Source organism: Podarcis gaigeae, assembly GCF_964106915.1.
Source record: "Podarcis gaigeae genome assembly, chromosome: 8".
Taxonomy (NCBI): Eukaryota; Metazoa; Chordata; class Lepidosauria; order Squamata; family Lacertidae; genus Podarcis; species Podarcis gaigeae.
In genome coordinates this window covers 57,213,116-57,466,567 of record NC_139684.1, presented here as the reverse complement: position 1 = coordinate 57,466,567, position 253,452 = coordinate 57,213,116, and the positions used below count along the sequence as shown (strand labels likewise).

Here is a 253,452-nt window from a genome sequence, read left to right as displayed (position 1 = left end):
GGACTTGAAGCAAGGACTTCCTAGTCAGGGCCAAACTAATATGCAGATTTTTTAAAAAGGAAATTGCATCACCTGGATGGGGGTGATGTTATTCATTACTGGAATTGCAGCTGGCAGAAGCAGGACATTTGACTCCTTCCTTCCCCTGCTGTGATCATGAGAAAAATATCTCCCCTGAAGTTGGTATTTGTATTTGGGATGCGGGGCAGAAATAAAATGTCTCAGGCCAGGCTTGAGCTCAAGCAGCAAGGGCAGAGTAAATCCCCATGTGAATATCAGGGACCCAGGATGCAACAGGCTCCAGAGCAGAGAACCACCTTGCTTCTGTCAAGCATCTAAGGCAACCAGACCATGATCAAGGACTGTTGTGTTTTGAAACCCTGGCTTCTATTTAAATTCCTAGCTTGTGAACACAAGAGGTTCAGAAAGGTTTGATGACATCAACCTGCTTAATCAACCTAAATTGCTCTCATCAATAGGTGTCACCTGCTTCGGGAATTAACCCACGATAATGCATAGATACACAATTGCTTCCAAGAGATGGGGTGTCTTGTTCATCCTAGTCTGTGCCCTAATAAACTGCTGCTGGTCCTGCTGGTGGATACTATTTTCTAACCACAGTGGTTGTCTTTTCCAACAGGCCTGACCAACCAGCAGATCCTCGGTGCAACCTCTGATCCACTGCATTAAGGACTTGCAAATACAAATAGACACAATGGTGACAAATAGGGAAAAAACCACACACAAAATAATGTGCATTCTAAGAAGGACACATTTTTTTTTGCAAAAAGGTTCAAAACAGTTCTATTAAGGGACTGTTAGGGACAGAAAAAAGATTAACATTATCTTCATGGTGAATCAACTGAACATGGAGCAACATTTATGATATTGAAGGTGCCTTATTGTTTTGATAGACTGCTTCTATGCAGATCAAAGACAAAGATTCCCTGGTTTGTGGGGATCTGCGTGGCTCCCCTACTTCCCAAGCAGGTGATCACCCTCCCCCCTGATAATCATCTTCATAGCTATTTTAATCCTCTGCTGCATGAGTGACAGCAAAATGATTGACGCAGAGCGATTTGAAAGCATCCCATTTCCGATTCGAAAAACCGTTCCCTAAAACCATGCTAATCCCTTGGGTTGGCATGGATTTCAGGAGGGAGATGGGGCCTGCTGCCAGCAGTTTAGAAAACAGGGCACATGGTGCAGACCACATAGCCCTGGAGAAGAAGAGAAAGGCATCACACTTCATTATCCCTGGAAAGCAATTACGTGAACCCATTTGGTTTTGGAAGGCAATCTAGGCACTAAAACCCATGGAGACAGAACCTTGTCCAAGGAGGGCAATATAGCAGAAAAGGAGAAGGTGTGGCCAGATCCTCTGTGTGCTTAATCAGAAACAAATCCCATAGACTTCAATTGCACAGTGATAAGAAACCTGTGGCACTTCAGGTGTGCACTATAGCTCCCATCAGCCATAGCCAGCATGGTCAGTAGCCAGCAATGATGGGAGCTAGTCTCAGAATGTTGTGGTGGGGAGGACAAGTTCACCATACCTGCCCTAGTAAGTGTGCCCAGGATTGCAGCCTTAGAGAAGGTACCAAAATACCTTCAAGATGTTGAATGGAAGGCCATCAGCTTCAGTGGAGGCTTGCCCATTAGGGTGAATGTACCAAGCATGGGTTGCCCTTCGCCAGTCTCTCCCCCCCCCCGCCACCTTGTTACTTACAACCAGTCCATGGGGTGGAAGCAAATACCTCCTTCTTCCTTTGTCCCAGGGCTGCTCCTTGCAGAACTCAGCAGGGAGGAGGATGGGGACCAAGCCAAAATGAGTTGGCTCTGCCTTTCATTGGGTCTGGCGCCACCTACTGTTGGGATCCCTGCCTCCCACCCTTCCAGTCCCAATGGGCACCAGCCATCAGCTTCTTGCTTTGCTCATGAGCAACTGTCTGTCGTAAGTAGAAGGCTTGGGCAAGCTGGACTGGATGTTAATCTTGTCTAACAAACATTGTTAGATTAATGATCCAGAAACCAAATTTGTAGCATCTTCCTTATGATGAAAAACCTTTTCATTTAGGAAAAGGATGGTGAATGTGGATGGGTGCACCATAGTGGCCAATTACATTCCTGAAGGCAGTGGATTTTAGGAGCAGACTAAGATGAGATGCTGGAGACAGTGAATACAGATCGGTGATCAGAATTTTGATGTCTAGTCTATTTTAGTCATTCAAACAAAAGCAGAAATGCACGCTTTCATTCTCTCTCAGCTCCAGAACTCATTCAGACATCTGGGTGGCCAGCAAGTTTAGGATGCTCAAAAGGAAGGGCCTCTTCAGGCAGCACACCAATTAATATATAAGACTCCTTGTTACAGGATGTTGCAATGACCACTAACCTGTCATTTTTAAAAAGCGGTTAGTTTAATTAAAAGAGGTCAGAAATACATTCATTTTTCTCAATCCTGCCCAATTAGCTGCAGCGGACAAAAACTCCTCTTCCATACAGTGATAAAAAGCACAGGAGCACCTACTCCTTGCAACTGGAAGGAACACAGGAACACGGGAAGTTGCCTTGGATTTGTTGCATGGCACCCCAATCTCCAAGTGGTATGAGATTCCAGGTGTTCCAAACACTTTGTGGTTCCTTTTGGAAATGAGGCACAGCAGAGACTCTGGTGTCTTTATGATATATGATTTGTTTTTACACACACATATAGCCTGAGCCTACGATGGAGGAGCTCACAGCATTAACAGCAAAGACAAGTCTTGTTTTTCCCATAAGCACAGCCTTTGATTCAAACAGAAATCAACCATTGCCTTGTTTCTATTGCTTCCCTGCTTGCTGCTTTGATTCTGGCCCACCTGACTGCAAATCAGCTCTAAACTCTGGCTTTGTCCTTCTAACTAAATGGAAGCTCCCACCCATCTGCCATCTCACACAGAGCCCCTTTCCTTTGTTTCCCTGAATGACCCATCACCCAGGTGATCGCCTCAACACAGGAAGCTAGCCTGCCTTATATTTTAGCACTTGATGGATCCAGGGGTTAGAAGGATCTCACATACAGCCTACTTCCCCCTCCCCAAACTCATAACATATGGAGTCAGATCATTAGTCCATCTAGATCAGCATTGCCAGTGCTGACTGGCAGGGGACTCCAGGGATTCAGGTCAAAGTCCCTCGCAACCCTACATGGAGATGCTGGGGACCATACCAGGAACCTTCTGCTTGCAAGGCAGATGCCCTCACACAGATGCCCCTTCCCCTCCCAGCTCCCCACACTAAGCCACAGTCTCAGTGGCAGAGCATCTCCTTTCCACACAACAGAAAATCCCATGTCCAATCCCTGACTGCATCTCCAAGTGGAGCTGGGCAAGACCCCAGCCTGAAACCCTGGAGACCCCCTGCCACTCATTGCAGTCAATACTGAACTAGATGGACCAATGGCCTGACTCGGTATGGTTGCCAACTTATTAATGGGCCTTTCTAGCTGTGCTTTGATCTGAGGGGTTCGTGGGTCCTTTTTTGTGCTCACCAGTTTGCAACCCTAGATCTGTCTTTTGATTTTGTTTTCTCAGTTGAGGCTTCCATTATTCAGAATGGAATAAGTGTGTCGCCTCATCTGTCCTCCCTCTGAGTTGACCAAGACCTATTCCCAAACGCCACAAAGCCACCAGCCCCCAACAGACTCCCCACCCTCCCCAGTCCCCATTTGTCCTTCTGTGCAGTTGCTGCCAGAATTCTGCCTGCTCTGCAGTTTTCTTCCTGTCTGCCTCTCAAGGGAACAAGAGTCTCCTCCTGGTTTCTTGTGCTCAAAGATTCCCAGGGGCAGACAAGAACCCTCCCAGGACCCTGCTGGCAGATGCTGCGGCAGCCTTTCCCCTCCCTCTCCCCCTTTCTGGAGGGAAATCTGCAGGTATTCCCTCAAGTTGCCATGGCAGCTGGAGAAGAATTTCTTCGACTCAAGAGTGCCGACCTTGCCACAGATTTTGCACGCGAGTCACAGATTTTGCACAGCAAGGAGAATTTCCAAGAGTGCCAACCTTGAGCAGTATTTGCTGCTGGAAAACCCCTTCCTAGACAGAAGAGCCTAGCAAGTTCTCCATTTGCCTTATTTTTTGGAAGAAAGAGCACAGGGCAATTGGGAAACATTTGCTTTAGCAGAAATAAATACAGGAAGAACCTGAGTGAAAGTAAGCAGCTTTTGTAGCCCCAGCAAGCTGGAGAACTGCTATTCCTAGACAGCCTGGCATCAGTAACCCAAACTCTAATGACCCTTCTCCAATCTGGACTGCTGCAATGCACTGGGTATGGGGCTGCCTGAAGGCTGTAGCAGGATGTTGCCTGGGCAGGGAAGAGAGATCAGATTGCAAAGATCTTGAGAACACTGCGCTGGCTGCTAGTTAACCAATGGGCCCAATCCAAGGCATTAATTTCCTGCACAACTGAGAATGCAAGAAGTGCCTCCCTTGCAATGATGATGGGGGTCTGGGGAAAAGGTTGAAGGAGGTGATAAAAGTGACATTTAACAGGTTGTATGGAAGCCACCTTCAGATATCTTGAAGGGTAGATGGTGGAGCAAATGCTCCATCTGTATTGCTCTAGAGCAGCCTCCACCACCCTGGTGCCCTCTGGATGTTGTTGGACTACAACTCCCATCAGCCATTGCTCCAGAGGGTAGGACCTGGACAAGAAAACACATTTAGATTAAACATTAGGAAGAATGTCCCAACAGTACATGCTGTTTGACCTAGGAACAGATTTGCATGAGAAGGCAGTAGTTGTTAAATGATTTTAAGCAAAGACTAGGATGTAACAATGAGCCCCCTGCCCTAAGCCATGGGTTGGAATAGATGAACTTTGGGGTCCCTTTCAGCTCTACAGTTCATAGTGATTTAATGGGTATTGACCAGCAATCACTGTTAAGTGAAGAAGCACACACAGCCCTCAATACACACTGTTATTTCAAAGGATTGCTCGTATTGTGCACACCCACAATGATTGCTCGGGTGAAATTAGCTGCCACCCCCTCCCCATAGCAGCAGGTCACCTCCAGTGGTGCGGGCAAAGCACAGAGGGATAAGTATAGAGAGAAAGGGTGAAACAACCCTAACAGTGTCTGAAGCCAACTGCAATTTTGCTTGTAGCTTCCAGAGGAAGAGCAATGATTGATTAGCACTAGCAGCAGTCCATCTGGAAGCAGCCTTAATTGATTAATCAGTGCAGCCAATTTTAATTGGTGGCATGGAGAATTCAGGGACCATGGCGGCTTATTCAGAGGCTATTTTGGTGACTGAGTGTTCATACGGCAATGCCCTAACTGTCACGGCCGTTTATGAAATTGTTATCTCACGCTTGCTTCCATATTTTGACATTTATTTATTTCATTCTTACCCTGCCTTTTCTCCAAGGAGTTCCAGGCTGTGTACACAGCTCTCCCCGTCATTTTATCTTCACAACAACCCTGCAAGGGTTAGGTGGGGGAGAATAACTAGTCTATTCACTGTACCGGCTCAACCGAGATTTTGCCAGTGTGCAGATGTATTCAGATCTGATAAATGATTACAAAAGTAGCACAGAACTGGCAAGCTTGCAGCATAATGACCTGGCAGAGGGGAAGTTTGCAGCCTACAAAGGCTATCCAAGCGGGTGAGGCACACAAAGTACCACTGAGATCTCAAGAGACAAATCTGGATCAATGCACCCTCCAAAAGAGAGCGAACTTGTTCTTTCAAAGTTGTGCAATCTCTCCAGAAAAGATGGTGACCCTGGATGGAAGCATGACCAACAGTACCTTAGTTTTGTCAGGAATGAGATTCCGTTGAGTGGCCCACATGCAGGCCATTACTGGTCCCAAGTGCCAGTTCAGCACATCTGCTGGCTCACCTGAATGAGATGCAAAGGAGAAGAAACAGAGCTTAGTCCTGTGATGATACCCAGTTCCCAGACCATGGCTGACCTCACTCTGGTTTCAGGTAAAGGTAAAGGGACCCCTGACCATTAGGTCCAGTCGTGGCCAACTCTGGGGTTGCGGTGCTCATCTCGCATTATTGGCTGAGGGAGCCAGTGTACAGCTTCTGGGTCATGTGGCCAGCATGACTAAGCCACTTTTGGCGAACCAGAGCAGCGCACGGAAATGCCGTTTACCTTCCCGCCGGAGCGGTACCTATTTATCTACTTGCACTTTGATGTGCTTTCAAACTGCTAGGTTGGCAGGAGCAGGGACCGAGTAATGGGAGCTTACCCCGTCGCGGGGATTTGAACCGCCAACCTTCTGATTGGCAAGTCCTAGACTCTGTGGTTTAACCCGCAGCGCCACCTGTGTCCCTCTGGTTTCATGTAGATGTTACTAAATATGGTGAGTAAGGATGGCTTCCAGGTGACCAGGTGTGGGCTTTTAGTAATCTGGAAGAGTTGGATTGCCTTTTCCCCCTTTGCAGTGAGAACAGGATAGTCTGTTCCCCTCGTCCCCTAGGCTAGATCTGTATCAGGAAGCAGGCTAGTGACTTGGATGGACTTATTTCCAAGCCTTGCTGTCCTCTAGCAATCACCTTAGTGGGACTCTCTCCAAAAGGAAGGGGAAAAAACCCTTCAGCGTCACAAAAACAGGGAGTGCAAAGCATATCCCATTTTTCTGCCAGGGGAAAATTTATGCCAAATATCCTGAGGGACTGTCTGGCTGGGCTGCTGGCTTTATCCCCAGGGCCTGCTTGTAATCGTCTCCAATATTTCCCTATCACCCACAACATACATCTCTAACTCCTGTCCTGGTGCTGCACACAACCCTACAAAATCAAAAGGGACAGTCAAGGTAAATCGGGCTGTGGAGCCAGGAATCCGGAGCATTTGTGGGGGAGGAGGGGGGAGGGGAGAGAGAGAGAGAGAGAGAGAGAGAGAGAGAGAGAGAGAGAGAGAGAGAGAGATGGGAAAGCAGGGGATTAATTGCAAATGCCCAGATAATGAGGATCTCTGCTCAAAAGCCCATTCGTATAATTTAAACCTCTAACGAGGTTTCCTGGAATACAAAGCCTTTTGTGATGTCTCTGCTCTCGTCTGAAATGGAAGCTGTACTCTGGCTAAATCTAGACTTAAGGCGGTTTCGGTTGTGGGAGGCGGGGGATTCATTTAATAATGGACAATGCACACACACACACAAACACACACACGAGCATGCACCCCTCTCTACTTCTGTGGGCATGTTATCTGTGCTCCAAGCTCAGCAATGGTCAAGGTCAGAACGGGCTCAGAGATGGGAGAGGGGGGAGAGGACAGGGCAATGTCAAAGCAGGGCAGCTGCTGAAGAAAAAGGGACCCTCCTCTTTTGTATGCGCACTGGAGAAGAAGGATGGTAACAAAGGCATTTACTGTGTGCCAGAAAGATGGTTTTAAGGTTTTTCTCTCAGGGGACCCAGAGCAACCTCCATCAAATAACATGGCTAAACTATAGGCAAGTAAGAACCACAACACAGTTTTTTCTCCACTCCTGAAGACTGTCTTCCCCAAGTGCTGGGAGTTGTAGTCCAAAACCTCTGGAGACGCCCTTACCTGGGGAAGACCACTGCAGAAAGATCATGCCTCTTCAGGCTTGCAAGCCTTGGAACTGGTCCATAAGCCTTGTGCCAATGCTGTTCTTCAGGTCCCTGGAGGGCACCAGTTTTCCTTCCTTCTCTCTCACGATCTTCCCTGCTTTGCTCTCCAGGACCTAGATAATACACCCACCCACCCAAGCCTGAGCATTTCATCTCTACATAGCAAGGGGGCATCTCTGAAGAGTGGGGAAAGTTTATAGTTCTGGGAAGGATTTCTTTCTTTTTTATGATCTCCCCTAACCCATATCTCCACGTACAAGCCAGTCTCCTCCCCACCCATCTCAGCACCGGCCTGCTCAGAGGCAGGACACCTGTTTTATATGCAAACGGTCTCAGGTTCAATCTTCAGCATCACCTAAAACCTCAGAGGGTTCCTGCTAGCCATCATCAACAATACTGAGATAGATGGGCCCTCCTAAGGCAGCTAATAATACTGTCTGCCTTGCAGGGATGTTGCAAGGATGACTAAGATATGTGCCTGGTTGGCATGTCATGCTAAGCCAGACCATGGCTCTCCTAGACAAACCATGAGCAGCAAACGAAGAACAAGCCATGGCTACATAGCTCTGTATGGTGCAGTCGCATAACAACCAGGGAGGAGCAACAAGGCCAGAATCTTTTCCCTGGGAGCCTGCAGGCTTACACATTTGCACTAAGCAGCTATGGTTTGGCTTAGCATCACTCGAACCAGGTCAGCATATGCAAAATACTGAGGAGAAATCAATACAAGACATGCCTTTCAGAAGAAAAGTTATATTTCTTTAAGCGAGAGCTGATGGAAGCCGGGTTCAAAACTTGAGGTGGGAAGCTAGGTGGAAATCCAAGTCTTCATGATATGAAGACTCTAAAACCCACTTTGTGGCCTTGAACATCCAGAAATCCTCTCGTGCCGTGCAAATCCAGGTCACAGAATCGCAATATCAAGAGTTCCTTATGGAGAAGGCATTACCGTTAAACCCGTTTAATTCTATAAGTGTAGGTAGTCTTCATTTTCACTAGCACCGATGCCTTCAGTGCGTTGCTATGAACATTTCTGATGCATTCTGGCACCCCACCCTAAATATGCATTTGCGAGGCCAGCCGGCTGAAGCAGCAGGCGTGACTTTGCACATGAGCTCTCTGAATGGGAAGGAAATGTGAATCTGAACATTGCATTTGAGGAATCTGTTCCACTGTTTTCTTCTGAACAGCACATTCCTTCTACGCTACCCCAGAGAACAGGCGTCAGCTGGGGGGGGAGGGAGGGAGGGAGCCCAGTCTAACTGAAACCAGAGAGAAAAACGACAAGAGAAAATTAATTCTCGGAGGAGATGACAGGAACCCTCCAACCATTCCAGCACCTTGTCCTCTGAGAGCGGATTCAGACAATCATGTTTTATTCATTCTCACTGGCAACGGAGGAGGTGTGTGGAGCTGCTACTCTGGTATCAGGCTTCAGGACAGGCTGTCCTCAGGATTTCCACCAGGAGGTGGTGGGGGGATGAATAAACATTTGAGTCCCAATGAAAAATGGAGCGCTGACAATGAATGCAGCACCCGTGGGTTACACCAAGCAGAAGGCAGGCGTGGGAGGTGAGCTTGGAGGCATCTGGCTGCTTACTGGTCTCTGTTCTGGAGAGGCAGGAGAGCTTTTGGTTATATGGAGCAGATCCTCAAGACTTCTTTTAGATGCAGAGAATGAGGAGATCTGCCCCCTTCCCAATTTCTAAGCCACTGATCTGCCCTGGATTGTATCTTAATTGCGTCTCAAGCTGCTGTCAAAGGCATAGGAACAGAGGCTTGCTGAAAAGTTGGCAACCCTCTCTGCCCTTTAGTTCCCTGTGTGGTGTTATTCACATATTAAAATGGTGATTGCAGTTTCCAGTTCAATTCCTGCGAGGCCACAATAGCTGTCTTCATGGTTTAAGAAGAAGTCCTCAAAGATAAATGAAAGTTCTGCCCTTTAGCGATGTAAATGCACGTCCAATTATTTGCGACTTTAAGCAAAAAGGATTAGCTATGTATTGCAGAGGAGAGGTCAGCTAGTGGCTATCAACTAAGTGGAGCATCCATGTTTCAAGCCAGTCTACCTGTGACCACCAGATGCTGAGAAATCAAGGGATGGCTATCACCAACTTGCCTTGTCCCAGACCCTGAAGCTGTATGACCGCCCCCTGCAAAATCTGTTTGACCAGGAAGAACAATAATTAGCAAATAAGCAGGCGTACTGTGAGCCGTGATGGCACAGCTGTGCTGCCTTCAAGCCTGTGAAAGGGGCTGTTTGTGCACATCCACAGCCTCCTACTCTTCCATGTCATGCCTCAACTTGGAAGCTCTCAGGAAGGAAGATGACATATAAGCACAGCCACTGAATCCTAACTTCTCTGACACTGAGCAAGAAACTTTCCTCCTCCTCTCCTGTCTTCTAGGCAAACCATGATGGAGTCCTTTGGGGCTCCCTGCTTTTGTTCTCCTTCTGCAAGTCCTGCCCCCCCACCCCACTGTCAAAACTGGGTTGATTAAAGTAGATGATTTACATTCATAAGTAAGTCTGATAGCTCTACAGTTTACCCTGAAACCCAGAGGGGGCTTTTCTGTGTAAAGGAAGAACCAATACCAATCTCTCACAAATGGATATTTATTTACCCTCTACCTTTCTTATATTCTACCTACCAAACATGCATTTAAAGCTCCTCTAATATACTCAGTATGAATCAGACTCTTATTCCCGGTCATAACGTTTTTCTTTTTTTAAGGGAAATTCCCTTATTCCAAATAGGATTCCTTGCAAGAAAAGGGAAAAGTTGACAGCTATCTTGGGCTGTTTCATTTCTGTTTCCTACTTTGGTTTTCAGAGAAAAGCAGAGTGAAGCAAGCAGGAGTGCTGGGGGAACACCTGTCAATTTTGGTTCCTTTCACTTTCTCTGTATTTCAACACCAGCTTGTGATTTATTTTTTTTTAAAGTTCTCATGAAAATTCATGAACATTTTAATGTGGGCTTCTCCCAATGTACACATTCTTACAAAGCCATTTCCCCTAACAAGATATTTGCTTGCTTGTTTTTATTTACCACATTTATATAGCACCACCCAAGGATCTCAAGGTGGTTATCCTCCAACCCACTTCATCCTCACAACAACCCTGTGAGGTAGGTTAGGCTAAGAGATGGTGACTGGCCCCAGATCACCCAGTGAACTTCATGGCAGATTGGGGATTCAAACTCTGGTCTCCCAGGTCCCAGTCCAACACAAACCATCACGCCACACCTTGAAGATACACTTTTGTATGTTATCTTCACTATTATAGGAATTTTTCTTTGCACCTCACTCCAGTAGATGCATTTCTGTACAGATGACTTGGCTGGAGAAGTGCATGGCAAAACAAGGGTCACAAAGTGTGAATTATATAGGTGCGGCTTTAAATGTGAACTGAAATGAATTCCATCACCATCTCTAGGCAGCAGTAACACTGGGAAGGAGAAAGAGGAATATGTCCAGTGAGCAGGTTCCTATATTCAACACATGCAGACTGCCATTCTATAGCCACTCACTTCAGAGGAAGCCCCATTCAACTCAATGGACCACATTCTGAGTAGACATACAGAGGACTCTGTTGCTAACCTGACAAATGGCCCTGGGTGCAGCTCCACTATAACAAAACCAATAAGAAAGACCCTGTATGGAAATGACTTAAAGACTTTTGTTCTGTGGGGTGGGATGGGGTGTGTGTGTGAGAAAACACACTAGGCCTTTAAAGAACGTTCAAAACCAACTCTTTCCCTCAAAGAACTCTGGGTAGTGTAGTTCACCTCCCACAGAATTACATAGCACAGCAACCCTTAGCAAACTACAGTGCCCAGGAATCTCTGAGGGAAGAAATGTGCTTTGAATGTGCTTTATGGGTTTACAAGCACATTTGGCTCCCTTTCTTGGCCTCACCTTATCTGATTTGCTCACACCAGTCCCCTTCAACTGGAGATTTCAGAGGATGTCAAGCTCCGTATATTATCTCCCCCTCCCCCACCACCCCCGGGGGAACCACAGCCTGCTGTTCTGTGTAAGATGCAAAAACTCGAAGGGGTTTCCTGGGTTTGCAAGATGAACAGGAAGAAGGTATCCATGGCAACAGGATCCACTTTGGAAGGATGAGCTTTCTTTTATACAGAGCTCTTTCAGATGGCCAATCTTGCAGGAAGACCACCGATTTCTACTGACCCTGTACCTGGGCACACAGAAATCAAATCGGTGAAGCTCCCCACTGCACGCACGCCCCTCTACCACCACGCCAGAGAATAACTTCACCTCCTAAATTTCTGCACTCAGACAGCTCCTAAAGGCACAATCCCTTAAAGCAGGGATATCTCTGGATCTCCCCGGCCGACGAGCATCTTTTGAAAGGTTGGAAGGCTGCCACGCCCTTCTTTGCTGTGATCATGGAGCTCCCCCTTCTGGCTGCCTAGGCAATAGCCCGGGAGTTTGCGTTGCCTGGCTTATCAGTTTCAGAGCGGTGGGAATGCGGGAACCGTCTCCGGATAAATTAATGAGAGAGAGAGAGAGAGAGAGAGAGAGAGAGAGAGAGAGAGAGAGAGAGAGAGAGAGAGAGAAGAAGAAGAAGAAGAAGAAGAAGAAGAAGAAGAAGAAGAAGAAGAAGAAGAAGAAGACATGTGATTTGCTTTCAAATTATGCAAGATCTTCCCTCTTCCTCTCTGTGGAGAGAGCAGAGATACAACTCCTAACCTAAACTGGTGGGGGTTTTTTTATGCACAGTAAAAAGTAAAGGGGCCCCTGACCATTAAGGCCAGTCATGGCTGACTCTGGGGTTGTGGCGCTCATCTCGCTTTACTGGCTGAGGGAGCCGGAGTACAGCTTCTGGGTCATGTGGCCAGCATGACAAAGCCGCTTCTGGCGAACCAGAGCAGCGCACGGAAACACCATTTACCTTCCTGCTGGAGCGGTACCTATTTATCTACTTGCACTTTTGACGTGCTTTTGAACTGCTAGGTTGGCAGGAGCAGGGACTGAGCAATGGGAGCTCACCCCGTCACGGGATTTTGAACCGCTGACCTTCTGATCGGCAAGTCCTAGGCTCTGTGGCTTAACCCACAGCACCACCCGTGTCCCTTATGCACAGTACTAGGGTTACTAATAACCTGCTCACCTGGGGCATCCATCAAAAGGTTTTTAAGCATTGCCTCTCAACCCTTGGTATCATCTCATACCTTGAAGAGAGCCATGTTGCTCCAGTGCCAGCTTCAAGGGAGGGCGTCTCAACATGGTTGTTTCTAATGAGCCCAATATCTGCCCCCAAAAAACTTTTTAAGAAGTATTTTTTATTGAACTTGATTCTTGCATCCCAAATAACAAAATGGAATTTCATGAACCAAACTCATAAAACACTGGACCGATAACTGTGCAGTATTTTTTCTGCTGCTGTTCCCACTGGGGCAGCAATGCCACCCAGCTCTCTCTTCCCTGCAGACCTCACCCCCACCCCCCGCGGCATGACATTTCAGCAGAGGGCAATGTCTAAATGGGAAGGAAGCTTGGCTGGTCCTGCCTGCATCTGTGGGGGCTACTGCCCCCCTCTTGATTGATCGAAAATGCCAGGCTCCAGCTGCAGCTCTGTGAGACCTATAGATCTAATCTATATATTCCATAGATCCATTGGCTTTATTTCATAGAGTGGCTGGAGCAACCCAGCCAGATGGGTGGAGTAGAAATAATTTTTAAAATAACACGTATTATAATAATTATCTATAGGCTAGGGCACTGCGTTTTAAGTCAATTAAGATGGTGGGCAGCCATTGTGGGCAGGAGCCAAGCTTTGCCCATTCAAAAGTGGCTCTGCCACTGTCTGGCAATAGCTGGAACAGCCATCTAGGGGCCTGGCAGGCAGGGCTGGGAGGATGAGGCAACCAGATGAAGTCAGTGAAGGGCTCTTCTGACCCTGTGGGGCCCTTTGCTATTGCCAGACCTAATGAGTGCTGCTGCCAGGCCCCTGTGAAATAAAAAAGGACACCGAATTGTTTGTTCCAGGGAAGATCTTAGGTGGGCTGTTGAGTAAACTGTACAGAAGCATTCTGGACTGAACTAGGAAAAATCCAGCACTTAACAGGAAAAAGAGTGAGAAAGAGCTGAAACTTGAGCCCGGCTTTGACAAAACTGTACTTAAGGTCAAGTTTTGTAACGAATGTTTTTACAAGGCCTTGTTTAGATGGCACCTCACTCCATTTAGGCTGGATAGTTATTAATTTATAGTATTTATGGCCTGCCTTCCCAGCTCACAATAAGATGCTCAAAGCAGTGAGGCACAATGTAATTGAAGAGCAATCATGTAATGAGGTAAAAACCACACACCAAACCAAGCCAAACCACACAGTGGATAACCATCAGCACATTGTTCAGCAGTGAGCCAAATCCTAAGCCTCCTGGAACATAAACCTGCCATGGCCTGATGCCTTGCAGATGTTTTGGACTAACTCCCACCAGCCCCAATCAACATGGTTATCTGGAGGACACCAGATGTGGGGTGGGGAAGGCTGGTCTGGCATCCAAAATCCATGAAGGATGGGGAATGGTCCTTCAAGTACCCTGGTCTCTTACCCTAATGGCAATAAGCTCTAATGGCAATGATCAGTGCTTTTAATTGGACTTGGAAGAAGCAGGAGGCCAGTGGTGGAGGAGGAGGCGGAACAATTGTAGTTGTAGCAGCTTCCGCACAGCGCCTGGCGCTTGGAATTGGATGCTGCATTTTGGGCTAGCTGAAGATTCTGAACTCAGCAGCTGATCTGAAAGAAATGAGGAAGAGATAAGGCCATTGACTCAAGAGAAAAACAGTGCCAGTATGGTAGTAGATATGAGAAAGCTGCAAATGCCAACATCCATATCAGGGAAAAAGCTTTCTTAGGCCAAACAAAATGTCAGAAAATAGGGTGCAAACTTTTGAGATTCTCCAGAACTCTTCATCAAGCTTGATGGCAAATAAAGCAAGGGGTGAGGGGATAGTTGGCTGCCAAAAAAGCCAGTGAGATAAAGAAGTAGTATTATACCATTCAGGTGGCACAAATGAAAAGATCAGCAATATGGCAGGAAGGAAGGAAGAGGAAGAGGGAGAGGGAGAGGGAGAGGGAGAGGGAGAGGAAGAGGAAGAGGAAGAGGGAGAGGAAGAGGAAGAGGAAGAGGAAGAAGAGTTTGGACTTGATATCCCCCCTTTCACTCCCCTTAAGGAGTCTCAAAGTGGCTAACAATCTCCTTTCTCTTCCTCCCCCACAACAAACACTCTGTGAGGTGAGTGAGGCTGAGAGACTTCAGAGAAGTGTGACTGGCCCAAGGTCACCCAGCAGCTGCATGTGGAGGAGCAGAGACACGAACCCGGATCCCCAGATTACGAGTCCACCACTCTTAACCACTACACCATGCTGGCAGGAAGGAAGGAAGGAAGGGTTCTAGTGGCACCATGACTTCATTCTTTTGTTTATTGATACTGAATTAATCCGTGGTGACCAGGTTGTCATTATTTTTGGATGAGATTCCATCACCTGCCACTTGCAAATTCAGGCTGCACAATTATTGCTGATCAGGAGGTCCTGGACAACAAACCTGCTTTCCTGAAAGACCAGACTTTTTGTAATAAGGAAAGTAATGGAGGAGTGAACTGGAAAGTGTGGAATAGCCCTTGCTTTGATCCCACATCATCTAATCTATCTGCAAACAATGAGGATAGAGTAATCAGGCTGTCTGGGAGTGCCCCAAGTTACCTTGCCCCCGAGGGTGCAGTCTCATGAGGCAGCAGCAGGTGGCAGCAAATCCCCATGGTTCATGCCTTCCTTGCATAATGGTTGCAGGGGCTGGACTTTCCTCACTCACCTTCCGGCCAGGTAAACCAGCTGGCAGAGGGCTGCCACTACCTGGTTATTACTATTCAACCTGGTTGCTGCTATCCACACCCGCACATACAGTCTGATCCCCAAATTAAATTCTGTTGCAATACAGAAAGTGCGTTGCTGGGGGGAGGGGGGGAAACCACACTCCAGGGAGAAATAAGAAAATATGAAAATGGCAAACACACGTGAAACGTGGGTGAGAGAGCAGGAATTCCTGCAGCCTTCATGAGAGTGTTTGGGTGTAGAAGAGGCAGTTGAAGAGGGGGGGTTTTGGGTTTTTTTGGAGAGACAATGAAGGGGTTTGGAGTGTTGGAAGTTGTGGTTGGCTGAGCTTCAGACTGGAGAATGGCCCCAAAACGCAAGGCATCCTCACCAGCTGCTGCTGAGCAACTAAAGAGGGTGCTTGCCATGCTGGAAGAAAAATGGCTGTGCTGGACTGCTTGAGGGATGCATGTCTGTATGTGCTATGGCATGCAGATATGGCAGGAATGTGCCCAGGATCCATGCTATCAAGGTGCATGAGAAGGAGATGCATTGGGGTGTGGCAGCACGTATACCATTGACTGCAAAGGTGGCCAGCCAAGTGCAGGACAAGGCTTTGGTGAAGGCAGTGACTGGAAGACATGAGCCAGTGGATGGCAGCATCTTGTGCCAAAAGGCTCTGAGCTTCTATGACCACTTCACATATTTTGCCACCGATGGTGACCAGCCTGCCAAGGAATTCAAAGCCAGCCCCAGTTGGCTTAATGGCTTTAAGATCTGTTTCAAACTTAAGAATGTCCAAATGACTGGGGAAGTTACGTCTGCAAACAAGAGGCTACAAAAACATACCCTGCACAACTAAAGCAGCTGCTGGATGTCAAGGCATATTGTCCAGAGCACGTCTTCAATGCAGACAGGGCTGCATTCTGGATTCAATTCAGGGCTCTTCTGGATGAAAATGCCTGAGCAAACTTACCTTGCCAAAGCTGAAAAGCAAGCTCCTGGCTTCTAAACTGCAGTGACTCAGTGACTATGCCATGGGTATAGCCAGGATTTTTGTTGGGGCGGGCAGGCCTTTTGTTAGGGCGGCAGAACCTCACTTAGCTATGTATTTTTATGTACCGGTATTTTTATTTATTTAGGGGGCAGCTGCCCAACCTCTTGGCTATGCCCATGGACTGTGCTGCTCTATGGCACTGCAGCTGGGCACTTAATAAAGCCAGGCTTGTTCAAAACTGCTGCATCCTAAAAGGCAAGAACAAGAATCTCCTTCCTGTTTTGGCAATCTAACGAAAAGACCTGGGTGACTGCATCATCATTTCTGGACCGGTTCCACAAATACTTCATTCCAGAGATGAAGTGTTAATTCAAGGAGAAACACCTGGAGTTTAAAGTCTTGCTGCTTGTGGACGATGCTCCTGGGCACCACAAGACACTCCACTTTGCACACAGTGAGGCTGAGGTTGTCTTTCCCACCCACCTCCCCTCATCCAACCTCTGGGTCAAAGTGTGATTTGTTGCTTCAGGGCTGCTTACACGAAGCTCGCCTTCTTCTGGATGATTGATGTGATGGATCGGGACCTCACTGCATGCTAAAAGTTCTTCAACATTGCCTGTTGCATCACTTACATCAATGGATGCAATCATGCCTGAAACAATAAATGCATGTGGAAGGAATGTGTGTGCCATTTCAAGGGTATTCCAAGCATTTACAGTGAGGAGGAGGACACTGTGCAGGTGGTCAGGGAAGTGGGTGGTGAAGGCTTTGTTGACCTCATCCAGGAAGAAGTGAAAGAACTACTGTAATTGAGACCCAACAGGTGTTGAATGTGGAAGAGCTGGAGGAACAGGTCAGATTGATTTCGGAATGCGAGGATGAGCTTCGAGATCAGGAGCCAGCAAACTGGACCCTGCAGAAAGTTTCTCAACTCTTCCAAGTCATAAAGCATGTAAATGATCTGTTTGCAGAGTTTGACCCCCCCCCCCATGAAATGCAGCCTCAAGATCATCCATGGATTACAGACCCTCTGAGACCCTACAAGGAAATGTTGGACAAGCTCAAGAGACAGCAGCAGCTCTGTCTCTCTCCTCTCTGTCTTTGTCTCTCCTTAAGTCTTTCTTTTTCTTTTCTCCTTTCCACCCTTGTTCTATTTTATATTAAGTAGCTGTTTTATTTCAGTATATTATAAAAAAGATACTCGTAATGGGTATGCATTTCTGTATACCATTGAATAGGTAAAGGTAAAGGGACCCCTGACCATTAGGTCCAGTCGTGGCCGACTCTGAGGTTGCGGCGCTCATCTCACTTTATAGGCCCAGGGAGCCAGCGTCCAGCTTCCGGGTCATGTGGTCAGCATGACTAAGCCGCTTCTGGCGAACCAGAGCAGCGCACGGAAATGCCGTTTACTTTCCCGCCAGAGCTGTACCTATTTATCTACTTGCACTTTGACGTGCTTTCAAACTGCTAGATTGGCAGGAGCTGGGACCAAAGAACGGGAGCTAACCCAGTCGTGGGGATTCGAACCGCCAACCTTCTGATTGGCAAGCCCTAGGCTCTGTGGTTTAACCTACAGCGCCATCTGCGTCCCCTATAAGTATCAATAAATAACTATATTTTACGCCGAGAGGGAGAGAACAGCATCAGCTGCCAATCACCATGTTCCTCACAAAGAAACCACCACCATCACCAGATGTGGCCAAACAACTCATCTTTGGATCTGAACCACAGCCAAGCACTTCTTCTGACTGCTGGTCAACCCCCCACCCCAGTCCCGGTCCTCATATCATCTGAAGCATCATCCAGCAAGGGGGAGGAGGAAGACTAAGAGCAATGTTTGTCCCTCACCAGCACGTGCAGTGATTTTTAAAAAATAGTTTTTCAGTGTCTTTCTAGGGGTTGTTCTGGCTTTATGTAATTTTGCTTATATACGTGATGGCCAGGAACATAAGATGCAAGTAACCTGTATTTTCTTGTATATTATTGTAGCAAATTCAAGGGGGAAAGATGCATAAAATATAATCAGTTCTAGAAATGCAAGTAGCCTTTTCAGCAATTAAGAAATCAAATAGTACATCTTGGCTTTTAAAAATAAGATGCCTTGTGATACATTACCAGTTTTGGACTCATTGGAAACTTTTCAATTATTTTTGGGATCCCACAGTGCTAAAAGTACCATAGGAAAGTGAGTGACATTGCTATTTAGATGGTCCCAGGATTCAAGTATCTGAGGGTTCCATCTGAAATGGCTAGACCTCTATTCATCCCGATGGAGACACATCTAGCCAGCGCAGGAGGAAGAGCAGGACAACTGCAGTGCAAGAACAGTGGGCACACTTTGAATGTACTTTTACCAGTACAGTTCAGGCTGCCTCACCTCAAAAAGGATATTGAAGAGCTGGAAAAGATTTGGTTTGTCTGCTACTTTCTTCTCCCACTTGCAGTTATCCTTTAAACTGCAAACCGTGCAGGAACTCTACATTTATTTTAGTTATACCCACAAAAGCCCTCGTTGCGGCAGTTGTCAGTGGTGAGGCTCCGGGAGGTGTTTGGCAGATGCAGGAGGGAGGCAGAGGAGGAGGAGACCTGCTTGGCCTGCATCCAGGGAGCCTTTGTTTTTGGAGGTTGCCCAAGAGTGAGTTTGACATGAATTCTCATCAATGTTCTCAGTGCATCAGACGTGGAGCAAGGAAGATGCACCTCCCCTCTCTCTGCCTGGTACAAATCCCAAAATGATAGTCTGTTTATGCAACGGGCTGTAGAGTCCATTTAAAAAGCCAAGCCATTTCTTTTGATTTCCAGCCTCTGCATTTTCTCATTCTCCACTTCAGGAATACCAAATCAAAGTTAGGTCATGCCAGTGTGATACATGGTCAGGAATTGCTACATGTTGGGAGCCCATAGCCCAAACACTCTCTGTCTGGTCCAGGCACCAGCAAAAGGTTATGACAGCTGGTTTTCAAATAGCCAAGCATCTGTGGATCTCCAGTCTTTACAGCATTCAGTTCCAAAATTCAGAAGGGTAAAAGGTAGACAGGGCATGTCCACTCTCAAAAAGAAATGGCTCCATGTCAGGATCTGGAAAAATACACCTGTTTGGTATCCTAGATGTTCCCTTCCCTCTACCTGCAGGACTTCTGTCTTGTGAATTGTGCATACTTTGGTAAAAAAAAATGTGGCCCGGTTCTGATATTTGGCGTTTCTTGATTCCCTTTATTCAGACCCCGCCTGTGTAGACATAACTACAACAACAGTGGTTTATTGTTTATTAACCTGCCCCTCATGTGCCCCCGCACATGGATTTCTTTTCTGTGGATTCCACGTCAATGTTTGATGCGGCCCTAATTCTCTTCTGCTCCAGCCCAGCCCTGTTGCCTTAGTGGATTCACTTAACCATTTCCCTCCACTTTCCTTTGTGTATGCCCCCTGGCTCACTTGCTTGAGTAACCTGCCAGCTATTTGTGGCACAAGCCCATTATGCATGTGGTACATTGTTAATTCCTGTTGAGTTTCTGCCCTCTTTCTTTTCTTTTCTTTCTTTTTTTACATCTGCTTCCTTTGTTCATTGTTAGCAGAACACAAAAGTTCTAAAAATTCCACCCCGCACACAAAAGCCCTGACTGACAATCACTGAAACTCCAGTGACACATCTCACAATTAATATCGGATTTATAATTCATCAGGAAATAAAGCAGTGGGCAGGCCATGGGGAACATCCCCGTCAGAGGTATTGGAAATGTGTTTCATTCAGCAACGTAAATTGGCTTTGAAGCTTAATTGTCGGTTCTGCTTGGGGTGGGTGGGGGGTGACTTTGGTCTTTGCTCTTTCTGCTTGTATCCTGACCAGGATGTTGTTTGCTGCTGCAGGGACTTGAGATTAGCTACCCCTTAAAGAGGGGCTTTTCCCACCCTTCATTAGAGCCACAAGCTTTAATCAGTTTAATCAGCAGATGAACCAACTACAGTTTAGCTGATTAATCACGAGAGACCAATTTTAATTAGGGAGCGCCAATTTTAATCACCAGGGCTGCAAGTTTAAGTGCCTCCTTGATTATTTTTGGGGGGGTTCTATTTCAGTTCTCGTGTGTTTACTCTGCAGGGAAAAGGAAAAGGAAGTGCTAGTGTTGCCCTTTCCTGCTAACTAGAAGGAGTCACTTTTGTTTCTCAAGCTGTAAATCAGTCACAGGTGAGGCCAGAGGCAAAAGTAGGCAGATCAACAAATGTGATTCTGACCTTTGTACGGTAGGCTGGTTTCTATACACACTTAGCTTGCTCTGTCCTCCTTCCAGACAAGCAAATATGATTCAAATTCAAGACCACATTCCAGCCAGGCAAAAACACCGAAGAAGGGTGCAGAGCAGGGGCAGTGGTAGGCGTGGCTTGTGGAAAGGGGTGTGGCTTGGGAGAGGAGTTCCAAGGACCTGAAGGACTGCATTTGGCTCCAGGCCAAAGGTGTCTCATCCCTGATCTTGGGTATGTTCCAGCAGAAATGAATGTCATAAATGCCATCTCCAACTCCTCAAAAGATTCCATCAACGGTGTCTCCGAAAATTTTTACACATCACTTGGGAAGATAGGTGAACTAATACCAGTGTACTAGCAGAAGCAAAGATCACCAGTGTTGAAGCAATGATTCTTCCACATCAACTTCGTTGCTCATGTTGTGCGGATGCCTGATGATCGTCTTCCAAAGCAACTACTCTATTCTGAACTTAAAAATGGAAAGCTTAATGCTGGTGGTCAGCAAAAGAGGTTTAAAGACTGTCTAAAAAAATGTAGTGTAAACACTGACAACTGGGAAACACTGGCCTGCGAGTGCTCCAGTTGGAGAACAGCCTTTACCAAAGGTGTCATGGGCTTTGAAGACACTCGAACTCAGGATGCAAGGGAGAAATGTGCTAAGAAGAAGGCACGCTTGGCAAATCTACACCGTGATCAACTCCCACCCGGAAACCAATCTCCCCACTGTGGAAGGACGTGTGGATCCAGAATTGGCCTCCACAGTCACTTATGGACTCATTGTTAAAACTGTGTTTATGGAAAACAATCTTACTCGGCTACGAGTGATCGCCAAAGAAGAAGTAGATGTTCCAGCAGAAATAAATGTCCCCTTGCAAAAAGGCATGAAGCAGTCCAACTGAGGGATAGCAATATCCTTAGCTGTGCCAATGAAGCACCTCACTGATGTGCAGGGGTGTGCAGTGGCTGTGGCAGTCCAGGTCTCACATGGCTTGGTATCCTAACACAGATTGATCCCAGCCTGATCCTGCTGAGGCTGCTTTCAGTGACCCCAAGGCAAGTTGCTGCAGTGTTTCCAGTTTATTGGTTTTGTTACTTCTAAATCTTCTGCCTTGGCTCCAAGGAGCTTGAGGTGGAATACATTATCCCTACAATTTATCCTCACAACAGCCCTGTGAAGTAGATTAGGTTGAGAAGCTATGGCTGCCCCAAGGCCACCTGGTCAGCTTCATGGCTGAGTAGGAATTTGAACTTGGGCCTTCCCAGTTCCAGTCCAACATTCTGACCGCTATGCAATGCTGCCTTTGCTCCAGCCTTGCCTGAGCTCCCCCCCTCAAGTGTTGCTCCAAACACCCCTGTTGGCTCTCTTCTTCCTACTAGCCTCCACTCATGCCTGCAAGTGGTTCTGTCTCCTGATGGACTCTCCTGTGGGTTTTACCTTTCTGGCCTAATCCTGCCTGGCCTTGCACTTCAGCTTGATTGCTCAGCAGCTCGCAGCCGATCTCTGACACCTGGAGAGCCTTTGAAACAGGCTGCTGCGCTTGTGACAGGCACAAACCTCTTTTAATCTCTGACTCACGTGTGGGATTAACAGAGTCAAAGGCTTTGCTTTTATTTCTCCCCAAGCCTTCCACAGAACCTCCTATCAGTGCCAAGAACTGGCCTTTCCCACCCAGTGACATATTGCTTGACAGCTCATGTATGAGAGTGGAAAATTGCTTCTGTTCCCATCAACTAGTTACCATAAATCAGGCCACTGCCAGTTTAATTAACCTAAATGCACATTAATTTCCATGCCCCATCTAATATGCACATAGCTCTGCATTTAGAATGCAGCCTTCTTGCACAAGGCGCATTAATCCTTTCTGATAAAGCATTGGTGTGCCTCAGGAGACTTGTGGTCAGTTAATGCAACCTCCATACACTTTCACAGCAGGTTGGAAATCAGAAGATCTCATGTGGGGCAGGGAGTTTTGTTCCAAATCAGTCTTCTAGACTTGAGTCAAAGTCCTCCTTCTGTCTTCACCTAAAGCTTACCCCAGTTGAAAAACACTTATATCCTACCTGTTTAATCAGATTGAGTTATGAAGTGACTGCCTAGCTACAATTGTATTGAACACAACTTAATCGTAAGAACAAGCAAATATTCATGTATCTCATGTGTGCATTAGTTTTTAGCCATGCATTATACATTGCCCTTGAACCTTTTGATGAAGGACAGTTAACCAATATTTTAAATAAAGATACAAACAATGATGGCCGAGGCAGGGGTGACAGAAGCATATGTTCTCATCCAAAAAAATGGGAAGAGCAGCGATGTGTTCAGCCTCATAAACGTGACCAGGGTTGGAGCCAGGGAGAAAGCATTCCCGTGACGAGGCACCACCGTTGAGAAGGCTCTGCTCTTTGTTGCTTCAGAAACTGAGGGACTTCAGACTTCCAAGTCTGAAATGAGAAACTAGAGCCCTTCCTCAAAGAGTCTCAAAAGGTCTCCACTCCCATCGTTCAGCCCGGACACTGAGGTCCAGCGCCGAGGGCCTTCTGGCAGTTCCCTCACTGCGAGAAGTGATGCTACAAGGAACCAGGCATAGGGCCTTCTCAGTAGTGGCACCCGCCCTGTGGAACACCCTCCCATCAGATGTCAAGGAAATAAACAACTATCTGACTTTTAGAAGACATCTGAAGTTTTTAATGTTTGATGTTTTATCGTGTTTTTAATATTTGGTTGGGAGCCACCCAGAGTGGCTGGGGAAACCAAATTATCATCATCATTATTATTATGGATGCTGGGAAAGTGAACATGGTAAACAACATTGACACAATTTTTAAAATGATAAGTGCTGACTGGAAGTGTAAACTTGTAAAAGAATGTCCCTTTAAAACACATTGCAGAAGCAAAATTCCAGGTGAGGTTCACAAAAGAGTTAGAGATGAGAAGATGAGAACACAAGAACACAAGAAAATAAGAAAAGCCTGATGGATCAGGCCAATGACTCATCTTCCCACAAGCAGAACTCAAGCACAAGAGCAACTGGTATTCAGAAGCATTGCTGCCTCCAAGAGTTGAGGCAGAGCTGAGCCATTGTGGCTAGTAGCTGTTGATAGTCCTCTCCTCCCTGAATTTGTCTAATCCTCTTTTAAAACCATCCAATATGGTGGCCATCACTGCCTCTTATAGGAGTGAGTTCCAGGGTTTAACCATTAAGTCCTTTCTTTTATCAATCCTGATTCTTCCAACATTCAGCTTCATTGAATGTGCACATATTCTAGTGTTGTGAGAGAAGGAGGGAAACTTTCTCTTCTTGTTGTTTAGTCGTTTAGTCGTGTCCGACTCTTCGTGACCCCATGGACCAGAGCACGCCAGACACTCCTGTCTTCCACTGCCTCCCGCAGTTTGGTCAGACTCATGTTTGTAGCTTCGAGAACACTGTCCAACCATCTCATCCTCTGTCGTCCCCTTCTCCTTGTGCCCTCAATCTTTCCCAGCGTCAGGGTCTTTTCCAGGGAGTCTTCTCTTCTCATGAGGTGGCCAAAATATTGGAGCCTCAGCTTCAGGATCTGTCCTTCCAGTGAGCACTCAGGGATGATTTCCTTCAGAATAATTTTATAAAGTCTATCATATTGCCTCTTACTCACATTTTCTCTAAACTATAAGGGCGCAAAAGCTGCAACATTTTTTCATGTGTTGTTTTTTTATGATCATTTTGGCACCTCCTTTGTTGTGCCCTGCAATTGGGGAGAGGGTTTTGTCTGCTTTCATTGTGGGCTCACACACCCGCCACCTCCTCCCCCTGCCAAGAGGGGGGGCGGACTGCCTTTCACCAATACAGTGGTACCTCGGGTTACAGACACCTTGGGTTACAGACACTTCAGGTTACAGACTCCGCTAACCCGGAAGTAGTAACTTGGCTTGAGAACTTTATCTCAGGATGAGAATGGAAATCGTGCTCTGGCGGTGCAGCGGCAGGCCCCACTAGCTAAAGTGGTACCTCAGGTTAAGAACCACTGAATAAGGATCTCATGGTCTCCACATCATATGTTGAGCCCCCCCCCCCCGTTGGCCCCAGCAGATTTGACCATGGGGTCCTGACCCAGAGGCAACTTGCTTTCTCCTCCACTTGGGCATCACCGCTGGAGCTGACCACTTTACTAATTCAGCAGCTGTCAGGTGACTTCAAGGGCCAATAGAATTTCATCTAACTGTATAGGCAAAAGATGTGACTCTGGCTTAATTCTTCAGTCAGAGCAATTTGTCCCTATAGTGGAAGTGATCAGCCAGCTTCTACCCATTCCTTCTGCCTGCCTTAGGAACATAATAAGAGCCTGGCTGCTGGGTCCGATCAAAGGCCCATGCAGATGGTATATGAGAATAGCATCCTGTTCTCATCTACCATCTTTGAACTGGAGGCAGAACATGGCCATCATTGCCTTATGCTCCATGAATTTGTCTAATACTTTTAAAAAGCCATCCAAGTTGGTGTCTATCACTACCACTTGTGGGATAATCAGTTGATAGAACAAGTTAAAGTCTTTAAATACCTTGGCCTTGTTTTCCAGTCATCAGGGTTATGGGGAGCACACCAGAAATATGCAAAGCAAAAAGCGTCCCAAAGTGCCAAAATTCTGACACGCTTTTCCCCTACAAAAGGTGGCAATCACATACCGTCAGCACTTGAAGTGTTTAAAGCTAAACCCCTAGCAAAGTTATTTTATGGGGCTCAGATTTGGACAGGCCCTCACCTTGAAGCTACAGAAGCTGTTCAATCTAAGTTCCTAAGGCAATTTTTTCCTGTTCCATCCTGTGTTCCAAATGCTTAATTGCACTTAGAGGCTAACCTCCCTTCTGTTGAATTACAGATTTGGCGTAGGACATTTAATTATTGGCTCTGCCTAAATTTAAACCCCACTGGTCTACTACCACTAGTATCATAAGATTGTCATGAGAGTGCTTGGACTAAAATTGTCAACCAAAAGCTTTACTTTTCTGGTTTATCAACAGTTATTAACACTGGGCTTCAGTAAAGCAGTAAAGCAAATAGTTTAATTAGACAGCGCCTATATGATATCAAGGGACGCAGGTGGCGCTGTGGGTAAAAGCCTCAGCGCCTAGGGCTTGCCGATCGAAAGGTCGGTGGTTCGAATCCCTGCGGCGGGGTGCGCTCCCGTTGTTCGGTCCCAGCGCCTGCCAACCTAGCAGTTCGAAAGCACCTCCGGGTGCAAGTAGATAAATAGGGACCGCTTACCAGCAGGAAGGTAAACGGCGTTTCCGTGTGCGGCTCTGGCTCGCCAGAGCAGCGATGTCACGCTGGCCACGTGACCCGGAAGTGTCTCCGGACAGCGCTGGCCCCCGGCCTCTTGAGTGAGATGGGCGCACCAACCCCAGAGTCTGGCAAGACTGGCCCGTACGGGCAGGGGTACCTTTACCTTTACCTTTATATGATATCAAGTGACAGAATAATCTGGCCACAAGAAGCAAATTTTGTCCATGGTATGATTATTTTTCACCTAGTCATTTTGACACTTTGGCACCCTACCTCGGGTTAAGTACTTAATTCGTTCCGGAGGTCCGTACTTAACCTGAAACTGTTCTTAACCTGAAGCACCACTTTAACCAATGGGGCCTCCTGCTGCCGCCGTGCCACCAGAGCATGATTTCTGTTCTCATCCTGAAGCAAAGTTCTTAACCCAAGGTACTATTTCTGGGTTAGCGGAGTCTGTAACCTGAAGCGTATGTAACCCAAGGTACCACTGTATTTGCAAAATTTAACAATTCCAAAACAAAGACATGCTTTTACAAGATTGAATATACTGCCTTCAGCTGTACTTGAGGGTCAATTTCAAAAAAATTCACTGGAAACACGGTTATGTCCCTGTGGAGATCGCAGAATCGAGTCAGTGGCTCATGTGCTTCTGGCTTGCACTCTTTATAAAGATTTGAGGAGTGAGGTTATCATCCCTCTATTATTGTCCATGCCGGGTCGCTCAACCATTGCTACTATGTCCTTTCTTCTAGCAGATCAAGATGATCAGATGACAGCAAAAACTGCAAGGTTTTTAGTGGGGGCAATGAGAATAAGATCTATTATTTTATTATTAACGTAAACCCCCAAAATGTATTTTCTATAGTTAAGCTTTTACCTCTATCTTCAGTATATTTTGTTTTATTGCTATGGCTAGTGGCTGATGCAAATAAAGATTCTTCTGATTCTGCACTGTAAGAAGGAGTCCTTTCCTTTGCCTGCCTAGAATCTTGGGGCATTCAGCTTCATTGAATGGCCCTGAAAACTACTCTTATGGTGCAGGGGACTTCTCCCTATCTAACTTCTCCACACTATGCCTTCCATCACCTCAGCCAGCCTTGGACACAGCTCTGTCTCCAGGCCAGTAGCCCTGCCAGGCTGGGGAAGGAATATCCCCAGACCAGATTATGATGTGACCAAAGAGTGTGCTTTTGCCTGTTGGGTATTGCTCAGCTCACTGTCTAGTCACCTGAAGCTATTGCTTGACATGAAGACCAGATAAAATGGACACAGTAAGGGAGAAATGTCCCTGCTACCCTGAGCTCTTGGAGAAAAGGTGGGATATAAATTTAAAAGTGGTTGACTGACTGAATAAAGGACCTGTGGGATAATTAACATATAAGAGCATAAGGCAAGCCCTGCTGGATCAATCCAGAGGAGACTCACCCTGTCCAGCACCCTGTTCCAGCAGTGGCCAGCTAGGTGCTTCTGAAAGCCTGCAAACAGGATCTGAGTGCAATAGCAGCCCTCTCAACAGGTAGAGGTTGCGCATGGCTGTCAGGACTAGTAGCCATTGAGAGCCTCATCCTTCCTGGATTGATCTCATTGCTTTTATCTTGCAGCCATCCCCCCCCCCCCAGCCATTCTTTTCACAGTGACACAGCCTCCCCTCTACCTACTGTCGTGTGAACTATCCTTTGCAGTTTTGGAAGCAAAAGCATTTTTGTGTTCCAGGGTGTCTGTACCATCCTCTACACTGAACTCACATTATGCTGGGGAATTTGACTGGCAGGACTGTAAGACTCTCCAGGTCTGGGTCTCTTTTCAGAAGTCTCCTGCCAATGCGATGGCCTTGAATGGCCCCAATTAACCTGTGCTATTAGACCATTTAAGCCTTGGCCATGGGTGTCTCCCTTAGGGAGCTTTTCATGCCTTCTCCCTCCACAAACCCCATCATGTCTTCCTGTTGGGTGCTTCCCTCTCATCCTCCTTTCTTCCTAATAAGCTTCAAGTTTGGAGAAGCCTCAAGGAAAAGGGGACCCCCACCAAGCCACCCCAGTCTGTGGCCCACTTTCTGCTGTTCTGTTGTTATATAATACACTCCCCTGATGTTTTATGGATTCTGGCTAGGATGCCCCACATTCGCCCCCAACCCCTTTGCAGGTCCAGTTCTTCCCCAAGGGTGCTAGAGAACATCCTTCCAACTGGGAAAGGGAATTGGGAGTTGACACTTTCCCCCCAGCCATCAATCTCCTTCCTTCCTTCCTTCCTTCCTTCCTTCCTTCCTTCCTTCCTTCCTTCCTTCCTCACCTCCCTGCCTCTGACTCCCTCCAGTCAAGCGAGACACACGCAGCGGAACCTCTTCCAGCGGGGAAGGTTTAAATAAATGATCTTTCTCTCCCTCCCTCTTTTTAAAAAATTGGTGTGTGTAGACGTGGTGACCTGCGAGATCCGTTTCCCCTTCAAACAGTGTCGCTCTCCCATTAAGGTTAATGAGGGAGGGGAGAAGGAGGAGGAGGAAGAGGAGGAGGAGGAGGAGGAGGGACTGAAGACCCCCCCGCTTCCCGCCTGGTAGGATCTCGGAGCACAAATCGCCCAGCCCGGGGAGGGCGGCGTGCTTTGGGCCGGGGACGCTGGCAGGCGAGTCCGGATTCGCCCGTGCCTGTCGTTAGGGCAGGGGGAGCGTCGGGGGCGCCTCCATCCTTTCTCTCGCTGCCTCCCCTGGATGGAGCTGCCTGGCTGATGGTGGAGGAGGCGGCCCACTGGCGGCACGTTTGCACTTTGCAGGGACCCAGCGGCTCCTCCAGCCACCGCCGCCACCAGCAGCACCATCAGGAGCGGGAACAGGAGCTGCTCGGCCGCGTCTCTCTGGCTTCTCGTCCGCGGAGCCGAGCTGCCTCACGCCGCCTCCCAGAAACTTTCTCCGGGCCCAGGAAGAGAGACCAGCCCGGCCTCGGGAGCCCCAAGTCGGTGCTGCCCTTCTGCTGCCGCCGGGAGAAGCCAGCCATGGACCGGGAAGCGGCGGCGGCGGCGGCGGCGGCGCGGAGCTGTCCGTGGTGCTGAAATGTCCGCGCCGGGTCCGGGAGCCTGGCGGGGCTCCTCGGCGTCCCTCTGATCAGAGGCGGCCGCCAAGGGGAGCCGAAGGGGCACCCTCTTTCTCTCTCTCTCGCTCTCTGCCTGCCTCCCTCCCTCCCCATGTTGGATCGGGACCTCTGGGGCTGAAACAGCCATTCCCATGTGGATGCAGGATGGACCCGCTCTGGAGGATGGATCAACTGCTTCTCTACATCAATGCAGCCCTCCTGGTTTATTTCAGCTGTGCCGGCTTCTGTCTGGCGGATGCAGGTAAGCGGGGAAGCAGTTCCTTGGTGGGGTATTAAGAATGGGTACTGGTAGTAGGCACTCTTCCCTCCACACACCCCTCCGCCGTTCTCTGGGTTTGTGTGCTCCATTCCTTAAGGTTGTCATTCGCTTCTTGGAAAAGAAATTCTCCTCAACTTCCCAAACCTGTTGTATTCTCATGCAACGTTTGAACATCCCTTCATAAATGGCTTCACCATCCAATGACAGAAGAGTTGAGGAGGATCAACAAAGGAAAGGGGGGATGTGTGCTTAACATGTGGAACTCATTGTTACATGATTAAGGAAAGGTGAAGAAAGCACCTCTGAGAGTTCTGTTAAGATATTTGCTTTAAAAAGAGGGATCAGTGCAGGGCAGTGTAGTTTTTACTGGCTGTTAGTCATGCTCAGAGTCTCAAGGAGCCCCTACTTGTTGCAGTAAGATGGAATCATAGACTTGACCTCCAGCCTCCTATTCCTTTTGTCCAACTGTGCTTGAGAAAAAGGAGCCAGTTGGTAGCCGAAGTGACTTCCCTTTCTTATAATTCAAATGATTTGTGATGATCATATGGAACCAGCTCATGCGGCACCAGGCATGCGGCTTGTTACTCTTAGAATTTGATTCCTGAACTACATGGGCCTTGTTCTGTCCCATGTTTGGTTCTTCAGAGCCTTAGTTTGTGAGTCTTCTTATTTGTGGGGGCAGGGGGAGAGACCTATGCAGGACTAGGGAGGGTCCTGAAATGTGTGGAGAGACAAGATGGATAATTCCACATAATAGCTGCTTCTATTCAAAATTGCCCTCCTGTAAAGCATCCTTGATAGGTTAATGTCCAGATACCATAGTAGACAAGGTAATATGGGGATCAGCCAAATCTGGCCACCAAAAACCACCAGCTGGATCCTCAACCCACAGATAGAAGAGCTATGCATATGGAATATTGGCTGTGAAGATTGAACTTGTGAGAGAACCGATCTCAGAGTTGCTCTTCCCTAAGGCTAAGTTACTTTCTAGGAGAGAGGAGCAGACCATTAAACAAGCACAGTTTAATAGGTCTTGTGAAAAGAACAGGTATTGACTTGTAATTTCATAGCTTGCCTCTGGCTTTAAGAAATTCTCCAATGGGAGAACATCAGGGCCTCGGAAGGATGCTCAGCAGCAGCCTCACTAACAGATACATAGACTGAGAAATGTTGTTGGAAAGACCTGAGCTGTCCTGTGGATGCTGATAGCTCATGTGATGATGCGTTGTAGACCACAAGGTCAAGTTTTCTGCTAACTCCATTATTTCTGGAGGACTACAAATTGTGACATCTCAGAAAAGGGAGCTTGTCAAATAACAGACCAAGAAAATTTCCAGCTTTGAAAATTTGGGGCTCTTGTTACTTTGTTTAGTGGATGTGTTTCTGTTACTCTTCTCCAGGTAAAAAACCTCTCCGTGGCTAACATTTTTGAAAAATGAAACAAAAACACAGTACTGTAACAACAATACTTAGTAGCAGCAACTAGGAACCAGATTAAAACGGTTTAAAGTGCTATATTTTTTAAATGGTCTTTCTCCAAATGCCATCCAGTTCAGTGCTTGGCGAGTCCTCCTGGAGAGAGTACATCCCAGAGCCAGGGACCCAAAGGTGACAAGAAGGCCCTCTCAGGCTGACCATGTACCTTGCCCTTGTAGGTGCAGAAACCTGAAGGAGATCCTTGAAGAAGATCTCAGTGCAAGTTTGTAAGGGATAGGGTGGCCTTTGAGGTAACCTGACCCCAAGTTCCATAGGACCATATGGGTTAAAATCAGCACCTTGTACTGAGCCTAGAAATGGCTTGCCTTATTATAGGCAGTTTTGTGTGTGCAGGCACACACACACTGACATTTGTATCCCACCTTTCTTCCATAATGAATCCAAGGAAGAGACGTTTCCCAGGCAGTCGTGCATTCGAGCGCTGACCAGTCCTAGGCTTGCTTAGCTTCAGCAAGGTGGGAGCCTCCTGTGCCTTTATATGTGACCCCGGGACCAGAGGAATGGTCAGGTAGTGTGAAGGTTTGAGAAGACACTGTAGAGCAGGGATGGTCACTTGGTAGCCCACAATACAGATCTGGTCCCTGAGCCACAGTGGCCCTACTAAATTTTTGCCAAGGTTTGCTCCCAGCTTTGTTGATAAGGAAAATGAAACCTTGGAAAAGTTGTAAACAACAGTGATATTCCACAAGTTAATGCTCCATCTCTCATTTTGGCTGTGTACGTTCTGCTAAGGCAGGTGCTGTATTACTGCAGAGCCTCTCCTGCTCTCTGCTGCCAGAGTTGTTATGGAATCTGACCTCAATGAATGGATCTGTTTGTGGGGTAAAACACCATCCCAATCTCTGGTGTCAGAGCCCAGCAAGGCAAGCAGCTTGCATTGTCCATGGCAGGCAGAGGTCAAGTCCAAAAGTGGCACCTGAGACTCTGAAGAACCAGGGGCAGGTGAGCAAAGCTGATGGTTGACTTCCAGAGCAGCTGTGGCACTTGAAAAAGAATTCAGGGGGTGGCAGTATGGAAGGGGGAAAGTATATTTCTAGGTGGGTGAGATATCATATGTTAATGACAGGATTTCAGAAATGCAGTATAAGCTCCTTATTGGGGGAGTGCCTGCCCCCCGTCGCCACCCCCATATTGCCTAAGCTCCAGAGTAGGCAGACCAATCTCAGAGGCATAGAGGCAGATGATGCAGCTCCAGACAGGCACATAGCCTTTGGTTTCTGCAATGCCCCAGAGCCTTTGTGGCTTCTTTAGTTACCAGGCCTGTCAGAGCCTACTGGAGCTACTGACAGTCACTGACATCACTTTCTCATTTTTCCTCCTTTTTCTATGTATTGGGCACACAGAAGCAAAGTAAAGCCCTGGCTGAGGCTTCAGACACCCACCAGCTGCATTTCTCCAGGATGCCATCTGGGCCATTCTGTCTCAGGGCCCAGATGCATTCTGGGGGAAAGAAGACGGTGAGTGGCTGCCGCCTTGGCCAGCAGTGAGCCTTCTGCAATCAAAGAAACATAGAGGGCCCACTGCTTCATTTACTTTACCTGGCAGCAGCCCCTGCCTATGAATGTTCTTGCAACAGAGCCCCTGTTGGTGTCTTGGGCCACCTGATTGCTTGGGGCTGATCAGCTGCAGTCTTCCTTCCTGCCACTATACAGGTAGTGCTCAGCCATTCCCTCTCCTTGCAAGCTGTCCTGGTGGTGCAGATAAGAGAGATCTGCTGTCAGAGTCCCTTGCACTGGGACGTTAAAACTGAACTGCTGTCAGGATACAGAAGTTCCCTGTCTTGGCATAGAGTACATCAATGTCTCTGCCCAGGAGCACCCTTGTTACCTGGTACTTTAGGCAGGGCTGCAAGCTGGCCCATGGTGTGTGCTCTTCCTTTTATCCTGCAATGACCCTAAAGCTTGGAAGGTATTGTCATGGCTGGGTGATCTTTGGTGGATGAAAGCATCTAACTCAGGGGATCATAGATATCTGGATCAATTGGATTCTGTGAACCGATACAGCAATGAACAGGCACAGGAATAATAGAATCATAGAACTGTAAAGTTGGAAGGGGCTGTGAGGGTCATCTAGTTCCCTGCAATGCAAGAATCTTTTTGCCCAAGGTGGGGCCTGAACCTGCAGATTAAGAGTCTCATGCTCTACATAGAAAGCTGCCTGCCCTACTGAGCTAAACTCATTGGTCCATCTAGCTCAGTGTAGTCTACACTGACTGGCAGTGTCTCTCCAGAGTTTCTGGCAGGGGACATTCTTAGACCTACCTGAAGATGCCAGGGATTAAACCTTGGACCTTCAACACACAACGGAGGTGCTCTGCCAGTGAGCTGTGGACCTCTCCCCCACCTGCCAGCATGCCCACACAGCAAACGAGAGCAGTGTGACTAGGGGCTCCCAAGCATTACAACACAGTATTTCCATAAGGATCACTGGCAAAGAGTTCTTAGCACCCTCCTGATTTGGAAGATGGGGATGGGGAAGGAATTCATGACATTCAAGTCAGTTTCAGAACTGCTGAAATTGGAAGTGCATTAAATAAGGTGCAGGTCTGTTTGCATCCCATGCCCATCACACCACAATGGAATCCAAAATTTTAACAGAAGAGCTTTGGGTCCTGGAATCTAAACAAATCACGTTCTCTAGCAAGTTTCTAGTCATCATAGAGTCACTGAAAATAACTGGGATATATTTTGCAATCAGAATAGTGAAGTTGTGTCATATAATTTTGCATAATATAGTATGCAAATGAACCATACTTCTATAGCCACAAGTTAGAATTAGGGGGTGTTGGCACAAATTGGGATGGTTGGATGTCTCTGCTAACTGATTTTATGTCTGTGAGGATGTAACACATGGAGAGCTTCATGCAACTAGAACTTGCTTGAAGAAGTTGCCTCAGATATAGTCTCCATTCTGCATGTGACTGTTTCCGTTCCACAGTGAGGCCTATGAATGCAATTCCCCAAATATTCTGACTCAAGTTTAGTTCCTAAACAGACAGGTCACATGATCATTACACATTTTTTCCTGTGCTACCCTTCTCCCCAATTCTAGACAGGTGGCATCTGGTTCTTTAATCAGTATTATGAAAAACACTCTGCACATGCTTCCTCTTCTCTTATGTTGCTTCACACATTCCAGGTTCCAAAGTTAAACAGGGTCTCAAGCAGAATAAGTCCGGTTCTGATAAATGCTGCCCAGTGACAAGCAATTTCCTACCCAAAAGTCCAACCCAAAGGACTTTTCCTGTTCATGCAAAAATGCATTTTGCTCATGTTCTAACTGCAAAGAAATGGCAACCTCAAAGCAATGCAGATGGCAAGCATGTCTCATGCTGCTGGATGCCGCCCCTAGTTTAATGGGGTGACATGCTCTCCCCAGGCAGAGCACATCCCCCCCCACCTCCGGCAATGCCCATCTGCTTTGCTTCTTGCTGCCCATGCTGAAGTAGATGTAACAGACACACGGTTGTCCTTGACTGCTTCTGTTGTGAAGGAGCAAGGGACTCCGGAAGTCACTTTGTCTGGGAGGCACTGCTGGAGATTTATGAAGGTGTCCTTAAAATGGTGACTGTGGGTAAGATGTGGCACACACACCCTCTCCCAAAAGTCCTTTGTAATTCTAATAGCCACCCATTTCTCCTTTTTCATACCAAGGCCATGGCCTCCTCCTCCTCTCCTCCTCTCACCTTATCCTTAGTTCACCTCAGATTCCAGCAGCTGAGATTGAATAAAGGAATGGGATGAAATAAAGGACTCGGTTTTTAGCTGATTTCCTCTTCTCCTCTGTGCCCTCCTGGACACACATACAAACCCTCCACAAACATTTTACTGTGTACATTATGAACTCATCCAAATGGCATTCTCTCCCCCGCCTGCCCCCTGCTTCCCAATTAACATGTAGCACAAGCCAGCAGGAACTTATCCCACATCAGCACCATTCATAGTGTGCAAAATCCATCCCTTCAGGATGGCTGCTCTCCTTCTGCCTAACCATAGGGCCACCTCCATGTGCCATTCAAAAATCCTCCTACCTAAGAGGGATAGGAATGTGGCTCTGTGCAGGCAGACTTCTTCCAGCATGTCACCCTCATTCACCATTTTTTGATAAAGCAGATAGGAACAAATCTTTCATAATGAAAGTTACCTCTGCCCATGTACCTCTCCCTCAGCACTGGGCAGCTACAGGGTAACCCTGCTCTCTTAGAATTCAGGAGCAAGATTTCAGCCCAAAGCACGTGCCAAGGACTGAACCCCAGAACCTTTCTGTTTCTCGAAATTAAGCACTGCCCCCAACCTCCGATAACACTTGCACCCCACTGTGCTGAGGGCAACCCGTTAGCCATCTGTTGCAGCCTGCCAGCCAGCCAGGTGCTTGACAATCCCCTTCTTTCTGCAGTTCCAGGACAGACAGCAAAACAGGAAGCTTATGGAGCTCCCAGTGGGCATTTAGCTGGGTGGGTGACACTGTGCAGCTCTACGATGGCATGCAAAGCCCAACGGCAGGACTGAGAGTGTGTTCTATGAGTCTGTGGGGAGAGGAAAAGAACAAGGTGCAAAATTTGATATTGTGTTCAGAAACCAGCAAGCAGGTTCTTAGTCCTTACTGTTGTGAAGATGAGCCAGAAGTGACACGGGCAAAATCTTTTTAAATCCCAAGAGTTGGAAGAAGCTGAGTTCAATGGTCAGGGGTATGTCTTTGGTGCTGTATGTGTAGATCCATGTCCCTTTCTTTCATTTCCATAATTTATACAGAACCCAGCTTTACTTTACAAATATGTGTTAGCTTGGGACAGAAATCCCAATGTTTTGAGGATGCCCATGTTTCCTCCTTCACAGAGGGCAGTCCTCTAATTTGAAAGTGCCCTTTGCATTTTGGGTGTGGGTGTGGGTGTGCAGTTTGGTCCAAGTCCATTTTATATATAATGAAGCATAAGGGCAGGGGCCTTGAAGGAGAGAGAGCAGGAGAGGCCGTGAAGCTGTCTGCCAACAGTACTGACAGCAAACTGGACACAGACTTTCCCACTTGCATTTCTATCTAAATTGCAGATTATTATTCTCTTAATGTGCATATATTAACATATGCCCATTTTATGCAAATCTGTGTCCTTCTTCTGACAATTTATCTCCACTTCCTTGGTGATGTGTAAGTGGCCACCTTAAAGTGTTTTATTTCAAATCTTCCTTCCCAGCAGTTAATCAAGCCCAGGGATCATTGCCCAGATTTCAGACATTGGTTGCTGACTGCAACAGTTACAGCCAACGCAGTGCAAACCTGTTGTTGGCTTGAGTGATTTGTGCAAACACGGAAGGATGCAAATGGTCTTCATACAGATGGTCTACGATTTAGTTTCCCTGTGGTGACTTTAGCAATCTGGGTGCACAACGTGATCGCCTTCTTCCTCACTCCCCGAGGTGTTCATAAGCCATCTTTTGGCAAATGGCACACGGCTAATTTGCACCACTTTATTGGCCCTATCTATAAGCTAAGATCAAAGAACAGAAGAGCAGGATCCATTTAACAAGGGGTGTGCAGATGCCAGAAGGAAATGAAAAAGTTAATTTGGCAGCTGGCTCCGTAGGGAAAAGACTCGTGCTGCCAGAGAACTTGCAGGTTTTGACTGGAGCAGAAGCCTCATTGGAAAAGTCCTTCTCCCCAGCTCCCCTAATTTCTATTGTCTGCTCAAGGCAATGGCCAAGATAATATTTAAGTCATTTTTACAGCTTGGAAATGTGATTTAGCTCTGTAATAACACCAGGCCTGAGGCCTCTGTGGTGAGCCCTGGCTTGGTCCCTTAAGCCGCTGTGGAAGTGCTGCCCATTACTCAGATGCTGATGAAAGAGGGAACTGAACTGTGCACAATCTTTAAAGGCTCTAGAGTGGTGGTATAGCAAATGGGCCCTAGGGCAGGTAAAGTGAAATGGACTTATCCTTACAGCACAAAACATGTGCTTCCACCAGAGGTGATCAGCAGCAAGGCTTTCAGGCCGTTATATTTTCACATGTGCCCACATCAGAGGCATTTTTGCTTGCGGTGCTATCCACAATTGTTATGGTCACAGAGATGTCACATTTGAAGGGCAGTCAAGGGGAGGGGTGTCCTGCATTTGGGCTGTGAGTCTTTATTAAAGCTGAGTTTTAATGGAAATGTTTGGTCCCATTTTTCTAAATCTCCAGATCTATTTGACTGTCATAGCTGAGGTTTGAAGACTTGCCCAAAGAAAGTTCAGCTGGCTAGAGACACTGAGATGGGGAGCCATGGAGGGGCTGAATTTGCGGGAGGTAGTTGGTACTCAGTTCAGATCTTACCTCAGCCATGGACTCACTAGGTAGCCACTCTCAGTTAGCTTCCTTCCCCCAATTTGTTGTTGTTTAGTCGTTTAGTTGTGTCCAACTCTTTGTGATCCCATGGACCAGAGCATGCCAGGCACTCCTGTCTTCCATTGCCTCCTGCAGCTTGGTCAAACTCATGCTGGTAGCTTCGAGAACACTATCCAACCATCTCGTCCTCTGTCGTCCCCTCCTCCTTGTGCCCTCCATCTTTCCCAACATCAGGGTCTTTTCCAGGGAGTCTTCTCTTCTCATGAGGTAGCCAAAGTATTGGAGCCTCAGCTTCACGATCTGTCCTTCCAGTGAGCACTCAGGGATGATTTCCTTCAGAATGGATAGGTTTGATTTTCTTGCAGTCCACGGGACTCTCAAGAGTCTCCTCCAGCACTATAATTCAAAAGCACCAATTCTTCAGCGATCAGCCTTCTTTATGGTCCAGCTCTCACTTCCATACATCACTTCTGGGAAAACCATGGCTTTAACTATATGGACCTTTGTTGGCAAGGTGATGTCTCTGCTTTTAAGGATGCTGTCTAGGTTTGTCATTGCTTTTCTCCCAAGAAGCAGGCATCTTTTAATTTCCCCAATACCTTCTCCCAATACCTCATCACAGATTATAAGAGTTGGGACTAAGGCCATTCCCTCCCTCCAGTGTCCCAGAGGTGAAGACAGGGACATTGTTTTTGAGGGCTTGTAACATCCTCACACCCGTTATCGCTTCCTGCCCCTTCATTTCACATTCCTGACAAGATGGGCCCTGGATCTTTTTCTAAGCGCCCCAAATGTTTCTGGTGGACTATTGATTGGGGAGGGGAATTAAACTGAGGAAACATTTGGGTTACCCAGTCAGATTGAATTTGGGGAAATAAATGAATTTTAGATGTTTTAATCTAGAGATGATTTGAAGGGTAACGGATATGGAAAATTGAAGGGGAATTGAATTGATTTGAAATGGGATCTGTTGGGACTTTAACTGGGATAAATGAAGAAGAGCTGGTTTTTAGTGATTTGGGGCAAATTAACTGAGGGATTTATCTGGGAAGTTAGTTGCCTTATCTCAGTATCATTCCAGGGTAACTACACTTATGTACACGTCCTTTGCAGTAAGTCCCTCTGAACTGAGCAGGCTTGCTCCACCTTCAAAGGCAAAATAAAGACAATTGAATGAGGACATTAGTGTGGGAATGTTCAGGGTGGCAGGAGAGGATATATTGCTTATTAATATCCTTCCTAACTTGAGCTAGCAAGTTCCTTTACTTAGCGGAATGCATTCCCCTTTACACAGCAGAAAACTAGTTGCAAACTCATGTGAGTTTCTTAAGACAATACACAATTCAATCTGGCCTTTAGCCATGGCCCCTTGGATGTTGCAAGACTATAGCTCCCAACAGTGCCAGCCAGCATGGCCAATGGCCAGGGATAATGGGAGTTATAGTCTGAAAACATCTGGAGGGTGGTTTTGCTTGTGGAGACAGAAGAAAAAGAAAGAAGGCAATTTCTGCCTTTCCCAACCTGGTGCCCTCCAGATGTTTTGGACTACAACTCCCATCAGCTCCAGTCAGCTCTGGTAGCTGAGGCTGATGGAGGTCGGGGGTCTAAAACATCTGGAGGACACCACATTGCCCCAAACTGTTATATTCAGTTATTCAGAGAGCCAGTGTGGTGTAGTGGTTAAGAGCGGTAGACTCGTAATCTGGTGAACTGGGTTCGCTTTCCCGCTCCTCCACATGCAGCTGCTGGGTGACCTTGGGCTAGTCATACTTCTCTGAAGTCTCTCAGCCCCACTCACCTCACAGAGTGTTTGTTGTGGGGGAGGAAGGGAAAGGAGAATGTTAGCCGCTTTGAGACTCCTTAAAGGGAGTGAAAGGCGGGATATCAAATCCAAACTACTACTACTACTACTACTACTCCTCTTCTTCTTCTTCTTCTTCTTCTTCTTCTTCTTCTTCTTCTTCTTCTTCTTCTTCTTCTTCTTCTTCTTCTTCCTCACTCTGAGATGAACCTGCTTAAGACTAGAGCAAATAGAAACAGGACAAGATTCATTAGCAGTGATTTCTCTTGTTCAGGAACAGGGATGATTGATTTTTAGTTCCTGGGCCAGAAAGTAGACATTCTAGTAAGAGAATCTATTTTATAAGTGCCATTTCAGACAAATTAGCAATTTTTTGCCAAATACTTTGTTAGAAGCTACTCCCCTGAGGGTGATGGACTGATTCCTTTAATTAGAGCCGAACATGCAAGCTGATGCAAAGCTTGTTAATGTGGGTGGAAAGGGGGCCTCTGAGCCAGCAGGCAACAGCCTCCCAACCAAAACAGAAGGACGTCAACAGTGAGTGGTAGGTGCAGAGTCCAAGAGTGGCACCCTGCTGGAAAAATGGCCCTTTGCAAAGCGACATGGGTAAACTGACAGATTGCTGCCCCGAGGACCTTGCAATCTGGAAATGTGACAGTGGAGGAGGCAATGAAGGAAGGCAAGCAAAGTCTGGGGGAAGCAGCAGCAACAGGGAGCTAGCGGAGTTACATGCAGAGGAAGGAGCTTTGTGCATACTGGGGAGGAGAGTTTAAAAGGAGGCATTTAAACGGGCGTCTGTTCTGGGAAGAGCAGGCAGGATCACCAAAGGGAGCAGGGCATGGCTGGGTGGCTTAGAGGGGGAGAGGGGGAAGGCGGCAACACTGTGCCACAAATTGCTCTAAGCCAGGCAGTGGGGAAGGCAGACACTCTCATCAGGGTGCCTACCTATTTCTTCCTGCTCAGTGTGTGTGTGTGTAAACTGATATAGCATAAGGTGCTATCAGTCTCCAGCATGCACACTCGCTCTCCCCCTCTCTCAGAAATAGGGATGCATGAAAGCTGGTTTCTCTCGGGTTCTCATTTTTCTACCCTTTCACTTCAACTCTCCGCATTTCCATATCAGTTTGCATTTTTTTAAAAAATAAAATAAATAACCCTCATGAAAATCAACCAGCATTTTTTAGTGCCCATTTCCTCTGATATACACATTTTCTTATGCAATTTTGCATAATATACACAATTTTGCAAAGTGATTTCCTCTGAGAGAATCCATTTTTGAATCTTATTTTCTCTTACATTTTGAATGCACACTCTGTGCTGCTATATGCATTTTTGTCCACTTTGCTCAGCTGGAGAACGGCACCACAACATTTGGAGAAGTGCAAATTTCGAAGGGTGGCTGCATTTTGGTTTGCATATTGTTTGGGAAAGTGTGGATTAGGGTAGATTCGCCTTTAAATGTGAACTGCATCAAATTCCTCCACCAAACCTAGGGCTCAGAAGTAAAAGACAAGGCTGCTTCTACAATGCCCTACTCCCCCTCCCCCCCACGAACTGTGGAGCATTTAAAATCTCTGTGCTTGGTGCTTTCCTCTTTTAGAAATCAACTTCTTGGGAAAGGGGTGGAGTGCGTTCTAAACCCCCCACCACCTTGGCTGCTGGCTCCAGCTACACCCACCCATAGCTTGCTGGAGGCCTAAGATTATGGTGCCTCTGGCCCCATTTGCTGCTCAGTGGTTTTCAGAGCAGTTTCCTCTGTCCTTTCGAGAACAAAAGGCCAGGCTGCCAGGGGGGCTTTGTCCTCTCAAAGTGGCAGGGGGACAAGGTGGTTCAGCATCCATCTCCATCCATCATTCCTTCCCACGGCCTCTGTGTGACTCCAGGTCCAAATAAATGGCAGAGGTGGGCCCAGGATTTTTGTGTGTACCTTTGTCACTAAGGCACTCTGGAGAGTGCTTTCAGTCCTTGCTAAAAAACCCATAAAGTTGGCACGCTATTATTCTCCATGTGGGAGCCCCACAGAGAGGAGTGCAAAAAAGAATTCTCTGAATAGCAAAGTGCACGAGGAAGGCGGGAAACCCTTTTATATCCACACCTCCACTTCCAAGAAGGAAACAAGGACCCCCACAGCCCCGAGAGGAGGAAAGAGAATGAGAGCGAGAGAGGGGTGGTCAGGTTCCAGCTCTTGAGCGAGCGAGTGAGTGAATAGAGATCAGAAAACTTAGCAACAGGACTGCAGGTCATGTTCTTACGCCTCTCATTTCTGCAAAAAAGGTCACGGCACAGGGAACAGAAAGCTGCCACGATGGCATCTTGACATTTAGAGCTTCCTGGCAGGTTCCACTAAGCAATGCCTGGAAGTAGACAAAGGCAGCCCAGCCCAGCCCACTTAGCTATAGCTTCAAATGGCTGGAGGGACATCCAGGCAAGGGGCCCAGCCTAGAGGTGGTGGCACTCTGGCACAGGAACTTGGTCTTTGCAGCCAAACTGGTGAAGAATCATCCCCACCTCGGCGTGGAATTGCCACCTGTTTCTTTGATAGCTCCAGAATTGGGCATCTCGCCATGTCTATGGAACATCTGTAAGCAGGTTCGTCGTTCAGATTGGGAAGTGGTAACAAGCAGGGCAGCAGGGCGCCTCTGATTTGAGGTTCCTTTGGCTAATCTGCATTAAGCCATTGAAAAGTCCTCCCTGAATTTCCCCAGTTGGTAAGCGTGTGAGCTGATGCAGGATCCCTGGGTTCAAATCTCATCTTAAACTTTGGTGCCCTTATCTAAGTCCCTGTTTCCCCAAGTTCCCCCAGATCTGGACACTCTTCACCCTCACAGGTCTCTTGCAAGGATGACTACATATGGGAAGCACTTTGAACCCACAGCAAATGGTGTGTGTGTGTGTGTGTGTGTGTGTGTGCAAAATAAAAGTAAGCTTTTAGGGTGCTTCCTATGGCTGCCTAGAACCATGAATGAATGCATAGTATGCCTGTTCATTTGCAGAAAAAAATGGAAAACAAAAGGCAGGAATCTGAAGACTGCAGGCTTTGAAACCTCCAAATCTCTTGGGAGGGCTTTTGACTTCTCTCTTGGACTGCGTGGGTGCTAGTGTGTGTTCGCATGAGTGTTGTGTGTCTGTATGAATAGAGTGTGTGGGAAGGTGAAGTGCAAATGGGCACAACGCAAGTTCCACAATGAGTGCACCACCATCCGTGGCTCTCGCTTGCTGCTAAAAAGCTTTCGGCATCCCTTGACCCTTCTGGAAAGGCTCTGCAGTCTTTAAGCTTTTTACAATGTCGGGGGTGCACCCTGCAGAACGGGAACAAAGTGACCTACAAACTCCTCACTGCCTGGCCTTGAGACAAATTCCGCTGTGCTCCCTTGCTGCTTTTACCGTAAGTGCAGCTTAGGAAGCCCCAGAGCTCAGAGGCTCTCAACTGCAGCCAGGAAGGTTGCTGCTTTTTGGCCCTTCAGAGCGGCCAGCAGGGATGGGAGCTGAGCTACAGTGCTGGTTGCCCTTGGGAGAGCTCAGCTGCAACAGCAGGATGCAGCCGCAGTCATGCTGAGACTGCAAGACTGTGCCCGCTTGACCTGGGAAGAGTAAGCCCCGCTGAACTCATTGGGACTTACTCAGAGTAGGCATGTGCAGGATTGTGCTGTGAATCCCTTTTGTCTGCTTTTTGCATGCCAAAGGAGCAGCTGCTAAATTGGCACCCATCCATCTAGTTGGCTGTTCAGAGAAGACTTAAGTTCTAATCCACGATTATTTATTTTTAAAAGTAATGCTTTAAAAGTAAAGCTTAAGGCAGTGATGAGACAGCTGTAGCAGAAATGGACATGCGTATCCTATAACTAGATATGTGCTTTCTTTTTCCTTTTTCTAAGAACCTTGTATTCCTCCTGGATCCCAAAGAGTAGGTATGATCAAAAACAGTGACAGGCTCTAGGTAAGCGAATGGGCCACTGGCTAGTTTCTTGCTGGCCTCCTCACACCTGCTGGGAATCTTGCAGACCCTGTTAAGTAACAGGCTCCAAATTTACTGGCTTGCTTTTCACTTGGCTTTCCAATGGCAACTAAATATCTTGCTCCAGTATAATTTTGGAATTAGAGCAATGCAGTTAGTGAGAGAGAGGGGAAGAAGATACCTTCTTACTTGCTTCCTTTTGCCCACCCCCTCATGTGAGATTTCTCAAGTGAGTTTTCCTGTTCTCCGGGTGAATTCACTTGTCTCTCTACATCTCAGGACCCACCCATATCTCATCCTTATGCATATTGTGAATCCCTTGTCCCTCCTTGCCCGTGTGACATTCTTATCCAGCTACTGCTGTCCCACACTTTCTCTTCTCTAAATCCAGAGGTCCCCTTTGCTTTGAAAATTCATATAGGAGAGCTGCATCAATTGCATATAGGGAATCTCTGGATATATGGAGGGGAAAGTTTGGGACAGTAACAGTTAGAGGGGAGCACCACATAGACGAAATCCACAGTAAGATGAGATATGGAAAGCCCATAGTCTTATCTATTTCTTAGGACCATTGTGAGGCTAAATGTACACAAAACAGCCTTTGCCTGCATTCCCTCCTTTCCCTAGGGCATATCCTAATGTGTAAACTAGTGTGTTTTTCCTAGCGCCTATCCGGTTAGGGGCTTATCTGTGCTGCATATGTAGATCCATGCACACACACACACACACACACACACACACACACACACACACACACGGCAGAGTCTTCATTACCATTATTCCTGCATAATCCTTCTTCTTCATTCAAAGCATGCTGCCTCCATTCTCCCAATCTTTTAAGGTGTTGTTGTAAGACTCGGAGGGGTCTGTGCAGGAGAAGGCTAATGGATCCAGAGGTCTTGCTGGAGTGTCTCTTAACAGTCCTGGGCAAAGTTGCCAGATGCATCATTTATTAGGGAGACTACAGGTGATGTGTTTCCATGGGAGTTAATTGTTCAGTGATTGCTTCTTGATACAGATCCACTGCTACTGGCCAGAAGCATTGCAATGCATGGCCTCTGAATACTAAGGTTCCATTTAGCTGTAAGGGCTACTAGCTATCCAGACATGTTGCCTCCACAAATTTCTCCAAACCACCCCAGTATGAGCAACCATCAGCTCTTCTTCAGGTGGGAGTGAGTGCCTAATAATAATACTGCCCTTCAGCAAAGGAACACAGGGTGGTTTATAACATAAAAACACAAAAATGCTCAACATAGTAACAAATAAAAGCAATAAACCTCCTGCAGTTTAAAAAGCCATAGATTGCTGTTATTATTTATTATGTTTTTTCTGTCAGTCAATTCCATTAGCTAATCATGTGTGGTGTGAATAAGTCCTTCCAGCTTCCTTCTCTCCTGCTAAGCATCTTCTCCATTCATCTGATGTGAATCTCCCTCTCCTTGCAGACAGCCCCTCCGCTCCAGTCAATGTCACAGTCAAGCTCCTGAAAGCCAACTCAGCTGTTGTGACCTGGGACGTCCTGGAAGAAGAGGTGGTCATAGGATTTGCCATCTCCCAGCAGGTAGGTGGCAAAATCCCTTCCCTTAAAACTGGACTTTTTGCAAGATCAGAATGGAGGTTCAATAAACAGCCAATTTTGTCTAACCTATCAGCAGCTTTGTGCAGTTGAATCAGTAAAGAGGTTGTCTAGAAGCAACCTCAGATTCAGAATTGTTTCTTTGCATCTAGTCATCGGATCTTAAAATAAGAATTTAACAATGGGATCTACATATCCTTATGAAAGTAGCACTAGTTGACAAAAAATAAATAAATAATATTCTGACTATCCCTAGCAAATCACAGCATTTCCTTTCAGTTCCTATTTTTAACAGATGTAAAAATAAAAGATATACACAAACCTGAATAAATTTATATGAAACCTGAACAAACTGTTACAGTAATTAAGAGGCTGATGCAACTCACTGCCTAAAGAATTTCCTTGTCAATCAAATTTCAGAAAGATGCAATGACTCTCTCTTCCCTCCTTCCATTCAGACATTCCCCTGTCATCAGAATTTAAAGTTCTTCTGACACCTTATCCTGTGAGCAAAAACAAGTTATTTCAAAGCAGCAAGCAAATGATTGGGACCAGTGGCATAGGAAGGGGTGTGTGGTGGGGCGGTTCGCTCTCGGTGCCACAAATGAGGGGGCTGACAAAGTGGAGAAAAGAAGTATTTTTAAAATAAACTTATTGTAGCACCTCTCCGAGAGGTTGGCAGGGCTCCCCGGGTCCCAGATGCCACCCTCCTTGCCTTGGGACCTTTGTCCAGCCCACAAACCAGCCGGCCAATTGGCTGTGGCTGGGGGCAGGGTGAAGGCAAGGAAAGGGCTGGTGTTGCCAAGGCCGACTTGCATAGCCTCCTGCCAGCAGCAGTTGGGTTTTTTGGGCCACTGCAGCGGCCTCCGCAGGCTGCTGGTTCCTGTTTCAACCACCCTGATAAGAGGAGAGGAGAGTGGTCAAAAGCAGTCACTAAACTGTGTCTCAATGAGCTCTTGTAAAAACATAGGAACCAAAAGCAGCTGGGAGGCAGGTCCCTGAACTGGTGGCCTTAGAAGTATTTTTAAAATAAACTTATTGTAGCACCTCTCCGAGAGGTTGGCAGGGCTCCCTGGGTCCCAGATGCCACCCTCCTTGCCTTGGGACCTTTGTCCAGCCCACAAACCAGCCGGCCAATTGGCTGTGGCTGGGGGCAGGGTGAAGGCAAGGAAAGGGCTGGTGTTGCCAAGGCCGACTTGCATAGCCTCCTGCCAGCAGCAGTTGGGTTTTTTGGGCCACTGCAGCGGCCTCCGCAGGCTGCTGGTTCCTGTTTCAACCACCCTGATAAGAGGAGAGGAGAGTGGTCAAAAGCAGTCACTAAACTGTGTCTCAATGAGCTCTTGTAAAAACATAGGAACCAAAAGCAGCTGGGAGGCAGGTCCCTGAACCGGTGGCCTTAGCACCTGCCAACAGCGGTTGGGCTCTGGGGTGCGTGGGCACTGCGGACGACCTCCTGGGCCGCTAAGCCAAAGCTGTTTATGCTCACAATGTTTAGTAAATGAACCAGAAAATAACACTTGCGACTCTAAGTATCTTAATTTTCTTTCTTTTAATAATTTGAATGTGTGGGGGGGGGGGGGGTTGATAAGGAATTTTCCGCACTGGGTACCACCTGACCTTGCTACACCTCTGATTGGGACAGGCTCTGGTTTAAACCATGGGACCTGCTGCTGCCATTTCTCATTTGGCCCTTTGGAATATGTGAGTGTTTTGCTTTCTCCCCCTGCAGAAGAAGGATGTCAGGATGCTGCGCTTCATCCAGGAGGTGAACACCACCACCCGCTCGTGCTCCCTCTGGGACCTAGAGGAGGACACCGAGTACATTGTGCACGTCCAGTCCATCAGCATCCAAGGCCAGAGTCCAGCCAGCGAACCAGTCCACTTCAAGACCCCCCGGGAAGCGGAGAAACTGGCTTCCAAAAACAAAGGCAAGTCAGGAGGAGGCTGTGGGCCCCGGGAGGTGGGAGACAAGGGACACTGTTTGCAGGAGGGCAGCGAAGTGGAGCTGCAAGAAGTGGCAAAGGGACCCCACTGAGCCACTGCTGTCAGCTGGGATGGAGTACCAGAAGAAGGTGAGAGCCAGCAGGAGATAATTCTCATTTTGCGCACCCTGCCTCTTCCAGGGGGAGGGTGTCCACTGCTGTGGCCCCTTCCTCCAGGGCCCTCTAGCTGGTCAGATGAACATCCTTCTTTCAGCACAGCTGGGAAGTGGAAGCAAGCAGCTGGAAGGCCTAAACTGGGGCTGTGCAACATTTGCTGCTGCTGCCAACACCTCTGCCCAAGAGGGAATGCATCAGCCCTGCCTTGCGACCTGCCAGGTGCACGATACAGCCCTTGGGTTACTGGGCCTTTTCAAGCACCTGCCCAGCTGGAACAAAAGGCGAAGCTGCTGCGTGTGTATTGGGGGGTGGGTTCTGCATTGTGTGGATTTGTGCAAAAGGGCTAGGGTGGTATACACCCAAATCAGGCACCACAGCAGCCTTTCCAGGTTTGCAAAAATCAGTTTGGTGGCTGGGAATACAGCAAGGAGGAACAGAATAGTGCGTGGGGGCAGGGGGGGTGGGATAACAATGAGTGACCTAGCACCCAGCAAGGCAGAAGGGGATAGAAGTTGCTCATCACTCAAGTGTGAGAAAACCTTGAACATTCTGAAATCCTCTGGGTTGTACCAAAATAAGGTTTACTCAGTGCAGTAAAATGAAAGGATATGACTGACGTAGGGCCAGTAAGGGGTCTACTCTGGGTTAGGACAAGATGACCACTTACACCTCACTAAAAAAGAGGACACAGATCTGCTTTTGTTTGTTTATACACATGTAGAAATAATAACTATGAATTAAATAGAAGCACAGCATATCTTCTCATAGCTGGGGAGACCTTGACCAGGTTCCTTGTGAGGGAGGGGCTGAGGGTGCCACGGTTTGTTTCTCCAAGATGAGAGGTGTCTATCTAAAAAGCCTCTGCAATGCCACAGGATGCTGCCGCCGGGGCTGATGGAAGGTGTGGTCCAAAATGCCTGGACACCACCAGGTTGGCAAAGGCTGCTATCAGAGGCTCAGAGGTACATTGGGGGAAGCCACATGGTCCTCACACCTAGGGACACCTTGCGTACTTGAAAGCCGTGCTTCACAAGTCAACTCTTTGCCCAATTCTTTGTTTAGGGTAACAAAAATCTGTGAGGGTAGGTTTGGAATGGAGCTAAGGTCCGCCTGCCATCTCTCTCTCTCTCTCTCTCTCTCTCTCTCTCTCTCTCTCTCTCTCTCTTTCCCCCCATCCTGTGCAGATGAGGTAACGATGAAGGAGATGGGAGAGAAAAACCAGCAGCTGCGAGCCGGGGAGATCCTCATCATTGTCGTGGTCTTGTTCATGTGGGCAGGTCAGTAGAAGTCCCCAAAATGCATGCAAAATAAATGCATGTATTGGGGGTTTTTTGACAGAGAATTTTGTGCACACAAAAAGACCCTGAAGATGTGTGCACAGGTGGACATAACTAGGCAACCATTTTCACAATATGTCCCCGCCTGTGTGCATTGGATGCTTTAAAAAGTACAAGAGGAGAGGCTGCTGCCCCAATTATGTTTCCAGTCTAAAACTGAACACAGATCAGACTGTAGTGGAAAGAGGGCAGAGGGAGGGATGAATGAGGAAGAATAAGCAGTTATTTGGGTTACATGTGCTTGGGTTCGACTATAATCAAGTATAGAGATTATTAGAATTTTACCAGCTTGCACACAGGTATGGTTGTTATCTTTCTAGATTTTGTTGTGTTTCCAATGTGCTCTTACCCAGCTTGTTTCCTGGGGTGGATCTAAACACAGGGGAGGGGGAGGAATGCTATTTAAAAAAGTCAGAAGTTAGATTATAAAAACAAAAGAAAAAAAACTCTATGGAAAATCGCGTTTTAAATTTTCCTGCTCTCTATCGCCATCTGGTGCACATTCAAACAGCTATTTCTTTAGCTGAGAAACAGCTGGGTCCCTGGGGTTGGGACTTGTTAGGAACTGAAATAACTTCACAATAGCCACTCACCTCCCTGGATAGTCCCCAGTGCCACAAGACTCTTTTGCCTTTATTTGTCCCATCAGAGTCTTGTACAGTGGTACCTCAGGTTACATACGCTTCAGGTTACAAGCGCTTCAGGTTACAGACTCCGCTAACCCAGAAATAATACCTCGGGTTAAGAACTTTGCTTCAGGATGAGAACAGAAATCGTGCTCCGGCGGCGCAGCAGCAGCAGGAGGCCCCATTAGCTACAGTGGTGCTTCAGGTTAAGAACAGTTTCAGGTTAAGAATGGACCTCCGGAACGAATTAAGTACTTAACCCGAGGTACCACTGTAAATTGCCAGCCAGTCAAGATTTCTCACTATATGCCTTCTCTGAAATTCTGAAGAAGTCTAAACAGACAAATCAAGTGTAAATTGTCACCCTATGCCTGCCTTGCAATCCGCTCCTGTTTCTCTGTGTTATTAGTATTTTTTACTAGAGTGCCTATTTAACTACCCCCTGTTAAAATGACAGAATTGTTAAAACAATAAATGGCCTGAAGCATTATTAGAGCATAAACCAGCAGAATGGCAGTAAGCCCCAATCCTCTTAAAATCTACTACCAGGAATTGAGGGGGAGGGCAGGCGTGGAGAGACAAAAAGAAAACTTTCCTGTAAGCAAAACTGCTCCCTCTGTGACAGAAGCATAGAACTGTAGGTGTTGATGTATGACCAGTTTATGAGGACATTCAAAGCACATCCAACACACATGTAAAACACAGAACATCCCACAAAGATCCCTGGGAATTTGATAAGGGTACTGGGAATTGCAGGTCTGCAAGGGGGAACCATGCTTCCTTGGTTTGGGGAAAGCAACGTGCTTTAAATGTGTGTTGAATGTACGGTAATTTGTGTTGAATCTAAGGTCTGCTTTTGGAATTAAGGTTAACCTGCAATACTGGGCTTTTCTTTTTAGACTTCTTAAGAGATGTCATAAGGAAAAACTCCATATGGAAAAGTTAGAGGGGCAACTCCCCACCATCCCATAATGGTTCCTGCTCTATCAAAATAAATAAAAGTGTGCTAGTTTATAGTCTCCATAAATATTCAAGCCCCTTCTGCTATAATTCTGCAAGTTTGCCAGCAGGTTGTTGCCAGTGTGAGTCATTTGTAAAAACAGAAGGCTTGGACGTGCCTTGAACTCATATCCTCACATTTTTACCCCCTATAAACCCAGATGTGTGGTGTAGGTGAGGAAGCCTGTACTTCCTGCACATGCCCAGAGACTCCTGTTCTTTATTGTCTCTCTTCTTCCATCTATATTGACTGCTCTGTATATTTACCGGTAGGTGTATCTGCACATATTGACATATAATTCCCCGAGCCAATGCAGAGTAGTGTCTAAGGCTGTTTCCCATACAGTCACTGTTTATTGGTGGGATTCAGTCACATCAGGCTGCACAATTAAAACTGATCTGGAGCTCTTGCGAAACAAAACCTCCCCTCCACCTGGAAAGATTGGATGGGATAAGGAACATGATAGGGAAAGGCACTGGAATGAGGAGGATAACAAGGTGGATTATCATTCAATAGCTGCTGCCGCCTAATCTCTCTGCACACAAGCCAGGCTGAATGCTCATTAAGCAGGCTGCATGGAACTGACTTAAGGGGGTGAGCGATAAACCCCCAGTTTAAATACTACCTTGGCCATGAACAAATTCGGTAGCCTCAGGCATCTCTCTCTCTCAACATCAGCCCACCTTCCATCTGCAGAATGGGCATAAATATAAGCAGTGCTTTTCTCCAGGGGATACTCAAAGGTGCGCGGTACCGGCACTTTTCCCCATTGTTGTTAAAAAGTGTGACGCTTACTGTAACAACTTCATGGTGAGTACCAACACCTATTTTTCTAGGGAAAAAGCACTGAATATCAGGCTGTTTTACCTCCTCAAAAATAAATAAATGTTCCCTGAGCAAAACAGCTTACAAAGATCAATCATAAAAAGTCCTATTATTATTATTATTATTATTATTATTATTATTATTATTATTATTATTATTTTATTATTATTATTTTTTAATTATTATTATTATTATTATTATTATTATTTACATTTCTATCCCACCTTTCCTTCCAAGGAGCTCAAGGTGGTGGTGTCCATGGTTCTCCCCCTCCTCATTTAATTCCCACAACAAATTTGTGAGGTAGGTTAGGCCAAGAAGCAGTGACCAGCCCAAGGTCCCTAGTGAGCTTCATGGCCGAGTGGGGATTTGAACCCTGGCCAATCTCCAAGCGGCAAGAGACTCCAGGGGGGCCTGCACTTACCCAGGGTGCAATGAGGGTCATTGGAGACTGCAGTGTCTTTAGGATATATGACTTTATTTACATATATATACAACCTGAGTATAGGATGGAGGGGCCCAAAGAACTGTATTTTAATATTTTGTTGGAAGCCATCCAGAGTGTCTGGGGAAGCCCAGCCAGATGGGTGGGGTATAAATTATTAATTAATTAATTAATTAACACTTCCATAGATCTTGCCTCTCCTTTAGGTCTCCAGGGAAGCCCCAAGCCACAGATTTGGGTTCAGCACAGAGCAAGACAAGCCTCTCTGTCCGGCTTCCAGCCCAGCCAAACTCACCCCCCCCCAGCCCCGCTTGGCCTATTGTTCTCCATTCTAGGATGACCCTGGCATCCAGCCAGGAGAGGTGGGGAAAGGCCCACCCATTTGTTTCTATGACAAGGGAACTTGCTCTTTTCAGCTGCAAATGCAGGATACTTAGCTGAGCAGCTAAGGCCATTACATTGACAAAGGGACTGGTCTGACCAGTTCAGGAAGCTTCCTCCTATAGCTTCCATCCCACCCCCCAAATAAAAGGACTTTTGCAGTAAGGAAAGTGATGAGAAAATGTGCTGGAAAGTGTGGAATAACAATTGCTTGTTGTGCTCTTGTATACCCCTCCCACAAATGGCTCACTTAAGAATGGATATTGCAAAACCTACTTGCCTACATGTCAGGAGGCTAAATAATGTTGAAGGTTTCAGGAAGGAGTCAGTCTGAGTTGTAGACATACAGTAGGTCCCTTCAGATCTGTGATCTTGTGTATGAGAAGCTAAAATCTAGAAGAGGAAACGTGTCAGACCAGTTTGTTTGTCAAGATGATGGCCTGGGCTGCTCAGCCAAGTGCCCATCATCTGTATCTCAACAATGAGCTCTGTTGCCATGGAGACAAGTGGGGGGCTTTCCCCTCCCTCACTGGGCTGGATGTCACATCACCCTAGGATGAGAGGGGTAGGGTTGCATGTAACAATAAATTGGTCAGCTCGGTAAGATAGTCCAATGTGATTATTTTCATCCTCTCCCCAGTATTGCAGAGCTTGAGGCCAAGAGAGAGGAAGAGGTGTTTGGACCCACAATGCTCTCACTCCCAGTTGTAGTACAGCAACCCAGCACCCTGCTAGCTTCACCTGTCCCTGGCATTTTGAAAGCAAGCTCTGAAGTGGCTCCTCTTCATGCCGCTTCTGCATTGCCTTCTCCTGCCAGCTGGGACTTGCCAAGCACGAGCTAATGCAAAAGGCAGCTCAGGCTTGTTTGCTTTCTGTGCTCAGCCCCCTAGCTCCATCGACAGCTGCTTTTGCCCCTTCTGCAGTATGAAACATTTATGAAAAGCAGAAACACTCTGCCAGGGAGGTTTGCAATTGCTTTCGCTGGAAGCACGGGGGAAGGAGGGCCGTTTCAGGTGAAGCAAGCAGGCCAGCAAATCAATGAGACAGCAAACGGGATAATTTACGTCCTTCTCTGGGGACGAATTTTGCCTCTCCCTTCCTACTCTCCAGCTTCCTGGCCAAAGGACTTTCTGGTTTCTTTTAGACAAGATATGCACAGAGGGGTACAAAACAAAGCTGTTGAACAGCCAGCCCTACAGAAGTAGCCTTGCAAGCTAACATATTCTGCAATAACTTATTAATTGCTTTGTGTTGAGAGCTTAGGCAGAAGGAACAAATCTAAGGCTCCCCCTTCCATTCCTATCAGCCTTCCATTTATTTGGTATTATAGGGGTTTCCAAATGAGATGGTCTGGCTTCCAGGCCGGCTCGCCATCACTTCAATCCAGAGCTGATAGGCGTCTGCATAAATTTCATGGGAGGGAACATGCTTATTGGAGTGGAATACTTCCTTGGATAGCTCAGCTGGTAGAACACGAGACTCTTAATCTCAGGGTTGTGGGTTTGAGCCCCATGTTGGGCAAAAAGACTCCTCCAGGTTGGACCAGATGACCCTCATGGTTCCTTCCAACGTTAGGATTCTCTGATTCTCTGAACACAATACTCCACTTTTGCAGGGATGTTTTGAGCTGATCCTACGCAATCTTGGTGCAACCTGGTCTTGGACTACAGCTCCTATCAGTCCTAGCATCATGTGACGCCTGTTGGGTCTGATGGGAATTGTAGGCCAAAACCTCTGACCTGATGCAGCAGGGTGAGGAAGGCTGCTCTAGCCCCTGAACTGAGTTGCAGGGCTGATGATTTGGCCATGTTAATCTCTCCAAAAAAGCCTTCCTCAAAGAGGAGAACCAACACCAAGGCCTCGGTTACAAGCACAAGCCAGCATTTCCTCTTGAATCCAGTCTTTACCAAGAGCGTAGAAATGTGTCCTCTGTTCGGAGCGTGTTACGGGGGCAGAGATGGGTCATTTGCACTGCTGCCCTTTCCTGCTACAGCCGTCACATCGTGTTTGCAACGCGCAAGCAGAAAGTCTGCCAATTCAAGCACACTAAAGCACAGAGGCTGTTGTGGGAAATGCTGCCATCCTCTCCATTTGTCACCGGTGCCCAGCCTGGATTCTGAGACAAAGGAATTTTCCACTGTCCTCACCACCCTTGCGTGTGTGCCCTGCCAAACAGACACTTGCTTTTTGCTTGCTAGCAGACAGGGCTGCCTTCCAGCCCCTTCGCACAAGTGACGCTCCAAAACTACTTTGCTTAAAACAGCATTGTGTAACCTTTGAGGTCAGCCAGCCCACCCTTTGACTTGCCACCTGAAATTATTCCTCCAGAGCATATACGTATAACAGGTAGGCAGTGGACTACAACTCCCATCATCCCCAGACAGCATGGCCTATAATCAGGGGTGGCTGGGAGGGCAACCATATTGGCTACTGCTAGTCTATCCCAATGGGTAACTCACTGGTGCAAGCTGAGCAACTATAGATATTAGCTATCTGGAGAGCCTTTGCTGTATGTATTATCCCTTGTGGCCATGAAGCCTCTGGTGCTACTGTTTGAGCTGCTGTGACGCCATGGAATGTTCATATTTGCTGTGTTTTTTTTTTTTTTTAAATATTTATTAAAGATTTTCTTAATACAATAGAAAAAACAAACAAAATAACATATAATTTTACAATAACCATATTTTCTTCATTTCTTTGGACTTCCTCGCATCTCTCGTTCCTGCGTTCCAAGTTTTTTGAGCTTTACCCAGCAATTTATCACCTTGTTTCAATTCTTATATTATAATTTTCCAATATTGTGTCTCTAGTTTTAGATAATTTTACCCAAACCTTAAAAGTTTAATTTTAGCATAATATTTATCCAAAATTTATCTTTTCTTATATTTTCATTTATCTTCATATTCCTTTTAACTAGCTTAATGGTGCCATATTGTTAATAATCTTACATCTTTCTTAACACTCATACAATTTACAATATTTTTGTAAATAGTCCTTAAATTTCTTCCAGTCCTCCTCCACAGCCTCTTCTCCCAGGTCTCGGATTCTGCCAGTCATTTCTGCTAGCTCCATATAGTCTATCAGTTGCATCTGCCATTCTTCCAGTGTGGGCAAATCTTGGGTTTTCCAGTGCTTGGCGACAAGTATCCTTGCTGCTGTTGTTGCATACATAAAAAATGTTCAGTCCTTCTTTAACACCCTTTGGCCGACGATGCCCAAAAGAAAGGCCTCTGGTTTCTTAGGGAAGGTATACTTAAATACCTTTTTCAACTCGTTATATATCATTTCCCAGAAAGCCTTAACTCTAGGGCAGGTCCACCAGAGGTGAAAGAACGTCCCTTCAGTTTCTTTACATTTCCAACATTTATTATCAGACAAATGGTATAGTTTTGCAAGCTTGACTGGAGTCATGTACCACCTATATATCATTTTCATAATATTTTCTTTCAAGGCATTACATGCCGTGAATTTCAAACCGGTGGTCCATAACCTTTCCCAGTCAGCAAACATAATATTGTACCCAATGTCCTGTGCCCATTTTATCATAGCCGATTTGACCGTTTCATCTTGTGTATTCCATTTTAGCAGCAAATTATACATTCTTGAAAGTACCTTAGTCTTAGGTTCTAACAATTCCGTTTCTAACTTTGATTTTTCCACCTGGAATCCTATCTTTTTATCCAACTTGAAAACTTCTTTGATCTGAGCATAATGTAACCAATCTCGCACTTTATCTTTTAATTTCTCCAAACTCTGCAACCTCCAATTATCTCCATCTTTTTCTATTATTTCCCAATATTTCGGCCATTTGGCCTCCATATTGAGTCTTTTCTGGGCCTTAGCTTCCATTGGTGATAGCCACCTTGGGGTCTTATTTTCCAATAAGTCTTTATATTTTATCCAGACATTGAACACTGCTTTCCTGACAATATGGTTCTTGAAAGCCTTATGACTTTTGACCTTGTCATACCACAAATAAGCATGCCATCCATAAGCATTGTTAAAACCTTCCAGATCCAAAACCTCAGTGTTTTCAAGAAGCAGCCAGTCTTTCAACCAGCAGAAAGCTGCTGATTCATAGTACAACTTTAAGTCTGGCAGGGCAAAGCCCCCTCTTTCTTTAGCATCAGTTAGTATCTTAAACTTAATTCAGGGCTTTTTGCCCTGCCAGACAAATTTGGAAATATCTCTTTGCCGCCTCCCAAAACACTCCATTTTATCCACAATCTGTAAAGTCTGGAACAAAAACAGCATTTTTGGCAATACATTCATCTTTATAGCAACAATTCGTCCTGACAAGGAAAGTTTCAATCTTGACCAAACTTCTAAATCCCTTTTAATTTCGGACCAACACTTTTCATAGTTATCCTTAAATAGACTCATATTCTTCGCTGTTATGTTTACCCCTAGGTATCTTACTTTTTTAACCATGTTTAACTCTGTCTCTTTCTGAAACCTTCCTGATTCTGAAGGTGTCAAATTTTTTTCCAATACCTTGGTTTTCTGCTTGTTGAGTTTAAATCCCACCACCCGACCAAACTCCTGAATCAATTGTAATACCCTTTTCGTACTAGATTCTGGCTCCTGTAGGGTCAAAACTAGGTCATCTGCAAATGCTTTAAGTTTATACTGTTTCGCTCCGACCTGAATTCCTTCCACCAACCGGTCTCCTCTAATCATATTCAAGAGCACCTCCAGGACTGAAATAAATAACAAAGGAGAGATAGGACAACCTTGTCCTGTTCCTTTTTCAATTTTAAACTCTTCCGTCACCACATTGTTCACTATCAATTTAGCCTTTTGTTCTGAATAAATTGCATCTATCCCATTCTCAAATCCCCGTCCCACTCCCATCCCTTCCAAATTTTTCTTCATAAACTTCCATGAAATGTTATCAAAGGCCTTCTCCGCATCTATAAATATTAACACTGCTTTTGTATTGATATTTGTTTGCAAAAGTTCCAAAATGTCAATAATGTTCCTTGTGTTAGCAAACAAATGTGTACCTGGGAGAAAGCCTGCCTGGTCCTTGTGAATTACTTCATTTAAAACTTTTTTAAATCTGCTTGCTAAAATGTCTGCAAATATTTTGTAATCCACATTTAGGAGGGAGATGGGACGGTAGTTCTTAAGTTGTGTCTTTTCAGTTTCTAGTTTGGGTATCAATGTGATGAAAGCTTCTTTCCACGACTCCGGTGCCTTCTTCCCCTCCATAATTTCATTGCAAACCTCCATTAATGGATGTATCAGATAGTCTTTCAATGTCTTATAATATTTGGAGGTAAGCCCATCTGGCCCTGGAGATTTGCCCAATTGCATATTCTGAATGGCTTCTTCAATCTCTTGTTGTGTTATTTTATGGTTCAGGATTGTTCTATTTTCTTGTGACAGCTTTGGTAGACCATTCCTTGTCAAAAATTGTTCTATCTCAACCTCATTTTGCGGCCCTTGAGTGTAAAGTTGTTTGAAATATCTCTGGAAACACTTTCTGATCTCCATTGGATTCTGAATATTTCTTCCTTCGATCTCTAGATTTGTGACCGTATTCAATTTTTGTCTCTTTTTCAACTGCCATGCTAACAGTTTTCCACATTTATTTGCCGATTCAAATGATCTTTGTTTCATTAGCTTAACTTTCCACTCCACTTCCTGATTTATCAATTTAGAATATTGTGCTTGATAAAGTTTAATTTCTCTCAAAATCTCCTTTGACTTCGGTCTCGATCTTAACTTCTTCTCACATTCTTTAATTTTCTCCAAGATCTTGTCCTTTTTCTCATTCAGTGTTCTCTTCTTTATAGTGTTCTGTTGTATCAGGAACCCCCTCATGACCGCTTTACTTGCGTCCCAGATTATTCTTTTTTCCACCATAGTGTTCAAATTTATCTCAAAGTAGTCCTTCAAAGCTTTTTGGGCCTTTTTAGTAATCTCCTGATCTCTAAACAAATTGTCATTCATCTTCCATCTGAAGGAGCCGGTTGGAGTTAGTCTCATATCCATCTTTACGGCGTTATGGTCGGAGCAGGTCTTTGGGCAGATTTCCACTTTTCTAGTCTTAGGTGCCAGACCTCTAGTTATCCATATTTGGTCGATTCTTGTCCATGTCAGTTGGGCTTCAGAAAAGAATGTTCCTTCTCTTCCCAGGGGGTTCTTTGTTCTCCAAATGTCAATCAAGTCCATATTGTCAGTCAGTTCAAAAAATGTTTTAGGTAGTCTGCCATCTTTTGACACATTTTGGCTATGTGACTTATCCATGTTGGTTGATGCCACCCCATTCATGTCTCCCATCATGATGATGTTGTCATAGTTCAGATAGTCCAGCATTATCTCATGCAGCTTCTTATAAAATTCCGATTTCCCCTCATTTGGTGCATAAATTCCTAATATCAAAAACTTTTCTCCTTGGTTTTGTATCTCAATTGCCAAAATTCTTCCTTGCTCATCTTTAAATAAAAACTTTGGTGACAGGCTCTCCTTTGCATATATCACCACTCCTCTTTTCTTGACTCGGTCCGAAGAGATAAATTCTTGGCCTAATCTTTTGTTTATTAACACTTTTCTGTGGAGCCTGGTCACGTGTGTTTCTTGCAAGCAAATAATGTCCAATTGTTCTTTTTTCAATATGTGAAATATTCTTCTCCTTTTTTCCGGGGAGTTGGCGCCATTGATGTTCCAACTCAGAAGTTGCAGAGACATCCTGGACAAATCTGTTATTCCTCTAGTGGTGGTATCTTTTTCTCCTGATCTTCAGACCCCAAAGGTGTAGGTGTAGGTGCAGGCGATGGTCCAGACCCTGAAGGTCTTTCGATCCCTTTCTGAAGGTCCTCTCCGTAGGTACTCAAAAAATTTTCTTTATCCTCGGCTGTTTTGATTTTCACTTTCTTCCCTCTGAATGTAAAAGATAATCCTTGGGGAAATTCCCACCTAAAAACGATTGAATTGCTCCTCAGCAATCTTGCTAACTCAGTGTAGGTGGATCTAAGGTCCAGAAGTTGTTTTGGGATATCTTTGTAGATCTCTGCTCTTCTATCCAAAATTTCAAGTGACTTTTCGTAATGTAGGCCTAGTATTTTATCCCTTTCCTCCTTAGATCTCAAAGTAATCAAGCAGTCTCTGGGCCTGTCTTTCCTTGTTAATTTTCCAAGTCTAAAAGCAGTCACAATTTTAAAGTCCTTTTCTTCCTCCAAAGACCAAAACTTGGAAAATTCTTTTGTCAGGAACTCAATTAAATTCCCTTGTTCAAGTTCTAATATTGACCTCAATCTCAGATTATTTTCCCGAGCCCGTAGTTCTATCATAGACAGATAGGCCTGCTGTTCTCCAATCTGCTTATGCAATTGTTTTACCTCCTGCTTTAATTCTTCAGCTTTTTGGTTGGCTTCCTCTGCCAATTTTCGATTTTCTGCGGTGGCTTCAAATAATTTGCCAATTGATTGTGCATTCAAAGTAACTTGTTCAGTTAATTTATTAACACTGGCTGTATTTTGGTCAATCTTAGCCGTTTGCTCATCCGCTTTTTTGTCCAAAGCTTCCAATTTTTCAAATATTTTATCTAGTACTGAGGTGGATCCTCCTGCTGCCATATCTTCCAGCAAAGGTTGCTCAATTCCTTCTTCCACTTCCAAAACAGCAGGAACAGATGATCTACGCGGCTGTGAAGTTAAAGTAAAAGTTGTTTGTTTAGCTTTCGCTTTAGCCGCTCTTGTTTTCCCAGTGCCACTCATTCCAATTCTGTCTACTAGTCAAGGTCAAACTGAGTGTGTTCCCATAGGAATCCAACAGCCCAGAGGGTAAACAACCAGATAGGAGGAAAGGAAAGAGAAAGCAGAGTCACATACAGTTGTAAGTCCAAAATCCCATATTTGCTGTGTTTTGGTTGCTTTTAATCTGCCAATAATTAACTTTATCAGAAATGTTGACAGAACCCTAAAGACTCCACAAAACAGCCTGAGATAGAGGGAGTGAATAATTCCCCTCATATTCACTCCCTCTAATGCGGTTGATATTTTATAACACTTCCGTCACCATCATGCCTGTCCCAGTTATTTTGTTTTCAGTTGACGTGGAGGAATAATGTTTGTTTCTTCAGTTGTGATATAAAAATATGTACAAATGCCAATAATAGACCTTGACAGAATAACACCAAAGAGACAGCCTGAGAAGGTCTGAAGCAGCCTTCGCCAACCTTGTGCCCTCCCAATGTTTTGGACTACAGTCCCCTTCAGCCCCAGCATCATATGGCTGTGCTGCTGTGGCTGTTGGGAGTGGTAGTTCAAAACATCTGGTGGGCACCAGGTGGGGGGAGATAGGTCTACATTTTTAATGAGGAGACAACTAAGGAATGACATGGAACATTCTGCACAAATACAGTTCCATGTAGTTAAACTTCATGTCAGATTGGGGTGAGATGGGAGCTGCCAGGCGCTACCTTTTATTTCCAGCTGCGCTACTTCCTTGCAGACCTTGGCCTGGTTAAGGGAGCTGAGTCAGCCACAGCTCCTTGGGCAGGGCCCCAGGCGGTTCACGGTTTGCCGCAGGAACAAATGGTGTTCAGGCGATACTCCTGGTTGCCCTTCTGGAAGGCAGAGGGACCTATGATGCTTTTTCTCCCCCTCAGGGGTGATCGCCCTGTTCTGCAGGCAGTACGACATCATCAAAGACAACGAACCAAATAACAACAAGGAGAAAACCAAGAGCACCTCAGAAAACAGCACCCCCGAACACCAGAGCGGGGGCCTCCTGCGTAGCAAGGTGAGAAGGGCCAGGAATTGGGGAGGGAGAGGCAAGGCAACCAACGTCTCTAAAAAGTAGCCTTTGCTTTGACTGGAGCTGAAAGTCCATGTTCTGCCTCTGAACACAAAGCCAGCCCAGTGATGGTCACGGGCACCATGGCAGCCTCAAAAAATACCCTGGTGGCTGCCAAGGTGCCATGCCCCTCCTGGTTTTTTTTATTTTAAAATGAGTTTAAAGTTTTACTTTTAAATTGAGATGTATGCACCTTGGGTGTGTGTGTGTGTCTGCTTCCTGCTTTTTTTGTCTCTGTTTAATTTGCTTGGGGCGATAGTGGCACCATGTGAGATCTCAATATCTTGCGAGATTTCAGTGAGATCTCTCAAGATCTTTCTGGAAATCGACACCAATGTTGGCAGAGGTGGTGGAGCGAGCAGTGTGCCCACAGGGGAGCTGCTTCAGGGGTTTCTGCCACCCGAGGTGGCTCCTTCACCCTGCCTCATGGGTGAGCTGGACCTAAGTCACAGCAAAACGTTACCAGGGAGTGATCCACCCATAACAACCAGGTGATAATCAACAGCCCCCCCCCAAAAAAAACTCCGTTGGATCCTTCTCCATCTCGCTAAAGTAAAAACCAGATTTAGAGTATGACTTGCAATATGTCAAGTGCATGAGGTGTTGAGACAGCCCCCTGGTTGTCACAGCAGCCATCAAGTCCTGAGCTAGCCCAGACAAGGCAGTATTGACATGGATATTGAAGACCCCCAAAGCTAGTGTCCTGGGAATAGTGTCCTGAGCTTGGAATATCCACCAGGTAGGGTGGGGGGGATGCTGTCAAAGGCCAATGCCAACTAAGGGTTAGGGTTTGCCTCTAATGGACCAAACTTCATAAAATCTTCTTCACCTCTACTAATTGTGATGATGCTTCCAGCTTCCCTGTGCCGTAGCCATTTGCCCTTGCCAGCCATGACCCTGCATCAACTTTTGACAAACCTCCTTCATGTTCTGCTAACTCTGCTGTTGAAGGAATTATTCATGCCACAGCGACAGTCTCTTCAGTAGCAGAAAAAGTCATTTAAGGACACATAAGGGCCCCCCACCATGTCGGAAAACCTCAGTGTGTTAATCAGAGGGACAATGACAATTGCACAACTCCAGGTGTTTCCAAAGGAAGTCAGGAAGGGAGATACTTTCTCACGGCAGCTCCAAGGGGGTCACATGAATGCCCCATTGACACAACTGGTGAGCTTCACCCAGTCTTTCTGGTCTGGTGCTAAAATGCTGAATCAAGAGTTTTTTATTGATGGCATTTTGCTTTGGCTTGACTGTATGTTGTAAAGCTGCCCTGGGAAAGAAAAATCTTTAGAACAGAAGGGTATAAATCTATTAACAAATAACACTTATAAGTCTTTGGAAGAGTCTCTCTCTCTCTCTCTCTCGCCCCCCCCCCCAAGAGAGAAATAGGGGAAATGCTCCTTCAAAGATGGTACCTGCTGAGGTGCATGCAACATCCCAAAACAAAAGAAACACATTTTCTTCAGAATTAGAGTTATTAACTATAGTGGCATTCTCCAGTTAATTTTGGACCACAACTTCCATCAGAATTGCTGGAGGGCACCAGGTTGGCAAACACTGATTTATACACATTTAGTGTGAAAGGTGGATTGATTGCTTATTCCTTGTATTTCAGATGAAAGTGAAATACACACCATCTGTTTAATCCTAGCTTCACCTCCAGCCCTCAGACTACAGATTCTCCATTTTCCCCAGGGTGTATTGACTTCACATTCCTGGGTACCTTATAATTCTCTCTTTTTCTCTCTTTCTCTCTCCTCTAGTTTCCAAAAAACAAGCCCTCAGTGAATATCATTGAAGCATGACAGCCTGATGGATGGACTCCGTTTCTCCTCTGTCTCTTTCCCTCCCTCCCTCCAAGATTTGGCAACTGGGGAAGTGAAAGGTTTTCAGAGCTGTTTGGAAAGAGTTCTGTTCAGCTGCTGCAGACTGTAGCACAAGCCTTTCCTTCCATACCCTGGAGGAAAAAACCCAACAAGCCCATCTCCATGTGGGATAGAAAAGAAACTTGGTAATGTACTGAGCTACAGCATACTTTGAACTAGGCTGTGTCCCACACACCAACAAATGGGCATTTGCTGGTGGGGCTAGGAGGAGCGTCATCTTTCACCTTGACCGTCTGTCTCTGTCTTGTCCTGAAACATTCGTCTCTTGGGAAATGCTTCAGCTCATTCCTGGTTTGCTTTCTTCTTACCACAGCTCAGTTTTTCAGTAGGAAATGCTATCCTGGATTCCAGACACGACTGCCTCCATCTCTTCGTGACAACGCTGGAGAACGCTCTGTCCCCTCTGACCACAGACCAAACCAATGACTTTGGCTAGAAATCCCACGCAGACGTCTTGCCATTTGTGCTTTAAGTAGAAACAACTGTTTGCAGGCATTCAATTTTGTGTCTTTAATACAGTCTCCGGCAATCTGGTGCCTACCAGCTATTTTGGACTACAAGTCCCATCAGTCCCAGCTAGCCAACAAAGTGAGCTGTCGTCCCAAACAGCTGGTGGGCATTAGGTTAGCGAAGGCTGCTTTAAACAAAGAGACAAAGAAACCAGAAGCACACATTTTTCCACCTGGACTCTCAGGACTCCGCTAGCTGCTTATTATAAGTTACTTTGAGCAGTTGTGAGTTTCTTATTTCCCCCCAAGTTTTGGTGTATATTTAATGTTGTTTCTCCAACTGGATAACCAACAGAGAATGCAAAAAAAAACAACAACAAAAAAAAACCACACACAGACACACAAAACCCCTAACCCCAAATCTTCCAGTTCTGTAGAACAGCAAAGAAATCTGACGACGACTATAGACAAGAATGGAGGAAACAGCTGGTGTTTTTCTCCCAGGGTGAGCCCCATCTAGGCTGCAAACTTGTTTTGGTTTTAGTTACAGATAGGTAGCCGTGTTGGTCTGCCATAGTCAAAACAAAAAAAAATCCTTCCAGTAGCACCTTAAAGACCAACTAAGTTAGTTCTTGGTATGAGCTTTCGTGTGCATGCACACTTCTTCAGATACACACAGATCTGTGTATCTGAAGAAGTGTGCATGCACACGAAAGCTCATACCAAGAACTAACTTAGTTGGTCTTTAAGGTGCTACTGGAAGGAATTTTGTTTTGCTTTGTTTTGGTTTTATTCCACTTTATTGTCATGGCTTTTCCAAAGAATCCTGGGAATACTAGTTTGGTGAGGAGCTGGAGATTATACAAATTCAGAAGAACCTTGCTGAGCCAGGCCTGAGATGTGGTCTTGGGAGTGGCCCTCTAGATGCTACTGACTACAACTCCCACCATCCCTGACGGATGGCCAGGCTGGCTGCAGGGGCTGACGGGATCTGCCATCAGCCAACAGGTCCCAAGTCGCTGGGCTACCTAGTTGGGAATTCACTTTCCAGTTGTGGGCAGCCCGGAGCCGATTAAGAAGCCCACAAGTAGGGCACAACTGTGGTGGTGGCCCTCCTCTCTTGCTGGCCCCTTGTAGCTAGTCCTGCCTGTGGACATGGGGGGTTGATTTTATGCCTGTAAAGCTAATCACCAGTGACAGCTTGGCCCCTCCATGGATTCCCCCAGTCCTTAACTAAGGGGATGAAAGCTGGTGACCACCATTAGCAGATGCCTGGAGGGAATTATCCTCTGTGTGAAGAAGCCCTGCTTTCTTTCCCCTCTGCTAAAATCAGTGTCACTTTTATTGGATGACCCTCTAGTTTTAGTGCAGGGAATTATCTGTTGCCGATGCCAAGGCCCATCATCACCAAAATTGATAGATGCCAACTACGATTCCCAGGGGTTCCCTGGAAAGCAGGAAATGGCTGTGAAACCTGTTGTAATCTGCTCTTCGGATCTGTGCTTATCAAACCATTTCTTCTTAGCCGGGTCTGATGTAATCCGCCCACAGTGTGCCAAAGCAGCTACACTTCGATCCTTGAAAACAAACAAACACACCAATTTAATTCGCATTGTGCCAAGACTGCTTGATGCAAAGTCAAGCACCTTTGTATAGGGGAGCCTCGCACCAACATGGGATGGCTGCTCTGCAAGTCATCCCAGCAACTTTGTCAGTGCAGGGGTGGATTTGGGGCTCTCAAATTTCAGTGGCACCCTGTGCAATGCTAAAATTTGGCACCCCCCACCTCTTGCACTCATTTCTATGGTACTGCTGTGGCATCCCTTGAAGTGCAGTGTCCAGGGCGACTGCACTGCTTTTCAGTGCATGAGAGGCCACAGAGGCCAAAGCCTCTCAGACAGGAGCTGAAATTGGTTGGAGAGGGGAAAACTCCATGTAGAAACTCACTCCAACTGGCCAGCAAAAGCTCAAGGTGGTTCATCCTCCTTTATGGATGCTATTGGATTTAGGGGGTGGGCTGTGGTTGTTTTTAAGGGGGCTGTAAATTATGAATTTTGTCATTACTTAGCATCACTGCCTTATTGTGTCTTATCAACGAGACTTACTTTTTTTAATCCCTTAAAAATGTCTTCTACAAAATCAAAATGTGAGAATCATCAATTTGGTTCAGTTACTTGAACCTGACCTTTCCTTTCTCAGAGCAGTATTTTGGCCTCACAACAACCCTGTGAGGTAGGTTAAGCTGTGACACACCCAAGGCCTCCAAGTATCCTTCATTGCTGAGCAAGGATTTGAATGTGATATGCACCAGGAATATGTGCATGATCAATGCATGTAGCAGGGGGAGCTAGACTAAAAAAACCAGGCACAGTTCTTGTGTGTAGGAAGCCATACGTGTTCACCAACTGGAATTTCAAAAAACTTGCCTCATTCTGAGTTGGAGTTCTGACCCCAAACCCATCTGGTGTGCTGTAGGGTAGTCATCTCACCCACAGTATAATAAGGGCAAGGCATATCCTAAATTCTCTTTTCCATTATTTCTTTCTGGCCCCTAGGGTTAATCAAATTGCCAGATTCCTGCCTTGGTCTTTCTGGACAGAAAGGTGGGAGAAGTGGTGGACAATTTTCGGCAATTAATAAGTTTTTCATGGCTGAAAGTGGACAGATCTGTGCATGTGGCAATGCCAAGCAACTTAATGTTGGTCAACTACCAGCAAACCATGGGGGTTGGCTTACAAGCCTTGAATAGTTTTAACCATGGCTTTGGTGTTATGTGCATACTCAGGACCCGTCCTTAATCATGGTTTGCTTTGCCCCATCACTCAGACATGTGGCAAGTTACAAAGCTGTGAGGCAAGAGCGGGTGGAAAACATACTAAACTTTGAAGAAACAAATCCTGGTTTGAAGGATCATCTGTGGGTTAACTCCCAGTTAACTGTTTCTTAAACAAACGATGGATTAGTGTTTTATGTGCAAACTAGCCGGGAGGGAGGGAGAAGGGCTTGTATGCATAGTGATTACCAGACAGAGCTGTGACCACAGGTTGGGATGCCACTGTCTTCCCTGGCCCTGCTCCTGTGCATGTAACAATAACCCTGCCCACACTCCGCATTCCCAAATTAATAAGGGATGTATTATTTCTTGGCACATTGATAAAGCCATGGAATCCGTTCCACTTGCTAAATGTCTGCATGTCAGGCTCAAGGCACAGGAGACAAGGAAGAAGAAAGGAAGAAAAAGGAGTCAGTCAGACTCAGATCTCTGCTTCAGATTTTTCTTCAGTCACAAACTCTGTGTCTGGCTTGAACAAGACACTAACAGCTAGCTCACTACCCTTCCCCTCAACCTCTAATTGGTTGCATAGGGATAATACAGTACTGGCCTTTTAGTGGAGGATAAATCGGGAATCCCCATGTTGAGACTGTGTGCATCACTTAATGCCCGTTTGTCAGGGGAAAGAGAGAGGGGCTGTTCTGCTCATACCCTGCTTTGGGGCTTCTTAGGGGCTTTTTGCTGGCTCACAGTGAGAGATAGGCTGCTGGCCTGGATGGACACACCCTGAAACCATCCAGCAACGCTCTTCAAACCCACCTTGCAGGGTTGCTGTAAGGACTGTGGAGATAACAAGTCTGACAAAGTGCTTTGGTCTCTCTAAAGCATGGTGTCAATGCTAGGTAGTATTCCTAGAGATGATGTATCCATGATGACATCATGACCGCCTCCTTTTTTGCATTGCTGTGTTTTTCCTGCTTCCAGGCCCTCCTCAGTCCCCCTCATCTCTGCCTTCACTGAGCTCAGGAAGGGCCTGCTCATCTGCAGGTGGAGAAGTCTAGTTGCTTCAGTTTCTGTCATGGTGTTAATGTGCCTCTTCAAAATTGTGTCTCTTCTCATTGGTGACTAAGTCAGCGCCTGCTCTAAAGCTTCCAACATCCACGCAAAGCCACTTTCAACCAGCCCCTCCCATTGACTTCCACACAAGGTGCCGGCAGATGGCATCCCGTACCACCCTGGTGCTTTCCAGAGGTTTTGGACTACAATTTCCATCATGCTGGCTGTAGAGTGCTGAGGATGCTGGGGACGCAGCTGGGCTGACAGGGGCTAATGGGAGTTGTTGTCCAGAACCACCTAATTAACAGCTACTCACAATGTGTTGCAAAACAGAGAAAAGGCCTCACTCCCCTCAGTTCTTGCCAAAATGATGGCCGAGAGCAGATTGTCTGCCTTGTTAGACACAGAAAGGTTGTTACCTGTGATAACAGTTTTGAGCAATAAACCATGTTTTTAAATGTACAGTGACAGGAACATCTCCTTTGAGTGTAAAGAGATCGACATTTCGAAAGGTCGCCAATCCTCAGTCTGGCCTTGTGAAAAACATGATATATTGGAGTTTGGGGTTTTTTGCATGGGGAGATGGGAGCTTCCTTAGCCAGATTTCGAAGGGTTCATTTTCTGAAATGGCAGATTTGTGGGATGAGACTTTCCCAAAATAAGCACACAGTAACACCTTGTACAGGAGTTCTTCGGATCGTACAGTTTGAGTTAGCAAGTAGCAAGGGAGGCTTCCTGCACTAAAACAAAAACAACTCCCTGCACATAGAAATGTAGCTTTTCAGGGGTAGCCTAGAACTTCGCTCTCTGATATGTTCACTTCCCACAGAGGCACAATTTTTGAGATGGGGAAGCATTTCAAACATACCCATAATCTGAACTCCATCCCGAGTGAGTTATCTCCCCATGTAAGACATTCCCCACAGGTTTGATATTGCTCTAGTTATTAGGATACTACAGTTTGCTCCCATGATACTCAGCTGCTTCTCAGGCCCCACCCGCAGAGGGAGTGAAAGTAGTTTGGGACTGTGGTTTGATTTAGCACTCCATATTTGGCTGCCAAAGGAGAGCCTCCTTCCAGCTGGACATTCAACCAAATTTGGCTACTTCTCTGTGCTCTATTTGTGGTACCGAGTTTCCACCGGTGTGTGTGCCCCTTGTGTTCCAAGGGCTGCACAGCGACTTCCCCGCTCACATCCTTTCATGGCCAGTGCCAGGTGTTGGTTGGGTCAGGCAGAGGCCAGTGGAGGGCCCGCCAACAGCCATCTTAATTTCCTGCTTGTCTGCCAAAAAGGCTGCGAGCAGGGCTACAAAGCAAGAGCTCACCTCTCACTTCCTCTACACCCCAAAGGGGAGCTGGAGAAAGGGGCACGGGCTTGTGACTTCACTCAGAGGTGCCAGAAGCTAGGAGCAGCACAAAAGAGACAAGACGCTGTCTCTGATCTTCCCAGAACCATGGCTTCCCCCCACCTCTTTTAGGACATACTGCGGAAGGGGGAGGGCAGGATCTCCCATGGCTCATTGGGAACAGGTGAAGGCAGGAGGGGGAGAAAATAAAGAGCGGCAAGGGGGATGCTGAGGCAAACCTGTGGTCCCCCAGGTGTCATTGGGCTACATCACCCATCAACCCCAGACAGCATGGCCAATGGTTAAGAACGATGGCATCTGGTCCTGCAACATCTGGTGGTCAAAGGTTAGCCACAGCAGCTAGGGCAGTGATGGTCAAACTTGGCCCTCCAGCTGTTTTGGGACTACAACTCCCAACATCCCTAGCTAACACTGGTCAGGGATGATGGGAATTGTTGTCCCAAAACAGCTCAAAGGCCAAGTTTGGCCATCACTGAGCTAGGGGGTCCACTGATGGTTCTTACTTCCAGACCTCCTAGAGTATGCCCTCCATATTACAGTATTTCCATCCCCCTGGACAGCATAGTATGACTTGGGAAGTCCCAATCTGGCACATCACCCACCACATGCCTTTTGGACTTCTTGTCAGGACTTCTGCACAGGTCTGACACACCTTAAAGCAGTACAGCTTCCCCTCCCACAACTAGAACCTAAAGTGGGGAAATGGATGTCGAGACTCACCTACCCTTTACACGTTCAGCATCCAAATTGGCATCCTGCGAGTGGTAAAGTGTTGGGGTGTGCATATGAGTATGTGCGTGATATCATTATCCCCTGTAATTGCAGCCTTTTAAAATGTGCGGCAATAAATGCCATTAGCGAGAGAAGAAACAAACACAGGCTGAAAGCAATTCCACGCTTCAGAGAGATGACTGTCAAGCAATCAAAAAGCACCCTCAGACTCTCTGCAGAGAGATCTTTAAAGCAGAGACGCAATCAGAACATGCTGTAGGATACAACAGAGCTGGCTGTATGTGGGGAGATTTCAGGAGGACGGAGATAATATGCATTAAAATGAGATCCAAGGTGGTACTGCATTATTTGAGAAGAGTATGGACTGAACCACAGGAATGGTTTGTAAGGGATCATGGTGGAGGATGTGCACCATACGTGGAATGTCCCAGGTTCAGTCTCCAAGTAGAGTCTAAAGACCCCTGCCTGAAACCCTTGGGATCCGCTGTCGATTGTTGTTCGAATAAGGGTCTATGTACCAGATTGACTACAACATAACACTCTATGGAAAATGGTAATCTCTCTCCCCTGCCCCGCATTTGTTTCCAACAATTGCCAAGCTCCAGTTCAGAATGGACATCCAATTAAATGTCTTGGCAGGTGGGAAATCCAGATTTCAGCTGTGAGTGATTTTCTGTCCCAGTTCCAGCTGTAGTGCAAATTACATCATTAGAATTCGCCGCCTACTTCCAGCTTTAGGAGCGCATGTGAATGCAATGAAGGAGTGAACTCGCACAATACGGGGACTTCATTTGCAAGCTGGTGCCTCATTTACTGCTTTTAACCATCGGTTTGCAATAACTCAAAGATATAAAGCTCAATTTCCTGCCTAGAGAGCTGTGCTGACATGAAAGATAGAAACCCCTTGTCAACCTGTGTGGGGCCCAGTGGTGGCCAAAATGCACTTAGGATGTACACAGGGGCATTCAGTATTGCAGGTGTTCTGTGGTTCTACTCTGGCGCTCATCTGTGGGGACCCAAATGCTTCATTATTGTTATTATTTTATTATTTATATGACGCCCATTTGACTAGGTTGCCCCAACCACTCTGGGCAACTCCCAACAAAATATACTTAAGAGTACCCACACACCAAGACCGGGCCCTGATGCACTCTCCATTGATTCAGGCTTTATGCAATTGATTCCAAAAGGACTCAAGAAGATGCTTTGCCATACAGCACAGTAATAGCTTCACAGACTGTTTGCAGGGAGCGAGGGGGCAGGGGGGGGGGGAGAGACCAATTTCTAGCAAACAATTAGACTGTGACAGTTGCCCTAGAAATATTCCAAGATGTTTGAAAACACACACAGTCCTCCTTAGAAGCTTTTTGTCAGAGGATGACTGAAGTTCAGCACCTCTGCCTTTGTTCCTTAAAAGGTCAATTGACTTCCAGGTCTCCTCCTGCACAGGGCACTACTTGCAAAACTGTCACAGCAGTGGCAGTTCTGGGCAGAGAAACAAACTACTTCCTCATTGCAATTATTTTTTCCTGCTCCTTCACCCTGTACTTTAAAAATTCACATTACCTTTTGATACTGGAGGTAGAAAAGTCAAAACACCTTCTCTGTCTCCCCCCTTCCTCATTATGAAGGGGCATTCCTTGCAAAGCTATGGTGGCTGTTAGCTACCAACAGACCAACCCTTTTCTTTGGGTTTGTCCAACACTTTTTAAAAACAAGCTTCAGAGTTGTTCAATGATACCAAAGGCCAGCACACTGCACACACCTACAAAGTGTCCCATGAGTTGAACCTGAAACAAAATCTTGCAGGAGGTGCTTGTCTTCAGCGTTCAAGCCAGTCTGGAACAGCGATCTCGTTCAGGCCGAAGGTGCGTGGGAGGGCATGAGTCTTGGGGATTGACAACTTTAGAAGCAGGGAAGGCAAAAGGGACATTTTTTTTTCTTATACCTCCCATTCCCTGGTGAAGATTTACCCTTCACTCGAAACCTGTACTTGCTGGAGAGAGGCGAGTCTCATCCAAAGCTCCCTGAAGCTCTGAAATGGACGAAAACATGCATTTCTCCTACTCCAAAGCTTCCTGTATGACAGAAAAGATCCCATCTCTTCCTCTTGCTCCTTAGCAAGCAGAGAGGGGTAGAGGGAGAGGTGGGATCTTGCCTCGAAGACCCGAGTAGCAGGAACACATGCGGTTTCTTTTTTTAGCTAAAATTATTTCACAAGTGAGAGTCTGCCTGAGAGTGTGGTAGCATTCTCTTACTGGGGGCAGCGGGCAGTCACACTGGTGTGGTAGTGAGCAGATAACTGATGCTTGCCTCCAAATGTACAGAAATCACTACCTTATTTTTGGGAGGCTCTGTTTTGCTTCCAAATTGATATGTGATAAACCACACAAGTTCCCTCTTTAAGGGAATGATGCAGCACTGAAGGACGTTGATTTGTTCTGAGCCCATCTGTAAGACCCATTTCACAGATAGGAAGAATAATACCTCTCATTCACCCCTAAAGGTCCTCTCCATCTCTCACTACTTGAGGTCTTGGCAACTGAATGTGTAAGCTGCCACGATTACAAAACTCTTGTGTGTAATGTGAAATGAATGCTTTGCCTGTAACCCTTCGTGTCTTAATTCACCTCCAGACTTCTAAAAACGGTACAAAAACATATAACTGAGCTGCACATGCAAACCAGTCAATCACCCACTGGGAGGCAGGGAGGAAGAAAGAGAACACACTGCAAGATATTTCAAAGGCACAAGCATTTATAAAAATTGCCACAGCATACAGTATCAAACTGCTTGGTGAAACATCAAAATGCCAAAAATATATAAAACATTTGGCAGAGGACAAGTTCAAGATGAACAAAAAATTCTAACAAAAACAAATTATAAACTGGCCTTAACTTAAAAACTGAAATTAATAATAATAATAATAATAATGAAGCTGACAATCAACTTTGAAGCGCAGATAAAAGACAACTTAATTTCAATGGTGAGACACTTCTAGCTTGGGATAGGGCTGCGCCTGAAGCGATCAGGGACACTCTCAAAACGACGGAGGTTGCGATTGTTCCTATCGACCCACTGGTCAAGGGAACATCTGTGGGCTGTACTCTTAGCTCGCTGTGCATAGTTCCTGCAGGTTAGGGGTAGAACAACAGTAAGTATAAATCAATGTAAAGCAAGTGCAAATGCAAAGGAGGCACCCCATCCCAGCCACCCTGAATCCCATCTGTCCTTTGGAAGATTTTCTTCTACTACACCTTGCTGAATCAGTCAGTATGTAGACCAGCACGGTTTCCGACAGAGGTAAGCCAGGGGCATCTGGGAAGCCCCCAACCAGGACACAAAAGCAATAGTCCTCCCCTGTTTCATACACCAACTACTGTGGTTGCAAATTACCATTCTGCATTTCTCTCCTATTTCAATGCTGCTTGACCCCAATGTTTGCTATTCCCACCCCCCAAACAGGTAACTGTGACTTAATGCATCTGAAGAGGACTCTAGTGCACAAAAGCTTCTAACAATTGCATCAGTCTTTAAAGTGCCACAAGACTCTTCATTCAGCAGCTTTTTTACCTTATTGAAAACAGTTTTAAGCAAGTTATTCTGTTACTTAAGGAGGTAAACCTGCCTCTGGGGTTCTGCTGCCCTTGCCTTCATGAAGAGTGACACAGTACCTTACAGTCAGGTCTGTTGGGTGCGCAAATCCGGGTTCCCCGTAGTGGTTTTCAGCAGTCACGGTCCACATCAGCTGCTGCAACTCATTGACTTCATCTGAAATTTGGCAGAGCAAGGCAATGCAAGCCAGTGTGTTTGCATCAGGTACCACAGGGGTAGGTAATGCAATGCCCTCTAGATGTTGTTGGAATTCCGTTCCTATTAGCTCCAGCCACTATGGCCAACGGCTAGGGATGATAGAAGCTGCTGTAGAGGGTACCACATAGGCCACCCCTGAGGTTCAATAAAGTTAAAAGATGCATCTTTGGCACTAGCCACATTCTAGGTCAGCTTTCCCCAACTGGGTGACCTCTGGCTCTCAACTCCAGACAGCTGAACCATGTATGGCTGAGGCTACTGGGTGCTGGTAGTCCAAAACACCTGGAGGACACCAGACTGGGGAACGCTATGCTAGGCAGTATTACACAGAGGAAATCAAATATGTAAAGATCCGATGATGATGGTCTAAGAAGAAGAGGAGTTTGGATTTGATACCCCGCCTTTCACTCCCTTTAAGGAGTCTCAAAGCGGCTAACATTCTCCTTTCCCTTCCTCCCCCACAACAAACACTCTGTGAGGTGAGTGGGGCTGAGAGACTTCAAAGAAGTGTGACTAGCCTAAGGTCACCCAGCAGCTGCATGTGGAGGAGCAGAGACGCGAACCCGGTTCCCCAGGATTACGAGACTACCGCTCTTAACCACTACACCACACTGGCTCTCATGCATGCATGGTCTAAACATGCATGTTGAGTTTTGGGGAAGAAATGGCTACTGTGGAAGCACAAATTAAGTTTCCTATGAAATACTGAAACAAACTGTTATTTAGAATGGATCTTCCAAATAAGGATGAGTCATGCCAACTCAGGATAAGGGAGGCCTCAGAAGTGTTCTGGACAGCAGGTTGTAGATACACTCTTTGAAATGCCCCATTATGCTGCTAATGACCTGTAAAAGCTAATTTCCTGAGCAGAGAATTTCAGTCAGGGAAAGGGAGGAAGTAAGAAATATTTCCACAAACCTATACCCTGCTCTTCCCTGGCTCACTGGAGCAAACAATATCTTCAACACCAGTGATGATTTAGTTGCCTGAAGGCTGTGCAGAAGCGGAGGGTGTCTAGTGTTACTTGCAAAGAGTTGCTAGCAACGGGAGTTTGCCTCCCCATCACAAGCTGGGATATTGAAATAGCTTCCAATGTTTACATTCACCAGCATTTAAAAAGCCCCATAACCAATTCAATGCACCCATGCATGAAGTAAGCCCTAACCTTTAATGTACCCATGTTTTAAAAACCAAGTCAAGGCTCAACTGGAAGACTGGTGAGGTCACTGCCACCCCCTACTGTCCCCAGGAGCCAGTCAAAGCTGCATGCCCAGGGTAACAACAACAGGTTAACAGGCCCAGTCAGGCACAGTCAAGTCTGACTGCATTCCGGCTGTGCTCTACTTCCTCCACTGTGTTCTGGCACCACCTGCTGGCAAAAAGCAGGAATGACTTTGGCCTTGCATTGTGTTCTCACATACTGTATGTGGATACAGATAGGTAGCCATGTTGGTCTGCCATAGTCAAAACAAAAAAATTCCTTCCAGTAGCAGTTACTGCTACTGGAAGGAATTTTTTTTGTTTTGACTGTATGTGGACACATACCACGGGAGAAGTGCAACATCTATGGTCATAACCCAACCCGCACATACCAGAGGCAATCCTTTGTCCTTGCTTATTTTCCCAGGCTCTCTGCCAGGAGAGCCACACAGCAGCCTAAGTTCTGACTTGTAAGAGGGGCCTCTTTTAGGAGTTAAACCCATCACTCAGCTGTTTTCTGCCTGTCCTTACCAGGCAGTAGCACAAGAAAGGGCCCCCCCTCCTAGTTCCCTCTCCCATTTAGCATTTACTGGTGTACTGTGCCACAGGGAAACTGCTCTCAAGCCATCTCCAGGCTCAAGTGCTTGGAGTGCCCCTGGACCTCCATGACAGATGCAGCCAGAAGATGGTAAGGGTGCCTCAGGTGTTTATTCTGCAGAGTGATCAAGGCAAAAATCACACACCAACATAAAGCCTACAGGAAAAATCAGAAGAATGTGGGACTGTTATAGCAAAACTCAGAGCTACTTAAAGAGTCCCCTTTTTGAGCAGCAGCCAAGAGCCTTGATTCCTGCTCTGGCCTAGGATTGCCTCTCCTTCCCATGCCAGACCACCAATTCTATGCCTAAAGCTACCCAAGATAATACATGTTTGTGCTAATAAACAAACAGCTTGTGCACATTACACGAAGCATTCATGAGCAATTTTGGTGTGACATGCCAGAACTCTGAATGTACACGTTGCATATTAATTTGAAAGGCACAGTGAAAAAAGAAAAATAGGATCCTAATTAGAGTTTTCCTTCTCCCACGTGATTTGTCCTCAATCCATACACTGGAAGCAGCCCAGCACCTTGTTAGTATTGCATGTGCAGAGAGACAGAAGACAGACAGACAGACAGACTGAATGAGTTTGGGCAAGAAGCAGCATAACTGGTCTTCTTGAAAAGGTCTCTTCATTTGCCCCCAAAGAAACCAATAAATAAACCACCATTGGAAGATAGGAGGCAGAGGCGGCTGCCTTTCTCTTTACAACTCCAGGGAGAGTGTCTCGAAGAATCTAAAGGCCATCTAGAACAACCTGTGTCCTTCCCTTGACCTCCATCCTGCCCACCACTAATTTACAATGCAGTGCACACTGTGGCAGAAAGAACTGGCATCCAGTATCACAAAAGTGCTGCTGAGCAAAATGGCCATATGATATTTTGGCAAGAAAGGCAAGTTGCTTGCCCCAGGAGAGTCAGGACACTGTAGCTAGAATTGGGGGGGGGGGACTTGTGGGATGTGGGTTCAAACCCTTGATCAGCCACAAAGACTTCTCAGACTTTCAGCTTGTTCTTAAGTAAAACTACCTCACAGAGGTTTTTTGCAGTAATAAGATGAGTTAATCCCCTGAAAGCCAGGATAAGGGAAGGACAGATATAAATGCAATAAATAAATATGAGGGAAGGTCAGGTGAAAAACTCCTGTCTCATCCCAATTAGATTGAGAGGCAGGTACAAAAGCAAAAATTACTGTATTTTTCGCCCTATAGGACACACTTTTCCCCCTCCAAAAAGGAAGGGGAAATGTGTGTGCGTCCTATGGGGCGAATGCAGGCTTTCACTGGAACCTGGAGAGCGAGAGGGGTCAGTGCACACCGACCCCTCTCACTCTCCAGGCTTCAGGAAGCTATCGGCAAGCCTGCGGAGCCCGGCAGGAACTCCCGCCAGGCGCTGCAGACTTGCGGAGACCTGTCCTAAGCCCGGGGTGTGCAGGGGGCTACAGCGCCGCGCTCCCCGGGCTTCGGATAGCAGCAAGCTCCGGGAGCGATGGCGAGGTTGAGCGCAACCTCGCCATCGCTCCCGGACCCCCAGCTAAAAACGAAGCCAAGACAGCGAGCGGGATCCATCCTGCTCGCTGTCATGGCTTCTTTGCTCTTTGGGGCTCAGGGGGGGAAATAATTTTTTTTCTTTATTTCTCCCCAAAAAAATAAGTGCACCCAATAGGGCAAAAAATACGGTAATTGCACAAAATTCCATGCCACCAGGTCTTCAGCTCCAGCAGAGAGAGAAGGGGGGAAACACTTTCTGAATCAACCCTTACCCAATGGCAACATTTTACACCAGCAGAAAAAAGGAACCCCAGAAAAATTTTGATTCCACCTCCAGCTTACCTATGAGTTCAGCATTTTGAGCATGGGCAAGGACAGCATTGATGTATTTTTTCTTGCTGGACTCAAGTTTTGCCTCTTCAATGTATATCCGACATCGGGGCCTTACAGGACTGGAGGATGGGGGAGAAAATGACAAAACTGCTAAGAATTGCAAAGCCATCTGCTAGACAAATATGATGTGTTACTGAGAGAATTTAAGCACACTAACACTAGAGGGCATGATTTTAGAAGTTGTTCCTTACACCTTGCAATAACTGAAGGGTACTTTCAATCCATAATTTAGCATAAATATACTTTTAGCTATTGATTTTATTCATCTGGCTTTTCATAAACTTGTTTTTAACATTAAATTTTATTTACTATTTTAATGCATATCTTTTTGAGTCCATTTACAGTTCAGCAGCACATACTTTTTAAATTGAACAAATGAAAAATTGTTCCAAGCTTGGGAGGGTATACTTTTTGAAAAATTAAATCTCCCACAATGGTTTTCACAAAAATTAAAACATCCCATGTAAAGTTTGGTGAAAATCTGTTAAACAACAAAATTATGTGGGGAAGAAGAGGCAATGCTTAGCTCATCTTCAAGAATAAAAAAATTGTATCATAAATAAACTATTAAATAAGGCAGGATCAGTTTATACACAAGGCAGCATTACATGGATGCCATAATCTAAATAAGACACATTTCCACAACTCTCTCCATTTGCAAGATGTAAGGCATCATAAGACTGTAGGAATCATGTACCACCACCACATATATGCAAGATCTCTTGAGAATATTAAATTCCTGGTTTTGCTGAAAGGTTTATAGCCCTCATTAGTGTCAAAGATCTCAGCAAGTGGGCAACACCTTCCACGGCTGAGAATTCCATGTTTTGGCAGGAAAACTGGAAACAGAGCATTGCAGCAGAAGGAAGGAAGGGAGAAGGATGGAAATAGAAGAATATAAACAGAGCAATTTATGTGGTGAACAAGAAAGAAGTTTGTCAAGCGGTTTCAGACCCACACTGGTTCTCCTGAAAACTTGGGACATATAAACAACACAAGAACCCCTTTCAGCAGTTAATTGTGTGCTTGCTACTATCTAATGCAGGCATCCCCAAACTCGGCCCTCCAGATGTTTTGGGACTACAACTCCCATCATCCCTAGCTAACAGGACCAGTGGTCAGGGATGATGGGAACTGTAGTCCCATCATATCTGGAGGGCCGAGTTTGGGAGTGCCTGATCTAGTGCAAGGCAAAGGGATACATTACTACTACTTCTTCTTCTTCTTCTTCTTCTTATTATTATTATATGATACATGAAAAGCCCTCTCAGGTTTTAGTATTCTTGTGCACATACAAACATCAAATACAACCCCCTCCCACCTAGGGTGCAGAGCTGCACAAAAGATGCAGAGGAGAAAGCAGAGTATAGCACACCAAGACTCAAGAAAGCAAGCCTAGCTATAGGCACCAGGAAAAGCGGTGCTGACCAATTTGGCTCTTTGATGCTGGGACCTTCCATATACCCCTTTCTTTGATCACCGATGGATGTGGAACAGGATGGTGCAGCTTCTTCATGCAAGCCAGCAGAATCCAAATCTCCTTCAGCCTCTTGAGGTGGGCTGTTTGCACTCTCTTCTCCTAGGTCATTTTGATTTAGGGAAGCCTGTTCGTTGCAGGGCCCTTCAGCTCTCTCAGGTTTTGCCATGAGCTGTCTCACTCTTTCCAAGTTATCGTCTACCACTGCCTGAGCAGCTTCTTTATCCAATACCCCAGACACACTGTCATCTTTTTGCAGACTCAAGGCAGCTGTTGCAACTGGCACAGCTTCTGGAAGAGCAGAACTGTTTGAATCCAAACCAAATCCAGCTTGGTTTTGAGACCCTGTGCTCAAGTCACTTCCACTTTCTGGACTTTCAAAGTCATTTCTGCAAGAACTTGAACAGACTAAAGGGTCAGCTGGAGACAGTGGCTCTGTTTTTCTAGACTCTAGATCTAGAGTACCAGAAGGCTTAGAAGATCCTAATGAACAAAAAGTTCTAACATGTTCTGCATCTGGTTCAAATGCTATGGAATTCGAGGTCTCCGAGCAGCGTGGTTGACTATCTGACAAAAGTTCATCTTCAGCTTCAGAAGTGAGTCCAGTGGAAAAGTCTGAGAGCTCCCCATCTGAAGGATCCAGTAAGCTGTCATCTAGTATGTCATCTGTGTTGCTATTATCAGGCTGTCCATTGGTGGTCAGAGAACACACTGCAGAAACTGCTATTCCATTGCTTGATGAGGAAGGATCTGCAAGTGCACCAAAAGGCAAGCAGGAGAGTTTGTGTCTCTTTGTGTCTGGTTGCTCCTCCTCTTGAAAATCTTCGAAGGACCGCTTGCTCCTGGAAACTAAATCATTTAAGAAAGTGACTTTTAGATTTAAACGGGAGCGGAAAGTGCTACTTGCCATGATGCTGCTTGCACTGATTCTTTCTTTCTTTCCTTTTTAAAAGTAACCCTTTGCTACCATGTTCACTCCAGACTAGAAGAAGCCAAGCAAGGGAAATCTATACTCAGGCTTCCCTTCAGCCAAAGTGGTTCTCAGTTGCCTGCAAGAAAGAAAAGGACAAAATAGAAGCTTGTTGAAGAAATCTCATGCTCTCCTTCCCCTGCAACTGCATCTGTGCTAGAAGAAATCTACTCCACTGCAATTGCTCTTCTCCTCTGAAGACTACACTACCTAACAAATGTCTCACTCAGATTCATTACAGCTGTTCTAATAAAACATTATTTAACTCACATACAAATCAGAAAAGCTGACTAAAAAATGAAACAAAGAATTTTTCATAGAGATAGTTAAATGGTATGTTTTTTTCTTACACATACTCCAAAGTTTACATTTTATAAATGTAAATTTAAGAGCCAACATGGGCCAGTGCTAAAGAGTTGGAGATGCTAGATCAGAGATGAGTTCAAAAAGAACTCTATTTTACAATCACCTGTAAATAGGAATACTAGTTATCTACCTTTACATGGTTCTTTGAACCCTTTGCAAAATTTCAGCTTTAAGTTTCAGCTTTAAGTACATTTATTTGAAAGCAAGTGTTACTGCTCTCTATGAGGATTGCTTCCAAGTGAGGCAAAAAAACATTGTAAGCAACTGATCCGTCACCTTGCTCTTCCCCACTCCTGCATTATTGAGATCTAAGATACAGCTCACATCCAAACACGATTATATCGGAATTCTGGCTTGTGATTTGTTTGGAACTACTAAACCAATGTTCAGACACAACCCTAGTAGCTCCCAGTAGCACTGCAGGTGCAAGGAGGAGCAATGTTGCCTCATTTGTCTCCCTGTGCCCTTGCAGACTGCATATTCACTTTTGTTTTTATACCTGATGTTAGCAGCCCTGAGCCCAGTCTTGGCCGGGGAGAGTGGAGTATAAATAAAATTTTTTATTATTATTAATTTATTATTATTAAAGTGCAAACAAGGCCACTGTCCAATAACAATCAAGTATTTTTAAAACATTAAATTGGAACAAGAAGAAAATTCAGTCACTTTCAGATTTGATACTTTTACAGTTTACAAACACATCAGGATACTGTATTTTTTGCTCTATAAGACTCACTTTTTCCCTCCTAAAAAGTAAGGGGAAATGTGTGTGTGTGTCTTATGGAGCGAATGCTGGCTGCGCAGCTATCCCAGAAGCCAGAACAGCAAGAGGGATTGCTGCTTTCACTGCGCAGCGATCCCTCTTGCTGTTCTGGCTTCTGAGATTCAGAATATATTTTTTCTTGTTTTCCTTCTCCAAAAACTAGGTGCGTCTTATGGTCTGGTGCATCTTATTGAGTGACAAATACGGTAACTTTTAACTGTGTTACAAAGGAACAGAGGAACCTGCCTTAAATGACCAATTCAGCCAGTTTGTCCCTCAAGCTCAGTATTGTTTACTCTGGCTGGCAGAGACTCTCTAGGGAAGTCTACTTTGAGATTTAAAGTTTCCACAGCATGTACCAGGAAATCTGCACCTCACCAGCTTATGAACAAACGAGCTACTGTTACACTAATCTTTCATGTTACTTTGTATCTGTGGGCAAAACAAGATAACAACTCTACACTAAAATGAAGATGTGCTTTAGAATTCATTAAAGCCTGTTGGGGCAACACAACTCTGCTGAATTCTGCTATTTAAGTGATGGGAAATGACCATAATTCAGTGATAGAGCACCACCCCTTTTCTCAGCCTGGCACAGGGACCCCTTAAGGGGAGATGGAGCAAGCTTGTCTTCTGCTGCTCCAGAGGGCAGGACCCGAACCAACTGATTCTAATTGCAAGAAAGGAGATTATGACTAAACGCTAAGAACTCGCGGATGGTAACAGCTGCTTGACATTGGAATGGACTGCCTGGGAAGCTGGTGAGTTTTCCTTCAATGGAGGTTTTTAAGCAGAGGTTGGGTGGCCATCCTTGCTGAGGGTTGGACTAGATGACCCGTGGGACTGTTGGGATACTTCCAGGGAGATATGGCCCATCATGGCCCCCACATCGCCTCCGGACGATCCATCGATCTCCCGTAGATACAGTATCAGCAATTAGCGACACGAGCTCCAGAAAATAGCTTGTGACATACCAGAGCTGATGCACACTCTATCAGCAGAATTCGCACAGCGAACGTTGCACACAGGAGAGTATTATTTAAAAGTTTATTCAGCGTTGGTCAGAACAAAGAAAAAACATGACTGCCTGCTTCGGTCTGCTCAGGCACAGAGAGAGAGAAACGAAAGCATAGACACAACAGAAACATCCTGTGAATAGGAAATACGCAGACTCTGTGACTCACAAAGCCTGCTCCCTTTTAAGGTGCAACGGAAATATCCTAACAGGGACCCCTGCCAACTCTACAGATCTATGGCCCTTTGTGGAGAGGGGGCAGCACCTGGAAAGACGGGCTAGGGGATAATTGGGGGGGCCGCGAAGCACCTCCTGGGCTACAAAAACATTAAGAAAGACGGGCTAGGGGATAATTGGGGCGGCCGCGAAGCACGTCCTGGGCTACAAAAACAAACCCAACTCCTGCCTCGTTTTTTGCAGTTTCTGGAAAGCGAGGGCGTCTCCTCGCCTCCCTTCCTCGTGCCTCCCCGCCCCTGCTCCCCACTACGGGTCTCCCCTGCACCTGGCCAGGCCGCCTCGAACCTCCTTCCTTTCCCAGAGCAGTGGCTCAGAGCGCCTCCTTGCACCGCAAGTACACTCCGTGCAGCGGGGAGGGAGCGGAAGCCCAGCCCAGCCCCCTCCCCACTTAGTCCACCACCTCAAACCTTCCCAAAAGAAGAGGTCTGCATTCTACAACGTCACCCCCCAGCGGGGCCCCCTTTATTCCCGGCGAGAGGGGGGCGGCGGCGGAGGGAAAGAGCTGCTTCCCACACTCACCCGCCGCCATCTTGACTTCCCGCAATGAGCCGGATGCGGCGCCTAAGCTCCCTGCCGTCGCTTCTCCTCCTCCTCTACTTTCCACAAGGCTTCAGGGTGGCCGGCCGATTCATCCATCGGCCGCTCTTTCAAGCCCACTCGGAGGAGGAAAATTTGTGGAGTGAGCCAGAGGCGCAGCCGCAGTGGAAGCCCCGCCCCCTCCCTTCCAGTCTCGGGGCGGGGAAGAGGCCACCAGGCTGGCAAGCAGAGCGCCGAGAGCGAGGAAGCTGATGCAACGCGGAGGCAGACCCCGGCTGGCGTGTGTCAGAGAGAGATAGAGGAAAGGTGAGGGAGCGGAGAGAGGGGGGCATTGGGAGCCCCCCGGCGCCCAAGGAGGGGGAGGTGGGGGGAGGGGAGATAACGAGGGATGGCGTGGAAGGCCCCGATTTAGTATATGGGACTCGCTGCCACCATATGGGCTGATGACTTTGAAGGGGATTTGAAGCGGGGTGGGGTGGGGGGACCCAGGGCCTGATTTTGCGGCTTCTTTTTCCATCTCCCTTCTCAGTTCTTTTTCCTTTCTTGCCGTTTCTTTCAGATTGCAACCCAGAGGTTAGGGCCTGCTAGCTGCCCTGAGAGACTTTTTTTTTCTTTAGAGGAGAGCGGGATAAAAGCACTGCTTTACATAATAGAGGTGATACTAATAAATCAGACAAATTCATGGATGAGGGTGGCAAGTGATCGTGGCATTTTCAGTTGCTTTAATCGTAAATCACCTTGAGACTGATCGGGATCTATCTATAGGCTTAATTGACGCTTTCAAAGAACTCTTAATAGATTCCCGAAATAGACTTACCCTTGCAGTAGCCATTCTGGTTTTGCTGGGTAATTTTATATTCAACAATGCTTTCCACCAGTGAGCCCAGAACGGAAATTTAACTAACTGGCCTGTCATTTCCAGGATCCCCCGCCTTGTTTGTTTTGGTTGTTGTTTTTTAAGCGTACTTGATTCAAGTGGGGATCAGCAGCCTCTGCTTTACACAGGCAATATGTATGAATTCCTAGGGATTCTCTTTTACCAAGACCACCCCATTAAATAGGGGGGGGGGAACCATGCACAAAGAGGCTTCTGGTTCAGCTGTTATGTGGTGCTTTCTGATTCCCTTTTCTTGCCTTGTGGGGACATGAAATTGTATCAGACTCTGCTGGCTTGTTCTCCTCCCCATACCTTCTGCCATTGGGAGAGGAGAAATTTGGCTTGTGTTGGGAATGCCTGGCGAGGAAGCAGGAGACCTCCTTGATGCTTACTCCTGTTTTTCTTTGATTGCCTAACATGCATTTCTTTTTCCAATTTCAGCTCATAAGGGTGGGTGAGCAACTGCTGGCACAATGGGGCATGAACTGACAGCACAGGAGAAGTATCACTTGATCACCCGAAATTTGCAGGTACTTCTGTAGGAATGGTTGAAAATGAGGCTTTTAAAAAAATATTCCACATATGGGTGCAAAAGTAGTTTGAATAAGCATCAAAGGTTTGCCCCACTCTGTTCTCCAAAATAAGTTTTTTATTACACCCCCCCCCCCAATTATTTTCTTTTGTTATAAATAAACTTAAGGATTGGGAACATTTCCTTCCTGAAATAAGCCTTCTTCCACCCCAAATTATTCACACTGGGAGCCTCTCCCGTATGAAATGCCCTAGCCTCGTATCTGGATGGAATTTCTCTGGAGAGAGAATTAGAAATTTCAAAACTTGAGTGCAGTTTGTGTGAAAACAAAGCTTTGGGCTGGGCACAACACTAAGATTTCTAGGGGACAGTCTTCCTGTGCTTGTTGCCTCCACATTGGCACACTAGGCGTATACAAATACAAAGCTACATCTGAGTTACTACAAATTAGGAATTCTGACAGCTGTGTGGGCTGGAGGACTTTTTGCTGTTGATAAAGGGGTCTGAATCCCATAGCATATCATCCAGCCATCTGTGAGTAGATCTTGATCTGCCACAGTACCTTATTCCTAATCCGGATATTTTACATTGTACCTTGTTGACTCAGATGTCTGGTAACTAAGGCTGAGCAATATCTGGTTTTCAACATCATGATGTATCACTAGCTAAACATCGCAATATACTGATATATCACGATTTCTGAAATAAGGATGGAGCTATTTAGAGGCATTGGTTGGCTTCATGGCTTCTCCCACATTGTGATTTTTTGCATACCACACATGTCATGATTCATGATATATTGTCAGATCAAAAATTATGAAACCGATACCACGATATGGACTTCAAACCAGTTTTGGACAATATATTGATATATCACCCAGCCCTACTGGTAACCTGAAAATTCTAGATGATTCCTAGGTCCCATGTACAAATAAGGTTTTCCAGCATATCACAGAAGTGCTTTTCTGTGCTAGAAGAACTGGGTTATTAATATCTTACTCCAGTCTTTGGAACATGTATGGTAATGAGGATTAGAAACCAGGTGTCTTAACTGTTTCCTGTGGTTGTGGAGCTGGGTTGCTGTTTGACCTTGGTTTATTGCTTTTTCACTTGGGTTTGCCACTTGTGATGGTATCTCATGAGGTTGTAATGTGTTAGCAAAAGGGCTTTCCCTAAAATTTGCACTGCTACGTGTCTGCTCAATTTGAGCATTACAAGAAAGAGAGGAATGCAGAACAGGTAATGGGAAAAGCCTGTCATTTTGTTAGGATCATCTGTAGAAGCAAGCTGTTGAGTCACACAAGACTCACTTTGTGACTACTAATTGAAAGGACAAACATTACCCAACCATACCTGCAAACTTTCCTCTACTATAATGGATGACTCCCATATTTAAATCACTCATTGCCCAGAGCAATGCACCTGCCTCTCCTGAGAGCAAGTGATTGAATGACTGTGATACACCCAATGTAGTGTTGGGGGCAGGATTATCTGTCCCCAGTAGAGGCTTATTGGAAAAGGCAATGTCAGAGAATAAGCCATGCCTACTCTATTAGTGGATCTTTTGGGCTCTCAAGAGGCTTTAATTATTTATGTTTCATGCTCTGCACTTTGAGAATTGCTGATCTAGTGCTTTACCTGCCCCCTATTGTTCAATGTGATTTTATATTTTTCTACTGTGGGTGTTACAGTGGTACCTCTGGTTACATATGCTTCAGGTTACAGACTCCGCTAACCCAGAAATAATACCTCGGTTAAGAACTTTGCTTCAGGGTGAGAACAGAAATCGGGCGGCGGCAGCACAGCAGCAGTGGGAGGCCCCATTAGCTAAAGTGGTGCTTCAGGTTAAGAACAGTTTCAGGTTAAGAGCAGACCTCCAGAACGAATTAAGTACGTAACCAGAGGTACCACTGTATATTGATGTTTTGAGTTATTCTTGTTTTAATATATATCATTTATTATATTTTGTAAACCACCCTACAATCTGATAATAAAAGGTGGAATATAAATGTTTTAAATAAAAATATATCCCCTTGCATCGCAGGGTTTTGGCTTCCCTAGCTCTCCCTTCTCGCTTGCTTCTTGCTTTTCCAGCTGAGATGCTGAACACATCTCTCTTTCGCTTGCAGGAAGTTCTCGGAGAGGATAAGCTGAAGGCCATCTTGAAAGAACGGGAGGTGAAGATATACTGGGGGACAGCAACGACGGGCAAGCCTCATATAGCCTATTTTGTACCCATGACCAAAATAGCGGACTTCCTCAAGGCTGGATGTGAGGTGAGACTGTGCTCTGCTTTAGATTTGGTCTGTTGGCTGCTTTCAAGTAGTAATGAGGCAGTCATCCTAGTGGGGAGGATCTGCTGCCTTTCAAAGACTGGAAGGCAATTTCCCCCTGAACGCCATTCATGCCTTCTCCAACCTGGCACCCAGCCAGCATGGCTGAATTATGTTGGGGTTGATGGGAGTTGTAGTCCAAGGTATCTGGACAGCTCGGGATTGGGGATGGTTGATCTAGGTGTGCAGGCATTGGGTCTGAGCTCCTGTTTGTTCTCAAAGTGCATATAGAGGAAGGGTTAGGGTTAAGGCCAAGGTACTCCTGCTTGATATGCCCCTTCTCTCTCAGGTAACAATTCTGTTTGCTGACCTCCATGGATACCTTGACAATATGAAGGCACCATGGGAGCTTCTGGAACTGCGCACCCAATATTATGAGAACGTGATCAAGGCAATGCTGGAGAGCATAGGTGTGCCTCTGGAAAAGCTCAAGTTCATCCGGGGGACTGACTATCAGCTCAGCAAGTAAGTTTGTCTTGAGGCAGTGTGGAGCTGCAGAACAACAAATGGGAACTTCCTTGGTCAGAGGGATTAGCATCCGTAAGAACTCCGCAGGTGGTTTGAAAGTTTTCACTTAGAAAAGTTCCTAAACCTGCTAAGGTTTAATTGGATGCCAATTGGATGATTTGGAAGGGGAGATTTGCCAGAGTCCCATAGGTGGCATAGGAGAAACTGAGGGTGCCGCACATTCTCTTTTAAAATGCCACACATCTGCCGATTCTCTGAACTCATCAAGAGAGGCCCCGCTGCATATCCCACCACTATGTGGGGCTTATTTGGTGCCTTCTCTGTTGTGCTGTCTAGGATTAGGAATGCCTTCCCCAAGAAATACTCCATCTTGATATTTAGCTCTAGACTGAATATTTTATTTGTCTGGCAGTCCTTTGGCCAATTTAATGTTGGGATTTGGATGTAAAGCTAAGTTTAGTATTACGTTCATCAGCATTGGGCTTGTGTGGTCCCCACTCCTCTGGCACAGCCGCAAGGTGAAGATGGAGAGCTTTTGCTTCAGTTTTCAACTAACTGCCATAGTTAAGGCTAACCACAGTCTGACTGGGTTCAGGCATAAACTGTTCAGGTTAGTTAAAACAAAATGAGATTGTGGAAGCTCCCAAAGGGCCTCTGCATACTGAGTGAATGGGCAGCAGAACGTCCAATGCAAACTGGAGTAAAGTGATACACACTGGGGCAAAGAAATATTTATTTCATGTATGACTCATGATGCCAGCCCAGCTGTGAAAAAGCTGTGAAATTCCATGCTAGGGATCATTATGAAGGGAACTGAAAACAAAACTGCCAATAGCATAATGCAATTATACAGATCTACGGTGTGGCCGCATTTGGAATAATGTGTACCGTTCTCATTGTCTCACCTCATAAAGGATATTGTAGGGTTAGAAAACTTTCAGAAAATAATCAGGGTGACTCCCCTGTGAAGAAAAGTTGTGCCAGTAAAAGGAGACGGCATAGAGACATATAAAATTATGCATAAACAAGAGAGATGCATAGAGATTCCCCCCCCCCCATCTCCATTGTAGCCTCATCTGCACAGGGTGGGTAGAGGAGAGACAGAGACCAGATTCTCTCCCACAAGAGGCAGTCAGAGCTACCAACTTGATTAGTTTTAGGAAAGGACTGGACACATTCATGGAGGAGAAGACTGTCAGTGACTACTAACCCTGATGGCTGTGTTCTGCCCCCACTGTCGGAGGCAGCATGCCCCCTGAATGCCAGTTGCTGGGAAACATACACAGTGTTGCTGTGCTAGGTCCCTCTTCTGGGCTCCCCACTGGGGCCTCCGTCTGGCCACTGTGAGAACAGCAAGCTGGACTAGATGGGCCCTCTTCGTCCTGATCCAACAGCCAACCTCATATTATGTCCTTAACATTACATCTGATCCACCTGCAAGTGGTAAGGCTCCTAAGCTGCTTGTAGTTCTGCAAAGGGAAGGACATTCCACCACACTATCTCCCTGCCTTTTCTATTTAGAGAATACACACTGGATGTTTACCGCCTGTCCTCTGTCGTCACCCAACATGATGCCAAGAAAGCCGGGGCAGAAGTAGTCAAGCAGGTGGAGCATCCGTTGCTCAGTGGCCTCCTCTATCCAGGACTGCAGGTACCTGTTTAACGTCATCATAGAGGAGGCGGGGGGAAGAGATGTGGGCTTCTTTTGCTCTTGGCTACCATAGCTCAAGGGACATGGGTGGCGCTGTGGGTTAAACCACAGAGCCTAGGGCTTGCCAATCAGAAGGTCAGCAGTTTGAATCCCTGTGATGGGGTGAGCTCCCGTTGCTCAGTCCCTGCTCCTGCAAACCTATGAGTTTGAAAGCACGTCGAAGTGCAAGTAGATAAATAGGTACCGCTACGGCGGGAAGGTAAATGGCATTTCTGTGTGCTGCTTAGTCATGCTGGCCTCATGACCCGGAAGCTGTACGCCGGCTCCCTCGGTCAATAAAGTGAGATGAGCGCCACAACCCCAGAGTCGTCCTGAAGCACGAGAAATATAGTGGTACCCACTTAGGGTGAAACAAGGATCAGACAGACACAGCAATTTGGAGAAAAAGAAGGTGAGGTTTTATTGCTGAGCAATAATGGACCCAGTTGGAATCCTTTCCAAAAGACTGGGACCCGAAGCATACAAGTCCTGAGGTTATATACTTGAGCAAATCACAGATCATGAGATAGTCATGAACGCCAGCAAAAAATAACCAATAGCGTGCATCTGCCATGCTCCTGGCCCTATGCAGAGTTCACTCCCCAACTTCTGCTTTCCATTGTCTTGTACAATGATTTACAGTCTGACCTTTTCCCTAGTTCTGACAGAACAGGAAAATGAGACTCAGGGAGGGAATCTCCTGGCGCTACCTCCCCCTATGCATTCTGCTTCATGTAGGGAGTTTTTGTGGTTTGGCCCTTCCTGTTTCATGGACCATTTTAGCCTGGATTTGAGGGGGAGATTTGTACCAGCGCCTTCTGATTCATGGCTTCCCCTTTCCTCTAGGGCGCAAGGATGTTACTAGGTAAAAGGTCGGTTCTGGACTTGCGGTTCCAAGCAGTTTGCAGTTAGCTTAAGCAAAAGCTTTTCTTGATTCAAATGGATTTATAAAATTACTGTAAGCCCTGTTATGTGTGAGCATATGTGAATATATTGATTACTGATAACTGATTATATGAATAGCATAAGGGTAGCCCCCCTTTTCTTGCTTTAGTCCACGACTGGACCTAAGGGGTCCCTTTACCTACCATAGCTCAGAATGAATATCCTCACATGCCCAAGGCCATACAGTGGTACCTTGGTTTACGAACTTAATCCATTCCAGAAGTCTGTTCTTAAACCAAGGCGTGCTTTCCTGTAGCAGTGCGGGACTCAATTTACAAATGGAACACACTCAACAGGAAGCGAAACATGTTCTGCTTCCATGGTAAAGTTCACAAACCAAAACACCTACTTCCGGGTTTGCAGCATTCATAATCCAAGTTGTTCATAAACTAAGCTGTTCTTAAACCAAGATACCACTGTATGTGTGTTTCCATAAGTTGTACTATTCTTCCACTTATGAAAAGGGGTGGGGAGGAAGAAAGTAAAAGATCCAGTAAGTATGGATGGTTCTATTTGTGGAGACGCCATTCCTCGTGAGGGTTGGGGTGCACCTGTTTGGTGGCAGGTATTTTTATGAACATAGTTCTGAAGTCTCTTGCTATGTGAAGTATCAATTTGCCAAGATCAATATGCTTCAGGAACAGACTAGTAGAGGACCTAAGAGGATGCCTGGTGCTTGCTTCACTCACCCTGAAGCCTGTGGAATAAAATCCTAATCTGGGAAGTGAGTTGTGCTTGGGCCAGAGGTGGAATTCTTGTTTTCTTCACAGTTTGTCTCTGGCTCCCGCAGCCACAAGAGATGCTAGTGCCCAGGGGTATCCCTGGGGCAGGAAAGAAGCAACCAGTCTGCCCAAACCAGAGGGGTCTGCAGGGAGTTATCTATGCTTGTGTGTCCCCGCAGGCACTGGATGAAGAATACCTCAAAGTCGATGCACAGTTTGGAGGAGTGGATCAGAGGAAAATCTTCACTTTTGCAGAGAAGGTGAGAAGAATGAGACACTTGCCTGGCTGCCTCTTTGGAGCACTGTGCAAGTGGTGCTGAAGGCCCCTGGATGGTTCAGCTAGCTAAACCTGTGTTCCCTTTGGTCACATGCTCCGCCCCCAGGGTAAGCTAGGTGTGGATATTTTAGGTCTTGAGGTGGAAAATGCAAAAGGACCTCCTTTCTCTCCCTGTTTCCCCCTGGCTGGTTAACATGGGGGCAGAACTTACTAGGATATGGAAAATGTGCTGTGTAAGAACACAGTGTAAACTGCAGTCCACAGAGAAGGTATTGGGTTTCAGGGAGGCAGATGATACACTTGAACATCCCACTTTCCCTCCATCTTCAGCCTTTGTTTTAAATCCCTGAATGTTTGTTTCTCTCTAGTACCTCCCCTCCTTGGGCTATGCCAAGCGCATCCACCTGATGAACCCCATGGTGCCAGGACTGACAGGCAGCAAGATGAGTTCTTCAGAAGAGGTGGGTTCTTCAGCTTGACTCTTGCCCCTGGCAGCCAAATCCTGCAAGGAGGAGTTCTTAAAATGTGCAGGGATGCCTTGCCGACAGTCCTTGTTGGCAGGGTTCTTTTTTCTAGTCTTTGAAATACTTCAGTATTACGGAAAGGAAATAGGAAATCGGATAAAACATCCAAAAGCAATATTCTGCCTTTGGTAGTAAAAGATTCAATTTGAAAATTAAGTAACTGGTGACCAATTCGTCATAAAGAGATCCTAAAGCACCACCTAAGTTATTTCCTACTTGGCAGTTTTGAGCATCACACACTGGTTGGGAGTTCAGGGGTTAAGAGGGGTGGGGAGAGAGCAGCCGGCATCTGTGTTGAGGATGCCCTGCTTGAGAAAAAAACTAGGAACAGGGTGGTGATACAATGACTGCTGCAATCCATGCAAGATAATATCACCAAGGCAGCTATCTGTAAACAAGCAATGAATGGTCCATTAAAATGACAAAAGTAGTTTCTTATCTTAAACAATAGCAGACACAGTAAATAAAGCGTTCACTTGTAATATATCAGTGGTTCAGTGCTCATTTCCTCTCTTTCCAAAATAGTTTTTATCATGAACAATTACAAAAGCAGTAATAAAGAGTCCACTTGTGATATACAGTGGTTCAGTGCTCAGACGTCGTTCCTGTAATCCAACGTTTTGTCGCTAAAGAGCGTAGTCATCGAGCTGTCAAAATCAATTGTTACAGAATTGCACTGAATTATCCAGTGTCAATTGAGAAAAAACTAGAACACAATAGTCCAAGGTGACGTTCGCGCTTCATGGTTTTCGCAAATCCGTCTTTGCCAAGTTTGGTGTCTTCTGCTCTTAGATGCTTGGGACTACAATTTCCATCAGCCCCAGCCAGCACATAGATGAGAGTTATTGTCTGAAGCATCTGGAGGACACCAGATTGGTGAAGTCTGTTGCGTTCATGTAAAAATGGAAAATCTGCTGTTCAGTTAATCCAGTTAAATCCTTTAACTCAGAAGGATTTGCTCTAGCAGATAGGTGGGCTAAAACTTGTAGCTGTGGTCCCAGGCTCTTTCCATCTCAGGATTATTCCTCCATCTGTGAAAAACTGACTAGTCCCAGTACACTTCTGTGGCCTGCTGTGCCTGGGAGCTAATTCATGGAGCACCCCCACTTCCCTCATCCAGGAGTCCAAGATTGATCTCTTGGATCGAAAGGAGGATGTGAAGAAGAAGCTCAAGAAGGCATTTTGCGAGCCAGGGAATGTGGAGAACAATGGGGTCTTGTCCTTCATCAAGCATGTGCTCTTCCCACTCAGATCAGGTAAGTGTCTCCAAGCAGCAAGAAAGGGGAGGAGCTAGAGGATTTTATTATGGGGAGTAGCAGGCAACCTGATTGGCTGAAAGGTCAATCTAGAGGTGAAGGGCTGGGTCACATCCCTTCATCTTCCACCTGTGTCTCCTCCCTGCTTACCTGAAGCCCCAAGTATGTAGCAGAGCCTGAATATTAGAGCGTTATTTTAGGGGATGAAACTTAATTCTTTTTCAAATTTCTTCAATGAGGGATTTTAAAACACTGTTCTTGGTATGAGGAATTCAAATCTATTCTTTTTAGCTTGGTAAGTACGTTTGACAAAGAAGCACATAAACTGTTTTTGGAAAACCAAAGAATTTTAATTTTACCTCCTGAAAACGTCAGGTAATGCTTAATAATAATAACAGCGAGTAGATTGGCCATCATTTTTAATGATTTCTATGCAATTTTACATACATTTTATGTACCAAGCAAAACTAAATTCTATTCATTTAACCAAAATATCTTTTGAATTCCCAAGTCGTGTTACAATATTTTAGCACGCTTCCTTTTAGCAAATTCCTTTTTGGAATTTGAAAGTTGAAAAATTCAGCATGCCCTGCTGTTTATGTCTGGCAGTTTCCCTTCTCTCCTGGCTGGGATGGAAAGGCTCCCTTTTAATCACTAAAAGGGCATTTTAGTGGCACCACAGAGGGTCTGTGTGGTGCTTGCATGCAGGCCAGTTCCTTTTCTGTGAAGGGAAGCCGTAGCATCACAGAGCTGGAGGGGACCGTGGATGCTAGCTAGTCCACTCCCTGCTCCATACCAGAATGTCCAAGCTAGACAGATGGCTGGCCGACCTCTGCCTGAAGACCTCTTGGCCAGGGAAATCCCACCCATCCCTCTCACTCATTGGCTCCATTGTCAAAATGCTCTTTATCCTAGCATGTTACCCAAACCCTCTCCTTCTGCAACATGAGCTCTGGCTTCTGGGCAGCAGCAAAGAACAGGCCTTTGCCTCTGCTCTGTATGTGTGAGAGAAATACACCGTAGGTGTTTGAAAGGGCTGTCACATCCCCACTCAGTCTCCTCCAGGCTAAACATACCCAGGGTTTCTTTGGCCTTTCCTTGTAGGGCTTGTCTTCCCTGCCCATGACCATCTTCCCTACCCTCCTAAGAGCCCATACCAGTTTCTTCTCCTGAACATGAATCATCCAGAACTGGAACGTACATGAGGGTAACCAGTCCAGCCTGACGCTTGGGGCCTCAAACCCTTTCTAGACCCGCTTATACTTGGGAGTAAGTCAGCCAGACAGAGGATCCATTAACTTCACCATCAGCTCCTTTGAAATACTTTTGTGGGCATGTGCCCAGGGAAGAACAGGGATTTGCCTTGCTGCTGCTACAGGGGAGGGCAGGGAAGGGAACATGACGCCCTTGGTCTTGGTCCTCCTTCGCCATCATCAGTGTATCCCCTGCAACCTGAAGGGCTTTAAAGCTTTTTTTAAAAACTGACATTTTGAGGACCTTGGATACGAACCCCCCACACCTGCAGTGTTCTTGTGACTCCTCAAATGCACACCACTCTGTTAATGCGGATCTTCAAATCTTTCTTTTCCCCCACCGCAGAGTTTGTGATTCTTCGAGATGAGAAGTGGGGAGGGAATAAAACGTACACCCACTACGGAGACCTCGAGAAAGACTTTGCTGACCAGGTGACACACTGGGGTAGGGAGGTGGCCAGCTGCCAGGGGTGGGGTGGGGGGCTCCTGGGGTCCTTGTTGTTGCTTTGTATGTGGGAAGAACCTCCTCGTGGAACGGCTCTGCTGTACTTGCATGAAGGGCTTGGGCTATCCTGCCAGACAGACTCTGAGACCTGGCAGCAGTTGTGTGTTGGTGGTGGGAGACCCTGACCTTTTGCTCTGCATGCCCACCTGGGGGGGGGGGTTGCATCAGAGGCCCGCAAGGGGAAACTGAGTCACAGGGAGGGGCTCTAGACTGACAAAGAATTGTGTTGCACATCCCCTAAACCAACAACTCTGCAGTCGTAATGAATGCAAACCAGACATTCTCACAGAATTTGCATAGGTCAGATGTACAGAAACACTGCTGTTCTGCATAAATCAGACTCTCTGCCCCTTTTAATTTCTGTCTTACCAGCAGAGCAATATGTGGAATGTTTTTCCCGGGAAGCCCCATTGGCTTTCATTTTATACCACTCATCCATTCCACTGCCTCCTGCCCACCAGATTGTGCTTTGTGATTTGAGCCCACTGTTAGGAACGGCGCTGGGGACTGATGGGAACCCTCTAGGGAGAGCAGGACTAACTGGGTCTCCATCTTCTTCCATGGTTGCAGGTTGTCCACCCTGGGGACTTGAAGAACTCTGTGGAGGTGGCCTTGAACAAGCTCCTTGAGCCCATCAGAGAGAAGTTCAACAGCTCACAAATGAAGAAACTGGCCAGCTCTGCATATCCTGATCCTTCCAAAGCAAGTAAGGGCTGAAAGGCATCTGCTGTTGGTCCATCTAGTTCAGTACTGTTGACCCTGGCTAGCAGAGGCTCTCCAGGGGGAGAGCAGCCCTTCCTGGAGGAGATGCTGCTTGGGATTGAACCTGGGACTTCTCCATGCAAAGCAGAGGCTCCACCCCGAGGCTCCAGAGCTTCCCACAGATGCTCCTGCACTCTCTGAGACCAAGAGCCCTGCAAGTTCTTTCTGGCAGGCTGATGCAGATGCCGGTCTGCCCCCACAAGGCCCTGCCCGGGTCTGGAAGATCTGACTTGCCTCCTTCACTGTCTGCAAAGCAATTGGGCCTGCTAAGCGCCTCCCCTGTGGCGTGGCTCCTTCCTGGGTTCACTTTGATTGGCCAGACCCCCTTGTCTGTCTTGGTCCTTTTTGGCATACGCAAACACTGGGCATGAGTCTGGGTTGTTCTCTCTGAAATAGACTCCTGCTCAGTTACTTGGGTTGTTTGCACCACTCGGTTTCCCATGCCTTCCCGTTGCTTTAATTCTCCTCTCCACCCCACCCTCATCTCCTCTTGCTTATGCAAAAGAATACCAGCATCTTTTTAAAAAAATCAATTTTTATTGCAAGTTTCCCACATAAAATACAATAAAAGCCAAGCTAATCTAAAGAGAAAAGATTTTTAAAAAAACAAGACTAAGGAAGAAAATAAAGAGGAAAAAGTAAATAAAAAAGCCCTGTCACAACTGGATCCTACCCCATATTCTACCCACAAAAGAGTGAACCCTCCTAGGTCTGACCTGGGAGCTTCCCCTCTTCTCCCAGCCTCACACACCAGGAGATCCTCTCTACCCTGCTTCTGTCACAGGGCCCTTCATTTCCCATCTATCAGTCTCCTGTCCAGCACGGTTTTTGAGGCCTAGTCTCTCCAGGCTGCTGCCAGTCTTTGCAACTGCAGCTCTCCTAAAAACCTCCCTTCCCTTCCCTGTCTGCAGAGCCTTCAGCGAAAGGCCCCACGAAGAACTCTGACCCGGAGGAAGTAGTGCCATCTCGGGTGGATCTTCGTGTTGGCAGAGTGCTCAGCGTGGAGAAGGTAAGCCTGCCAGGGGGCTTCCTAGAGGCAATTGGTTGACAGAAGGGTGCTGGCATCAGGACTCTTGAGAGCGCGTGCAGAGGTCTCCATCACACTCCCTGGGCCTCTGTACTGTGCTTGGGGTGCGTGGGAGATTGCGGGGTGCCTGCAACCCTGGAGGGGGCCATTCAACTTTTCACAACCGGGCTGTGACGCCGCCCTTCTCCCTTCGCAGCATCCTGATGCCAACACGCTGTACGTGGAGAAGATTGATGTGGGGGAGCCTGAGCCACGGACGGTGGTCAGTGGCCTGGTGGAGCACGTGCCCAAAGAGGAGCTGCAGGACAGGCTGGTGGTCTTGGTGTGCAACCTGAAGCCTCAGAAGATGCGGGGACTGGAGTCCCAGGCCATGCTGCTCTGCGCTTGCAGGTGTGTGCAGTGGAAGGTGGGGCAGGCAGACTTTGGCTCATGCAGAGGGGCTGCAAATGGATCCACTTATTGGGGGCATAAGCAGGCATTTGTTAGGTGAAGCGAGAGGCCGACTGAAGCCTGCTTGCTGCTAACATGATTATCCTCTTCTTCCAGTCCTGGGGAGCCCTGCCAAATAGAGCCCCTAGACCCCCCGGCCGGCTCCTGCCCCGGTGAGCGGGTGTTTGTGGAGGGCTACGAAGAAGGCCAGCCTGATGAGGAGCTGAAACCCAAGAAGAAGGTCTTTGAGAAGCTGCAGGTGAGCGGGGAAGAGGCTCCTCCAAGTGGCAGGTGGCTCCATATTGGGCAGCTGAGCAACCATGTGCCCTCCAGGTGTTTTGCGGACTACTCCTCCTGTTGGCCCCAACCAGCATGAGGCACACTGGCTTAAAGCAAAGCCAGACATTCCTTAGTCCAGGAATTGCTCTGCAATCCTAAGTGACTGCCCTTGCAGGAGGGCAGTGTTTCTGCCGCAGGGCAGGTAGAAAGGGCTTCGGAGCTGTGTGCCGCGCCTGCGGAGGGTCGTCTTGTACTAGTAGGGAGCAGCACAGAGTCTGCAAAAAGGGCAAGTCGACCCTGATATTCTTAAATATGCAGAACTGATCCTCCCCACTGGTCCAAAATTTGGGGGCTCTGAATAAACCTGTTCCTGCAACTTATTTTCGGAAAACAAAATGCTGGTGCCCCATTATGCATTTTTTAACTGGAGAGAGAATCTAATACATTTTTTTAAATTTAAGAATAAAAGCAGTCCCAAGCAGTTAATGAGGGAGTGGGCGGTGTGTTGGTTAGCTTGATAATGTATGGTAGTAGTATGTGAATATTTTAGAATAAAAATAACATTTGCTCAAAAGGATCAAGGGGGTTGTCACCTCCTCCTCCTCTAGGCTAGTAAGGTCTGGCTTCCCTTGTCCACCATGTTTAACTAAGGTAGACAAGCCAGTGCGGACTTGGTGCCCTCCAGTTGTTTTAAACTACAACTTCTCTCAGTTGCCTGGAACTCTTGTAGTCTGGAACATCTGAAGAGCACCAGGCCAGCCAAAGCTGATGTCAACATAGGAGGCTGTTCCTGCTGCTGCTCCTATTGTATCAAACATTCGGTCCATCCTACTCAGTATTGCCTATACTGGCTGACAGCATTTCTGTGGGATTTCTGATTAGAAGTTTTTTTTGGACCTGCCAGGGATTGAACCTGGGACCTTTTGCACTGTCAAGTATTCTGCCACAGAGCTGTGGCCTCTCAGCATGACAGGACTGGAGAAATCACCCTGCCTGTTCTTTCTCTTCTCAGGCGGACTTCCAAATTTCTGAGGCTTCTGTGGCCCAGTGGAAGGGGAAGAACTTAATGACCAAACTGGGGAACCTCACCTGCAAAACTCTGAAAAGCGGCAGCATCCGCTAGCTGCCTCTGCCTCGCACTTTCAGCTTATGCGTGCCAGTTATTGCCCGACAAACATCCTCCATACTTACATTGCACTCCCAGGCATGAGATTCCAACCCAGCTGGACCTGACCCATGAAAAAATCGACATGGCTTCCATCTTTTGACATGGACAGAATGGGGAAGGGCACCTAGAAGCAGGAGGCCAGTGCAATGAGGCCCTCTCTCCAGGCACGTCTTATTTATAATGAGGAGAAAAGAGCCAATGGCCTCGTCCTTCTGACTTCTGACGGTGATGGAAACCTCTCCAGATGTTGTAGGAGAAAAAGGAAATGCTGCTGGCACAGATCTGCCCTCTTATGATGGGTTGGTCCACATGCCTTCCAGGATGTTTGTCATACTCTGCTTAAAACAGAAGGTCTATGATGTTGAGCTCGGACTCAGGCAGGCAAAATTTGGAGAGGATCTGTTACCAGATTGGCAACGGTTAGGTCCATCAGGCATAAACACTGAATTCCAAATCATCTGTCATTTCCCCAAATAAAATGGTCACACCATCTGGTTCCTGGTGCTTTTCTGTGGTAGCTGCATTCAGCCCAAGATGACTGCTTTCTAACATGCTTGGTAACAGATCAAATAGTTCTTTCTTTTTCACAGGGAAATGGCACAACGTAGTAAAAACCCCATGTAGTTCCAGTTACTGGTTATTTAACTAGCAGAGGAATGTGCATGTTTTCTGGCTAAGAGTCTTGTAGTACTTTAAATCGGACTCCCCCATCCTGGTGCCTCTAGATGTTTTAGACAATTTTGATTGGGCTGATGGGTGTTGTAGGTTAGAATATCTGCAGGTTACCAGGTTGACGAAGGCTGATAGCGTGTGTGAGTGAAGGACGTGAGGAGCTGGAGGAGCTGCCATAAAAAGCAAACCAGGAACACTTTTTTCCTGGTAGAAGTGTCCAAACTCAAGACCATCTGTCTCTACCTTTTACCATTAATCTATGCACAAGGGGAACATTTTGTGCATGTAGGTTATAGAAGCTTATTCCATAAGAAATATTTACTGTGGTAGCACTCGGAGACTTTGCTTTTATTGTGAGTGAGCCTGTACATGCTTAATGAGAGGGATTTGAGCAAACCTCCGTTTGCTGTAACTGGCACACTTGCATTTTTTATACTTACGGAGGTTTGTTCTGGACTACAACCACCATTAGCTCCAGCCGGCATGATCTGCACTCAGCTGCAAAGCCGCCTTCCCATCCCCACCAGATGGAAGACAGAGAAACTTCTGCTTGATCAGGCAGGATGGCCGGCAAGTGGGTTGATAACTTGCAGATGGTTGCACACACTTACTGCATCCCCTCTGCCTCAGGCCTCTGGAGGGTGTGATGGTTAGACTAAAGTTACCAGGCATTCCCCTTTCCTGGGGACAGTCCCTGGATTTACACATCAGTCCCCTGACAAAATCCATCTATTTAGTAGGAAGTTGAAAAGTGTCCCTGTATTCATGGGGGGGCGGGAATCTGGTAACCTTAGGTTAGACCTCACTTGCCCTGGCTGCTCTTGGCATTCCTCCATTGCACCCCAGCACCTTCCGCACCCACACACTCCAGACTCTTCCCTTTTTCTTGTTGGTAATAAAATCTCATATCTCATCCTCCCACAGCAAATATATTCACACCACAGCGAAAAGGTAAGAGAGACAGCAAGCAAGCAAGCTTTAATTTATCTTTACAAAGACAGTCTTTAAAAATGTATTTCACCATCTTTTCCCCCCTCTCATCCCTTTCTCAAAGGTAGCTCCCTCCCCCACTCCTGTTTTACAATCATGAGGGAAAAAATCAAAAGCAAATGACCCAAGATTTTCTTCTTCTTCAAAAGTCTATATAAATCAGTTGTCTAATGTTCCTAAAGAATAGAAAACAAAGGCATTGAGGGTGGGGGACAAATTCAGGTGCTTGGTGTCATTTCTAAATGCTGTGCCCAGTCCCACTGGGGCACCCCACCCCCACCAAACTCCTCTTCTGATTTGTCTGTTCTCCTGCCTTCAAAGTGCTGTGTTGGCTCTTGGCAGAACAATCTGGGAGGAGACTGCAGCCTTGGGGTAAGAGTAACTTGAGGTTCAGAGGGAAATTACGATATTCCCACCCCCACATCCCTCTTGAGGGGTGAGAAGGAAAGCCTCTTAGCGAGGCATGAGCTCCTGACAGCTGATGTATGTAGCCTGGAGAAGGTGTTCAGGGGAGGGGGGGTCTCCAGCAGAGGAAAAGAGTGCCTCCTGGGAGAGGCTCACTGCTGGGGTTTATAACATCAGGCACACACGGTCGTAAGTACAGCACCAGGAAAAGGAGGCAGGTTGGTAAGGGCAGGAGCAGGGGGGTGGGTTTCAGTATGGTGGCAACACACAGCTGAGTCTCCCAGTCAGGGTGCCACCTTGCCACCTAATAATGGCCCTAGGCTGGGGGGGGGGGGCAAAATGAATGAACAGCCACAAGTTTGGGGTGCCTAAAAACCATCACCTGCCATTACATTTCAGAGCAGGGCTTTTCAAACACAGGCAACTACTTCAGACCATGTTGCCTGGCCAGCTCAGTGCTCTATTCCAGCCCTTTCCTAACTCACATTCTGGGTGTTTTGGATCACAATTCCCAGCAGCAGAAGCTGCTGCTGTGGCAGGGGCTGGTGGGAGTTGCCATTCCTGAACATCTGGAAGGCAGCAACTTGGCAAAGATGGCTCGGTCTACCCTGGCCGGCAGCAACCATCCAATGCCCTTTTGTCATCCAAGATTATGTGCACACAGAGCGCTTAGTCACCCTACAAACCCTTTGATTGAATTCTTGTGTTCCTCAGAGGTTTAGTAGTGATCCTGGGATGCCCAGCCCTTCTTGGTAGTTTCATGTAGCAACTGGGAGGGGTAGAGGGGTTCTGCCCTGCCCCTTGCACCGCTTGCAGAGTTTGCACCTTTCAGTGGCCAACATCAGGGCAACACGCCACCGACGACGAGAGGGGGGCAACCATATCCACTTCAACACACTATTTGCCTGCAGCAGGAGGTGCGCCCTGGGTGAAGCTGGACTCTGCAAGCCAGTGGGCTTCTAGCAAGGGATGCACACACACCCCTGACCCAGGCTGGCTCTCAAAGTTGCCTTAATACTTACCTGATGACCTCCTGCCATCCTTTCCCCTCCAGGAAGTTTCAAATTCACCAAAGAAAATGATACTGCCAAAGCCAGAATCACACCACATCCACCATGCTGAATGGGAAGGAGGAGTAGAGCTTTGCTTGCAGAATGAAAGAGCTTTTGCCCACCCTACCCCACCCCGAATCACCCATTCAATCCCCTTGCTCCAAGGTAGGATGCTCTAGGCCTGGAATGTTTTGCTGCAAAATGCCCCGGACCTTTAGCGTTTTGGCAGTGAAGAGTTAAGCTCCAAGGGGCTCTGGCTGCCCCTCCTGCCAAGTCTCTCTCTCTCTCCCCCCCCAAAGCTGTTTGCTAAAGGCACCAACCAGCTAGCCCAGCACACACCTCTTGCACATGCCCTGCTAGGCAGTTCAGGTCTTGTGAGCCTCTCAAAAGGTTTCTCGTACCTGGACCCTCAAGGAGACGACCCACCCTTGGGGGACAGTTCTAGGCACAAAGAAGGTAACAAGTGGCATCTGAAAAAGGAGAAAGAGTAGAACAATTATGTGGCCCTATTTGTGCTATGGTGGAATTATACTAGGTCCCCTCCTAGTTGTCTCCCATGGGAATGGTGAAGCTCACCCTCCAGCCAGAATCAGCTGTTGCCCGATAGGGACCAGTTTGCACCAAGGAACCCTACCTGGGCTAGCCAGGTACATCACCACATGGCCCGCCACTAGAACAGCAAGGCTAACTTGCAGGGTCCCTTCAGTGCAATCTCTTCGCAGGAGCACACAGGAGAGAAGCAGAAAGGATCTGGGGCCCAGCAGCATTTGGGAAGCCTACGCAGCTCTCCATAAGCAGCCGTCCTTGCAGTCTCCAGCCTCGATTTGAGAAAGTGCTTGTTTTGTACAATCCAGGGGTGCAAAAGCAGGCGATGCTCCCAACAAAGAGAAAAGAAGGGAGGGGGCTCTTCTGGGACGGGGACGGGGAGACACACACACACACAGCCCAGGTTGGTTTGACTCTGCCAGCTTCTCCTTGGGATGGGGCAGGGGGAGCAGGAAGGGCAAACCGTCCTCATTGTCCATTGTTCTTAAAAGCCATTTTTCCTTATGCACCAAAACAACCACCCCACAATGGGAAAAGTAAAACCCCAGCTGAGAAAAGCTGCCCCATTGAGGGAGGAGGCGGCAGCAAGGAAGGGTGTTGTGCTACTTTTGTCTCTGTATGTAAAATAAAGCCGTATTACTGAAGAAAAAGTGAAACCAACACAATTTTTGCATAAATATCAAGGCCATCAGAGGCTAAGGCTGATTTGTCTTCCTTTTTGTCGCATCCAGGACCTCCTCTGGCCTGCTCAGGTCCCTGAGATTTTTTTCTTTCTTTCTGTGTATGTTAATTATTTTCAATTCCTGTATTTCAGGGGCAACCACGCTGCAGGGTCTCCCTTCACGCCATCTCCTCCTGTAAATCTGCAAGGAGAAAAGCAGAGGCAATGGGTTTCAGAGCTGGAATCCAGCGCCTTGCGATGGGACTGCCCACCTCCCAAAAGCCTACAACCCTCCCTCAACCCTCAGTTCCTCAGCTGTGGAGAAAGGAAGCAAGAGAGCTATGTAGAATCCACCCCAGAGACAAAAACTTAAAAGCTCTCAGCCTTGTTTGGGGATGGGGTAAATGCTACCAGGTGTGTCGTTTTACGTATATGCACCACCCTCAGAACATAACCCCTGTGCAAGATGAAATTGTACTATCTTTTAAGAAGGATAACACTGTAACAAACAGCAGTAATGCTGCACTTACATCACTGGGCAACTGTAAAACAAAATACATAATTAGATTTTTAATAAATTCTCTAGCATAGCATTCCCTTTCCTACTAGGAGCCCCCAAGCAGGACATGATGGCAACCCACCCCCTCCTGTTCTTGCCCAGGAAGAAGCTGGAGACATAGTCAACATGACTGGCAGAAAAAGGGCAAGAAATCAGGGCCTGCATTGCTCAAATGGTGTGAGTGTAAAGCCCCATGGTCAGTCAATAACGGTTGCCCAACAGCCCCCAGGACAGACCTTCCAATATCAAGTGTGTTGCCACAGCTGAATCGGGACCACTCAATCCCCACCCTGTTCAGCCCCTTACCTTGTGCTGGGGGGCTCTGCAGTGGTGTCGCAGGCCCTGCCGGGGGGCTGTCACTGCTATCCCCAAGGAGAGCGGCCTGGTGACCAGACCCCTCACTCTTAGTCCTGTCCCCAGCCACTGGCAGGGTGGAGCTCAACTCCTCAGCTCCTGCTGGCTTGGGGCTCCGGGGAGATGGCAGCTGGCCTGGCCCTAGCGAGGGCTTCCTGGCTATCGGCGGAGGGATCTTCCGGGCCTGGGGCTTTCCTGAGCCCTGCTGGGGGAGCCCCAGGGCTGCCGTGGACCGCTGACCAGAGACGTTCATCAGTTCCGCAACCAGGTTCTTCTTCAGGTTGGCCTGGGCCTCTGGGGAGGCCGAGGTGTCGATGACCAGCTTCTTGGGGCTCTTGGCGAAGATGAAGCTGGCCGTCGAAGCCGGGGACTTGTGGTGGGGGGACACTTGGTCCTCTTTCACCTCGCCGGTGGGGGCAGCAGCTGCGGTGGGGAAAGCCGGCAGTGTCAGCCGGTGGCCAGCCTTCCTCTCAGCCCCTCTGAGGCCTGGCGCGTCTCTGGAAGACAGTGTGGAGGCCTTCAGGCGCACGGCATCGTGCAGGGGGTTTGAAGATGGACTGCTGTCCTTCGGGGCCCTCAAGGAGAGCGACTTGCGGACAGGCTTCTGTGGGGCAGGCTGCCCCAGCTTCCCGCTAACCCCAGTGCTCGGCCCGTTCTGCTCCGCCACGGGGTTGGCTGCCGCTGGGCTCGCAGCAGGGGCGTGGGTGTCCATGTGGACCGAGCGCAGGCGGACCATCTGCAGCAGGGAAGGGGTCACAATGGGGAGGCTGGCGTCCTCCTTTGGCGTGGAGTTGCTCTTGCTGCGAGACGCCGGCTCTTTCTTGAGGTCGGGGTGGGCGCTGGCAGCAGGCTTCTTAAGGCTGGGCTGGGCTTGGAGGCTGGAGGTTGTTGCCGCCGGGCCAGTGGGCTTCCAGTGGAGGGAAGTTTCTCCTGCCACAGGGAACTTGGGAGGTGGTGGTGGCTCTGCTTGAGGAGCTGGCAGTGGTGCGGCGTCCGGCGCCCCCTGCTGCTGGATCTTGGAGGACACTCTTGTGGAGAAGGAGGGCGAAGAGGCAGACGCTTGGCCCTCCTCTGCAAGGGCTGCTCTTTGGTTGGCCGGCTGCTCTTTCTCCGCAGGAGCTGCCACAGTGACTTGAAGGGAGGGTGTCCCCACAGCCTGCAGCTGGGGCTCTGGCAGGGGCGGCACAAAGTAGGCCTCGTCCGGGGGAGGAAAGTCGGCCATGGAGAGGTCATGAGCATCAGGCACGGGTGGGGGCGGAGGGGGCCACAGAGGATCCGCAGGAGCGTCCGGCACGGTCTCAGAAGGTGTAGGGGCAGCTGGGGCCTCCGGAATGGCACTGGCCTTCTTCGCTGGGGGTGGTGGCGGGTGGTAGGCTGGAGGGGGAGACGGAGGAGGCGACCCACGACTAGCTTTCATAAGGACAGCGGGCTGTTGGTGAGGTTGGCCCGCGGGGGCCAGGGCACTGGCAGGTTTGGGTTCCGCCAGTTGGCCCTGGGTCGGTGGAGGGGAGAAAGGAGCTGGCACCTTGGGGTGAGGAGGGATAAGGAACCTGTCCATTTTATTCAGAGCGGGGGCAGCATTGGCAGAGGGTCCTGCTGAAGGCGGGGCCGTCCCCTCCACAGCGGCTGGATCCGAGGCAGAGGAGGACAAGGATGTCAGGGAGGAGGAGACGGAGGGCCCCGGGGATTGCAGGGAGCAGACCCGCTCCGGCTTCTTTGGTTGGGGCCTCTTCTTCCCGGAGGGCGAGGCGTGGGCCACGAGGCCCTTGGTGTGGAGGGTGGGCGTGCCGCTCTGACTTGAGTACCCGCTGGAGGGCGACATTGTGCGGCCAAAGTGGTCGGGGGAGCTGTGCTTTGAGGGGACTTCCGACGTCTCATCCACTTGCCCCTCCTCTCGGATAGTCGGGCTCCGGTGAGAGATGTTGGGAGAGCAGGCCAGGCTGTCAGAACGGAGGCTGCTGGTCTCGCTCTGCGAGGAGGGGGAGAACACTTCGTCGTCCCCGGTTAGGCTGGGGCTCCCTAGTCGCCCCGCAGCCCACGCCTCGCTGCCTTCCCGTGGGGGCCTGCGCTCTGGCATGGGGGGCAGGCCCATCGCTCTAGGTGCCCCCTCGGCCTCCAGCTGCTGAGCCTTTTTGTGCAGGGAGTACGTCCTGCGCGGGGGTGCGGGGGCTCTCTTCATCTTCCTGAGGGACACGCTGCGGGTGGAGGAACGGTCGCTCCGCACACTCATGCTGTCTGAGCCCTCCGCTGCACTGCCGGTGCTGTAGGCGGGGGAGGCCCGCCCGCTGCTTCCAGGGGGCCGCACCCCAAGGAGGTGGGGGGAGGCAGGGGCGGCCTTGCCGCCGTGGCAGTTTGAGCTGGTGCCGCTCATGGAGCTGAAGGTACTGAGCTGGTCCAAGTCAGGCCTAGCCGCCACCCGGACCTGTCCGTCGGGCCTGGCCTCGCCTTTCCTGCTATCAGTGCCCCCGTGTGAGGAGATTGTGGAGGTGTTCGAAACGATGGTTTCCGTGGACTGGGAATGGCTCCAGTTGTCACTGGAGGAGGAGTGCTCGCGGCTGCGGGGGCCAGAAGGGAAACGCCCCACCGAGCGCACAGAAGCTGGGCTGGCAGTCGAGAGGCTGCAGCGGCTCAGCGTGCGCACCTTGTTACGCGAGAGGGCGATGACGTCCACCATGGGAGGCATGACGGCGTTGGGGATGATCTTCGACAGGTAGGTGCCCTGTGGAGAGATGGACATGACGGGGCCCAGCAGCTCGGGGGAGCCTGGCTGGGTGGTCATCCAGGGCACAGCCAGAGACTTGGGCCTGGCCAAGGGGGACAGCTTCGCCGCCGTCTTGCGCCCCAGGAGTGAGTCGTCGTAGTAGACGCAGTTGATGTGGCGCTGGAGGGAGGTGTCGGCCTCCAGGGCCTCCAGGGCCTGCAGGGAGATGCGGGCACCGCCCTTGGGGATGGCGGTGGGCCGTAGTTTCCCATCAACGGTGGGGATGTGGATGGCATTGCCGTGGACCTCGCCACCATTCGAGAGGGCCGGAGGGGTCGCATCAGGTCGGACAGCAATGCTGCCCGGGCGTTTCTTCGCCTCATATCCGTTGCTCAGGCCTGAAGCAGATAACACAAAGGAGATAAGGAATGAGGGGCCAGTGGGGAAAGCTATATAGCGCAAGCAGAAGAAATGAACTTCAGTGCTCTCAAGTCCCATAAATGCTTCTCAGTCCCCTTATTGGGTAACTGATAAGATGGAGAAGGAAGTCCCAGCGGTTGGACACCAAAACTGCATGCTGAAGCTCCTGGGTCCCACCAGCCAGGAGAAGAGAAGAGTCTGTCCTGGTGCTGGAAGGGTCCCAGCACCAAGTGAGCCATCAGCTCAGTGGATGACCAGGAACATGACAACTCCCTCTCAACTTCCAGTCTCCACCTTCCAAAATATAGCATGGTGGCATCTTATGCGCAGTTAACGTGTGTCATTTAAAACTTGCACAGTTGAAGGCAGGCCGGCTCTATTGTGCCTCATTTTCACAGCGCAGGAAGGGCTTTTAAGCTCTCAGCCTTGCTTGGAAGTCAAGGGCTGCTCAGCGCAGAGGCTATGGAAGGGATGCTGACACAGGAGCAGTTCCAAGTGTTTTGAGCATACACATTTTCAGAACCCTTGGAAGCAAACCCCCGCAGTTACTAACTCACATAGTTTTGTTGCTGAGGTTTAATATTTTAACTCATTTTGCATGTTCAGAGTACAAAGCATATGCTTTGCATATATTTAACCAGACATCTGTGTTTCTCGTTAGACTTCTGCCCCCAAACAGCATCCAGCTTCCTGAGTCTCTCCCTGCTCCCACATCTCATCCCACCTCAAGTGTGCACAAATCACTTTTCCACACCCAGCCAAGCCTAACAATCCACAAGTTTGGCCAAAGCAGTTTCCCAGCTTACACCGCCAGACTCAAGTGTGCACTTAAGTCCATGCATACTTATCCAGTTTCCATCAGTCACCCTGATTGCAGTTTTTCCACTTTTCAAATTCAGATTTTGCAGAGCAAAGGCAGATTCCCGCCCCCCCCCCCCTCGCCATTGCAGCCAAACTGTTTTTACATTTTAAGTTGCCAAGCTGACTGGGCTTACCCAGCTCTTTCTGCACATGTTGAGGGAGACCCAGAACAGTAGTCCTCCGCTCTTTCTTCCTCTTCTCGCCCTTTGCTGAGGATTTGGGGAACGAATCATGTGGCCGAAAGGTGGAGCCTAAAATGGAGGGGGAGAATGAATTAAAGGAAACCAAAGAGACCTTATATCCAACCCTGCATGCTCTGTCAAATGGCTCACGTCTGCCAATGTGGAGGGCCTTAATGTGCAAAGTTTCTCATCTCTGCTTGTTCCCATCACAGGCATATTTCACAGCTCAACTTTGCATTTGAACCTTCCTTCAAGCAGACCCTCTGAAATTTTGCAGGGGTAGTGGTGGTCTCTGGAAAAAACAGCTGCAGTTTCCCTCCCTGCACCAAGCCCAGCTCCTGAACCCTCTGAGTTGGCAAGCGGCCCCCCTGCCTCCAGCCCCAAGTCTTCTGGTGGTAGTACCTTTCCTCTGGATCATCTCTGAGCGGACCGAGAGGGCATCCTCGGAGGTGCTTTCCGTGGCACATGATGGGGTCTGACTCCGGATCGAGAGGTCGTCACCCTCTGTGGATGAGCGGGAAGACTGCATGCCAAGAGGGGAGGAAATGAAGGCAAGAGGGTGAATTTCCCACCAAGTCCTATTCACCCATAGAAGGTCTCCCCCCCCCCCCTTGGAGCCCAGAGATGGGTCTCACAGGCATGGACATCCAACCTACCCAGGAACCTTCCAAGGGCAAGGAGGCGGCAGCTCCCAAGCATCTGCCTGCTGTGCCCCACTCTTGCCTCCATAAAAAAACAGAAGCATTAATTGCTCAGTCAGTAAAGCATGAGACTCTTATAATCTCAGTGCTGTGGGTTCAAGCCCCACATTGGGCAAAAGATTCCTGCATTGGAGGGAGTTGGACCAGATGACCCTTGATGGTCTCTTACAACTCTACAGTTCTCTGATTCTATGAAATGAGCAAGGGAGTAAGTTGCAGACAGGACCATCCTTCCTGTCCACCAGGTGGCGCTGCTTGACAGAAGCCAAGCCATTGGGCCCGCCTTGTCATTGCTTTCAAGGGCACAAACTCCTTTCTGATTAAAGGACCATGAAATCAGTGTAAAAGGGCACATCAGAAGTTGCCTTGGTTTTGCACATTTGTAAAAACAGTCGGTGAAGCTCCAACCGCAGGCATGCTCTCTGACAATGACAAGGCCTGGGTGCTTGTTTCCCACTTAGCCAGTATTCCTCAGCTATATGATCAGGACATTGTAAGCCCTGCCATTCCATGTAAACAAATGATGTGGCACGGGGCGCAGCATGAAACTAAGAGTCTCAAGTGCCCTTTTTAAAGTTTCTAGGCCTTGTGGCTGTGTGGAAATGCTTGACAGTGCTCTGGAAAGCCTGCTGAAATCTCAAAAGCCAGAGGAATGGGGGCTGAGCACAATGGGGGACTTCGGAGCCCTGCAGAACCCAAGAGGAGGAGATGTAATCGGATGCACATTTGCTTCCCTTACATACTTCATGCAGATTGCAGAATTTGGTTTGTTTGTTTGTTTGTTTGTTTGTTTGTTTGTTTGTTTGTTTGTTTGTTTTACTGTCAGGTTACAGAATTTCAATTTAGCACCAGCTGTTCGCTTGAACACTGAAGTGGCCAGAACATGCAGGAGATTGTTTGCTGCTTCAAATTCCTTTGCACAACCAAATATATTTTTGAGAAGAAAAAGGGATATTCCAATATGGTTTGCCAATCAGCCAGAACACTGTTTCTTTTTAAAGAAAAAGAAAGAAAAAGATTTAAAGCTTTTGCTGATTAATAATCACAGATTTGGTACTGCTGTGTGCAACTCAGAGAGAGGTGTTTCTCACCCATTCTGCATAACCTTAAACATGAGGAACAAAGAGGTCAGAAGAGTCTTCTCTGCTGAAGTCTGGATTCCTCTTTCTGGCCTGTCTGGTTTTATTCCCTGAACTCCAAAAAGGCTACATGAGCAAGAAGCAAACACTCCTTCAGGAAGGGTCATCTGCGAGGAAAGGAGAGCTGAAGTGGCTGCAGGGCGAAGGCAGGATTTGTGGGAATCAGCAGCCAGGAAGAGGAAAGTGCAGCTGCAGGGAAGTGCAGTGCAAAGTCCACTAGGTTGCAGCCAAGATAAACAGAAGACAAGAGGCCAGCTTTCACCCCACCCGAGTTCAGTGCTGGTGGAGGCTCCGCATTTGCTGGCTCCTTCCACAAGAAGACCTTCCTGAGCCCTCCCAGGTCCTACTCCAGGGTCCATCAGCTGCCAGACTCCCTCATCCACCTCTGGGCAATTTCAAGAAGGCACAAGATCAGCTCTTCATCTCATATTGTGCAAAATCGGGATCATTTTATAAAGAGGAAACAGCGGCTGGAGGGACACAGCACAAATGCTTTTCTGTTTGCAGCGGAGGGGAGAGGGGTATGGGAAAACAACCCCAAGGCTTCCCAGGTATCTTATCCTCAGGGCGGCAGGTGTGGTGGTGAAGACGCTGCAAGTTAGCACAACACAAGCCAATGGAAAATACACAACGGCACTGCAAGGGTGTGACATGCATGTGGGGATTGTGGAGGAAAGGGGGCAACGCAAACTGCTGCCTGACATGCAACCGGCTTACCTGGATGCTGCTGGTGTCACTGTGGTCCCAGACCCTCTTGCTCTGCTTGTGTTTCTCTGAAAGGCAACAGCAGAAAAAACATCGTCTGCCAGCCCGAGGAGGGCTGGAGGCCACTAAGCGCTGATCCAGAGTGCCGGGAGCGGAGAGCAGAGAAGAGAACACAGGAAGGAATAGTCTCCCACCTGCTTGCCTCTCCTGCTGCCCTGGGAGGGAAGGGGCTTCTCAAGCTCCCTCCTGGAGATCCTGCTTCATGACCCAGCCCAGCCTCAGAGGAAGAGAGCAGGCAGCCGCTCTCCCTGGCAGGCAGGCCACTGGCCTCACAGGCACTGGACTCTGCTCCGCAACGGCAACCTGCCCATCCGGCACTGCGCAGCTGCAACCGCCTTTCCATGCTTGGCAGGTGCTGTTTGATCTCCGGCGTGGGCAGAACCACAATCAGGGGCAGAGGGAGGAACCCCACCCAGTAGTATAAGGAGGCAGATGGGACTCCTCACAGCCACAGTTCTAAACATGATGTACCATGCCTGGAGCAGAGGCACCTCTTCCCATTGACTCAGGTGTGCTCATGGAGGGTGCAGTTCTTCAGCAATTATGGAAATGTACTTTGCATGTACACAGAGGTAGTTGCTTTCTATAAATGAGCTCAGGGCACAAAGCTGGATTCAGATTCAGCTGGGACAGGATGATGATCCATTTTGAGAAGCCCACACACAAAGATATTCTGCACCACTCAAACTTTCAAGTTACACATTAGGCCAAATGGTTGCTAGTCTGTATTTAATTTAAGAAGGGGGAGGTATCTGTGTTAAAGAGATTTCTTATCTTTTCCCCTTGTATTCCACCCAACACACACACACACACACACACACACACACAGCGCCTGTGGTAGAGTTCTGTGCATGGTCAATATTGAGGGATGATGGGATTTGTAGTCTAGCAACACCTGGCGGCCACTACATTGGTGACCCTGCTCTACAGTTTGCATGCTGCATTTTGAGCCAGGCACAATTTTAACTGTCTCTGCAGTTTTTTCTCCTATCAGGCCAACACAGCTACTTGTTTCTGACCAAACTAAGCTGTGGTTCCGCAACAGCCCAGTCCCAGGCTGTTCTGAACATGAGCACCATTTAACGTGAGGGAGGGCTACAGTTTAGCATCCCAAGTGACAATAGTTTAGCATCCCAAGTGACAACAGAGAGCAAAGAAGCAACTGCTCCTCACCCAGAGGACCCTGGGCCAGGGAGGTTTTGTGCCAAGAGTATTATGAAAGGAAAACAGAGCAAATGGTTCAATCAGTAGAGCATGAGACTCTTAATCTCATGGGTCCGAGCCTCACGTTGGACCAATGATTTCTGCACTGGAAGAGGTTGAATGAGACAACCGTTGTGGTCCCTTCCAACTCTATGATTCTATGAGAGCTCAGAGACAAAATGGCCTAAGTGTCCATCCTAACACATCCGTCCCCATTCACTCCCTCCTGCCAACCCCGCAACCCAGTACCTTGGTTCTGCAACGACTTGAGCCCAGCCTGGGCCTGGATATGTAGCTCCTCAAGGTGTGGAGGTCGGTTGCTGGGGAAGAAAACATTGTCAGGCCGCTCGTCCCTTGCCTTGTACTGGACACTCAGACGCTTCTCGTTTTCAGCCTTGGCAGCCCCTGGAAAGAGAAAGGGGAGAATCCTGGAATCCCTGATGTAACAAGAACAATGGGTGGATTTCTGTTCCACCAAGATCTGCCACCACAACACAATTCAAAAAGGAGGTGTATCAAGCTGGGCTACTTGCTCACGTAGTCCTGCATGGCTCGTTCTAAGTAGCAATGGTTCTCCATGGCACACACCCCATGCACTTCATCACTGCTGGTGTAGCACTCTGTCCATAAGGCAGGGGCAAGTCTTAGACTCAGTTGCCCCGCAGTAAAATGTGGATAGCCATGATCCCACAAAGGCAAGGAATGGTGCCGCTAACCCAGAGACATGGGAATGTGGACATCTAATCTTTTTATCAATACATAATCATTGTCACAATGATTACACTGTCACAACGCCACAGTTATGTCATAACACCAAAGTTATAAACAGCTAATTACTATCAGCTGTCACAGCTTCTACAATTATGGTTGAGACCACTGTCATCACTACCATGACAGTATTAGCCACTGTTCATCTAACTCTTTTGTATTTTAATGCCTGAGCTATGCATAGTTAGTGACATGTATTTTAACCAAGCACATACAAGCCGGGGGCTGGGGAGTTTTGCAAAAACATCACGAGTGGTACCTGTGATGAGTGTGTCCCCCCCCCCCGTCCCAGCCATTGCATGGAACTCTTGCAAGGGTCAAGGGTTCAAGAACAGCCAGTGACCAGTCAAGCAAACACCAGCTTTGCAGAGCTTTGCTGTGCATTACTCAGAAGCAAGTCCAACAGAGTTCAGAGAGACTTACTCCCAAGTAAATGTGCACCCAGGATTGCAGCCATTGGCCTCTTGCTCTTGTCCTGCATGATTTCACTGATCTATTGTGGATGTTTACGTTCCAATGATGAGCCACTTTGCCTAGTGGAGAAACAGGATAAACTGGAGGGATATTTTAAGCAATACAGTCATACCTCGGGTTGAGGTTGCTTCAGGTTGAGCACTTTCAGGTTGCGCTCCGCGGCGACCCGGAAGTAACGGAACATGTTACTTCTGGGTTTCGCCACTCGCGCATGTGCAGGCGCTCAAAATGACGACATGCGCATGTGCAGAAGCGGCGAGTCGCAACCCGCGCAGACGTGGGTTGTGTTCGCTTCAGGATGTGAACGGGGCTCCAGAATGGATCCCGTTCGCATCCAGAGGTACCACTGTACCTCAATACTTTGCTGGGAGGAATCACTAGTGACTCCTGCATCTCTGCTGCAGAAGAGCCACCCCCTGCCCAGTGTAACCATGACAGCCCCTGGGATCGCTTTACAACCCTTCTCCACTGACAGAGGTGATCTGACACCAGCATTCACTGCCCTTGCTCTCAGCAGTGGGAGGCTGCAGGCTCCGCATGTCCAAAGCCTGAGCCTTTAAAGCCAGTGCTCTGAATAAGCGAAAGCACCCCAGGGCAGGATCACATGACTGATACCAGAAATATCTGTGCACCTTGCACACACACACACAGCACCAGCGAGGCAGTCCAGCTTAAAGGGGCAGTGCTCAGCACATTTTGCCACACACCAAAACAACAGCAGCTACCTTCCAGAAGAAGGGAGGGGGGTGAGTTCAGAGGGACGGGAGGACAGAGAACCAGATATCGGGTGTATTCCCGAACAAGCCTATTGAAAGAGGAACAGTTTGCTCCTGTGTGCCAGTCGCCATAGGAACACAGGATGCTGCCTTATTTGGAGTCAGCCCATTGGTCCATCAAACACAGGACCATCTACACTGATTCGCAGCAGCTCTTGGGAATTTCAGGGAGGGGCCCTTGCCCAGCCCTACCTGAAGATGCCAGGGATTGAAGCTGGGACCTGCATGGAAAATGTTTCCCTGGGGTTTGAGTAGGGGATTAAGCTGCTGCTGGTTCTCTCTGTTTTTTATTTCCTGGCCTGCCTCCTGAGAAAGGAACTGCACGCAAGCATAAAAACAGCCCCCTGCCCTTTCTGCCAAGGCAAAAGTTACTCTTCCAAACCACCCAGATTGTTTCTTTAGTCCAATCAAGGCAAAAATCACGACTTTTAAGTCTGGACTACCACTGACTAGTCAGAACCCCACAACCTGGGATTCTTTTAGAAATAAAGCAACTATACAGTGGTACCTTGGGTTACATACGCTTCAGGTTACAGACTCCGCTAACCCAGAAATAATACCTCGGGTTAAGAACTTTGCTTCAGGATGAGAACAGAAATCGTGCTCCGCCGTCACGGCGGCAGCAGGAGGCCCCATTAGCTAAAGTGGTGCTTCAGGTTAAGAACAGTTTCAGGTTAAGAACGGACCTCCAGAACGAATTAAGTACTTAACCTGAGGTACCACTGTATTATTATTGGCCAGCTAGAAAGCAGGATGCCACAAAGGGAACAACTTTGTCTTTTTAGACTACAGTATGATGCCAAGAATATCAGCTGCTGATCTTTTACAAAAATAAAAGCAAGTATCTAGTTTTGATGGATGATTATTCCCACGACTCTTTTATTGAACACACAACTCTGTTCCTGTACAAAGCACTTATTTACAGCCTAGGACACACTGGCCAAAAGTTGTGTGTGGAAGAGCCAAAAGCAGGCGATGGAATAGCTCGTTAAAAAGGCATATTTAGGAAGAGGTATGGTAGGGAGAACTGACAGCAGGCACCATCATTTAGACAGGAGAGGCCGACTGGAAAGGAAGCTCTTTCCTTCCACAGGATGGTTGGTGAGAACAACACACTCCTTACTGGCAGTTTTGGGATTAAATGGAATATCCTACAGCAGGACAGAATGAAGCCATGCAAAAAGTCCTGCCTTTCCATTTACTATTGAAAAGACACAGTATGTTCCACTCTAGTCAGTGGCGTAGCGTGGGTTGTCAGCACCCGGGGCAAGGCAAGTAATTTGCGCCCCCTAACCCGTGGATTTCCGCCCCCTAACCCTAACTCCCAGATGTTGCGGCCGGTGCGGCCGGCCCCCCCTGCACCCCCACGCTACGCCACTGACTCTAGTCTTAACCTTTTGTATGAAAATGGTTTGAAAGACAGAAACACCATTACCCTGCCTGAGTCTTCAGCATGGGGGGGGGGGGAATCTAGCTGCCAAGGGAAACTGTGCCAAGAGGAAAGCCCTCATGCAAAACTCTTCACTGTCTCCAAACAATTATAGGAGGCTTTTGCATGCCTCTACCCTGGCAAGTCAAAACACACCCCGGGAACTCCCCAGGCATTTCTGCCCACCCACTCAGCTCTTAAGAGGTATTTAGATAGTTATATATAACCCAACTTGCTGGCTGATACTCTGGGAACGCCTAACTAGAGCCCAGCCATCACCTGGCTGATAGGAACTGTCATCCGATTATCTGGTGGGCCCCAGAATGGCAACGGCCACACAGCTTGCATAGGGGAGGTGTTGCAAAACATGGAGATATATGGAAAAGTGTGCAGCACCTCCAACAACATCCCCCAACCCACTCTAGTCTCTGTGCATCTAGGCCCATCACAAAGGGTAGGGGGTTTTAAACCAACACAATTTCCCTCTCTGGTTAATAGCAACTCCAACGGAGGAAGATTTAGACTGGGGGCCTCTGATTGGACCCCTCCTCCACAGCCCTGATTCAAATCAGGGCCCCTCACAACTGCTTGTACAAAAATATTAATCATTTTCAGTGTGCCAAACATGGAACTCCAACACAGCATTCAGCTTGGCATTTAAACAGAGGGCAACCAGGTAAGGGGCTTGTCCCAAGTGGAGATGAACCATATTATGAGGTTGCCCTTTGGTGGAAGCGACTATTCCTCTCTTCCAACACTCGTTGTACACTTGCTACACCTTTTTTCCACACTTAGGGCTGCCTGAAAAGGGTGCAATTGGGACTGTCCTAGAGGAGCTATGTGTGGTATTAGAGCACCTTGAAACCACCTTACAAATTGGACCACTTGTCTAAATAACCCAGTCCTGTTTATTCCTGCCCAAGGTAGCAGGTAGAGAGAAGCAGCATTGCTATGTACTTAAAGAGAGTGGAGGCACTTGCATAGGACATGCATGTGCTCATTGATACATATAGATTTCCATTTGTTGTAGAATGAAAACCGTAGAATTTCCTATACAAATCACCCCAAATAAATTCATTTGCACCTCATCCCAAGCCATCCAAATCAAATCCAATTCAATTAACTTACCCAGTTAATTTCCCCACCAGATCTTGCTACAAATCTACTCAACGGTCCCTATCTATCGCTCCCTAGATAAATTTATCTGACTTTTTGAGGAACAAATATCCCACCGAGTAACCCAGATCATGCATACGCATTCAATTTCTCCAAGTTCATTACCCACAAGAACCACTTGGGGCATTCAGAAAAAGATTTGTGGCCCATCTCCCCATCCCTGCCGTAGCCCACACCCGGCAATATCCCCGAAGGGAAGTCCTTCCCAGCTCACACCCCCAATATCCTTTCATCTTTGGGATGCTGAAGACTGAACCTCTAAACATGGCAGCAATTATGTGCCTCTCAATCAGAAACAAACACAAAGCTAGCAATTAGGCTACTTAACATTCCTCTGCGTCTTGATGATGAGAGGTTCAACCTTAACGCAGAAAGTTCATTCCAAGCCCACAGGAAAGAGACTGCTTCATTGCTGGAGAGCCTGAAGATATCAGGAGAGACAACAACCAGAAAAGTGCCTGCCGGATATGAGCTACCAGGATCTGCCCCTTGGCTAAGGACTCAGTGGACTGGGCTATGGAATGGGAGCAGGGAACTCCACACACCAACCCCTAAAAGACTACCAACATCACAAGATTTCAACAGGAGCTAAGAAAAGCTTTGAGCACCTGTGGCCCTTTGGGAGTTGCTCCCACCATCCCTGCCCACTGGTCATGTCAGAAGATGGAGTCCAACCACAGCTTCGCCATCCCCGACACACAGAAAACCCAGACAAAATAAAGAATGGGAGAATCTCCCTGCCTGCACAAGGCCCCCAGCCCCATGCCGAGATGAAAGTGAACCGTTTTTCTTCAAGGTCACCTCGATCCCTGCAGGTCTGGAGATGCTGACTCTGCACTGGATTTGGTTCTGCCACTCCCCCCCCCCCCAAGCTCCATCTTTGTTCTCTGTGTTAAGAGCAAGATCAATACTGATGGAGCCTCTTTGCTAAAGTATTGCTCATACATCCATTCTCTTCCCTGGGCAAATGCAAAGCAAAGCAAATAAAGCAGGCTCTCCGCACCAACCTCTCTCTGGAAAGCAAAAGGAACCTGTCTAGGGTGCCTGACCCATGGAGAACCACACAGCTGGGGAACAGAATGGGGAGGGGCTCTGAGGTCAAAAGGATACCAGAGACAGGATGCCAAACAGCAACCAGGAACTGCACAGGACTTGATCTCATCATCTAAATTGGGACTTAGCAGCACTGTAGTGTTCTATGAGAGCAGATATGGGCTGCAGGTGAATCAGGATCTGCCCATCAAAGCACATAAAAACATGCAAAGGTCTAATATGTGCCTAAACCTCCTTATTCAGGGAAGCCCGTAGAAGCTGGGGTTGTTCCAAGGCTGTTCAGATTGCTGTGGGATGCTTCACCAAAAATGGTTTCAGTTTCAAGAGAGGCATAGGCGTAGCAGGGGGGGGGGCAGCTGCCCCCCCCAAATCAATAAGAATACAGTGGAGGTTCTGCCCCCCCCCCACAAACAAAAGGCCTGTCCCCCCAACAAAAATCCTGGCTATGCCCATGAAGGGAGGTACTCCTCACTTCTAAGTAATGCTCTTAGTTCGCAAAAGTCCCTCCAATCTTTTGTTAAATGTTGCCTCGCCTTACAATGAGAAGAACCTCTGAACCCAGGTCAACTGGATTCCTGCAACTTTCTCCCACAAGTAGAATACTTGGTGCTTTAAAACGTTTGATCTTCTCCAACCTGGTGCCCCTCCAGCTGTTTTGAACTATAACTCATGCTGGCTGGGGCTAATGGGAGTTGTAGTCTCAAAAACCTGCGAAACAGTAGATTGGGGTGGGGAAGATGAACATAAATTATCTCTGTGTCTCTTCAGACAGCCACATATTTAATGTACAGCCAGCATTGTGATAAAGAAAAGCCATGTGGAACTGGGAGACCACACTAGGTTACACCTGCACTAAACACTGAGCTAGGCTGCTTCTCAAAGTGCACCTTGAGATGCTTCAGGAACGCTACGTTGACCTTGCAATTTCTACCCCTCGGCCAGCGAGAGGGAAAAATGAGCAAAGGGAGGGGAGCTCCCGCCGCCGCCGCCACACGCGCAACTGTTCAGTTCCTGCCGAATCAGATTTAACTCATCCTCCTCTCTTGCTTCCAGCATCCAAAGAGGAGAAAAACAAAATCTGAGCGGAGAAAGTGGGGGGAGAGGCAGGAGGCTGCAGAATCGCTGCAGAGATGGGCAAACAAGCCCTGCTTCCTAAAAGCTTGGATGCTGCTGGCTTCAACAAGGCAGCTGAGAACAACCCGGGGGGGGGGGGGAACCTCCACCCTGTTGGAAAAGAACACAGGAGAGACACGCTGGGTGGGGTGGGGGATGCTGTTTCCAGTCATCCCCCTCTTCCTCCATCACCACGCAGATTCCCCACCGCTGGCTGGGGCAGACGCGGGCAGCGGATCCCAAGGACGCCCTGCAAAGGGGCCTCGGGTAGCACATGCCTCCCCCCGGCCCCCTTCCCAAAGTCCCCTTTGCAAAGCCAACCCCGGGCCGAACATCCCGACGGTGACAAAGGGCAAGCTCCGCCGCCCAGAGTTTCCGGTCTTTCAGCTGCACCCCCAAATCAGCAGCCTTCCCGAGTTTACCCCCACCCCAAAGTCCCGATTCCAAAGAAGCGCGTGGGGCTTACTCCCGAGTAGACCCGTAAAGGATTGCACTGCAGGGCTGCGATCCTAACCGCGCGCGCGCAGCGTGTGTTGGTGAGACTTACTCTCGAGTAAATCTACACACCGTTGCGCGGGGGTGGGGGCCGGAGGCTTAATGGGAAATCCCCGGGCAAGCCCGATCCTGCGCTCGGCGGCAGCCCCCGAAGAAGTTCACAAAGATTCAGGAGGGTGGAGGTCTCGGGCTCGCTCGCCTCCCTCCCCGGTGCCCAGCCCCCCGGCGGGACGCCTCCCTGCCCCGGCCGCGCCCGGCTCACCCTTCTTCTTGAAGAGCTTCAGCAGCGACGGGAGGTTCCTCCCGAGGAAGACCACCATCCCGACCCCCGGCCCGGTCCGCTCCGGGCGGCTGCTGCAGCTGCTCCGGCGGCGTCCTCTTCCTCTTCAGCCAACCCTCGACGGTGAGGCGAGGCGCCTCTTCGTCCCTTTCTCCTTCAGCATCCCTAGTCGGCCGCCTCCCTCGCCTGGGCGGGACCAGCGCAGCCGCTGCCGCCGCTTCGCCCCGGGAGGGTTTGGGCGCCGAAGGAGAGAGAGCGCCGCTCCTGCTGCTGCTGCCGCCGCCGCCAGCGCCGTCGGGGTCCTCAGAAGGCGGCACGGGCAACAATGGAGGGGGCGGGCGGGGGGGGACTTCTCCGCTTCCTAGCCCCTCCCCCCCGCAATATCTGGGCGGGAGGAAGGGATGCGGTCCCTCCAGGCCCACGGCCGGGACTTGCAGGCCCACTTCCCTCCTCCCAGGGTACCCCATTCAAAACCGCTTTTGCTTGAGTCTGCGCAAGCACTCGGGAAACCGCTCACCTGTAAAGGCTTGCCTTTTGGAGCATAATAACAAAAAGGCTTTAAGAGTAGATTTGGAAATGAAAAACAGTAACAACTAGTGAGTAGCGAACACGTGAACTGTACCCAACTTGGGCAGCTTTGCAGGAGCACCCATTCCTCACCTGTTGACTGGAGGTGGGGGGCAAAAGGACCACAGTAAGAGGGGGCATTGTCTCAGGCAGCCCCCTCACAGTGTCCTTACTCCAGGCTCAGCAGCAGCAGCCAGAAAGTGAGGAAGCAGCTGCAAATGTGCACACATGAATCCCATCTGCGAGCCTTAGGAAGACCGGCTTAGAAAGTTAGGCTTTCTTCTTTGCATCCAGAAGGTCCCAGAGTCAATCACTGGTATCTCTGGGTACAGATGCCTGCTGGAAACCCTGGAGAGATGCTTGCTGCCAGTCAGTGCAGACCACTGGCCTTCAACAGATGGGTGGGACAGGGCCTGATTCAAGGTGGGTTGCAACAGGAGCACTATGCAAACATATGGTAAAAGATTTTTAAAAATGGGTTCCCAAATGCACATTTGGGTTAATACCAGGTCTGAAAAGGTTGGAGTCCCCTGACGTACACAACACAGAGTAAGATGGACCAGTGAGTCCAAATCAGTACAACGCAGCTTCCTATGTTCCTCTTGCTACAAGTTGGAACTGCTGCGACTCTCTCCCCCCTCCCGTTCCTCTTTGCCATGTGTGAACATTGCATTGTGCCTGGACTCCATTGCACTAACACTCGTCCCCCACACCCATAGCAAGGAGCAGATTCCCCACACAGGAGAGGCCCTCATCCCCATGTGCAGCTGAGGGCGTGCAGAGTAAATTCCCCCCACAGACAGATTTCAGGCACCAGGACTGAAGAGCCAGAAGTTCCAAATGCAGAAATGTGTGCCATCAATGCAAGCTGCTTTCTCTGCAGCAGTTTTCTCCAGCTGGGGATGCCTGCCTCTCCCAGACTCTATTTCTTAAACTCCGCTCAGCCTCAGCTCTTCCTCTTACTTTCTTTTCAGAGCAAATTAAGTCCTTTCATTGCCAGCTGTCAGGGTCCTCTTTTCACCCTTCCGGAGAACCTCACCCCCCCCACACACAGCTGAATATTCATCAGGCCACTTAGAAAGAGAGGAGACCCCGGCAGGTCAGACCCACGCCATCTGGCAGGCGGCAAGGCACTCAGGCAAGGGGCGCTCCAAACATGCAGGACCAGGAGAGAGAAGAGGTGCTGCCGGCTCATTCTCCAGCAGCAACAGCCATTGTCATCTGGCACTTGGGTGACCAAATGGGGAGCTAAGACAGGGATGGGGGGAAAGGATGGAGAGGGACCCTACTCAAGCCAACAAAGTGATCCATTAGAAATGTCTGCCCCGGTGCCATGCTTTGGACTACATCTCCCATCAGCCCCTGCTGAGGCTGATGGGAGTTATAGTCCAAAACATATGGAGAGTATTGAGTTGGGGGTGGGAGGCAGGGGCAGTAAGGTGTATGACCTGGGGAGAGTTCCTGGGGGCGAGGACTTATCAGTGCTCACCCCCAACTGAACCCAACCCTGAGGAGCCATCTAGGTGGAATTACAGACATTCCTCTCCTCAGCCTTGCCTTCTCTCTGTCTACTTGCGACTGTAATTTCCTTCAGGCAGGAGCTTTTTACTTAGGTTTGTATTGCTCCAGAAAAATGTAACTTGATGGCATCACAAAACAACCACCTCAGACACCAGCCAAGCTAATCATCTATTTAAGGTGGCTGCGTCCAGCCCAGGGCTTCTGAGGCAGATACAGAGACTCCTGCATTCTTTCTGGGCCTTCCCCTTCTCCCTCATTATTACCCATGAATCTCTGGGTCTCCATCCTGAGATTGCTCCTTACTGTGTAGCTCAAGGAAATGCAGCCAGGACCGGGACTCTGCTAGGCAAATGCCACCTTCCACTTCAAGGGTGGGGAACCTCAGGCTTGTGAGTGGTGAATGATTTGGCCCTCTGGGCCTCTTTGTCCAGCTGTTGGGACTCCCCTCAAGGCTGCACCCTTCCCCAGTCCTGCTCCGTGCCCTCAAATATTTTTGCCTAGTCAGGATGTGTCCTTGCCTTTTCTTTGCAGCAGTGGGCAGAGCCACTCAATGCACATGGCTCCCCTCCCCCCCCAACTTTAGCTTCCCCACTCACAGAGTGGCAATTCCCAGCACCCCAAACAAACTACAGTTCCCAGAATTCTTCTGGGGAAAGTCATGCACTTTAAATGTGTGTTGGACATGCTGTAAATGTATGGTGTGGCTCTGTAATGCAGCCTTACTGTACAAAGTTAATAGCCACATCCATTGCAACCCAGTCAAATGGGTGGGGTATAAATGTTGTTGTTGTTGTTGTTGTTGCTGTTATCACCTGCCCCTAGACTGCTCCTGGAAGGTTCCCCATGAGAGAAGGCAGCCTGTGGGCTGAAAGAGATCCCCTACCCCTGCTCTACAGTACTTCTTTATCAGCCTGTGTGAAATTATTAAAGGGCAAAAAATAAAATAAAATAAAAACCCTATAGCAACCCAGGTCCAGGCAGTCTCTGTTTACCTGCTGAGCAGGGCTGGGTCTCTGAGCCCAAGTCCAGGGCTCTTTAGCCCAGCCCCCACTGCCTCAAAATGACCACCCAGAGAAGGTGGCATGACCATAGCAGAACTGGCACTGGTTGCTATCGCAGAACGTTCATGGTCTTTTTGTTCTTTTCCATATATATATATTCCTTTTCTGCATCAGAACAGTGCTCATTCACAAGTAAATGTGTTTAGCCTCAAGGCAGAGAATCAAACTCCATTTCATTGCTGTAGTCACTGGGCCTCACTTGGTTCTGCCTCAATCAAGCGCATATGCCACATACAAATTCCCTTAATATACCTAAGTATAAAAAAGCAATTTCATTCACTCATTTTATTGTTTCATCCTCCGAAATCTTAGATTTTGCCAGAGTTCCCTTCAAGGGCAGATGCCGTCTTTGTAACTGTTTGGAGATTCAAACAGTCTCTCATCCACTGTAGATTTTTATCAAGAGGTTAGAGAACTCATAACTTATCCTCTTACCAGGCGGCAGCTCCCTTTGTTACAGACCCTACTGAGCATCTTCCTTAAGGGGACTTAATAAATCTATCCCAGAACAGTGAGCAATAAGTCAGAATGCTGTCCTACCTCTCACACTTGCTAGCTTGCCAGTGTTAATAATTAGTAATGGGCTCCATGGAGGCTGTGATTTTGAAGTTGCACTTTGTTTATGGGTCAACAGAGCATAACAAAAACACTCTGTTTTGACTGACAGATTGATTGATTGATTGATTGATTGATTACTCCTGTTGTGCTATGCTTCAAAAGTGTAACTGCACATGCTCAAAGCATTTCTTTTTTGAAAAACCAGGCTTGGTAAGTTGCTTTTTTGTTTGTTTGTTGCTCTAACATGTCAGGAACGTAGAAGCAGTTGCAAAGCAGGGAATGGCAGTGGGGAGGATCTGAAATGTGGTGCTTCACAATGGAAGTAATGCACATGGCTACCTAAAGTCCAGGGCATAAGATGACCAAGCCACACCACCATCGAGGCAGAAAAAAACATATGCCATTAGCAAAAGGGAAGGGGAAGGGGAAGGGAAGGGAAGTTGTTCCTGGTGCTCTGGACAATGCTGCTCTTAAGCTGACTCTGAAGAAGTAGGGCAGCTTTTGCCAACTTGGTGCTTGCCCTCCAGATGTTTTGGACAATTTCCAGCCAGAATGCCTGGGGTGATGGTCTGTTTCAGTACAAAACACCTGTAGGGCAAAGGATGCAGAAAACCATAATAGTCTTTAACGTGCCACGTGCCCCTTTGACTCTTAGCCTTGTGTAATTAGGAGCTTCTTGGCTTCTGAACCATTATCACCCGCCCCGCCCTGCACCAAATTGCAGTTCCCAAGATTCTTTGGGGGAAGCGGTTGAACTGAATCAAAACAGAAACATCTGAAGTGCAGGTAACTGTTGCACACCTGCCTTGCTCTTCTCCCAAGGAGCAAAATGGTTTCACTGCGACCCGCTCCCCTCACTCACCCCAAACTCCTTGTCTCTTGTGATTCTCTCCCAGACTGATTGGGCACTAGAATATCAAAAGAAAGAGGCTAAACAGGGAGAGAAGCCCTCCCAGGCTTTCCAGAAATAGCTGCTGATTTCCTGCTGAATTTGACTTTCATTTGCAGCCTCTTGTTCTGCCAGCAACATGCCCAGACAGAGCCAGTGGCTCATCTCAAATCAGACTTGCTCATCGGTCCTGAACCTCTGGCATAAATGAGGCACCTTTAGATTGTGGTACTGTGTGATGCTGGGGCAGCACGGAAAAGACTGTGAACCAGGATGTCCCTGGTTCAAATTATGACTCATTGAACTCCTCAAGGGTGTCTACACAGGCCTTCTGGTCTAAAACTGAACTACGGCAGCTTCCCCCTCTGTTCTCCAGTGTAAGGTATACAGGGCAGCCTTTGCTAGCCTGGTGCCCTCCAGAGGTTTGGGGCTACAATTCCCATCAGCCCCAGCTGCAGCACTTGGTTGACAAAGGCTGATTTAACCGTTTCACAACAAAGATGCCAAGGAGGACAATCCACAGCCCATGGCCTAAATTCAGAAGGCCTCTGCAAACTCAGTCTTTCCCCCTGCAGTCCTCTGGATGTGGAGGAGAGAAAAGAGGGTGGCCTCCCCATCAGCATACAGCCTCCCCCTTGGCAGATTATCCCCTTGAGAAAGTAGCTCTTGAGAGACAAAGGGTTGCCCAACCCAGCCTACAGTGACACCGCTTTGCATCCACAGGCAATCATAATCAACAGGGCCTTTCAGACCACACCACTGAAGTTATGGCCCCAGCAGTACTAGACACCCTTGCAAGGCTCTTACTGAGAGAATGGATGTGGAGCACTTTGTGCCCTGTGTTCTGGGGGAGAAGGAGCAATATAGAAAAGCAAGTGCATTTTGGACTATTGATGATATGACACAGCCACACTAGGGGTTGCACTATAAAACATCCCCACTGCGAACTTTCAGGCATCTCTTGGGAGGCCTTTTTATGCTAACAGGCCTATTTAATCGTTTACATTTTTAAAAGATGAGCCAGTCATTTCTGGATACCCATGAGTTCTACTGTTATTAGACAGGGAGGAAAACTTTCCTCTGCTCACTTTCTCCGTGTCACCTCTTACTCACCTTTTCTCTAAAGAGAAACTAAACTAAACTAAACTAAATCCCAAACATGCAATGTTGTGGTTGTCATGTAACAAGACATGCAAGTGTGATCCAGCCAGCTGTTTGATGTTGCCAATTGGTGTCCCAAAGTCAACATTGTCCTACAGAACAAGCTCACACACATGCAACCACCATTCCAGTGGAAAATCCCACTGCATTCAGTAAAATTCACTGTCAGGGTAGGGACATGTGTGACCCACCCCTATAATTCAGAGTTCCAAATCACTTTCTTTCTTGCACCAATAATATATTTCTTGTCGGCCCTCCCACCTCATTTTCTCTGCTTTTACTTCAGTTATAGTTTATTATTTCCTGTCCATTCTGTACCCTGCATGGTGGACAACACTTTTGAAACCCTTGTCCAGAGGGTTTTGCACAGGCCATGAAGTGGCAAGATCATCCCTAATATACATGCTGCTCCTCTGCAAATGAAAGCAGACCCCTTGATTGTTCAAGGGAAGGTCTTTAGTTCCAATAAGCACTGGCATAAAGAAATTTTTTGCACATGCTTCTTTCTTACATTCCCATTTGCTCAAGCGTGTGTCACCAAAATGAAGAATAACGTGCATGTTGCCGCCTGAACTCTGTAACCCCAGCTCCGTCACTCTCCCCAAACACATTCCAATTTTCATACATCACAAAACTCAGGCCCGGCTTGGAGCAGCAGCAGGAGATTCCCAGGGCCAAATTCGTCATGTGCAAGGAAAGCAGCAAGCATGAGGAGGAAACAGCCAGCAGGAGACAACTGAGCATAGATGAGATCATAGCTATGGACTTCCGTGCATGCCAAAAAGTGCTCTAGAAAATGATTTATGAATAATGGCATCAAGAGGTCCAGGGTTGGTTTTGAGGCATGGATGTACCTGCATTGCAAAGAGAGAGGAATGGTTCTCTGAGGTTCCCACATGACACCCAAAATGCTACAATTGCCACAAACATCCTGAAGATGCAAAGTTCAGATGACCTCTGTAGATGGCTTCAGCACCCACGGAAGCCAAGCAGGTTGCACCATGGAATATAATAATTATATCCACTTTGATCTCAGTTTCTCCTCCTGCTTTGTGCCCAGCCTCTTTTCTTATACCACAACAGTAATTTTCCCTGCCTTTCTTTCTCCCACAAGTACAGTGGTACCTCAGGTTACATACGCTTCAGGTTACAGACTCCACTAACCCAGAAATAGTGCATCAGGTTAAGAACTTTGCTTCAGGATGAGAACAGAAATCGTGCAGCGGCGGCGCAACGGCAGCAGGAGGCCCCATTAGCTAAAGTGGTGCTTCAGGTTAAGAACAGTTTCAGGTTAAGTACGGACCTCCAGAACGAATTAAGTACTTAACCTGAGGTACCACTGTAATCCAATGATCTGTCCATCCAGGTACCTGCACAGCCTTCATATCTGTTGGCATTCACTTTGCATACTTATTTTAATCACTTTCTGTTTCATAATATATACAAACCTCCGGTTTGTACTACAAACCCCCCTGTTGACTACAATGAATAGCTTCTTTCAAGCCTAATTTCAGCCAGAGAGGGGGAGGCTGTGGGCACCACCAGAGAACACACTCATGGGCACTGCACTGGCACTTCGCAACTGCAAAGAGACCCAGAGAAAGGGGTGGTTTTCTTGTTGTGTCACAATGCACAACAAGGGCAGCACACCCCCCACGCCCTGGAGAGTTCAGGCAGAATGTGCTTTTGGGCCTTGGCTAAAGGAGAGCTGGGTGCTATAGCATTAGCACCTGCATGGCAGCCTGCCACATCATCACCCCCTTCTCCTCCCTGGGTCAGCCCGTCGGCCTCCCTGCCTTCCCCTCCATTCTTAGAAAAGCTACCAAACAGGTTTATGTCTAAACGCAGACTTCCCAGGTTGAACAGGAAGAGCCGGAGAGACAGCAAAAGGCAGGAGGTTGCGGAGGTTGCCTGCCTGCCTGCCTGCCTGCCTGCCTGCCTGCCTGCCTGCCTTTGTGCTGCGATGCCACTTGAGAAGGCAGGCTAGGCCACAGAAGGGCGGCATCCAAGGAGAAGGAACCCCAGGAGCAACACAGCATGTGGAACTCTTCCTGCTGCAGGAACTGAGCCTGTTCATGCAGCAGCCCAGGGCCAGATGATATTTCCTGGGCAGATGGGAAGCAGAGGTCACCATCTGAGAGGGAAAGGATGTCCCAGTCCCTTCTCGGTCTTCCCATGCCACACAAGCTCAATTTCAGGCAGGACAAGTGATCTCCTTTCCCTACCAGGGAGTCACAGAATCATAGAAATTAAATAAACAATAATACTGGCGGGGGGTATGGTTTTGGTCTATTACTATGGTATGCATTTTTGTGTTTCTCTATTGTAAACCGCCCTGTAATCCTCAGATGAAGGGCGGTATAGAAATTTAATAATGGAACTGTTGAGTTGGAAGAGACCCAAAGGGTTATCGAGTGCAATCCACTCCAGTGTAGGAATCACAGCTAAATCACACTCTGCTGTGGGATTTCCATGGGCAGTGTATTGTGTTCACAGCAAAACTCAAAGAAATGCTCTTGTGCAGCCTTCTTCAACCGGAGGCTTTCCGGGTGTTTTGGACTACAATTCCCATCAGTCCCTGCATGATACTGCTGGACTGATGGGAACTGGAGGTCACCAGCTTGGTTGCTCTTGGATATATTCAGGATTAAACTGCAACAAAATATATATATATTGAATATATAATGAATATATTCATTTATTTATATATATATATATATATATATATATGTTTTTGGTGTCCTCGGGTGTCTTCCCGTGTAAAAGTTGGGGTGTCTAGGCGACGTTTCGACGAGGTCTCACTCGTCATCTTCAGGCTGGTGCTTTCGGCTTCTTGTTACTAACAAGAAGCCGAAAGCACCAGCCTGAAGATGACGAGTGAGACCTCGTCGAAACGTCGCCTAGACACCCCAACTTTTACACGGGAAGACACCCGAGGACACCAAAACCTGCATTCCTGTACCCGTGAAAATCTACGAAAGCAAATATATATATATATATATATATATATATATATATATATATATGATGGCAAATTCCAGATAGATAGATAGATAGATAGATAGATAGATAGATAGATAGATAGATAGGCAGGCAGGCAGGCAGGCAGGCAGGCAGGCAGGCAGGCAGGCAGGCAGGCAGGCAGACTGACTGACTGACTGACAGATATCACATTCAGACCACACATCACTTAGGGAGCTATGGGAAGGGGCTGCATCACAACTGCCTCTCCTAAACTAGAGTCCCAAGGAACAAAAAGCCTAGAACACAACTGATGCTTTGGTAATACAGTGGTACCTCAGGTTACATACGCTTCAGGTTACAGACTCCACTAACCCAGAAATATTGCCTCGGGTTAAGAACTTTGCTTCAGGATGAGAACAGAAATCGTGCAGCGACGGCGCAGCGGCAACAGGAGGCCCCATTAGCTAAAGTGGTGCTTCAGGTTAAGAACAGTTATAGGTTAAGAACAGAGCTCCAGAATGAATTAAGTTCTTAACCCGAGGTATCACTGTAGCTCTGTTTGAGTGTTATTGGAGCGGAGCAGAATCTAAAAGGTACAGGCGCTCTAGGGTCCCTTACAACGTCACAAGTAGGGCAATGGGGTGCAATTCTGCCACATGGAGGTACCCTGTGTCGAGTCAGCCCACTGCGGCATTTAGCTCACTAGTCAGCCTTTGCCAACCTGGTGCCCCTGGCAACTGGCATGCACAATTTATGCCTTGGATGACACAGCTGTGCTGGCTGGTGCTGATGGGAGTTGTAGTCCAAAATATATGGAGGGCACTGTGTTGGAGAAGGGCTGGCTCTACCTCAGCTATCAGCCCCTTAATGGAACCCTCCTCCTCCCCACAGAGGTAGGTGCAGGCGGCAGCTTTCGGGGAATGCCGAAGACGCACTGTTTCCACCCTGTCCTTTGACACGTGAGATGTATGTTTTCAAGGCCCACCCTATTCCAGTGGCTGCAATTTGTTTTAATTGTTTTTAATTCGGACTTTTAAATGGCTATGAGCTGCCCTAGGACCTGTTGGTGAAGGGCAAGTAAAAAAATTAACAACAACAGCAACAAACAATAACAGGAACTGCCTTTCCCAGCCTTGCTACCCTTTTGACCGGAGATGCCACTGGCTTGACCTTGGGACATTTTACCTGCCAAGCAGGTGCTGTTCTGCTGCCCATCAGCTGGGGCTCTTCCTCTCAAACTGCACACCTCTCTTCTCATTCTGGAAACTGGCTTAGATGGAAAAAAGAAGTTCCTTCTGCACACACACACCCTTCTAAATCAAAGAGGATTAACAGCTGAGGAGACAGAGAGGGGATATGATAGCCTCCTTCAAATATCTGAAGGGCTGTCACATGGAAGACTGAGCAAGCTTGCTTTCTGCTGCTCCAGAAGGAATGATCCAAATCAATGGATTCAAATGACAAGAATGGAGATTCCAACTAAATCCTAGGAATAACTTTCTGGTGGTAAGAGTGGAATGGACTCCCTAGGAAGGTGGTGGACGCGTTCCTTCAGTGGAGGTTTTTAAGCAGAGTTTGGATGGCCATCTGTCAGGGATTCTTTGGCAGCGATTCCTGCAGTGCAGGGAGCTGGACTAGACACTTCTACAGTCCTGTGAATTTGCCTGGGTAGGACTACACATGTTTGAATGGCACAATAGTGATGGCTCTCCCACAAAAATCCCCAGTGGGGCATCTCTGTGCCTGCGAAGGGGCATGGTGGAAGTCACCTTCAAAGGTCCTGGAGGAAGCAGTCCAAAGGGGCTGGTGGCTTTCAGGTGGGGTCAGTCAATCTACTCCCCAGCCCTACACTAGCCCCTCGAAGCACTTCCAGACAGGGACTTCCAGACAGGGAACCCCCCCCCCCTTTGTGCTTAAAGTCTCATAAGCATACAGGATGCTGCCTTGCCACAAGTAAGACCCAGTGGTCCACAGGATCCATACCGACTGGCAGAAGGTCTCTAGGTCTCTAGCCCTACTTGGAGATGCCATCAGATCAGGGATTGAACCTGGCACCTGAGCAGCAGCCCTTCCTGTGAACCAGGTGTTCCTCCCCACACACATACACACCTTATTCCCAATGGGTGGCATCTGGCCACAGGCTGCATTCGACCAGGATGACTCAGTGGCATGCCTGGTGTGCCCATCCCCCACAAGGGCGTGATCCTGCTCTCCTATCTCCATAGCCTCCAAGGCCTTCCTAGCAGGGGTTCCAGCTAATGTGGTAGCAGAAGTCAAAAGGGGCAGGAGGGAGCTACATCCCAGCTCAGCATGGGCAACAGAAGTTCCTAAAGGCAACCAGGCAGTTTCCAAGGCAATGCACTGCAGTGCAATATTTGGGGCACAAAACCAGGGTGGTACTGAAAGAAGAACTGAGCATTCAAGGGCTAAGACTTCAGCCCACCTGAGATCTCATTTTAGTTACCTGAAAATACACACATGCACCCCCTGATTAACTCTCCAAATTAATTCTGGGCTTAACTTGTGCCAGGGCTCAGTCTATGAATAAATTTTTTTAAGGGTGCCCCAAGGCCTGTGCAGAGTGCCTTTCCAGCATTACTAAATAACTGAACCAGGTCCCTCAGTCTTAGGGATTAGGAGTCCAAGCGATGCCTAGTCATGGCAGAACCAAAATATTCATTGCGTGTTTGCTTGAATACCACCCCCACCCCTCAGTTCAGAGTTTGCTTCTGCCCCCTTCTGGCCACCTAGAGGAGATGCAGCAGCCAAAGGCACAGCAGAAGACATCTTGGAGCATCGCTCAGATCAAAGGCTGCTTAATGCATCCAAGCACTTAATTGCTAAGGTCCTGGTATGAGGAAGAAGAAACATTGCAAGCTTCCTGGAGCAAAGGAAAAACCAGCTGGCCAAATGAACAACCCTACAGTCTGCAGTCAGTGCCAGGGCTCAGCCAACAAAACAAAGAAGGGAACACCGCTAAACATGTGCAGAGTGCACCAGCCTGTCCAGTGACATTTCCTGGTGAAATCTATTGTTTTGAACATGACACAATTTCACATATGTACTTCTGTAAACATAGTTGATCGGGGGCGAGGGAATCAAATCTAACTTATTTAATGAATTTTTATGTAATATTTCCTCCAAAATGGCTCTAACCCTTCCCCTTGCCACATTTTTTATTCCCATAATAGTCCTACTATTATATTTTATTTATTATATTTATTATATTTATTCCCATAATAGTCCTACTATTATATTTTATTCCCATAATAGTCCTACTATGAGGGACGCAGGTGGCGCTGTGGGTAAAAGCCTCAGCGCCTAGGGCTTGCCGATCGAAAGGTCGGCGGTTCGAATCCCTGCGGCGGGGTGCGCTCCCGTCGTTCGGTCCCAGCGCCTGCCAACCTAGCAGTTCGAAAGCACCTCCGGGTGCAAGTAGATAAATAGGGACCGCTTACTAGCGGGAAGGTAAACGGCGTTTCCGTGTGCGGCTCTGGCTCTGGCTCTGGCCAGAGCAGCGATGTCATGCTGGCCACGTGACCCGGAAGTGTCTCCGGACAGCGCTGGCCCCTGGCCTCTTGAGTGAGATGGGCGCACAACCCTAGAGTCTGGCAAGACTGGCCCGTACGGGCAGGGGTACCTTTACCTTTATTAATAGTCCTACACATATAAGCCCTACACACGAGGAACCAAGGCACAGTCATGGGTATTGAGCGCATGCACACACACACACCTCTACTTGCTCTCCCTCATTTCAAGGATGCCCTGGTGGATTGTGTCCCACAATGACAACACCTTCCCCAATTAATTCACTGTTTGGAGGCAACTACTTCTCCTGCCCACTTTTCAGCCAAGACCCTCCCATTTCTCAGAGACTGGAAGTACAGGGAGCCAACCGCACCACTGCCCTCCTTTTTTTGCTACACATGGAGAATTGGGGGGCCCCCAGGCAGCCTTAGACTGTCCTGCAGGGGCAGACACCCCCCGGCCCCCACCAATCGATCCCAGCTGAGCGCCTGAAAAACCGCTGAAGCAACACAATGCACATTCTTTTGCTCTGTGGCCTCCGATGATTGGTTGCTATGGCGCTAGGACTGAGAACAGACCAAAACGCGCTCCACGTTTTCCAGACAAATGCCTGCCCCACCGCCACCACTCCCGCTATCGCCCTCTCTCTGTTCACACATGTGGCCGACTCTTCTGCCACAATATGCCTTATCAGCAGAGGCCCCGTCTCCTCCTTTGTCAGAGGATGAATGTGGCATTCAAAGGAAGGGCCTCCGTCTGGCCTTGCCCACATCTCGCTGGATTGCTATGGGGACTGACAACACACAGGCCTACCTGAGATAAAAGACTGCTCTCTTCTGAGGCACTGGCAATATTTAAACTTCTCTTTCTTACCCTAACCCCAGGAAAGGTTTAAGTATAGTGCTGTGGCCCTGTGCCCTCATGTTCTATCTTGACAGCAAACCCCTGCTGTAAGCAAATGGCAGCCTTGAACTTATTCAGCTGTGAGGAGATTTGCTTCGGTTTGGGTTTTTTTTAAGGGGGGTGCTGTTTGCCACCCTGGGCTCCTTTAGGGAAACAGAAACAATAACAACAACAACAACAATTATTATCATCATCATTATCATTACTGTCTGGGATCATGCCACTCATCCCTTTCTATACAGGATGTGAAATGCTTTAGTACAGCCTTGTTGGCTGGCTGGGGCTGATGGGAGTTGTTGTCCAACAACATCTGGATGGTACCAGGTTGACAAAGTCTGCTTTAGGAACACAGGAAGCTGTTGCCTTATGACCATTGGTCCACTTAGCTCAGAATTGTCTATGCCAGATGTTCTTGAACTCAAATTCCCATCAGACTCAACCAGCATGCTCAATAGGCAAGGATGATGGGAGCTGGAGTCCAGCAGCATCTCATGAACAACAAGTTCAACATGAAAAGTGATGGCCACACCAACTTGGATGGGTTTAAAAGAGGATTGGGCCGATTAATGGACGGCAAGGCTATCAACAGCTAATGCTCTGCTTTCACAGCTGGGGGCCATAATGCTTATGAATCCCAGTCTCTGGAAGCCACAACACAATAAGCAGGAAAGTCTTCCAATTGCTGCATTTGTTTGCAGAATTCCTGCTTGTTGCTGTGCTGCTTAATGCACAGGCTAACCCCAGATGAAGTCCCTCTCTTTTAAAAAATGACATTTTAAAATTATTTCCCTTCTCTTTCTTCTGCCCAGCATCTGCATGCACAAGCTTCCTAGGTCACCTCTAAACTGTGTGGATTCCCTGTATGTTCTGGAGAGTGTTCTGAACCAGGGCCCAATGTGTATACCTTGTATGCCACTTTAGCAACCAACCTCAGCTTCGGCCATGCACTACAAGACATGTACAGTCAACCCTGAGAAATCAGAAGGAAGGCGCTGGGACAAGCAACAAGCTGAGCCCAATGCAAACCTCAAACCATCTGCTGCAGAGCAGTCTCGCCCACTTCACAGAGTATCGCGAAGGTCAAGGTCAAAGGACTCCACATACTAGACATGACACCATTCATGAAATTAGCAATTTGTGGGTGGTGTTGGCTTGTCTGTACTAAACTGCAGATTAGGATGTTGCTGGAAGCAAGGGAAGGGGGCCTTTAACACTTTGCCAGATCCACCCTCCTGCATTCCCAATCCCAATGCCGTATCTGCTATTCATTTTTTAAAATATAAAAAAGCACTTGCACAATTGCTCATTGCTCAAATGGTGTCATGTCTAGTTTGGCCCTCAGCCTGCACCTTTATGTAATCGTAGTTCCAAAACGGGGAAATTTCGCAGACTGCACATGTGGCATGGGAAGGGCAGGCGGTTTAACAGGAGCACAGAATAGGGATTTCTGCAGGCACCTGTTTGTCTCAAGTCCCTGCAAGACAGAAAGGCCACATCTGCCCAGATTCCTTTTTCAATGGAAAGTACAAAAGTTCAGCTCTCCTCCTTGGCATCAGATCACCCAAAGAGCAGTGTCAAGGGTACTCCTGCAATGCCAACTTTGCGGGATGACTCAGCCGCCACTCCATCCATCCATGCCCAGGGCTTATTCCCTCCCTTCAGCAAGACCTGGTACAGTGCCAAGAGCCAAAACGTTGGCATTGCAATAGGTGTTCTTCCACCACTATTACGGCTACACGTGTCACACAGTGTTTTTCCAACGACATCTTGCAAAATACCTTGCCTGGAAAGTCTGACGCATCAGCAGGCAAATAAGCAGGGCTGTCTTGGCCAAGGTCACGTCACAGAAGGGTTTCAGAAATCAGCCCAGGAAGCCTGCAAAATCCATGTCTGACTCTCAGCAACCTTTCTTCTGCCAAGACATCGGGCCAAGTCAGGTGCCATCTCATATCCCAAATCAAACTCATAAAGGTGCTTCTCATACTTGGCTACAAGTGGCCGCCAACTATTTTTATTGGTCCTGCTCCCCCTGGGCCTTTCACTGGAGCCTCACATGCAGAAATCAATCAAACAAGTTGCGGAGGAAGTTTCACTTGCTTGGTTTTTGCATGTCAGGTGGCTTTTAGAGGCACATGACCAGGTGACCACACGGCTTTGAATACAGCCAGGAAAGCAGGACTTAATCTGAGTCAATCATGCTCAAGCCAATCCTGGGCTGTGCTATTGGTGCCAAGGCTCAGCATGGGAAGCGGAAGATTTTATTATTTTAAAAACCCAGTGCTTCTGCCTTTCCATCACCAACAAGCAACTCACAAACTTAAGAGTCTCACATTTTAGAGATGAATTACGATTTATTCATACTAAAAGGGTGGGTGAAGAACGAGGCAAGCTCCTTTTCCTAGCACAGATTTAATGAACATTAAAAAGTTTCATTTCTCAGTTCTTCAGTACAGTTTATCTTAGCAGGCAGATTGATCAGGAACCCAAGGGCGCCTGGAGGGGGAAAAACATCATCCCTGTACAATAACATCATCAGGGAAGATCCTCTAACATTTGCCTGTTTTGTTTATGGGGAAATGCATTTGCAACAACCTGTCCTCTAAAAAAACAGTACGCTTTGTTGTTAAACAAAGAAGGGGAGAGGGGGCTTTAGTGCAGGGGAATAAACCAACAGCACCGTACGGTAAAAAATTAAGGAACTGAACTTTCCTGTTTACAGGAATTATCACCCCATTTGTGTCAAGGTTTTCATTTGGGGGAAAAAAAAAACATCAGCTAAACAGAAATTCCTGTTTTGTGGGGGTGGAGGTGAGAGGCCTTGGCTTCCCTGAATCAGCAGCAACACCAAAAACAAAAACTCAGGAGTCCTGACCTCCCCATCACATGCTATAACCACAAGCGCATCAACAGACTGAAAAATAAAGTGAACTTTTGAGTCCCTAATCCAGCAGCTGTTAATTAGGCAAACAACATTTATACTACCAGCCTGCTAAGGGGGGGAAAGTACAAAGTGTATTCACAGCCACAGACTCTCCTTATGCTCCAAAAGACCAGCGCTCAGCACACTCAAGGACACCTGAGCACCAATTAGCTGCTTCTTAATATCCTTGAAACAAGCAGGGGAATTTTTATCCCGTCTTTCTACACACAGGAGTACCCAAGGCGGCATTAAAAAAAAAAGTATCAAGATATTAACATAAAATTACTATTATTGTAATCCATCAATGTATCTGACACTTTGCAAGGTGGCATAAGCAAATAAGAGGGGTGTCAGCTGCTCTGCATGTTTAATCTATACTTTGACAATGGGGAGGGAGACTAAGAGGTGGGGCAAGGAGAACAAGCAACAAATACAGCAGCCGTCCTCAACCTGGGGACCCTCTAGTTGTTTTGGACCACAACTCCCATCAGCCCCAGCCAGGAGGGCATTCAGTTTGGGGGAGGCTGAAACACAGAGAAACAGCTGGATGAAAATATAAATGTCTGCTGGCAGAGGCGGTTTTAGGGTTCGGCCACATGGGGTGCCACACTGCCAGGGGCGCCACATCAATGCTGTAAAATGGAGCATGAGAGTGGGGGGCGGGGTGCCAAATTTTTGCGTCACACAGGGCACTGAAATTTGAGAGTCCAGTGTCCACCACTGCTGCTGGATCAGGCCAATACTCATCTAGCCCAGTGGCCAACCAGCTACCCATGGGAAGAACGCAAGCAGGACCTGAGCACAGCAGCACTGTCCCCTCCTGCAGTTGCCAGCAACTGGTACTCAGAAATTTACTCCCTCTGACAGCAGTGGCAGAGCACAGCTATCATGGTGAGGAGCCATGGATAGTTTTCTCCTCCATGAATCTGTCCATTCTGCTTTTAAAGCCATCCAACTCAGTGGCTGTCACTGCCTCCTGCAGGGGGGAGCTCCACAGTTAACTATGTGCTACATGAAGAAATACTTTCTTAATATCTGTCCCAAATCTTCACATTTGGTTTCATTGAATGTCCACAAGTTCTAGTGTTATGAGAGGGGGAGGGAAACTTTCCTCTCTCCACTTTCTCCTTGCCATTTTATGAACTTATATCATGTCACCTCTTATTTGCCCTTTCCTCTGGATTAAAAAAATCCCAAATGTTGCAACCTTTCCTCATGGAGGAGTTGCTCCATTCCCTTGAATGTTTTGGTTGCCCTTTTCTGAATCGACTCTACAATGTCCTTTTGGAGGTGAGGTGACCAGAACTGAAACAGTACTCCAAGTGCAGTCAAACCTGGATTTGGGATACTGGCTGGTAATATTGGATGTGAATGAGAAGGTGGATATTGGGGTTACAAGCTGACCTGGGTGGGGTGGGGGAGCCCTGCTCCTTTGCCTTTAATATCAGAAACCTATAGACTGAGCTCTTCACAACATGGAGATAAGCTTTCTATTCTGCTAATACCTGTAAGGCTTCTTTTAGAGGTGCAGGCACAGAAGCTGGAAAAACAGTTGGCAACCTTCGTTTTGAGGATGGCATTCACACACCAAGTAGTAAACGGGTGGAAGGCTCTAAAAGATTTTAAGCAAGAGGAAGAGCTTGCGTTTCCCTGGCCTTCTGATTTTTTCCTAATGGATGGAGAGGATATTCTAATCCAGGCCAGTGACTCTACAGAAGAACAGTCCTTTCATATTAGTTAGGCTGATTCCAGGGGAATGATCTTCTCTGTGGGGTGATTATATTAGCAAAGCACCAGCCCTAGAAACCCACAAAGCAGCCTCAGGGCTGGTTGCAACACCAGAGATGGCCCAAGGACAGGCCCCAGGTTTCTCAGAACATGGCAGGGAAGCAGCTCTTTTGAAACAGCAAAGGAGCTCCAACAACAAGAAGAAACCACAGCTACAGCCCAAAGTTTGCCACTCAATGCACAATCAAACCAAAAGCCGCAGCCCAACCTGGCTCTCTGTTCAGTGTTCCTATATGACACGTGTGTTTGCAAATGCATGCTTGTTACAATCATCATTTTTTAAAATTATTATTGGGTCTTTTCTGGTGCTTTCGTAGCTGCCTTACAAATCTGCCAACGGACAAGTGTTATGCAGATCTTGTGATAAATTAAAAAAAGACAGGAATGCCTCTGAGCACATGCCAGGTTAGGTTCCCCTCATACCTGAGAAAAGCCAGAGTCCGCCCCCACCGTATCTTCTGCCACTTTGAGAAGAGATGAACCTGGAAGTTAAGGGCCCACGGAGGAGTTTTGTAGCCTGGAGATTTGGGCAGGGGCGAGGGCAAGTCATGAGGATATTTGCCCCTTTCGGTCCCTTCCCCAAAGTGGCTGCCTCACAGCAGCTCCCCAGCCACACCCTCCCTGCCAGGCCTCCCGCAGGCTCCCCACCTGACAAGCCCGTACCTGTCTTCAGCCCTGCGGAGCGGCCAAAGTTCCAGAGAGACCAGCCCTTGGCGTTTGGGGGGCTCCACTTGTGGTACGAGTTGCCCATGGTGCCCGTAGGTGCAACAGGCACCTTTCCCCGTCTCTTCCTCCTCACCCTGCCCCACCCACCCCCTTGTTACTGGGAGGAGGAGGAGGAGGAGGAGGAACAGGGTGCTTACATGACTGAGCCAGGCAAGCCTTCTTTCTCCTTGGCTGGGTTTCCGTGGCGCAGAGAGAGAGAGAAAGAGGGAGAGGCGCACAGGGCTCAGCTCTGCCTTCCCATCCCTGTGTCTCTGGGCCGCTGCCTGCTTTCAGCACCCACTCGCTCCCTCCCTTGCTTGGTCACGGAGCCAATCGCAGCAGGCAAAGGGGAGGGGCATGTGGGTGGGGTTGGCCTCTTGTCTTCTTCCTGCCCTGACAGCTTCGCTGCCTCCTAGCTCCATCTCTCGATCTCACTCCTCCACTGTTACCAGAAGGGTTTTGTTTCCAAAAAGTGAGGGGTGACCCAGCTAAAAGTTTGCCTGAATATTGCACCCCTCTGACTTGGGGGTGCTCACTGGAGCAGGAAAGAGATATTGCACATGCTCCAAAGCCCTGTTCCTGATTTACATGTTCTGGGGCCATGCCCAGCCACAGGTGGACGCCTTGGCTGACAGAGTCCACAAGGCGGCAGCATTTTAGGGGGAGGACAAAAAAGTGACTCAGAATCTAGCTATCCTTCACCATACCTGTGGAAGTCCTTTACAGTCAAAAGCATTATAATGTTACTTGTCTGAAGCTTATCTATGTATCTCTATCTAACTATCCATCCATCCATCCATCCATCCATCCATCCATCCATCCATCCATCTCAATTCCCTCCTTCAGCCATGCACGTTCATTTGTTCTCTTTCCCATTTTCCCATTCTGTCCCACTTTAATTTTCTGTCACCTTTTGATTTCCTTGGCGATTTCCCCACGCAACTGCCAAACTGCTAAGGCACAAAGCAAGAGCAGCTGGGAAACAAAACAGACTTTGGAGAAACAAGCTATGGTTTGGTTGATTGTCGCTGGGACAACTCATGGTTTCTTCAACCACAGTTAAATGTAATGTACAAACCAGGCCATTATTTATCACCTATGACAAACAGTTCTGTGAAGCTTACAAGTTTGCACATTCTGGCCCATGCAAGTGCCAGTGCCATGCATAAGAGGGCCTCGTGGGGTGGGGGTTGGCCTCTTGTCTTCTTCCTGCCCTGACAGCTTTGCTGCCTCCTAGCTCCATCTCTCGATCTCACTCCTCCACTGTTACCAGAAGGGTTTTGTTACCAGAGGGCCTTAGGTAGGCTGTCCTCTGCCGCTACCTTCCCCTCAAAATGAAAATGGTGGCAGCTGCTTCATTCAGACCATCTCTGGTGGGCACCAGGTTAAATATCCCCCCGTTTGCAGCCGCCTTCACTTAAGTTTACCAGTGAAGGTGTAGCAACATCCACCAGAGAACCCCTGAGCATAGAGTGGAACTGGCACAGTTGCAGGTGCCTCATAATCCTCATTCTGCAGTTGTAATATATCGGTCTTTCAGTGTGGCAGCACCTACACTTTGGAACTCCCTGCCTATTGATATGAGGCAGGCAAGCACCTTCACTTCTTTTCACTGCCTACTAAAAACATTTCTTTTCAGGCAAGCTTGCCCAGATATGTAGAATGCTGACTTGTGTTTTAATCAGTTCTTTGCTTATTGCTTAATTATCTTTTGAACGTTTTAAACAGCTGCTTTAACCGTTTTTATTGACAATGTTATTGTTTTATTCTTTTGTGAACTGCTCTGAGGTTTTTTCCTCACAATCTAGCAGTACATACATTTTATGGCATGGCCTAACATTTGCTCGCAGTTTGGAGCAAGGCTGAAGATCCTGGTATGATTAGGGGTTCCCAAATATATCCCATGGTCTTCTGTGGCTCTAGGGTAGGCCGGGGGTTTCCAGATGTTGATGGACTCAAACTCCCGTCAGCACTGACCATTGACCATACTGCCTGCCAGAGGCATACCTAGGGGTTGGTGAAACCAAACTCTGCTGGGACACAGGCCTGGGATGAGTTTGGGTGCAAAAAAATCACCTATCAGACTATGGAGTGCATGGTGTAAATGTGTGTGCTGACATGATGCCCCTGTCGCAGCAAGTTGAAGTGTGGAAGAAACCTCCCATTCTTCTCACAGCACAAAGACATGCACTTTATTTATTTATTTTTGCCCTTCACCCTTGCACTCACTCTGGATGCTTTGAGTATTTGGGTCAAGTAAAATGTGGCTATTGCGGTAAAGTGTTTTTTTGGGGGGGTTGGCTGGGGGGGGTGCCAATACAGCTCCTTGCCAAAGGCACAAGAGATCCCAATCTGCCGACTACAGCCGATTGCTGAACATCTGGAGGGCACCACCATGTCTATCCCTGATTGAGACAGATTGGCAGGTGGAAAATACTCAAATTACATATCACATCACAAGTGCTTTTAAAGAAATGTCAGAATCCAGGAAGGGCCTTCGGCAAGTCTTTCAGTGAATACAGGAAACTGCCTTGTACTACTGAGCCAGGCCAGCAATGGGACTGTAAGGTCTCAGAAAAATGGGGGGCGCGCAGTATTTCTTTCCTAGCAGCCCTATTCAAAAAATTATTTTAAAATGCCATAGATTCTAATCTTTGGGCTTTCAGCATGCCAAAAAGGGGTGCAATCTTCTGACTATCTCAAGAGATTCCCCAACCCAAACCCCAACTTGCTCCTTAATCTTGACTAGGCCCCCTGTTCTGCTACAAATACAAGGAAATATCACAAATTATATTATTATGCATACAATACTATACACAAGTTATAAAGCAGAAAGTAACCAGGACATATACAGATGCATACAACAATGCATATTACTTTATAAAGCTCATATGTATTAATATACTGGTAACATTCTTCTGCACAAAATATTGTACAGCATAGGGCTTGACTGTTTTATATACGTTTATATGTATAATCTATGTTTTAAAAAATGAGTCGTTTTCTATGTAATTAGTCAGGCTTACAAAAAAAAAAAAAGAAAGGACACCAGACATTGCACAGGCAGATGGCATATAAGCAGGTCCTGAATACGAGAGGCAAGCGAAGCCCAATTGGATCGGACCCAGCAAAATCCATGTGTAAATCTATTTCAAATGGATTTCTCCTTCACCCAAATGCAAATTCTGCTCTACCATCACTGACCTACGGCCCCACCCAATGGTCACAGGACATCCCTGCAGCTGTTATTCTTTGCCCCATGGCCCACCCTGTCCTTTAAGATGCCATGAAAGGGAGTGGGTGGCGCTGTGGTCTAAACCAATGAGCCTCTTGGGCTTGCCGATCAGAAGGTTGGTGGTTCGAATCCGTGTGATGGGGTGAGCTCTCTTTGCTCTGTCCCAGCAGTTCAAAAGCATACCAATACAAGTAGATAAATAGGTACCACTGCAGTGGGAAGGTGCCGGCAAATGGCGTTTCCGTGCGCTGCTCTGGCACTCGTCACTGTGTTCAGTTGTACCAGAAGCATGCTGGCCACATGACCCAGAAAGCTGTCTGTGGACAAACGCTGGCTCCCTCAGCCTGAAGCGAGATGAGCGCCACACCCCATAGTCAAAGTCGACTGGACTTAACCGTCCAGGGGTCCTTTACCTTTACCTTTGCCTAAGATGCCATGGCAGCATCTGTCCTGCCCCTTGCCAATAATTCAAAATTCAAAGAAAACAGAATGTATGAAAAGCAGATGTATGCAAACTGGCAGCCTTGCACTGCCCTAAAAATGGGCACCAAATCTGGAATTTATTTCAGCAGGACACCCCCTCCCTGCCAAGGGCTGGAATCTGTAAAAGGGAATGGAAGGAAAGCTTAATGAGTAAAGCTGATTAAATGAAACTGCTGAGTATGTTATGGGTCATTGGGGGTTAGCGGGTGAAACCAAGTTTTGGGAGAGTCTAAGCAGTTTACAGAAAGGGACTTGAGTTTCTGGGTCCCTCAGGAAGGAAACCAAAACCCTTCTGGGTGAAAACAAAAGCCTAACACCAAAAAGCCTAAGTTAAGATCTGAAATCATTAACAGAAATAAGCTAAACGTTGGCCAGCTATTTCCTGCTGAGACCTGATTTCGGTCCCTGCGGCTTGTGCCTTCCTCCTGCTGAAACCAAGATCCAAATCGATGGAAAGAAATGTTTCCCATTTCACCTGCTCCTGTGCAGTCAGCTCACTGGGTTCCATGGGACTTGTACCCAGGTAAGGGTGCCTAAGATGGCAGCCCTCACTTAATTGCCCCTGACTTCCTCACCTGAAGCTGGAGAAATACAGAAACTCAAAGGCACCTACACCGGTTTGACAAGTCAAATCCGTTCCAATTCATATTTGTTCAGCTCTTCACCTTCATTTCTCACCCTCTCCTGTGCCAGAGACCATGTCAATGATCATATTGTCTTAAGAAAGAGCACGCTCCTCATACACAGAAATCTGACTCCAAAACAATTTGGTGAGTTTTAAAAATCAGATCTCAGATTATGCTGTTTGCAAAAGCATTTCTTGCACTTCCCCCTCCCCTCCAGGTGGAAGAGGCACACCTCTCTTTGTTCAGTCTGAGAAGCTCACCCTGGTTTCCAGCTCAAACCAGACACTGGATTCCTGTTGCCCACATTTTCAGAAATGTCACTCTTGGCCTTCTGCGCCCTGCAGATTAACAAAATTATTTCACAAACACTTGGAAACTATTTAAGCAATTAAGGTTGAGGCCAGCAACAGTGTGATTAGTAACAGCTGAAGGAACCAGGAAGCCTTTCTAACACAGCGTGCAACTGAACCCTACAAAATAAATGGCATTTTGTCACACATCACCTTGTCACCAACATCTCACATCTCTGCATTCTTCCTATGCGTCCTGGTTGCTTAATAGACTGATGCAGCTAGAGACAGTGCCAGGTAGGAGTGGAGTCTCCATTACAGGCCCATCTCAGCCTCATTGGGTGGTTTCATTTGGGAAAGCCACTGCTATCTTAGGAATTTAGCATGCTGTCATATGCCTAGCCAAGCCAATGGTCCCTCTGAACCCAGAATTGTTCTCTACCTCTGAGCCAGGATCCCTTTAGCACTGTTACCTGATGACCAAATTAGATGTGACTTAATTGGGCAATTAATGACTTAATAGTGCAATTAACATGCACTACAGTGGTACTTTGGGTTACATATGCTTCAGGTTACATACGCTTCAGGTTACAGACTCTGCTAAGCCAGAAATACTACCTCGGGTTAAGAACTTTGCTTCAGGATGAGAACAGAATTCATGCTCTGGCAGCGCGGCAGCAGCAGGAGGCCCCATTAGCTAAAGTGGTGCTTCAGGTTAAGAACAGTTTCAGGTTAAGAACAGACCTCCGGAACAAATTAAGTACTTAACCCGAGGTACCACTGTATTGAGGGTTTTTTTACAGAAAAGTAAACAGCAGCCAAGCAATGGAGGGTGGGAGAAGAAATTGCAGCATCCGACCCTTGCAAATTAGGGAGAGTTAAACCCTTTCTCCTTGAAACAGTCTCAGTGAAAATGCTCCCTCTCCACATTTTCCGACTTAATGCTAAAAGATACAACTCTTCCCCCCAGCCTTTGACAGCTAAAACAGTCAGTTTTGTGGGACTCACCTATTTCTGCTGAATGTATACTCTTCTGTTCATCTGGAATGGTTTTTCTTCTTTTTTATCATTGTAATGGTTTTATAGTAACTATTTTTTGAACTGCAAGTTATATTGTTGTGACCAACCCTGCAGCTTCATGGCAAGTAAGAAATCTGATTGATGATAGATAGATAGATGATAGATAGATAGATGATAGATAGATAGATGCTGACTTATTATATCCTGCTCTCACTGCTGTTTCATGTTCACTTGAAACCACAGCTGGCCCAAGACATTTTGCCGCACTTTGCCTAACGACCAGGCCGGCTCTGCTTCAGGCTGCCTTGGAATGAAGTGGAGCACTGATCCATCTGGCGATCCCTGCTCCGCTTAGCGTAGACTCTCTAGGCTCCCTAGCAGGACTCTTCCCCCTTCCCAGGGGACTCTGCCACTGAGCTGTGCCCTCTACCACTTTGTGCCCAGCTCTGATGGATTTTCCCCAGCCCTGCTGCTAGGCATCATTTGGTCTAGGAATGGCCTGGAAACCAGGCCAAGTGTGCTGTGCTGCTCCCCGACCCCACTGATATTACACAGTAAAGACAAGGGGTCCACAACTGATGCAGGCGGTGCCACTGTGCCAGGCAGATCAAGCAGCAGGAGCCTACCTAGAAGAACTGAAAAAGAGCCCTAGTAGATTAAGGGGGCGGGTATCTAGTTCAGCATCCTGCTCTTTCAGTGGTCAACCAGATTACTAAAGGGAAGCCAAAAAGCAGGACTTGAGAGCAAGGGTACTCTCCCAACTTGTGCATCACAGCAACTGGTGTTCAGAAGCATGCTGCCTCCAACAGAACTATCATCAGCACTCGAAATTCGCCAGGCACCTGGTGCATTTTGCACCTGGCTATTGGCCACTTGCGACCAAGTGAAGATGTTCGGTTGCCAGGATGGTGCCTGACGTCTCCACCATCTGGAGGTTCATGCCTGGGGATCCTTGGATCTTGACTGTTTTCAGATACTGACAACACATCCTGTAGAATTCTATTTGTTATATTTGATCAGAAAGAATTTCAGGAGCCAAAACGTCATATTGAAAAATACGACTTTCGAGATGTCTGGCCCAAAAATGACAACTAGGCATTCCGTTTTGGCGACTGCAACCCTGGTTTAATGAGCCATTTGGCGTCTAGCTGATATATCTGAGTTTCTAACACTGGGTAGCTTGGCCAGTGTTCCTCAGAAGAGGAACTGTATGGAAGCAGAATGGCCCTTTTCTCTACAGCACTAAACTGGACTCGCTTGCTTGAGTCATCTGGATCTAGTTGCTTTGCAGATGCTTTGGTATGCCATTTGTGGCCTGGATTATGGGAGTCAAATCTCGGGGCGGAGGGGGTGGCGTTGATGCCCATAGGCATCCTGCCTTTGGACCAAGCTTACAGGTCTCTTTCATCCCTTGTGATTCAACGAAGTAACCTCAAACTCTCTTTAAATTTCACACCCACTCAAATTCCCAGGCATTCCTAGTACAGGAAAAGAGACATGAGCTTCAAACTAGCACTGCTCTGTGATGAAAATGAAGTGCACACAAGACCATGTATTTCAACGCTTGCAGGTTTTGCAGCAATGCAATGTCAGATCCTGTGTGTGTAAATGCACAGCTGGGGTCGGAGGAGAAGAAGAAGAATCCCATTTGTTGGGAAAGTAATTTTTCAAAGTTGGCTGAATTTTCACTTCCGGGTTGTGTAACCCGTCATTCATGAAAGGGTTAAGCAGACTGTACCCTCCTTTTTGAGGAGCCAAGAGATGGCAAGGATACTATTTATTAACAGAAGAGAGGAACTCAGCCAGGTAGCTGTAGGGGAAAATGCAGTTTAAAAGCAGCAGTTGGGATGGATGTTTGTATAAACAGGGAGGGTCCCCGACTGTTTCAGACTTTTAAAAATAAAAGTTACCAGGAGCCTGCCTAAAGGAGGGAAGGAAAGATACTTCAACAGCACAATGTTATGCATTCTCTCATCTTGTGCACACCATATGAGACACACACTTAAACCACAGGGATCCCACAAAAGAACCCCGGGAAATAAAGTTTGCAAAGTGTGTTGGGAATTGTAACTCTGAGCAGAAACTACAGTTCTCTGAATTCTGTTATGGAAGCTTTCTGCTTACTTGATTCCAGGTAAGGATGCCCAGGCCAAGGAAGGAATGGGGGGAAAAGCAGGGAGCAGCTTTTCTTCCCACCAACTGACTTGTGGAACTCCTTGCCACAAAATAACAGCCAAGCCAAGAGAACCCGAACACAGATATAAGCACCAACAGCCTCAGTCTGGGCTCCCTATTATAACCCAGGGTTGAGCTGTGGAAGGAAGAGGCATCTGTGCGCACACATGTTTTCTGTTTATTAAAACAGACCAACTCTTCCTTGCAATTGCAGCCCGCGAGGACAAATAAATATGCAGTTGAAAGCTGCTAAAACAACAAAAACCACAGTGAAGACTTTGGGAAATATTAACAATGGCTCTTCTCTTTGGTCACAGAAGCCCAATTCTAACTGACAGGCACAAAGAGGAACTCCTTCTTCATGGACAAGTTTGTTTCATTATGACAACTCTGCACTGCACAAATGCAGACTGCTTTTTCTTTTCTGACAGCTGGCACCTGTGTGAATTCCCTAGCTGGTCTCCAGAGCATAGAGAAATCAGATATAGTTTGAGGCAGTCACGCAGAAATCTTTTTTTTTTTAATTGCCCCTCTCCTTGGCAACCCAGCACCCTCCAAATGTTGTTGGACTACAACTCTCATCAGCCCCAGGTCAGCACACCAGCTTGCAGTCCAACAACACCTGGAGGGTGCCAGGTTGGCAGAGGCTGCTTTCACACTCTGTGCAACATGACGGCGAGGAATTTTTTAAAGGAGTTTTCCAGCTCTGGCCTTCCCCCAATCTCAGCTCGCAGCAGGTAGAGAGGTCAAGAAAAGATTCTGTAATCAACATGGCCTTTAATCAATGGCATCTATATAAATATACAAATTACAAAATTACAGCGAAGGTGCCTTTTAAACCATCCGTTGACAAATTGCACCAATTAATTTGTTAAAGCTTGCAGGCACAGTCAGAGTGGATGGATGTGTGGATAACACAGGATGCTGGAGCAATCATTAAGGAGGAGGGGGCAATTCAAGAGCCCTCGTATGGTGGTAGGGAGAAGACTTAATGCAGCCTTTCAGATGCTTTTGGACTACAACTCCCATTAGTCCCAGCCAGCCATTAGGAAAGACTGTTTTAACATACGAAGCAAGGGAGATGTCTGTGTGAGGCTCTGGGGGTCCTACTGCAGTATATAAAGGTAAAGGGACCCCTGACCATTAGGTCCAGTCGTGACCGACTCTGGGGTTGCGCCGCTCATCTTGCTTTATTGGACGAGTGAGCCGGCGTACAGCTTCCGGGTCATGTGGCCAGCATGACTAAGCCACTAAGTGCTTTCGAACTGCTAGGTTGGCAGGAGCAGGGACCGAACAACGGGAGCTCACCCCGTCACGGGGATTCGAACTGCCGACCTTCTGATTAGCAAGTCCTAGGCTCTGTGATTTAACCCACAGCGCCACCCGCATCCCTACTGCAGTAGATAGGTGGGAACAAACTGGTCCCAGGAAATTACCTGGCCCAGCACTTGAGAGTTTTCTTCTTAAGAAAAAAGAAAGAACACAAACACCAGACAAAATTTCACCAAGCACTTCATGCGTGAACACGCCCTGCGAGTCTTCAGAATGGGCAGCTTAGCCAAGAAATCCTGTTTCATGCCTGGCTTGGGGGCAGACGGCCTTGCTGGGATATTTTTGTGGCTCTGCGTCACATACCTGCACTTACCCCCCTGCCTGCTGTATTCATTAGTCCAGAATAGGAGGCATTGCACAGCCAAGGATAGTGGGCTGCCCTTCAACTGGACTCCAAGCCCCACCAAGCCAGGAAACTCACTGGGTGACTTCAGCGCCCCTCTCCCCCTGCCTAAGCCTACTCCATGGAGTAGATGTGAGGAGGATACAATAAGGTAAGCCCAAGTATGTTGGAAAGCGAGAGGGGATTCTTTCACCAGCTTCGGCTAGTATCCCAACTATTTCCATTCCTTGACCACATGCACTGCTAATATCAAAGCTGGATTACTGCAAGGCACTCTATGTGGGGCTGCCCTTAAGGTGGGTCCAGAGGCTGCAGCAGCTGCAGATTGCTTAACGCAGCACCCTAAGCCCCAACATGTAATGCCTTTGCTAAACAAATTGCACTGGCTCCCAGTATGCCACTGGACCGAGTTTAATTATTTGCTTTTGGTATACAAAACCTCTATTGCCACAGTACATATTTTAAGCCCTTGGAAAACGCCTTAACTGCCCTGAATCTCAGCCAGGGAACTATAGTTATAGGCCAGCCTTCCCCAACCTGGTGCTCTCCAGATGGACTGGACTACAACTCCCATCAGCCTCGGCCAAGGCTGGGGGAGGCTGTTCAGTGCAGAGGGTCCTGTCCTGGTGGCCTGAGTGGGGGATTGAGCCTGTGCAGCAGCAGTACAGCTCCAGGCAGTGCCCTCCCCTTCCTGCACAAAGCTGAGCATAACACCAGTACATGTGGTGGAGGGAGGGAGGTGTGACATCTAAATCGCTTTCAAACTGGTTTGAATTTCAGCATAGAGGCCCTTTACATATTTGTGGAGCCAAGGCCCTTTGCAATGATCCCTCTTGGGTGCCTAGAGCAACAGGTGTCTGGTCTTGGCTGACCCACAGTGGTAGGGTCTAGTTCACAAAGGGAAACAAACAAACAAAAATGGCCCTTGAGAGTTGAGGGTAGATTTTTCAACACCTGGAAGGCCCAGCTCCATCAGGTAAAATCCACACCCCAGCCTGTAAAAAGGGAGCAAGAGGGCCATGCCTTGTAGAGTATCCTGCAAACTAGATGCAATATACAGAAAGGAGGAACAGAAGCAATTAAAAGGGGCAAAGCAGCTGCCCTTTCCTTAGCAGTGCTGGTGACAAGCTGAATTGTGTGCAAGGATCTGAGTTCAGTTCAAGGTTGAGCAGCAAACCAAGGTTGTCAGCAAGCTCAGCCACACCGTCACTCTGCAAACAGGCAAAGTTGTTGCCTGGGGAAGCAGCACATGGCAACATCAGTGGCATTGGGTTTCTGCAGATTGTTGTTGTTGTGAGCTTAAGGGTGGGCTTTCCTTGGGAAAGGAGCAGAGCAAGGGGAACACCACTCAGACCCATGCTTTCTAGGCATAGAACAAGAGGAAGTGTTGATAACACGCTCTCTTTAAATGTATATCCTGGGAAGGGATGCTACTTTTGCATGAAGTCAGTCCTAGGTCCATTCCATCCATAGGCTTTTTGGGGATTGAAAACATTTACACATACTTCTTCCCCTAAAATATGTATTTTGTACTATTTTCCCCCACCCACCCATATGAAATAGGCATTTTTGTGCACTTTTGAACCGGAACTACAAAATTCAGAGAAGGGTGTAATCCAATGGACAGCTGTGTTCAAGACTAGCATATTAGGTTGGTTTGCTTCAAAATGTGGGCCAAATTGATTTCTCTTCCATTTCCTACATTTCAGATGCATCTCTTAGTGTGGATACATACCTAGTGCCTGTCTTGCCAGACAGAAGACTGAGAACAGAAGAGATATCAAATCAAGGAGCGGGAACATAAATGTACGCACCAGCATCATTTCAAGAGCAGAAAAGTCAGCATGGAGCCGAAATTCTCTCTCTGCCAACCTTTCCCAACCTGGTTCCCTCCAGACATTTCGGACTCCCATCAGCCTCACCCAACACAGTCATAAGATGGTAGGGGCTGGTGGGAGTTGTAGTCTGAAAGATCTGGAGGGCACCAGGTTGGGGAAGGCTGGTCTACACCCTCAGCTGGAAACCTAATGGTCCTCTTGCCATCTGGGCCATCAGCCGCCTCCTGCTGTAGCTGCTGGCAGTGGCCAGCCTGACCGCCATCCACATGCGGCAGATCCAGTCCCCACCTGATCATAGGAGGCTTCAGCCACGCTGCCCAATAGTGGAATGCGCGGCAGCACCCCAAATTACATGAAAGAAACTAGTAAAAACCTAATAATAACCATCTCAATTTTTATAGGTCTTTCACTCTACTGTCAGAAGGCGCTATAAACCAGTCCCCAAGTTCCTGCCCAGCTGGAAATGCACCGGAAGGCCTTGCCACCCACCATAACACAGAACGTGACCAACCCAAGGCCACGTGGCCGGCAGTCGCCATCGCCCTGGGAAGCTCATCTCCTAACTAGGCCATGGCAGCTTCTGAGCCCTGCCTGGTAGGAGGTGAGCGGCTTCAGCAGCCGGAGCTGAAAGGGTTGAACAGGGTGTGGCTCTTCCGCGTTATGCTTCTTGAAACCAGAGAGTATGTTGTGATGACAGACTTTGGTGATTTCATCCAGCAGCAGCAGCTCATGGGAATCGTAACAAGCCATCTTGCGTGGCTGAAAGAGGGCAAGGAAAGAACCCCGATGGCTGTTTCCCTCTCGCCTACGTAATCCTGAATATTTCCACCGGCAGATCCTTCTGCCCACATGTTTCAAGCGCTTTTGGTTGTTCAGGAGGCACCCAATTTGTTTTCAAGCAGTTGTCCCTCTTTATTTTTCATCTAACAGATTTGTAGACCACTTTTCAGGAATCCACCCCTACCCCCCCCCACACACAAAATGGCTTGTGAAGAAATATAAGCCTAAATAAAATCAAAAATACAATACTAAAATCAACTAAAACCAACATTTGTTTCAGGGCACTACTAAAAAATACGGTAATTTTGGCTTCTTCTTTTTTTGGGGCATTTCCTTGCCAAGAGGTCCAACAGTTCTAGAGACCATTTGTGATCATATTGACCTTAAAAACCCCTCTAAGCCTGGGGTCTGTAGGATCCCCTCCTTTCACATGTGCCACTGAGCCGGTAAATAACAGCTTCAAGATCCCAGCCTTGAGTTCCATCACTTCAGGAGGCCAGGTCAGTCTCAGGAAGCCCTTCTTCCAGTGGTCTCAGGCCTTTGGAATGGTCTCCCAGAGGCAGGATGTATAGAAACGTACATATTTTGAGAAACTAGTGTGGTTATTTACACCCACCTAGAACAGCCATGATTCTGAATTTGCGGCCTGTGCAACACACAGCCCTGCTCCCCATTGCAAAGCTATGCTTCAGTCACTCACTCTATCCAAACCAACAGTCTGACCACTGCAGCAGCATCCCTCTGTCCCACCAAAAAGGTGTGCTTACATCTTCAAAGATGCAAGAAGAGCCTGGATGAGCCTGTAGCCCTGGCATAGGCAAACCCGGCCCTCCAGATGTTGTGGGACTACAACTCCCATCATCCCTAGCTAACAGGTCAGGGATGATGAGAGTTGTAGTCTCAAAACATCTGGAGGGCTGGGTTTGCCTATGCCTGCCATAGCCCTATCCAGCCCAGCATCCTTTTTCCACAGTGGCCAACCAGATGCTTCTGCTTTTATGGAGAAACTGAGCAATAAATAATCCCTGAATCTGCAGGATGTTCTGGCTTCACTTCTAAGCATTAGGCAGGTGCTCCAACAAGTGACTGCCTGCTACAGATACCCATGTGAAGCAGAGTGCACATCAAATTATAAATTGCAATATAAGGGTTACAGTAAGCCTAGTCCTTACACTGCAGGGGGGAGGCAGGCAGGGGGCTGGATGCCTTAAGTCATAGAATCATAGCTGGAAGGAAGGGTTCTATGAACCCTGAAGGCCATAGAATCATAGACTAATAGAATTGCAGAATCGGAAGGGATCCTGAGGATCTAGTCCAACCCCTTGCAATGCAGGAATCCTGCCCACAGCTACCCCTGGGTGGACTTGAACCACCAACCTCTGGCCCACGAGCAGAGACATAAGCTGTTTTCCCTAGTATTAGACCAATCTGATCCCCTCCTGTTGTTTTGGATTACAGCTCACATAGGCTGTGGCTGATAAAAATGAAACACCTGGAGGGCACCAGGTTGGGGAAGGCTGGATTAGACTCAGGATCAGAGTGAAATGGGTCCCTCTTAAGGGTAGGACTGGGGGGGCAATGATTTCTGCATTGACTGGACAGTGAGCCCCTTCAGCATGCTTCCCTGTAACTCTAAGCCCTCCAGTGCCCATGTACAAATATTGAAGAGGGCACCAGCAGTAAAGAAATGAGAGGTTTGTACATCTGCATTTGCCATCATGCAATAGCACTGAATCTTAAGGGCTGTGACTTCTCTGGCCTTTTCCTGGAGAAAACTCTAGCAAAAGTGCTGAGATTCGATATTTGGAAATTGTGCCTGTAAGAGGGTAGAGAAGCAGAACTCAGAAGAAGAGGCAGAGGCAGGAATTGTGCGGATGGGTGGTGAACTCCCATAGGAAGCGAAACTGCAGCCCACTCACTTTGAGGTTTCTAAGCTGATCCAGAGAAAAGTACGCCTGTCCTGAGAAGGTCAAACGCACATCAGGGCAAGTCTGCACATCATGGTAAGCCCTGGTGTATGGCTTATTGGGATCAAGCAGGCGGATGGTGTCCACTGCCCAATCCCTCCTTCCAATCACAAGCAAGAGTAACAGTCAGGAAGTCTTGGTGTGGTGTTACTTCCCAACAGAATGAGACTGTGGTTTGCATCTCCCTAAAGCAGCTTTCTTGGGACCCCAGATGTTGCTGGACTTGAACTCCCATAAAATTATCTTATCTATTTTTTATTTAACAAAATTTATATACTGACTGATCATAATAAAACCTCTGAGGGGTCCTAGTCTGACACTCTAACCACTACACTACCACGCAGCTCAATCCCAAAACACCAAAAGCCAAGGTACGTTCTTAAGGCAGCAGCACCTTGCTGACGTTTGTCAGGTCTAGGACTGGTCAGTGCCTGGATGGGAGACTGCCTGGGAACCTCATGTACATATCAAGATAAGCTCTGCGGTGGGAGAAAGGCAGGATATGCATTTTAAGAAAAATAAATACTTGCAGTATTGCTATATTCAAATGAGGCCATTCATTCCCACCATGCTCACTGCCCACGAGAAGGTCTGGCTTTCAAGAGGGTCTGTCAGAATGGCCTCCTCAAGAGAGCTCTTGGAGCTGATGGAGACCTGTCAGAGGAAGCTGCTGCTCACCTGTGTTACTGTCCTAGAGGTTTTTACTCTTTGATTTACAAGGATCTGATGTGTGCTGTTTTTATATATTGTAGTGAGTCGCCTCAAGCACAAGAGAGACAGGAGCCATAAAAAAGATAAATTTAAGGCACTTAAAGTGACTATCTGCCTTTTCTAGGGGATGTTCACAAAAGTATCTCACTTCAGACTTTTCCTCAGTAAAGCCTCACGGATCCCACACACAAATGTCAGATTCCCAACTTCTTGCAAATACAATCCCAGCCCCGCGTACAGATCCACAACCAGAAGACAAGGGAATAAACTGAACCTGGTCCTCTCAAGGTAACCCATTGTGTATTTTGAAAACAGGCTCCTCTCAAGAGACTTCTATTCTTCAAACTGAAGCAGCAACTCGGGTCCTAGGTGCTGAGCCAAAACAGCAAAGGGTGCCCATCACTTGTAAGCTTCCTGGGGCAGGGAGGAAGGGGGCATCTGGCTGCCCACTGTTGGGAACATAAAGCTGCACTAGCTGGACTTTTGGCCTGACCTGGCAAGCCATCGCTTCTGCACTGCAGCCTTTCCCCATATTCTCCAGACCTCTGGTCATGGTAGATGTTCTTCTTTGGATTCTTTCCAGCTTCTCTCATGCCATTCTTGAGAGTTCAACAACCAGTATTCAGCTCAGTTCTGCATTCAGAGTTGAACATGGTACCCTGGTGCCAAGTGGAGGGGGACCAGGAGAGGACTTCCATGTCTCACTCATGTTCCACACCAAGATGGTGCCTGTTTGCTTTGGAAAGCTGCTACAGTGCTGGTTCACGGTCACCTTGTCCCTTGGGCTTTTTGTCTGCCCTGCCAGGGTTGAAAAGCACAAGCGCACCTGGACAAGGGGACAAAGGAGCAAGCAGCTCAAGGGCCAAGGCAGGTTGGACTCCTGCATTTTAGGGGGTTGGACTAGATGCCCCTTGGGGGACTCTTCCAAGTTCCAACTCTACAATTCTATGATTCTGTGAAAAGACTGGCATCTGGAGCAGCTCTCCAGGGGCTGGAAGCCAACAGACACATGGCAGGGGATGGGCAGCGCTGGACGGGAATGGGCAGATAATAGTGCAAGTTCACACTGAGAGCACATCGTAGGCCTCTTAACATGAGCAGGCTGCCACTACAAGAAAAGCAGTGTGTTTGGGGCTGAGTAAAGCCAAAGACCACCCAGACAAGGCCAGAGTTCCTCTGAACCAAGCCGGTACCAAGAGAAGCTTCTGGGTTGATGGGTCTGAAAAGTAGCTGCCCATCTCTCTTTGGCTAAGAGGCTTCCTGAGCTCTTTAGAATGCCAAATGCCACATCTGCCAGAGTGCCAGGACAAAAACAACGTCCAGCTGCTTATGATGTCATGGACACAGGGCTATCAGCCTGCAGAGTTTGGCAATGTCACAGTTAAGCATGCCTCCCTGGGTCAGCACCACAGGTACACACCCATTTCCCAAAAGGGTTTCTTCTGATTCTAAAGGGTGGTGATGGCAGCAGCCCAGAGGACACCCTTCCCCCCTCAGAACAGTGGTTTAACCTGGCCAGAGTAGGACGAGTCTCCTTTCACTTGCTTAAATGCTCCATTGGGACATTGCTCTAGGTTTATCAGTGTAGTTATTATTACTGTTTATGCCACTTGTGGCATCTGTGACACAGATTGGCTACCTGGGAGTCTGGTTCACTCCAACTCAGCACAGGCATGTTCACAAAGACCAACCATGCCAACACATTGTGTGGAGTTTTTCTGCACCTCTTCACTCCACATCAAAGTAAATTGGGGAGGAGGCGCTTCCAACAACAGTACAGCAGCCTCCTTCCTTTGTTTCCCACCAACCTGGGTGTACATCACAGTGTGCACAGGGGAGAAACCGTTTGGATGTATGGAGAGAGCAAAGAGCTTCACCGATAGTGGAAACCTTAGAAAACATCAACAACATGCACAGGGGAGAAACTATGTTGAGATTCCTGCATTGCAGGGAGTTGGACTAGATGACCCTTCCAACTCTGCAATTCTATTATTCTAAAAAAAACCATAGTGGAGACAGGCTCAGGGTGGGGCCAGAGCCGCAGTTCAGCTTGTGCAAAACAGCAGTGCGGACTGGGGAAGCATCTGGAGCTGCTCCAGATTTCTCTCAGGATCTCTGACCTCATGAGTCAGAGGGAGAAGGAACATGCCCACTGAACCAGCAACAGCCTTGGGTAGAAATGGAATTTGCAATGGGGGGGGGTAGGTGGGGGCGGGTAGGAAGGAGAGGCCCACACCTCATGCTGCTAGAAAGACCGAGCTGGCTGCAATTGCCCAGCCCCCAGAAGAACCAAATGAAGTTCTCTCCCTGCAAATACACAGACGGGTTACCCAAAACTAGGACCTGCTGCACTCCATACTGACAGAAAGACACTTTTGCTGCTGAAGAGGAAAGTCTGCTGAAGAGGAAAGTCAAAATGATGACCCACAGCTCCAAACAGGCACTCTTTAAAATAAAAAGATGGAGATGGGGACAGGAAAATCCCCCTGGGAGGTAGCACAGGGGGCCACGTCTCAGATTGTTTTGTGCCATGCTGCAGATTCCATGCCCCTTTCCTCCTCCTTCTGAACTTAAAAACACACACATTTTCTCTCAGTCGTGGTGGTGAGTGCCATGCAGGTGACAGCCCAGCCACTGGCCATCTTAACTTGCCCAGGGGCACTCTGCACATTTATGCAACTTTGTGCCCTGAGCCTGTGCCCAAGTCCTCGAAGCGCCACCCACACCTGTTTCAAGCAAGACAAGGAGGGAGTGGGTTAAGTTGGCACGAGGAAGTAAGTCAAAGAATGGCGGAAGGCTGGTCGGAATGGCATTATAAAGGCTTGCCTGGGGATTTGTTGGCAGCCCACTCAACCATGGGCTATAACTGGGGCCTGGTTTCAGTAAGGTGGGGCAGAGTCATGGATCATGTGAAGGACTGATAAAGCAGGACAAACGTCTCAGGAAGGGAAAGCAACTTTAGGCAACTTGGGCTTCACCTTGGAATCGATTTTCAGTTACATGGAGCGGACTAGGAATGGGCGACATATTTACTGTAACACTGTTCACGTGCAGAGCTAAAGCAGTTGAACCCAGCTCTATTCTCTAAGTACAACCTTTGGCAAAAATTCAGAGCTTCGTCTAGGCCAGGAAATCACAGGGGCCGAGTCCAAGTTAGCACGCGATTTCCGTCCCACGGCGTATCCCTTGAGCATGCGGAAATATTCATAAAACAGAGTCTAGCTAACCATGTGCAGAGCGCCTTCCCGCCGCCACCGTGGAAGCACGACCAGCCCCAGGTCAGGGCTTGCTCGGGCTGGCACTCGCCCCAGCTCCACCCTGGCAAGTGTGAAGCAAGACCACGGGAAGACCCGTTAAGCATGTGCAGAGCGCTCTTCAGACTCCTCCCGCCCCGCAGCTGGGATCCGGCTAGCGACCCGCGCTGCCGCCGCGCCTTACCTTTGCCCTTGTGTCGCTCGTCGTGCTTCTTGCCCTCCGCAGGGGGCGCGCCAGGAGGGCCCTTCGGCTTCTTCTTCCGCCTGCCCCGCAGCCAGCTGAAGGCCCTGCGCAGGCTAGACGAGCCGGACTTGGGCTTCTTCTTCTTGGGGGGTGAGGCGGCGGGGGAACCGCCTCCCTTCTCCGCGGGGATCCAGGTGTCCTCGGCGAGCGCCGCCGCAGGTGCGCTCTTCCCGGACATCTCCCTGGCGGGCGGCCAAACGTGGAGAGCAGGCGGGGGGCGCAAGACGGCGCCGCCGCCGCTTGCTTTCCGGGGGTCACTGGCGGCGGGGAGCCGGTGCCGCCGCCGGGCTGGCCATGGGAGGCCCCCGCTTCGCTACACAGGACGCCCTGCCTCTTTCTCGCCTCCGGAGGGGGGCCCAGCGGCTGCGCCCCGCGCTCCCGCCCCAAAGTTTCCCCGACGCGCCGCTTCTCCCGCTCTCGGGCCCCGGGGAGCCTCTCCCGGCTCCGCCGCGCCCCGATGCCCGCCCCTCGTGCGCGCGTCCCCCGCTCGGCAAGGCGCAAAGGCAGCCGCCGCCGGGGAAAGTTTCTCCCGGACGGGAGGGCGTGTGGGGTGGCCGGGCGGGGCCTGCCGAGCGCGCCGGGGTGTGGAGAGGCTCCCCTCCTCCTCCGACACTCCGCCTCCGCGCCGCGCTCGTTGCAGCTCGCCGCCGCCGCTCCCGTTTCCAGCTCGGGGACACACGCGCCTTGGCGAGGATGGGGGCCCTCCCTTGTCTAGGTGAGTAAGCGAGGGAGACCCGAGAGGTTTGGACCTGGCAAAGGGCGTGGGGTATGCGGTGGGGCTGGCCGGGCTTCTGCCTGAAAGGAGATCCCACGCTTCCATTCAGTCCCGGGACCTATTTTCCATACCAGAGCCTTAGCCTCTGCCTATGAGGAGTTTCCACGCCATTCAGCCCCGGAGTCTATTTTCCATACCAGAGTCCGGCTCTTAGATTCTGTAGGAATCAAGACGAAAGTGCAGTTGAGCATGTGCAGAGGAAAGCCTTGAGTTTTCACCGCAGTTCTAAAATGTGCCTAAAGATTTCTGTCGTGTTAGACTAAAAGTTCTACTTTTTTGGCCTGTACTGTAATTAGCATACTGGGCACCCTCCATGGAAACACTCTCTAATCCTGCAGGCACACACCTCTGATGCAGCCAATTTGCGGCAAATTCCATGCTAGATGTCTGTAGCACCATCACAAAATAAAGGGGGGATTTCACAAAGTAATATTTCTGGTGGTCACCAATGACCCTGGGACCCTCAAGGCACCCCAAGAGGAAATGATCCAAACTCTGCCTGCTCTGTTGCTGTGCCATTTGACTCCCATGTGTTCTAATTCCTCCATCAAAATGGTTGGATCCTGAAACATCTTATCTAGGGACACATAATGGGCCCACCTTGTGCTAGTGGAAACCACTTGTCCTCCTCATGATTCCAACTACCATGCCAATTCTTTCTGGGTATGAAAGGAAAGCTCAGATAGCCAGTGACTAGCAGAAGACTGCAGCTACTAGAGCCAATGTCTGTTCACCAGAAGAGAATAATGTGTGCCTGCCAGGGCCAGGCGTGCAGAAATGGCATCCTAGCCCATGAGGGGTCAACCTGTGGCACAGAGAGTGTGAAGGGGCACCAGCCTGGCTGGGACATAGTCTTTCCAGTCCTGAACTGCTGGTGCCTGTTTCTCATCTGGTCAAGATGCAGGGGATGCCTGTGTGCTGTGGGGAGCACTCTGTCTCCATCCTATGGGCAAGACTGGTAGAAAGACTGGCCACTGTGGAGCAGAGCTGGCCGTCTTAATCACAGGCAGCTGCACATACCTTCAGTTGCAAAAGCTAAAGGGGCCATGAGTTACACTGTTATGGCTCCAGCCAAGGTGTCCTTAGGCTCGTGATCCTGACTCAAGCAGGGAGGTGGGCTAGATGGTCTACCATACCCAAAAAAAACCTTGATGATTCTGTTATCTTTAACAAAGAATTCCTACCACCCTCAGCAAGCAACAACTCTCTAGGTTCTTTGAAGAAAACCATGGACTTTGGACCACTCCTTTAGTTGTCTACAGTCGACATGCCCTCCGTTTCCCACTCCTGTTCTTTGTCTAATCATTCAGGATAAAAAAATAAAATGGAACAGCTTCATTAAGCCAACTGGGTTCTCTGTCTTTTTCGTGAACCCATCTACGGGGCTCACCACTCCTATCCTATCCTAAATCCACATTTCCAGGTTGGACTTGCAGCTGCTCTTATCATGCTAACTACACTGTGTGTTACACTTGCCTGATTCCAAGCCAGGCCATTGGTCTGCCTAGGTCAGTATTGTCATTTTATTGACACTGGCTGGCAGTGGCTTTCGTTCCGGAGTCTCAGGCATGGCTCCTTCCCACCCTATTTGGAGATACAAGGGAATGAATCTGAAAGCTTCTACATGCACAGCTTGTGCTCTGCGACTGAGCAATGGCTGTTCCTGAAGGCAGGGCCAGCCCAAGGCATTTTGGTACCTGAGGCAAACCACAAAAAAGCACCTCCCTCCCAGCCAAGGAAGAAGGGATGAGCAAAGCTCTGCATCAGGAACACGGGGGTGGGGGGGAGGGGGAGAATAAACAACTGCATTGGGGTCTGCTGCCCCCATGTACCCTGCCACCTGAGGCTGTGGCCTCACCTTGCCTCTTGGGTGAGCCCTGCCTGAAGGAAAAAAACAAGGACAGAGTAACGAGCATAATTGTGTAGAGTCAAAATATTGCAGAGTTGTGCAGAATACAATGAAAAACAACATACAAAAGTGATCTTGTTTTGTTTATTTATAAATAACTTTTATGCCATTTTCGTTGCTCTAGGGGTTCATGTGCTTTTGTCGGCTGCTTTTTCATATCTTTGGGGACCTTCTCCTTTGTTTCAGAATGCAACAATGAAGACCTGGTTCAGTAGGCCAGGCTATGGTATAGTGAGAACAGCCAGACTCCCTGAAAGGAACTTGCAGTCACTTTGCTCATCCCCAGCCTTTTTTTCTGCTGCTGTGCCAAGGTGTGGCTTAGCATATTGTTCAAACCAGGACTTGTGGGTTAAGCTCTCTCCTCGCTAACCATGAGCTGTAGCCAAGTACAAACCTTAACTACCAGTCCCAGTTCAGATGACTCACAGACTAAGCAGCAAAAAGTAGCAGGGAGGACTCTGGGCACCTGCATGTTTGGGCAATCTCGCCAAGTCATAGTTTGGCTTAACATGTTGCATGAGCCAGCTTGGTCCTTCTATAGGGGGGAAAGTCTGCCCTCTGGTTTTGGTGTCTTAACGCAACCTATAGAAGCAGGAACCTCTTCCAGTGCAAGCAAATCTAACCATGTGGACTGTGGCATAAATTGGAATTTCTGCAAGACAGATTCATAGTTTCTCAAGTGTATCAACACATTTGCTAACAAACAGGCAAATTGCAAGCTGGCTGGGGAAGGCTGCCAAGAAGGGCTAGGAATGAGAGCTGTGTGTATATGACTCAGCTTCTCTGAGCATGTGGTTTGCTTCTTTGATGCATCCTAAAGATGCTGTGATGCATCCTATTATTACTGTTTTAAACTGTTTTTAATGTTGTGTTTTATATTGCTGCAACCTGTCCTGGGACCTTTTGGTGAAGGGTGAGTAGCAATAATAATTACTAACAATAATAACTGGTGCGCAGCAGTTCTTTTGTTTTTTCACCCTACATTATTTTTCTGTTTCTGGAACTATTGCAATAAATCTCTGGAGCAGGAAGTGGAGAAGAAAACTAAGGCTACTGCTTACATATGCACACACCACCAGACAACAAATGAGGTTCCCCAGTAATGCTCCATGTTAAAAGAGTGCACCATGTATGTATGTATGTTTGGATGCGTGCACAACATTCCCCTCACTTTTGAACTCCCAAGACATGTGTATAGGAAACACCCCTGCAATGAACACATGTACAGTACTTACCATATAAGCACTATGTGAGGCACAGTCTAGATCTCTTTTTAAGCAAAAGCCTTTTATAGAGAAATCGCTGTTTCTGTACATGCATAAAGCTCCTTTGTCCATTCCTTAATTGAGCAGGATGTTTGGGCTCCTCTTGAAAACAAAGCCATGTTTCTGAGGACTGAAACAGCAGCCTGCCTAAATTACTGCAAGCCCTTTGGTAAGTTCAAGGAATGGCCATAAAGTATTGTGTTTGAAAGGAGGCGCTTTGGAAGAGGGACTTCAAGCATCGTCCCATGTCCTTCTGCAGAGAGATGCTATTTGCAGCAACTGTCCTTCCTCCAACCTCACCTGTACAGAGTGTTGTGATAACAAACCGAACAGAGCATGCAAACCTTTTAAGCCTGTTTCACAGACTTCTGGAAAGGCACACTTCTGCCATTTGTCTCCAGTGCTCTATGTGGGGCACTGTTGGGCATAACTGAGACAGGCTTAAATTTCCCACTTAATTGTTTACCTCCCACTTTGGGCACCATCGGCCTTGGCTTCCCTGGCCCAAATCTCACCCATCACCAACCACCTGTTCACTACAGTCACATATGAACATTTGAAGCTGCCTTATACCACCATTGGTCCTAGCCAGCATTGCCTTCTCTGGCTAGCAGTGATTCTCCAGGTCTTTCCCAAGACCTAAGTGCATAAGGTCCAGGGCCCAGCTTTGGGCCAAAACAGCTCCACATCAGCATAGTACACCAGGGCTGAAAGGTCTGCACTGAGCGTGCAGCCACACTTAACCTTTGTTCCATACTTTCTAGATACAGGCCTGTGCTTTAAAGTTCCATGTCTCTCTCTTATGCACTTTCACTCTTTAGCCATGGTGCTTTCCCCATGAAAACCCGCTCTTTACTGCTGAATCAGAACAAACAACAATTCGGGTTTTTCACAGGTGGCCATTTGCTCCAATTCAGCCTTGAAAAGCGGGTTTTCATGGGGAAGGCTCTGGAAGAAACAAACTAAAAGAGTGCTTGGACACGGAGCTTTAAAGTGTGGACCTGTGTTTAAAAATCCAGCAGAAAAGGAAGTCTGGATGAGACCAGGTTGTCAGTACATTACCAAACTTGTTATGGCTGTGGGGGTTGTCTTAAGGAGCACCTGCACTTCAGAACTGACCACAACACCTTCCCAGAAGTACACATACAGAACCATAATTAGGTACCAATAAGAAAAATAAGCTGTACTTTGAGCTCACATCTTTGGGGTGGGGGAGCAGGGTGGGAGGGTCTCAACACTCCCACAAATACAATGAGTGTCCTTTGGTGAGGAGCGGGCACACAGCTCACCTAGTTGCCTCCCTGTCCTTGGGAGTCTCTCCTTCCCTGGAATTTTATCTTCTTCTCTTCCTCCCACCAACCTATGGAATGCTTGTTTTATAGATCAAGGACCCTATTCAAAATACCTAAACTGAAGTATGATTCTCTCTCTCATTTTTTGAGGCTTCTGCCAAAGTGATCAATGGCCTCTTGTAGGCCCTTCCAAAACACTGGGGAGAATTTTCCTGGGTGATAAGATTTGGATGTCCAGCATGCAGGCAGCTTTGTATGCAGAATGGCAATGCTCACAAACTTTCCCCCACCCCATCATGGAAAGTGAGAACAGAGTGGAAAGAGGCTCCGTGTCACTTTCCAGTGCCCAAAGTTATAGTCTTTTTTCCCTCCTTCTCTCCAACCCCCAACCCCCACCCCTTGCGAGTCACCAATCCAGCCACTCCAAAGATCAAAACTGGGAAAGGCTATTATTCAATGACTCTCAATTTCCACATGAGGATGAGGAGGACAGAGCCAAGTTTCATTTCACATTTGCACTTTGAGCCAGTTTTAGTCCATTTTTAAGCCTCAGGCTCCAAGGCTTTTTGCTCTTAAGATGGCACAGCAGGAACAGGACAGGGAACTAGTTTTCTTCAGGAGCTCAGAAGGTGCTGTTCAGCTCATTTTCAGCTTCTCTGATAAACACTTTGCCAATGCTGTTTTTCTCAGGTAGAAACTCACACTGGAATTTGGGTGGGAGGGAAGTGCTGGTGAGGATCTCAGTGTTCACTTCCATGAGAAAATTGTGTCACTCCTCTCGATCATTTTTGCTTGCACTCTTCGCGTACAGATGCCTCTCTTGGTCCCCTCACAAAATACCTCTGTGAGGTAGACCACTGTTTTGACATGTTACAGATGAAGCAGAGAGAGACTGAGACTTGCTCACAGTCCAGGCAGTTAATAAGCTATGGCAGCCTTCACCAACCAGCTCTTTTGGACTACAACTCCCATCAGCCTCAGCCAACACAGCCTGGGACCTCCTATAGCTTCCTATATAGTACTGTCTGGCCGTTTGCTGCTTCAGATAGGTCTGCTTTGTGATTCTGGAACTTTCCAGAGAGGCGAAACACACAGAGCTTATCCTCATTACTCATTAACACTCACTTTGTGCTTTAGCTTGAGGGCAAGGCCTTTGCTGGAATTTTCTCTAGCCTGGACAGTCACACCTCTGCTAACCTGCACTTGACATCACTGCTTTCCTTCTCTCTGGTCACAGCAAACAACACCTTTCAGCTGTAATTTATGAGCTCCTGTTAGAGGGAGAGCCTTGAGGAGCTGGAAAAAAACCCTCCCCAAGGTTTCTGTTAATTTTTACCTCAAGGGTGAGTGTGTCAAAGGCACTGCTCAATTTGTCTCTTGCCTGGGCACGTCCTGGCTCCCTCCCGGCTGGAGCAACTGCCTCAACATGGCAGCGGAATTGGTGGTGGTGCTTCTGTGCTTTTGTGAGCCACGCTGTGACTTACGGCCACTAATAAATAATAGCATTTGATATTGTGTGAAGCACCTTGTTTGCTCCAAGTTCAGTGGGCACAAAGCAAAATGGCAACCCTGAGCATGGTGACTAGCAGTAAATCTCAGGACTAGCTGGACTTATTTCTTCACCAATAGCTGCACCGATCCCAAGCCTCTATAATCATGAGGAAACTCCATTTGACTCTACTGGAATTGCTTCTGACCATCAGCGAATCAGCTCTGGTTCCATTGCTTCTGCACCAAAATAACAATGAACAGTTTCCACAAGGAGTCCTGAGCATTGCAGTTCTGTGTTGGGACAGAGTTAAGAGAATCCTAAAAGTGTTTCACATCATATCAGCTCTTGCAGGCGTGATTTTTGCAGCAGGTTTTGTGGTGTGTGCATATGTTCTAATGTACAAATTGCCATTTTTTAATTGAGGTATGACAGATTAGTTTGCCCACAGCATCACTCATAATAAGTAGGAAATGGATTTTAAGGTTGTAAGAAACAGAAGGAAGCACTTCAGTGTCATCCCATCTCTTTGGGGAGTTGTGTATATGTAACAGCACTTATTTCCGTGTAATGCTGTTCTTGAGCTCTTGCATTCTCGTTGTTATGAAGTCTTTGCTGCTTAGTAATGCTCATCAGGAAGAATGCTCATTTCTCAAGCTAAGGGGTTTACAGCCTCCCTGCCCCCCAGTTGCTGCCTGAAGAATAGGGTGGCCCCTGAGAACACCAAAGGAAGCTGTTTCCATGTGAATGCACCAGTACCAACCACTATCCTTCAAGGTCAACTTTTTGGCATCTGTCTGTCTCTGTAGACAACGGAGGAGTGTTCCTTCGGTTTGAGGTCAAACCATTGGAGAGTTACAGCACCTGCTGTGGCTGTAGAGACCAATACGGGACAGACATGTCTTGTCGCCGCTGTTGCAGATAAAGGTGTCCGGTTGTGTTGCTACAGGTGCACCATGGTGTTTCTTCTCTCTGTGCTCCTCCCAGTGGTCATTCCTCCTCTGGTCTTTTCTCATTTCAATATTCCATTTCTTTTCTGACACCAACACTGTAGCCAATGCAACCCTTACATTATCTATCGGGGATGCGGGTGGCACTGTGGGCTTCCCGATTGGAAGGTTGGCAATTTGAATCCGCTCAATGGTAGTGAGCTCCCATTGTTCTGTCCTTGCTTCTGCCAGTCTAGCAGTTTGAAAGCACACCAGTTCAAGTAGATAAATAGGTACTGTTATGGTGGGAAGGTAAAGAGCATTTCTGTGTGCTCTGGTTTCCATCACGGTGTTCCGTTGCGTCAGAAGCGGTTTAGTCATGCTGACCGCATGACCCGGAAGGCTGTCTGTGGACAAACACCAGCTTCCTCGGCCTGAAGCAAGATGAGTGCCGCACTCCCATAGTTGCCTTTGACTGGACTTCACCATCCAGGGGTTGTTTACTTTTTATCTTTTTACCTTACATTATCTATCAATTAAACACAGCGCATATGTTCAGTTGTACTTGCAATGTCTAAAATCTGCATTCCCTATTTTGAGAGTTGATGAACTGCAAAGGCCTTTTGCTCAGCACATTAGTCTAATGTCTAAACTCGAAATGGTTGAAATGGGTTTACGTGCTCTTGCACAGCTCTGTGTAACTTCAATGAGGCTTACAGAGAACTTGCTGCTGGGTTATATTGCCCATAAGAATTTGTCCCCCTCATGCCTTTGTCAAAGGAGAACTGAGCTCTTTGCTTTATTGACTCATGTGACTAAGAAACCCCATATCAGTGTTACAAATCCTATTACTTCCTCTCCCTACTTCCAGCAATTACTCTGGGATGAGAATGTGTCTATGGACAGCCTCCCCCCCCAGTCAGCCTGCTCCATTCATCGAGGAGCGATACACAAATCCAGGCCTGCTAGTGTCCCAGTTTATCACTGTGTAAGTGATTTTGTATTATCCTAGCTACTGAATACCCCAACCGGCAGTCTGAATCACCAGCTCAGACAGATTTGAAAGGAGGTGACTTGCATCTTTGTGCTTCAAAAAGGCATCACAAGAAATTTGCCTCCCTCCCTGCCCCCCCCCAAAAAGGTGACTGCCGCTCCTGCTGAGGTGATGCTGAGCAACTCCAGCATCCACCAAACTCACAGAAATAAATCAGTCTGCCTTTTTCCCCTTAGAGATCTTTAAGGCAGATCCCTCTCAACAAGAGATTTTGAAATACAGTAGATGAATTGCTGTAGATTCCACAGTATAAATCAGCCTTGCCATAACTGCTGCCCTCCAGATGTTTTAGGCTATGGCTGCCATCAACCTCAGCCAGCACAGCTGTGCCGGCAAGAGTTGCATTCCGAAACATCTTGAGGGCACCAGGTTGGGGGAGGCTGCCTTAAACTGAGTATAACATGTGGTGTATGCTCATTCAAGGATACACCTGTAGGTTCTGTACCAGAACAAATAATTGTTCCACAAGCTTCAAGCCACACACTTCTGTTTGTCTTGTGATTTCTAGGCATGGATCTGAGAGGTTTTTCCTTCGTCCTGCCACTTTCCCCAGAAAATCCCACTGTTTACTACTGAATGGGGGGGGGGGGTTGTTACTGTATTGATGCTTCTTTTTTGAGTATTAATTTGTGCTTTTATTTTGTTAACCACCTTGAGATCTTTTGATGAACGGTGGTATATAAAATCTTAACAACAAGAGTTGCAATTTCTCTGGATTGTCATTGGTTCTTATTCAGTGGTAAGCAGTGGGTTTTCCCATGGAAGGCAACGAGACGAGACGAAAGCCTCTCAAACTCATTCCCAGAAATCAAAGAACAAAGGGAAGTAAACATGGGGCAAACAGATGTGAGGATGAGCCTTAAGGCAGCAAACCTGTGCACACTTTCCTGGGAGTAAGCACCACTGAACCCAGTTGGATTGATTCCTAAGAAAGCGACAGCATCATTAGGCTGCATTTTAATGCACACTTCCTTCATTGAACTCAGTGGCCCTTAATCTCTCATAAGCAAGTGTGTGTGTGTGTGTGTGTGTGTGTGTGTGTGTGTGTGTAGCAAAAGCACCTGGCTTGAGAGCAGTACATGTGAAAAGCACCTGGCTTGAGAGCAGTACATGTGAAAAGGATCTAGGAGTCTTGGTTGACCACAAACTTGACATGAGCCAACAGTGTGACGCGACAGCTAAAAAAGCCAATGCAATTCTGGGCTACATCAATAGGAGTATAGCATCTAGATCAAGGGAAGTAATAGTGCCACTGTATTCTGCTCTGGTCAGACCTCACCTGGAGTACTGTGTCCAGTTCTGGGCACCACAGTTCAAGAAGGACACTGACAAACTGGAACGTGTCCAGAGGAGGGCAACCAAAATGGTCAAAGGCCTGGAAACGATGCCTTATGAGGAACGGATAAGGGAGTTGGGCATGTTTAGCCTGGAGAAGAGGAGGTTAAGGGGTGATATGATAGCCATGTTCAAATATATAAAAGGATGTCACATAGAGGAGGGAGAAAGGTTGTTTTCTGCTGCTCCAGAGAAGCAGACACGGAGCAATGGATCCAAACTACTGTACAAGAAAGAAGATTCCACCTAAACATTAGGAAGAACTTCCTGACAGTAAGAGCTGTTCGACAGTGGAATTTGCTGCCAAGGAGTGTGGTGGAGTCTCCTTCTTCGGAGGTCTTTAAGCAGAGGCTTGACAACCATATGTCAGGAGTGCTCTGATGGTGTTTCCTGCTTGGCAGGGGGTTGGACTTGATGGCCCTTGTGGTCTCTTCCAACTCTACGATTCTATGATTTTAAAGCGAGAGCTAAGCTTTTATCATGCTTCTTGCTCCCCTCCCCCTGCATAATACCAATGTTCAAATGAATAAATGAAAATAAAATATATGTACAGTGCTGGTGTTACTTTTTTTTATTGTCTGTAAATAACTCACTTTTGCAAATGGGAGGTTTCCCAGGCATTCCCCCATCCCGGCATGCAAAGCACAGTGATATCTCACTGGTCGCCCTGGAATTCAAAGGGCCAGGAATTGATAAGGGCGGCTGCTCTGTTTGCATGTGAAACAGCACTGAACTTTCTTAAGAGTTTATAGCTATCTTGAAACTGGGTGGAGATGCAGATTGCAGGGAAAAGTAGTGGATTGCATTGCCCAGCTCAATCTCTAAATTGACCTTCAATGTGCTAAAAGGCTTAGGTGCCCTTAGGGTTTTTACTGCTCCTGCTGCCTGGCAGGTAGAAAGGTAGGGGGTGGATCTTTTCCCGGAATGGAGATCAAGGTGACAGCCTGGAAAATCTTCATTGCTTAATTTCGGCATATCAGACTCCTATTAATGGCTCAAGAGAATGGCCAGTAGAAAAGCGGGGGAGTGCCAGCCCTACTTCCAGGAAACATTTCACTTTTGTATCTCATTCTCCATTTTACTGTGACCATCAAAACATTTATGCACGTGCAAAATAGGAAAAGTGAAAGCCTGAAATGGGGCGATCTTGGATATGAATTTATGTGACATGAGTTCATTGGGAAGCCCACAAGATATACCATGACACACTCAACACTGGGATTCAAACAAACCAAGACCCCTCAATGAAGAAATATGCAGGAAAATACTGGAAATGCGAGAAAAAGATTGAAGCAGACCTGATTCTAGACACTTGAGTTCTAAGAAAATGAACCAGACACTCTGCAGGTCAAGGGCCTTGGGGAGCAGGCAGGGTCTCCTGCAATCAGTGCTGAAGATCCCGTGGAATTGTTGTTGGAGAAGGAGGTGGAGCCACCACTCAATCCTCAAGAACAGTGTCACCTTAAGGCCCAGGCCAAAGAAAAACAGCATAGCATGCATCAACGGACCAGAGTCATTGCTCGGCTCATGATTATGCAATCCCTGAAATGCCTTTACTACCAGCAGTAGTAGTATACTCTGGTCTAGGAAACCAGAATGTATAAGGTCTCCTCCTTGACCCTTCGAATTTCTGGAAACAATGTAGGTCTGGCTGCTGTCACTCCTGAGTCTCATACACTTCTGTGTTGTATCTTATGTGAACTCCTCTGCTATTGACCTTGTACCACTGCCTGACTTTGTCTCTGGATGATGCTTTGAACCTGGACTGATTCTCTGTGCTTGACCTCGCTTTGCATGGTCTGGGCTGCACCTTATCCCAATGCTCTCCTTCGTGAGCATTTACTGCTAAGAGGCTTATACCTCCTGGGAGCAAGACCCTGGCTGCTGAGGGGATGCCTTGGAGCATGTTACTTTTTATATATATCTCACTTTATGGAAATGATGAAGAGAGGGTACGGAGTCCCTAAACGGAGTCCCAAACCCATTTACAAGACAATAGCATAAAAGTACAGTAGATTCTATTATATATTGTGGGGGTTTTTTTGTATTTTACAGTCTAGTAAAGCACTTTGTACAGAAGGTTCATTAAAATAATGCAGGAGCTGATATACTGAAAGTGTTAATCCAAAATAATTACCTAATACCCTAAAATAGCCACCAACATCCAACGCAAGAACCAACACCAGACTAGCCAACAAAAGTCAGTCCATTCATGCTGCCCCAATGCCTGCAGGAATAATAAGGTCTTCACTGGGTGGGGAATAGATAGCCACTTTGGCCCCAGACAATCTTCCCTGGGGAGGGCATTCCATAAGGGGGTGGGGTGGGGCTACCACGGGAGAGACCTCCCATTGTTGCCCTCCAAGCATCTCTCAGATGGGACACAGAGCAGGACCCTATATCTTGATCTTGGGGTCCAGGAGGAAGCCAAGAACACTCTAGGCCGCTAGGCCAACACCTGGCTTTGACACCTGGGTGCCCCGGTGTTACAAGCAGCATTTTATTATGTCTCTCTCACTGGCAGCAGAGAAACATGAAAAAATATTTTAATAAGGCATGCTATCCATACTGTCACAGTGGCTGAATATGTTTTCCAGAAATGTAGCAATGAGCGGGGGTGGAGGAGATAAATAAATTCAATGGGGCACTTTTAATGGGGCAAAAGTGAAACTGGTTACTGAAGCAATTGCAAAAGCACTATTCTTTAACCCAAAAAGCAAAAATAAAAAATGTTACCAACATGTTAGCATAAACACATGGAGTAAAGACTTAAGAGTAAGTTTGTAGTGTTGCTTATTGAGAGCTTCAGTATGCTGATGACAACATAGTGTGAGCATGCTCAGAGGATGACCTCCAAACCATCCTAAATATCTTTGCAGAAGCTTACGAAAAGCGTGGCCTATCACTCAACACCCAAAAAACCAAAGTGCTGCACCAACAAGTACAAAATAAGCCCTCTGCAGTGCCACAAATCCAACTCAGTGGTGTAACGTTGGAAATTGTCAATCACTTCTCCTACCTAGGCAGTTCTCTTTCTACAAGGGCCAACACTGATGCTGAAATCCAGCATCACCTGAGCTCTACAAGTGTGGCTTTCTCCCGATTGAAGTGCAGAGTGTTTGAGGACCGGGACGTACGTAGGGAAACCAAAATGCTTGTTTACAAAGCTATTGTATTACCAACCTTACTATATGCTTGTGAAACAGGGACCACTTATAAACGGCATCTCCAACTACTCAAAAGATTCCATCAACGGTGTCTCCAAAAAAATTTACACACCACTTGGGAAGACAGGCAAACTAATATCAGTGTACTGGAAGAAGCAAAGATCACCAGTGTTGAAGCAATGATTCTTCAACATCAACTTCGTTGGACTGGTCATGTTGTGTGGATGCCTGATGATCTTCTTCCAAAGCAACTACTCTATTCCAAACTTAAAAATGGAAAGTGTAATGCTGGAGGTCAACAAAAGAGGTTTAAAGACTGTCTCAAGGCAAATCTTAAAAAATATATTGGAAACACTGGCCTGCGAGCGCTCCAGTTGGAGAACAGCCTTTACCAAAGGTGTCATGGGCTTTGAAGACACTCGAACTCAGGACACAAGGGAGAAACGTGCTAGGAGGAAGGCACGCTTGGCAAATCCACACCGTGATCAGCTCCCACCCGGAGACCAATGTCCCCACTGTGGAAGGATGTGTGGATCCAGAATTGGCCTCCACAGTCACTTATGGACTCATTGTTAAAACCGTGTTTATGGAAGACAATCTTACTCGGCTACGAGTGATCGCCAAAGAAGAAGAATTGAGACGTTTGTGCAGTAGCGGGAGAGAGCAACTCAGAACAAGGTATTCTCAGTAGTTGTACAGAGTTCAATAAATGGTTACGGCCTAAGAGACAAGAGATAAAGATTTAAGCTCAAAAGCAGCCCTTTTCAGACAACCCCAAACAACTGAACAGGCGATGGCGCCAGCTAGCTTTGTCTCCAGTGTCACCCAACGCTTGCACATTTGTTGAACGTGGGAGAGGCGACTCCTGGGTTTGTGCAGCTGTGTGCACATGGGGGTTACCAAACATTAGGAATCCTGTGCAATTAAGGTTGCTGACCAGGTAGAAGTCCAAACATCTGGTTGTGGGTCCAAATATGCTTACTGTCAGAGCACCTCTTCTGCAAATGAATTCTGCAAATGTTCTGAAACCCAAGATTCTGTTCAGGAAGGTAATCTGTAACTAGCTAAGTTGGATTGATGTTACTCGTCTCATTTGCAAAGTCTGGTGTGCAATTGTTGCCTTCCCTTCTTCCCCAATAAATTTATATTTTGGCATTTGGCTTCAGTGGTTTTAAAAGACTATTCTCTAGAATTTCTCGCTAAAAGCTTTCCCCCCGTGCTAAGATTGCATGACTAAGCTACATTTTTGTGTTCTAAAAATAGTCCACAAGATTATTTGGGGTGGGAGGTGAGTAAGTAAATCCAGAGTCTCCTTGTTTTTAACTTTCCCCCCTAGAGCTGGACTCCTGGGAAATGGGGCTAAGAAACGCCAAGCAGCCGGACAGACTTTGAGGGCTGGCTACTAAGGAAAAGCCCCCTGCCCTTCCCAGTCTGTCTGTATGTAGTGCTGAGACCAGGTGGTAATCATTGGCAAGACTATATCTGAAACAAAAAGTTGCAGTGTTTCCTCTTTATCCCCTAACAGGTGCCACACTCTCCTCCAGGGTATGAAGAACTGAAAGGGGACTCAAGCAGGCCAATTCACTCCCTCACCTCCAGTTTTCTGCTTTTCACTTCCAAATGATGCTCAGCGTTATGTCGCTTCAAGCAGCACAGGTTACTCACTCCTCAATATGCTTTTTTGAGATGGGGAGGGGGTCCTTCTAGGACTTGGGGGTGTACTTCTGCACACCTCAGAGTTCACACATCTCATGGCAAAATAGTGAATGAAGTGGAGCAGAAAGGAGTGTGGTCCAAAGCCTGAAAAAGAGTAACAGAGAAGAAGCACCTTTTGGGTAAGTGGCCAATCCTGCTCACTGCTCAGAGCCTCTGCCTTATCCTGACCAGGGATCTGATACATGTGTGTCTTCTCCAGTTACATGCAGCACACACCCACACCCACCCCCCCCCGCAGATTCTTTGTTGATCCATCTTCATCCCACGCCATCTTTGAACTTGGCTGTTTCCAATGGAAGAAGAAACCTCTTTAATGTGCCTTTGTCCTTCAGATCCAGAGCAGACCGAGACACACACACACACACACCGCATGCTCTGTGTGTGCCACAGTCTCTCATAGTGACTCCATTGTCTGGAGAAATCTTTTCCTCCAGGACATGGGAAGCAGTGGGTGGGTGGCACCCTCTGGCCTCTGCTTTTTCATCTTTCTCCGCTGACACAGGGAGGATTCCTCCACCCAGCCTCCAGCCCCGTTTCTCTTTCCTCTTCCTGCCTTCCCCAACATCTCCAATTCCACATCCCTTCCCATAAAAGCTGCTGATGCAGGATGCATCCCTTCCCTGTCCCACATACTGGACCCCCAGGACAGCAAATAAAACCTCTGAGAGATCAGTACTGACCGAGGGACTCATCCTAGCCAGCAGAACCAAGGTTGCACTGGATGTTTGGCATAATTTGCAACAGCTGCTGGAAAGGAACTCGGTGGTTAAATTGTCTGTGTGTGAGTGTGTAGAATTCCTTCCCCAGAGCAGATGGGAGGGAGAGCTCCTATAGCCTTTGCCGTCAAGACTCTGTTGTTACATACATGTAACACTGTGTGCGTGTGTGTTTTCCTGTTCCACACAAATGCAGAAAAACCTTGCAGAATATAGAGCCAGGCACATAATGCAGCTTTCCATAAACCTCAGCTCTCCTGCTGCTCAGTAACTCTAACCATTGCAAAGCAGGTTTCTAGTTCCTGTGGATGTGAGGCCTATGAGCCAACTCCTAGGGGCCAAGGTCCCTTCACACACACACACACAAACACACCCATCATAAAATATTTAAGGAAGCTGAGCCCCCCCACTCATTCATGGGTTTTGCCATTTAAATGGTGTGTATGTGCCTCATATGGTGATCAATTATGTGGGCTAGGGCTTACCTGTCCCTCTGTATTTTATTCAATTGGGCACCCCTGAGTGAGAAAAGATTCTGAAATCACAGAAGCTGAGGGTGGGGTTTCAGTGCCCTTCCCTCTCTCCGTGCATAGTGGCAAAGAAGCAGTATAAAGAAGGCAACAGAAGCACAAATATGCAAATATGTTTGATTTGCAAAGTTTGTACAGCTTGGCTCAGAATGTGTCTTCTTTCAGGAAAGAGTACCCACCAATGCCTTGCCTATTGCTAGAAGAGCTCTACATGCCAGGAAGACCAGGAGATCTTGCCATATATACTGTTATAAGTTTGTGGGGTGCCTGGACTCCCCTTCTACTTACTGAGTGCCATACACTGGATTTGGCATGTTAAAATACAAGCCAGTAGCTTGCCTGGTAATGGCCCACAGAAGATGAGACTTTAGGGAGTCAAATGGAGTGGCTCTGTGCCCCTCCCCTCAACTCAGAATTAGTCAGAAAGCCAAAACCTTTGAAGTGGCGTTTTAGAGTTGGAAGGAGAGCAATTGTTTTTAGGATTGCAGCTGGAGGGGAAATAGTTGCAGTTGGTTAAACGCAGCAAGTTGAGCAGAGAGGCAGGAGGCCAAAGCTGATTTCTGCCGGCATCCAAGACGGTGGCCATGGGAGAAGCAAGAACCTCTTGGAGTGTTAACGTTGTGAGTCCCTCCATTTTAAGCTCAGGTTGTATATATGTGAAAATAAACTATATATCATAAAGACACCGCAGTCTCTGCTGTGCCTCCTTTCCTAAAGGAAACAAGGAACCCAGAACTCTGGAATCTCACACTCGGGTGGTGTGTAGCACAGAATAGTTCTCTATACCAGAGGACTAGGGGATCTTGTCATACATATTAATTCACCAGCTTCTCTTAGAATGTACCATTTCAGGCTATTAGATGGGGAGGGCACAATGAATGTTTAAAGGTTCAATCATGAATAACTCTGCACATAGGAGAATGCCAGATTAGAGTCAGGCTGAACATTTCTCACTGCCATACCAGCTATTAGATGAGGAGGCCAAATGTGCAAGGCGGTCAGGAAGGAACTGAAGCATGGGGGCCCACTAAGACCAGAGGAGTCCTTGACTCTGGGCTTCTCTGAACAAAGAACAGAAACTATGGGTGAGCCACTTCTTACAGAGTAAATGGTGGCACTTCACACCACAAGAGAAGAGCTTCATGATCAGTGAGGGGTTGTACCGCCCCAACACCCCCAGGGGGGGGGATATGCTTCCCCAAAGTCTAGTCTGTGGCATTGCCTTAAGCAGCCCTTCGTCTCTCTTGAAGCAGTCAGACTTCGGATCTGTGTTATTTTAAATCTGCATTTTAATCCCCCAGTGCTGCAAATAACCTGAAATCAAAGACAACTGAAGAAGAAAATAATACCCATCTCATATAAACACACACAAGCTTACAGATGGATGACTCTGGAAGTAATGAGGCTGGGAAAGACATAATGTCAGACTCCTCCCCTCCAGCATTCAGCCAGGGTATCTAAAGGCTTGCAACTGCAGGATCCAGGACTCAGTTCTTTGGATTCATGGTAAAAACCTCAGTCATGACACAACAAGCATAGGGAGCACTGTCATTCCAGCTTTGTGAGAACCCTGATGTGAGCTCTCTTCTGAGTGGTTTCCAAGAGGGTTACTGTGCTCATCTGTTGCCAAAAAAGAACACCCCAGCAACCCTGAACTGATGACATAGACCTTCATGGTGGCTGACATACGTTCAAATTTCTCTTTGGTTATATGTACATGTGTTGCAAAGCCAGGAGGAAATACATCCAAATGGGAGGTGTAGGGTGTAATTTTTAATGTTCCCCCACGTTAAAAGACAGGTACACAAAACATCTCCTGGCAAAGTAGGAAATAAGCCTAGTGGATAGATGGAGAGCTGGAAACTCCTTTTTACTGTGCTAGGTTTTTTCCTCAGGTGTGGGAGCATTTAAATGGCACTCCATCTAGCTGTCCATCTAGATCTATATTGTCTACACTGACTGGCAGTGACTCCCTGGGATTTTAGGCAAGAGACATTCCCAGTCCTACCTGGAGATGCCAGAGATTGAGCGCAAGACTTTCTGAATGTAAAGCCGATGCTCTTCCCGGAACTACGGCTCTTCAGCTTCAGGCCACACTTCAATGCTGTTCACCTCAACCCTCTGCCACCTTACTCTGAAGTACGTTCCATTGTGTTCAGTGGGGCTTACTTCCAAATAAGTGTACATTAAATCACAGCTCTTGTCTGGTTAGAGACAGAGCCTGCAACCTCATATTTACCCACTTATTTGCATGGCCCATTATATATATATATTTTCCAGTGTGCTTGCAAACTGTGACTATATTTATCCAGCTCTAGGAAAGGAGGGGGGGTGGGAAGGGGCAGCAGGTGCCCCTGGGAGGGGAGAGTAGATTATTCATAACAGGCTCTAGGAAGCTGAGTTTAGTTTCTTGTCCTTGCCAGAACTTTGTTGTTGCTAGTCAGACTGAACACGTATATTTACATGTATGCTTAGAACCAGCAGATCCCATTTATAGATTTGTAGTTCTCTGGAGTATTTCAGAGTTAGCAGAAAGGACTCGTGCCTGTAAATCTAAGCACATATTGCAGCACATTGGCTGGAGAATTCTGGGCCGCTGTCCATACACAATCACACTTACTTGTCCCTTACCCTTGTTCCACTTTCTAAAAATTCTCTGGGGGAAATGTGTGTTTTTTTCTTCAGAAAAGAACATAACCCTGCCAGTGAAAAGGCATTTCAGGGCTTGGACCAATCCAAATGTGCCTAAAAAGCACAGCTCTGAGTGGCTTTCTGCTTGTTCCATGCTTTCTAGGCACGTGTCCAAGCAGTTTTGTTTGCCCCACAACTTCCCCCTGGAAAACCCGCTCTTTAGTGCTGAATCAGAGCAAACATAAATCTACAGGAAACCCAATTGACATTTGGTCCAATTCAGCAGTAAAGATTGAGTATGGATGAGCTCTCACCCTTTTCTCCGGCTAGCAAAGGCCCAAGATCAGTGATGGCCAAACTTGGCCCTCCAGCTGTTTTGGGACTACAACTCCCATCATCCCTAGCTAACAGGACCAGTGGTCAGGGGTGATGGGAATTGTAGTCCCAAAACAGGCAGAGGGCCAAGTTTGGCCATCACTGCCCAAGATAGTTCACCTTGGCACATTAACTTCCATCTTTTTTCTGTAATAATTTTTATCAAATTTTCTGTTTTACAATTTCAAACTAACATTTTACAAACTTTAAATAGCCAGTGACTTTCCTTCTCTATCCATGGTTCATTTTACATATCATACATCCCTAAATATTTTACTATAACCATCCCCTGCCACAGCCACCACAGCACACCCATCTCCACTGCTTACAGTGTCTGCTGTGATGTCCCAGTGATATTTGTTATTTAAATCTTGCACTGGACAACCCACAGCCGAGGCTCTCAAAACCGTCTTACAGGAGAAAACAATAAACTAGTACACTGTAAGACAAACCACAGTGGAGCAGGATAAAATGCCAGCATAAGACCCAATCAGATTCAGACCAATAATCCAAAAAGGGCAACTGAGCAAGGTGTCACCAGACACCAAACAGAGAACAGGGGCAATGCATGGCAGATCTCCCTGGGGTAGGAATCCTCAAATGGGGTATCCCAAAAGGTTGCACCCTCTGGAAGACAGCTGCCTTTCTTCTAAAAGGCCTCCTGGGTTGATCCCCAAGGCAAGTACAAGTGAGGAAATGCTTCAGGAGCCACTAAACATCACAAGGAAGCTTAACAGGCAGTCTGAGCAACAAGTTCACATCCCAGATGTGGGAGGGGGATCTTTTGGATGGAAAGCCAGGAAGCAGGGCTGGCCTGCCTCACCGCTGGAGGGGCATGAATAGAGGAGAGGAACAGGGGAAGGGAGGGAAGTATGCAAGCCAAGTTACAGAACAGGGCATTGAGCAGCCTCAGTCTCCACTAGAAGTGTCCAGAGAGGGAGAAGCACAAGTGGCAAAACGAATGAGCCTGGAGTAAGCTCAGCCAGAGCTCTTCCATTCCCCGTTGCTTCCTCCCCAGTCAGCAGAGCGGATGTTGGATGATTGCACAGCAAAAATCCCTCTGATGCCAAGACAAAAAACAAAAAAACAAAAACCCCTCTATGAGAACAAAGAGAGCAAATGGTGCCACACCCTGAAATTATAAGAACAAGGGCTGTTCTGAGTCATATCACTCATCCGCTCCCCACCCCCTACCCCCAACCCAGGAGACCGTGGATGATCCAGGAGGCTTTGGGCATCTGGGTGGGAGGCCCACACACAGAGCCAGAGCCTTGGAGAGAGCGAGAGAGAGAGAGAGAGAGAGAGAGAGAGAGAGCGCACACACACACACACACAAAATCATAGAAACACCCAAGGCAAGAGTCATGGAAACAATACATACACAGGCAGGCAGGCAGGATCAGAAGGCGAACATCTGGGAGATATATAGACAGGAAAATGCTGGCCTAGAGAACAGCAAGGCAAATTTCTATACAGAATGTACGACATGGAAGGGAACAGGCTGTGTCCAAATACAAACACTCACTGCTGCACAAAGCCTTTCCCAGATTCTCAGGTTTTTATTTACAAATGTGCAGTTGTTATGACATTTGAAGGATCCAGGTGCCTTTCATTCCCCCTCCCCCCAAAAGCCCTCAATTCAGAGAACGAACCACAAGTAGCAGTATGCTGATTCATATGGCATGGGTGAGTTTTTCCCAACTACCATTACTTTTGTTCATTTGCTTCTCTGTCTGTGTCTTGTAGAGAAAACCAAAGAAGAAAACTGAAGCCTGGAGAAAGAGGCTTGTTTCCAGAGAGCTGAAAGAGTCATTGTTGATTGCGGTGTGTACATTTCTCTGTAGAGTCTAGCAGGTTTGGAATTGCTTCAAAACTCCACAAAACCTGTTTGATGAGAGGTGGCAGAGGGATAAGGGAAATGTGTGTAAAACCATGGGAAGCACCTCTCTGAAGAACCATTGTCTCCCTGTGGCCTTACAGAGCTACCCTAAATCATGTTTACTCAGACGTAAGTTTCACTGTGTTCAGTGGGGCTTCCTCCCTAGTAGGGAAGATGGCTACCTTCCCATCCTAAACACTGATGGGCATTACGAAAAAAGAGAAAATGCATCATCAAAAAAGATTTTGCATAAAATTCCCATATGCTATTTTATGTGTAAATTTAGAAACAATTTATATAATTTAAATATACAGTACATTTCACCAAGTGGGAAAGACTGACTAGGAGGCCAACACAGTCTGCTGTCCAATGCTCTTGATAGACAGCTGGATGAAAAGAAGGAAGTTTTAGACCCTTTGGAAGCCCATGGTGACCTGTTTGCAAAGCACTTTGAGGATAAAGTCACTTGCCTCCATAGAAATCTTAATGCCACAGGGAAAGGCATAGTATCAAATTTTTGCAAATTTATTATTCATTTGATGCTATTATGCATTTGATACTGTATTGTTTGGGATTGTGGGTCCCAAATTGTTGCAAAATAATGATCAATAATTATCAAAACCGAAAAGAAATCTCAATGCCACATTTATTGCAGTTTCCTCCAGTGCCATGTCCATCACAATATCTGCTGATTCAGTTTATGCAGCCTGATGATGTGCACCTGGTGCTTCCAATGATGTGTCCAATGACATGCTCCCTTCACCCTTGCACCTCTGGGCTTAATAAACCACTTGGTGGGATATGACAGGGTGTGGCCAACACATCTTTGCAAGAGGGACTGGTTCCGGCACACTTGAAAGAAGTGATGATTCAACCACTCCTGAAAATGCCCACCCTGGACCAATTTGCACCCTGTTGCTTGGGTGCAAATACCCAATTTGGGGAGGTGATGCCCAGTATCCAAAATGATTAGCATTAATCCACATGTAATCAGGGCCATACAAAAGCAGCAGACAACAGTGCCCATAATTAGCAACAAAGTAAAAAAGGGAGGCGTTCATCTTTAACATTTCCATCGGCAGTGACTACAGCAGTGAGGAAGAGAGAAATGAATCAGAATTTCCTGCTTTGAATCCAACCACTGCTATACAGTGGTACCTCAGCTTAAGTACTTAATTTGTTCCAGAGGTCCGTTCTTAACCTGAAACTGTACTTAACTTGAAGCACCACTTTAGCTAATGGGGCCTCCCGCTGCTGCTGCCGCGCTGCCGGAGCACGATTTCTGTTCTCATCCTGAAGCAAAGTTCTTAACCTGAAGCACTATTTCTGGGTTAGCAGAGTCTGTAACCTGAAGTGTATGTAACCCAAGGTACCACTGTAGTCCCAGGTCCTACCTAGACCAACACTCTAACCCAGGCTTTCTCAACCTCAGCCCTCCAGATGTTTTTGGCCTACAACTCCCATGATCCCTAGCTAGCAGGACCAGTGGTCAGGGATGCTGGGAAATGTAGTCTCAAAACATCTGGAGGGCCGAGGTTGAGGAAGCCTGCTCTAACTACTACACCACACTGGTTCTGATTACACACTGCCATGATTACTCAACGCAGGCTGGTGGCCTTGATGTGGAGGCTGCTTTGCACTGTTGGGCCATTAACTCAGTGATGCCTTCCTTGGCTCACTGGGATCTGGGGTGGGAAAGGATCTTTCCCTGTCCTGGTCCCTGGGATCCTTTTGATTGGAGATACCAGGGGCAGATGCCCAGGGGCTTCTGCTCACAAAGAGGGTGCTGCACCCCTGAGTTAAGACACCTCCAGCTAGCTGCCAAGCCCTCCTCACTGGCCTGGTTACAAATCCACACACCACAACTTGTTATTTTCCAAAACAGGGCTAGCAAAATAGAAAACCACATAACTTCTACAGATAGACAGACAGACAATTAGATGGATAATCCATTGGTGAGTCGTCTCCCTTCCTTATAGGGTCATTTTCTGCACTCACAAAGTTGCAGGCAAAAGGTTTGTTCTTTTTGAGCTCAGTTACAGTACAAAATCCAGTTCTTGGGGTGCTTTTAATGGTGGCATTTATAAAAGAGGGAGGGGAGAATTAAGTGCTCAAAATGGTGTAGGCACAGGGGGAAGAACATTGTCTCTCTCGTTGTCGTTTAGTTGTTTAGTCGTTTAGTTGTTTAGTCGTGTCCGACTCTTCGTGACCCCATGGACCAGAGCACGCCAGGCACTCCTGTCTTCCACTGCCTCCCGCAGTTTGGTCAGACTCATGTTTGTAGCTTCGAGAACACTGTCCAACCATCTCATCCTCTGTCGTCCCCTTCTCCTTGTGCCCTCCATCTTTCCCAACATGAGGGTCTTTTCCAGGGAGTCTTCTCTTCTCATGAGATGGCCAAAGTATTGGAGCCTCAGCTTCACGATCTCTCCTTCCATTGAGCACTCAGGGCTGATTTCCTTAAGAATGGATGCATTTGATCTTCTTGCAGTCCATGGGACTCTCAAGAGTCTCCTCCAGCACCATAATTCAAAAACATCAATTCTTCGGCGATCAGCCTTCTTTACGGTCCAGCTCTCACTTCCATACATCACTAATTGTCTCTCTAGCTGTGGCTAATTGGCAAACCTGTCTGTTACTTTCACCAAAACGGCATCATCAAGGGGCCCATACTGAAAAGGCGATTGGGCTCCCACACGAGTAGCCACGTGGAAGACGCAGTTTTAGTAGGTGCAGTCTGCATGACAAAGAACAACTGCCGACATTGCCTGTTGTCTTTCCTACACCTGTCCACGGCCCCTGTCAGGATGAAGCTGCACATCAGGCTGGCTGCTCCTAGACTTATCCCACCTCATTGGTTGTTCTCTGGTCCCCTCCCACACTGCCCTCCCTGCTGCTTGGATATCCAGCCCAGGTCACTCTGGGACGCCTTTGTTCTTGATGACTTCCTGCTGCTCAGTTGAAGTCCCCTCCCCATCCGTGCTCTGCCTTGCAGCCAATTGCATGCTCACCTGTTGCCCAATATCCTGGAATGGGTTCCAAGGCAGGTAAGAAAGGCGGGGGAGGAGGGAAGAGTGGAAAATATTCTTGCCACACCCAGCCTGATAAGAACTTGCAGCTGTGGCTGTTGACATGGCAACACTTTCTTCGGAGTTTTGTTTTTGCATTATATATGTTTTTAACCTGGTGCATGATGCAGGTTGTTGTTGTTTAGTCGTTTAGTCATGTCCGACTCTTCATGACTGCATGGACACCCAAAGAAAAGGGCAGAGAGCAAAATTTTGACATGCTAGCATTCAGGGCTACCACTTTATCTGTTTGGGCCACTGACCTGTTTCTCACCCTTTATTTATTGCGGGGTTTTTTATCTCACTTTTTCTCCAAGGAATTCAGGGTGGTGCACATGAGCCATCCTTCTCCGTATTTTATCATCATAAAGATCCTGTGAGGTAGGCTAGGATTAGAGAGGGAAACTGGCCCAAGGCCAAGGGGTGAGGATACAGAATTTATTCACACTGTTGACAAAGTAAGAGATAAATTTGAGGGAATGTATGATAAGCAGCTGGTTTAGGTAGAGAATTGGGAGATCTACTGACCAGCGAGTACTGTATTGCCTTGCCACCTTTATTTCCACTGCACTGTATTTACTTGTTATGTGTGAGCCAAACACACACAGAAAAACCTCACCACTGATATCTGTATCTGTAGCGGCCTCTTGTGGCCAAAGAGGTGCCTCGACCTCCCGAAAGGGTCACAAAAATCCTCATCGCAAGCCCATGTTTTGTTTCTGAGCCTTTCTTGCCAGCAGCATCAGCCTCTGGAGGGGAGGGGCAGAGCCAGCTCCCAGGGGAGAGGAGGAGACGGGGAGGGGGGAGGGCGACTCTTGCGACTCTGGACATGATGCAAAACTGAGACCACTCTCCGAGCAAATCTTCCCTTCTTTGGAAAATCATCACCAACAGCTGCAGCAAATGTGGTGATTCAGATTTTCCCCAGGAGAACATGATCCAAATGTTCTCTGCACCCTCTTCTCTCAGGAACGGGCAGAGGGAGAAATTCATGATTCCAGGGCATCTCCTGGGCCTGCAGCATTCAGATGAGATAGGAAAGCTGGCTAAAGGCAGCTGAGCAAAGCATTTCCCCTAGTGGGAAAGGCACCAATCATCCATGTCTGCGGTACCCTCCTGACTTAGAACTGAGACCCCAGGCAGCTGACTCTCCTGCCTTTGGGCACTTTCCCAGCTCTTCCCTTCATTTCTGTGTAGGATGACCAGAGGAAGATGAGGCCAGGGCCCTTTGGACATTGGCCATGCAAACAGCTGACCCTGCCAAAATCCCTTCTTCTACTACAGAACCCTTAAGGGAGTTGTGTATCCTAGCCTTCCTCTGACCACTCTGTTTGTAGGGCAAGAAAAGTCCCCCTTGTGGAATTCCTTTACGAACCCTCAACATGAAGTCACAGGAAGAGCTCTGCTAGAACAAAATCATTCTAATGCTCTCTCTATGGATCATGATGGCTGGGGCTGGTGGTATTGTACCCCAAATCATCTGGAGGGCACCAGGTTGGGGAAGCTTGTAGTACCATAGTGGAAGCAGCCTTGGAACAGTCACTTCCTGCATCCTAACCTACCTCACAGGGTTGTTATGAGAATAAAATGGAGGCGGAGGACCATGCATGCTTCTTGGAGGAAAGACGGTATACTATTGTTATAAGTGTTTCAAGTAAATATGAGACTATTTATGTCACATTTTTGAAGAAAAAAAATTATTGTTGCAGCATAAATCACTTCATAAGCATTGACAGTGGAACAGACGCCCTTGGGAAGTTTTGGACTCTCCTTCCTTGCAGGTTTTAAAGCTTCTTCTTCTTTGGCGATCACTCATAGCCGAGTAAGATTGTCTTCCATGAACACAGTCTTAGCGGTGAGTCCATAGGGGACTGTGGAGGCCAATTCTGGATCCACACATCCTTCCACAGTGGAGACATAGGTTTCCAGGCAGGAGTTGATCATGGTGAGGGTTTGCCAAACATGCCTTCCTCTTAGCTTGTTTTGTCCTGAGATTTAAAGCAGAGGTTGGGTGGCCATCTATCCTGTATGATCTGAGATTCCTGCATTGCAGGGGGTTGGACTAGATGATCCTCGGGGTCCCCTCCAAGTCTCCAATTCTATGAGTCCTTACAACAACCCTGTTTGGTAGGCCAGTACTAATTTGTTTGCTGAGTATTGGGCAGGGGGGGGGGGTGCTGAGGCTGAGAGAAAGCCACTTGACTAACTCTTGGCAATGAGTGCCTGTCAAGGGATGGTTTGCTGTTATGCTGAACCTGTTCTCAGGATGCCTCTTGATACAACTTTCCCTTTTCACTTAGTCTGTGGATGCCAACCCTGAGCCTTAAGTGCTTCTGCAATTACATAAATAACAACTGTTCTGTAATGGATGGGCTGGGCTTCCCCTGCAGCAGAAGCAAAAAGCTCAAGGGTGAATAATGGCGGGACTTAAAGTTCCGCCTGAAAAACTGGAGAAGATCCAAGCCCCATTTTCTGCCTGCACCTCCCAGCAGCCAGCGGCAGTAAAAACAGCACACAGAAAATGAGGGAAACAATCACTGAAGAGCTCTGATGGAATCAGGAAAGGGAGACAGCAAAGAAGAAGGAACACTAAAGGGGGAGATCTCTACACCTGGGGTAAAAGAGTGAAAAAGCTCCGTTTAAATGAAAAGGTTGCTTCCAGACAACCTGCTCATTCAGCATTCACCCTGATATTTGCAGGGAGTTTATATTACGCCGGCTGTTCATTGAGCATTCATTCCAATTTGCTCATCTGGAGGCTATGCAATGTTGCATCAAACAACTGTCATGAGACACCTTCCCATGCATTTCCCCATTACTTTCATTATTGCAAAAAGTGCAGTTTAGAGCAGTGTTTCCCAACCTTGTGCCTCCAGATGTTTTTGGCCTACAACTCCCATCATCCCTAGCTAGCAAGACCAGTGGTCAGGGATGATGGGAGTTGTAGGCCAAAAACATCTGGAGGCACAAGGTTGGGAAACACTGGTTTAGAGCAGGAAACAGATTTCTTCTGCAAGGACGCCAAATCAACTTTAACTGCACTACCTGAATTTGCTGGTACAGTGGTACCTCGGGTTAAGAACTTAATTCGTTCTGGAGGTGCATTCTTAACCTGAAACTGTTCTTAACCTGAAGCACCACTTTTCCTAATGGGGCCTTCTGCTGCCGCCACACCGCCGGAGCACGATTTCTGTTCTCATCCTGAAGCCGAGGTACTATTTCTGGGTTAGCGGAGTCTGTAACCTGAAGCGTATGTAACCTGAAGCATATGTAACCTGAGGTACCACTGTATGTGATTACATCCCACCTGAAAATAGCAGCCACGCCCCAGGAGCTGTGCCATAGCAGGGTCACCGCTGGGTAAACCAATGGAGTGCTAAGAACATGCATAGGGTGGTAGTGGATCTTGGGGAGACGGACACTGCAGCAGCCTTCTCCCACCGGGTGTTCTGATCTACAGCTCCCATTAGCCCCAGCCATCATTGCCTGGGGAGAGGGGCAGCGGCAGGCTGGGGAAGGCTGCACTACAGGCATATACACTGGTGTAACAGTCATTCCATTTCACTAAGCAGCTCTGGGAATTCTGTGAGGCAGGTGGGCATGAGATATTTAAGCAAATAATTCCCAGTACCCTCATCAAACAACAATGCCCCAGAACCATAGCAAGTCAGATGAATGACTGATACAAATAACCCAGAATCAGATAGTAACTTTATCAGTACCAACTAAAAAGTCACAAATATGTGTCAGGTTTTTGCAGAATTTTTCATCAGGCAAGATGCTATGCAAGGCAAGGGGCAGGGGGATGAGGAAAACTAAAAATCAAACCAGAAATAACAACCACAACCACCACAACCACCACCACCACAACAACAACAAGGTTGGATGTTATTGCCATGAAGTTCCAAGATGGAGACTGCAGACTAACTTCTCTACTATACTGTAAATGTGTGTGTGATTCTGCCTTATTTTGGCAGGCGATATGGGAGAAGGGACGGGAAGAGAGAGAGAGAGAGAGAGAGAGAGAGAGAACAAGACAAAAGACAAAAGAGCAAGGATTTGGACAGAAAGAGGCAAGCCTTGTGTTCTCTCTTTTTAATGGTTGTGGAAGTCAGTCTGAAGAAAATGAAGCAATTAAATCAGTGGATCTTGATTTGCCAAGGGAGCGTGGTTTGCACACAAACCTCCTTGTGGAGGAGGAGCTGGAGGTGGGGAATCTCTAGCTAGCAGCGAGCCACAGAGATTGCTAAATACAAATCGATTTTGCTTAATGACTTGGAAGGCTGAAAATGCAGTTGGCTAATGATGGAAGGAAGAGAAGGAAGAAGAAGGGAGATACAGGGAAGAGGCGCAGAACAACCAACAGAATGAATGCTTCTGCTGGGCTTGAGGAAAGGGTGTGGAGGAGGTGGAACAAAACATCATTTGTGCCAAATGTGCTTAAGTGGCTGGTCACCTGAGAAAAGGATATTATAGACCATTCTCCAAAAGAGTTGCTAACTAGATAATTGGAAATTTGGATAAAGGAGTGCAGTTTAAGACTCTTCCTTATACAGTCATACCTCGGGTTACAGACGCTTCAGGTTGCGCATGCGCAGAAGTGCCGAATCGCAACCCGTGCATGCGCAGGCGCAGTGCTGCGGGTTGCGAATGTGCCTCCTGCACGGATCACATTCGCAACCCAAGCATCCACTGTACCTGCAACTCTCCATGGCACCACCTCTCTCTCCTCAGACCCTTCAGACTGTCAGTATTTTGCAGGAAACTAAGAAGAGATGTGATAGCCATCTTCAAATACCTAAAGGGCTGTCACAGGGAAAAAGGAGCTAGCTTGTTTCCTGCTGCTCCAGAGGGCCGGGTCTGAACCAATGGATTCAAATGACAATAAATGAGATTCCAACTAAATGTTAGGAAGACCTTTCTGACAGTAAGAGCTGTTTGACAGTAGAACAGTGGAATCTCCTTCACTGGAGGTTTTAAAGCAGAGGGTGGCTGGCTGTCATGGATGCTTTAGCTGAGATTCCTGCATGGCAGGGGTTGGACTAGATGACCACTGGAGTCCCTTCCAAGACTACAATTCTATGAAACCACAACTTAGGTCGGTGCAATGCAAGCAGCAGATTCACTACAGGAGGAACAACGTGGCCATGATATCGTTTTCAGGAGCAGACACATTTGCTGATTTGTACTAAGCCATAGTTTAGCTTAATGTTACATGTGAATGAGATCATTGCATTCCAGCTAGGCTGTTCATTCATTGTACCAATGACCGCTAAAGTGTTGCTATCACCCAGCACGGCCAATGATCAGGGATAACAGGTGTTGTAACCCAACATTTGGAGGGCCACAAGTTGCCCCCCTGCTCTGCCCTAAAATAACAGGTCTGAAGCTTTGGGGTGCTTGTTAACCCACCTTTGTCATTAGGGGCACATGGCCTCTGAGGCTTGGAGCACCCAGAGCCTTAGACTGCTGCACCAGCTACAGCCCTACCTGGACAGAATGCGGCTTCATGCCCTGATAATCTCCTGTTGTTGTATGTGGGGCTACTTTTGAAAACAACCCAGAAACTTTAGTTGGTAGAAATTATCGCTGCCTGGGTGCTAATGAGGACTAGGTAGGTTGTTACGGAAATATTATGCTTATCACCTTCACTGACTCCTAGTCAATCTCCAGGCTCAATTTGAACTGCTGGTTTTGACTGCTGAAGCTATTCATGGCCTGTGCCCTTGGTACCTGAAGTACTGCCTCATCTCACATGCTCCTGGACCCTGAGGTCATCACCTGGGGCTCCTTTGTGTGTTGATGCCAGGTGAGATACAACCAGGTGAGGAACTTTTCAGCAGTGGTCCCTTAGTTGTGGAACACCATCCCAAAAAGGCTACTTAAATATCATTCCAGCACCAGGCAGATGCCTTTTTACATACCCAGTTTTCTAAAACAATGTTATGATTTTACCCCATTTTAGCTCTGTGGATTTTTATTCCTCTGCTCTCCATTTCAAATTGGCTTGTTGTAGCAACATTCCTTTCTCTCTGCAATGTGTGTAGTTAAACTAATGTGTTACTTTATGGTGGTGGGTGTTATATTGGCTGTACCTTGTTTGTTTGTTTGTTTGTTTGTTTGTTTGTTTGTTTGTTTGTTTGTTTACAACTTTGCTTCCATATAACTTATCCTCACTGAAAGCATTGATTCCTACCCTGTTAGATAGTTATACATGATAATTTTGTTTTCATTAGCTATGTGCATGCAGATTTTCTTTAATGCTGCCAAATAAGGAAAATATGGCTTTCCTGTGAAGGAATGTGAAGTTGTCAGTATTAAAGAATTCTTAAACATCTATGCACTGACTTTGGCTAGTTCACACGAAGCAAAAACACATCACACACAGAGCAGAAAGGTACTGTGAGTGTTGTCACTGAAAGAAAATGTTAGTGGGTGGGTGATAAAATCTATTCCGCCCTAATAGTGCATGGTCTGATTGTTGTATACTTTCAAAGAGCAGGATAAATGGATAAAAATTTGATATAGGAACTGTCTGTTATACACCAAACTTTTGTCCATTTATCCAGCTCTTTGGAAGTATGCAACAGCCAGACCATGCACTATTAGATCAAATATCAGGGCTCTGGGAGCTAGTTTTTCTTGCTTAAGAAGAACCTGAGTAACAAGATTGATTCTATCTACATTTTGTGCTATCTAATTTGCATCTTTTCCATGATGCGCTCACAAATTATTTCAGTACATTGCAGACCTCTTGCAGTCATTCTGAACTCATGAAGGCCCAAATTGGGCAAAAAGTGTGGAAGTTACTGCACCAAACCCCTATATACTGACTAGGTACAAAAGTACGTATATTATAGGGCTGTTCCTTTAAATGTGGCTTAGTGGGGAAATACTACAGAAAATTTTAATGAAGAGTGTTTAAACAAGGTCTGAAGGAGAATCGCCTATTCAAATTACTGATATTACCTAGTCCCCTGGTGGGTAGGGTTGCCACTAAACTCATTTTCTAAGTACTTCCCTTCCTGCCCCAATTCACCTAAACCCCACTCTGCTGTCCAAAATTTACCACTACATTTTGCTCCAGGATGGGGCTATCTCTGCTTCTGGAGTACAGCACGTTCTGAATCTGCCATAAGTTGCATTTTCCTTGGAAATGGTCATCGCCTCAGGCATTATCATCTGCTTACCCCCTTCCCCTGCAGATGACAAACCACCATCTGGTTGCCTAGCTATGTCCACAAACAGAGAGCAGCAGGGCTAACTCAAGGCATCTGATTGCAGCCCACAACAGTTCCCATGTCCCTCTGTTCCCCTTCCCCAAACAGGTTATTTCTAGGATAAACTAGAAAGAGGTGTCTGGGCTTGCCATTTCACAAGTAGACTCCTTTTTTGTTATTTTTATGCCATAGAAGGCTCTTTTCTACCAGCCCAGCTGACCCTCACTGGTAACCTTGCTGGCAGTTTTAACGTTAGATAGATTTAGGTGGGTATTTATACACACACAAAACATTGTTCAAGTTAACAGCATTCCTACGCTATTGAGTCAAACGCCTCCACAAATAGAGGGGAGAGACATGTGGCTTGCACTACTCGGTGTTTTAGTATTATTTTAAAAAATAACCCTTTATTCCTCTTAAATATGCTTCTTGTAGTTAGCCAAGAGAGGCATGGGTTCACAGTGCCACTGCACTTCTGACCTGAAATTCAAAGCCAACAAGGGAGCAAGCCAGGGCGAGTAACCTTATCCCTGGACAAGGAAGCTGAAGAAAGCTGAGTGAGGAGGACTGAGCAGCAGCAGGGCGGGCTTATTGCCCGTGGGTGTTGAATGATGCATTTTGCTGCCTGGACAATTGTCCTCCAGGCAGGAAGAGCTCAGTTAGCAAGTAGGACTTGGGGGAGCTACATAAGGCCAAATGCCTTTTGCAGGGATGATGCCATATTAATGTACAGTAATACTAGGACTGTCCCCCTGCCAGTGGCGTAGCGTGGGTTAATTTGCACCCCCTAACCCGTGGATTTGCTCCCCCTAACCCGTGGATTTGCACCCCCTAACCCGTGGATTTGCGCCCCCTAACCCTAACCCCCAGATGTTGCGCCCAGTGCAGCCTGCCCCCCCTGCACCTCCCACGCTACGCCACTGCCCCCTGCCACTCCTCTGTGATGCCTTCTGCTCCTTCAAACCCCTCATATTTTGCCAGTCACCCTTTAGGGCTTGCTACCTTAGTCATTTTTGCCCAATTAAAGTTCATTCTTAACCTGCAATCCTATTACAGTGGTACCTCTGGTTAAGAACTTAATTCGTTCTGGAGGTCCATTCTTAACCTAAACTGTTCTTAACCTGAGGTACCACTTTAGCTAATGGGCCTCCCGCTGCCGCTGCTCAATTTCTGTTCTCAACCTGAAGCAAAGTTCTTAACCTGAGGTACTATTTCTGGGTTAGTGGAGTCTGTAACCTGAAGCATCTGTAACCCGAGGTACCACTGTATATGCCTACCTAAGAAGCAGCCCTACAGAACGCAGTGGGACTGAGCTGGCATACAAAAGATTGCGCAGCAAGGCTATGCATTTCCTAACACCCACCCATTACTACTCTGGTCTCATCTTTTCCTCCTCTCCCCTTCTCCCTCTCCCATCACAAAACCAGACATTTAGTCTTCCCTCCCACCACACCTTGGGAACATAACAGCAGCAAGTACTGGAAAGCACACGTCCATGACCCTCGGCATGCACAGGTGTCTCCTCAGTTTCTAGACATTCCTGTATTTCATGTAAGCATTCACATGTGGCTGCCAACATACATGTAAAGGGGGGGAGGGAGAGGTGATGGAAAGAGAGAGGGTTAAAGAGGCTTGCTCCTTCCCAGCCCCTCCCAACGCAGCCTTCCTCTTGCCGCTGCTGAAAGTTCAGACAGAGCCAAGCGCCAACCACTCTGCCTCTGGCACTGGGAGGCGAGTGGAGAGGCCTGCCAGCCGGCCGCCTCCTCTTCCCCGCCTCCTCCCCCACCCCCACCCCACTCCGTAGGCAGGGATCTGGTGTCAGCCTTTCCACTAGAATTGCACAGCCGTTTCCAGAGAGACTGAGGTGGGGGTGGCCCCGGGGGCTCCGGTTTCTTGCACTCTTTATTAATAACCTCACACCCACCCCATGCCAAAAGCCTGTCCGGCCGGGGGCACAAGGAACTTGGTTCCTGGAGAGAAAGGTAAGAAGAGCTAAATTGCTACCATTCATTGGTGAGCGTGGGCTCTCTTTTCTGTTCTAGTAGCTGGAAAGGAGATGCTCCCAGCTAAAAAGAACTAGGCTCATTTAAGGGGGAGAGGGGAGCAACCTAACGGTTTTGGAAACGGGGTGTGGTTGGCGAATAATTCAGATTCAAAAGCATCAGGTTTATTAAGGGTGGGCTCAATTGGGTTGCCTGCCAGACCATTTGTGGCCAGCGCAGGCCTGACTGGAAAAAGGAAGAAAGGTACAGTGCCTTCACCTGCTGCTGGACCACTGAGAAAGAGGCTGTCTTCCCTGGCTTTGTACGTGTTTTTTCTTTGCCCAAGTAAGAAATATCAGTCTGGATGCATGACATCCTGCTACAGAGAGGAGGGGGGAGAAGGAGGGACTGTCTGAATCTGCCTGGGTGGACAGCGAGACCATTTGCCTGTGAAAAAATCTTCACAAGGAAGGAATCGTGCTGCTGCTAGGTAGATGATTGGTGACAGATTCCGGTCCTAATTCAGAAGTTGAAACCAAAGAGCTTTGCACCAGTCCTCACCTAAGCTTTCTGTATCCAGCTACTAAGAAATAGCAAGCATGGAAGTGAAGGCTGCTTCACTTTGCTGTTTTCACAAGGGTGGGAAAATGCCTTATTTGGGAAAAGAGAAGGTTTATCTCTGAAAATAATCTCCAGTGGTGCTCAGATCTGAAGCAGAACATGCAAATGGCACTCCCTTCCCCAACAACTTAACAGGCAGTAGGGTACCATCTGCCATGAAGCTCTCATGTACCAACCTTACTGAAATGTCTATGGGCCTCTAGAGGGCAGGGGGCTGGTGCCCCCTGGATGTGTCCTTTGTCTCCTCCTCTGACATCCTGGTAGCAGAGCCAACCTGCAGGAGCTCTCCCATTAAATATCCCATGGAAGTTTCCCTGCTCCCCTTGTTAAAGTGCATGTTACCCAACTGGCCCTTCAGTGTACTGCTCAGCCCCACCCCATCAGGTATTTCACTACAGCTGGTTCTATTTCAGAACATTTACCTCTTTAAGTTGTTCAGGCGCTCCACATTCTTAAGGACAGTGGATTAAACACCTCCTTCTCTGCCATTTAGACACAGTGCACATTCACCCAAGCCTTATCTTGTGAAGAGGTCTTTCATCTGTGGACAGCTGCTGCACACACCCTCTTCCTTCAGGGGATGACTCTACTCTACAATGCTTGCTTGCTTGGAAACCAGGGCCCCTCAATAATATCCCTTGCCTGCTGTGATATTTTGATCCATCCTCAGCCATCTTGCAGAGCGTGCATGCAAGCTCATTTGGGCACTCTCTTCTGTACATCTGAGGCTGCGTCAGCATTTTCAATTAAAATAAAAAAAGCTGCCCTCTTTTCAGTAATCAATGACTTAAAGCAACACAGATTCCCCTCCAACTGACCCCTTCGTACTTAAGTAGCCTGGCAAAAAACAAAACAAAACAAAAAACCCACCTCTCAGCTCATTTGCTCCCCATTTGTCAATGCAATGCAACACATGCTTAAAGTATATTTATTTATTCACTTAATATAGCTGTTCTGGTCAGTGTATTTCCGTCAGGGTTCCCCTACCCCCGATCTTTTCTTAGAACCAGCCATTACTTGTTATTTATATTTTATACCCATTTTTGTATCTATCTTTTTATCCATATACATGGCACTTTATAAAGAGTAAGAGAATAAGTCTCTGCCCCATATTGGTTACAGTCTAGAAAACGATGTGAGGGAAATGGAGGTGGGTTGGGGGAAGAATGATGGCAGCTGTATTTACTTAGGCTTAGGTGGAAGAAGACCAGAAAAAGTTTAAAGACTATCTACAGAAATACTGTAAAATTAATGAATGTTAGAAAAATGTTGGAATGAACTTACATGGCTTTAGTAGAAATGTTATATGGAACTAAGTACAAATAGATACTAATGTATTAAAGGGAAAAAATAAGGTTAGAACATGTTAAGAAAAATTACAGGACAGAAAACAGAGGAAGATGGAAAGGAATTGCTGAAACAGTTAATTGAAGTGGAATACAAAAAGGGAGGTGTGAGGAGGTCGTTGAAACAAGTGAATGTTTAGTTACAGTAGGGCATGGGGGCAAGGAAGGGGTGACCAAAGCTTCGTGGAAAAGCTGAGTTTTGAGGAGAACTTGAAGGAAGTAATGATATGCAGCATCACAGGTGCATATGTTAAACAAACACATTGCAACACAGTTTAAATTTAAGCAGGTTTAAATTCATTAAAACCCATGGAGTTAGGGTTAAGCTATCACTAAGGAGAGTAAGGTGATCCCATTGGGTAGCAGATCTGGAGCATCATTAATGAGCAGAAGACTTGACAATTTTTAAATTATTGTCATATTTTTACTGCAAAGGTAGAAAGCAGATTTTGATTCCAAAATTTATTCAGCCATACCTAGTTTACCACATTCAACTCAACATATAGAGGCTTGTTCAACAAGGTTACAAATTGTCTCTAGACATGTAGAATTGTTACAGGAACAACAATGGTATACTACTTCATTAGGAGCACATTTTAAAAGCCTTTGTGGTTTTTTTAATGGTCCTGATATTTTTATTAGATAACTGTTGTGCCTGGATTTTTTCCCCTGACGCACCAAGAGAATTATGGGTTCTGCCCATACAGGGTACACAGAAAATAATGTATACCCAAACTCTTGGAGCCATCCCTGCAGCTTGCGGGTGAGGGGGAGAAAGAGGGGGGAAATTCCCTGTACTCCCAGAGCCCGTGCAACAAGTAGATCTTAAAAGCCCTTTTTGCGCCAGGTACAGTAACCCCAAATGGGCCTGGTGCAAAAATAGTTTCTAAGCAATCCACCTTGATTGGATTTAAGTTGTATAATTTCAACCAGCCTGCCTTCAACCATGTTGAAATTGTGCAAATTAAATGTTTGTAAGATGTGATCATACTGCATTAATAGAAAGATAAGGTATGTGAAATACGGGGTATTATTAATATTATTATTATTATTATTATTATTATTATTATTATTATTATTAATAATGTTCAAGGGCAGTGTTTCCCAAATTTACAATAACCGCGTACCCCTTTTGAGAGTTTAGTCTTACCAGCATATCCCTTTTTGGGCAAAAATAATTTGGGGGTTGTTTTAACACAGCACACCATTCTCATACTAAATTTTAATGAATTGTTTTCTGCAGCTAAAAAGACCTATGGTAAAGCAAAATAAAAATGTATGCCATTTACCCTTTGAAACCCTTTTGTGTAGCACTGGGGGTACATGTCCCACACTTTGAGAAACATTGTTCTAGGGGAACCAGCTGGGATATATGGTGAGAAGTTGGGGGAGGAAGCTAACTTCTTGGCCTTGGTAACAAAGCATCAAATTCTTCAAAGCTTTCTGCAGTTGCAGGATTCTCAGCTGAGGGATGGCGCATCTATTTCTTCACAAATGCCTACCTATGCTCAATGAGCTCCGTTGTTCAGCCATTTGTAGGTCTGATTCCATGATTGCTTTTTATTTCCAGGGAAGTGATGGCAGACTCCGAGCCTGCTCTGGATTCAGACAACGCAGAAGCCTTCTCAGAGCTAGGTGCTGGGGTTCCAGGAGCACTCTTAGAGCTTGATGGAGAAGACACCCATGAGATGCTGTATATGGATCCCATCAACATGCCATTCCTTCAAGACACAGAAAGCACAGGCTCTCCAGTGGTGCTGCAGGAAGACATGGAAGACGAGGAAGTATATTATGATGCAGAAGACATAAGCATTGAGGATCTCGGAAAGCATTTTCAGGAGTGCATTGAAGCAGTGGAAGAGCTGGAGAGGGAGAGGGACCAGCTTATTCGGGAACTGATGCTCCTACGGGAACCAGCTCTTGAGGAAATCAGACAAGCCCATGAAGAGATCCTCGAAGCCTGCAGGCTGCATGCCAAGGTGGAGCTTGAAAGGGACAGTCTGCGGGATGAAATTCGGCAAGTGAAACAGAAGCTTTTTAGGGTGACTCGGGAATGTGTGGCGTGCCAGTACCAACTGGAAAACAGGAGGCACGACGTGGCCCAGTTTGCTGTCTACCGGGAAGAACTGGAAAGCAGGGTCAGCCAGCTTTCAGAGGAGCTATCCCAACTGAGAGAGACTTGTGAGAAAGAGAAGGAGCAGTTGAGAGAACAGCTGAAGGTTCCGAGGAGGCGAAGGAGCAGCTGCTACCTGCAGGCAAGCAGGCGGCTTTCCATGGAGTTTGAGAGCTTTGTGGCGGAGAGCCGTCAGGGCCTGGAAGAACAGTATGAGCCTAAGCTGATGCGCCTCTTAGAAAGGAGAGAAGCCAGCAGAAAGGCTTTGCAAAAGACACAGGGCGAGATTCACAAACTAAAGGAAACTCTGAGGCCACTGCAGGGAGAGGTCAGCAAGTTATTGCTGCAGAACAAAAACCTGGAGCAACAGATCCTGCTCATTAAGCAAAAACGGGACGAAGAAGTTCTTCAGTACAAGGTATGCCTGATTGCAGCCTTTCCCAGCATGGTACCCTCCAGATGATTTGGACTCCAGCTCACATTAGCCAATGGGGAAGGGGGATGGAAGTCACTGTCCAAAACCCCTGGAGGGCACCAGTTGGAAAGGGCTACCTAACAGCCTTGCAGCCACCCCTGCTCTAAAGCTAGTTGCCAAGCAGGTCGATGTAGCACCTGCCTATCTGATGAAATGCCGCCTGCCATGACACAGACTCCAGAATATCTGAGCTCACATACACTATTGGGAGAATGAGATGCCACTCCTGTCAGGCTGTACCAGGGAAATTTCTGTCTGACTGGTCCTTTATAGAGGTATATCTTAGCTATCAGCTCAAAGAGAGAGAAACAGGTTAAACCTCTTCCTTCCTGTAAACAGGTTAAACCTCTTCCTTCCTGTAAAAAGAACTAGCACGTCAGGTAGAAGACTATATTAATACTGTGCGTGCAAGATTTTTTCATACAAGGGAGCCCCTCAAAGAGACATCACAATTTGGCTTGGAAAAGAACCTATTAGGAGCCAATAGGAGGTGCTTTGAAGTCAACCAGCCCGCAGCATCCTCTCTTCCTTAAGACTGCAATCAGGAAAGCTTATCTCCCAAGCCTAAATCCAGAATGGGGGGCAGAGAGAGATTTTCAGCAGGATGGATTGCATCCAGAGTGGCCTTAATCCTTTCTTCCCCAGCTGAGACTATCCCAAAATATCTCCTGATGTGTTTTTTATTATTATTACAAATTTTATTGATTTTTAAAAAAACAATTACTGAGCATAAAGTATTGCCTTCCAGGAAAATGCATGTACAGAGTCTTAGCTGTACCTCACACGTTTAACACATATTAAAATGTCACATTAACACATAATTTATATGGAATTAATACAGGGGTCATGGCTCAGTGACACAGCACCTATAGACGGTCCCAGATGCAATCTGTGGCATCTCCAGGTAGGACTGGGAAAGACTGATGTCACTCAGTGTTAGACAATTATGAGCTAGATGAACCGACTTGCGATGTTCCATCTGTAGTGAAAGGCACTATTTTAGATGAATTAGACAAATGCCTGGAGGACAGACATGTCGGTGGTTCTCAGCCATGTCGCTAAATGACGCCTCCACATTCAGAGGCAGTGTACTTCAGAATATCAGCATCTGGTAATGACACAACAGAGAAATCACTATGGCCTTAAATCCCTGTTTCTGAACTTTCAGAGGCATGCAGTTGGCCACTGTGGAAACAAAACCATGGACTAGGTAGACCTTTCACTTAATGCACTGACACAGTAATACCAAAGGCTGATGTGTAAATGCTATTTCTTTAAAAATAAGAACTACTTCTAAATAGAACAGGGAGGAGACTAGCCTGGCCAGCATCCATATCTGGATTTTGCCAAACCATCAACAGCTCCTACGAGGCTCAGTTGCCTTCCTTGACTCAAGTTTATTTACAGATGGTAGGAAATGCTGTATATTAAAAGGTTTAGCATTTTCTAAGTTCCAAGGAAGTTTACAGGAATTGAGTGAGACACATTCCTTGCTATGCAAATGTGACTGCTCTTTTCCACCCCTTCTAGTCACATATGCAAGCTCCTCCAAAGGCTGGGTTCTACAGGGTGAGTCCTTTAAAAGAGGCATCGTGGATACAGACTAAACATGTTCCACGAGGCCTCTTTTAAAAGACTCACCCTGTATAATCCCTCCCATAATCCCTGCAGAGGTTTTAGCAGCTTTTCACCAAGGTGCATGCGAAAACAGATGCCGCAGGACCTTTTACTTAAACTTCCTTTTAACATTCCTTATTCTGTTTAGAAGCTGAAGGAAGAGCAACACCCTGATCGCTCTTGGTTTTTTCATTCCCTCTTCTTACACTGAAAATATTGAAAAACTGGGCTCCAATCATTTTTCTATTTACTTCTTTTTTGAGTGTTAGAAGGGGTGACTAACCCCCATTTCAGGGGCCAGATCCAACGCCCTACTTCCCTGCCCTCTCCTAGATGTCACTTTGGGCAGTGCCAAATTTTATTTACATATACACATATTTATATACACACAGCACTGAAATGGGTGGAACAGAGCTCAAATCACTCTCTCACTGGTTGCTTAATGAGTGGAGAGGGGGCAATAACCTCCTCTCAGCTATTTAGGATCAGCTGGGGAAGGAGGGCTGTGCCCGTGTGGGCACTTTTGGCCACACCCACTGGTGGCATGTGGGCTCAGCCTAAAGAAGGTTAACCCCCCCTGCTTCAAACCATGTGATTAGATCCCTCTCTGGAACCACACAAATAGCCACCTATTTTTGTGGCAAGGCAGGCAAGAAGCATTCAATGGGTAGGAACGGCCTATGACACATTCAGCCAAGTTGAATTCTGAGAGCAACTGAGTCTTATGTAACATCAGGAATCTCAGCAGTGCTTTATTTGTACCAAGGGCTCAGCTTTAGAACCAGGCCTGACTACTGCAATACGGGAAGTGTAAGGAAAATGCCTTTGAAATAATGCATGGCTTGCCACTGTGACTCCATCCTTGCCGCCATCTGTGTAGACACCCTGCACCCCCGCTAATGGTTGAAGACTAAGGCCCTGTCTTGATTAGGGGATGGCTGAAAATTCAACACGGGCTAGCTGTCAATTCTGGAAATGTCAAAGCTGAAGTATAAGATAACATGCAGGTAGTTTAAAAATACAAATCTTCAATCCATTGAGGAAAGTAACTCCAATAAAAATAGGAATAATTTAGACTTCCGGGCTCAAACACGGAGCCTTCTAACAAATTTGTCCTGAGCAGTAGCTGTGGTATATTTTTGCATGGCTGAAAAAATCCCACAAACCAGTCTGGCATTCAGCATATATTCTGCATTTTGCACTGCAAGTATCATGAGATTCTCTCTGCACCAGCAAGTTGCTAGACTTCACAGTGATACAAGGGGGTGGAAACTGTTGCAGAGATCGGATGTAGTACGAGCAGGCATCCACTAGGACAATGAGGCTTCTCCATCCTTCCTCCACTGTCCCCAAAATCTGCTCTGGAGGAATCCTCCCAAGATTTCACACAACACTTACCGTATTTATCTGAACTGCACCAACTTCACGAATCTTTGAGTTCTTATGCTGCCAGTTTTAGCTAGTGCAAATCAGCATAGTTGCTGTTTGGCTGGCATTATCTCAGTCAGCTGGGGGCAAGGGCACCCCTGCAAAAGTACCATGCTATCAGTAATGAGTCAGACTCTGCTTTCAGTTAGTTTCTGAGCAATACGTTGTGCTTACATTGTGAAGACAACTCCTTTCTTCTTCAATCCTACTTCAAGTTATGCACAACTGGAAAATTGAGAATATTTTATTTTTATTCTGCCTTTCAACCAAGGAGCTACAAGGCAAATTATATAACAGTGGTACCTCAGGTTAAGTACTTAATTCGTTCCAGAGGTCCATTCTTAACCTGAAACTGTTCTTAACCTGAAGCACCACTTTAACTAATGGGGCCTCCTGCTGCCACCGCGCCGCCAGAGCATGATTTCTGTTCTCATCCTGAAGCAAAGTTCTTAACCTGAAGCACTATTTCTGGGTTAGCGGAGTCTGTAACCCGAAGCGTATGTAACCTGAGGTACCACTGTAATACAAAAACTGTGGCTCCATCCACACATTGCATTCTTCTGCAGAGCCACTTATGTGAGGTGGATGGTCTTTATATAGTTTAAAGATGAGTAAACTTAATTTCAGTCTGACAGCTTTATGAAAGATGAGAATTCTACTTGAAGGCTTCAAAAAAGAAAAAGAAAATCCAAACCACCTAAGAAAAAGCATAGAGTTCCCTCTCTCAAGAACCAAAGATGTCTCCTTTTTAATATATAAAAAAAGACATTATTAGTTTTCAGGCTACAGAGATGGGTCTGAAAGTTTATAAGCAACATCAGGTGAAACCTGCAGTCAAAGGAAGGCTTAGCAAGAGTTTTTCCTGGTTCCCAGCTATGCACATGACTAACAGAACAAGTTAGTCAAATTAACTTGCATAATTTATATAAGCCACAGACACTTTTATTATCTTAATGACTTTTTTTATTTTAAGCATATAATTCACAAAAGGGAATGAACAATTTAAACTGATCAATTCTGATAGAATGCTGTGGGTTTCCTCCTTCTGATGTGAAATATGTTTGGACAGCAAAATGTGATGCCCTCTAGAATAATTAAGTTATCAGCCATATGCTGGCCCTGATTACAACAGGTACAAAACACTACATGATGAATTTAAAATGCAGGCTACATCCCTTTCTGAAACATTTCAATGCTTTTCCATCCACAGGACCAGGTGGAAGAGATGGAAGAAAGGCTGAGGGAGCTGAAGAATGGAGTCCAACTTCAGCAGAAGAGGAACCAAGAATTGGAAGAGCTGAGGGCCAGCTTACACCAGGAACTATCAATTTACAAGTAGGTTTTACTATCTTTCTTGAAACACTATCCACATGAAAGCAAAACCTGCAAGAAAATCTGAAAGCAGCAGTGAGAAAGGAGTGACAAATTCTCACTATAGGTCCTTCCAGTTACCATACTTGCTCTAGGTATCTCTCTGTATTCTGCAGACTAGCCCTTTGTGTTTGGGAAACAGGATGTTCTAGAATATGACTGACCTGGGACATATATCTCAAATATAGTAGGGAACTGCTTCCCACTGAGGGCCTAGCTCTATTCTGGCAGACAGGCTCCTGTCACTTTGGTAGGACTGGCCTAGAAATCAGTCCCTATCCAAAACATGCAGGAGAATGGCATGAACAACTTCAGTCCTCATAGTCTGGGTAGAAAAATTCATTTGTAAGGGGTTCAGAGCAACAAACACAAGTTCAGCTTCTTAATAAATAGAGGTTATTAAGCAGGTGTAACAAATGAGAATAGTTAGGTGTGAAGGAGGGAAATATGATGTTGCAATTTCTGGGGATTTAAAGGTAGAAGAGTATGAGAGAATTGTGTGGCCTTTATAAACTTCCCTTCCCTATGCTCAGTCTAAAACACAGGAGAAGAACACAAGTATTCTCAGTGGCAGAGTAAAATCCAAAGAAAGTGAAAAGTCTGCCCTAGGCCACAGCAAGACTTAATGGATAGAGTCTAGGGCTCCAAAGGTATAAGAGGAACCCAGTCAGGAACTCACAAGTGTACAGGTTGGTCATAGTGTGTTTTCCAGGTGAACAAAGATTTACGATCTTAATTCTGCTTAACAAGAGGTGGTCTGGTAGAATGTGAAATTCTTGTTGGATAGGCCATTCCAAAGCTCCTTTCTTTGCAACAGACAACACTATATAATCTAGGATAGTTTAGGCATGGAGAAGGCTGAACATTTTAATTCTGGACAGTGTGTAGAGGATGTGGACATTTCCCTGTCCATTTAACAAAGGTTTTCAGAGAAAGCTTTCAAGCACAAGCCTGCCTTTTCGCACTCATTTTCTCAAACAAAATGTAGCCTTTTTAACTGAAGTGATTGTGAGAGACACCCAAAATGGCACAGTAGTGCTTGCCAGCAAAAGAGCCTCTAGATTTCTGAAAGCATTCCAAAATTACTTGTTTTTTGGAACCATATAGAATGTAAATTCTGTCTTTGTACAGCATCTTTCTGGTCTCTTCCTCTGAGAGTAGCGCTGGTGCTTATCATTTATTTTAATAAATGTAAACATATGCAGTAATGCTCTGTGTAAGTTTTACAACCTTTTAAAAGGTTACTGCTTTAAAATGTGCCCAGCACCACAAAAGGCAAATGTCCTGCTGGAACCATTGTCTTCTCCATCTCCTTAGAAAAATGCAAAAATGCATATTGTGACCAATATTGCTCAATGTTCAGCAAAAAGACCCTAAACAGCATGTATAGCCAGAAAACACACTAACACCACAAGCACAAGGTGCGCAGGTAAGGATCAGCTAGTTTGCAATCTCTCTGTTTAGCAAAACAAAAAAGAGAGGTGGTAAGAAAATAAAGAGGGGGAAGTGCCTCCACAAGAAAATGAGCCAGTGTCATAAGGACAAGGCAGATAAAGGGCCTGCCAGCTCTAGCATCCACTTAGCAAAAAGAGAAAAGGGGGATGAAGGGCCTCTGTAGGCAGAGTGCCTGCTACCACAAGGTAGATGGAAGTGAGCAGCAAATGCCCTATTGATTCAAGCACACACACGCCCTGCCCCTCAGGTCAACAACCTGATCTACCTATTTGTAGTCAGCTGCTTCTTCCAGTCAGCGTGTTGTTCCCTCTCCTATTTTCTTGTAGGGACCAGAAAGGGAAGGGAAGGTGACTGAATGGGCAAAAGGGGGTGTGCTCAGGTCAAGAAACAGAGGCAAAGATGAACCACTTTAAGAGCAAGTGCAATCATACGCACACAACAGCAACACTACTGGGCAAACTGATGCCACAAGCAATAGGTTCGCAACCACCATTGTATACCACTCTGCAACAGACTGAGCCAGGAGGCAAAAATGGAAAGTGTCAAAAGAGAAAGTCAAGGGTTCATGTCTAATCAGTAGGGTAGATGGTGACAAATGAAAATGAGGTCACATGTCATAGGATATAGTGCAGTTAGAAATACTGCTGAAACATTCAGGCAGCAATATCAGAGAGGCTGTTGGAAAGGTAGGATTGGATGGGATGGAGGGTAAAAGATGTGGGGTGTCATGAGCACAGGTCTCCCACTCGACCTCTGGAATAAGCCGAGTGGAACGATTAGAGTCCCACAAGGGAAAGAACAGCAAAGAAATCTGATTTCCTTGTGAAATGTTATTTCATTGAGCAACTGGTTACTCAATTTCAATCCCTACAGAGACTGCTTAGAAATCTATGGACAACTCTGCAAGTCTCAAGCGAAACAAGACCAAGATTGAATCATGGATTTATAAGCATGGACATCCTTCCCCTTCCTTACTTACTTGCTGTGTCTTTAGTGGGAATGATAGTACATTCTCTCCATCTGATGACACAGCCAATAAGGAAAACTATGATGGTTTGCATCTTTATTATTATAAAAAGGGCTGCAAATGGTCTGAAACATGGTAGTTACACTGGACAGATGTCACATCAGCAGGATACCAGATGTGCATTATGCACAACTTCAAAGTTTAAGGTTTATGTAAAGCTGACGTGTCAGTACATTAATCAGCCTTTCTTTAATGTTATAATTCTGTACAAAATCTGTTTGAGAACAGGATTGTTTAGTTATTTTAGGCAACAGTTTGTAATTTTGACATGTTATGAATAGGAAGAAGTCCTAAATAAATGCTTTTTTATACGCACATAGAGCATTTTGCTATTAATGGATGAAAAATCAGTGTTGTTTTGATAACATAGCAACAGGGTTAAACAGACTGCAAATCCACTTAAGACAACTGGTCAATAGTCATCCCTATTCTACCCAAATGGCAAACCAACCAGCTTTGTCTTCATTTTCTTTCCATTACCCTCACCTGAGTAAAAATTCTACAAATAAGAGTGTTTTCCAGTTTGAAGGTTAACATCTTCAAGAACAGTTCTACACTTAGGATAAAAGGACCTGCAGCATACACTAGTGGAGTGCTATTGACTGTTATGTGTAAAACCTGTACAAGGTAACAACTATGATGTGAACCACTGGGGCCAAAGTAACTGCATTACTTCCATTCCCCCACTGACACAGCATCCAAGCCAAAGTACAAAGTTAGGCCTACAGTGTCGGGAGATTTGGGCACAAGCCTTCCTTCTGCATCTCAACAGTATCAGGTAGGTGGAAAAAAATGACAAGGTTACTGAACGCCTTCAAACAAGAACTGCTGGGTGGGAATGAAAACTGAGAGGTTCCGACATCCAGCCCAGGCTGGAGGGTATTTCAGACAGAGTTGAGCTGGCAAAGGAAATCCAGTTTGAAACAAGAACCAGAGAGACCTGTAGGAATAAACTTTAAACTGGAAAGGAGTTACCTAAACATCTCCAGCCTCAAACTACTAAATGATACATACCCACCAGTGCTTTCCGGTGGCCAGCTTATTGTATTATTTTAGCAGATCATATCAAATTGGTTCTTTCAACAGGCAGCTCACCACTCTCAACCCTCCTCAAAACACAGGCAGCAGCAAGTTCTGCCATTTTACATCATACTCTCGGTGCCAGTTGCAAAGTGATTTCCACATATTTCAAGATTTCAACTTCATAATATATCATTCCATTCCATTCTTTAGCGTAACTGTACTTCATTAACAATTTAGAAGCCGCACAATTAAGCCGCCACTTTGGTTCCAGAGAACTTAAAAGTGTTGATTTTTTTGAAAAGAAAAGACAATCACATCCCACATAGAAAACCAAATTTATTTAATCTGAAGCACTTGTATGGTTCATGGAAAGTTAAATGGGCTGCTGGTGGAACAGTTCACTCTCACAGGAGATGTGCTGATACAAGGTGAAATATCATGTAATCATTCTTTATATCAGTCTTTATTACATATATCAGCTGAAAACAAACACTTTCATAACTTGGTGGTCCCCCCAGTTAAAAAAAAAAACACAGAAAGGAAAGATAATAGAACACAGTTCAAGAAACACACAAGAGGGCAAAGTAATGTGCAGTTATAGGTGACTACCATATTCATATCCACATCATAAGTTGCCCCATCAGAAAAGGATAGAAGGACCAAAGTATTATGAAGAAAACTCAGGCATTATCTGGACAGACCGACTTACTCTAATCAAGGACAGCAGCTAGAAACAAAGTTAAGAATAGGTGACCCTGCACTGGATTTATCTGTATCTGAAACAAGACTGGAGCTAAAGCTCTAAACATATTCTTTTATCAGGAGGGACCAATAAAAATAAAATAGAGAGAAGCTTCTACTCTAAAATTCCCCTCAGTAGAAAACATTCAGATCTTACCAACGCTTGTACTGAAACAATTCAGGCATAGTTTATATTAAAATTTCTTGTAGCAGGCTGTGTACACCAGCTCTCAATCAATGAGTTTTTAGGTGAAAAATTGTCAACCAAGAAGCCACTGTGTGATGCTAGCTCAAGTCAGGTTCAACTTTCAACAGCAACAGTTCACTTTCTGAGTTAGAAGCAAGGCTGATGGATAATATCTACAGATGGGCTGTTGAATGCACAGTGCATGTGTTTGTCTCTCGCAAAACGGCACAGCTGACAATCTCAAGAAACTTAGGAGAACAGGGCAGGGAGAGGACAACAACAGGAAACAAACAGCAAGGATTGAAGGGGTCAAGTATCTAAGAGCCTTGCCCTTCTGGATCCACACTTCCTTCAGGATCTTCATCATTATATATGTTCTCTGCCTATACAGAGAGAGAGGAATGAAGAATTAGACAGAAGTATCAATCTGACAGTTAAGCAAATTCCTATTCTAAGGGCACAATCTAAACACCACAATGACAAACTTTACCCTAAGTAACTTCCAGCACATAGCAAATTCAATACCTTTGTCAGACACAAGGATTCAGTCATTATTCTGCCAAATATTTATTAAGAAGACAGACGTCCTTCTACAGTTTGAAATTACCATAAATTCCGGCGTATAAGATGCCTTTTTAACCTCGAAAAAGAGGTTAAAAAATCAGGGGTTGTCTTATACGCCGGGTATTCGCCCTTGGATGCTGCGGCAGCGGCTCCGCTCCGCGCCAGGACAGAGCCACCTGGCACGGAGCCTGCCCACTGCTGCTTCGGAAGCAGCGGGCGGCTGGCTTGGCTCCGCGGCGGGCGGCTTTCTCCTGGCACGGACTTGCCCAGCATGTTAGGCAACTGGGCTTATAAGATGAACCCCCAAATTGCAGCTGCCAATTTGGGATGTTGTCTAATACGCCCAGTCGCCTAATACGCCAGAATCTACGGTATATGCATCTTATGGGTGCTCTGTGCACACAGTTTTGGATCCACTTTCCCATCAAATAATCAACCAAGTACTTACCATTTGCCAGACTTGCATGATATTGTCTTCTGATACTGAACAAATTACCCAGGGTTCATTTGGATTCCAGGAGAAGTCAGATATCTTTGCAGTGTGACCACCATGAATAAACTAACATTGAGAATAAGACAGTTATTTAAGTACACAATTGCAATACAGAATACATATTTAAAGAACAGGGTTACAATTCTTATGTGTGAATCGTATCATAGATACCCATAGTAGATTACCAACATAAAACCCCCCAAACTTCAATAAAGGCTGGACTATCAGTAAGGCAAAATTTAAAATAAAAATCCAAACCTAGGTCTAAAATACAATGAAGTATTAACTCCACAATTGAGCTAATCCGTTTTTATTTCTATTTTTTTCCCTCCCCCTCTCAACTGCAGGGCTTAATTCATTCACAGCTAGGGGGAGGGGGTTTGAGATGGAAGAAGAGTCACAGAAAGTATCCTGGACTCAGAAAGCATCTCATTCACACATCAGCTGGGAGTGTCAGGAAGAAGCTGCCACTCAGGAAGCTGAAAAATAGAAAAATAGTTCATGGAAAGAAGAGTACATGCAAAGCAGAATGAAACACCACATTAGGACTACTCAACTCTGATCAAGGATGGTATACACAAGTGCCAGCCTCTCACCAGCTGACCAAGCCCAAACAAAGGTATAAAATCTCATTTTTTCTTGGGGAGCAGGGGGAGAATTGGTGGCAACACCAATACTCTCACTTACCAACAGCTCAGGTGGGCCATCCTCTGCATCTTCAGGAGACTGCTCTTCTCCAATTTTACTGAAAAAGAAGACAGTAATTAGACACACACAAAAAGCACTTCTGGTGAACTCAGCATTTCCACAACACTACACACATCTGAGGCTTACCTTAAATCCCAGACATTCAGTCTGCGATCGGTACCACTGGAAGCCAGAATGGTTTCATTATGTGGTGACCACTGAACCTGCATCAGTTAGGATGAGATGGAACATTTTGCCTTAGTATCTATCACAGTTTTGATGCAATTTTTATTGTTCTTACACAGTATATCAAACAATAACTGTTCATTTATGCCAGCCAACCACTTTAATATCCCTATTTATTATTCTGCTCTTGAAAACTGCTCACAGTTAAAATATGCTACACAATTAGTTGAGCAGAGGAGGGATACCATCAATCACAATGACCAGAAAGCTAAACACGCTTTAATTATTTGAAAATGTTTAATCCACTCTTTCATAAAATATAACAAGGCAGCCTACAACATATAAAATGCAATTAAATCAATCTATAAAACATAATTTAAAAACTCAGTAGATACTGGTTGGTTTAAAGAAAAATACAGTATCATACTGTGACGGTCTGTTTCGACAGGGTAGGGAGTTTCACAGGGCAGGGCAAGACCTGCCACATTTAAGGCTCAGTCCCTATTGGAGGCCAATGGAACCTCAAGGGCTTGGGGAATCTGCATACATGCCGCATCAGAGAATCTGAGGTGGAGAACAAAAGATCAGATAGTCCTTAAGGTACTCTGGGCCAAAGCTGTTTAGGGCTTTGTGAATTAACACAAGAATCTTGAACCTGGTCTGGCAGTAAATCAGCACCAGTGCACCTTTCTCAAAAGGAGACTAACAGGCTGCCAGCATTCTGCTCCTTTGAGCAGTCTGTATTTGGAAACCAAATTATGGAGAGGCGGCCCCCATTTATGTGTGTTTAATATGTACACGACTGTGCATACACGCCAAACCTGGAAGTGACCCGAAAAGCCACAAAAAGGGCAGAACAGTATGAGGAGTTCGCCGGCTTTTTCAATGGTGTTTCAAAGATACACGATTTCACTGACACAAGTGGTGCCTCAGAACACAACCCCCATGTAAATAGTGGGTTGCCTGTACTTTAAATTCTAGAAGCACCTCATAAAGCTAGTATATCATGAAACCACCCAAGTCTTTAAGATGTATCACCAGACCTATTAGTTATATTTTCCACCCCTGGGAATAAGTGCAATGCATCAAATGGGATGCATTTAGGGAAATCAAAAAGTCTCCAAATGTCTTTATTAGTCATTACTTGCACACTTTACTGATGCATACTTTATCACCATAACAAATGAAGAAAATTAGTACTCTGAGTCATCAAATAAGTAACCTTGTCCTACACTTATTCTGGTATTCTAACCCTCTCTTTGTAACTGCCAATGTTTTTTTCTGTCAGCCAAGTCAGTCACTTAAACCTCACTGCCCGAATATTCCATTCCAATTTTTTAAATCTGCTGCTTAAGGATCAGAAACATGCTTTTTCCACAAGCAGAAAAATCAACATATCTGCTGTAAGTTTTCTAACTGTACTAACACAGAGATGAGCAAACCTGTAAATAGTTGGTCTGAAACTTTAATAGTAAGGCCAATTCTGAGAAGGAAAAATCAAAGACCCTTTTAAGAGCAGCCATGTTGTTAAATGATCAGAAAATGATGTCACATGATATTATGTGAGCTTACCTGGAATATTTCATCTTTGTGTGACTCAAAGGAGTGCAACTTCAGTTTCAGGTTTCGCAGATCCCATAATGCAACAGTCTGGCCAGGAAAACCAGAGCATAATTAATAAATAAGAATATTCCTTTATTGTACTGTACACAGCCCACAGCCCCACAGACTAGGACCATTCAACACAACACATACTCTTCTACAGTATAACAATCCCCTTAATTCTGCAACTATGGATTAGGCAATGTTTTCTGTGAATTCTGGACAGACACCTTATCAGCTGATCCCGTGGCCAAGATGAACTCGCTATAAGGATTGAAAGACAGACAGTTCACTTCAGCAGTGTGAGCATCCACCGAATGGCTTGGCTTGGAAGTGTTGTTTGACCGGGTGTCCCAACTGTAAAAAACGAAATTTAAGATAAGAAACACCTTTGATGGACCAATTAACACACACTAATTGCAAGTGTAACTATTAATAAGAGCCTATCCCTCCAACTTTTAAAGATAATTCAAGGGAAAATAATTCAATGTGAACAAAATATATAACTTTGCTTACATCATAAGTTTCTGATCATCAGCAACAGATCCAAAGAGAGATTCATGCAGCAAATGCCAGGAAACGTCTTCCACCACAGCTGTATGGCCTGTAAAGATAGTCTTCGCATCCACCACTTTCCCTTCCTTTGGAACAGCACTTATGTCCCACAAGCAAATGGTCTTAAAGAGATAAAATGGGAAAATACATTAACATAAGAAACATTCATTTGGCAGATATGTACATTATGTATATCTGGACTAACTAAGCATACAATACTCACATGATCATCAGACGCACTAAGCAGATGACCACTAAGGTTTGGATTCCAAGACAAACCATAGCCTTCTTTTTGATGCCCACGAAGACGTAGATCTGGATTACACTCACCAGAAGGGTCTGCAAAGGAGATAGGGTTATTGCTTGTGTTATTCATGCAGTATTATAAAATAGCAAACAAAGATAAATTAATCACTTAAAACATATGGTCAGATCTTCTTCTTGGCTTATAGTAGAAATGGCACCACAGGAGCCGCTTTAAAGCAGTCCTTAATAGTACTTTTTAAAGTCTCCACCATTCTCTTCTTTCATTTAAAAGAGATTGGGGAAGGATGATTCAAAAAGCACTCTGGCAAAAGACTACTTTGTTCTGCTTTCAAGTTTTTCAAACTATGCTTGTCCATCACAAATCTTAATACATTATCTGAAAACATGACTCTTAAATTCTGTTCCAGCATGAAATCAGATTAGTGTAGCCTCACTTGAAAGTGTCTTGCTTTCTGAGGCAGTTTTGAGACCAGCAACTGTGGTAAACAACTAAAGAGCAATCTCTGTATCCTGAACACCATTAATTTTCTTGCTATACATTCCTAGCCTAGATTCAACCAACAAAACTAAATTAAATGGCAGTAAACAAAGCATACATTAATATACAACAAATGAGAAAAGAAGCATCTTCCCACACTTTAAAAATAATCTCCTCAGTACGATACTTGGAATCAACAAGGCCTGTCAATTTATTTTATCCCCAAAGTGCATATATAAAAGGAGCAAGGTTCAGGTATGACAACAGACAAATACCTGGTTTAGATGGATGCTTGGTATAATCAAAAACAAGTACATCACTGGATGGAGTCTTTGTGGCAATAATGCAAGGATTCTGGGGCATGTAGCGTGCTCTATTCACTTCTCCTTCATGGTTAATTTTTATTTCAATTTCAATTTTCCCACTAACAGAGCCAAATCCTCCAAACTCTGAAAATAAAGAAGGCATTTTTATAATAGCTACATGTTTCAAGTCAATCATACTAGAAAATAAACCAATTAAAACCAAGAATCTATGCCATATGGACATTATGGAACTAAAAAAAGACATTTTTTGAATACAGTATATCTTTGTTTACATTTGGAAAACAATATCCCAAAGTATCTTTAAGCAATATGATTTTAGAAAGCTTTATATATCAATCAAGATATATTTAAATCGGTACAACACTGCTGACATATCATATTAACACTCTGTAACATGTTATATCACCCATTACTGTATTTTTGGCTTTTATGGATGCCGCCCAGAGTGGCTGGGGAGGCCCAGCCAGATGGGCGGGGTATAAATAATAAATTATTATTATTAAGCAAAAAAGTTCAAGACAGCAGTAAGCCAACATATTGCTAATCAACCAGATGTTGAAACATAATTCCTGTAACAGCAAGACTTCAATTTGAGACAAGTACTTCATCTATTAAGCTGCATTGTTTAATCCAATTTTCTGGACATAAAATACATCCTGGAAACCAAAGCGTAACTGGGCCATTTATTGGTTTAGTTTTTTATCTTAGCCTAACACCAACAGTCCTCCCCAAGATCTGTGCCTTGTTAACCTAATAAGATAAAACATCAGGAAGATTCAGGAAGAAACCCACTCTTCTTTCCCATTTTGTTCTCTTACCTCCCTTCTCACTATCATAGTGTGAGGCATCAAACTGTGCATCATCATTAGGGAGCTGCACGCTGGCTATCACAAGGTGATTTTGTTCATCAGAGGTATGGGTCCCAAGAACTAGCCGGTGAATACTGAAGTCTTTGCCTTCAGGTCTACAATGCCATAAAAAAACAATGGAACAATGAGGTCAAAGGGTGTTTGTTTACTTGGACTGACTCCTCATTAGGGTCACTGGCATGAATGTTAGAAATAGAGTCAATGTGAATTTCCCTTTCTACTACTACAGAAACTGTTACTAGAGTTGCTGGTTTTCCTTACCCAACAATATGAAACATTGCAAGCAGGAAAACAATGTAGCAATTAGAGCTACAATAGATGTTAAAATATTTATTGCCTTTCTGGGACACTCAAATTCAAAGCTAACATGTTGGCTGCATTCCATCATGCATCTGTTTATCAGTCAGAAATGCTCAACTTCTTTGCTCCTCCCTCTGCCACAACTAAACCAGTACATCCAATTAACTTCAGAAGCCAGTATACTAAACCAGGGTTTGAAGTTGATATAATATTATGGCTTGTTCCAGAGCTGTTAAGCAGTTTCTTAGATTGAACAAGACAAGAAGCTACAGTTATAAATTTCCTGATTTAATGTTGGTGTGCACAAAGTGGCCCTTACTTAGTTTAACAAACTTGTTCATATACTAAAGAAATGCAGGCATAGTCCTATGGATGTTTACTCAAAAGTAAGCCTCTATGTTGCATAGGCCTTAATCAACTAAATGAGCGTTTATGCTGCAGTCATGTGTGTTACCTGGTTACATCAGGAAGCCATTGAGCAGTCAAGCTGGGCCATTCCAAAGCATGGGTCATTACAAGATCATAGAGAAATGGAGTGTTCTTTTTCCAGATTTTATATTCTTCATTGATCACTCGCTCCTCCACAGCATCATCAAAGGCAGCTGATAATTATAAGGAAAAAAATGCATTAATTAATGCTGGTAAATAAACCTAAAAACCTTATGGGCACATGCCATAGCTCTCCAGCAAAATATATTTAGAATTTAGGGTAGAGAGGAAGATATTCACATCTTCTGTACACAGGAATTTATTCCATGCCCCAAACTCTGTCACCCTGATTAATCACTGAGGGAGCATAGCAGGCCAGCAAGATCACCCATGGCTGCAACCTTATGCTTACTTCCTTGGGAATACGTCCCATTAGGCACAAATGAACTTACTTCTACATAATCATGCACTGTTAAACATGGTATTGTTTTTCTATGCCAGCAGCAATCATTTTCACTAAGTAAGTCATGTTTGTCAGTTGCATCATAACATAGTTTACAAGTAAACTCATGCAATGCTGCATTCACTTTCCTTCAAACAGGATAGAAAAAAGCTTTCTCCTAAAGAGCATCAGAGCTACTACTCTACTGTGCTTTAGGTTTTTTTCCCAAACTAAAATCTGAACAGCAACAAGAAGTTTAATTCTATTGCAAAGCAGCAGTTATGTAAGACCTCAGATAGGAAATCTGTGATTCAAAATTAGGCAGGAATTCTCTAAGCAGCATTTATCAGCCCCCAACTTGTAATATGCAGCTAAGAGATAACTCCTACGATGTGGCTGTACGGATTGCTGAACTGTAAGTTGTACACCTCTTTCTGGCAACTCCTGCAGCCAAGTTGATGCCAAACATATTGCTCGGATTTCCTTTGGACCACATCAGCAAGGCCAGGACAGGGATCTTGACCTCTGGGCAGCCCAGGACCTCCATACACACTGCACAGGTTTCCACCCCTCAATGTTTGACTTCACCCCTGGAGACACACTCCATTGTGTCTCTAGAAAGACTGATGCCAACACATTGGGAACTATCTCCACACAAAGTTCATTTATAATATCATTAAGTCAATTGATGGCTTTAGACAAACTACTGTATTCTCAACCTCCCACCTGCAAGAGGAGCAAGATCTACTTTACAGGGCTTTTGTACTGATTACTTAGGTAACAGAACTGAGGCAATTTGAACACTGCTAAAACAAGGTTAAACAGAAAATAGAGGAGTGACCTCTGGACAATTTGCAGCAAGCACTTCTTACTCTCAAAATCTGAGCAATGACAAGAATGAAAAAGGTTCCCCTCACTAAATGGCACTATTAAACAAAAGAAGTTGGGGGCTGGGTAGGCAGTGGCTTGCTGAAGGACACAAGCTTAACTTCTGTTACTGAAAACGAATCCCTGGATTATGCATGTTCTTATTTAACTGTGCATTGTGCCTCTTTCCTCCTAGACACTAGCCTAAATCTGGCTTCAGGTGTATCTCAGAGTTCTAGTTAAAAAACAAAAAATCAGCAACGTGGAAATCTGCTCACTCCCTTCTCTAAAGAAGAGCACTTCTTAAAAACAGAACAACCCATCTAGGCTGTTTGGAACACAAAGAAGAAGTGTGTAAAGAAATGGCATCGTTCTCTTTCTTTTCTAGGGCTCTGTGCCTTTAAGACACACTCTCCCCCCCCCCTCTCGCCAACCTACTGTACCTCACAGGTTGCTGAGAATCTAAAGCGGGGGCGGGGGAAGAGGCGAGGGGAAGGAAGCCATGTACGCAGCCCTGGGCCCCGTGGAGAAACGGAACATTCTACACATGATGCTACATAACCACCACCCCAGAAGCAGAAATTTACGAGGCGGTGGAACCCCTCCCGCGCCCCAATTCTTCTCCTCCTCCTCCGCCTCGCGAGCGTCTCCCTCCCCGGCTGGAGAAGCGGCGCCAGCGGAACCGCCGCAGTTTGTTCGAGGCCCATGGGGGGAGGGGGGTTGAGAGGCCGGCGAGCCGCCCTTGCGAAAAGCCCACCTGAGCCATCCTGCAGCCCTCCCCGCCTCATTACAAAGCAGCTCCACGCAAAGAACCCGAGAACCACGAAGGAGACGAGGGAAGAGGAGGGGGCGGGAGGGAAGGTGCCAGGAAAGGAGGAAGGAGAGCCCCATTGGGCGGCTCCCACGGAAAGGGGGCAGGGCCGGGGAAGCAGGCGCGGGGATTGGACGAGGCGCTTTTCTGCCAGGGCCCGCGCAGAGGCCGGAAAGGGAGGGGGAAGGGGGGGAGTGAGGCCTAGTCGAGTCTCCCGCCTCAGCAGCGCCCGCTCCGCTCACCTTCTTTATCCGCCATGATTCCGACTCTCTTCGGGAACGCCGGCGACGTCGCGGCCTTCCTAGTTTACCTCAGGACTCAGCCCGCCCTTCACTAGGCGCCTCGTGCTACCCGCGCTGGGCTGCTGAGCGCTCCTCTATTGTTTCCTGAGTCGTCGTAGTCCTCCTTTCCCCCCCTTCACAATTCACTTCAGAACGGCAGTGGCGCGCGAGACGGGTTCGCGCCAACTCTGTCCAATCGCAGACCCAGCCGCCGCGATCTTCTCGGCGAATCACGACGGCGGGAATGGGGGAGGAGGGGCGGGGCCGAGTGGGCGTGCTCGCTGAGGGAAGGATGGCGCACGCGCTCTCTCCACCCCTCCCTTCTCCCGTTTCGTCGTTGCGGAAGAAGGGCAGTGGCTTGCCGAAGCTTCCGTAGGGACCGCCATTTTGTTTTTGGTTAGGCGGCCTGAGAGTTGCTAGGCCACTCTTGCGAAACGGGTGATTGTACGAGTCTATTGGAGAAGCAAACATTGCCTTTTGGGCTGAGATTGCTGAAATGTGATAGCTGAAAAAATCTACTGAATGTTATTGGCTTTTGAGGTACATGTGGCTGCTTCCGCACTCCCACCTGTAAAATGGGAGTAACAATCAAAATAATAATAATACATTTTTATTTGTATCCCGCCCTCCCCGGCCAAGGCTGGGCTCAAAGCGGCTAACATCATAAAATGCCCAACTTCACAAGTGCTTTGGCACATAGAAACAAAATAAATGTCGTCAGGTGCTTTGTGTATTTATCGCTGCCCTTTATATGCCAACACAAAAGCAAAGTGGTCTAATTGTATTTGTTACATTATATATAATTGAGTGTGAGTAAGTAAGTAAACACTTCTATGCACATCATCCAGGGAGTAAGGCCCATTGCATATTGTGGGGCTTGTTATACAGTAATCACATCAAAACAGATGAAATACTTCCAATATGAGATTAACCGAAAGAGTGAGAAGAACATGATTTGCCTAAAGCATGTAGCATATTTCTTAATATATTTTATTTATTAAAAAAAACGAGTGATCATCCATTGTTCACTGCTTAGTTCCAGCAGTTAGTGTCAAACGAGGACTGATGATACCCAGGTCCAAATTCCCTTTAAGTGATGGTGTGCCAGTCCCCATCACTCAGCCTTGCCTATTTTACAGTGGTGATAACCAGGTTGTGAAGGGAAGAATCCTGTACTCCACTCTATGGTTCTGGGAGGGTGGAATGAAAGCGTACTGAATAAAATTAATATACATATGCCAACCTTAAAACTATGGCACCGTTACTACGCCAGCAATAAAAACAAAAGAACCAAAGGATTGTCAACTTTCTTCTTCGTAGGCCACTCTTGTGCCTTTCGCAGCTGTATAAGGCCAGGCAGATATCCAGCAGGTGAAGCTTTTGCTGCCCTTGCATTGGCATATATGCCAGGAAAAGCTTCTCCTAATGAATTTCTGCTTGACAGGAGTCAGCTGTTGAAGGACACACAGGAGCCCTGGTTTGAATGTTTCGTTTAAAAACAGCAAGTATAGCTCAGGAAAAGGGAGCATCTTGTTTAATTGTCTTTTTGCCAGGTCGATGTGTAGGTCTAAGAATTAAAAGCACAAAATTTCAAATTGCCGCTTTTCAGGGGAGGGGGAAGTACTAATAAAGCAGCATGGATACAGATATACAAATATGATACAGATAGATCTATAATGAAGGGAGCTGTTCCTTTAAATGCGGGCTTGGCTGCGGCTGACATGCTTTAGGCAGGAAGGAGGCCATCTTTCGTCTCTTCTGTCCTAAGAGGAGGAAGTGAATTGAATTTTGCATGGCAAAAGCAGCAAGCCATGGCAGATAACTACCGGGACTACAACTTGACAGAGGACCAGAAAATCGTTAAGACGAAGTACCCGCCTCTCAATAAGAAGTATGAATGTGAGTGTATTCCTGAGAGGTCTTAGTCTGTGCGTGGATTTATAGTTCTTTGGTGGAAATGCAGCGCTGGGCTCAGCTCCAGAGTTTCCACAAACCGAGTGCCTGTACATCTTGAACCGGGGCGGGGAAGAGGGTGCCGGGTACAGGCTGCAGGGCGTTGCTGGGTGGGATTCTTCTCCGGAGGCTTGTATTGCGCCCCGGAGAGAGGGGGGGGGGGCGGCGGATTGGAGCAACAACGTTGGCTCCGCACACCCATAAACAGCGTAGCTCTGTTGGGTCTGTAGGAGAAAAAAAACACCAAAATCTTTAGCAAGGCAATGCTATTTATTTGGACCCAGAATGTCACTTTGGGGTTTGTCCAGCATGCTGAAGGTTTTGCCCTCCTGTAAAGCGTTGCTGTTTCCTCGGCTAGGAGAGCGTGTTGAAACTTGGCAGACAAGGCGAAGTTTTGCTCTCGAAAATAAAATCTGAGACTGCTTGCTGTGGAGGGCTTAATATACTTCTGTGCAGTTCACTTTGTCTTAACTTTCTTTTTGGTGACACGAACCTGCTACACCCCCTGACCTCACTCTAGAAGGGTCAGCTTCTTGCGATGTATTGTTATGCTGTACGTGTAAATGAATTTACTGTGCTTGGAATATTCTTGTTCTGACTGCTCATTCTCCCTATCTTGGTCTTTTAGATCTGTTTTTTTCTTTTTTTAATTGAATAAACTATTTTAAGTTGCCCCAGATAGCTTCATATTTTTTCATATTTTTAATCCCTATTTAGATCTGGATCATACTGCTGATGTGCAGTAAGTATTTATTTATAAGCTTACAATCTAACAGGGACAATGAGAAGGCAAAAAAAAAAAGAAAAGCAAAATGACCCAAATAATCTTTTAAGGGGGAAATATTCCTCAGTTGCATAATGCATGTACTTTCCCACCCTGCTAATACCATATTTCACCAGTTATTCTCCCCATTGCTGATGTTACCACATCTGACCTTTTCTGTATAAACAAGCACAAGTGTGCTGCTTAGATAAAATCTGCCCAGGTACATGGAACAGGGTTAGCTGTCCTATGGCTGAGTCAGATTTTTGGTCCATTAAGCTAAGGTGCATCTACGATTACTGACTGGCAGCAGCTCTCCAGGGTTTCAGAGAAAGATTTTTCCTGGCTTTCCCAAGAGGTGCCAGGAATTGAAATCTGGACCTTTTCTGTGCAAAGCACACATTCTACCTCTTGAATCAACAGCTTATCTTCACTGTAAAACAAGAAAACCCTTAATAAAATATTTTTTTTAAAAAAACACAGCTTTTATTCAAAGGTATCTGGCATTATCCCAATAGATGGGGTTATATGAGAAAACCCAAAAGCCTCAGGGATTTCAATGGGGGAACAGTGTTGTCAGTATTTTCAATTTGTATATTGCCTTTCCATATAATAATATAACCAACATCCAGTTCATCAAAAGTGCCAAGAGCTGGGAAGTATGGCAACATATATACCGGTAATTAATTCATGAGTTGTGTGTGTGCATTACCTCTTTACACAGTTCTTGTCTGCTACAGAGTGAAGTAGGTTGGATGGTGTGCCGTCTATAACTCCTCTAAACGAGATGTATGCCTAGAGTTTTGTTGTTATGTCTTCTTGTCATGGCTTCTGTATTTCAGCACAAGGTTGTTTTGGATTTTTGCTATCACTCTATGGTAATAAGAAAAAAACACCCAAAAAAGTGCCAAGTGCAAGAAATGGCAAGCCAGATTTCTTAGAATCTGCAGCAGATTACCTCTCACAGGCCCCCCATTCCCACAATGCTCATATTTTAGCACATTTCTTGAAAGCTTCAAAAGCAACAAATATGGGGAAGCAGGGATTGATGCTGCACACCTTCTATTGTGTGCTGGATGTTCCTGCTGCTCTATTTTCCACCTACAAAGAAAGTTCCTAGTTGTGCAGAGGATGGAGCTAGGAATTCATAAATTCCAAGTACAAAGTTTTCAAGGGTGACTACTATATGCAAAGAATGGACAATTCTTAAACTGCAAATAGTGAACTTGTTAGAAGTGGAGCCAACTGGTCTTTCCTACATTAAGTGCAAGTTTCTCCTTTGTACATTCTCATCTTTTGCTTATAACTACTGCCCTGTAATGTGTGTGTGTGTGTGTGTGTGTGTGTGTTTTTAGGTTGCATGCCTGGGGAGATACCTTGGAAGAAGCATTTGAACAATGTGCCATGGCCATGTTTGGCTACATGACGGATACAGAGACGGTTGAACCTCTGGACACAGTAGAGGTGGAAGCAGAGGGTAAGGTGATGCTTTGAGAACGACAGCAGTACAGATTAATAAACACAGTGGCAAATGATTGTCTTTACTATTTTGCCAGCATAACTGTCACTTGCTGTTTCCCAAACACATTTATAACAGAGTAACACCCTATAGTTTGAGGCCTGTGCTTATTCAGGATTCACTGAAATTGGACTGCTTAAACTTAGCATAGCAGGCCTGTAAGTATAAATGGTGATGCTTTTGCAAGCAGGAAACAGGCAAGCAGAAAGTTCAGCTTCAAATCATAGAATTTGAATTATAGAGTCATAGAGTTGGAAGGGACCCTCAGGACCATTTAGTCCAAGTCCCCTGCAATGCGAGAATATGCACCTGTCCCTTACGGGGATCAAACCTGCAGCCTTGGCATTATCAGCATATGCTTTAACTAACTGAGCTATCCAGATGATGTTCAGTCTCATCTCAGAGGCAAGCAGAGCAACAAAAAAACCCATGACATTTATTTGTGTGTTTTTTTTTATTAAATTTGTGTACCACCCTTCATCCGAAGATCACAGGGCAGTTCACTGCATAAAAATACAAAATTCGAACACAAAATACATAATAAAAACAAAAGCAAACCAATAACGTGCGCGCCCCTTCCACAAACACATTAAAAAAGACATAGAATGTTAATTGGCCCAAGCTGAAGGCCTGGTTATAGAAAAACATTTTTGCCTGACGCCTAAAGATACAGTTCATGGTTCGTGAGGTGTCCTATTGGTCCCCACGCAAGGGTTGGCTCTCTGATCTCTTGCTGAGCCATTATCTGTGGTGCAAGGGGAATTGAGTGGGAGTTTGAGCCTACACTGACATCTGTCTGTCATTAGGAAGGCTTGCCACACATACTGGGTTGGAGGGAGGCCTGCACCTTAAAGCTCCCAATATGTCTCCACCCCCCACCCCACCCCGCTTCTCTCCAACAGGACATGACATGCTGTCTCTTCTCTTCCACTTTCTGGATGAGTGGCTTTATAAATTCAGCGCCAATGAGTTTTTCATTCCCAGGGTGAGTGTTTGCTCTCTTCCTCCTTACAGTCTTGAGATATTTCTCAATTATTGGAATGTGTTCTGCACAGTGTCACAGTTTGGTCACGTGTTGTTGCATTGCCAAGGTACTGAATCCATTCTGCCTGAATACATTAATTTCTGAGGTAGCATCAAGAAACTAAGGAGAAAATCTAAAGAGGAACATTACTGTACTGTCCTTATTAGCATCAACTGTAATCATAAAGCAGGGAGCCAGCATTCAACTTTCACAGAAGTCTCCTCCAGGCTTGATAGCCAACAACAGAAAAGAAGGGACAATGATGTTCCTCAAAGTTCCTCTGCAATGTGCTTACAGTTTATGGATCGAAGTTCTGGAAATTCTTTGCAAAACTAGTTAGATTATCGGAGAAGTTGAAGATGCTAGAATGGGGAGAAAGAAATTGTTATACAGACTGAAAGAGAAGCTCCTTTGACTTCTGAAATGTATTGCTTTTCATATGCCTTGAGGTTGTATGGATGGTTAGGATTTATTTTTCTGCAAGGAACTGAAATACCTTGTACCTTTTCCAGTTATTACTAGAGCTATGTGAAAGTTTTTAATTGTTTGAAATCAACTAATTATATGTTTGTTCCCCTCCCTCATTTTGTAGGAAGTTAAAGTGCTCCACATTGACCGAATAAGATTCAGAATAAGATCTATTGGGTGAGTTAAGTGGAATCATGCCATTTAAAAATGTTGATGGAAATGCCAGAGAGTCAAGACATGTTGGCTCTGTGTGAAAGTTTCCATAGAGTGTGTACCAAGTGTCATTTTGCATGTGCCAGGAGCCTTTTTAGTTCCCCACTGACTCTCACCATGGGCTCCTCCAGGATCCTTCTTGGATGGAGACAGCGAAGAGTTTGCTTTCTTTAAAAAGAATGCATGTTTCCACTTCAGCAATGTTGCTTTGCTGTAAGGGCTCAAACTAATCCCTGGTTCTGAAGAAGAAGAAATGGAGGCCTTTGAAGATGCCAGGAGCTGTCTTGGCTTTCTTAATTCCTGATTCACACTTCAGCATGTGGGACAGTGTTCCTCCAATGGATCCCTGCACTGTCTCCTGGGTATGGACCATTTGGGAACTGGAGTTGAGAGCCTTGTATGCCATAGCTCTCTAGGTTCTTGGGTGGGAAATCATTCTGGCTGCTAGGGGTGCCAGAATGGCCTCCTCTTTTCCTCAACATTCATCATTGTTCCGCGTGTCTTTCATAAAATGACCAGAGGGGTTTCCTGCACTGTGACATAATTCAGTAACCTTGTAATAATCATTACCCTTTTTCCCTCTTTAAGGTGGGGAGAAGAGTTCTCTTTGCCCAAGCATCCCCAGGTATGTTATGAATGTTGTTGTTTTCCTTCCTGAGTACTAGAGGCCCAGAAATAAATTAGGCTTAACTAACAAATCACCCCTTCCATTCATGTATTCTTAGACCTACCAGAGATTCTGCCTATCGTTGTGCAGCTGAGCTCCTAGACTCCTGTTCATAGACTCAATTTTTCTTTTTTCTTCCCTCGCAGGGCACAGAGGTCAAAGCTATAACCTATTCAGCAATGCAGATTCATGAGGATGAAACGCCCGAGGTCTTTGTCATTATTGATATCTAAACAAAGTACCACAAAAAACTGCATCACCCTGGTTTATCTACCAGAAGTGCTGTACATCCTAATCGAAGTGTTTGTCCTCCTGGAAATGAATCGGCAGAGGGCTAAATGAACCAAAGTGGTGAGGAGCATCAGGTTGGATGTAGCAGCTTAAATAGAAAACTCCCGAGGAATGTCCAGCTCTGGTGTATTACTGAGGCTGATGCATCAAGCAGGAAGCATTGAAAAGATGGTGTACATGTGTTGATTACTAGCCCAAGCATGATCTGGTACTGCAGCCTATAATGTGGTTTTTAAATGCTGGATTCTAATTCCTTATCTACTCTGGTGGGAGACTAATATTCTTTAGTGACAGGAAATACAGGGATTTAAGACTACTTACTGTCGTCTGTCTTAATGATACTACCTCTTCTATTGCTTCTTTTGTCATTTATAGCCCATTGTAAAATACCCACCATAAAATGCTGCTTTCCTCCAGTGACAAGTTGCCTGGAAATTAGCCTAAATCCTCTCCCCTTACAAAGCCATTTGAAACAGTAGTCTGATGCTGTCACAATGTTCCCAGTCACCTTCAACCACGGTTAGGAGATGACAGAAGCCTGCCTGTCAGGCTTCCTCTTCTCCTGTTCATGTGTTAGTTCCCACCAACAACAGTATGGTTTGCCCTAGCAGATAGGTTGTTCCAGAACAGGGTTACAAAAGAAATCCTGGTTAGCGTTCCTGATTAATGCTGCTTCAGACATTACACTACACCAGGCACCCCCAAACTTGGCCCTCCAGATGTTTTGGAACTACAATTCCCATCATCCCTGACCACTGGTCCTGTTAGCTAGGGATGATGGGAGTTGTAGTCTACCCTATGGTTAGAGCTGTAGTGGCTGGTGAGGCACTTTTGCTTGGCTGGCTTCCTAACAGCAGGTTGCTGGTGCTTATCAAAGGGTGAGGTGTGGGGAGATTGATCTGGTGTGGCACATGGCAGTGGATCCAAGCTCCCTATGCCTCAGTCCTCCCCTCTCCACAGTGACCTGCTGTGTTGTCAGGCCAGGAGAACCAAGATACCCCACCTGCACTGACTCACCAACTGCTGCTGGTTAAACTAAACCATGGGATGGAGAAGGGAATTCATGCATGCTAGGGAAAAGGGAGCCTCACAGTCGATGCCACACTCCCAATGCCTTAACCACAGTTAAAGATCAGAGCTATTATGTCTCCACTGAAAGGAAAGAGGAAAGGAAAGGAACAGAGCACACAAACAATTGCCCCCCCCCAAAGAGCAGCATTTGTTTTTGACAATCTATATGAACACACACACATAACTTGAATTGCAGACTTAACACACACACACACCTTGGGATTGAAGCAACGGGTCCCAGTCTCCTATAAGCAGCATTTGTTTCATGGGGCTCGCAGAGGAGCATAGCTTGGTGGCAGGTGTTTTACACTGGGCCATCCCTTTGCACTATGGCAGCCTTCATCAATGCCCATCAGTCTCAGCTAGCATGGCCTTGCAGGCTAAGGCTGATAGGCCTTGCAGTTCAAAACAGCTGGTGGGCATTAGGCTGATGATGGCTGCATATAAGAAGAGAAGGCATCATAAGAGGTGTAGACAGAGTGGTACTCTATGTTAATTTGTGTGTGATTTCAGTTTTGATGTGTTCCACTTAGCTCTACAATTGTGTGAGGTCATTGGGGTATTGATTGAAGTAGGCACCCATCTATTTACGTAAATGACAGAAAAATAAGAAACTTGGTTTTAATTTAAAAGAACTATTTTTAAAAATAAAATCCATTTTACAAAACGTAAGTTCATACTTGTGTGCATATAGTAGTTTTATTGGTTGGCAATATTATTGCATTAGAAGTAAGGAATAGAAACTTCCAGCAAGAGACCTGCAGGTATAGGGTGGAATATAAATAAATAAATAAATAAATAAATAAATTTATTTATTTATTTATTTATTTATTTATTTATTTATTTATTTATTTAAATAATAATAATAATAATAATAATTAATAATAATAATAAAATGGTTACATGGCTAGCTGGGCTCCTGAAAAGGAGCACTGTGCTGCAACATTATCTTGCAGGTCCCACATACCCCCCCCACACACAAAAAATCACACACACACCCCTTTCCGATTGGGTTCAATTGGCACCCATGTTTTATTGCAAGGGCTTCGTGTATAACAAATAGCCGCTGATTTGGGACATGTCCTTTGCTATTTCAGCTGCATGCCCCCAGGGTGAGCTTGTCAAAGAGGTGCTCTCCCAAGCCATCCTGGGGCACTCCCAAGCGCCTCAAGTTAGATAGATGGTCTGCCAACTGCTTGATGGCCTCCACTTGTTCCTCCAAAAACTGAGACTTTAGAAAGTGACACAGCTGCACAGGGAAGGCAAGCAAGGGGGGAGAAGAATTGCTCAGGGCTTGCGCTTCCTTTTTCTTTTGAAACTCACTGGTGGTGAGTCCCAACCCAGATCATCCTCATCACATCTGGGATCTGCTAGCTCAGAAAAAAGGAGATTTTGAATGATCAAAGGCTTTGATACTAGATAAGACGAGTGCTGTGAGCAGAGGGCTCATAGCTCAGGGGTGAAGCACCTGCTTTAAAAGGCTCAAGGGCCCAGGGCCCAAGTTCACTCATGAAAGTAATCTTGTGTATTATCATAGTGTGGCTGTGAAAGGCTTCTGCCTGAGCTGTCATTGGCTCAAGCCAATATTTGAGAATATTAAATGGTCTTTTCAAGGGGGCTGCCTGTCTCTGAATGTTGGGCCAGCTCCTGGTCTACATGTTTTGTTTAGAGATTCTAGTGTAGCCTTCCCCCACCTGGTGCCCTCCAGTTGGTTTGGGCTGCAACTCCCATCAGCCCAGACTTGCATGGCAATGCTGGCTGGAGGCTGGTGGAAGTTGTACTCCAAAAATCCAGAGGGCACCAGGTGACTAGAATGAGCTTTTTAGTGCCTTTTCAGGGTCCTCCATTCTCCCCAAATGTCTACCCATTTTTTAATTTTAATTTTGCTCATTAACCACGGGTGACATACATGAGGATCCTCCTTCTCCAGAGCCAGCTTGTGTAAGTCCAGGAGACCTTGGTTCACCTTTCCTTCCAGCCGCAGGGCACTCTGGAAGGCTTCAAGGCTGGACTGCCACTCATCCTGCTCCGGCTTCTGTTAAGGAGAGGCCGAAGAAGAATTGGGTTAGCAAGACAGGCCTTGCCCTAATTTCCTATCAGAGTTCTTTGGGAGTATCAACAAGCATATAGATAGACATCATCCATCTTTGGTGGTGCTGTGACAAGGTGTTCTGCTTTTGGTCAGCAGTCTTTGAAGAAATCAGATTAATCTGTAATATAAATCCAACGCCTTTGTTAGCCTTGCTAGGAATAATAAATGAATCAAATCAACATTTATCTCATTGGGCGATGTTGGCACTGTTGCTGGTAGCCGCTTATTTAAAAATAGCTAAATTTTGGTGCTCTGCAACAGACCTGACAATAGACTCATGGTATGTGCTCAGGTGTAGTCTGTAACCAGGACAAGGGCAATATAAGTTCCTCATCCTTCTACAACATATAGAATCCATCCATCTCCCATTTGAGATGTAACCATCAGTCAAGACAATCTGCCCAGCCCCACAGAAACATCTGGAAAGACCTAGTGGATTAGAGTCTTTAAAATACATTATGAATGGGTTCTAGGTAGTGGTTCCAGCTTCAAGCTGCTGTTACACCTTTTTCCAAGGAACAAGAGATTTGCTGATGCTGTCTTAGTTTCTTGTATTTTAAAGTATGTTTATTCCATGTGAAAAGACTATTTTTTAATTTTAAAAAGCAAAATAAAATAAAAGATACAAGTATATAGATAGACATCCTGACACTGGTAAACAAAAAAGAGGTGGATGTCCTGATTGTGGCACCAATGGACTAGTTTGCCTCAATTGCTGACTACTTTAATCAAGAAAGCAGACACCACACACCTGAATGTCTTGAAGAACAATGCACCCCCCTCGCTTGTTCTGGTATTTCAATAACATCTCTGCATATCCCCTCTTCTTGAGTGATTCCTCTTTCAAGAATGTAGCTACATGCTTGAGGGCAACATCATCACGGCTGAAGTAGTAGTACTGAGGTCAGGGAGGGGGAGAAAAACAAAAAAGTCCAGTCATCCATTAAGCGGACTATGCAGCAATTTAGCTGCTGTTTCAACCATCTGTGGATCAGGTTTAGGCAAAGGTGCCTGGCGGGTTTCTTAGTTCTTTGCTGCTAAAACATGGAAGGGAGCATGAAATTTGACCATTCACTGAGAACACTCCATTGGCAAGTGTTAGAATTTTCTGACAATTCCAGCTGGTCTCTTAAAATCTTAAGAATTATAAATCAATGTCAATATTGGCAAAACTGTTCAGTCTTTATTATGATGCATCTGTTGTTGTTAACAAGGCTGTTATGCTAAAGCAGCCTAGGGAAATGCCTCAGCCTTTACACTTTGACCTGACCCGTGACAGGAAATAGGGGACACTAATTGCCATACCCGGGACCAACAGTAGCTTTGCTTAAAATGTTGGGAGTTGCAAATATGATTCTTGGGAGAAACAGTGTTTGGATTTTAGGCAGGGCCAACACCAACGTTGAGGAGATTCCCCAACTCTTGCTGGACCCGCCTCCCACTCAACATGCCCCCTGCCACCATGTGCTTACAGTCAATGCCAGTGAGAGGGTAGCTGCATGATGACTACAGTGGCCCTGATTTCATATATCTTTGTTGCTCCAGGTAATCCAGGTAGTCTGTAGGCTCTCTTCTGTGCCTTCCTGTGTGACCAGATCCAACCAGCTATCATGCCAGTGGAATCTGGTCCATGGGGGTGAATGCAGCACTGCCACACCAACTTTGGTCTGCTCTCAGACTACCCACACCTTCCTGCCTTCTGACATGGAACCAGTCCAGGGTGTAGCACTGCTTGCCAGCTTCTTCCTCCTTGCCCTTGTAGAACTCAACAGGGAGGAGAAGGGTAGGGACAAAACTAGTGTTTGTTGGCTTTGCTTGACATTCACTCTAGCGCCACCTGCTGCTGACCTCCCTGCTTTCCACCCCACCAAGCACCAGCCACTGCTGAGTGATGCTTTTGGCACCAGCCCCATGAAATGTTCACTTAAAACAGACTTGGGTGACACAACTCTCAGCGCCCTGCAACGGCACACATGAGGCCATTTGACATACATAAGGCAAAGGGGCTTCTCTCTGGTGATGCTCCCTCAAAGCACAAGAGAGATAAAAAAGCAAGCAGGTACCATGGAAAGATAGACGTAACTGACATGGAGCTCCAGGTTCACCATGTGGTTAACAGCAGCTTCACAGTCCATGTGGTAGTTCTGCTGCACCTGGGAATTCATATCTATTGCTCAACACTAAACTGGCAAATAGAATACTTCCCTCTTAAAGGGCTGATCCAGCTCCTACACCCTGAAAGTTTCCACAGTAACTGACCAGCCACCATAGCTGGCCTTTCAACTCAAAGCAAGGAGGTCAGGACACAGGAAGAAACCATTCAGCAAGGAAGACAGAGGTCCTCTGTCGCTCGGGTCTTTAATGACCTTTCTGCAGGCAAGAGCATGACTCTGCAGCGTGGCACAAGGGTTGCCATGACACCTGGGAAGGTAGGCTGATGCCAGGGAAACAGCAAAGCAATACAGCAGGGTGCTGATCCTGCAAGCACTTGGTGTGAGTTTTCACCAGCATTTCATCAAACAACCACACATGGAAGCCCTTCTTGGTCCTCCTCCTCCAGTGACCTTGCCCTGGCCTCCCCTGGCTGCCAGCCACACAGCAGGGAAAACCCTCCTGGAGAACCATCTTGCCCTTCAAGGGGAGGAGAGGAGAAGCAGAAGCAGTTTGGTAAGTCCCTGCCACTCAGTTCCTGGTAGCCCCTCCCACAATGCTGAAAAGCCACCTGGCTCCCCTGAGAAGGTAGTCCATGAGTCAGGACAACCCTATTGTTGGCATCCTTCTTTCCTGGGAAACAATGGAGGAGTGTGCCTTTGGGGGTAAAGTCAAACCCTTGGACAGTTGCAGTGCCTGCTGTGGCTGTAGAAATCAATACTGCATAGATGTATTATTGCAGGTGGGGCAGTTTTTTGCCATTTTTTTGCCAGTAATGTGACTTACAGATGAGAGTTTTTGTATCGGCACCCCACATTATAGACAACATGTTGTATAGTCTGGCTTTTGAAGTGTTTGTGTTCAATTGATGCAGACATTGTTTGTATGGACTATGTTGCAGACTTGAGCTAAGTGATGGCGATGGTTGTTTTTTCCTTTTTTTAAAAAAATGTTTCTTTATTTTTTAAAAAGTGGCCCATGGCCCCCTTTGTGATATCTGAATGACCTATTTTGCAGTGTTAAGCCTCTGACATTAGAGGTACACAGTCTAGTGGAGTCTGGTCCAAGGGGGTTGATGGGACCCTGCCCCACCTCTCTGCCTTCTTATTTGCAACTAGTCCAGAGGGGGGCACTGCCAGCCAGCTTCCTCCCCCTCCTTAGTCTGAGTGCTGCCTTTGCAAAACTCAGCAGGGAGGAGGAGAGAGACAAAACTAGAATGAATTGGCTCTGCTTGTCATTGGCTCTGGCGCCACCTACTGTTGGGCTCCCTGCCTTCTGCCCTACCGGTCCCAATGGGCAGCAGCCATCCTGGCTAGTAGATGATGAATTACCGGGTGTTTGAGGGAAGGAGGCCAGGTGGCCGGGCAATGGTCCCGATCCATCACCAACACTAGGTGCTGCCAGCCACACAGCTGGGTCCTCTAGAATCAGCCACGACAGGACAAGTGGCAGGTAGGGTTGGCAGGAAAGACCCTCTTCGCTCTTCCGCTCGGGGCCTCCTCCGAGGGCGCCGGTGCTGTCGGCCCAAGAACCCAATGACAGTCCCTTTTGCAGGAAAGAGAAACGGTGCGTGGGGGTTCTCAAACTCCAGGGGCTCAGAATGAGATCGAGTCCTTCCTGGGCTGGACACAGGCTGGGAGGTTGAGCCGCAGGGACGCCACGCGTGGCAGAAGCTCAGCTGGTTTTGGACTGGTCAGTGGCTGGAAGACAGCCAGGAAAGCCCCCCCCCCCCCACGGAAGGAGCGTGGGAGAGAAATGTCCGAAACCAAGACACTACAGCCACCAGCCTGGAGGGGCCGATCGCTTGCAGCAGGGAGCCTTGTTCTTTCTTCGTGGGTCGTGGTGGTGGGTGTCTCCCAACGCGGATGTGGGCGTCGGAGAGGTGCAGGGGCTGCGTTTAAAGGGGCAACGCGCCCCTTTAAGACATAGTCTCCTCTCCCCGCTGCGCTACAGCCTCGCCTACTGACCCCCGCGATCTCCCCACCCCCCACCCCATGATGCTACGGAGAAAACGACGCCAAGGTCCAGGCTGCTTTCCCTGCCCTAGCACCGTTGTGGGGTAGGTTGGATTTAAAGCTGTGGGGAGAAAGAGGAGCTGGAGGAGAAACACCCTCCACACCCAAATGCTTAGTCTTGGATTTAGCTACTTGCGTTTATAGCTGCGGCTTCTTAGATTTCAACTGCATTTTGTTTCGTTGGTTGGTTGTTGTTTTTAGGGTGCATGTCACCTTTTTCGTTCTGCGCAAGCCGCCTTTAGTGTGCTGTTGCAGAAAGGTGAGGTATATAAATTCATTAATGGAGCGTAAACAGTCCACGCCTAATTCAGCTCCTCTCCTCCCTTCCACACTTGCAACTTCAGCTGTTCGGGGCTGCCTGCAAGTGCGCCAAGGGAGCCTGCCTGGAATAGGTGCTGCAAGCCTCCCTGACCATCAAATGGGAACGCTATAGGACAGGCATAGGCAAACTCGGCCCTCTAGATGTTTTGGGACTACAACTCCCATCATCCCTGACCACTGGTCCTGTTAGCTAGGGATGATGGGAGTTGTAGTCCCAAAAACATCTGGAGGTCCAAGTTTGCCTATGCCTGCTATAGGAGCTTCCCTGTCATACAGCACAGGAATCAGAGCCCCCAGCAGCCGCATTTCAAGAGGAAAATAAATGTGCCCAGGAGATTCACCTGCTTCTCACATCCTGCTTATAGCTTGATTCTGGAATACCATGTTGCTTACTCAATATGCTTTCTTTAGGGTGCTTCTAGGCAATGCTGTAATTGGGTTATTCAGATATCATAAATGTGGCACTAGCAACAGTGGTGTTTTTAAAAAAATAACTTACAGTACCTGATTTTTCCTAGAAAGGGTAAATCTCGACTACAAAAAATGCTGCAAAACAATAAAAAGAAATGCATGTGGAGCACCCATCGTGCAGCAAACACCCATCTGGAAGCACCCTTTGACTCAAGACTCCCTTCTGTAAATGAACCAATTACAGCAATTTATTTAAAAGGGTCACACTGTGAGATGAATTGATAGAACATTGGTACCCGTTTCAAATTTAGTGATAGTGCAGGTTTAAAATATCCAGTTTGAAAAATGGGTGGGCAAAGATGGGTATGCACAAAGAACTTCAAGGAAACATTTGAATTGCCACAACGTGTTTTGGTTCTACATTTGAAAATAGTGACTGCTGCTTGCAAGACATAAAAAAACTGGCTTTTCAAAGATTTTGAAATCAAGAGAGTTGGTTCTGAAAGGCTGAATCACCCTAATGTTTCTCAGTAAATAATCATCTGAAGGAAGTTGTGAATTTTGGGGAAGGATTATGCAGTGTTCTCCACTCAAATTTTCTTTGGAAGAATGGGGGATGCGAGCGATGTGCCAGGTTAGAGCAAGGCAACAACTCAAATAGCTGGGTGATCTAGTAATATTTGCAGGTCTATGCATTTTATGTACATTCACCTGGGAAAAGGCTCCATTGAACTTGCTTACTTCTGAGTAGACATGCATAGGATTGCAGTGTGTGTGACTGCGTATATTAAATATAAATTAATTATCATTGCACCTTTTTATGCTTGCGGTTTTTAAAAAACAAAACCCTCACGCTGTCAAAAGCTTTAATAGAGTAACTTACAATGAAGCTGTTAACTTTATTTTGAAGTGCTCCCCAACATTGAAAAAGGTTTGAGAAGAGATCCATTTTATTCTATCAAAAGTTATCACTGTCGCACTTCAGCAGGTAATTGTTCATACATGGTACCATCTCAGGATGGATGCTTGCTTATGGAACAAAATATTGATACCCTTGAGTAACTAAATTCAATATAGACACAATGGCATGTCCATAAATGCATGCAAGTTTAGCCCAAGTCATAGAAAGCCTATATAATAGATTGTATGTTAACCACAGGCTGGTTGGGAGTCAATGGTCAAAACAAAGGAATGACAACATAAAGGGGGAACTTTTATTTAACATCCAGTCCATTCATAGCTACCTAATGTTTGGTTTTATATCTTTTTCCTCAGCTTCATCATCGCTATCGTCCACTTGCTGGATGACCAAATCGGTAGACCCGTCCTCTACAATTTCCACATCGGATCTGTTGTCTTCACCATAATTCCAGTTAGAATCCTTGTCGTCTTCTAGCGGGAACTCAGGTGGTGGCTCAGTGTCCAAATCAATGCGGATGCTGTCTATGCCAGCTTCGGAGAGACACTCATTGCAAAGTCTGTAGCGCCTCGTCCCTTCTTGGACCACTTGCCCTGTCATCTCAGTCACGTGACGCTTGCATTTTCTGCAGATTGGCTTGCAAGCTTGATGGATCTGTGAAAATTGAAAGGAAGAATGCTGATCACTGCTCAAAAGGGAAATAGAAAAATGATTTGTTCCCCTTCCATACAGCAATGCTCTCAGTATAGAGAGGCTGCTACTAAAATTTAACACATGCAGCCTAGTGTGGTGAAAAGGAAGAATTCCAGGATACGAAAAATCATTTCGGTTCAAGATATGGCTATTCAAAATTAATTCATGGTCCCCAAGGCACAGAAACTGTGAGCTAAGGTAACTTCTTGCCTTAACATCCACAGTGTGTAGAGGCAAACTCATTGTATCGCTTCACATACTGTACTCTCTTACAAATTACTCCCTTGTGTACCCATATTTAATTAATTATTAAATTTGTGTATCGCCCTATACCCGTAGGTGAAGCTGTTCCCATAATTGTATTTCCATACTAGAAAATGTTTAACTTGCCTACCGCACAACTGTTAAAGGCAGAAGAACACTGAATTCTCCCAATGCCCAGCCTACACCAAAGCCTAGGCTGCAATACTGTACCCGCTAACCAGTGGGTTTGCTCAGTTAAACACAAAGAGGCTTTCAGGAGACCTGAACACTGCTGTACTGCAAGTTACACTGGATTCTTAGTGAGTTCTTAAGTCTTCAGCTCTGCTGCCTATGCCTTGTTGCAAAGGCTTCACATCTTACATGTCATGGGGGGGGGGGTGTTTAACATCCACAAACAGTTATTGTATAGTCGTATTTACAGAAAATAACATCTAGTGAGTATTTGATCTCAGACAAGCCTCCACAGGAAACAGACACCATGGTTGCTAGAGAAAAAAGGAAAGAGCACTGGAATATAAGAAAAAAACAAGAAAAGCCCACTAAAGGAAAACAGCAGCTCTTTAGAGCCCTATAGCCTGGTGTCCCAACAACGAAGTCATCAATTCCAGCTCTGACTTTATTCATTGAAAGGCAGGAGCAGCCAGGCTGGCACACCTCACAGATATCACTTCTAAGGATACGTGCACATTTTGCTTCAAAACATTCTTTCTAGAAGGGCTAGAGACTTACTTTTTTAATGAATGTTCTGGGGCTCCTGCTGACTATAGGGCCTAGTGCATTAGTACCCCCTGTGCCACCTATCAGCAGCCCTACATGATTATGTCTATTCACTCAAGTTGTTTTTTATATGGTAATTTCAGTAATCCACAATAAGCATCTATTACAACAGGAACAAGAAAGGGGGAAGGTATTAAGTGATTAACTGAGCAATAAATTCCATAGAATAAGTACTTGTTTATTTTGTATTTCTTTAAATCACTGAAAGTGAGAATATTCCGGATGGTGGTGGAGAAATGGTTGCTTAGATTAAGGTAGACAGAAAAGAAACGATACAATGTTTTATATAGTGCAATTTTACTCATCATATCACATTCATGTTACAAGGCATTTTACTTACGCATTTTTATCATCATGTTAGGATTTTCTGCCTTTAGCTCTCAAGACAGGGCACTCTAGAAATTCAGTAGAAACAATATAGGGCATGATCCAGCTGAAGTTGACCACATAAGAAGAGCCTTGCTGCTGAATTAGGCCAGTGGCCCATCTAGGCCAGCATCCTGTTCTCACAGTGGCCAACGAAATGCCTATGGAAACCCATGAGAAGGACCAGAGCCCTAGAGCCCTCTGGCCTCCTATGGCTTCCAGGAACATTGCTGTCTTTGACTGTGGAGGCAGAGCATAAGCATCATGGCTAGTAGCTATCGAGAGTCCTCTCCTCCATGAATTTGTCTAATCCTCTTTTAAAGCCATCCAAGTTGGTGGTCACCACTGCCTCCTGTGAGAGTGAGTTCCAGAGTTTAACTATCACTTTGATGTTCTATTGGCTTCAGTGGGAGACACCCAGCATATGGTGAACTCTCCCACTGAAATTAATGGGGAATCAAAGTGATTTACTGTGGCTGAATCACACCAATATTAACTTTTTTTTTTGTTTAGGTCCTGCCCCATTGGGATTAAGATTCGAGGTATAGTGAGAAATAGGTGTTCCTAGGAAATTAGAAATGTAGACAAGCCCAGTGTCAGAATAAAGCAAGTTTCCTAAAAACAGACAGATGCAAGTCAATGCATCTCTATATTAAGTAGTTACTGGGGGTGTATCATCTCAAAATACAACATGTGCCAACGTACTGTTCGGAAATGGCTGCTCAGGTGATCCAGCCTGCTGAATCTCTTTCCACATGCTTCACACGGATACGGCCGTTCTCCCGTATGGCAACGAAGGTGGCGCTTCAGGTCTGCTTTCCGCTTTACCACGTGAGTGCAGAAAGGGCATTTGAACCTCATCCTAGGCAGATCATCTGTGAGTACCAAGCAATGCTTTTAAAATGCTGCAAAAATTGTAACACGCCTATCACAGTGACACTTTTAGTCAAAATAAAGTAACTGACTTCAAGACTGCAAACTATTATTATTATTTTTTAGAAAGTTCTGCAATTGGTATAAATGATGCAATTTTACTTAATCCACCTGTGTTTATTCTGCCCAATCTTGCTGCTGCAAGTTATAAGAAGCTGTAGTGAACTCTGTCAGGTCCTGCCCCAATACCGTGCAACCACAAGAAACCAGCAACACTCTGGATTCTGAGACCCACACACTTTTACCTTTTTAGGATTTTCAGGATGCTGAATTTAGTACAAGAAGCTGCCTTATGTAGAGTCAGACCAGTCAATCTAGCTCAGTATTGTCTACAGGCCAGCAGCTCTCCAGGGTTTCAGGTGGAAATCTTTCCCAGCTCTAAAGGGAGACACCAAGGATCAAACCTGGGGCCTCATGCATGCAGGGCATGTGCTTTACACCCACTGAGCTACAGCCCTTCTGTTTTGCACCCAATACGGCATTCTGCTCTTGCACATTGCAGTCACAGGAACACACAGAGCCCTCTTGAAAGGGCTTTATGAATCTCCTTGCCAGGGGCAGTTCCCCTGCTCCATCATGGCTGGCCTTACCATACAGCAAAGGCTATACAATTTAGGGGAACAGATGGAACTAATATCTGAATGGTCAAGCAAAACTTTTAAAGCACTAGTCCAAGTGGTGGTGTTGGTGGGAGGCATTTGGTCATCTGATTCAGACAGCAATACTCCTTGGGGCTACACCAAGCCCCCTTTTGCACTGTGGGAAAAGCCTTCCCCACTCTGCACTCTCTCTGCAAAAGTGGTGTAAGAGATGTATTTTTTCCCGCCTCCCATAACAGCCCCACTGGAAATTAAGCAAGACCCAGTCTTCCTTGCCACCAGTGCAGAAAGCACAAAGCAAAAGAGCTGGGTTGCAGATATGCTTTATTTAAAAAACCACACACAATCCTAGGAAGCACTGCTAAGAAATTATGATCTTACTGAGGAGGGTGGCACCACAACAGGCCCTGCCAGGCAGCGGGGAGAAGAAGCATCATTTCGTCAAAACCGTATCCCACAAAACTTGACCTCTACCTTGAGTAAGCTGAACAGAAAAAGGAGACTGCTCAACACACAATGAGGTCATTGTTGCAATTATGATAGCTGAATCCATTTGAATCATTCTCCTTGCATGCAAAATTTAGTTCACCTCCGATAAATGACACTCATTTTTAAAAGGTAAAATGATAAACTTTTATGCAGCCAAGGGCCAAGAAGGCAATTGACTGTATGCTAAATGAATATCCTTACCATCCGCCCAGTTCCCCATCACACCCAATACCGAGGGCATGCTAGGGTATGGCTCATCCCCTTTGGAAGATTTTGACTTGCCAGCAGGGTGTGGAGAATCATGCTCTTGCTGTGACACAGCCGAGCCTCTCGGGACGGTGTCGGATCCCTGGCCGTACTGGTAGCTGGAATGGCCAGAGTCACCTTCTGAATCAATTTGGACGTCCTCTTCAGATGGAGAAGTGTGGCTTATAGGCTCTGAAACTTGCTCTTCAAGTTTACTTGCCTTATAGTGAGGGACATCGGAGGGTTGTGGCAGCCCTATATGTCTACTGGTTTTCTTCATGGGTTCTTGCCTTTGGTCATGCTTGGACAGCTGCTGGGCATTTCTCTGAGTGGCTGGGTAATAATTGAAATTGGTCCAAGAATTTCCACCCACTATACATGTCCCTTGATCTGGGCTTAAGTGCGAATGAGGGGGACTGCTCTCCGTTCTCCACCCAGTCCCATACAGGCATAAACGCTCCACACCATTCGAGTTCACTTCCTTGTCCGAGAGACTAAAATAGCGATCTTTTTCCTTCTCACTGATGTCCAAGGAGGATTTAATGAATGTCTTGCAAACACTAATAACGTCAGTCATTTGCAGATAGCTGGCAGCTGACATGACCTCAATCACATTCTGGCCAGTGAGGGAGAGTTTGCCTGAATACACAAAATCCAGGATCACGGAAAATGTTTCGGGAGAAAATGCCTGGAAAGTTGCCGTTGTTGGTTGACTGGTTTCCTTTGAGCACTGTGAAAGGAGCATTTTGAAGTAGCCACTACTGGCAAACAGCACATTCCGGTGGGCTTTGAAGACCTTCCCCTCAACCAAAATGCTGCAGTCACAAAATAAGTCTTGCCTGCGCTGTTCGTTTAATTGTTGCAGGAGATGAAACTGATGGGAAGAAATCTCCATTCTCAAACAGGGTTGTGTTGCTCTAAAAGAAAGGGAAAAAAGAATAAACAGGTCTCTGTTTGCTACATATAAACCGCAGCTGCAAGATTATCAGTCATTCACAGAGACATGGTGAAGCACAAGACAGTCAGTGACAGAATGCAATCTTCAAGGGCCAAACTGGATGTGAGCATTGGGAAGGTGCCACTGGGAGGTCAGACCATTAGACAACTTAACTCAAGTCTTGTCTGCAATGAGTAGCGAATGGGAGCCTTTCCCAGCCCAACTTGGAGATGCCAAGGAGTGAACCAGGGACTTTCTGTATGCAAAGCACATGCTCCACCACTGACCAGCACACTTTCCAAGAGCTGTCCACTACTGGTTGGTCTATTTTTTAGCTTTAGTGGGGCAGGGCAGGGAGAGCAACATGCCAAATATGTCTGGGACAGCAGCAATTCCTATGGGCCATTTCCCCCAATCAAAATCTTCCCAAGTACTTTTCTCCCTTCGGGGGGGAAATATTTGTAGAGCCTCTCTCTCTGCCCCCTGGGTGGCAAAGCAGCCTGGGGTAAAACTTTTATCAGAAAAATGGCCCATTTGGAAAAGGCTAATCTGCCCCCGGCCATGGTCTCAAACATAGTTACCAGCACAGTCATTTCTGCAACTGAATTCAAGTAAAAATAAATACAAATCAGTGTTGTGTACTGGTTGGAGTGCTGGGGTGCAGCTTGGGAGACCCAGGTTCAAAAATCCCCAACTGGTCATGAAGCTTACTGGGAGCTGGAGCTGGTCACTTTCTCTGTCAGCTAGCCTACCTCACAGGGTTGTTATGAGGATAAAATGGGGGAGATGCTTGCTTGAGCTTTTTAGAACTAACGCAAAAGATAAAACATGTAAATGTACAATAATACTGTACTGAGAGGCACTTCACATCACACCTGGTCTGAACCAGAGTCCCCCTGAAACTCTTAAGTACTTCTGAGTGAGGTGTGGGGGATATGCAGCCCTCCAGATGTTGTTGGACTACCGTTCCCATCATCCCTGATGACTGGGACTGATGGGATTTGGAGTCCATCAACATCCAGAGGGGCCAGAAAAGGGGTGCTCAGTACACAGCATTTTCTCTCGCACCTGTAGCAGCTTCCTAACTTGTGTATCCAGAGCCCAATAAATAGTTGCACCATAAGGGCACGGTTGTACACCAGCAGCCAGTGTCCTTCACCTCAGTTATGATGAGCTGGACATTTTGGCCACATATAAGAGACTGAATCTCTCTGGGTGATGACTGTGGATACTCCTCAAGCAGGCAAATTTCAATCGCTTGTTTGAATTTTCCAGATAAAATACGGCATCAAAATGGCAGTCTGTATTCCTCCCACCCACTTTTATCTGCATTTACGCATCCTGGGGGAAATCCAATAAACTGGGGGGGGGGGGGAGAGGAGAAACCCTGCTGTCAACAACCAGTTTGCAAATTAAGCCCCTGTCTGGAAGCCCCCAGACTCACATCTGCCTACATGAAACCCCAGAGCAGTTAGGTCAGTTGGTTTAAATGCCAACAGGTTTGCATCCCCTCACACAGCTTGTGAAACCGGAATCACATGCAAGGCCAGTTTGCCTAACGTTGCAAGCTGTCATTATTTAGAGGTCCAGCAAGCTCAACCCACCATTCCTAAGCAATCACTACTTTCTTCCCATAATCAGACTGTCACATGGAAGTTGTCCCTCACCCCGTTATGCCCTAATTGCATGTCCCGTTTTTGTCGTGGGGGGTGGGAGGGGGCCGGCGCTTGCTTCTCAGTCCCGACAGTAGCCAGCTGGATCGCTATTCCCAAGTCAGCCGATCTGGGCTTAACCTGCAACGGGCACGCCAGTTGGGTTGGGCTGCTGCTTTCCAAGCCCGCAGCTAGCAGCGCGACGCCTTGTCACACCACTCAGCGCCCCAGCCCTTCGCACCGCGGGGCTCCGCGACTCTAGCGCAGAGGTCAGCAACTGGAGACTCCGCTCGCCAAATCCGGGCCCCCGAGACAACAGGCGTCCTTCCAGCCTGGAGGCGAAAAGTGGGGAAACGAGACTTGCTGGCATGCCGAGTGTGTGGTGTGGAGGGGCCGGCGGGAGGTGGAGGAGCCACTGCTCCCGCCGCCTCCCTCTCGTCCTAGTCCCGCACCTACCGGCAGGACTGCCCCTCTGCTCGCCAGGTGCGCCGCGCTCGCCGCCAGAAAGGGCGCCCAGGCGGCGGCGCGGACGCTGCAATCAGAGGAGCTGCCTCCGAGCAGGCGGCCGACACCGCGGCAGCGCCGGTCCTCCCCTAGCCCTGCCCGGCAGCACAAGGGACGCCGGCGCCGCACATTGGCAGAGGGCGCCGTCAGTCTCTCGCCCGCCCACCCCGAGCTGGAGGCTCGGCCATCGGGAGCCAGGGACGCCCGACGGCGCTGGAGGCGCGCCCGCCAAGTCACCAGGGACCGATCCCCGGCGTTGCCTCCAGAGGGGGACCGGTCCGCGCGCCCTGCCGGGAGGAAGACCACCGCCACCACCACCCAACCCTCCTGCCTTTCCTGGGAAGGGCGCCGGGAGGCGATGCGGAATTCCCAGCCGTCGCCGCAGCCGGGCTGCCTAGCGTGGCCTTTCCCGCTGCTGCCGCCGCCGCCACTCGATGCCCGGGCGCGGAAAGTGCCCCTGCCCTGCTCGGAGCTCCGCACGCGCGGCAGGGAGGACTCCGTCGGTCCCTCGCCAACCCTTTGTTGCGAGCCGAACGCCGCGCCCGGGGCGGCATCGGCAGCAAATGGCGCCCGCCTGACGGGGCTGGCCGGGCGCTGCCCGACTGGGGCGCCGCGCAGGAGGAGGGAGAGGCGGCGCGGCCGGACATCCTCCGCTAGCCGGGGAAGCAGAGGCGCGCCCGGCTCACCCTAGAGCCGCCTCAGCCCGGAGGACGCCCTGCTCGGCCTGCTGGCGCTGCCGCGGAGGCGCCGCTGACTTACCGCTCGGCAGAGGCGCGGGCTGGGCGGCGGCGGCGAGGCGGGCGTTCGAGGGGCGGCGGGGCTCTGCAAGCGGCGCTGGCTCGGGGTTCGACGGGTGAGGGCGCGAAACCTCGCCGGGCGCCGCCGCCCCAAAGCGCTGAGCAGCCCGGCCGGGAGAGAAACAAAAGGTAGTTGCTGACGTGGGCGTTGGAGAGAGACGCCCGAGGGCTGGGGACACAATTAAAGGGGCAACGCAGCGAGCGCGGCAGGGGCCAGGCGCGCACGCCGCTCTGCGCCTGCCGACGGCGCGGGCGCCTCCCCCTCCCCTCCGCCGCCGCCTCCTCCTCCGCCGCCTCGCCTTGCCAGCCCCAGCTGGGCGCCCGGCTGCCCCCCGCTTCTCCAGCGGGCGCAAGCGCGCTCGCCTCCCCGGGGTCTCGAGGGCGGCTGCAAGTCGGGCGAGCCTCTCGAAGCCCAAACGAGCCACGCGAAATGGGCACTTACTGGAGGAGCCCCTCGAGACGGGCCTCCCTCGCTGGGCTCTGTTCTGCTCAAAAGGTCAACGACCGCTGCTCTTGCAGCTCCGAACCGCCTTGGTTTTAATGGTGCGGCTCCTTTCTCGCCCTCAGAGCTGGAACGTGAGGGCTTAGCTGGAGAATAGGCAAGCCCCGAGGCGGAGCTGGGCCAAGACACGGTGTGCTGCGTGGATCTGGCTGGAAACCCAGCGAGCCATCCGGGGCTGCTGAACACGAAACACTTGGTCTCTGTGTCCTGGAACTCTTGAATGGTTAAACGCCTTTGGTTAAAGAATAAACTCTACCGACCTCCTGCCCTTTCACGGTGCTCTTAAATCTGTCCCCTCACTTAGCTGGAAGGGTAGAGGCAGTTCCTCCTGGATCAAGGGAAATGGTTTGGGGACCTAAAACCGACAAACCTCCCAGCAGAAAAAGAAATTGGGCGTGCAAATGACTTTGAAAATTGTAACACTTTTTTTTAAAAAAGGGACGCTTTTAGGATTATTCATATCCACCACCTTTTGATCCATTTTGAGCTCAAGATGGGCTTTGAAACAGCCACCAAGAGCTGACAGCATGTTTCTATGAAGGGATTTCCCCTAGAATAAAATAAACCCAGAAAAAGGGCTTGCACTGGTGACTGAATGGCGCCCCCCCCCCCTTGGGTGAGTGTCCCACTGGTTTCTATTTATGGGTCAGGACAGTAGCTCATTAGCAGTGCATCTGCTTTGCATGCAGGTCTTCCATTCCATCTCCAGCACCTCCTGGGAAGTCACTACCAGACAATACTGAGCTAGATGGATCAACGGTTTGACATGGTATAAGGCAGCTTCTCATGGCAATCTCTCTAATCCAAGTTCTAGTCGTGCATAAAAGAAGCTGGTTTCCTTTTCCTCCCCGTTAGAAAAGACCACACATCCCCAAACTCACTAAAGACCTAGTCAACCAGTTCACTGAGACTGGATGAGCATCACCGTGCATATGACAAAATATCCAGATGTGCATCCCTATTGGCTGTGTGCATAAGAAAGGCTGCTTCAACCAGCAGATCCCCTTTATGTATGTGGTTGGGGTTTTTGCATTTACATCCTGCCAAGGGTAGGGCTGCCATATGGCCAGAACTTCCCGGACATAGCTGGTATTTGGCCCTTGTAAACAGCATCCAGGCGGAAATTGCTTTTTTAAAAAATCTGGCTGCATGGCAGATCTGAATTGTAGATTTTGGTGGCAGGGAGAGGGGGGAGTTCAACAATTTTTGTGTCCAGATTTTCACTTTTTGAAATACGGCTACCCTAGATGGTATAATTTATACACTTATGAGAGCCAGTGTGGTGTAGTGGTTAAGAGTGGTGGACTCGTAATCTGGGGGACCGGGTTCATGTCCCCGCTCCTCCACATGCAGCTGCTGGGTGACCTTGGGCTAGTCACATTTCTCTGAAGTCTCTCAGCCCCACTCACCTCACAGAGTGTTGTTGTGGGGAAGAAGGGAAAGGAGAATGTTAGCCGCTTTGAGACTCCTTCGGGTAGTGATAAAGCGGGATATCAAATCCAAACTCCGCTTCTTCTTCTTCTTCTTCTTCTTCTTCTTCTTCTTCTTCTTAATATCCAAGCAACTCAAGGTAGCATATGAGACTTGCCCATTTTAGCCTACCTTGATGAAGCTAAGAGTTAGTGGTTGGGCTGACTGGCGATTTGAACCCGGGTCTCCCCATTCCCAGGAATGCTGTTCCCAGGGAGGTTTGTCTGGCACCTTCATTATACATCTTTAGATGCCATATGAATAATTTTCTCTTTGGCCTTTGGCTGATTAATATTCTACAGCCTTTAAAATGTGTTTGTGGAAGGGGGGTTATTGTTTAGTTTAGTTCTTGTATTATCAATTTATCCTGTACTTTTATCCTGTACTTTCATCTTGAGAACTGCCCTGAGATCTTCGGGTGAAGGGAGGTATATAAATAATAATAATAATAATAATAATAATAATAATAATAATAATAATAATAATAATAAAAAAAAATTCCTAGTCTGATACTCCAGCCGCAGGAGCACCAGGCAAATGCTCAGTTCCAAGTCTACATCTGAAGTGGGTGGGTTGGAAAACCACCCTACTATTTGTGCACCCCAAAGTACCTTCTTACACAGCTGAGTACCTTTACATACAAATTGAAGCCGGCACCGTTATTTCAATGTTATTTTGATATTTATTTATTTTTTCACATTTTCAGCTATAAAAGTACTGGACTACAGTTATATAAACATGTATAGTACATAAACAATTTAAACATACAAGACTTGATAATGCACCACTGCAGAAACAAAATTACAAAAGCACTTCATATTTGTTTCTCTCGCCTCCCTGGGAAGAAAAAAGACAAAATAAAAATAGCTGCTGTAGTGGTGGTCTCTGCAGATTCTCAACTTTGGTTTATTTCTGATCTACCCTGACACAAGTCAAACATCAGAAAGGAGACACCAGAAATTAGGCAGGCAGTGATGGCACTTCAGTACTACTTTCCCTTTAGGGGCCCACAGATAAACACGCAGTTCTGATTAGTCTCTTGAGCCCTGGTATGTTAAGAAAGCAATCAGATCAGGTCGTTTTCCTGCATACCACCAAGACCACTTTAATTCTTACACCTTTGGCCCCCTTACTATTTATTATTGATATAACCACTTATATGCCAAAATGGCTTCCAAGTCGTTTATAATTTACAGGTCAAATGGGCCATATTCCAGTCCAAAGCTCCACAGGCACATAGAACTCAAGTTTGGGGAATATGAGTCACTCCATTCCCTGTAAAATCAGTTGCAGCTCCGTGCATGCAGTGGAAATGTGTACAGAGCTGTGCTGACTGCATTAAACAGAAGACCCCCAGCTCTTGGTGCACACTCACATCAGAACTACATGTGCAAAAAACACCTGCTGCCAATGATGCGCATATGACTTAAGTTATGTGCAAGCTCTTACCTGACCAACCAAGAATGTGGCATCTTTCTTTGAGATGTTCAGGGGAACTTTTTTAAAGAGCTTTGTACTCGAGCTGTAATCATGGCATTAGTCACTCCCTTATCTCTCCCTACCCTTGCTCTGTTCTATGTAGGATTTTGAAAGCTTGTTGGGAGCACAGAGCAGCTTTTACAAATATTTTCCTTACGAAGCTATATAAAGTAACCTGTAAACTGATGGTGTACTTCTTCCCACAGGACACAGTTAAAACTATAGGAATAGCCACAGGCATGGATGGCTTTAAAAGAGGATTAGACAAACTCATGCAGCCATGAATGGCTGTGTACCACCTTCCAGGACAGTTTGCCCCTGAATACCAATTGCTGGAAATCACAAGTGGGGAGAGTTGCTCTTGCACTTGGCTCCTCTCTGTGGGATTTCCACAGGCATCTGGTTGGCTGCTGAGAGAACAGGATGTTGGATGCTGGGTGGACTTTTGGCCTGATCCAGCAGGGCTCTTCTATGTTGCTGTGTCAGTACATCCACTTACAACAAATCCAAACTGTGATATGACTGCACTTTCAGAAATTCACACACAATCCATTGTTGAATTGGTCCAATTGATTTCAATAGGTTGCCTGCAGAACAGAATCAAGTTAACACAGATGACAGGAAGAGTCATATCATATGCAGCATGTGAGAAGATTCAGCTGTCTGCTTGAAATTCAGCCAATATCTTTTCTGTTTATTTACAGTAATTTGTTTTTTGCTTCCATTTAGCTTGCAGTCCTTGATTAAAACTTCATAAATTAAAGGAAGATTTCCCTAAAGAGTCATAATTTCTAATATATGTTTATATTCTTAGATTGGTCCTAATCACAACTTTCATTTGTAAAAAAAAATGTTTAAAAAGGGCTATGGCTATAAAGTTACCATTCACTGTTAACAAAATCAAGCATATGAATTTCTGAAAGGCAGACACCATAAATGCTTAAAAAGCAACTTCCACTGAAATCAATGGGATTTAATTCCAAGTACAGTATGAACATTTAGGACAGGAGTAAGATTGCAAGGTGAAGAAGTTTACCTAGCAGTACAATGTGCTATTAATATACCAACTGCATATTTATGTAGGGGGAGGGGAAACTAGAGAAATTACACTTGGGGGGGAGGAAACCCCCTCTGCAAAATTAGTTATGGCAAGCTCAGGTGGCTTTCAATTTCTTCTTTAAGCACCATGAAATTGTCTCTTAGAACTGCAGTATCTCTTTTGCTTGCACACTTTTAATGGAGGGTTCCAAGGACACGTCATGGAACTGAGCTAGAATTACAGCATGTACTACACTTACAAAACACCTGCCACAGATGAGCAAGTCAAGTGCATCATTTTCAATTAAACACAAGATGACACACAGGATCCACTTGAAAACAATTAGAAATCTTATTTTGGCAGTCTCCTAACAGGAATGAGATTGGAATCTGTTCCACTCCAACTCCCATAACGCAAAAATGTCAACAGATTCATTCTTTACTCACAAGGTACACAAGAAAACCTCTAAGGATCAAAAGAAGCAGCCTAAAAGGAATCCACATCTCTCAAATCTAGAAGGGTGGTCCATTTCCTCCTAGTTCTGCTTATGCACCTCCAGGATGCACTGTGTGAAAAGCCACTCATATCAGTTTTAGCATACAAGCCATTACAAATCTTGGGCATCACAAGTCTTCAGTGGTTTCTAAAGAACTCAAAACAAAGTGATAAGCCGCCCGAATGAGGACAGAAAGGAGCAAGTATCCCAAATGCTCTGAGCTAATGGGTTAAGAATAGCCTTCACCAACCTGGGGCTCTCCAAATGTTGCAATACAGCTAGCCTCAGCCAACACACTGTGCTGTTCATGCTGAGTTGTAGTTCAACATCTGGAGGGCACCAAGTTGGCAAAGCCTGAGTTAGGAGCACTTATTGTGTCCCTAACCTGCATTCAATGAGCAACTCCATTCGTTAGAGGTTCAAGAGCACCTTCAACTGCTTTGTAAACTCCAGGCTCCCTTGTGCTCAGCTTTGGGGAAAGCCATTTCAGGGCTGAACCTTTCAAAATGTTTCTCAAGACCAATTTTCTGAAAGATCAGATTACATCCCCCCCCCACTGTGTTTTCCAGTAACTATTCAGAAAGACACCTCGCAAAAGTGGTGTCAGGACTTTGCACTTCAGAGCCTTGGTTCCTTTAAGGAAAAAGGGAGCCTATTGTAAATATCATTTTTTCTTTTTTCTTTTGCTATACAGTTACAACTTTTTTATAAAAAAAAGAAAGATTATTGCTTCTTTCCTTGCCTTGTTTCATCCTGCACAATCTCATGATGATATAAAAATGCTACATTTATGACATCATAACCCCTTCTACAGTAGTGTTTTATGAACACACAAGAAAATTTACACCTTCATTTCAAGAAGAAGCAGGTGGGAGAAACCTGCATGTTAAAAGTTAATATAATCCATCAAGCATCACAAATTAGACAGAATGCTGTTTGCAAGACAGTCCATATCAGAGCTGCCCAACATAGAACAGGAACACCAGCCTCATTAAGGCAGACCTGTAAGACTGGTGGCCAACCTGAGTGTGCCATTGTCATTCAGGTAAGCAGGTTTAGGTATAATCCCAAATCTTTCAAATGACCAAGATGGCTAGGAACTGCCATGTACAGTCATGCACCTTGATTTTAACTGAATTGTTTTGGTATCTTCATTATCTTATGTCTACAGACATTTCACAGTTTTCCAGCCAGTTTAATAGCCTAGAGAAATTCAGCACTAGAAAAGTAAAACAAGTAACTTCACATCCTTCAAGAAGCCAAATTCCTGCCATTCAACAGGAAAAGGGTGGAACCCAAGCTGAATTTTTTAACAAGGAATAGTACTCAAGACCAATTCATGAGACAGTACAAATGTAGAAACCACAATGATCAACAAATACGACCAACTGACTGTACAAGTAGCAGGAACATATACAGGGGGTGGGTGGGGGTTTGTAGGACACCCAGAGCACAGGGGCTACGTCAGAGAAGTCGTATAAGCAGAAGAGCGGCCAGCTACCTTGCTTATTCACATTTTTTTACAATAATTGCATGAGTATAGTTATTTGAGAAGGGGGCAATTCATGCCATCTACAATGACCAGAACTCTGGTGCTCTTGTAGCCTTGAGTAGTTTGTTGCTTAAATGAGGGGGAGGAAACTGAGGTTCTTGCAATTCCAACAAGCTTCTGTATGGCCAGCTCTCAGGCATTTCATGAGATCCTCTTCAGGATTTTATATTTATCCCTCTCACATTTCCCCTCATTGTGAGGGACTTCCTGCTGCTGCCATGTCTGCTCTCCTGGTGCTTAAGAGATATAAGCAGGTGCGATTTTGCAAATCCATTAAAGGCACGCAGGCATGCTGGTTTTGTTTTGTTTTTTTTCTTAAGGAAAAAAATGGGCCTGCACAGTGAGAACATCTTCAGTAATTACTTAAATAAATGTTTAGCAGATTGTGTGCTGGACCTGCCTCCAGACAGATCAGAAACAAAAATACTCTAATTCATAGGAAGGTATCTCCACCCAGCCCATTATTTTCTATGCTGATTTGTGACAGCAGCTGCAGTTCCTCTCCAGGGTGGGGCCTCAGGCAGTGACTTCTTTTCCTACTGCCTGCTGCTACCTGATCCTTCTAGCTGGTGATGTTGCCAGGATCCTACCTGGGACTTTCTGTACCACTGAGTTATGGTCCCACTTCAAAACACGTCAAAAGTTTGCAGCTCGTAGTAGATATATGGCCTAACCCTGAAAGGCCTTTTACGGTTCAAGCACTACAAAAACGGTCAGTGCCTGGTTGAAGGGCTCAGACCCTCAAGAAGGTTGCCACAGAAATCTGCATACTGTTTATCTGCTGCCTGACTAGATACCTTCCTCGCAAGTTTCTTGAGGATGAACAGAAGTGCCAGTATTTACTTTTTATAAATGTACAGTATAAAATAAAATACTGTATAAAAAGAGCCATTTCTAGATTTATGTATACACAACTGTTCATTCTTGGATATGCTTTAATGGTGGTGGACTTTTAGCCTTGTTTGCATTGATCAAGTCCTCATCTACATTTCTAAGGTAGAATTAAAAGTCCAGGAAAGAGAGCAGCAGCTCAGAATTAAGTTTGAGACCCAGATCCTGAGAGGAGAGGGAGAGGGAGAGGCAGAAACTGGGGGGGGGGGGGGGAGAGGCAAGATCACAGGAACATGGAAGATTACTGGCCATAAAGGGACAAAGCCTGGCCTCATATCCAAAGGGTGGAAGAAGGTCTGCAAGGAACATAGCCTCTGCTCAGCCTGGACACACAATTCCTTTCAAAGGTGTAGCGCACAGCACTAACAAGTTAAAAAGACATTTCAGAATTTTAAAAGTCCAGTTGTTCCTACCTGTTCTAGGAAATGGAATTTATTCATATAAAAAACCCCCACAAACTTCACAACTTGGGATAAATATGCAGTTTTCCGGCTGTCAAGATGACAAATCAAATAAGAAAAAGAATTTACATCTCCCCACCCTCTTTTTGCTGCTACATAAGTGCTTCTCGATGGAGATCCGGCTTGTCGTCAGGATCAGGGTCAGCATCATCATCTTCAGGGGGGTCGTTTTCATCACCAGATTCCACATAGATGGGCCAATCGTTGTCTGGGTCGCTCTTTTCTTGGCCTTCAGACGAAGGTTCCATCAGACTGAGGTTAATGGGCATCGAATCCTCGTGCGTAGTCGTGACACAAGTGCAGCTGTCGCACAATCCAAAGCGGCGCAAGCCTTGGGACAGGCTGCTTGTAAACGTTCTCCTGCAGCCCTTGCAGATGATTGGCTTGTTTGACCGATGGACCTGGAGCATCGTGACACAAAGCAGGAAGGGTCAGTGGCTGGCACAAGAATGACAGGTTGAACTGGATCTGGCCTTCTGGCCAGGCTCTGCACTCCCCACAGATCAATTTTGACAGGTCAGCAGCCCCAACCACCTATCAAGGTACACAAGGGATCCATCTAACTGCTAATCAGGGCAAAAGTCCATTTCCAGGGGCGGTTTGAATCCAAACCCCACCTGAAAATGGACAAAGTGGACATCAAAATGGTTGCCACATACAATGCCAGGGTGTGGAGCAGGTGGCTATCAGTTTGGGGAAAATCATCTCCTGGACAAATGTCAACGCCATGCCAGGCCGAATTATACTGGGGGGTGGGGGCAGAGGTTCCTACAAGTGGTTTGAAGTCTGCTTTTTTAAAACATATTTTTAATTAAATATTTCTTGGTTTACAAAAGTATGTGCAATGTCTCTTTTTTCAAGTTACATTTTCTACAGATCAGTTTCATTTGTTGAGACATTAGTGTTACATTAGGATGAAAAGGTGGGAAAAGGTGGAGGGGGCCATGGTGAGTGGGGGTGGAGTTGGGTGGCGATGTTTCTATTTTACTTAATGTATGTGAGGGGTTTTGTGTCAGCGTTGCTTGGGCGGGTTCTCTTTACTATTTGCTTGTGTTCCTTTGGTGGTGAGAGAGGTTTAGGTTGGCCTAGGGTGTGGTTATTCATTTGTGGTTGGCTGTGGTGGTCTTTATTTTCATGTGTGAGTGGGGTGGGGGCATGTTTTGGAATCAAGTTAGCCAGAGGCTTGACAACCATATGTCAGGAGTGCTCTGATGGTGTTTCCTGCTTGGCAGGGGGTTGGACTCGATGGCCCTTGTGGTCTCTTCCAACTCTATGATTCTATGATTCTATGAAATTGATTCGTATGCTGTTGGTGGATTCTTGTCATTGTCTTGTTGGGCTGTGTATGTGATAAAGGGGAGCCATACCGGGGTGAAGGCGTCTTCTTCTATTTGTCCCCGTGTCAGTTTCAGTTTATTGATAAGTTTTTCTCATAGGGCTGTTTCCCATACTATTTGGTACTATTGGTCCATGCTTACTCCTGACAGGTCTCTCCAGTGTCTGGATATGATGTTTCTGGCTGCTCAGAGTAAGTGGGTTATGAGCTCTTTATGATGTTGTGGGCATTATTATCTTGGAAGATGTTTAGTAGAGCGAGTTCTGGGGTGACTTCTAATACTTGCTTAGTTATTTCTCGTATGGTTGTTGTCCAGAATAGTTGGATTTTGGAACATTCCCACCACATGTGGAGGTATGTGCCTGTGGAGGTGCATCCTCTCCAGCATTTTGGTGAGGTTCCTGGGCATATTAGCACTAGTTGAGGTCTGCTTTTTAAAATCAACGGGTGTTAAGGATTCTGCTGTCAGAGTCCTGGGAGTGACAGCAGCACCAGCCACCCCACAATTTAGCTTACTCTTTAACTCGCCTCTTGTTGCACATCTCTGACTTACACTCAGAGCATGACTCCGGAGGTGCTCCTGCCGTGTGAAGCGCTTGCCGCATATCTCGCATGGGTAGGGCCTCTCGCCCGTGTGCGAACGGATGTGACGCTTCAGGATCCCTTTCTGTTTGGCCGTGTATGGGCAGAATGGGCACTTGTGCAGCTTGATCGGCACCACCAGCACATCACCTTTGGAAAGAGAAGCATTTCAGAGGTGTCAACTCACTGTTTTGGAAGTGGGGGTCAGAATTTAAAATGCTGGTAACTGAAGAAAAGCACAAATTTTTGTGGTTTAGAATACATGAGGGAGAAAGAGGAGATTGTTTTGCTGTGTATTATTAGCCATGTCGCACACATGCCACACAACACTACTGCTACAGCTGACACAGCATCAAGGTGTGGCGGGGATTCCCTTAGTGCAGCCTTCCTCCAACCTGGTGGCCTTCAAATGTTTTGGACTACAATTCCCATCAACCCCAACCAAGAGGTTATAGTCCAAAAAAATTGGAGGGCGCTGGGTCAAGAAGAAACTAAGGAAATGTAATCTCCTTGCAAAAGGAGGGATTTCCCCTGCTTTCTTTGGGGGAAATGCATCCAAATTCCACACAGAAACATAGCAACTCTTGTCCTGGGAAAATGCATTTTCATGATTTTTTACTATGCTGTCTCAACATACTACTGCAAACCATTTTTCTGCACATCAATAGCGGAAAATAAATGCTACAAAATTTGCTTTTTATTCATAAGGATGTTTGTGCCTGCTCACCCAAGGCTTGATATTTCAAGCTTGTTATAAACAGTGCTTATTTGTACCAAAAGTCTGCAGTCCAGCAATTTCCTGCTGCAATTAATTCTATGGGACTTACTTTGGAGTAAACTCGAATAGGATTACTCTATTAACCTTCCAGGAGAGAAATCTTCAAACTGAAAGAAAAAAGGTATTTTACGACCTGAAGCTAGAACAATGGGGGAGGGGGGCATTAGGCTATATATGCCCTCCAACCCTGAAGTGATGCCACCTAATTTGGCTTTGAATTACTGTTTAGTGTACCATCTAAAATTACTCTCCATCTTTGCTAACAAAAAGACCACAATGGAATTCTTAACCTGCTTACAAAAGACCCCTGCATTCCATTTGGTGCTGGAGACAGACCCACTGTTTGAGGCTTTTAAAATATATATAAAGGGACAAATAGTAATTGCTTCTTTTTTCCCCAACAGTCCTCAGTACCACCTGAAATCTGTTTTGCACCAAGCAAAGTCTCAGCTAATTCAGTCTGGTTAACAGACTTCTGCTCTCGGGTTTAAGACTGTTACGTGCTGTAGATTTCTAGGCTTGCATATTTTACCCTCCTCCTTTTCTCTCCTGCAGCCCCTTGCCCACCCCACCCCTTTTTGCCCAATATCCAGCCCGTTCTGAAAAACTTGCTCATGATTTTGTGACATTCTGGTTGGCCCTAATGAAAGTGAACTCTTGGTACTGTGCACTACCAAGGCAATGTTACAAGTCATCGAAACAGGGTGCATGTTTATTCTTTGCTGTCTTTCCCCCACTCCCCCTTGCAGGTATAACTATCTACAGTTTCATCCAGAAAGCTATCCCCGGCAACAGAGGAATCTCATCCAGCCTCATGGGATCTGATCTCACCTGCATCCTCTCCATACCAGTCATTGTGAATGTCCACCACGGAACTCATGGGCACTCCTGCATCCTCTGGCCTACCCTCAAACCCACGGACAAAATGATGGACCACATCATCCTTCCTCTGGGCTGCACTGTTGCGCAGCAGAGCTTCTAAAAACTGCTTCATGTGATAGTTGTTGCATGCCAGGTCCATGGCCTGGCCACTATGGAGCCCCTCCTCTATCTGCTCAATCGTCAGCGGTGTTGGGTACTGCTGTAGTCGCTCGCCAACTTCCACTTCCACTTCGTCTGCATCAAACTCTACTTTGGGTTCTACCACTTTGGGCAGTGAAGAATTTGTGTCATCTGGAGAGTCACTGCTTACAGGGTCCCGCACTACAAGCTGAATGGGGTGGCAGCTACAACATTCCCCGCAGGGAGGGTCTCGCTGGCAATCTGGAACCCTCTCTTTCTCCTGCAGAGATGAAACTGACGCTGAGCACTGGCTCTTTGCCCCATACGACGTGCCCTCTCGAGCAGAACTAGAGCTCCCACTGTCAGCCTGATAAAAGGCAGCTTCTCTCTCTATTTTCCTGCAGATGTCCAGTGACGACCTGATGTATGTCTTGCAGAAGTTGACAACATCAGTCATCTGCAGGTAACTGGCTGCAGACATAACTTCAATCACATTTTCCCCACAAAGATCCAACTTCCCTGAATAAAGGAAGTCCAGGATAATTGAGAAGGCCTCTGATGTAACAATGTCCAGGGAAGCAGTGCTATGTCGGCCACTGTCTTGGATGTAGTGGATCAGCAAAGCTCTGAAGTAACCACTGTTGGCAAACAGAATGTTTTTGTGGGCTTTGAAAATCCTCCCCTCCACAATGATGCTACAGTCACAAAAGAAGTCCCTCTTCCGCTGCTCATTGAGCTCTCCCAAGAGTTTGGTGTAGTAAGATTGCATCTCCATTGCTCATACAGCAAAGAACTACCTCTTGACTCTGAAAGAAAATGCAGGAACAGAACATCAGCACAGAAATGCCTTTCCTTTCGTGCACAGAGATCAAGTCCCTCCCCACAGCAGTGTATCTCCCCACCCCTCCAAGGCACACAGAACTGAATCTGGAAAACTTGAGGACCAGAGAAAAATTCCAGCCAGAACAGCTGATGCATACGCTGGCAATAAACCTTTAAAAACCCAGTAATCTGAATACTCCATCTACATTGGCCTATATTGAACACATCACCTCAACCAGAAGCTGGGCACACTAAGGCGCTTTCAGACTACTGCTATTTTTGGGTGAGATTCAATCAAATATTGGCAAATTCAGGAAGTGCATTTGAAGTTGCTCTGGAGCTCTTCAACAACAAACCCACTTTGAACTTTTTGTGTGAAGTGATGAGGAAATCGTGTGAGATAACATTTGCTTGATGCAACATCATCTAATCTCCCCACAGACAAATTAGCATGAGATTGTCTGAAAATGACTTGACTTAGGAGAATTGTATCCATTCAGGGGTTTGCCAGCATTCATTACCAATTCACACATTATGCTAAAAGTTGCTTTCAATGATCTATTAATGTATGGAACTGCCCAATTACAAGTTTGACAACTGGTTCATTAAGTGCCAGCAATGTTCAGGGGTGTTAAGCAGCCACCTGGCGTACCAGGATTATAGGACTGATTTGTCCATATATGAGTTCTTAAAATGCACAAGTGGAATGGAGAAGTAAAGAGAAAAACCTGTGCTTTTTAATGAGCTATCTAATTACTGTGCCTGACGGAGAGGAGAAAGTGGGAACAGGAATGCAGCTTCTCTCGCTACATTCCTCTTGCGAGTGTCCAAAACTATGCAAGGTCACCCTTCTACAGAGAGGGCATTAGGACCCAAGCAGACTCTTCTTCCTCCTCAACCATGTGGCTTGTGTAGCATAACCCTCCAGGGGAAGCCAGTCAGTCCTAGGAACAAAGAATTTTCAGCACAGCCAGCAAGGAAAACACACACCAAAAACTGGAGCATCCGGGAGATCACTCAGCCTTTTCACCCCTGAAATACTTGCATGCTTTTGTCACTTCTGAGCTACCACATCTCCCTCAGTGCCCCTCACCTCCACTTTTCCAGTCTAACTCTCCTTAATAATCTCCAGAAATCTCACTTTCCACACTTTTTTTGCCATAACTATTCCAAACCTATTTTCCTTCACAAATTGGCTGCAGACAGAAGAAAACAGTCCTCACTACAGAGGTTAAGAATAAATGGCAGGGGGAAAATCACATTTATTGTGTGACTGACACAATGGTAGCCTTCTTTCTTTGCTATTACTAGAATAAAAATGAGTGAAACACAGTTGGGATGAGGCACCCATTTTGCAGGCAAGAGAATCAAGGCATACAACTATAAATTCCTTTTGAGATTATAGATGAGTTTCATCCCTGAAACCACCACATTAGTGTTGCTACAGTCAGTACAGTGGTACCTTGGTTGTTGAATGGCTTGGCTCCCAAACAAATCGGCTCCCAAACACCACAAACTCGGAAGTAAGTGTTCTGGTTTGCGAACATTTTTGGGAAGCCAAACATCCAATGCGGCTTCTGATTGAGTGCAGGAAGCTCCTGCAGCCAATCAGAAGCCGCACCTTGGTTTTCGAACGGTTCCTGGAGTCCAATGGACTCCCAGAATGGATTAAGTTTGACAACCAAGGTACCACTGTACAGGGGTGTATGGGATATTAGGGGTGGGGAAATACCTCAGCTGGGGGACACATCATGCTTTTCTAGGGTGGTCTGTCCACCTTTAGTCCCTACCCTGAACTCAGCTCTCAGCTATGGCTCCTAGAAACTGTCAGCATGTGACAACAGCCACTACCTGGGAACAGCTTACACTGGCCAGCTAAACCAGGTGATGGTAGCTGATGGGCCTCAAACCCTCCATGAGTTAGGGACTGCCCTGCATGTGAAGACAGGCTCTGGAGGATTGAGCGAACAAGACCAATACTGGGTCCAACAGTCAAGAAGGTGGTTTCTGCATAAGCTGTAGAGGGAAGCCAGCGACAGATGGGAGAAGGAAATTCTGATCCTAAACCTCCACTGCCTTGCAGGATATTTTTGGGAGAAGGACTAAACCCTACACAAATCCAGATATTAGTCCCTAAGTTGGATGGCACCTTATATGCCGCCTCCTGGCAAGTCCTGCAACCAAGCTGGTGCCCATTGTTTTCCTCTGGACATCAGTTAGGCTCAGAGGTGTAGGGGTTATTGTTGTCTGGGCTGCCCAGGTCCTCCATACACATTGCCCAGGCTTGCGCCCCAGGGAGGTCACTTAAGTGCTGCTAACACAGTGGTTTGACTTCACTCCCAGAGGAGCAGTCCTTTGTCCCTTGAGACAAATGGATGCCAACAAAGTCAGCACATAGAATAAGATCTCATTTTCTTCTAAATTTGAGAGCATGCAAGTATAAGGACTGCAACATGTGTTGGCAAGAAGGTAGCCTTGACAATCCAGGGGACCAAACTTATCACACTATCCCAGGCATAGGCAAACTCGGCCCTCCAGATGTTTTGAGCCTACAATTCCCATCATCCCTGACCACTTGTCCTGTTAGCTAGGGATGGTGGGAGCTGTAGTCCCAAAACATCTGGAGGGCCAAGTTTGCCTATGCCTCTATCCTCTGTCCCACCCTCACTGTGTGCAAACAGTGCATTTTACAAAAATGCCAGTACAGCCACAGACCAAACCAAAATGATGAATACAGAACACACTTTTGGAAATGCAAGGACTTAAGAGAAGTAAAATAAAGAGCCCCAAAGCATGTACAGTGGTACCGCGGGTTACATACGCTTCAGGTTACAGACTCGGCTAACGCAGAAATAATACCTCAGGTTAAGAACTTTGCTTCAGGATGAGAACAGAAATTGTGTTCTGGCAGTGCGGCGGGAGCAGGAGGCCCCATTCAGTAAAGTGGTGCTTCAGGTTAAGAATAGTCTCAGGTTAAGAACAGACCTCCGGAATGAATTAAGTACTTAACCCGAGGTACCACTGTACAGAGTGTATTCCCCTTACTATCAAGGTACCCACAAGCTGCCCACACATATTTGTTCCTAGAAATTTAGCACTAGAGAATTCTCTTCCTAGGCAACACAAGATCACAGCTCTGTAAAGCTCAGGGACACCAAGTCCAGCACTTTGAGCATGGATATTTCAACCTGCAAAATAAGTGCCATCCAGCTCCCACTTCAAATGTCTCAAATTCGTCCAGTGCCACTAAGCAACAGGGTTTAGTGCCTCTGAGCTTGTACAGATTGCCCTTCCCTAATGAGCACCCAGAATCTGCCTACAGTGGGAAATTCCAGATCACCGCACACATGCTTGCCACAGAGTCTCAACCCCAGCGGGTCTCCTTTTAAGTAGCAAGTCCCAAAGACACACACGAAAGCACACTTCAGCGTCATTCAAGACTCAGCTCTGGCAACTGTTTTCGATATAAGATCTCAACCTTGGAGCATAGAACGTAAGAGCAGCCAGGGTACCGGGTGCTTCCACTACCTCTCCCAGAACTACAAGGACAAGGAGAAAATGTGCAGTTCTCATACAAAGCTGGCTCCAATGTCTTTCTAGCACTGCCAACTTTCCCCACCCCTTTTTTGCTCCGTTACCCCAGCAAACAGCACCTTTGCCTGGAGACACACACACGCTCACAGGTGACAAAAAGGTTTCTCTCTCTGCTGTTACAGCCTTCACCTCCTTCTGATTTCTACAGAAGATGAAATATCACAGGTACAGGAGAAGCTGAGGATAGGCTTCTTGGGCCACTGCTTCCCCCCTCCCCATTAAGCCTGTAATGGGGGGAAATAGGAGGGGGGAGAAGAGGCGGGTACCACCCAGGTCCAGCAGTCTCCGGAGGAGGGGAAGGGCAGTGGCCCTTTCTGGCAGCGCCCACCTATGCTCACGCACGGCTAGCCAGGAAAGGCTTCCTCCTCTTCCCCCTCAATGCAAAGGCGGAGCAGCGACACCAAAAACCGCAGTAGCAGCCGCTTCCATTCTCCCTGCGCTGCTCACCTTCCAGCCGGTCCCTTGCCTTGCACGGCTCTACCTAGCCTGACACACACACATAGACACACGCTTCGCAGGAGCCGCCCAAACTCCCCGAGCATCGCCAGCCGCCAATCGCAGCTTCAGCCGCAAGCGAAAGAAGGCGGAGCTAGCCCAGCATGTTCAGCTGCGCCTGTGCGGCGGTTTCATCGACCCCTACCCTTCCCCTCCCACAGAGCATGCGCCGTGCCTATGGCCTGATGGGGATTGTAGTTCCCTCATCTTGAGGCGCTGTGATAAAGCGGGCGCGGGGTGGGTTAGTGTCAATGGGAAGGAAATATTTCTGTGTATTGTTTTAAAGGTTTGCTTGCTTGCTCTGGTTATTATATCTCCATAATCGTGAACCTCTAAGCTGCTAGCAAAATAATGCACATAGCCTCAGATCGGGGACAACTGAGGCCGCTCTGCTTTTCTTAATAGGGCCAAAGGGGTCTTGCAGGGAGGATGGAAGTCTACCCAGCAAGCCAGAATAAATTCCTTTATAGTTCGTTAATAGGCACTCTCATTACATACTAATGCAGCTATCATATTATTTCTAGCACAAATTACTTCCTTTAAAGCATCTTGGATAAATTTCTCAATACCATTAAAAAAATCTGTAAAACAGACAGTTAAAACAACTGCATGTACAAAAATAGTTAAAATCATTTACATTATAATGAGTAATAAATTAATCGCCTTCTAAACTGTCGTCTTGAGGTGTGTTTACAAATAAGATATTTAAAAGCACAAGAACAACAAATGCATTTAAAATAAGACTCGTAGTACATTTCTCCAGCTAGGGAATGGCCATCGGAACAAAAATGCCTTCAGTTGTTTCTGGAAAGTGCAGATAGTGGGTGCCTGGCAGAACTGGACAGGTATGCTCTTCCACAAAAGAGTCAACCACACAAAAGCCCTGTTCCGAGTTTCTGTGGAAGGGGCTTCTGAGTTTTTTGGAACATGCAGGTTAAACTCTCCTGCAGACCATGGTGGCCTATTGGATGCAAAATAGGCAGCCTCTCAAGTAACCTGGTTCTCAGCTATGTGGGGACTTAAATGTTAGTATCCCAGTTTGAATTTTGTTTGGTAACAGACTGGCAGCAAGTGCAAATCCCAGAAGCAGGGTGCTGCTATATGTTGGTGGTAGTTTCCCCACTACAAGCCAGTGTGGTGTAGTGGTTAAGAGTGGTAGTCTCGTAATCTGGGGAACCGGGTTCGCGTCTCCGCTCCTCCACATGCAGCCTCTGGGTGACCTTGGGCCAGTCACACTTCTCTGAAGTCTCTCAGCCCCACTCACCTCACAGAGTGTCTGTTGTGGGGGAGGAAGGGAAAGGAGATTGTTAGCCGCTTTGAGACTCCTTAAAGGGAGTGAAAGGCGGGATATCAAATCCAAACTCTTCTTCTTCTTCTTACAAGCAACCTAGCCGCCACATTCTGCACCAGTTGCACCCTCTGGACCAACCCCAAGAGTAATATTAAAAGAATTACAAATATAAAAACAATTTCAAATCCAGTATGAATACTGGCTGAAATAATCGTCTCCACTCAGAAGGGTTGTTGAAAGAGACCCTCACTGAAGATAAGAGCAGGGCAATACGACCAATTTCCAATTTTCTGAGTTAATAGATAAAAACTCCCTGTTATTAATGCATAAGAGGTCTCAAATAGCTATTTGTCGTAGCATTTATGATCAAACAGCAGCTAGGTATTGTACTTCTGCCCAGTGTCCACTCAATCCTCAGAGGTTCAAAGGATGAGGAGGCACTTCTGGAATAAAACTGAAATGTTTATTTAATTACACTCTCTCTAGATTTCGAGCTTGATGGTTTCACAAATTAGGCACAAAACACCAGAGTTCATCAAGTCACCCACACCTCTGTTTCCCCCATATGCTTTCCATGGTTTATTGCTGAATCGGAACAAGTGGCAAGGTCAGTGCTTTTTTTTCTGGGGGGACACGGGTACGCATACCCATAACATTTTGTGAATTTAAGTTTGGCCTTATTGAGAGGCAGTATTTCAATATGAGTAGGAAAATTAGAGTACTCCTAAATATTTTTTTAGAAAAAAAATGCACTGGGCATGGTAGGCTTTTCCCATCTGCTCAGCCTCTTCTAGGATTTAATATTCCCTGAAGGAATCAAAAGTGGGTTGCCCAGTTAACCGAACTCAGATAGTCCAAACCCCAACTGCCCACATTGACAGTCACTGTCTATCCTCACATATAGTCCCTCTCTCCTACCTGATGGTTAAACTGTCACCTCACTTAAACTCCCCACTCTCTGTTCAGATTGAGTGATGATCCTACTAGCTCCCACTGGTCTCTGGGTCACCTGGAGGCAGACCCAGGCCTGTCCATCACAGAAGGAAGTCTTCAACAGATTCCAACAAGACAGTAGAGATGGGGCCCATCTGATATGTAATGGAATTAAGTTCCAAAGGGTAGGAGGTGCCACCACACTAGAAGTCCAATTCTGACATCACACAAAATGAGCCTTTGCTGAGGTGATATCAGTAGGATGCCCTCTCCTGCAAGTACCATAGCTGTCAACTTTCAGATTTGAAAATAAGGGATCAGCAGCCTCACCTGTCCTGGGGACAGTCTACAGGATATCTAACAATCCGGGATAGCAGCGGGAAACAGCGCTGGAATAAGGGAATTTCCCGCAAAAAAAAGGGAAGGTTGACAGCTATGGCAAGTACAATAGTTGGTAAGGTATTCAAGAAAGGTGATAATATTTTAGGTACCCTGGTCCCAGGTTGTATAGGGCTTTGTATACCACTACCACCAGCACCTTGAATGTTGCCCAGTGGCTAATTGGCAGCCAAGGGGTTGAACATGTGGCCTTCTGAATAAGAAGAATGTACTTACTGCTGAGTTATGACCCTTCCCTATAGCAAGCTTCAAGGCTGATAAAATATTTGAACAAAGCCAAATTAAGAGATAAATATACCTGTTGTTGTTGTTTAGTCGTGTCTGATTCTTCGTGACCCCATGGACCAGAGCACGCCAGGCACTCCTGTCTTCCACTGCCTCCCGCAGCTTGGTCAAACTCATGTTGGTAGCTTCAAGAACACTGTCCAACCATCTCGTCCTCTGTCGTCCCCTCAATCTTTCCCAACATCAGGGTCTTTTCCAGGGAGTCTTCTCTTCTCATGAGGTGGCCAAAGTATTGGAGCCTCAGCTTTAGGATCTGTTCTTCCAGTGAG

The 253,452-nt window shown here is 46.7% G+C and overlaps 10 protein-coding genes and 3 long non-coding RNA genes across 25 annotated transcripts; 6 read left to right on the top strand and 7 right to left on the bottom strand.

The window, feature by feature from the left end:
- Window positions 1-29,048: 29,048 nt before the first annotated feature.
- Window positions 29,049-62,323, top strand: FNDC5 (fibronectin type III domain containing 5). The gene is made up of 6 exons (XM_083751994.1): window positions 29,049-29,251; window positions 44,289-44,404; window positions 46,149-46,347; window positions 47,703-47,795; window positions 59,750-59,883; window positions 61,701-62,323. The coding sequence occupies exons 1-6, from the start codon at window positions 29,155-29,157 to the stop codon at window positions 61,740-61,742; spliced, it is 681 nt and encodes a 226-aa protein (XP_083608120.1). The 5' UTR covers window positions 29,049-29,154; the 3' UTR covers window positions 61,743-62,323.
- LOC310850446 lies at window positions 44,050-51,678 on the bottom strand. Its single transcript, XR_014567321.1, has 3 exons — window positions 51,409-51,678; window positions 44,806-44,922; window positions 44,050-44,362 (listed from the first exon to the last, which is right to left on the bottom strand). It is a non-coding gene; the product is annotated as an uncharacterized lncRNA (long non-coding RNA).
- Window positions 62,324-70,938: 8,615 nt separating the features above from the next.
- S100PBP (S100P binding protein) lies at window positions 70,939-81,191 on the bottom strand. 2 transcript variants are annotated; one of them, XM_083751826.1, is made up of 5 exons: window positions 81,046-81,191; window positions 77,127-78,224; window positions 75,648-75,757; window positions 71,876-71,972; window positions 70,939-71,331 (listed from the first exon to the last, which is right to left on the bottom strand). In XM_083751826.1, the coding sequence occupies exons 2-5, from the start codon at window positions 78,083-78,085 to the stop codon at window positions 71,199-71,201; spliced, it is 1,299 nt and encodes a 432-aa protein (XP_083607952.1). In that variant the 5' UTR covers window positions 78,086-78,224; window positions 81,046-81,191; the 3' UTR covers window positions 70,939-71,198. The 2 variants fall into 2 exon arrangements, with proteins under 2 accessions (XP_083607952.1, XP_083607953.1); XM_083751827.1 differs by lacking the exon at window positions 81,046-81,191 and adding an exon at window positions 79,178-79,220.
- Window positions 81,192-81,264: 73 nt separating this feature from the next.
- Window positions 81,265-96,604, top strand: YARS1 (tyrosyl-tRNA synthetase 1). Of its 2 annotated transcripts, none has more exons than XM_083751749.1 (14): window positions 81,265-81,369; window positions 82,382-82,470; window positions 84,602-84,748; window positions 85,095-85,270; window positions 86,795-86,924; window positions 88,810-88,890; window positions 89,276-89,368; window positions 90,552-90,687; window positions 92,287-92,372; window positions 93,016-93,151; window positions 94,119-94,216; window positions 94,431-94,624; window positions 94,781-94,922; window positions 95,955-96,604. In XM_083751749.1, exons 2-14 carry the CDS (start codon window positions 82,414-82,416, stop codon window positions 96,063-96,065), a joined length of 1,587 nt encoding a protein of 528 aa, XP_083607875.1. In that variant the 5' UTR covers window positions 81,265-81,369; window positions 82,382-82,413; the 3' UTR covers window positions 96,066-96,604. The 2 variants fall into 2 exon arrangements, with proteins under 2 accessions (XP_083607875.1, XP_083607874.1); XM_083751748.1 differs by having other exon boundaries at window positions 81,292-81,369; window positions 82,382-82,534; window positions 84,567-84,748.
- A 1,130-nt stretch (window positions 96,605-97,734) lies between these two features.
- NHSL3 (NHS like 3) lies at window positions 97,735-154,293 on the bottom strand. 3 transcript variants are annotated; one of them, XM_083751614.1, is made up of 7 exons: window positions 153,689-154,293; window positions 109,571-109,726; window positions 108,071-108,126; window positions 105,916-106,036; window positions 105,466-105,582; window positions 101,302-104,448; window positions 97,735-100,638 (listed from the first exon to the last, which is right to left on the bottom strand). In XM_083751614.1, exons 1-7 carry the CDS (start codon window positions 153,924-153,926, stop codon window positions 100,616-100,618), a joined length of 3,858 nt encoding a protein of 1,285 aa, XP_083607740.1. In that variant the 5' UTR covers window positions 153,927-154,293; the 3' UTR covers window positions 97,735-100,615. The 3 variants fall into 3 exon arrangements, with proteins under 3 accessions (XP_083607740.1, XP_083607741.1, XP_083607742.1); XM_083751615.1 differs by lacking the exon at window positions 153,689-154,293 and adding an exon at window positions 135,409-135,711; XM_083751616.1 differs by lacking the exon at window positions 153,689-154,293 and adding an exon at window positions 116,868-117,206.
- Window positions 154,294-154,371: 78 nt separating this feature from the next.
- Window positions 154,372-170,610, top strand: LOC310850452. The gene is made up of 2 exons (XR_014567328.1): window positions 154,372-154,463; window positions 168,489-170,610. It is a non-coding gene; the product is annotated as an uncharacterized lncRNA (long non-coding RNA).
- A 16,249-nt stretch (window positions 170,611-186,859) lies between these two features.
- Window positions 186,860-198,848, top strand: SYNC (syncoilin, intermediate filament protein). Of its 2 annotated transcripts, none has more exons than XM_083751860.1 (4): window positions 186,860-187,080; window positions 190,618-191,578; window positions 195,891-196,015; window positions 198,380-198,848. In XM_083751860.1, exons 2-4 carry the CDS (start codon window positions 190,625-190,627, stop codon window positions 198,438-198,440), a joined length of 1,140 nt encoding a protein of 379 aa, XP_083607986.1. In that variant the 5' UTR covers window positions 186,860-187,080; window positions 190,618-190,624; the 3' UTR covers window positions 198,441-198,848. The 2 variants fall into 2 exon arrangements, with proteins under 2 accessions (XP_083607986.1, XP_083607987.1); XM_083751861.1 differs by lacking the exon at window positions 186,860-187,080 and adding an exon at window positions 187,315-187,402.
- Window positions 198,849-199,879: 1,031 nt separating this feature from the next.
- RBBP4 (RB binding protein 4, chromatin remodeling factor) lies at window positions 199,880-209,905 on the bottom strand. Of its 2 annotated transcripts, none has more exons than XM_083751829.1 (12): window positions 209,603-209,905; window positions 207,266-207,413; window positions 206,461-206,606; window positions 205,592-205,765; window positions 204,795-204,910; window positions 204,533-204,693; window positions 204,247-204,373; window positions 203,987-204,064; window positions 202,376-202,452; window positions 202,229-202,286; window positions 201,497-201,607; window positions 199,880-200,867 (listed from the first exon to the last, which is right to left on the bottom strand). In XM_083751829.1, exons 1-12 carry the CDS (start codon window positions 209,616-209,618, stop codon window positions 200,802-200,804), a joined length of 1,278 nt encoding a protein of 425 aa, XP_083607955.1. In that variant the 5' UTR covers window positions 209,619-209,905; the 3' UTR covers window positions 199,880-200,801. The 2 variants fall into 2 exon arrangements, with proteins under 2 accessions (XP_083607955.1, XP_083607954.1); XM_083751828.1 differs by lacking the exon at window positions 209,603-209,905 and adding an exon at window positions 209,307-209,462.
- Window positions 209,906-211,081: 1,176 nt separating this feature from the next.
- ZBTB8OS (zinc finger and BTB domain containing 8 opposite strand) lies at window positions 211,082-218,287 on the top strand. Of its 2 annotated transcripts, XM_083751971.1 has the most exons (7): window positions 211,088-211,540; window positions 212,312-212,336; window positions 213,713-213,834; window positions 214,779-214,861; window positions 215,493-215,545; window positions 216,170-216,206; window positions 216,395-218,287. In XM_083751971.1, the coding sequence occupies exons 1-7, from the start codon at window positions 211,453-211,455 to the stop codon at window positions 216,479-216,481; spliced, it is 495 nt and encodes a 164-aa protein (XP_083608097.1). In that variant the 5' UTR covers window positions 211,088-211,452; the 3' UTR covers window positions 216,482-218,287. The 2 variants fall into 2 exon arrangements, with proteins under 2 accessions (XP_083608098.1, XP_083608097.1); XM_083751972.1 differs by lacking the exon at window positions 212,312-212,336 and having other exon boundaries at window positions 211,082-211,540.
- Window positions 218,288-218,618: 331 nt separating this feature from the next.
- On the bottom strand, window positions 218,619-222,047 carry LOC310850420 (ferritin heavy chain A-like). Of its 2 annotated transcripts, none has more exons than XM_083751965.1 (4): window positions 221,766-222,044; window positions 220,454-220,600; window positions 219,520-219,645; window positions 218,619-218,859 (listed from the first exon to the last, which is right to left on the bottom strand). In XM_083751965.1, exons 1-4 carry the CDS (start codon window positions 221,865-221,867, stop codon window positions 218,704-218,706), a joined length of 531 nt encoding a protein of 176 aa, XP_083608091.1. In that variant the 5' UTR covers window positions 221,868-222,044; the 3' UTR covers window positions 218,619-218,703. The 2 variants fall into 2 exon arrangements, with proteins under 2 accessions (XP_083608091.1, XP_083608092.1); XM_083751966.1 differs by having other exon boundaries at window positions 218,849-218,980; window positions 221,766-222,047.
- Window positions 222,048-222,220: 173 nt separating this feature from the next.
- On the top strand, window positions 222,221-227,422 carry LOC310850445. The gene is made up of 2 exons (XR_014567320.1): window positions 222,221-222,369; window positions 225,876-227,422. It is a non-coding gene; the product is annotated as an uncharacterized lncRNA (long non-coding RNA).
- Window positions 225,453-230,781, bottom strand: ZBTB8A (zinc finger and BTB domain containing 8A; the record flags this gene model as incomplete). The annotated part of the gene is made up of 3 exons (XM_083751787.1): window positions 225,453-226,173; window positions 228,325-228,494; window positions 229,842-230,781. The coding sequence occupies 3 exons, from the start codon at window positions 230,779-230,781 to the stop codon at window positions 225,841-225,843; spliced, it is 1,443 nt and encodes a 480-aa protein (XP_083607913.1). The 3' UTR covers window positions 225,453-225,840.
- On the bottom strand, window positions 230,702-250,342 carry ZBTB8B (zinc finger and BTB domain containing 8B). 5 transcript variants are annotated; one of them, XM_083751803.1, is made up of 5 exons: window positions 250,109-250,301; window positions 245,194-246,170; window positions 243,556-243,734; window positions 241,746-242,067; window positions 230,702-230,803 (listed from the first exon to the last, which is right to left on the bottom strand). In XM_083751803.1, exons 2-4 carry the CDS (start codon window positions 246,137-246,139, stop codon window positions 241,759-241,761), a joined length of 1,434 nt encoding a protein of 477 aa, XP_083607929.1. In that variant the 5' UTR covers window positions 246,140-246,170; window positions 250,109-250,301; the 3' UTR covers window positions 230,702-230,803; window positions 241,746-241,758. The 5 variants fall into 5 exon arrangements, with proteins under 5 accessions (XP_083607929.1, XP_083607930.1, XP_083607928.1 ...); XM_083751804.1 differs by lacking the exon at window positions 230,702-230,803 and adding an exon at window positions 236,408-237,814 and having other exon boundaries at window positions 250,228-250,342; XM_083751802.1 differs by lacking the exon at window positions 230,702-230,803 and adding an exon at window positions 236,408-237,814 and having other exon boundaries at window positions 250,109-250,311.
- Between the last annotated feature and the right edge of the window lie 3,110 nt (window positions 250,343-253,452).

Coding starts and splice junctions, on each gene's coding strand:
- FNDC5 (XM_083751994.1), top strand. CDS start 29,155: ATGGACCCGCTCTGGAGGATGGATCAACTGCTTCTCTACATCAATGCA. Junction 29,252..44,288: donor CTTCTGTCTGGCGGATGCAG/GTAAGCGGGGAA, acceptor CTCTCCTTGCAG/ACAGCCCCTCCGCTCCAGTC. Junction 59,884..61,700: donor GGGGCCTCCTGCGTAGCAAG/GTGAGAAGGGCC, acceptor TCTCTCCTCTAG/TTTCCAAAAAACAAGCCCTC.
- S100PBP (XM_083751826.1), bottom strand. CDS start 78,085: ATGGCAAGTAGCACTTTCCGCTCCCGTTTAAATCTAAAAGTCACTTTC. Junction 71,973..75,647: donor TCAAAATGCTGAACTCATAG/GTAAGCTGGAGG, acceptor GCCAAATTTCAG/ATGAAGTCAATGAGTTGCAG. Junction 71,332..71,875: donor CCAACAGACCTGACTGTAAG/GTACTGTGTCAC, acceptor CCTAACCTGCAG/GAACTATGCACAGCGAGCTA.
- YARS1 (XM_083751748.1), top strand. CDS start 82,495: ATGAGGCTTTTAAAAAAATATTCCACATATGGGTGCAAAA. Junction 82,535..84,566: donor TTCCACATATGGGTGCAAAA/GTAGTTTGAATA, acceptor TTGCTTTTCCAG/CTGAGATGCTGAACACATCT. Junction 86,925..88,809: donor TCCTCTATCCAGGACTGCAG/GTACCTGTTTAA, acceptor GTGTCCCCGCAG/GCACTGGATGAAGAATACCT.
- NHSL3 (XM_083751614.1), bottom strand. CDS start 153,926: ATGTCCGGGAAGAGCGCACCTGCGGCGGCGCTCGCCGAGGACACCTGG. Junction 108,127..109,570: donor CAAGTCGTTGCAGAACCAAG/GTACTGGGTTGC, acceptor GTTGCCTTTCAG/AGAAACACAAGCAGAGCAAG. Junction 104,449..105,465: donor ACATGTGCAGAAAGAGCTGG/GTAAGCCCAGTC, acceptor TATCTGCTTCAG/GCCTGAGCAACGGATATGAG.
- SYNC (XM_083751860.1), top strand. CDS start 190,625: ATGGCAGACTCCGAGCCTGCTCTGGATTCAGACAACGCAGAAGCCTTC. Junction 191,579..195,890: donor AAGAAGTTCTTCAGTACAAG/GTATGCCTGATT, acceptor TTCCATCCACAG/GACCAGGTGGAAGAGATGGA. Junction 196,016..198,379: donor CAGGAACTATCAATTTACAA/GTAGGTTTTACT, acceptor CAATCCCTACAG/AGACTGCTTAGAAATCTATG.
- RBBP4 (XM_083751828.1), bottom strand. CDS start 209,337: ATGAGGCGGGGAGGGCTGCAGGATGGCTCAG. Junction 204,374..204,532: donor GATGATCAGAAACTTATGAT/GTAAGCAAAGTT, acceptor CGTTTTTTACAG/TTGGGACACCCGGTCAAACA. Junction 200,868..201,496: donor TCATGCAAGTCTGGCAAATG/GTAAGTACTTGG, acceptor CTCTCTGTATAG/GCAGAGAACATATATAATGA.
- ZBTB8OS (XM_083751971.1), top strand. CDS start 211,453: ATGGCAGATAACTACCGGGACTACAACTTGACAGAGGACCAGAAAATC. Junction 211,541..212,311: donor TCTCAATAAGAAGTATGAAT/GTGAGTGTATTC, acceptor ATCCCTATTTAG/ATCTGGATCATACTGCTGAT. Junction 216,207..216,394: donor CTTTGCCCAAGCATCCCCAG/GTATGTTATGAA, acceptor CTTCCCTCGCAG/GGCACAGAGGTCAAAGCTAT.
- LOC310850420 (XM_083751965.1), bottom strand. CDS start 221,867: ATGAATTCCCAGGTGCAGCAGAACTACCACATGGACTGTGAAGCTGCT. Junction 220,601..221,765: donor GTTACGTCTATCTTTCCATG/GTACCTGCTTGC, acceptor CCCTGACCTCAG/TACTACTACTTCAGCCGTGA. Junction 218,860..219,519: donor TGGAGAAGGAGGATCCTCAT/GTATGTCACCCG, acceptor TTCCCTGTGCAG/CTGTGTCACTTTCTAAAGTC.
- ZBTB8B (XM_083751801.1), bottom strand. CDS start 246,139: ATGGAGATGCAATCTTACTACACCAAACTCTTGGGAGAGCTCAATGAG. Junction 243,735..245,193: donor CTGGTATGGAGAGGATGCAG/GTGAGATCAGAT, acceptor CTCTTTCCAAAG/GTGATGTGCTGGTGGTGCCG. Junction 242,068..243,555: donor TCCGGAGTCATGCTCTGAGT/GTAAGTCAGAGA, acceptor ACGATGCTCCAG/GTCCATCGGTCAAACAAGCC.